General features: G+C 37.1%; 1 protein-coding gene across 2 annotated transcripts; it reads right to left on the reverse strand.

Annotated features, from left to right (window-relative positions):
* Window positions 1-49,647: 49,647 nt before the first annotated feature.
* LOC150097959 (lens fiber major intrinsic protein-like) lies at window positions 49,648-212,472 on the reverse strand. 2 transcript variants are annotated; one of them, XM_090406536.1, is made up of 5 exons: window positions 211,624-212,472; window positions 133,671-133,875; window positions 124,082-124,162; window positions 66,937-67,054; window positions 49,648-50,136 (listed from the first exon to the last, which is right to left on the reverse strand). In XM_090406536.1, exons 1-5 carry the CDS (start codon window positions 212,022-212,024, stop codon window positions 49,838-49,840), a joined length of 1,104 nt encoding a protein of 367 aa, XP_090262662.1. In that variant the 5' UTR covers window positions 212,025-212,472; the 3' UTR covers window positions 49,648-49,837. The 2 variants fall into 2 exon arrangements, with proteins under 2 accessions (XP_090262662.1, XP_090262661.1); XM_090406535.1 differs by having other exon boundaries at window positions 211,618-212,472.
* Window positions 212,473-239,155: the final 26,683 nt, after the last annotated feature.

The raw sequence follows: 239,155 nt of genomic DNA on the forward strand, positions 1-239,155 counted from the left end.
CATTTACTGTTGCTCTTCTCAGTTTTGCATCATCAGCAAACAACTAAATATTTTTGTCAAATCATTTCCTATATCATTGATAAACAGATTAAACAAGAGACGACAAAGTACTGAGCCCTCTGGCACACCACTAGTCACTTGCTTTCTCATGGACTCATTTCCTTCATAATATGCCACTTACCATCAGCCACTCTCAAATCCAAATCACCAGATTCATATGATTCACATCCATTCCCATTTACTCCAATTTATGCAACAGAGTTCTATGTGAAATCCTGTCATACTCAGGCAAGAGACCTGCTCTTCAAAAAAATCATGTTGCCCCTTATAAAGTATCATACTCCTATTCCCCCCAGTCTTCCTGAATTCTGTCTTTTACCAATTTCTCCAGTACCTTAACCACCACTTAACCCACACAATTCTGAGATGAGATTGTGAATGGCCTATGCATCAAGAAATTCAGAATATGAACAAAATGAGCTAACTAAGTAAAAGGTAAAAATGATGAAAACTGATATGGAGAAAGTGCAAGTAATATACATACATATACACTTTTCTGTAAATATGAAAACGCATAAGAATTATTATTATTTTTGCTTAATACTGAAGTGGTGTTGATGATATTAATCCAAACACACCTAAGACTCCGCTATTAATAACTTCTCGATCCATATTTCGTTTTCAAACGGATTGATTGTTATTTTGAGATTCCTAATTTGATCTATGCTTAGTTCTGTCCTTTGAGCGATGTTACCAGTCGTAAACAGAGGTTAAAATTATGTGGGGATTATATTTTTGCATAATTTCAAGATCAGCACTTTGGCTGTTGAAACACTCCATTAAAACAATTTTATTCAATTAAAGCAATTTATAAGTGTTTGGCTCCTTTTTTCATAACACCCTCTGTTTTTAAATGACAGTATCACCTGAGGTTAGCTCTTTTTGTACGTTCTTGTATTTTTATTGATGTTTTATATTTTAAAACTTTTGAATATATGTTGGAATTTTAATAATTGCTTTTAGAGATCGCCTTCATTTCCTACAAGTAATATTACATCAGCTGCGTATCCAATCTAATTTAAATTTCCGTTTTCGATTTTTATTCCATTTAATTTCTGTTTCTTAAATTATTATTACACTGAAAGTTTAATTTTCCACTTGGTTAGAGTATAATAAATTTAGTTTAATCCTTTATCCAAGTGTGAGCAAACAAAGTTTGCGCCTGAAAGTATCTTCAGGACTGGGTTAAGGTGGTACACACCAGGGCAACTCGTTGCAAAGGTGGAGCAAGATACCAACACTCCTATCCTAGTATCTCCTATAATACAAAACACATCTCCTTGCGGATATGTCTAATGTTATGCATTAAGGGAAGGGCCACTACCCAGACCGGTTTCGACCTTCATTGAGGTCTCTTCAGTGGGAGCCAGGCCCAAGTCGAGATATCAGGCAGAAGCATTAGCAGGTCATCTCCACCTATAGGAATTGGTGTGCCACCCTTTTTTAATAAATTACTCTGGATTTAGAGAAAGATGTTGAAAGTTTAAACGAGTTGCCCTGGTGTGTACCACCTTAACCCAGTCCTGAAGATACTTTCAGGCGCAAACTTTGTTTGCTCACACTTGGATAAAGGATTAAACTAAATTTATTATATTATTACACTATCTGATCAAAAGTATCCGGACACTCCTCTGTAATTCTTAGAGTCGTCAACTGACGTCTAGATGTCACTAAGACCTCACTTACCGATATAAAAGGAGGCACGGAGCTGTGTGTTGTTCAGTGATGGGTAGGTTAAGAGACTTCAGTGACTTCGAACGTGGACTAGTTAGTGGTTGCCACATCAGTAAGAAATCAGTCAGAGACATTTCAACCCTCCTCAAGTTGCCCAAGTCAACAGTTAGTGATGTGATTGTGAAGTGGAAACGTGATGGCAAAACCACGGTCGGGTAGGCCGCGTTTAATAACAGGGACCGTCGAGCGTTGAAGAAGGTGGTTCGTGGAAATCGCCAGACATCGAGTGAAACAATCACCTGGGAGTTCCGCAATGCTACTAACTGTCCATCCAGCACCATAACTGTGCGTCGAGAGTTAAGAGGAATAGAGTTCCATGGTCGACCAGCCGACCATAAACCAAACATTTCTCCTGTGAACGCTAAGCGCCGCCTGCAGTGGTGTAAAGACCGACGCCACTGGACAGTGGAGAACTGGAAACGTGTGATTTGGAATGATGAATCACGCTTTACCAGGTGGCAGTCCGATGGGAGGGTCTGGGTGTGGCGAATGCCTGGAGAACGATTTCTGCATGCGTGTGTAGTGCCAACAGTGAAATTTGGAGGAGGTGGCGTTACAGTATGGGGGTGTTTTTCCTGGAATGGACTTGACCCCTCTCGTAACACTACACAGAAATCAGAATGCCAAAGGGATGAATTAGAACGCCGACTTCACTCCAGACCCGAACGATCCACATCATGAACTGCTCTGGCTACAGCTCTTCAGGAAGAATGGGCTGACAATCCTCCACAGACGTTCTGATACCTGGTAGAAAGTCTCCCGGAAGAGTTAGAGCTGTCATAGAAGCAAAGGGTGGACCCACCCCGTATTAATGTCCACTACTGGAAAGTGTGTCACAGGGAAAGTCTGATTATAGTTTAGAGTAGGTGTCCGAATACTTTTGATCAGATAGTGTATTTCGTCCATAATTATGACAAATGAAAGTAGAAGAAATTATACACAGAATTTAACTTGGTTGAGTAGCCTTTTGAAAAACACCGTGAAATACTCAAAGAAAACATTCCATCTTCCTTAAAAGAAGAATATTCGAAATATAGGGATTTGCTGCGTATTTGTGTTGTGATATCTTATTGCACGCTCATTTTGTATGTATATATCTTTGATTGATCGACTTCCTGTAATCTGATTCCATCTACGCCTTCTCTAAGTCATAAATATTGGTTTTCATTCTAATTCAGTTTTGATAAATTTTGTACATATTTTACGGCTAGTGTACACTAAATTTATTGTTCTATTTATCGGTTCAGAGTTTGTTCCCTTTTAATATTAGTGTTTAAAAAAATACCAATTCTCCGTTTTGGTAATCTGTTTTTTCTTAAAGATGTGTTTAATTAAATTTGTCATGTTTTTTTCGGTCATTTCTTTTAGTAAGCAAGTCAGCGAGCAGAGTAAGCAACATTTATGTCATGTTGCATGTTTGATTGGGTTACGCTTGCATTATTATGGATTCATACCAAAGCTGCGTCATCTGTGTGTTTGCTTCTGACAGGTAGCTGGTTAATATTGTGCATATAGATGTTGAAGACAACTGGAGAGAGAACAGCTCCATGTGAAACTACAATGGTAACTACACTGGTAATAGATGGTATTAACAACAGAACTAATATAGTTCTGCTGTTAATACCATCTATTTATTTCTCCTATCAATATCAATCAATATATTAAAACTGGCTTTAAATTTTGGACATTTTGTTTTTATTCCTTATAAATTTATTCGCTGTTTCTTTTCCATATCAGCTTTTCCGATTTTTTAAAATATTTTTATAATTAACTTTTTCCTATTTACAATTAAATTCTTCTTCTGTTCAAAATAGAACTATTTTTTGTGTGTGTGTGTGTGTGTGTGTGTGTGTGGCGTGTGTTTCTCGCTGTATAATACAAAAACATCGCTTATATCTATTTTTAACCAAACAGCAAACTACATTTAGTACATACTTCTGCTTATACACTGAGGGTGTCACGTATACCGAACGCTGTATTGTACTCTTGGATTACAATAAAACGGATGGGACTACATTTGTCTTGTAAAGAAACCATTTTTGTGGCCTGTAAAGGAGATTAGATGTTCAGTCTCAATTTATTTCGATCTTGGGCCAAACAATGAGTACAGGAAAATAGTTCACAGCATTTCAGAGACAATGAGAGTCGGATTTTAATTGGGAAAATGTCTTTTTGTGTCATTACTTAGCGATTAAGTCGTCAGCGATCAAGCCAAGTTGAAGAAATGGAAACCGGAGAAATGGAAATCTATGGTTGATACTAAGTCCAATATGCCTCCAGGTAGCAAAACGGAATCAATACTCCCGAAGAAGATCGGAGACTGGAGAATATGTGTGGAACAATGAAGAAGTGATGGAGAGACGTGTCACACTACACACTCGTCCTGTCTGATGGAGCATGTGGTATGGTATGGAAGATGTCTTGAGAATGCTTGTTACTTGAGCGTGTTTTCTCAACAGTGACGAGTTAAAGTGGAACTCTAATGCTCTGGGGTTGCTTATCATTTGGATTAGGTCTAGTGAATGAAATCATAACGACTAGGTTCTACTCTTCTCGGAATTTGCGCATGTCCTAAACCTTCCGATATGACAATGCCCCACAAGAATGATTGTAAACGTCTGATTTGAAAACGATGACACCTGAACATTAAAGTGAACAGCAGAGAACCCAAACTTAATCCGATATAACGTCTTCAGGATAGAGTAGAACTTCAATAGGAGACGGTCAAGACAGCTTTCTACATTGCAGAACTTAATAATGCTCTATAGGGAGGAGGAGTAGATCGTATCGTCACCAACATTCTATTAATAGAAATCTGAACGAAATATTGAGGCAGTTAGAACTCCTCAAAAGCAGGAAGCAAATTATCTTGTGTTAATAAAAACATGTTTTGTTCATCTACACTTGCTCAAAGTGAACTTCTGAATATATGAATACAAAAATTTATACAAATCATATCTGTGAATTACGCGTTGAACCTGAACCATCATACGTTTTCCTGCAAGGATCAGTGACGATAGAGAAGCAGTAAATGGGTATCATTTGTTTTGTACTGTTCCAAGGGCATTCGTTTCAGTTTTTATAGGAAAAGTAAATAATCTCCAGATTGTGTGGCAGAGACCACGAACACTACAGAATGACAGAAATAAAATTGTCACGTTTTTATATGAAACAACAATACACACATTTTAAAAATATATATATATCATGCCCACTTGGATTATCTACTTGTAATTTAATTTATAAATATCTATTGCAGGTGTGGCTTCTGCTTCTATTTACAATTCTTATTGAAGGAATAGCCATGCATTTTATTGACTCTCGTAAGAAAGCCCCTACAAAAAGAAATACACTCTCATTTGGAAAGGTTTTCTGGTTTCTTTTTGGAACGATTACCGGAAAAGGTAGACAAATGTGGTTTTCATTTTTAACTTTTATTTACAGCATAAATGAACAAATAGGAAGGCAAAGTTTCAAAAGCGTGTATTAAATCTATAGCTTTATTAAAACTTTAAGTCAAATTCTAAATGCCAAAGGCTCTAAAAAAATGTTCTACTGTCTTAATAATAGTCGCACATGACGTTGATATCACGTGGTACTTCGTTATCGCGCCGAATACGTAAATCGGAAGGGGGGTAGAGAAGAGTTTTCCTAATGCAAAGCTAACTCAGTGTGTGTGTGTGTGTGTGTGTGTGTGTGTATCTATATATATATATATACACACACACACGAGTGAAAACACTTATGGGGATGAAGTACGAAAAGAGTATTTGCTCAATGCATTCTGGATCTAGACCAGTACTACTGCGAAAAAATTAATATATGGAGATTAATAAAGTTTGAATTAGTTTGTGACGTATACGAACAGTGATCCTATTTTTTTTTTACCCTTTAGCATCCGGATTTGATTATAGGATCGCTAAAATGTCTAATTCAAACTGATCGGACCTTAGATGGTGTCTCGTTTTTTATGGGACTAGTGAAATGTTTGCAGTTCATCTAATGTTTAGTAGTATCGGGATTAAAACATAATACAATTATGTTTTAATTGTATTATGTTTGTATTATAATTCAGAACTTTAAAAATTAAATTTTGTAACACCGGCTTACCCGGTGTTACAAATTATATTATATATATATATATATATGTTAAAGATACCAAGTAATTTTAAACCTGGTTTTACTCCATTTAATGGAGTAAAACCAGGGTAGCCAATGGTAGCCAGTTCGAGCGGTTCAAACACGATCGTGTGCCATCAACAGACGTAGCCCTAACGCAGGTCAGTCGATACAATCTGTTTAAAAATGGAGTAAAACCAGGTTTAAAATTACTTTGGTATCTTTAACATATTTATACCCAAGGTAAAAAATACTTTCTACATATATATATATATATATATATATATATATTATAATTTAAGAAATGATTCCGAAATTTAGCGGAGAGTTCAGGCCGCATGCTTCGAACTATTTGAATTTAAAGTTTTAATGCAAACAGTTCGAGCGGTTCAAACACGATCGTGTGCCATCAACAGACGTAGCCCTAACGCAGGTCAGTCGATACAATCTGTTTAAAAATTCCTTTAGATTTTTTAGTTATTGAAAATAAATCATAATGAATATAAATCATACAATAGACTGCACTTACCTGACAATATACGACGATAAAAAATATATAAAAAAAGGATCGGAATAAAAAAACAAGTGCCTACGCGTACCACACTTTGGGAAAACAGGTCTATACAGTGGTGGCGAACCTTTTTATGTGCCGTGCCAAATATTTACAAATCGAGTTGCTGACGTGCCAGGCAGTTTTTACTAGGAGAAAAATTAATAGAAAATTAATCTAACTTAATTTATTTATTTATAAAATATATATTTATTTATAATATTTTATAAAAATTATGTTATTTTATTTATAATATTTATTTATATATAAATTTATAATATTATTCAGTGTAAAATTGATGATTGTATTATTAAATTGATTTTAATGATGTTGGTTTGAAAAAATATTTATGCGTTGTAACTCACCATCGAAGTTAGCTGAGCAAGGGAAGCAGCAGAAGGATGTCAACTTGTCGGCGAAATGCTTACCATATTTACTGGAAAATAACTCGCACCCCTGATTTTACTTTACGAAAAAAAGACATTAAAAAGTTTTGCATATACCTCGCACATGAAAAATGTTTAAACATGTGTTCACGCAAGTAACTCGCTCCCCGCGGTTAACAACATGCCCTCCCCAACAGCAATTATACTGCAGATGGAAGAAAAAGTAGTTTTATAATATCCCTGAATAAGGTACAGTGCCTTTTCAACAAATAGTGCAATTACAGACAGCTGGAATAAAAATGGCGATAACTAATGAATCACGTGTCCCCTCTCACAGAAACTATGCTGTATAGACTTAAGCAAAACCATATGTTGCACCGGAAACACGGTATCTAACTAAAAACTCTTGTCCAATTTTTCAATTACATGAAATAAATATTTGTTTTATTGCATTTGAAATTCTCAATGTCATTATGACAGATCATAAAGGCTAACTTCAAATTAAATTCTACCACGAATTAAAATATGCCATATAATGCATGTGTGAGTTCTCATGCCAGCTCAAACGCAAACAAGCATCAATAAAATTGAACCAAGGCTAGAAACTTTGTGTGAGTTGAGCCCGCCGGTGTGTTAAAACTAAGAAATATATAGTGAATGTTGTTATGACAGTTTCAAATGTTATGGAATTCGGTTGAAGAGAATTAGCATTTCAGCTCAACAATGGTTGCCTTTGTCTTTGGGTAGATCTTTTGTTAATACCGCACAAATCACATGCACGTCTTCATACTGCTCTCTGGTGTAAAACAAAATTTAACTTGTACGTATTGTAACAATTTTTTTTTTTTTTTAAAAAGATTGAATAATCTATAAGCGTATAAAAGGATATCATCTGTAAATCGTTGATGTGCCAGCAAAATTTTCGGACGTGCCAGCTCTGGCATAGGTTCGCCATCTATGGTGAATATAACAGGGATTCTCAACCTGTGGTACGTGAGCCTTACTGGTACATCTAATATCTTGAATTAAATATAGTGGTACGCCACTGGAAAAGGTTGAGAACCCTTGGTCTATAAGATAGCGTGTCCATGCTTCAACCGTGGGTTTGAATCAAACCACGCGCATTTGTGAATGTGTTTAGGAGAAAATGAACTTCATTGTCCAGTACGAAGACAGCCACTCTCCATAATCGGAGGCCTGAAGCAACTCGACAACGTTTCGTGGTGAAACTTTTCAGAAAAATTATCCACAATAAGGATCGAAGTAGTTTAATTATAGATTACAGCAAGTAAATTTGTAGAAGACATCGAACAGTAGGAGGCATTTTTTTTGTTGTTGTTCAGTTTGAAATCATCCGTTAGTTAGCTTTAGTATATGACTGTGATATTTTCAATTGCAGCTAACTATATGGATTATTTAAATAATTGATAATGAAATGTAGAGTTCTTCTGAGCAATTTATGGATATTATGAGCAAAAAATGATGTGATTTCTAATTTTACAATGATCAATAATACATGAATGTACAATATGCTGATTACATGCTTCATACAGTTTATGATATAGTTATACTAAATATTGTACATTAATGTATTATCGAACATTGTAAAATTAGAAATCACATAATTTTTTGCTCATAATATCCATAAATTGCTCAGAACTCTATATTTCATTATCTTTAAATAATCTTTAAAAAATATTGTATATAAATTGTACATAAACAGCTAATAATAATAACAATAAATAGCATTTTAATTTTTATTATTAATTAAATATTTTTAGGATCCCAATTTGAGATACCCAGAGAAAATGCATTTAGATTATTGACATCGATTTGGTTTCTGGCTGTTATGGTTCTTTTAAGCAGCTACGGTGGTGTTTTGATGTCATACATAGTTTCTCCCGGCACGATGAAACCAATTGACACAGTTGAGGAGCTGGCGAAACTGGTTGAGGCTGGAGATGTGTCTTGTGGAGTTGCATTTTATTCATCAGACGTTATTCAAGAATTCAAGGTAAGAAGCGTAAGTGTTCGCGATACTATCCCATAATCAGCACATTAAAGTTGAGTTTCGCGTCAAAGACACTTTTATCATCTGTACTGTACTTGAAATCTAAGTAAAAATATTGTGTTTCGCTCTTTTAGTTATAATGTATTTTATTATTATTATTATTTGACACCTCCAGGGAGTCCAAGGACTCATCGAGGGAGGGCACCTGCTCTACAACTCTGTCTCCACTACTAGACAAACCAGAAAAAAGATGTCAAGAATCGGGAATGTTATTCTAACCTCAACACAGGTGAAAAGTTTGCAGTTTGGCGGAAAGACATGAAAAATATCGGAAATCGAAAGAAAATATATCCGAGACGTAAAAGAATGAAAGACAAATCTAGAAACAAAAATGCCCTCCATTCGTACTGCAGAAATCGATGCTGATATAATGGAAATTTATAACTCGCTAAATTCAGGGGTAAAGCGTTTGGTAAATGCTATTGAAGAAAATGTCAAATATATGTTTCAGATTTTAAAAAATCTTCATTACATCGTGATTTAATAATAATAATTATTATTATTAGTATTATTAAATGCTACTAAATGTAATAATGCACTGATTTTTATTTTTATTTTTTTTTTGGTTGAACCAATTGTCAAAAATGCGTTCAGTTAATTAAGTTATAATATTTATTACCAGTATAAGTTTACTTCTAATCGTAAGCTAAGGCTATGAGGCGAATACTGTTTATTTAAATTGAACGAGTTCTGCTGTGGGTTTGTCTGTTTTCCGGGGAGGACCTGGAGATTCCTGGAGATGAAACTCTGCTATCCGCAAATGAGAATTGGCTAACCCAACGGCTTTGTTAAAAAGCTCCTATAAAGGATTCTGGCGCGGTAAATATAATTTGAACGCGGACAATACTGGAGTTCTTTTTGACTGACGGAAGTGAATTGCCTAGTGTTCTAAATGTAGGAAATTGCACTCGTGGTGTTCACTGTGTGTTTGATGATAAATAACTGGTGAAAGAGAACAAGACATTTCTTGCTTTGTGGTCTCATGCGAAGATATGAAGGTGTTTTTTTTCCCCCTCCTTGAAACTCGTGTTGTTCGTCTCCGCAAAATAGGTTTAAATATTAAATGGCATTGCTGCCATCTAATACCATGCGGTATCTCATTCATAACCTGTGATGAATTCGACTTGGCATTCATTCCACGAGATGATGATGATGATGATAAAAGGAATACTTCCGGAATATTACAAAAAGAGGACGCATCACTTGTGAATTTGGAGATAGTGGGAGAGAGAGAGAGAGAGAGAGAGAGAGAGAGAGAGAGAGAGAGAGAGAGATTCAATCACGCCCAGATTATGACCACCAAATCCCAATTAGAGATTCTCTCTTGAGGGAAGTTGACAGTAACAGTTTCCACGTGCATCAAACGCGAGGGTTTTAGCTAGCTCGTTATGAAAGAATCAAATACTTATCAGCAGCGCCCACTTCACAGCGCAACCATGAAATATGGTTTAATGCGCATGTCAGTGTTACTTCCGGTAGAAAAGTTGAGGGCTTCATTAAGTAAATGAAAGGAGAAAAGATGCTCTCTCCTCTGCACAGTTACAAAACGGAACATGAAATGTAAACTTAAAGGCTGGGGAATCAATCAGATTAGCAACGAAAAATGAAATAACTGGGAAACAGTTTTGTATACCGAGTTCTGTAACTTGACATTGATCAGTGATTCTCTGACAGTCGTCCATAAATTGCAATTGAGGTTGCGTGGGTTAAGTTTTGAATTTTTGGTTATTTATGAAAGCACTTCTAGATAATGAATTGATAAAATAAAGCAAAAATATCCAGTTTAATAGAAAAATCTAGCGAAACTGTAATTAATTCGAAATACTACTTAAACGTTTATTTTTTCTTTTCTGTCTCAGACCTCTAAACGACCGGAAATTGCCTTAATCGGAAAGCAAATTTTAACTGAGGGTACCAATTTAATATACGATGAATTGGCAATGATTCGCATGCGCACCGAAGAATACTGTTACTTCGGTATGAATATTCAGTTGAAACTGAGTGTACTCAGTACAGGTTTAAAAAGTCAGTGTCACTTTTCCGAAGAGTTTCTTTTTACCGTGATGGTCTCCACAGCCCTTCCTAGAGGAAGCAAAATCATGAAAGCGACGAATCGCATGTAAGTATGCATTTCTGTTAACGTGTGTATGTGTGTGCTGTGATTGTTTTACTAAACCTTCGTTCAGTTAACATGTTTTTGTTTAACGGATCAGCTTTCAATTTATCATGATATTATCAAGAACCTCAAGATATTCTGATGATTATTCTGAATCGCTTTTACTAATATAATCGTGTTACATTTTATAAATATCGGAAAATTGTTGATTTTTTTTGAGAGGTCTAATTCTAATATAATCCTCCGCTCCTTTTTTTTTTCACCCGGTAACTAACCGGGTGAAAAAAAAAAAACCCTACCTCCGTATGAGACCGGCTAACTTACTTTTAGTCAAAAGAGAAGAGATATAGGTTCCTCACATCATTAACGGGAATCAAATCCAGTCTTTCCGACCAAAGGGCTTCGTCCGTACCGAATGAGCTACGAAGGTTCTACTGATTATAGTATGTATGTATTTTAATAATCTATACTAAGCTGCCAAAAACATAGACAAAGATCAAAATGCTACTTTCTTAATAAAGTGTAAAGTCATACACACGCATTCTTCACGTAGGACTGTCTTGAGTTTTGCCAGCGACGTTGACATTCTTTCAATAATTATAATACTGGAATTCACTCACGTAAATTATTACTTATCAGTATAATTTACGCCTGAGTATCCCCAGGCATCTTCAGTACAAAGCTGATGCAACAATAACTGACAATTCCAAAAGGCGCCACCTACGTAGCTAATGTAAGATAACTTAAAAAAGTCATTACATTTTCTAACTTATTAAGAAATAATAATAATAATAATAGAATAAAATAAATAACAAATATAAATAAATAATTAAATAAAATAATATATATATATGGATGATTGAGATGTGAAAGCTTGTCCTCTGGAGAAGTAAGAAAGGTGTGCAGATTTTTCTGATTGGGCAAAAGGCAACAAAATATTTAGTGGTTTTAAAGCTTCTGCTATACGTTCACTAATCCTCGCACATAAGGAATAGGAATACAAGTTATTTCTTCTGTATTTGAAGAGGTAGAGATACCGCTAAAAGCTCTTTTTGAACGAATTCTTATAACCGTTAGATAAAAAAGTTGAAAAAATATGTTGCAATTCTTTTTTTTTTAACTCATTCGAAGAACATAAGGAGTGGGCCCGATGAACCAGTGTTTTAATACTTCCAGGCTTTTGACTGAGATGGTGATGAGATTCAGCATGGATATAATTATAATATAATAATGGCCTGTATTAGTCTCTTCTTCCTAAAAACAGAGAAATGTAGGCTGCCATCATTTTTTTAATTGTGTGTGTATGCATATATTATTTTATTTAATTATTTATTTAATTAATTATTTATTTATTTTATTATTTTTTAATAAGTTAGGAAATTTAATGACCTTTTTAGTTATCTTACATTAGCTACGTAGGCAGCGCCTTTTGGATTGTCAGTTATTGTTCTATCAGCTTTCTACTAAAGGTGCCTGGGTCACTCAGGCGAAAATTATACTAATAAATAATATTTTACGTGAGTTAATTCCGTTATTATAATTATTTAAATATGCCTACTCACTGTAATTCCTTATCGAAACACATCGTTGACCTTCAAAGACAAGTCCTCGCTCTTTGTTCCGGTTCATTCAAGAAGTGTTCAATCTGGTTTAGTTCGGACTCTGAGCTGGGAAGCCTATCAGAGGCAGGCCTGTAGTTATGCTGAAACACCAAAGTACAGTCAACTTGTTTTGTGGTAGGAAATTCCAACAAAATAACTTGTTCAGCAAGAGTGGCCATACCTCTCTTGCTGAACAAGTATGTTCTTTCACAGGAGAATTGCATAAATGTAATGTTATTCAGAATGGAGATGCGCCTCGGTTTTTGGCAACGTCGATAAAAACAAGTGGACCATATCAAAACCACCAAAAACATCTGTACCCCCACCATGTTTTATGACAGAAACAATGCACTATTTCTCCGAGCTGATACCAAATATCACCACTGCAGCCATCATTTAGCAGGAGTTTTTTTATTATTGGAGACATGAACTTTTTTTTTTAGGGATTCAGCACATTTATTGCTCTTCTTCTTACACTGATACTCACTCCTGTATCTCCTGAGTGATTACTCTACCCTTAAGTCGAGATCGCTTGACAACATGCCACAGTTCTAATTATCCCTTTTATGAAAATTTATGGTCTTTCCGACCAAGTTTCTCTTTGGTATTTCACTTCAATCTCATTTCCATTCAGTGTTAGGTAATGTCGTAATGGAGAAGGTCTCAGTAATCCGTTTTTATGATCAACCATTCACTATGACACCAACAAAACATCCACGCTCACAACGTACTTAAGTTTCTTATATTCTTGCTTCTTTCTTCAAGAATGTTATCTTAGTCATTTTTAGTTTTGTATGCTCTTTGCGTCAAATGCTCTTCTGTTGGGTATTCCGATACTTCTATGGAAATGTTTTTTATGCTTATTTTGCTTTTCCACAGAATGCACGATAAACAGGGTGAGGGGATTTAATTAATTAATAAAAACTGGTGTCAGTTCGTATGAAAAATATTACCCCGATACTGATTACGTCTCAGTTAGATACTGGTTAATCCGAATGTAAATGGTTACTGCTGGATCGAGTTGCTGGATCAGTAACATTGGTTTATCAGGGGTGTTTTGGTCGTCTAGTGCTCATGAAGACATAAAGGGAGTTTTAGTATAAACTAGTGTTTGTCAAACTGTAGGATGCGCTCTACATCATCCAATATATCTACGCTATAATATAAAATGATAAGCCTTTTTTTGTAACGTTTTCGTGTCACGTTTTTTGTCAAGTTATTTGAAACTCAGGGTAGCCCCTGAGTTTCAAATGTCGAGTCTTTAAAATTTGAGTCATCAGAATTCATGGAGAACTGGCCTACAAGCCCGCAACTCGGTGGATGGGCGCCATAGGCACCAGGGGGAAGGAACCCTCCCCTTTCGAGTTTTCAAAATTCGAGTCATCAGAATTCATGGAGAACCGGCCTACCAGTCCGGAACTCGGGGGGGGGGTAAGCGCCAGGGGGGGCAGAAACCCCTTTTCGAGCCATCAAAATTCGAGTCATCAGAATTCCAGGAATTCTGATGACTCGAATTCAAATAACCAATCCGGAACTCGGAGGTGTGGCGCCGTAGGCGTCAGGGGGAGAAGCCCCCCTAGTATATATATATATATATATATATATATAGTAAATAATAGCGAAAGGTCTGAAAATCACTTGATTAAGCTATTGGTCCACACAGCAATTGTTCAAATGTGCACATTCACTCTGAGCAATGCATCAAGCTTTACCAAATAAAATTAACAAATCCTTTGCACACAAACGCACTGCATTCGTTCTGTTTTTCTCGCACTGATAAATCTAACCTTTTTTCAACATTTAACGTTTCTTTCTTTCTGTTTTTCAGAACTTTTCGAGCCTTTGAAACCGGATTGATAGATAAGTGGAAAAAGGACATTTTGTTTAGAGCAATAATGGAGTCTAATAGTACATCGGCTTCCGAGGACGGCAATCGTTCGTTGCATCTAGATGACATGCAAAGTTCCTTTTATCTTTTATTTTTAGGCTACCTGATTTCTGGCTTTGTATTTTCATGGGAAATGCTGCAGAAGATTAAACAAAGATAATACAACAAGACATGACACAAAAATTACTATGGCCACTCGTTGTTGAAGTAATATTTTCCAAAATGCAGAGGAAAAATGCTATAGATTCAATCGGCAGATTCTTCCGTTCCACCTTTCAGCGTGTTTTCTCGTTTGTTATTCGTAGCCATCTACTAGTAGACTACTGTTACCGAACACGTCTACGTGTTGTCTGTAAATTGCACGTGTTCTTGAATTTTAATGACAAACCGTGTCCTTTACGTTCTGTTTAAAGGATGTATTACTATATTTCATCCCGAATGATCCCTGTATGATGGAATCATTCAGCGTGCATCTTTAATTTGTTATAGTATATTAGGTTTACATCAATGAAATCGAATAATTGAGAAAGTAGTTGAGAATTTTTATCTTCTAAGTCAGGGGTTCCCAACCTTTTTGTTTCCTAGAGCACATTCTAAAATACCGGTGAGGCGACGAGCACCTTCTATTTTTTCACCTTCTATTATATATATGTAAGTTAGTGTGATCTTTGGCATTGCATTTCATTGGCCAATGCTTCATAATTAGGAGAATATGATGATATTCCAGTTCTTAAACTGGAATGAACAACTTCGAATGCGCGTCTACTTTACATTGTATGCTTTTAATACTCGTCATGTGTCATTAACGCATGCGTCATATAGCATGCCATGAATTATTGCGTGATTATTTCAAAGTATACGGCACACGGTTGAACAGCGGTGGGCACAAACGAATTGGTCGACGGGCGCCATGGTGCTCGCGGGCATGGGGTTGGGAACCCCTGTTCTAAGTACTAAGATGCAAACAATAATGAACTTGAGAACTTCGTTCAAAGCTATTTAAAGTATAATCAAATAAAATTACTTTCATTCCATTTGTAGAGTAAAATATTAACACTTCTCCCATGAAATGAATTTTCTAGACCTTTTCTAAGATGGAACGCGAAAATCTAAGAAGTATGAGACAGTTCCCTCTTTAGATAAGATGTTTTTCAACATTTTCACGAGTTCTATGAAATGCGAATAAACATGAATGGAACCTCCTCGTTATTAAGAATATAAACCATACGAAATATTAATTATACTGATTAAATTTTAAGGCCTGTCAGAGTAAAAACATTACATAATTTATTTTGCTATTGTTAGAAACAATAAAAATTATTTATTAAAATTGTCTACCCTAACTCTCTTTTAGGCTGCTTCATGCATCGCTCTTAACATAAATCAAGATTACATAACTTGGGTTATAACTAATATTTCGTGTAACCATAATCATGTAACTAAGCACATCAGGAAGAGTGCAACTCTTCCCCCCCCTCCCGTCCACTGTGAGAATCGTCGATTTCGCTGTCTACAAATACAGATGGATAACCAGATCATGCACATACCAGAGATACTGAAGGTTGGTTTGATTTTAAACAACACAGAACCTTCTTTGTTTATTACTGGGATTGGAGAAAAATAATCAAAGAATTAGAAAATCTATAATGAATGAATCGAAATAGCAAAATCCAACAAACATTTTTTAACATTTTCTTTAAATCTTTCTTATCTTACTAAGGAGGCTACGGTGAATTTGACATAATTATTTTTTTCACCATAACGAACGAGCCAGACTAGTTTGTAACATTTCATGTCTCTAAATGATTAATAAAAGCATTTATACACAAGAACGTGTTGCTGAGGGTGATGTCGGCCATATTCACGTGAATAGTCCGTTTGAATAATAACTTTAGCAAATTTAATATTCATTTATGGCAGACTGGGTACGAAGTTGTTAAACTGGCCGCTAGAGTGCTCGTTAGCATAGCGCGTAATTGAAAAGTTGTCATGGAGTCCGTGTGGATAAGTTAGTGCATGGAAAATTTCACCTGTAGTTGAAAGAATTCAAGTGGAGTAAACACAACTGCCTCCCTAAATTTTGTTGGTCTTTTGTCACATTTATTTATGTTTGATATATAGTACTGTGTGCAAACCGTATGAATAATTATTATTTACTCCAGATCTAGTGAGCCATCAGGTAAGCCTAATATATAAGTATTTTATTAACAAAAAACGTTTTTGGACTTCAGTCCCTTTTTAAAATCGTGCGATTTTAGACGACCCTCTGAATAAGCAGTTGGTATACGCCGTTTGTTTAAATTGTAATATTAAAAAAAAATAATAAATTCCTCGTGTACTAGTATTAATTTCTGAGCACCTGCATTTCCGCAGCTGTTAACTCCTCGCTACCAACCCTATCCTACTCTACCCTGCGCGAAATGCTATGATTTTAAAATTACTGGAGGAACTGGTGGCGTCATTTACGACTTCGGCGTTGGCAACGCAAAACTGGTAGATTGCCGCGGTCTCATTAAAAGTTTTAAGCCTAGTGTTCGCAGCCTTATCGTTATTTTTCCCCGATCAGTCGCTCTCTTGTACGATTTCTTCTTGATATAACATCGAATGTTCAATTCATTAGCGTTGACACAATGCGATTATAAGACAGTTTTCTGCTGGTCTTCGAAAAAAAAAAAGGTAAGATAACGCAGTTGGTACAATCGGAGAGTTTCACTGCCTATTTCAATATTTTAGAGTACTAAACTAAAAATAAACTAACTTGGCTAAAAGGGCACTGGAAAAAGGCATGAAAGTTGAAAATACTATTTCATAATTCATGCCGAAGTTTCTGGAACATAAAACTACGTAGACACTGGAATGCAAATAAATAATGCTAGCATTATCAGAGGAACTTGAACGATACATACTCAGTGAAGACACGAAACAAAATGACATAACAAATACAGTGACGTGCATTGATAATATTGAAAGAACAGGAAAAATATGTCCATTCCGGATATATTTTTCCTGTTCTTTAAGGTAGTCCGTCCTGTGTCCGAAAGACAAGAGTTCCACACTGGCAGGGGGATGCTGCAGACACCTGGGAAGGAGAGTCCTGGCGGTCCTTGATCTGTCTTAGGAAGGGGGGATGCTTTGGTTAGAAGGTTTGTCTATTGTTCGGATTCCGTGTTGATTCGGGAGGAACCCAATTTATCTGTTGCACCTTTTGATATAAGGTAAAAATATGGTGTATGTACACTCTGGTTTGGGGGTGAGAGTCTGTTCTTTTGGAGGAGTTTGGGGGATAGTTTTTTTATTTAGTTTCATTTACTTTGTAGGAATAATGTGGGTAGAGCCTGTGGACGAAATTTACTTTGCCCTGGAGGCTGTTTTGAAAATTCCAAGTGGTGGTGTGAATTGGAAGGTGGGTATCGCTTTTGTGCGTGAGCTTACGGTGAACTAAACACACGAGGGATCCATCTGCTTGCTCTGTAACTAAAGTATCCAAGAAGGTTAGATCCCTTTTCTTTCTTGTTTCACAGTTTTCTCTTCCATCCAGGTAACAGAACCGACGGTATGATCTTGAATAGAATTTGGCCCACTGCCCTATCTACAGTACCCGTTATCATTAATAACAGGAATAACCAGAAAGGGCATCATTGTTCCCCCCCCCCCCAAGCACTTGACTTTCCTTGTTATCCAAGTCATTTTGTTTTGTCTTCAATGAGTATTTATTGTTAAAGTGCCTTTCATAGCACTTTTTCTCACTCATAGTGAGAGCTAGCGAAACGTTGTCTTGTAAATAATTAATGTTAGTTCGTAAATTATTTACGAACTAACATTAATTAGTGAGGAATGAAAAATTTACTTGTCGACGAAATTCGATGAGTATTGTACGCCCACACGGCTAAAGCCAACCTTGGCAACCTGCCAAGAAGAGTCGATTCATGCTGAAGGGGAGAAAGAAATAAAGGACGTACGAATTGGTCACCAACACGCGAAATCACGTGCTTTATACGTAAATTTTCCAACTGTTGTACAAGCAAAATAGTTACCACTTTAAGAACTAGAATTTTCATATTCTAGTTCTTAAAGTGGTAACTATAATTAAAGTTTCTAATTATAATTAAATTAGTTTAAAGAATTAAAGTTTCTAATTTACCGACGTGTAATAATAAACACTCATCCCACGAAACGCATTGATTACCTTAATATCGGAATGGATTCTCCTTCTTTTGACATGCGGAGAAGTGTCGAAGGGTCTCGCATCTGTGGGCGTACAGTAAAACAACTTGCTTTCGGTGTGTCCTTCTGTTATGCCAGTCAGAGTTTCTACTCACACACTTGATACAAGCAGCTATCTTGAACCTCAACAGTTATTCTAGTCTGGTTCTATTACAGTATAGAATGCAGTAGAATATAAAACAGTGGCCACGTACCCTTTGATGCATTTATAATTTTCGCATTGGATAACATGCGTAATTAGAGAGGGGAAGAAATCCTGGACGTTTCAACTTTGAAACGAAGCGTGTGTTACAATATGAATGTGCAAGTCTTCGGAAGGAATAAAAGCTAGCAGTAGCAGGCATTGCCAAATATTTATTAAAAGAACGACTTGAGTATACTTATTTCAGAAAGCTATTTAAGGAATCTATTATGAATACAAGAAAAGAAATCAATGCAGAACTTGGTTCTGCAAATCTTCGGTCAGCTGTAATTTGGTACTCCCCCAAATTTTGTTCTTACGCAGTTGCCCAGACTGTAATCTGTACGAAACGATCGTACTTTGATTTTAAATATTTAGTGCTTGATTGAGTTGATTTTTTTTAACTTCATAATAATTAAAAAAAAAAAAAAATTAAAAAGTGGCTTTTTCACTTTTGATTTTTTAATGTTTAAGTGTTCGCCTTCGAAACTGTTTCTCTTTCGGCTTGTAAGCTACTAATAAATGTCTCGATCCCTTGCTACCGACCTCTGTCGTAAAATATGCTACTACGAGCCTTTCGATTATTTCATTAGTATCAGTTATTTGTTTGCTGCGAACTTTCAGCACGCGCCATTACTTGGCCGTTTAGTCTGCCGTGTGGTGTGAAGCGACATATGGTCAAGCTTGTGCTGCCAGTTTTAATTCCTACTAAAACAGCGCAGACGAAAATTACAAACACCTTTTACGAAATTGCAAACAATGCAAAACGATTCTGCTTTTAACGAAATCGGTAATATTAAGCTTTCATAGTAGATGAATGAATAGCAATACAGACATGTTTTTTCTTATGCGAAGAGCCATTTATTCTCCCCTCTCCTTTTATTACTATTTTGAAAAAAAAAAAAAAAAAAATCTAGCATCCGTTTTTTTTTTTTTTTTTGTAAATTTTGTAGTATAGCTAATTTTTCTAGTTATTCGTTTCCCCATTATATGCAATTTCGTAATCGACTAAATTTTCTTTCCTCTACGCTTAGAAAATCTGTAAACGTTCGATATAAAATGTGGTCATCTCGAAGACCCAACACATCTAATGTGGTCATAAAACATAATGAGAGTATGGTTTATTCAACTTTTAATATACAATTTTTAAATGGCTTTTTCTTTTGCTCACAAAGAATATTAAAGTTGGCAAATTATATTTACCCAAGCGTAAAGAAATAGTTTTCACGTCTCGTTTATATATATATATATATATATATATATATATATATATATATATATATATATAGAGAGAGAGAGAGAGAGAGAGAGGCTGTTAACTTCAAGTCAGTTGCCTCAGTATCACAATGATAGACATTATGGGAGAGCTTACTACTCGAACCGTTTTCGATCTTTATTGAAGTCTCATCAGTAGAAACTAGATCCAGGAAACTGCTAAGGTTAAACCCATGCAGAAGTCATGTTTTTTTTATATAAATAATAAAATGGTATATCACCATCTTATTAAAATTATAACCAAGCAGGAAAACAAAGAAGCTTTCTACAACTATCCTCTAATCTGGATTGTGGTGGAACACATTTTTGTACTTGTATATGGAAAATGTGGCTTGATTTAGCCCTAGGTTTAGCTTCCACTGATGAGACCGAGAAAACTTGCAAACAGTCTGATTTCGTGAACCTTCCCACATGTTCTGCATTATGGGATACTTAGGCAATTGATGCGAAGTCAACAGCCTTTGTATACAAGTAGACTAATCATGAAGAACACTTCATTCGCAAACTTTGTTTGCTTATGCTTTGCTAAATTATTAATACAAGAATATAATTTCTTGTCAAGATTAATATAATTAGTATGAAGTGTTTTCCTACACGTGCAATGTTTTCTGGTCTCGAGCCTGGTGACATTTATTCTTTATAATTTTATAAGTGCTTTTTACTAGAGAAGAAATTGATCTTGGTTTCTTGTACAATTTTAAATTAAACATGACGTAGTTTACTAAATTAAGTTTATTTATTCGTATGGGGTTGTTCCCTTTGTTCCTCCAACGTCCTTTAGGACTGGTTGAGCCCTCCTAATGAGGGATTATGTATGTATTTTATGACTGTATGGTGAAAAACCCTCTACCTCAGCATGAGACCGGCTAACTCACCTTTAACTAAATAAAGAGATCAGATAAAGGTTCCTCACGTCATGTACGGGAAATCGAACCTAGGTCGTTCCGACCAAAGGGGCTTGGTAACTGAGAGACTCAAATAGTTTAATTTAGAACAGCATCTTTCAGTAGGGGATTTAAAAATTGTAGAGAAAAACTATTCAGGCTTAGGGTCACGTTAACTGAACAACCACATAAATTAAAACTAATTAGTAATTACTAATTATTTGTCATCTTTAGAGCATTGTAATGTATATAAATGAGAAGTGTCAGAGTCCCTTGTAAAAGCGATATGAATAAAGAAATGTATTTGTAAATGTCATATTGGATTAAAAAATTTGCTAAAAATATATAATTTTGAAGCGTCTTTCACATATGACTTCCTTAAGGAACTCAGTAGGTAATATGTCATTCTAATAAAGAGGTAAGTAGATGTTTCTGAAACTTACGTAGAAAGAAAATGCCGAGTTCGCTGTAATTTATAAGTGGTTTGCTTACAAAAATGTTAACAAATAACATTTTTGTTATTGTGTGGCTCAAATTTCAGAAGAATAAACATTTTTTGATCGTTAAAATGAATGCTAATCACCCGGTAATATTTCTGACGGTAGCACACAAACAAAACTGAGATACCATTATCCACGTTGAAATGGGATTTTTTTCCGGACTTTTCAGTAATCCTATTTTATTGCGAAATACAATTAGAAATTCTTAATGAATTCAGTAACTGCGATCAAAATTTGTTTGCTGCACAAACCTCGTACAGAATCATATCGGGGAAAAAAAATGGAATTGAAACCACTTCGAAGAAAGTACATTCAGTTTCCTAACTGATTTAATAAAAATATACAGAGAACAACTAATGTAGCTTTAAGGCTTCATTGGTTTCAAGTGGTTCCTTCGTTTCCTAATATCCCATTTCTAGTGTCAGAGTAGTAGAAAGAATGCACTTTTTAATTCTTATTAGTAAGTTCATAAATCAGCTCACTGCAGAGATGTAAATAAGTTTTTTTTTTTTAAAGTATCGTCTTACAATCTGAACCAGACGTGTTTTTAGAGCTGTAATGTTCGATTCCAAAACTGCTGTGAATATTTAATTAAATAACACAATAGGAAAGTTGTGTTTAAAATCGTAGTTTGTATTTTTAAAATTTATATTTTCAAATCACTGATCCTATTCTAGAAATCAGACACGTTTTTTTTTTTAATAGAGTACTCTAGCAAAGGTTTTGTTTTCTTTACTGTTATATTTGTCAGTGAACTTAAACAAATTGCTTTCTCTATTGGTCTTAAAATTGGAGGTGGCTAATTATTTTCCGTTTCAAATCCCACAATTTGAAACACAAACAAGCTTTGATTTCGGTGATCTCCACTAGATGGCACCAAGTTACATGGCACCAAGTTTCCTAACAAGGATCAGGAAATTGAAAATCATTTCATTTGGATATAAGCCTCAAAACGTTTGATATTTAAATATTTATACATTTTTTAAATTTATTGATTTATATTTTAATTGATTCATATAGCAAAAAAAAAATATTTTTCAACTTGAATTTATATAGCAGTCTTTCGAAATATTATAGTACATTCAGTCTAAGACTGTGTTCCCATGAGATACTTCTACAGAGTGTTTGAAGTTTCGTTTAATAATAACTTCACACGTTCGTTATCGAGGAAAACAAGCTGTGTTTCCCTCACAAAATAATTTAACCGTACCCTGTTCAATTATTCGGTTGAGCCAGAGCCCAGAATATAGCAAAGCTTTGCTCTCAAACATAGACAAACCAGCTTTAAAGCAATATCATTAAATTTAACTAGAAAAATACTGCAGTATTATCATCACAACAGAGTAGTTTTTCCAGTAATCGAGCTTAACTATACTTTTATCCAACCATCAACTTCCACAAACAGGATTGCAAAACATCAATATAAAAAGCAGATTTTAAATTGGCAGAAAGCCTAAATACTCGATTAGTTTTTCCCCATTATGGTTGGTTGGGTAAGAAAAACCGTTCCCTAGGGACCAAACATAGAACATCTTCAAGCCACCTTTAGGTAAACGTGGCTGTGGCCCAGATGATGAATTTCATCTCCAACTAAAGACATTCGTGCGTGTAGTGGAATTTAAATTCACACCGTGTTCGCTGGTATGAAGAGATGCTTCATACCTTCGTAGTAACCTTTGAAATATCAGTCCGGTGAGATAACACTTCATTCCTTAATCTCACCCAGTATAATATTCACAAGTTACATGATTCATAAAAAAAATCCATCTTATGATACGAATAATTGATGTGAATTTGTCAGTGACAGTCCATCATTCATTTTCTTAATATTGTTTTAAATTGTGTTTATCCAAATTCTGGAATGCTACTTTATTAAGAATTCTTTTTTAGGTTGCACACTGCTCAAGAGACAAATACCAAACCTAATTTACAGAACTATATTAAAATATATTGCGGTTTTGAGAACCTGACCCCTCCCTCCTCTATCTTTCCCGTAATAATATAATCGCCCACACTTTCTTATCATTGGCTTGCAAGTCATGACATGATATTTAGGCAAAGTTGAGATAACTTCTTGATGAATTTCACATTTTAAGAAAATAAATCTAACTTCTGAAACTTTTCTTTGTTCTTCTCAAACAAACAAAAAAAAACATTCTTTTATTTTCTTTGAGTTTTGATTTTGAATTTTGTTTTATTCAAAAGTTCTGAGATTGCGTTTGCGTTAATGTTTGTATATTTTGTATATTTGCACATATATTGAATCTCATCATGAAGAAAACAATCGATCGATTCGGAGATAGTTTCACGACGGGGGATAAAAAAAAAAAAAAAGAGAGAGAAAGTCGGAATACAATGTTCGTTTTAAATCCAATCTTAAAACCCGATGCTACGATAATTCGCAGAACTTTTCAAAAGTTGTAATTTTGTTTTCTCGGAAAAAAAATTAGATAATTCTTTTATGTTCCGTCGGTTGTGTAATATCTAGTGGCGGCTCGTGGCTTGAAATCGTGGGGGTGCTGCAACTTTCGAAATATACGTACACACTGTAAGTACAGTGTATGCGTGTTTGGATAAAATATCAAAATTATGGTAAAAATTTAAAAAAAAATTAAACATGAAAAATATTGTTTATCGATAAAATTATATAGTTTAGTATAATTCAAAATTACTTAAAAATAAAATCCAATATCATAATCCCAATAATGTCCTAAAATAAAAACTATAACAAATGTTATGTCTTGAATTGTAATGTCCAAATATTTAAAGAGACGGAGTAAACACGATAAGCACTACGAACACTCTACTACTGGCGCAAACTGCATATAAACAACAGTGGAACTGCGCGACGGACAGTGCCACATTACGTTAATAGCTCGCATCTCACTATGACTTGCATATGCTTGCGCGCGTAGCAATAGAACACTGTGGTAAACACAGTGCTGCTAGCGTCCTTTGCCCTCCAAGTGCTACAAGATAGATTTTTATTATTTTTTTGTACGAAATAAGAGAATTGTATAGGATTGTTGATGAAAAATTAAATATTACAAGCAAATATTAATAAATATACTTATATATCGAGAAAAATTGGGGGGTGCTGCAGTTCCGTAGTGTAGTGCCTATGCACGAGCCGCCACTGGTAATATCCCCAATTTTGTAATTCCATTTTGCAAATAAACTCAACTACAAAAATTTCCAAAATATTATCTTTCGCAGTTATTAGCACGTACAGATAGCTGTATTTGTTTAATATTATGCACGAGAATTTATTAATATCCTAGTACAGTATATCAATGAAACAACACATATTCTTGCACTGCATGTTCACTTTATTTATTCTTTTAATTAAGTATCGTTTGGGATACTTGACATTGTTACAAGTGTGATCTTCGATTTCAGAGTTTCGCATACTGGCTGTAAAATAATAAGGGTTTTTTTTATCCCCTTAGTTTAATTAACTTCGCCAGAAAAAATAGCCGTTTGGCTTTTTATCTTTAGTTATAATATATCATATATGGGCACACCTTTCTGGCATTCGTATTGTGAAGGTATGCAAGTTCTTTTCACTTAACTTTGATATCATTCAGGTCTACCTACTCACTGATGAGACCTCAAAAAAGGTTGAAACCGGTCTGGGTAGTGACCTCTCCTCATAATGTAAGGCAGTATTACACCTCCTAGGAGCTATGTTTAACATTATGAGAAAATATCAAGGATAGTGAGGGATCTTGCTCCACCTTTACTTCGAGTTGCCTTGGTGTTGTACTACCAGGTGGTCACTTGGATTCGCCGATAGTTCTTCGGCACGAAACTCTTAGATCGTAGTTTTCGATCTCAGAGTTTCGCATGATGATGATGAATAGCCTATTTTTCAACCCACTGTAGGGTGAAAGCCTCTCCCATTGCGGGAGGTTTGGGTTTACTATTCCCATGGTGACCCAATCCATATTGGGAGAGTATATCTATACTTGGGTGAAGGAATATATGAAGGTGGAAGACGGATACGCTAACCACTCGGCCAACCAGGCTGGCGAGTTTCGCATACTGGCTGTAAAATAATAATGGATTTTTATCCCCTTAATTTAACCCCTTAACTTCTTCTTTCACTACGCGTTATTCTCGCTTCCTATATAGGGTCTGCGTGTTACTTAGATGCGACGTCTTGTTAGTACTACTCCCAACCGACCTGTCGCCTGGTCTGCCGCTTGAGGGGAGGATATATTTTTGACTGTAGTGACGCATGTTCACGGGTCCGATTTGCCTGCTTACGGGATGAATAACGCCAGATAAACTGGCAGAAAAAACCCTACTGCCCGTGCCCAAAACCGGCTAACTTGGCTATGCCTGAGGAAGATCCTCACGTCTACGACGGGAATCGAACCTGGGACACTCCTTCCCCAGGCATATGGTTACAAAGCGCAAAGCCACTAGGCTAACCGCGCGGACAATTTAACCCCTTAACATACCAATTAAAATTCAGAAAGCGGTCGTTTTTCTGCCAATTTTTGGGCGAGGGTGATTTGAAAAATAATGATGAATTTGTGCCAACGCAAACGAAATAGCCGATACACGCCGTTGGCAACTTTTCTCGGCTGAAAGGAAATAGGCACAAGATTGTCTACCGTCTATATTCGGCTGTATTTATATGTGAAACCAAAATTCAAAATCAATTTTGGTGCAATGCAAAAGACGTGTCACAGACGTCTTTGTATGTTAAGGGGTTAAGTGTGATCTTTATTATTTTTTGATTGTCTACTATTTAAAATATAAGTTTAGCTGTTTTTAAACTTAGGTTCAAATGTACTATTCTTGTTGAACAGGTCCTCGATTCTTTATCTGTGTTCTTGTTTGTGGATGGGGATTTAGTGTGGGTGCTTTACGCGCGTTTTGTGAGCGTTTTGCGTTGTTTCAGCTTTCTTTTACGATGAAGGCTTTCGGTCTTCTGTGTTTGAAGCGGTCCGAGGATTTGTAGTCAGCCGCTTGTCGTATTAGATGATACGAGTGGTTATCTGTGACTTTAAAGAATTTTTCTGCAATGCCTCTCATGTGGGTCTTGATGTCTGGTAGTTTAACTTCTCGGTGTAGTAAGAGGTTTCTGATGAACCAGGGAGCGTTTAGCGTCATTCTTAGGCATTTGTTCCGCATTTTGTAGTCTTTGGATGTTTTTTTTGGTCGTGTGTCTCCAAGCTGGTGAGACGTAGGTTAGTTGAGGTCTTATACTGATTTGTGGAAGAGAATTTTGTTGTTTATATTTAGGAGGCTGTTCCTATTCAGAAGTTGGTATAACTGTGCTATGGTCTGGTTGACTTTGGTAGAGACACTATTGATGTACGTCTTGAAGTTTAGCTTTTTTTAGTTTAGCCAAATATCTAGGAATTCAACTTTTATCTAGCTGAACGCCTAGGTATTTGGCTGATTTGTACCAAGAGATGGTTTTTACAAACATTTGTAGGGTTGTATTCGGTTCTGCTTTCCGTCTGGTGAATAGTACTGCGGAATGACCAGTTGTTGTGGTCGGAGTGATTTGGTTATGATGATCGTGTCGTCGGCATAGAGGGCGGTGATAGATGGCGACAACTTGGGGAGATCTGCCATGCATATGGAGAAGAGTAGGGAAAACAGTAAGGACCTTGGGGGAATCCACCCGTGATTTGTCTTTCTGTGGATCTAATTCCATTTATTTTTATCCTAAATTTCCTGTTGTTTAGATATGACTTGATGAGTAGGACTAGTGTATTGGGATTCCGACTTGGTGTAGCTTGTCAAGTAGTCCATAGTTCCAGATTCTGTCAAATGTCTGAGCTATGTCCAGGAAGATTACGCAGTGTGATGGTGCCGTTCGTATCCTTGGATAATATATTCTATGACTCTGTAGATTTGTTGAGTTGTAGAGTGCGTCTGGTATGACGTGGTTGTTATCTGCTTCCTCTTGGATCCGTGCAAGTATTGCGCGTCCGGCTATCTTGAGCATGTATGATAGTAGGCTGATGGGTCGATAGTTCTGTGGAAACTGTCTTTCCATGGTTCTGGAATTTGGAAGACGTCTATGAGTTTCCATCGCTCTGGGTAGTGATTTAACCTTAGAATGGCATTGGTGATGGCTACTAGATGCATAATCCTTTGCGTGGAAGTAGCTTGAGGTGCATTGTTAGTGATTCCGTCCGGGCCCTTCTTGGCATCGAGTTATTTTATAATCTGGTATATTTCTGCTGGCGATATGGGTTTGTTGTTGGATTTGGGTTTGGTGTTCTGAGTTATTTTGCGCACCTGGGTGTGGATTTTTCTTATGAAGTTTAAGTTTACTTGGACATAGTTGGGGCTGCATTGTTTTTACAAGCTATCTGCAAAGGCTTCCGCTTTTTCTTCATCTTTATAGGCTATTCCGTATTCACCTTTGATTGGAGGGGCGTCTTGTGCTTTGAGCGAAGCGACCTCATAATTTTCCATATTGACTGGTGTTCTGTGCTTAGGTGGTGTATCTTGTTGTTCCAAAGTTGGTTTCAGTGGTCTTTTAGTCAGGGCCGACTCTACCGACGGTGAAAGAAGTGCATTTGCACGGGGCGGCAAGTTTTTTTTGGGCGTCAAAGTTGGCATAAACTATACGAAAAATAAGGGAGAATTGGCGGGAAAATATGCTACTGCACGGGGCCACAAAATTCCTACGGGCGGCCCTGCTTTTAGTGCGTACCGAACCTGGTTCGTTGCTCTATTAACTGCTTGTTTATCTGCGGGATCCATTGTTCTGTGATATTGTCTTCGTAGCCTGTTCTTTTCTCGGATGTTTTATTTCCTCTGGGAGTCTGTTTGGCGGTGCACGTGTGGCTGTTTCTGTTACATAGGATGTTGCTATCAAAATTTGTTTTTCAAAGGTTGTCACTGCCTTTTCTATTTCTTCAGTAGAAGTTATGTATGGTATATTAGGCCTAGGTTTTCCAGGAAGGCTGTGGGCAGTTAGTTCCAGTTGATAAATGTGGTGTTGTCTTTAGTTAGTCCTGTGTGGTGCCTAGTTGCAGTATGAGGGTTGTGGTCCGAGCTCACATCGTTGATCGCCTCTATTTGATAACTGTGTGTGCTACGTTGTTTAGTATTGCTATATCTAGTACGTCTGGTTGGCTGGTGGCTCCATAGAATGTGGGCTCTGTGGGTCCCCTTATTGCCATATTTATTATAGTATAAGTTGAGTGTTCTGCCGTTATTGTTTGCATTTCTACTGTTCCAAGTTAGGTGTTTGGCGTTAAGATTTCCGGCTGTAATCACTGCTCTTCCTGCATTCAGTAGTTCTTCCAGATCTGATTCTAGGAACTTTGTTTTATTTGGGGTGGAGTGTTGTAGGCTGCATATCTTGAGCACCTGTTTGTGTTTTCCATGCGGACTTCGATTCCTGTTGTTTTAATGTGTTCTGTGTGGGGCTTAGTGATTTCATTATGTTTTGTTCCTCTTTTGATGAAGATGGCGCTGCCTTCTTCTCCTCGTGAGTAGGATCTGTCCATGCAGGAGGTGATATATAGCTGTTGATTTTTGGTTTGTCGCCTGGGCTCAGGTGTGTTTCGTTGAAGAGGATAATATCGGCTGAGGTCTCTGTAGCAAATTCCTGTAGTTCTAGGATCTTGTTTGTCAGTTCCAGCTGACAATCCGTAGTGAGGTGGGTTTCCTATTGTATTTATCCATTCAGGATTACTGAGAACAGTAACTGTGAGTATGCCTAAGGATGATGTCCTTGGCTTCTTGTGTGAGGTTGGTTTGTCGGAGTTCTGATAACATTTTTTCGATGCGGTTCGTCAAATTTGGCAGGTCGGTTTACTGGAATTTTGGGGGTGGGTTGGTCCTGACGTAGTTGCCTCTGCATAAGATTTTCTGTTCGTTGTGGAAATCGTGGCTTGTATGATGGTTCTACGTTCTTGTGGAGATTTTTACTGATCTGAGGTTGAGTCTTTTGGTTCTGTGGGAATGCTGTAGTTTGCGGGGTGCGGGCCTCCGCAATTTGCACTCTTTGGTTGTGAACAATGCATTCCATTAATATATGGACTATATGTAGTAACCCAACTGGTGGAATAACCCAAATCGTTCATTTGCTATGGCGTACATCTTAATAAGAACAGCACGCTAACTGGAATTAAATCATTGCATCTACGCACTAGTCATACTGATCAAGTCACGTTTAATGCAGGACGTTTGGTGCAATTTTGTTTGTATTAATTAAAACACAGTTTGTCAGTTTTGTCTTCTTGCAATTGTTTTCAAAAATGACCTGCCATCCAGGTTTAAAATCCTTCTTGATTTATTTAGCTTAGCTGCCTCTTCAACTGATGATCACACGAGAGATGAAGGGAAGAATGGAGATATCCGTGTTTGTGTTGTATTAGTCACTGCGAAATAAATCTGATAAACCGAATACTCCTTATCGTATACGTCTTTTCACGATAAGGAGTATCCGGTTTTTGCAGCCTGATTGAACGGCTGATGTATTGCCATACGAACACTCAATTTTAGGATGTAGCGAGTCTTTCATAGATCGGCTTTCTAGAATGCTTCAGCGGACGAAAATGTAGGCGATCTGTTAGCCAAAGGAGAAGCTACTTTTATCTTGAAACCTTTCAGGATTGTGGCTATTTGTCCATTACTTCGTATGAAAGTTTTATTTTCTGGTCATTCCAATTTTTTTTTTTTTATAACAATACGAATAAGGGTTTCACAAACATTGCTTTAATACATGCGCGTGTTTTGTTTTTATGTATGATTCACATCTTTTTTTTTTCTCGTATTCCATAAAAGAAAAATCTAGGTTACAAATTATCAAGAAAAGAGTCACATGGCTTCATTTCAAATTATGTAGAAATAGGGGATATTAAAAATCGAACCCTATTTCAAACCGAATATATGGTATATGTCGAAACTTTGAAAGTTGTCTCGAAATCTTGACCAGAGAGCTTATGAGAATACACTCCTAGGCATCGTGGTTGCCTTAGTTGATTACATAAGCACTGCCCAGGCGTCCGTATTTTTAATATTGAATTATATTTTTTTTCTAAGTTAGCATTAATAATTCATTGTAATGTATTAATTTGGCATTTTATTTATTTATTTTTTTTACTACTGATATGTCATACAGATACTAGACGTGTGAAAGATTTAACGGAAGTTAAAATCGATGGCATATCGTATGCTTTATGTGCTAACGAACTTAGTTCTCGAGAGTTTTGCCAAATGGAAAATCGTGTAGGACGTGGAAGGAGGATGTATAATCGTACCAATCACTTTGCAGTCTCTCTCTCTCTCTCGATAGATAGATAGATAGATATTTTTTTTATTTTTTTTTAATTTTTTTATTTAACTTGTTAAAATAAACATTACACGATAGGCAACAATGACTATTTACATATTATAAGTATATATTTACAGAGAAAGAAAAAAACATTTTCCTTTCGGGTGTACAATAGAGATATAAATGAATATTCAAAATTAACAGTTCAGTTTCATTCTGAGTTATCATTCAGATGGAGCACATTGTCGTCGTCAATCCAGAAGAGGGTACCAGTTGGATTCCACTCCTCTAGGAATTTCGCGACAGTTCTTGTTTCTTTGAAGTGCTCAAGTTCCAATAGAAGCCTGCTTTTTAGTTTCCGACGGAGGATGTGCATGAGGGTTTGTGCAGCTTCAGTGATCGATGGGTGCTGGTTACTTCTTGTCTGTTTTAGGTAAAAGCTGTAGATGACGGCCTTAGCGCAGATGAAGATGAAATTGCATGTTCTGTGTCTGTTTTCTTCTGTGTGGACTAAATTCCAGTAGTCTTCTTGGCTGTGTGTGTAGTTACAGGTGCTAGAGGCGGTATTCAGGGCATAGGTGATTATCACTTTCTTTGCAGGGCAGGTCAGATATGTGTGTTCCAGGGTGCCTGAAACGTCACAGAATGAACACAGATCCGTTTCTCTTAGCTTAAATTTGTAGAGCTTTGAAGGAGTTGGTAAGATGTTATGCCATAATCTCCACTGTATTTCGGAATCTGGTTTGGCACATTTTGATTTATATGGCAGATCCCACTGAAAACTGTGTGGTATATGCAGCCTTGTAGATGAGAGTGTTAAGGCTGAATATAAGAATGGTGAGGATGGGGACACTGACATGAGGAAGTGGTATATTTTCTTGTAGTTGGAGGGATGAATTGGAAGTGAGGCTTCAGATTGTACAAGATGAAATATTGGCCCCGAGCAGTTTCTAGAAGGAATACGGATTTCCTGAGGTGTAGCGATATCTGGATAGGCTTTTATAATGGAGGCTTGCAACTGTTGATATTGTTTTTCAGTTTTTGGGTTATTCATTGGTAGGCTTGTGAATGCTTTCCACTTTAGGGTGTGGGTTAGGAGGTCTCCTATGACTCTTATTCCTGCCCAGTTCCATGTAGGGAAAAGAAAAGGCTGGCCCGTTGTGAGACTTGTGATGTTTTTGTTTGAAAATAGTGGTTCTGTAAGTACAGCTGACTCTGTTGATCCTGTGAGTGTGTGATGGAGTCCTGTGTTTTTCCATCGCTGTAGAGCATCTTTGTAAAAGGTAGGTAGTTTAGGAGGAGATGGTGCAGGACTGGCCATTCGGAGGATTGTGGAAAGTGTAAGTCCTCTGGTGGATGCTTTCGTGATGTAATCGAAGGTGATTACATAAGTGTGATTGCATTGAAGTGTCTTTAGGAGGAGGATTATCCTGAAGGATCGAATCTTGTTTTCAAGGGAAATCAGGCCTTGACCTCCCTTGCTGAGTGGCTTGCAGAGTTGAGGGTGTGTTGTCCAGTTAGTTTTGTTCCAGAGGAAACGTTTGATTTCCTTTTGAATGTGGTGGAGAAATTCTTCAGGAGGTGTGAGTACTTTGAGGGTATGCCATAAGACACTAGCAGCCATCTGGTTAACTATTAGTACTCTTCCTCTAAGTGAAGACATGGAACGAACGCTGTTCCATTTACCTAGCACCTGTTTAAAACTATTGAGCAGCTGCGTCCAGTTCAGTGTGTTATATATTTTGGTGTTGCCAAGGCGCACACCTAAGTATCTTTGTCCTTCGCTTGACCAGGTACATTCGATCGGAGAATCATTTCTAGACTTCCATCTGCCTGACCACAAGCCTGTGGTTTTGGCAGAATTTAATTTGGCCCCTGAGGCTTGTGCATATAGTCTGTGTGCTTCCTCGGTTACTGTCATTTCTTCTTCATTTCGTACTATTACAGTGACGTCATCGGCATATGCTGATAAGGTAATTTTTTGATGTGGTTCTATTATTCTGGTTCGTTTGCAGATGATGGTGTCGTGTATTCTTTTTAAGAAGGGTTCTATGGCCAGTGTGTATAATTGACCAGAGAGGGGACATCCTTGCTTGATCCCTCGAGAGTATGACAAACTGCGAGTGAGCCTGTTGTTGATTTTTAAACAGAAGTGTGCATCTCTGTAAAGCAATTGCACTGTTTCAATGATGAGAGGACCATAGCCAAATGCCTTTTAGAACTTCATAAAGGTATTCGTGCTCTACCCTGTCAAAAGCCTTCTCCTGATCAAGGCTGACGAGTGCTAGGTCTTCATGTTGGCTATTTGCGATGTGGATGAGGTCTCTTATTAAATGGAGGTTATCATGTATTGATCTTCCTGGGACAGAGTACGTTTGATGTTGGCCAATAACTTCAGGCAGTGTTGGCTTTATTCGGTTTGCTATAACTTTGGAAATTATTTTGCAATCGGTATTAATTAGGGAGAGTGGACGCCAGTTTCGGATATCCGTGTGGTCTCCCTTCTTTGGTATCAATCGTGCTACTGAGGTCGTGACGGATTGTGGGAGGCCATTGATGTAGGCTTCTTGCAGTGTTTCGAGGAGAAGTGGTCCGAGTTGATTCCAGAAGGCTTGGAAAAACTCTGACGTGAGACCATAAAGGCCAGGAGATTTGTTCTTTGGCAAGGATGTGCATGCGGTTTTCAGTTCATGTAGAGTGATTTTCTTTTCTAAGTGGTTCCGATCTGTTGCAGAGATTTTTTTTGTTTCTTTCAGTATTTCGTGAATGGCATGATGGGATGTTCCTGCAGTGCTGTATGCATTCTTGTAGTATTGTAGGATTTCAGAGGTGATTTTTCTTGGATCTTCTGTGATGCTGTCATCTTGAAGTCTGATAGCAGAGATAGATAGATAGTAAAATTCTTTCTTCTCTTCTCAGGCTGGTGGGGTGGCAGTGCTACTTTACAAGAAAATAGTGATTATAGAACAAGGTTGTTCCCCGTCGTCTTTCTTATCTAACAGCATTCTTTACATATTTGTCTGTTAACGTGGTCGGTTTGCCTGAAGCCCCGATAAACATTCTTCACATCCTAGACAAGATTCGAATCCAGGTCTTTCCAGCTAAAGGGCTTCGTCGAAACCCGCTGAGCTATGGAGGCTCCATAGTAAAGTCATTTTACAAATGGGTATTTACAGGCAATGATTTCACGAAAGAGACCTCTCCCGTGATACTTAAAACGAAATCCCCGGAAGAGGGGGGGGGGGGAAGCACAATAATTGAAGAATATTCAGTGCAGTAAATTTTGTTTGTTACTGTTGTATGTTTCATATTTTCACATTCCACGAAGGTAACAGGAGTTGGATGGTATTTCGCATATTTTGTATATTAGTTATTATCTAGAAAGGGCCCGACATGCTACTTGTGTGTGGGAGAGGAGAGTGGGGGGTTTCCTTTTCTGCTATTGCAAGTTTCCTCACTCAAAAAGTTTGTTATAGCTAAGAGGATTAGCATGAATGATACATTATTGGAATGACACGGGAGACTAATCTACCCTCTGATAAATATTGACAGGTTGTGTATGAGAGTATTACCGAAACAGAATTTAACCTTTAACTTTAAAAATATTGGAAAAATATAGATTTGAGGTGAGCCTCCGTAGCTCAGTTGGTATAGACAGTCTTTTGTTACGAAAGACCTAGATTCGATTCCCGTCCATGATGTAAGGAACATATCTTTATCTGGTCTCTTTAGACTAAAAGGTGAGTTAACAAGTTTTTTTCGAAGGCGGAGATGTTTTCTCCCGGTAACGCGGGTTATTCATCCCTCACAACTTCTTCTTAAAGAGAGCAAGCCACAGAATTAAGATTAGGATAGATTTGAGGAGAAATTATTATTACGTGACATCTCCAATGAGCCCAAGGACTTATCGTATGAGGACATTGTATTCGACTGTACTGAAATCGGCGTCTTCCACACTACTTAATTCTTTACCTACTACAACGACATTGCTACCGTCAACACCTAACGTTGCCTACCACCTCATCACAATTATTCAGTTGTTTGTTGACAATGCGAAATTAGGAAGAGTAAGAAGTCCTAATGGCACGTCCCTTTAGAACTCGAAACACAAAGAATGCATGAAATTACAAGTTTTTAAGATTGAAAGCAAAAGATTGCTGTGCACTTAATTTGTGAAATTGTATTGCACAGCGGAGATGAGATTTTGAATGTAGACATGATGTGATTCAAAGCTGGTGAAGGAGTTATGAAGTGCACGCTGCAGTTTATTACACCATGGACACAATAAGCAGTCAGAATTGTTATTTTTACAATGTAGAGGGTTTGATCATATCACCCGAAAATCGCTATGCACTGATTTAAATCACTTAGTTTTTCCAAGTAATAAAGAAATATGGAAAGTCTAAAGATGACAGACTAAGATAATAATATTAGAACTCCGAAATGTTGGAATATAGAGAACAAGAGCAATAACAATACTCTAGAGGTGTTTAACTAAGCGATTTGAATAATTTCGTACATGAAATGCGTAATGCTTGCTGTTAATGGGAGGGCGGCGCAGAGCTAATTTAAAATGCAGGTATGCGTAGTTAAGCTTAAAGGCCAATCATGAATCTTTGCCTTCTTGGGGTTCTTGATAATTTCCCTTCCTAAGCAAGTTTCTGGTATTCATTTTTTGGTTACTTAAACTATTTATTTCTGCCAATTTGTAACTATTCTTATATAGGAACGTTAAGGAGTATTATGATTAATTCTGTGTTAGCAAAAAAAAAATTTAATTATGAATTTTATGTCATTGGGAATCCCAATTTCACGGTCATAAATACTTTTAGACTACTTATATTCAGCATTATATTAGATTTTTCAAATCATTCCGGATGGCATCCTGGTTGAGAGTTATGTGAAAATATCTAATCCGAGAATAGTCGACGCTGGCGTTTTAGATTAATTTATCACCATGCTTCATCAGCTCTATTAAAAGTAACTGCGTACTCAAAGGTGTTTGTCGTCGATCTGCCACACCACGATCAAACTCGAGTCGTGTAATGAGAAGTGAGTTTCCACGTTTGTAAATGTATTGCAGATCTTAACCGAACTGTAACAGGAGCACTCAGGACTATTACTTGCTATTCTCAAGCCAGTACTTATTGTATATCTTAGATTTATAATCGTCTCTTTATATCCGTGATATGAACTCAGAAAGATTAATGCAGAGAGACATTTTTATTGCTAAAATCAGGTAAATGTTAATATAACTTCTAAGAACTTGGATTCGTGTTTCACTGCATTGTACTGAAGTAAAAGAAGTTCTGTTCATCTTTTGTTTGAGTCACATACTGTTTAACAAATACACTCAACTGTGCACATTGTACAATTTGAATCTGGCCCTCCTCCCTTCATAGAGTCGAGTTATGAAACTGCCGATGTACTCATGTACGCATCTGAAAAATAGCTGTGTGGAATTCATCGAAAGATATGAAGGATGCACATTTCCGGTCTTTTCAAATGATGCTTCTCTCGCCCTCCTCTCTCCGGAGAGTTTGAGTTTTTCCTTCTGCAAATGAAACTGACCGTGAAAATCTATGAAACTCGCGGGCATAGTGTGTGATGGTTCGACGTTAAATCCAAACAACTCAAAACAGTTTTCAGTTGTTGTCCATTTATGCCCGTACATTGCTGACAGAAAGGCAATGTGATATTTATGGTTACTCACGTCTCGGGATGAAGACTTTAATTAACAGTGACTGGGTAAAAGCACGCCTGCTTTTATTCATTTGCGTATGACGTTTGGATTTACTAGAGAAGTACAAATCGGCATTGTCACATCATTCAGATGGTATGACATTTATTAATATAAATGTGGGGTATTAAAATATGAACACGACTGAAGTCTCTCAGCATTCATTAACAGCTTGTTCCTGTCCTTCTGTAATGACAAAGGTCATTACAGAAGGACAGGAACGAACGAGGACTACCAAGTTTCAAGCAGTCCCAGTATTTGACTGTCCCTAAAACGAACTTTAACATTATGTAATCGGTGACACGAATGTGAGAATAACTCAAGTTAGATATGTATTTCATAAAACTAGAATTTCACAAAGAGGTTTTGACCAGAAAAGGTCAATTTGTTTTTCTATCATGCTAGGAATATTTTTTGAAACCTTTTTTAAAGGAACGTGAAAATTTCAAATATTTATTTTATGAAGACCATTCTTACTGCATTTGGCACGCATATTGAGATTAGAAAGTCATTGAAAATGTGGAGACCAACTGTTGTGAACAGAAATATTTCTGAGCTTTGCCATTTTTCATTCCGGGTACTCCAGATCTTTGGATGGAAAGACACCTTTTCAAATCGTATAACTTGCTTACGATGCCATTTAGTGCTAATAATGGTGATTATTAGCATTAACAGATTCACCTCAACTGTAAAAATGTTTATTTGTTTATTAAAGAATAACTTATTTTTTTAACAATTTTTTGATTTGAAAGGATGAAATGAATCTATTTTTTTACGGTTATACCAGTTTCTATAAATTAAGGAACAAAGAGAAAAATCATAACTCAAAAACCGTATGATGAATTTTTATGCAATTCGATGAAAAGCAGTACGATATGAGAAGTGAAAGAAACGCCCACAAAAATTGTAAATAGTTAATTCAGTAACAAATGGGTACATGGAGACAATGATCAAAAACTTGAAATCAAAATGAGATATCAATATGGGATGTGGTCACCCCCTCACAGCATCTCCGTGTTTACAATGGCGTCCAGGAGCTAAGTTGGTAACAATAACCATCATTGCTACAGCAAAGCTTTCCTAAGTCCTTCGAGGTTTGGGGGTAGGGAGTTGAGAGTAGTTACATTTCGTTATTAATCCTTAATCCTATTGAGCACGTCTGGGATTAAGGTCAGAAGACTTGGCTAACTAGTCCACACGCATGATAGTTTCTTTTTGAAGATATCGGTCCACGAGCTTTTCTCGATAAGGACGAGCATTGTCGTCTTGTAGGATAGATATCTCCCCTATCACACCCGCATACGGAAGAACATGGAGATCCAGGATTTTGTTTCTATAAGTTGCAGCATTCACGGTTCCTCTAGGAAGATATTAGAGCGATGATTAATGTATCTCTGGTTCTCTCCGGATTAGAGCATGCCTGGTATCTGCTTTGGAGAGCAAATCAGGACTCGTGTTAAATAAATAATGAAAAATGCCTACCCCATTGGACTTCAGTCCAGTTGACGGGGAGCCTGACCCAATTCAAGTGTTCTCTCCTGTGGCGTAGAAATCAGGGGTACGCAGGCTATCCAGCATACAGGCCACCTTGAATCCTTCCGCTCAGAGCAGAAGCAAATATCAATGTTTCTGTAGCTGATTCGGGTAATAACACATCTGTTTTGGCAACCCGATAATCTGAGATATCGATCACCCAGTGCAGTTGTAGCCAGCAGTGGCTTTCCTTCAGTGTATTCTCGGGATGCTGTTTGAAATTGGTTCCGCAGTCTGTGAACCATGGAAGGACACATGCCACTATCTTGGCTACCTCCGCCTGATTTTGGCTAGACTCTAGTCTTACGACGGCTCGGTACCCTGAATTCATCGGTTAAATGATGCCTTGAGGCTATACCCGAGCATTTTGCTCTCACGAAATCTCATGTTTTGCAAAAATGATCGCTTTCATGTCTAGCTCATTTGCGTTTGCCGTTGACGGCCCCACTCATTTGTATACGATAACCCAACTCGGGGTCACATTTTTACATAATGTTGCTGACTTTCCGGTTCTTTTTCTTTCTTTCTTTTCCCTCCGAGTTATCGCGATTTTTCTCTTTTGTTTCTTAATTTATGGAAATGAGTGTCCATTACATAATAACTAGGGGAAAATATTTTTTGTGATAATCTCCAGTATGAAAGTTTTGATAATGTAGAATAAAGAAACTTGTGTTGATATGTTGGTTTGATACTCGTCAGTGTTATGATGTTGAGCGGTTTATTTCGTTGTCCATTCTCAATCAATTCCTGTGATTGGTTCCTGACGAGGTAGCAATAGGCAGAATGTTCCTACTTGAAACGTTTTAATGTTTGATTTTATTAAATTTTAGAGCCTCATAAAATAAACATTAATTTCTCGAAATGAATTAAGAGATTTTTCAAAAATCTGGTTACGAACTTGTTTCTGGTACTGAATACCAGACTATACCTAGACCCTGCACTTTCTGTATCTTCTAAACTGCAACAATGAACTGGGATTTTGCGCGGAATGCCCGAGAGGCCTTTTTTGAAAGAAGAAAATTGTATGTTTTTATTTCTATGAAATATTTCAAAAATCGGGAAACTAGCAAAATCTAAAGTTGCTTGAGGGTTTAGTCATATTTGAAGAAATGTAAAAGCAATTCATTTGTGCACATAACAGTTTGCTACTTATGAATTTGTGTTCGATAATTTCTTATGTGGACAATGGGCTTTGCGCATGCTCTCTTCGTTGTGGTAACTAGGAACTATATGAATGTGATCGCTAATGCCATAGCTTTCATCTCTAAGACAAAGAAGGACTCTAGTGGAAGGAGAAAGAGATTACGTGTTAGCCACCTCAGTGGATTTAGAGGAGTGGCCAGACATCGAGCTTATAATTCACGACACCATAATTTCAGTCGATTCATTATTTATGTAAAATTCCCACTTGAAGCATACGTGGCGCGTCTGTTGGCTGAAGGGACCGATATCGGTTTCCATTATGGGTTATCAATGCGCCTGTTGTGGTTAAGTAGGTCAAGTCAATAGGGTTTCTAAACGGTCGTATCTAGGCAATCTCGCGTATGTTTTCTTCATTATGTCTTACAACCGTAATGCTAACGTACATTGCCTGCAGAAACATATATTGAACTTATCCCTTTCAAATGCATTTTATGTGTTCCTTATCTTATATGACCTCATTAAAAACAAGGGAAAAAATTCTACAGATGTAATTAAGTTCCATGTTTTGATTCGACATTCGCCAGAATGAATTGTTGATTTACTTTTTTTTTTTAATTCAGAACCATCGTATATGCATTGCTGTAGTAACGATATTTACATCAAGGACGACATCGACCCACAATGGAGAGTCGTACCAGAATAATCGTAACTTCCATAACAAATGTTCTTAGCCGCGTAATGTGTTGCAGGAGTGTACGATATTAAATTTAATTTTATCTGAACAGTAACTGATGTGACACATTAATGAACAATGTTCCCTCTAATTTTTTGCTGTGAGTGGGCGCAGAAATTTGCGTCTGTGCAAAATTTGCCTGCTTTTGAAAAGCATGTGCGCACCCATGAGCGTTGCCGAGTTACCGTCTTTTTTTTAAAGAGTTTATAGGTTAACGTATAGGTGGAACTTCTTTAATTAATAAATTTTAATTTCATCTTGAAAATCTAGTGTGCGCATATTTTTTGCTTTGTGCGCTAGTTGTAAAAGGTGCGCGCGCACACCTCTTAGAGGGAACATTGTTAATGAATATAATATAATGTTCAGAAACTGAACAGTTTGAAATCTAACTAGACACATTAGTGTTACGTTTACTTTTATTAATTTAATTGTGTGGGGTTTCACCCGTTCCTCGACCGCCCTTTAGGACTGGTTGAGCTTTCCTAATGAGGGATTAAGTACTATATCCTATGACTAGCCTCTGCTCACGGGGCCGGTTTGCCTGCTTGTGGGATGAAAAAACCCCAGATAAACCTTGCTGTCCACGCCCAAGACCGGCTAACTTGGCTACGGCTGAGAAAGATCCTTAAGCTCAATGGGAATCAAACCTAGGACACTCCTCCCACAGGCATATGGTTGCGAAGTGCATAACCATAAGGCTAACCACGTGGACTTTAACTTGACTAATGATTGTGTTTTACTAATATGGCGACCTCTTTATTTTTCGATCACTTTTCAATATGCACATCTCCTGGTGTTGAAATGAGTCCACATATGAATTTACGCCATATTGTCAACAGTTTTGGAGCATTCAAGACGGAACAAAGTTTCGAATTTTTTTTTTTTAATATATCAGATGCACAAAAGTTCACAATACCTATAGCACATAAGTGTCCCGAGTGGTTACGCGCTCCATAACCATATGCCTGGGAAAGGAGTGTCCTGCGTTCGATTCTCGTCGCTGACGTGAGGAGCTAAGGATCTTTCTCAGACATAGCCGAGTGAGCTGGTCTTGGGCGTGGACTGAAGAGTTTTCCCTCCCGCAAAGCAGGCAAACCGGTTTTAAGAACACAACACTTCACTGACCTTTACACATGGTTGAGCGACCCTATCTCGTAGTGAGTTATGGAACCCAAAAAATGGGAGGCCATGGCCCTACATGGGGCTGTAGTGCCAATAGAAGCAGATAACACATAAGTGCTGTGTATGCTTGGTGGGGGAGGAAATAACAAGAGAGGAGGAATGTGTTTACGTTCTTCTTAAACAGCTGAAGGTTTTTGCGTTTGGGGGAGACAGTAAAAGAAGGAGGAGGGATGATGGCGGCTAGGTCTGTAAAACATTGTCCATGAATTTACCTATAGAAGAGACGTTGCGAAGAAACTGAACATCTGTGAGAGGGATAGGAGTAAATCTGTGAAAGAGGGATCGTCAGTTGATAAGGATTGCCTTCTTCTGTACAATATTAATATTATTTGGGATTTCTAGTGTTAGTTGTATTGATGAATTAGTGTCTCAAGACACTAATTCTTGAGAAGTAGTGTCTTGAACTGAAAAGTGAACACGATTCCTTCGAAGCTGAATAAAGGTTGCTGGTGTATGTTAACCCAAGAAGAGAAATCTGATCGTGTTTGGAAATTTGTGTATTATCAAAAGTAAGGGGGTGGGGTGGAGATCTTTCTTGCTATAAATTAGAGGTGACTGTTTGTCGCATTAAATTTCATCAGGTGATCATCCCACTGCACAGTATGAAGATCACAGTTCAGGACGTTGGTAATGGAATATCTTGATGCTCCTAATGATTTGGTGCAACAAGGTTCGTCAAAGAAGAGGAATGAGGTGTGTTGACGTAAACGGACCTTTGGATAGGACATGAAGTCAGCGAAAGCAGGTCCGTTATGTACAGAAGAAAGTGGTGAAAGTACAGAGCTCTGGAGTGTTCTGCATAGGTGGAGAAATCTCAGGAGAGAAAAACCCAATTGTGCGTTCAGATTTGAAACTAGCGACCCTATTTTTAAAGTGTAGAAGGCAAGCCAAATGATGTTAGTTGGTTGAGTAGGCGCTTGTGCTAGACCTGATCAAATGTCCTAGAATTATAAAAAGTAACCACATGGAGTAAGCGGCACGTGCCAGAGTGTTACAAGCACTGAACAAGAGTTGATGTTTAATAATGGTATGAACAGCACTTAACCTCAAAAAGTTCTCTGGAAACGAATGCGGTTTCTCTTTCGTAGGAAGAGAGAACACTTCTGGATCTGGCTGAAGTCGAGCAAATGCCACAAAGGTGTGTGTGTATTTTATATATATATATATATATCGTCTTAATTGTCAATGATGATGGTGAACGATGGTGAACATGCGCGAATTGGGTTGTCGGGAATTACGATCAAGCAGCTTAAGCTATAAAATCAGCGTATTCTTTCAGTTAATTATGGTATGTTTGTTTTGCAGGATAAAAAAACCAGTTTCTTGAAGTAAAAATCCTGCACAACTGCAGTACGATGTCGTATTATTGAATTGTTCCATTGAAACAAGTATTCCTCCGCATTTAGATAAGGTTGCCCTTATGGAATTTTATGGCTAAAATTCCTATTCCGTCAAGACATTGTTTCCTGTCACAAAGCAAAGTCTATTGTGGCTATAGTTGACAGTGCATCTGCAATGGAATGACCAGTTCAGGACTTCACTTTAACTTGCGTTACAGTTTAATGACCTGTGAGGAATCTTTCTAGAGTGACATCGCTGGCATAACTGAAGAGGCCCTGAGAGAAGAATCGAGGTCAATTTCCTATGAAACTTGACAGAAGTGTGTGCGGAAAATCACTGTGTAAACTAAAATGACGTCTTTTGAAAATGCAATATTTTGTCTGGTGTTACAGTACAGCTCTCTAAGCGACTCTTGCAAGCACGTTCACCCGAGTCACTGTGGTGAGCATTTAATCAAACAAAGTAGAAAATCATATTTTGGGAATCATAGGGTCAAAATTCTAGTTATAATTATCTGTCCACCATTTTATTCTAGAAAGGTATTCAACAGAACAACCCTATTAAGTAAAACAATAGAGCACTTTGAAAATAGCGAAAAAAAAAATCCCAGAGTCGTATTTCTTTTCCTCCAGTTCTCTGTAGGAAAATTGAGAAAGGCGCGGTTTCGATTCTCTTCTAGACTCGAAGAACCTTGAACTGATTTTCTAACCCACTTTCCTTTTCGTGTTACGCTCAATGGTCTCTCATGTCCCAGCAACTTGGCTTCTTTGAAACCTAATTGCGTGTGTTCTTTTGACTGGTCTGCCTGTATTAAGGGATGAAAAATTCGAGTTGCCAGGGGAACATTTCTACCTCCGTATGAAACCAGTTAACTCACCCTTTAGTTGAAAAGCCTTGATAAAGGGTCTTCTCTTTCTAAACGGGACTCGAACAGAGGTCTTTTCATCCAAAGGGCATCACCAAAACCAACAGAGGAGGATATTGAAGTTAAGTTAGCTGATCTAATAATGTGGCGACAGGCTTTTCTCACCAACTCGGTTTTTTCTAACCACAACATATGCCAACTGGTCAGAAGACACACTAGCCTCATAGCCTTATTAGTTTCGGCCCTAATTCCAAACAAATTTTTCTTCTCTTTTTCCATTTAGAAATAACGTAACATTCTCAGGTCATATCTTTCAATCTATTTCCGTTATCTTTGGAATTTGGCTTTACTTTCAAGAAACCTTTCAAAATTCAGGTCACTTCTTGGGTTCTTTGCTCTTTCCAAAAATTTCATGCCCCGATGTGACAAAAACGAAGAGTAGGGGGGGGGTGTCTATTGCATACACTTCAACAGGTTATACTGTTCAAGCAATTTCAACCAAATTCGGAATATTGCACTTTTCATTATCTGAAGATCCCAGTCGTAATCAATAAACTATCACAGGCGGCTATAATTTATCCCTAGACGGTTTCCCATCTTTATCTTAAAACTTTGGGTATTCAGTGATGATGGCTACGTGTTTTCAATCAGAAAAAAAAAAATCAGCTAACGCCTTTTTATTCCCGTATACGGGGAGTAGGCGAGGCCATTTAGCCCTATCTAACTTTTGGAGACTGAGTGGGCAGTTCAATCTCCACTGGTACCAATCAGAGATAGATGGCCCAAGGCTATCACTAATTAAGCGGTACGCAGTGAAGAGAGACGGCTCAAATGTGCCGCCAACTCTAACACAATATATTTAATGTCTGAAATAATGTGGGTTCTACTGTCGATTTCCTTGAGTTTACAGGACGAAAAACCCGAGTTTCCGGGAGGAAAAACCTGCTTGCCCGTGCCAGAGATCGACTAACTCGGGAACCGGTCGAAAAAAGGCTTAGAAAAATTTCCTCTAGTCGCCACTATACTCGAAACGAAGTCTTCCTTCGTGCGGCCAAGCGCCGTGGTATGCAAACGCCACATCCACTGAGTTACACAGGCTCCTGTTGCGTGTTTTCAATAATAAATAAATTTTTAATGTTGGATTTTATTCAGGTTCAATGGATAAAAGCGCTTATTTAATCTATCCTAGATAAAGGAAAAGTATGCGAATGTGTATTTCTACTCATTGTAAGAAATTTGTGCAAGTGGATATTAATTTAAAAATTCAAACTAGGATATCAAATATCATACTGAGAGGATAGTTTTTTAAACAGACAAACCAAGCAGAGAACACAAGTAATTAACAGACAGTCCTGGATCTGGCTACAGTCGAGCAAGTGTTACAAAAGGTATAATATCGTCTTATATTGGCTTTATAGCCTCTGTCATAATTCCAAGTACACCAACAAGGGATTATAATTTCCAATACTTAAATTTATTTCTTATGCGTAGCAACGCGATAGAACAATACGATTAAATAGATTTATTGGTTTATTTTTTATTTTTTTAAATTCGATTGTGGATCATGTATTATGGAATACTTTCATTTTTAGGAATGAGTCACTGGAAATAAAGTAACGGTAGAAAAATAAGAACGTAGGTGATCTTTGTGGAGAGTAAAGCTTGGATATTCCTCTTAGCTGGATTATAACATTCAGAATTATTAAAAATTTAGTATTTTAAAAGAGGAATCGTAAATTTATTTTCACATGTTTACATATACGAAAACATTCACGGCGCCAGGACGTGGAAACAATCTTTGCGTCTTATTTTTGAAAATGCTTGTAGCGATGAACGTCTTATCTATAAATTTCTCACTTGTTAATGATTATTTCAGGCTATTAATGGAGACCTTAGCAGTGCGAATCTCTTCTTCTGCAGTACATATCTAGCACCCGAGTTCACTTCAAAGGAATAAGACATCTCAAGGTCTATGTCAACAAATATCTAAAATTTCCTTTTAAATCGTGTATATGTACATTGTAAAATTCATAATTCTATTATACATTTTTGATACAAACTTGTACCCAACTTAACCGAACACTAGACATAAGGACAACTTTACAAACATGCATTACGATGCATGTATTAAATGCTTGAAATAAAACACTGCTGAGCGAATTCGTACAGCAGTTGTTCTGCTATCCAAGGTAGGTAGTATTCATATGCCTATTATACAGACTAGTTATTTGTATGCAGTAGTGTACACGTTATAAAGTTCACCTATATAATAGCGGGTTTATTCATAGATAAAGGGAAAAAAAAAACTTTTGCATGTTTTGCTGTGTTCTGTCGTCTCATAGCTTTGTCAGGAATATTAACATACTAGAAAATATACAGAGAGAACTCAACAGTTTTTTTTTTCTTTTGAAAGTATAATACTAATAATAACGTGGTTAGCTACGTCAGTCATTTGACATATTAAGTTTAAGTTGCTTATTGTGCAAGAATTTTATATAGTTACGGGAGAGATGGATGTCTGACCAATTTACACAGTCGTATAAGAGGCAACTGCTGAATTCTGTTTAAGGTACCATGCGATCGACTTAAGAGGATTCATTTAAGCGTCTTTAACAAGAGAATTGTCTTGTAGATAAGGCATCCATGCAAATGACCAATTCATTTATGTTCTGGGAACATGTGACGCCAGGCCGCTTTTATATATTAGATGTCGCTCAGTTGCTCCTTTTTTTTTTTTTTTTTTACGGATTTCGAGGCTTCTTCCAGTTTGACCGATTTATGCTTAGCGGCAAGAACACGAAATATTGCATATCAGGCGAACGTAGAAAATTCTGCAGGACCGGTTTACAAGCAGTTAGGTTAATATGTTTTAAAAATTGAATCTGTAAAATCTGTTTTTATAATTGTACCAGTTGGTTTCTCAAGGAAGAGTAATTTCTTTTTCGAATGGCAATTTTGAAGAAATTGGTGGAAGAGAAGATTAAGTTAATTTTTCTTTTTTTCCTTTCCTTCTCAATTTCTTTTAAGAAGTCTGCGTGTAATAAAGATATTCTGTCTAACGATAACAGAAATTGATTTTAAAGTTTTCATTTTCTTGCCATACACCAGCAAAGTTTCGAGACGTATCTGCATCCTACAGAATTTTCTACATTCCCCTTATGATGCGTTTCATTTTAGAAAAACACCACACTGGAGTATACAAAATCCATGTTCTTGTAACAAAGGATACCAGTACATCGATCAAACTGGAAGTTTTGAATTCCGTGAAAAGGACCTGACGATATCGAGTATTAAAAGAATAATAATAATAAATAATAGTCTTAAATAAAAAAATGTTCATGAAATGAACTATCATCTGCCTCGATGCCTTACCTTTAAAAAAATAATAACGCAATTACGGCTATTTTTGGACTTAATGGGAGTGCTGTTTGATGTGTTCTTATGGGAAGTGTCTAACCAATCTTCAAACAGAAAAATCCAGACATATTTAAAAGTTTTTTTCTGGTTGTTCAAGGGGATGATTTGTTGAGAAGACAATTTGCTGCCAGTATATTCTCAGGACACGAAGAACTCCCAAAATGTTTTCCAGAAACATCACAGTGCTACCACTGAGCTCGTTTGCTGACAGTTTTTCTGAGAGAAGATGAGATGTTAACGACCTCATGAAATGGAAATGAAATGAGAGAGACAGTAATAAAGTTTTCGAAGCTGTATTACTGTCTCTCTCATCCACTGTGCACACGAATTTCAGTGATCTTTTTGGATATAAAATCAATAGGATTAATGTACGAGACTGTCATAGAAGTAATGCCTCCTATTTCAACCTCCCCTCCATCTTTCTGAATACATTTGGCATTGACGAGTGAGACATTGTATGTCTATCCCGTCAATCTTTGCTCTAACTTCGAAGCAAATTTCAGATCTTCAACAGCTTATTTCAGTTCCTTGTCATCCCAAAATGGCGTCCCCAGACTGCGTCAGAGGATGCCAAATAGGAGCTGTGGCTAGAAATTGGACGATGGCCCAGTCAAATGTTATGATTGCAGCCTACTTGAGCGAAAACTGGTGTGAAATTAGGAGTCGTCAGGAAGGACCTCGTTCATGAGTGGTGGGCCGAAGACTACGATACGGATGAATTGTTTAAATTTCCGCAACGTATCCACATGCTGTTCTGAATTGATTATGGTACTTGTTTCCAATTTCTTAAAGCCAGACACTTTAACGAGTCTCCCCACTTTTAAAAATCGTCTGATTCAGCATCTAACTTTACGCACGTTTTACATACGGTGTGAATTTCCATTAGACTCGCATCTTTCGCAGTAAGGAATTCAATTACTACTCTCTGCTTCGTACGAGTCATCTATAACAGCCGCCATTTTGAATATGTGTGCTGCGCTAATTTGACCGATCGCAGCGCCAATCACTGTGGTGGAACCTGGAGACTTTTACTGTTAACGTGTAAAGCTTTCTAACCTCGCTCGAATTAAAAAAAAAAGGGGGGGGGGATGTGCAACGTAAACATATCTCGTCTTCATTGAAAGTATTTAATACCTACCTTTTTATTGTTCTGCCTTTCGCCGTGATTATGAGTTTTAAATGACTTTGTACTAACAGTTAGCAGAAAGCTAATGGTCCCTTGTCCCACTTCTCCACCATTGAAGCAATTCTACTAAGGAAGAGGGTGGCTGACTTGACTGTACCTTAATTCTACGTTTATCTCAAACATATTCTATGGAAATGAGCTCGAGGCTTTGCGCTAGTAATTACAATGTTTCAATGTTCTTTTCAGACCACGTGCTTTGGCTTATGTTAATTGACGATTTGTATTCATTGTCGTTAGTAAAGATTGTAGGCAGCAGTTCTGTGAAAATGCTGTTGTGAAAGTAAATGTGACTGCCTGAATAGCGTCTCCAAAGAGATTCTCTACGGTCTGAGAACCAAGCAGGCTTTTAGACCTGTCTGGTCGTATCTTATTGCAGTCTGTGGACTCTCCCCCCCGACACGTTGCCAGTTATTGCAAAGTAGCACCTAGGCACATTTTTTTTTCAAATGATACTCGGCAGTTATCCACCTCTGAAATGCTACTAATTCTTCCGTGTACTCATCGTTCTGTGGATTAGAATGAAGTGATTTAAGAACAAACCACTAATCTTCATTACAGGCCGCATAATTTGTAACCTGTCGCATCCATTTTCTCGAAATCCGTGCGACTATCCCATGATGTTTGTTAGTGTTTTTCTCGCACTTCAACAGGATCTGAATAAATTTTCATTAAATTGCACTAACTGTGATATGAAAAGTGATATTTAAACCTAATAAATAGGTTTAAATATCACTTTTCATGATTGATTTAATCCTTCGTTATTAAAACTTTGGTGCCTTTGTGACGATATTCCATAAGACTCGACTTTGCATCCAGGCTCAAAAGGTGGTTAATCGTTTTGTTTTTTATTATTAATTAATTTTTTTTTTGTCAGAAACTTAGTCATTGCGAGCTGTTTCTTCAGCACTGGCTTTGTGTCCTCCGTGGTTCTATTTTCGCTGCTATAATTCAGAGACCTCTTGTGTCAGAAATGTGCAACTTCGTAACAATGTGCAGGGAAAAGATAATGATTCAGTGTTTGCTCAAAAAAACATTACTTTACAGCACGCCTTTGTATCTTGGACAGTTCGTGATGTTTATTTTTTTGTTAGAGACAAAATTTAAAAAAAAAAAAAAAAAAAAAAAAGGTTTCAGGAGCAATGATCTTCCCCAGCTAAGTTCTTGCCATGTGAAAGCTTTTATATGCACTGGAGGTTTGGGAAAGTATTTCTCGGCCTTGCATTTCTTCGCTAGTCCTGTTTGTGAGCATGATTAGTTATTTGTTGGTGTACTGTGAAATTCACCAAACTGAAATCAGTTCATTTTATCTATCAGCTAAGTGTAAAATTATTTCAGATCTCTGTCTGAATTTAGTGGATGAATATCCAATGAAAGCTATGCTAAGACTTGACGTTAAAAAAGTTATTTTTTTTTTTAGTTTGATTATGGACAATTATATAATATCAGTAAACTAATGAAATGCAATTCCACAGAAGTGCGTCAAATAACAGGGAAACTGATTCATTAAGAATATAGTATAGTAAGTCTTTGCTGTGTAATTGTATAGGTTCTGGATGTTTCCCTTCGACTTTTTTTTTCTCTTCTTCATAATCATATCTACAGAACAAAATTGGTTCTATTCATCTGTTGGCAAATCGTTCAGAAAAGCAACAAAAATGAAATAAAAACAATTAAATGAACACAAAACTACATCCGGTTATTCTGCCTCTCGTCCCAACTTGTGTACAATCAGAGTTCATTTACAAGATTCATCACAGACCATTTGGATTTGATTGTATCTTCTGTAATCCACAATTGCCTGGGCTTGAACGACTTAAATATCAAAATACTTAATTCTTTCAATTGTTCAGAATTTGGTAGAGCCGGGACCATAATCCATCCGACTCGGTACGCCCCGCATTGCTGTTGCATAGCGTGACCCGTACATTCCTCCCGCGTAATTGGATGCTGGAGGGTTATGAGTTCCGTAAGTTGACTCGGTAGATGCGGGATAATTAGAAGATGGGGTTGGAGAATACGTATTAACTGTGGGACGATAATTGTTGTAGTGCTGACTCCTAGATGACGTTGACAGAGGTCCTTGCGTTCCTCCGTAGTTGTTCATTTTTGTTTCGGGATCTTCGTAGTCATCGTCCGTGTTGGAATCTGAAGAAGAGAATATAAAAATACATGAGATTAATGTGACACATCCAATCAAAACGCTTGAAATCAAGATTCATTTGAGGTGTAACCGTTCGTGCCACGATTTGTTGTGTTACTTATAATCGACTACATCGAGTGGCCGCTTTATTAGGAACACCTCCCCATTTACGAAAATGGAGAGGTGTTCCTAATAAAGTGGCCACTCAGTGTAGTCATTAAAATAATAATTCGTTATTATTTATTTAAAAAAAAACTGAATAATGCGCCATCTTTTATGTCCTAAACTTGCAATTTGATTGTTGTTTAGACAGCGTTTAAACTATGTTCGTGGAACTGTAGAGGTTCCAAAATCGTTTAGAGATTCGACATAGCATACAGAAATTTTAAGTTGTATTCGATGCAGTTAGTGGAGGGTGGGATAACTTTCAGTGAACGGGGAATTTTTTTTTTATTAAATTGATTTTAATTTAAAATTTATGTTACTTTATTAAGTGCAATATTATGTATTATATGTTTTCGTGATTAAAATATTTTGCTGGTGATTTTTTACGAAAATTTTCATAGGGAATCCGGGAAAAAGAATATGTTTATGTAGAGTTTAAATTTTTTGAAAAGTTCAAGGAAAAAACGGGTGTAGACAAATGTTGAGAAATAATTATGATGAGTCGCAAAAAGTCAAAGCCTTCAACATCCCTGTTTTCCATGGAATTTAAGTTATAAGTTATAGTTCGGCTTGTGGTGTCGCTAAAACGAAACACAATTAGTGAAATAAAAACGAAGAAAGAGTACCAAGTTGCTAAAGAAAAGATGAAATTTAGGTTAAAGAATGTTGCGGCATTTAAAAAATATGGTAGATGGCAGAGACGAAAAGCTAAATGGAAAAAAAATGCCGAGATTTTAATAATGCCCACTCTTAAAAAAAAAAAAAAAAAAAAAAAAAGCATGATTTTTACGACACGACAAAAAAAAAAAAAAAAAAAAAAAAAAAAAAAAACGTGAATTTCAAGTCATGTTGGACCTCCACCATGAAAGCAATACTGCATCCCGAAACAAAAGAATAAAAACAAAAGTAAAATATTTAATAGGGAATGTCTAGGGACTCGTGCAGAAGATCGATAATTTACCAGAACGCTGAAGGGCGAGTTCAAGCGGACGTCAGAACTGAAGAAAGTTGAAATTCTCGGAGCAGCAGCGAAGAACTGTTTACATTTTCCACTGTGCGTTCTTCGAATGCCTGTAGTCATAGTTGATATACTCTCGTCACCATATCCTCTTAACCGTACTTAGCAACAACATGCTTGGAATAAAGAGTTCCTTAATATGTTCTGCATGCTTTCGTTAATCTAACGTAAATGTGAAATAGCAGGCTAATGGACTTAATTACCTTGAAGAAACTCATAAAAGCTTTTCTTTTAATAGCGTGCAAAGTTAAACACACGAAATCTTATTTCTTTAGGGTGGTTCAGAGTTGTGCCGAAGTTGGAAAAGCAACTGGAATAAGTCGGAAGAGATTTTTTGTTGCGAGTTGTAATACTACACATCTTTTCCACTAATGTAAACAGTAATCTAATTTTTCCTTACTTCGGAATAAGGCAATATTATCTAAACCTGGTTAGAGGCACTTGCCGACATCCCTTAAGAAAGATTTCTCAATGGAAATGAGTCAGCAAATCTTGTATGGGCTGGCAAGGTTTTCATCACACACTGAAATCGGCAAGAGAACACACGCCATTATCAGATACGAAATGTGCATAGCTTGTAACCATAGTAACCTCATTGCAGTACTAAAAGACTAAAACAACTCGTACAATAGAGGGAAGATCAATTCTATTCCTCTTAATGTCAGATTTCTGAATCACAGATACATATAACGTAACCTGCGCATCTTGCCTAGTCAAATCCCATCTTACACTGTTTTAACTTAATACAAAGCAGCAGTAACGAATTTTTTACAAACAAAAAAGAAGCCTTCAACACGCTATAATGGCTATCCGCGTATTGACATAAAAAAGGAAATCTCATAAGGGAGATGTCGTGGAGAAAATGGATGTTTTTAAGGTTCGCCTGACAGCTTAAGAACTAAAAACAATGCAGTTCTGTGGATAAGATCGTGCAACGTGTGTGCGAGAGACAGCTTAATGTTGACGACAAAAAAAAAAGTTTCTAGAGATGCATCCGATATCAAAGATTCATCAAGAAGAGGTAAGTCAACTGCATAATCTCGGATATGAATTCTTAACGGAGATTCTCCGGTATTCATTGATTACGAATTCATTATACCGCACGAGACAAAAAACGAATGACAAAGGACTCGATCGACAAACGAGACTTCGATTTACTTGCAAATATTTTTTTTTACAAATGGATGATGGCTTTAATTTTTTCAATTTTGTTGGCCGAAAAGAAGCGACCAAAGAATTTTTAAAATTTCATAAATTTTATGAAATTTTAAAAATTTTCTTATGGAGAGCATTTTCAGAACTTGTAAACAATTGGCCCAAATTTACAAAACATACCATTATTGCAACCATTATGGACAGTGTTAGGATGGTTTCGAATAGATCCCTTAAAAAAAAAATAAAAAAAACTGCACTTCAGCAAGATAAAAATATCTTCCTCAAGTCTTGAACACTCGACTTAGGAGAACAACGTTAGCATTTAGCCTAACCGGAGTTGTTCGAAAATACTTAACGACTCTTTTCGTTGAAGTTGGATTTGAAAAGCTTCAGACCAGAAAGAAAAATAATTGATTTTTAAATCGACGTACATATAGCTTCATCCTTGAAATGGTCGACTCAGTGGTCTGTCACAGCCAGTTAATTTAGCTGTGTATAAACCTAAGTTTATATGGTTTAATCCTGTCTTTGTGTACTGTGTCACTCAAAGCGATGTCGTCTGGGCAGTTTATTTGTTTTGTGGGAAGAAAAAAACAAACTGGCTTTCAATTCGACTTATATTACATTAGTGCCACGATGGGTAAAAAAAAGTTAGGAAGGGAGAAAATTGTTAACAACGAAGCTTCTAAGAAGGAAAAGTGTTTTTTTTTCATATAAAGGAGGATAATCATTCTTAGATCTAAAAAAAAACATAAATATTTCTTGAATTATAATATGATAGAACGTAGGTCTTTCCAACCAAGGTCATCATTGATATCGATTGAGCAAATTTTCCACAAAATTCTTTGCTGGCCATAATCATAAATCGCTACACGTCGAACCCTAATACGCAGGATATTATTTTAATATTTGTCATAGTTTATTTTTATATCTTGCCATTACAAAAAATGTGACAAAAAACTATAATCGTGTGCCGTGTTATAAAAAAAATAAAAGTAATGCAGCGTGTATTTTATTTCTTTGCACTTTGCTAGTCGTATTTTATTCAATAAAAGCAGGAGGGAGCAGGTGGAATGTTACTGATGCGACTTCCATAAACCGTCCTGTATGGTATCCCCCCCCCCTCCACTCTTCTGCTATATTGGACATGCCATTAAGAGATTGACGTGAAATAGCCAAACGATTTGTAGTCGAACGTATCCCTTATCCCCTGTGGGCTGGGGCTTTTTTTTTTCTTCTTCAATTAAATACATTGGTTCGTCCCACTAAGCCATATCGTAGTCTTGTAGTTCTTTTATACTACGTTTTTTTTTTTTTAATCATCTTATTGTGCTGAGCGAAACTTCCATGAATTTACATAGCTCAGACGGTTTCAAGGATTCCCTTTGTATGAAAGGACGTGCGTTCGAATTCCGTCTAGGATGCGAAAAACTTTTATCGGACTTTTCATATGAAGATGAGTCAACTGGTCTAAGATGAAAGTTGAGAAAACAGTTGCTCATAAGTCTACTGAAAGACATCAGTTGCGTTCCCAATTATTTGAACACGAACAGTATCCATGCAGTGGATTCTCTTCTGGTCACCTTTTCAGAAACCGTAAAAACGAAACCACCATTTTTAGGAGCGCCGTGGGAATTCCTCTTTTCAACAATTAAGTCTTTTGAAGAGGAGGTGGAGTATTTTTACGATCATTGATTTCATGAACGTAGTCTTCATTCATAAAGAAGCAATGTTTATTGGAAAGGTATAGTATGCCCACAGATTCGAGACCCTTCGACACTTCTGCGCATGTCAACAGGAGGAGAATCCATTCCGATAATAGGGTAATCAGTCCGTATTGTGGGATGAGTTGTTTATTATTACACGTCGGAAAATTAACTTCTCTTTTATTGTAGTTAACTAAATTTCTCCCCTTCAGCATGAATCGACTATTCTTGGCAAGACGCCAAGCAGAGATCTACAAACTGTGGGCAAACTATATTGGGATGCTCGCGCATTATCGTAAAAAAAAAAAAAAAAAAAAAAAAAAAAAAAAAGTATATTTTTAAAATACGAAACTACATACATTTCGCACAATATAATATGACAGTAAACATTTAAATAGAGAGTGGGGAGATGAAGATGATTCGTTAATATTTCTCGTTTAACTTTAATTATTTACGTATTTTAATTAATGTAAATATTGTGCGCGAGTTCACCATCATTTATGAATTCCGTATTTGTTGAAAGAACAAATTCACGTGGTTTGCTTAATTTTTCCGAAAAGTTTTAGTTTATTTTTGAAAAGATGAAAGTGCATGCATATATTTAGACTTCGAAATGGAAATGAACGATATTTAAATACAACAAATATGCTAAATCAAAGTGACATCTTATTAACAAATAAATCAGTAGTTGTAATTAGATACTCTTTAAAAATCAGTAGAAATGTGAGTTTAGCATGCTGAACTCACATTTCTCCTGATTTTTAAAGAATTAACTAATTCTTTAAAAATCTAAACCCACATTTCTACTGAGAAAATCCAACACAAAAGACACGAAGTTAAACTCAAAAATGTTTGATTTCATCACTGAAAGAAATGTAAATATTAATGTAAACCGAATATAAAAGTCTCCAAATGCGATAAAAGAGGAATACTTAATACAAAAAGAGGATAATCTTAAACACTGAGGATAGTTTTATAAAAATTGGACAAACCAGCGTAAACAGGCATACATCTATTAGTCAGACTTCTCAACAATCCAAACCAATCCGGTTTATGACAAAAATAAAAATAGTGATTATGAAGAGATTAGTCACTCACAGACTTGTTGCTGTATCTAACAAGTGATTAAAAAAAAAAAAAAAAAAAAAAAAAGACCAAGCGAATTTTATTTGCGCATGTTCTTCGTTTTCTCTACTGCACAAGCGCATTAAATCCAAGCAACGAGAAAGTTGGGACATTTTGCCCTCGATAGCATTTACTGCCAAAATTTTGTTTTCGCGTGCTGCTTTCGCTATTAACGACACCACTGAGGTCTATTAAGTTTCATTAAGGATGCGGAAACGGCGGTCGATTTCCTATTATGCCAAAAACCACACCCATCATTTCCACTCCCCCTCTCCTAAAGGCGTCCATTAAAAGATAGGTTAGTCTCGTACTTTAGAAAATTGCGCTTTTTTTTTTTTCTTTGCAAATGATACTTACGGATAATACTTTGTAATTTGGAAGTAATGAACCCGTTATTTTCATTACGTAGTATGATCTCACAGTACGATGCTAGTAGCTTAATATGTTAGGTCATAACAAAACACTGCAGGCAGGCACACATCGTTTGCGCGATACAAACATAGCCCAAATAGATTCGTGCAGCATTATTAACAGGAATATTCAATACCCATTTGACGTTGTTAAAAATATTGCTGGAATATATTGTTTTATACTGTTGATGCAGATAGAACGCCATTGTAGTTTAATATATTAAGAGTGCAGCAATTTAACGTGTTGTGTTTGCAGTGAGGTGAAAGCGTAAACAGAACACGCACAATTAACAGACATAATACAGTGGCTTCATAGACTATGAAGCTACTGTATTATGTCTGTAGTTGCTTTGGTCGTGATTTCATACAACTCTTTGCCGATATGTATATCCATAGCCTTAGTTTGGGACGTGGAGAAAAACTATAAGTACTTTGAAAGAGACGTTATCCTAGGATGCTGCATCAGTGGCTTATCTATTTAGCATGTTGGTAAAAGACTACTTCAATCAAAATATCGGGTTGGAAATCAGTAATTGGAAGGAGCTTCATATAAGTTTAAACATCAACTGTGGCCACGCATAAACTATGAAGGACATATGAAGAACACTGTGATTTGTCAACAGAACATTCAAATTCCATAATATGGAAAGATGAATCACGCTTCACCCTTTTCTGATAGGAAGCAAGTGTGGGCATTGGCAATCCCTAGAGAACAGCCACATGCCGATTGTATCATCCCAGCTGTCAATCTCAGTAGTGAACGTGTAATAGTCTCTAGTAGTTCTCCTCGGTAGGGACTCGGATCTTTGCGTGTAACGCCTGGAAGGATGAAATTTGACGGTATGCATCTTCTGAATAATGCAGTGTTTCCTATATTTTGGTAGTTTTATGGAATAACACCCGTGTCGCTTTCAGCACATAAATGCACCATGTCACGTGCTGGATGCGTAGTGCTTTGAGGAAAATGATGCGGAAAAATTGACTGTCTCTCGCAGACTCCCAATTTCAGCCCAGTGGAATACTAGGATGAAGTAGAATGTCAAAAGGACACCAGACCAGTGCGTCCAACAACGATACATGGACGAGTTGGTCACGCTGACGTCAGAATAGCCTGTAATATCTGACTTAAGGCAAACTAGGGGGAAATTATGATCAGAAAGGTGGAAACTATAATTGGAACCATAGGAAAAGTCGGATCCCAATACTGATTACATCATAAGGAAGCAAATATTGATGCGTGAATTATTTCACTGTATACTATACTTCTATCCACAAGGGTACGGTTGAATGTAATTACGGCAGAAGCAGATAGGACTGGAAGCCAGTGTATTACGTCTTACTCAATATTTTTCGGCGGTTTGCTGTTTTTTGGGTCGAGAAAACCACACTTTTCAGGAGAGGGAAACTCTACCACCTTCATATGATACTCGCTAACCCGCCTTCAACTGAAATACCTTTTAAAGATTTCTCGCATCAGAGCGAGAATTGGACATGTGAACTTTCCAACAGAGATAAATGTTGCAGCGTCCTAGCGACTATGCTACCGAAACGCTTCCAGTCCACAAATCATAACTTAAACGCTATCATTTGAGAATGCAACTTTTAAAGGGCTCACTGATTTTGCTCTTAATGGTTTCTTCGTTTCTAACATTTGAAAAATATTTGTGATAACCATTTCTGAAATGTTGATCGGGTTGGTGAATGGCTAACAAAACGTATCTTTGTTGATTGTATCGGCTTGTCTTCATCTCCCTCTCAATTTCTCACATTTTTATATCATTTCTATATATTTTACATAAAACACAAACTACAATACCCATTTGAACAGTGCCAAATTAGGTAATCAAATCATTATCATGCCCTTCAGTAGGACCTCTTTCAAACAGGTGAAGGAAACCATTGCTACAATGCATCTTATATATTCCTTGAGTTACGTATACACCTCCCCCTCCTCCCATTAGATAAATTAGAAAAAAAAGCACTTCTGTATCCAATAGATGCTGAAGTACTTTTTTTTTTTAAATCTATTCCTTGGTTTGCTGACCTCTGGGACATCATTCTATCTAGATGGTCCAGCATATCTCAAGATGCCATCTGTGGTCTAGTGGAGTCAATGTCAAGACAGGTGCAATGGTTATCTTGATGTTTTGACTCATGAGTGTATGGCACACTAACAATAAGAAACAGATAAGTTTTTCTTTTTATCTAAACCAATTTTTGCTTGCATTACTTTGCTGTTTATGTGATGCAAAATAAATAACCACTGAAAATGAATACCCCTCTCTTTCTCATATTTTTTTAATGTTTTGGATTATTATAACTATTCATAATTTAAATTCTATATAAAAATTGGCAACTTCTGTAAAGCCTATTTAAAATAATTATTCGAAGCATACTTTTAAATACTTTTTTTTTTTTTTTCGGATGATTACCATTCGGATAAGAGAAAAAAAAAATCTTACGTAAGCATTCTTGCTCTTATTAATCATTTGCTTTTATAAGAAACCAATGAAAACAAAACTACGGGAATGAACTGCCATAGCGGTCTCTTTCGGAGCGATCAATGGCCTTCTCTTTCTCAGTTAATCAATAACAGTTCCATATGACTGGTTAGTGAACTCCAAGTTCTTGATTTGTAACGGAATTAGAAGTCGCACCAGCTTGTTCGTGTCAACTGTACGCAGAGTAATTAACACGTGGCTGATTCTCTCCTTAGCCTTATTAACAGTCTCTGCACTAAATACGTCACTCATTAAGTTGGTATGGCAGTTTCGAGTTATATAACAGTTAGGTTTCAGACATAAAAACTGAGATTTGGATTTTTCACATTGTAACTCAACGTATAATCGGTTTTTATTTGTCTTTAGGTTTTCTGATTATTTAATTCAGAGGGGAACAGAGGCAAAGTTGCAACGTGTAATGATAAATATCATTTAAACATCAGCGTACATATTTTCATAGCAGCAGCTGGAATTAATGTTTTAATAAGTAAAAATAACCAACTATTATTACTATTACTAATGTGCTACTTAGCTTATTTATTTTTAAAAACTTACTGCATAAGCTGCTTATGATACCTTTCGATCATCTGTCTTCATCTCGATGTCTTTAGCTTATTTTCAGCTCCATCCGTTTCAGTTTATAAAATATTCGTTCTTTCAGCATTCTATTAAATGTTCCCAGACAGTCCAATGATGTCGCCATTCAAGTGACTTGTACTTTAGTATGAAACAAACAGGAGTAAGATAACAAGCCCCTTTAAAAACGCTACATTTCTTCCGATACATTTCTGACTTTGAGCAATAAGCAACTTCTCCCAAACCTAAGTCACCATTTCCGAAATACTCATTAGTCCATGGTTTAATAACCACTCTTATCGATGGAAGTATCTTGCTTTCATTCACTCCTTTTGAATCCAGCAAGTGTTAAGGACATTACCAGCTCTTCCTCACATTCTTTGTGCGCGAACACGTGCAGACATCACATCTTAGTGTAATATATGCATCATGACCATTCGTTCATTTACTGACTACTATTAGTAATTTTTTTGCCATTTATATTCACTGGATTTATTCTTCCGTGATAATTTTCCCCCTTTACTGGCCACATAACGAAAGACTTTTCTTAGAAATTCCTTCGTCTACTCAGCTATATTTCTTTCGTAATCTGATTTTGCCTTCCTTCCTTCCTTCTCATGCCTCACACCCTTGTTGTAGGTCTGCGCTTTGTACTGCTTTTCTCATCACGTTTCTCAAAAAATTTCTTTCACATTTTCTTTTTATGCAGTTCTTGATGGATAATGTGACTCATCCATTTAACTCTCATCCGATTTGTGATCCTTTCTTCATTGTTTGACTTCTTAGTTCCTGAAGGCATCGAAAGTACAAAAGAAGTAGCGCTGCCTCAAGCCGTCTTCTAAAGGTTTCGTAATTTCCTACTGTCTAGATCCAAAACAGAAAAACCGATCGTGTGCAAACAAAATTCGGCATTGGGAATTAAACAACCTACTTCTTACCTCCAGGTACAAAAACAGAGCAGAGCATTTCTTAAAAATTCTTTTTTCCAATCTTCTTGATTCAATGCACTCCACTTCGTGCCATAATCAACTTTCAGTTTGTCTTTGCACGCTACAAAACTTTGTTTTTCGTAAGGGCATCTATAATTTTTTCACTTTCTTCCAAGCCCATAGAGTAATTGCGGTAATGATAATATCCCGATTGAAATGGACATTAACTTACAGCTTCTTCAGCCACCTATGCAGTGTCTTCACAAACTTTTGGAAATTGGCCATTACTTATAGAAACCTCATTCTGCTAAATCAACATGTTGTAATCTGATAACTTATGTATTATCTCTGTATAGGATACCTGCACAAAAACATCTCTGAAACCTTCATAGGTTACATATAACGCGAGCAGGAAGTTTAATATCCCTAACGTGGAACAACAGAGCATGAATACTTTTGGCAGGAGGAGATGACAATGAATGTTGACATCTTACTCTCATGCAAATAGGCGAGATAAGGGAAGTTGGGGGGGGGGGGGAGGTTGATCTCCAAAGAATTCAATGGCGGTTTGAAGTGTCAGCTTCAACCCAAAATAATATATCGAGTTTTGTGGAATTGTCGGACCTTTTTTAATTTATAAGTAAAGGAAAGCACTTAATTACGGAAATGAAGACACAGATCTTGGTCTGTTGATCGATGAAATTTTCAAAATGATCTTACGACATGAGTTTGGAGACCAACATGAGAGTTTAGAGTAATAGCGCATTGTATTTGCCAAAGGCTCTTATGTCCGTCTTGATAGTCGTACAACTTCGCAAGGCTTACAAAGAAGGGCAGCAGCTATTGCGCGGATGAAATCTTCTAGAATGATAATGTCCCTATCTTTCAAAATGGTTCAAAAGGAACAACACAACAGTCACTTGTTGGATAAATAGTCTACAGTTCTAGAATTCATCTGTATGAAGCTGCATGCTATGGAGGCGACAATATCGTTCTGTGCTCCTTAATTAGGTACCACTCTATTTAACGAAAAACAGGAAAAATGTATCTTGAATTCTGGAGAATAAACAACAGAATACTAAGTCAAAATTACAGTTAGGCATAAGTGACATTCACTCTATCTCCGCCATTACCTCTTTGCTCTCTGTAGTGTTTTTTCTTTTCTTTAACCCTCTAGAACTTATGTAATAACCCTATTTCAAAGATCTTAACTTAATGCTTGTGTTTATTTAGATATTTTGTGGTTTTGTTTGATAAGTATAAAAAAACTATAACCTAAAAGAAATCAGGAACTGTTGAAAGGGATTGCACCATTACAGTGGATTCCTAATGATGGGTTTCTATTACTATTTCTGATCGCTCTTGCTTTGAGTTCATAGTAAACTTCTTTGAAGGCACTGAAGCTTCGATTTGTAACCAAGAAATGTACTTAAATTTAATGATGACATAAACTTAGTAATATTAAAAAAAATTGCACGGCAGTGAATGCCTTTGCTTTTCCTCCCCAGATGGCGATACTTTGTTCAAGTTCCCACCGCAGTTCGCTGTCGACTAGATTTCAAAATCGATTTCGGAAGTTTCATGAAGCTCCTTTCGAAAGAAAACCACTTATTTAAAAAATTCTTAAATGAATAAATGATTGCCTGGCCCAAAGAAAGGAAAACGGCAGGTAACAGTTTCTCACGGTTTACACATTTCTATTTAATGGCCAAAACCAAAATTTCTTTTTTACTTTGTTGCTATTTTTTTCTTTTCTTCTTTCTTTTATTGTGTTGCTGTAGAAGATTAACGATCCCACTTCTTGTGGAACGAAGAGAAAGTCAAATATATGTTCTGTTCTATTCTTCGTTTCTGTCTCTCCAAACAACCGGCCAACCAGCTTGCTTTTTAGACTAAAAGTCGATATATTGACTATGAAGGCAAACAGAATTCATTCCCTACGTATATAATTACGTTGTTTGCCGGCCAAATTGGGAATGTCTGAGGAACAATTCGGATATACGTTTTATGTACTGGGTTACTCGATGGTACATAAAAGGCAGCTCCACGGAGTATTAGATTGGTAATTTTTTTTTCTCTTTCTAAATCGAGTTCAGCTTAAACTCGTCTCAGTTTGTAGAAGCAAGTTCTTTGCTAGCTGATTTAAGGACTTGAATATGTAACAAACACTGCTTCGAATTCGGTCAGAGATATTTTTCTAAAAGAACATTCAGTACGGTCATGATCTCACCGATTCTTTGGTGTCCTAATGGGAATTGGTCGTTCGAATAGCTTGATCAAACGAAGGGTAAAGAAAAAAACTTCACAGCAAACATGTACTGTATTTTTATTATTATTCAAACTTTAATTGGGACACCTCTGCAGGTAAAAACTTCTGTAGCTCAGTTGATAACGAGTGTCCTTTTTGGGTTGGAAAGATTTTCGTTCGAATTCCATCTAAGATGCAATTTTTATGAGGACTTTTCAGAGGAAGATGAGCTATACTTTCTCATACTAACAAGTCAGCGAGAAAAACAAAGACATACAATTAACAGACATAGTACACTGTCCTCTCATAGCCTAAATACTGCTGAAAACTAAATTGCTTCAGCGTATTTCAAAACAACAACCCAGGCAACATTTCTAGGTTCTCAATACATATGAATTCTGATCTGGAAAGAAAAAAAAAAAAACGGGTAGGTGGAAATTTTATTAAAATTGAGTTGATTTAATATTGTTTTAATATTAAAATAATATTGATGTCTGTGCATTCCCATTGAGACGAAATTTACTAATGGATTAGTAACTAAATAAACGCATAGATTTTCGTCCTATAGGTGTATAAAAATTAATATGATCGTTAGTGTTAATATAATTTCTGAGTGATTTTTTGTTGATTACGAGAGATACTTCTGTCCACTTTCTTACATATATAATGTTCATAATGCAGAATGAAAAAGATGACATAATACATTCATGCGGAAAGAAATAAAAGATTGGTTGACGCATGAATAATAAGTCCTTCATAACTTGCAAATGACATAAGAGAAGAAAAAAAAAAAGATGCGGTAGCAAGTAATTGCTGTCATCAGATGAATCAAAGAGAAGGCTTTAAGCTGTGTTTGATGACGCCTCAAGCAAATGACAGTTGCTTACAATATTGACAACACTGCTTTAAGTACTTCTTATGAAGTCCGGGGTTCATTTAGCCAATTTGCACAAAAATCCAGTACTCGATCCGTGAATCCCGTAAATGCCGCTTTCCCGGCACACTCAGGAAGTTAACTAACCCCTCAAATCCCTAACTGCTGCGAGGATGCAGCGTGAGGCTTAACTGTGCTGAAGGGCCCTTCTGGGCAGCTTTGCTTCTTGTTTGTTGTTGGTATGGCAACGCATGCTCATATCGCTTAGTATTGAGGTGCACAAACTCACAAAGTTGGCACGTTTATCTCCGCAGATTAGAGAATACGTTCGCCCTACTTCTGTAGGAATCGAACAGTTTTCCAATACACGTCAGCATTTACTGATGTCCGGCTCGGTCGCAAAGAATAATACACTGGCCGATAAACAGAAGTAAATGAATTTCGGCTCTTTCTTTAGAAAATCGGTTCGCCTTTCTTCTATAATACCTTCTCATTAAAAGATAAAGATCGACAACTGGCTTGATGCTAAAATAGTGCTAACGGTAATTTCGAATTAAAGAAAAATCTAAATCACGGGTGTTTATGACGTGGTATACCATTGAGGTAAAAATAACTGTCAAACTGGGAGAGATTAATGTTCGGATGGACACGGTCTCTCCCTCAATCTTCTTCAGTTCAAATATTACATCTAATCTATATTCTTCTTTTTTTTATTTTATTTGATGTGTCCTAAGACTGACAAGCCACTTACAAAAATTGTAGTTTCTAGCGCTAATTTAAAGTCCTCAATACTTGTTCCTTGCAATACAAGTAACAAGTATTGAGGACTTTAAATTAGCGCTAGAAATTACATGAAGTAACATGTCCTATTAGATCCTCGTCTACCAAAGTTCTGTTAACTATTGATAAACCCTCAGAGCGTAATGGGACTAGAAATTCCTCTCACATTTGTGGAACAAATATGCCTAGTTAAGTGATTTATTGAAACTGCTGCCCATATAATGAGCGTTGCTCAAATTATTTTGACCTATTCTTGCGCCAAAACGGTAGCTCGTTCCTGCAGTGAACTTGGCCGTAGTCTCCGCTCAGCTGCCGTTCCAACGCGCTCTTCTGGAAGTGTTAAAACGTCGGGACTTTGCTGGCCAGTCTAACCTGTGCATTAGGAATCGGATGCTTTGCTTGTAAGCAACCTTATTATGGTGATGCACTCCGCTGAGTTAAAGGTGAAGCGAATGTAAATATTTTTTTTTTTATTAATAGTTACGATTGCGACTTTGTTTATAGCCCCCCCCCCCATTATTTCTTTAACATTTAAAACTACTTTTGTGTAAGAATTACTTTTATTTACTTGAATAGCTTTTTTTTTCTTTTTCCATATCGTCGTTGTTGTGGTGATTATAGCCTTTGGGCTGTTTAGGGGTAGTTATCTACATCACCATCTAGGGGCCAGTTTGCCTGCTTGCGAGATGAAAAACCCCAGATAAACTGGAAAAAACCCTGCTGTCCACGCCCAAGACCGGCTAACTTGGCTATGGCTGAGGAAGAACATTAAGCTCACGTCGTCGACAGGAATCGAACCTAGGACACTCCTTCCCCAGGCATATGGTTCCGAAGTGCAAAGCCACTAGGCTAACTGTGGGGACTCTTCCATATTGAAACACTTATTTTCATTAGTTATGGAATGTGTTACAAGCAGTGTACGTGTGTATCAACAAACGGAATTTCTATTATTTTTCAGTAACAGTATTTACTGTTAATTGCGTTAATTTGTTGAATATTAAAGGACTACTTCCATTATTTGCATAATAATATATACCTACTTATATAGTAGGTTAAGATAGCTAAAGCGGCCAAGAATTTTCGCAAAAAAGAAAGTGAAAAAAGCTAAATAAATAAATAAATGAGATAAAGAGTACGTCATCCATAGATGTGTAATTTTGATGACGCCATCCACTCATGATTTCGAATTTTAATTGTTGTGACCGCATTAACTGGTGGATGACACAGTTATTATTTAAGTCAAGAACTAAGGTTTTCAAATGATTTAGGGAAAAAAAATTCAAATATTTCTGCAACTATCACTAATTGTTTATTTTCACCATAAACATGACGCCTATTTTTGTGTTGTTCATTATTTTTGAACTACAAAGAATTAGTAAAAGTATTCCTGTAAACAGAATTACATCCAGAAATGAATAGAATAGATGAAGTGCTATTTTTCACTAAGTGAACATCCATTTTCTTCATTTGATACTAAATGTTTTGCATTTTATATTAAGGCAGTTTTATTTATCTCTGTCCGCCTGAATCCAGATAGATAAGTCCACTGCAATTATTCTCCTCATGATTTTTTTTTTCATCTTCTTCTTTCTCTGTCTGCGTGTGCATGCGTCGTCATTTTTCTCTCTTGCAGCGCGCACTCACTCCCTGTAACGAACTAGTTAATGAATCCGTGAAATCGAAGTGGAAGATAGCGCTCTGATTAAAAGCCAACGCAAACTTCCTTTATTAGGGATGAGATGGATTCTGTTGTTTTGCATGTTGTTGGGAAGTTATGATTAATGCAGGCGACTACGTGCTTAGGAAACTGCTTGCAGCCGGTTCTTCCTGCAAGATATTCTGAATGTGGTTTCAATTAGAACATATTTATCGAAATAAAAACGTTCTTTTATTCTAATAGGATACTCATACTGTTTTTATTTTACTATTTTTTACGAACATTCTTTCCTGCACATTGTGTAACTGATTTATATACTCACGAGCCAAATCGTTATCTCTGCCTCTAGGCCGAGATAATGCTTGCACCCGTCTTGCCATCAACTCTACTAGATCTCAGGTGACCTGAGGTACTCTACGCTGTTCTATGACGGATGCAGTGTTCCACATGACCCTACAAATGTCCAATGGGATTGAAATAAGGAGAGCTTGGAGGCCGGGCGATCATACCCAATGCTTGGATATGTTTTTACACAGTGCGAGACTGTGACAGGCGTTGTCTTTCTGGAATAGTTCGGATCCATCGGACCACAGTGTCACCATGTAGGACAATGTGGTCCGAAACAATCCCCAGACAAGAATTAGCGGTCAAGGTGTGTTCCGTGAGGATGAGAAGGTCTAGTGATGTCTATGAGAACAACCCCATACCAGGATACTGCCTCCCGTCTAGTTCCGAATACAGTTTAGTTGGCTGAAAGTAGGTTGGGCAGCCATATTGTTTTTGGCTCATGAGTGTATATTTCTTATCAGAGGAAAAAAACAGATCAAGAGGGAGAATATCGGAAACGGAATTTAACTTTTTTTTTTTTTTTTTTTTTTACTTGTTGTATTTTACCACTAGCTTCTGCGGTATTATGTCTTTTAGTGTAGGGAAGGGTACACGCTACGTATCTTAGAAGCTGTGGCTCCAAAGCTTGTCTCTACAGAGTAAAACAACCTTAGTCGTTAAATATCAAACAATGACTAATGTTCGAGTCAGTTTATTCTTGACAGGTTAAGGAACAAAAGCCTGCAGGAAGGAGGACACGAGAAAGCTTTCTAGGCGTCTGTCGACAAGCGAAGTTCCGGCTAACTATCGGATGCGGTTCTTGGTTGAAATGTATCCCATGGAGGCGATTCGTCATCATTGTCATTTCTGACCATGTCGATGCTGAAACAACAGTAAAGCAACCGGGAAGGATGGAGATGACATTCTTATATAGTGGGTTGTAAGAACTCTGTTAAAAATGGAAACAGTTTGGATGGAGAGAAACCACTTTGTATTATGATATCGGAACACTTTTTTTTTTAATCTTTAGTTTTCACTTTTTCATTTTCAATGAAAGTTTTCACTTTCATTTTTGTGTATGTGGGGGGGGGGTGAATTAGTTTTTTTTTTTTTTTTTAATCGTTTGGTGCAGAATCTATATTTCTGGACTCCATAGCTGTGGCTTATCTGACTATTAACGTATATATGCCCATAGTATTCGGATACTATGCAGGTTAGATTAGTACTGGAGTACCATTCCAAACAATTTTTTGATAGGTGAAAAAAGATTAATAAAAATGATTGTTCAGGTAGTTTTAACTTGGAAAATAGTGCGCTTGTGAGTGATATCTTACCTCTGTCTATCTCGTCCAGTGCCTCCTTTAGGTTTTTGGTTGTCTTCTTAGTGTCAAAGATATATTCATATATAAGTCCTGCCAAAGGGCCTCCCGTCATTGGTCCTAACCAGTACACCTGCGTGAATATAAAATAAGTGGAATTACACATGCTTATCGCCATCTTTTTATGTAAAAAAAAAAAAAAAAAAAAAATATTAAAAAAATTATCATTATTTATCAGGACGTACAAAATAATAGTAGTTTAAATGAGTATATTTATTTCGTTTTATGATTTTATTTAAATTATATAGAGAAGCAGATAGGGGACATTCCTGTCTAACTCCTTGGTTTATTTCTCTCCAAGATAATAGTTCCAAGTTTAGTCGTATTTGTTTTATTATCCTTATTATTTAGGTTTAAAATGTTGCAACTAGTAAGAATGAGAACAACACTGCCTTTCATTAAAAGTTCACTTCATCTGAATACTTTTTGATATCCTAACAGATTACAGACGCTAACTGAACTAAATGGAACACTTAGTCATCACGAAAAACCACTTTTCTCTTGAGAAATTAAAAAAAAAAAAAGTTAACGAAGGTGGGCAGCAGTTGAGATGGGTTTGCATTTATTCTACTACCTCTTGGGCATATTTCTGCTATTCACACATTGTAAAGCGGGTATCATCGGTTACAAAAATAAATAGCCCGTCTACGGTACTAATTATAGTGTAAATTTATAAACTTTGGTGGGCTGGAGTCACATGAAATATAATAAATAATATGCAACACAAAAAATTAACAATTCTACGTAAAGTGCAATCTTCAACAAGTCCGGTGAAAGCGAAAGATGCATTGAGTGATTCTGACGCCATCTAGTTGCCATTATGAAAACAAAACTGCATGCAGATATTGTCTGCATCCAGCGAGATGTGTTGTATTTGCAAATGAAAAGTTAATGACATACTACCTGGTAACTAGTGTTGGTTATATGATCTTTGTTTTAGTTTCTTTTTCACCTTCTTGACATGTTCAGACAAGTGGATCGCTGCCGAACGTCCTATTTGGCCAACGAAGCAGATACTGACTGTAATTAATTCAGAATCAGCAGGAATGCTGTTGTAAATAGCATTGAACATATTTAAACAAGCAGTAGATTGCGGCCCGCATCAATTACATCGTTGTCCAATTTAATATTTCTGATACGGAAAACTAACCTGATGACAGATTTTGATTTATTTTTGTTTTTCGGGTTACAACATATAAATCATGCTAGTATAAGGATTTGAGGAGTTATCTGAAATATGTGAGTGAATTCCTAAGTGATATACCAGTGTTAGATTTCATTCAAATAGGCTATATTCAGATTTGACTATTTAGACATAGATTTTTATTGCAAAAGGTGATTTCAATTTTACGCTGATCGATATCCATCCATCCATTTCTCGAACTTTCAATACGAGAAATGGATGGATTATCGGTTAAGACGGGATTTTTAGGTAGTTAACGCAGCCGACTTACCACTCCTCTGCTGTATTTCCTAAGGGCAGATATTTTACATCTGTAGATGGGTCTACGTTCACGGGACCAGTTTGCCTTTTTTGAGAGATAAAAATCCAGGGTTTCCAGGAAGGAAAACCCCATCTCCGTATGAAATCGGCTATAAAAACTCTGATAAAAATTGCTTGCGTTATAGATGAGATTCGAACCCAGCTCTCTCCAACCATAGGATTCCGTCAAAACCAACCAAGCTACGGAGGCTCTGTTGATCAATACAATGAACATTTTCCCCTTCATTAAGAGTTCGACCAACTTAACACAAGAACGCAATGAATTTTTCCCATTGTTTTTCGTTAAAGCCCAAAGGCAAGTTATCAAAAAAAAAAAAAAAAAATCAGCTAACGCCTTTTTATTCCCGTATACGGGGAGTAGGCGAGGCCATTTAGCCCTATCTAACTTTTGGAGACTGAGTCGGCAGTTCAACCTCCACTGGTACCAATCAGAGATAGATGGCCCAAGGCTATCACTAATTAAGCGGTACTCAGTGAAGAGAGACGGCTCAATGGTGCCGCCATCTCGTGGTCCCTAACACAATATATTTAATGTCTGAAATAATGTGGGTTCTACGGTCGATTTTCTTGAGTTTACAGGACGAAAAACCCGAGTTTCCGGGAGGAAAAACCTGCTTACCCGTGCCAGAGATCGACTAACTCGGGAACCGGTCGAAAAAAGGCTTAGAAAAATTTCCTCTAGTTGCCGACTAGACTCGAAACCAAGTCTTCCTTCGAGCGGCCAAGCGCCGTGGTTGGCAAACGCCACATCCACTGAGCTACACAGGCTCTAAGGCAAGTTATTTAAAGATAAATTCTCCAGCCTTTTATTTTTTTTTATCAGTTAAACTGCCTTTAAGAAGAGATAATAAGAGCTACGTATTGAGGGTAGATTAACACTATCGGTTGCACCAAAATCTTCCTCCTGAAGGTTATTGTACTTCAGTAAGAGTACTTTACCTGAAGCATGTTCACACGTTTCTGAAATACTGGGAAGTGAGACTTTGCCGAGGGAAATTTGAGTAAACATATGTTTGCTCGTGTAACAAGAAGAATACCCCCTGAAGGCAATCGCTTGATTGCCCAACTCGATACCGTAATACGATTACATCTCGCCGCAGGTGGGAGACGCAACGAAAACTTTAAACGACGAAATAAAGTAATCGCATTCATCGGAAATATGGGCGTTGAAAGATTTTAACGGAGAGATCGCAACCGTGATTATGGCACATAAATTGCATAATTTTTGAACGTCGACAATGGCCGAGCAAAAGAAGTTTTAACGTCCGCAAAAATGAAAGAAATAAAACTAACGAAAATCAAATAAACCAAGCTGATAAAAATGATTACAGAAAAATAGATTCACGAACTCAAACGATTCGCTACAGTTCGTAATTTAGGAGTATCTGGACTGCAGCCCTAGCCGAGGGAATGCTAATGAAAAAGTTTAATATTCTGTTTATGCAAACTTCCACTTGTACATGGGACCAAATAATAGCGGAATAATTGCATATCTTATGAAATTTTATTCTAGTCATTCTCTCTCTCTCTAGCATTGCAGGGCAATGGATTACTGGAAGTGTTTCAAGTGTAGCAGTTTATTATGCACATCGGACAATTGTTATCCCAACGTCGCTTTAGTGTGGTTGGCACGATGCGTGCATTGGGTAGAAATATCTGGATAAATCCTTGATGCAATCGAATCGTATTAAGGACGCAAAGAACCGTATCTAAGCCCTTGCAACCGAAACAAAGTTAACCAGTTTTGCTGAGATGGACAGTTTGTCTTGGAACAACCCTTTCTGAAATAGATGAGCTGAAATAGATACACAAAGACCTCAGGGCCGTATTTATCTCTCTACTTATCTAATTACAACTACTATTGTGTACCATTTGCTTGTAATGACGATGTACTTGGTATTATATATACTGCGCTTTATCCATGTAGAGATAAGTTAACCTCCACACTCTCTCTCTTGCTCTTAAAACCAAAATGATAAACTGTTTAAATTGTCCTTAATTTATCCTCAATCATGTAGGATTATATGGAGGTTATTTCTCACTAATTCTTGAATTTAATTCTCCTCTTGAAGTGGGTCACTCCTTGATATCAAGGTCAATTTACTTTCTCTCTCTTCTAACATTCATCTTAGTTATTGTTTGACCCCATTTCTCTGGTTACTTGCTTTCAGTTAATATCTCTCTCTCTAGAGATAGCACTTGGTCTAGAATTCGCTTTCCAATTTGCACCACTCGTAACTGTCGGCGTATCGTACACCATAATATGATTAGCTTGTTCTCCTCTGATCTTTCCGCCCGTGCCTTGACTAAATAAGCGATGGTTTCAGCTGTAGCTTTGTCTCATTTCCGTATTAGTCATCTTTGTAGGTTCTATCATGTTAACAAGCTTATCAGCAATGTGATGTTGATACTTATTCGTGCTTACGTGGAGGGAAAAGAAAATAACTATAGTTATTCGCGCACAAATTAGGAATTGTTCTGCTGTCACTACAACACACGGACCGGTATTTACATAATATATAAAAACTCTGGTAGTTCGATGCTTAACCAATAGATGCCAGTGATGCTTCATGGCTGGATTTCTTTGCAATGTACAATGGCTGATCATAAATATAGGAGACAGGTTTTTGTAGTGTAATTAAAACATGCGCAATGAATCTCCTGTAAGTTCATTTAGAAAGGACCTAACTGTACTCAGTTGTACATCCGCGAGGTCCCTAAATCCTTGTAGGGTGACAGGGATTTAGACTAGCGGGTAATCACGGATGTGTATGTTGGTTAAGAATTCTTAGAGAATCGCGAAGCGCGTGAATAAAAAAGCATGTTAGTTCGCATATTTAATTTCATATTTGGTAAATATTACATAACTACAAAAAAGAATATATAAATAATAAAGAACATAAATATAAGCATCATCTTCAAGCATAAGCAATATTCGTTTTGTTTGCGACGTTTCTTACATGATAGTGCAATGCAAGCATACTTATGATTTAAAGAGACACATAATGGCCATTTAGAAATGTATAAGTTAAACACTGACATCCTCAAAAGGGGGGAGGGGTGAAGACAACTTAGTAAATTTCAATGCAGAATGCGTATTGTGTATATTTTACTAATAAAGTATCAAACGGGAGTAATACTCTTCTTTCAACTCTGTTAAATTTCAGAATCTTAATTTTTTTATACCATTTCCGGTCAAGAATGCCTCATACACATGAATTCGACTCTCAACAGTTAGAGCTGTGGCTATTTGAAATGTAGCATGCGTCAATGTTTGTAGGCAAATTAGTGCACTTAGCCCGCAAACAGCGCAGGCAGATTTAAGCTATTAAGATCATTGCATTAGCTAACTGTGAACACGCGGTTTACATTCTCCAATTTAGAATACGCGGATATGCATTTGGTAGGTGGAGTTTGTAATGACAAATGTGAATGTAGTCGTTTAGGTCGATCGAAGACGACTTTCGTGCTGAAGAATCTCGGGTTTTTTTTTTTACCAACATTTGTGAGAAAGCGTAGTCTTTCCGAATACATCAGCTGATCGCTGAACCTCCTGCACTGTGCGGTACAGGATTTCAATACTAGAAACTCATTTGTATGCGTACGATGATCTCCACACTAAACAGTTCGTTGTATGAAACCGATTATAGGTGCCCAGCCAGCACAGCGAGTCAATCCCACATCTGTCTCATCCGGACTCATGACATCCCCGCCTCCCACCCACTCTCTCACACACACAACAGACAAACCGGCCAGAAAACACACAGTTAAGACCTAATATACTAGTCTGAATAGCCTTAGTTGCTTCACGTGAACGTCGTGTAAAATCTCTGCGATTTCTTGAGCGATGAATCGACAGTAGCATTCCACAGAAGCGACTCTAGGGCACAAATCTCAATTCAGACTTCAATCTCTTCGTAGACGTTTTACTAAATACTGACACAAGGACGAGGATGTTTTACCCAAAGCTTTTGTAGTGAAGTTCGACTTCTTGGTCTTCTCATCGTCAGTACATACAACAACCTTACGATGATCAACGTTCCAGTAACGGCAAGCTCTGCACCATAACGCCTTGGTAGATGTCGGTGATACGTGGTTTGTTACTGGCACGTAGTAGTCGAGAAAAATGGAAGTGTTCCTACAGACTACATAACAGTTGCATTATTCTGTGTGATTTTTTATAGCATTGAATAACTTTTTTTATGTGATAATACTCGATTTCTCTAGCGAATTGCAGTACAAATCTTTAGTCCTCGTAAAGCGTTATAATAAACCTGACGGTAGTCGGACTTGTCATTATGCTTCTCGCAACTCATGATGAAATCGTGACCGAGGCGCTTCTCCTACTTTCCTTTCAAGCAGTTTCCCGACAACCAGTTTGTATTCAATTGGTAGTTCTGGATGCTGCAAATCGCTTTGAAATTTCGGTCGACTAAGTCAAAAAATGAGGTAGAAAACTCAAGTCATTTCTTGCAACATGGTAATACAGTTATATTACAAATGCAGGCTCGCAGTCTGAATTTCTTTGTTCTTGATTTGTCTTCAAGAAAAAAGAGAATGTTTTGGAATCAATTTTTGAAAGACAAATCTTTTTTATCTTTATTATTAATTTCTTTATTATTCTGTGATTTGCAGGGAGCAGTGATATTCACAAAACTTCTTTACACGCAAAATTCCATTAGTAATATTTTAGCAACATAAACATCCATTTAAAGCACATATCGGTTGCATTACAAAGAACATCAGTTTGTATTTCTGCTGCTTGTCTAAGCAGCTTAATTATATGCAGCGGGTATGAAGAGCATGAGGTCATTACAGGAATAAATAATCCGGATTTAATTTTTTTTTTTTTTTCATGCACTGTTTGAAAGACACTGCAAGCCAAAAGCGAAGTTTCGAGTTTATTTTGTTATATTTTTTATTTATTTATTGGAACGAAAAGATATTTTTGCTGCAACATCAAAAACATGCCACACTTTCATACGTGTGACATTTTGAAGTTCTAGAGATAACCATAACTCACTGTGAAGTGCGTGACTTGTTAACCAAAAAGTCTTCGTTGTCTCCTTTCTGCTGTTTTTCTAAAATATTTGAAATATTTTCCAATGGACTTTTAGCGTTTGCTGTTGAGTTAGCTGACCTAAAGCTACTGCATCTAAGACCTTCAGGGGAAAGAATTCCGGTTTATCTTCAAAAGACCCAATTTTATGTCCTCAGCCAATTGTACAGTCCAATAATATGAATGTGCCATGTTAGGAATATCCCAGAGGTTAGTTTGATGCTCGTACTAGTAACGATGTCAGTAAATTGAGGCCTAAAATTATTTGCATCTTGAAAGCTAACAAAGTAGGAAGTGACGTGTTGCCTTTAGAGAATATGCGCATTATTCAGATCCCGTTCAACAAATACTTCCATTTGGTCGTTGTCTAAATCATCTGAATACTTGACAATTGACACGGTCGAGAACTATTCTATAAATCAATAAATATAGGAGGTGGTTTAATGCGATGTACGTTATTTCCCGAAATCCTTTTGCTTCGTAAAAGCTTATTCTACTGCTACACGTCATGTGTTACTAGTTAAACATTTCTGTATGCATCGGCTGTCATCAGAATTCAGATCGGCTTACAGGAGCTTACCTACTCACTAGAGCAGCGGCTTAGAATCTAATCAATATTATCTTCATTTCCTTAATGCAGTACTCTCATTTCGATGAACAAGCGAAAATCCAAGTAAAATATTCCTTTTTTTTCCCCCCATAATTAAACATCTAAATTAGAATCACATATTTGCAATAATAGCCAGCAATTGAATAAGAATTCTGCTTTTGTGGCATAACTGGTGAGCTGTAAGAGCCGTTTTTTATTCGTTAAATTGGGTGCGAGTCAAATTTAATGCATTTCACAATCGAGAAATGTTATTATGGAGTATTAGATAAAGATTTATATTTTCACATATAAATGTTATCACGAGCAAATAACTAAAATGTGCCTTTGTAAAGGGAGATGATTCTGCGTATGTCTACATAATGTACAACGTAAGGAGTTGTAAATTCATGAAAGCTTTTTTTTTTTTTTTTTTAAATGCAGAAAACCTGGTTATCGAATCCAGACAAAGCAGAGCTCTACTTGAATGAACTCAATTTTGAAACATCCAACTCTGCTGATTACCCACTGCCTTCCGCACCTTCTTAAATAAACTTACTATAGCGTTATAGCTTCGAGAACTGTCGAGTATACGTTAGAGCAACTGAGTTCGCTAGTTCGCGAGCATATTGTGTAATCCGCTTATGTTCTTGATTTGTAAAGAATTCCTTCACGAAAAATGCTACCGTTGTCTACTTAAAAAAAAAAAAAAAAAAAAAAAACATAATCTACTTACATGCTGTATAATTTTGCATTGGAGGTCTGAAGTGGCTTACAAAGTTCCATGTTTGATCTCTAGAGTAATTTCGGGACCAGATAATATATCAATCAAAATAGAAAAAGAAATCCGTAACTCACCCACGGTGGGTTACGGATATCTGATAAAAAAAAGTTTTTTTTTCTCGGATATGCAAATGCATGGAATTTGCATATCACGCAACTCGGCAGGTGCCAGGATGTGCTTTGCACGCGAAGCTGTACCACTTAAACAACTGCAATGCTGTTGCTCCACTTCTCGAATTTCGTCACCTGAACAAATGTCGACGTGGCCACTATCTCCATATGTTCTGCGACGAATGATTAGTCGTTTTGAAGTTGGGATCGTTGCGAGTTAGAACTGGCAGAGGGTTGTAAACGAATCGGTTCACAGCAAGTGGATGAAGTTGCTACTGTCGTTGTGGAGCAGGCCATGAATAACAGCGTTGGTTGCTGGAGTGAACGTTCTGTATCAAGACACATCGATGTACCTTACACAACTGTCTAGAAAATGCTACGGATTTCTGCCCATTCAAGATAACCATGACACCGGAGTTGCACCCACAGGAAACTCGATTGACATTCGCTTTAACATTCCTTGCCCGAGTGGACTTTGACGCTGCATGGCCGTGGATGATTTTGTGGGGAGATGAGGCTCACTTTCATCTTGACAGGGCTGAATATCTACAGCAGTTGCTGGATATGGGCTACGCCAAACCCCCGCATGCAATCGAACAAATTTCTTTGCATTCACCCAAAATTACTGTCTGGTGAGGGTTTACAGCTTCGTTTATCATTGGACCATTCTTTGAGGACATTCGCCAGTTGGTAGCAGCGCCTGGGCATTAATTCAGTAATTTTCATGCATGATGGGGGGGGGGGCCTTCCACACATCCGTCGAACTGCAGGAGGTTCTTGTAGAACATTTCACGGAAGCCAGAGTGATCGGCCGTGCATTTCCCACTGCATGGCAGCCTCGTTCACCCGATCCGACCCACTGTGACTTCTAGCTCTGGGGATTTTTCAAAGACAAAATTTATCAGAATTATCCTGATAACTTGCCAGCTCTGAAAGACAGCATAACGCAGCATGTGCGCAACTTTAGTCCCGATCAGCTGCGTTTCTGCCATTGAACACACTGTGCAAAGGATGCATTTTGCGGCATATCGGAAAGGGAAGCATTATGAATTCAGGAACAGCCCGTGGATGCATAATGGAAGTGAATAAAAATGTGTTATTTATGCTTGTGTCGCTTTTCTCCTCACACATACACAAACACACAGAAAAATTACATCTACATTCGGTACGTCTACAGCGCCCCTTGGTGGTGAATTTTGGAACTACTCTCTCCGTCAGATGTCGCTTCCGTATGACTCACAATGTATTCTACAAGTTTCGCAGCATTTGGATCATTGGGTGGTGCTCCACAAGGCCTCAATCATGGATACTTTAATTTTGATTACTCTGTTATATCCCAGAAGCAGAATAAGCTATTTTTACTTATTATTTTCAAGGTTAGCATTTTGTATATTGTAAGAACGGGTTATCATGTTAAATATTATTGGAGCCTAAAGGAAATGAATAACGTAAGAGAATCAAATACGCTCATAATCTACGTTAAAGGAATGAACTTGCTTACTGATTTGTGAGTTAGTTGGCCTGCCAATGATGTCTGCTAAGGAAAATGACTGAGAAAGAAAAGCCGTTGCACGGACTTGAGAAAGTGTTAATGATATGCAGCTTATGGAACCGTTGCCTTTTTTGGGGAAGGGAGAGCTAACTTAAAGTATCGACTATCCGAAGCAGTAAAGAAATAATTCAATTTGACAATAATTCGCTGATGAGCAAAATGATATCAGGCAAAATATTTTGGTAAAAAAAAAAAAAAAACGTTATTTCATACTGCAAAAAACCTACTTGGTGATTAACTTCAAAAGTTTGTTTTAGAATCGGCGAGGAGCTATTCTGCCTCCGTTGTTAACAGTAAGCTTTCTGCTAGTCAAATATAATTACTTGTGGTCAGAACAGGTGTGATCTTAAACCTCTATCGCCAAAGGCAAGAAAATAATTAGACTTCTTAAAAAAAAAATGTGCGTGTCGTCGCCATTTTAAATTATAGCTTCCGGAACAAATTCTATATTTTTCCAACCTTTTTGTCGGCATTGTGAGATGTGATGGAAATTTTTATTTATTATTTTATTTATTTATTTTTCGTGAGAAATTAACGGGATTTAAACTGGAGCTAAAAATAAAAGTCCGGAATTGAGTTTCCATTATCTGTTAAATAATAAAAAGTTTTCCGAACCTACTAAGAATTGTGTAACACATATCGACCTCCGTGTCCATTCATGTTAAATCCGTATGGAAGATTATGCACGAGAAGTTAGAGGCCTTTTCGTATGTTGTTCCGTAACAACATACGCAAGACACTTTTGTAAATTGTATTCCACCCGTCACTTCTCTTAAATCCCATCCTTTGAAGTGCATTTGTAGCAGAACTGATTAAAAAGCAACTTGTTACAGCAGCAGAGCCGGGACTAGTGCACTCAACTGTTTTTTTGCTCTTCCTGCCAGTTTTTTTTTCTTCTTCCGCAATGTCCATTATTAGAATGCCTCCTCTTTTGTCTCTGGTGGATTTCTCAACCTTTAAAATTAATTCCCTTTCACCTGCTCTTCAAAGAGACAGAGAGATCGAACGAATTTCCAATTCCTCACTATCTTTGTTTCTCAAGGCACACTCCCGAAAGTAAGCTCGGAGTCGAAGCGGTAGGAGATCAATAATTCAGTGGGCAGAGCAAGAAGAGGCGGGCAAAACATACAAATAGCGTATTGAAAGGATGCTGTCTTCGGTAGATAAGCAGCTATCAAGTAGCACGTTCTCTTGAGCCTTTTCTGGCAATAATGAAAAGAATGAGAAAGCGCATTTCCTTTACCCAAATCTTTCTCATTCACTTTCTTTCATTCTTCCGCATCTCTTCACCAATTTCTCGCCGTCTTTTCATCATAGACCAACACCCCATTATAAAGTAAGAAACCGCGAAGAGAATAAATGGTTTGATCCTGTCGAAGCTTTTTTTTTTGACAACTTGGTGTCAGCGAAGGCTTCTTTACTTGCAATGAACTCATCGGCATATTCGGTGATAATCTTTCCTGTTACGTAGACTATTTCAGAAAAATTGTATAGAATGTGTTAAAAACAATAAAAAATATATATATTTGTTGATGGATTTTGAAGTCCCGAAGGCCTTCAAAATCATCGGAAACCTTGAACTCAACTATCGGCGATTAAGGGTGGAGAACAGCGTTTACAGATTACTAAAATTGGTTAATGTTATTTACTTCCTTGAAGGAATAAAAAAGCTTTATAGGATTTTATTGTACGAGAACCAACAACGCGAACTCGTAGCTGTCAGGACAGCAAACAGTTAATCAGAAGCACTAACAAAAGGCGAATATCTAAGTCCCTCGGCAAAGTTCATATCTATTAAATAGTGGAAGCTTGGGAAATTAATTTTAATTTGTGTAAGTTGCCAATTACTTTCGAAACTTAAGTTTCAAAGGCTAAATTCTTTTCCTTAGTTTGAATGAAATAATGAATGTTTATTGTCCTTTCTTTCACTCTTTTTTATGCAGAGTTCGAAGCCTTTATACGCTTTTCTTCATTAATTATACCTCTATTATGAAATAAAAATAGCTGTTAGGGAAGAGTAAATCCCACGTCGGCATCTCTTCAAAGCATCCCTCTGAATCGAGAAGACAGCAGAATCACTCCTACCATTTGATGAACAAAGTTTTATATATATATATATTTTTTGGCACGATATTTTTAATTATTGTCCTATTCAAACCTCAGTTTAGAAAAGCCCTATCGCTCTGCAGATACTATACAACATAAATGGCATGCTAAAATAGCCTTCCAATTGCACAACCAATGAAGCTAGTTGGGTTCCGGTTGATCCTTATACGAGCCAGTTCTGCATAGAATCACTAGAAAATATCGCTTTTTTTTGCTTCAGCTACATTGTCCTTTTGGTTCTTTAGTTTTGCAGACAAAAATGAATTATAGTGGTGGCGAGTAATTAGCGTCAATTAAAGAGTAATTAAACAGGTACACTTAATTTTATATTAGTAGCTGCGTGAGTCATTAACACAGTCGTTAGCCAATAGGGCACACAACACACCCAGTGACGATTATCGATTCATTAAGTTCTGAGAAGAAGTTTAATTGACTAACGACCTGAACAATTGACGAAGGAAGTTTTTTCTTTTTTTCTCCCTTTATTGTTTTTTATTCGCATGATTTTTTTTGGGGGAATAACGCACGCTTACACACACGCATCTATAAATCATGATATGATGACTATGAAGTATTACGGAGTGCGTGATTTTTGTTGCAGACGATACTGTATTTTGTTATGCGCAGAAATAGAGCAAAGAGTATTTTAAATGCGCTGTTGTTTATAAATATTTTAGATAATTACTATTAATTATAATTATATGAAATTCCCGTTTCAGAGGAGAATAAAGTGGTGGAAATTGGAAGAGAAAGGCCCAAGGAATAAGTTTAAAGAAAAGGTATTGAAAGAAATGAAGTTACCAGAGGATGTGGAAGAATGGTGGGACGTTAATAGTCGGAATATTAAAAAAATTGGAGAAGAGGTGCTTGGTATAACATCAGGAAAGGGACTGCCTGATGATCAGGAGGCATGGTGGTGGAATGAGGAGGTGCAGTTGGAGATCAAGGAAAAGAAAGAGGCAAAGAAAAAATGGGACATGACTGGAACTAAAGCCGACAAGGAGTCATATAGATTAGTGAAGAAAAATGCAAAGAGAGCTGTGGCAAGGGCGAAAGCGAGGGCAGTTGATGAGGTTTATGAAGAACTGGAGAGAAACGGTGGTGAAGCTCAGTTGTTGAGAATAGCGAAAGCCAGAGATAAGGCCTCGAAAGACATAACATCAGTCAAGCAAATAAAGGATGCCTCAGGAGTAGTATTACAAGAGGAGGACAAAATCAGAGGAAGATGGAAAGAATATTTCCGTAAACTACTAAATGAGGAGAGGTGTGAGGATGGAGAGGCAAACGAGAGACCGGTGCAAGACATAAGTAGAGAGGAAGTGGATTGGGTACTGAGAAAAATGAAGAATGGAAAGGCTGTGGGGGCAGAACAGATACCTGGGGAAGTGTGGAAAAGTTTGGGCAGTGAGGGTGTGGATATGTTATGGGATCTGATGAGGAAAATAGCCCAACAGGAAAAGATACCAGAGGAATGGAGGAAAAGTATTCTCGTCCCAATCTACAAAGGAAGAGGAGATGTTCAAGACTGTGGCAACTATAGAGGGATCAAGCTGATGTCACACACACATTAAAGATATGGGAAAGAGTAATTGAAGGGAGGATACGGCAGGAAACGAAAATTGGTGAGGAGCAGTTTGATTTATGCCAGGAAGAGGGACAACGGATGCGATATTTGCGCTAAGGCGATTGATGGAGAAATATAGAGAGATGCAAGTGGAGTTGCATATGGTGTTTATAGACCTGGAAAAGGCATACGACAGAGTGGCAAGGCAGGAAGTATGGAGGTGTATGAGGAAGGCGGTGTCGGAGAAGTACGTGAGGTTGGTGAAGGAGATGTATGAGGGAGCAGAAACTCGGGTCAGATCTAGTGTCGGCATGACAGAAGGGTTCGCCATTGTCGTAGGGCTACACCAAGGGTCAGTTCTGAGCCCCTACCTCTTTGACCTGGTCATGGATGTACTAGTGGATGATGTCAAGGAGGAGGCACCATGGAGCATGCTGTTTGCCGACGACATTGTTCTATGAGAAGCTTGAAAATACCCTGGAAGAGTGGAGAAAGGTATTGGAGGAGAGAGGCATGAAAATTAACCGGGAGAAGACTGAATATATGTCAACGGGGAGTGACGAGGATATGATCAAACGACTTCAGGGTGAAAGGCTAATTTCAGAGAAGAAATTCAAGTACCTTGGGTCGGTTGTCGAGAGGAATGGTGACCTGGATGAGGAAATACAGCACTGAATAACATGCGGCTGGATGAACTCGAGGAAGATGAGCGGGGTCCTGTGCGACAAGAGAATGAGTTGTAAGAGGAAAGGAAAGCTGTATAAGATGGTGGTGAGGCCGGCGATGCTTCATGGCGCGGAGACCTGGCCTATAACAAAGGCATAGGAGAGGAAGATGGAGGTAGCGGAGATGCGGATGTTGAGATGGATGAGTGGTGTGACAAAGAAGGACAGGATAAGGAATGACTACATCAGAGGGACGGTTAAGGTGGGACCAATTGGCAAGAAGATACAAGAAAGTAGGCTGAGGTGGTTCGGACATGTAGAGAGGAAGGTGAGGAGTATGTTGGTAAACGTGTGGAGGGAAAGAGGAAAAGAGGCAGGCCCAAGCTCAGGTGGAGGGATAAAGTGACAGAGGATCTTAGGGAGAAAGGATGGAGTCCGAAGGACGCCCTGGACCGGAGAACTTGGAAGAGGAAGGTTAAAGATCGGTGCGCCGACCCCGTTTAACATGCGATAAGGCACAGTGAAAGAAGAAGATATGAAATTTCCGTTTATCATTATCGTGTCCTTACGGCTGTATTGTAACGGAAGTTAAAATAAGCAGCACCCATAACATCACTTGGCGCAGTTAAATTTCGCTATTATGAATAATAAATTCCAATTTGTCTAGCACATAAGAACCGTCACGTTAAGGCAAGCCAATGTATCGCTAAGTAAACCGACTCATTCACTTGATGCTTCGGTTTCACTCTACTCGAAAATTATCCATCGCAAGTCCCAGTGAGACCTTACTGCTCTTTTACCTCGAAATGAGAGCGTTAAGTACGTTCAAATTCACCACCGAAGGAACGTTATTTGTAAAGCAACTAACATAAAAGGTTCTTTTAATCCTTAGGGAGGAAACAGTAATGATTACAAGGTTAAGTTTAGTAATTAGTATTTTAATCAAATAGTGCCTTTAAAAAGCATTTCTGGCTGTTAAAGAAATCGATAGTGAAGTAAATGATATTAAATAAATAAAATAGTAATGGTGACATTTTAGTGAGTCACGCGATGCTTAGTTTTAATCAATCAACAAAATTTATTAAATGAAATATTTGAATATGGTTGCAAGGTAGTCTTCGTCTGTGAAATGTGTAGTTTGGTTGAACCCTATGATTTGTGACTTGAAATAGATAAAGGAATACTTTTGCTTCCGCCTTTTCTTAGTCATTGTTCAGATCGGTGTGTTAAGTTTTGGCAGACATATTAATCTATCCGCTTGCAGGTCTGGCTGACAACGGTAGGTATCGTACATTACGTCGATAGATGTTTGCGGCATAGAAAACCACCACCGTAGCTCATTCTTAGATAAAGGAATTGCTACTTTTGTATAAATCGAAGTTAGGCGTATTTTTCAAGTGAGTAGGTGGAAGGGAAAATAAATCACTGAGCTAGATCAGCTTATACCGATCCAAACGCGATTTTGTTTCAATGATTGAGCTATAAAAGTTCTAAAATAGGAATTTATGTCTACGTTACTTCCATCGCGTACACTTTTTCGCTTCCAAGAACGGAAGCTTGTGTAGGATGGGAGGAACATCTATTACAGGTTTTCAAGTTTTTGTTTCAAATACCAAAGCGCACACACATTTTTAGAACCTATAGCACATAAATGGGATGCGTGGCTTTTTTTTTTTTTTTTTTTTGGAGTAGAGCTTGAGCTTATAATTCTTAAGGAACTACACGAGGAAGGCTGTTACAGAGAAAGGAGGTAGAGTGAATAAAAGAGGACCTAATTGGGGGAATCTGGACTATGAGCAACTTCCGTTCGTGTTCTTATAGGCCTAGAGGGAAGTGGAGAAATAAAATAGAAACAGGCCGTTGCAGTGAGTCCGAGAGAGCGCTGAAGGAACGTATTCCAATGATCTTAGTTTTGACTTTTCGGACTCAGTAAAGGCCTTATTATTATTATGACGTATAGTTAATCTCTGGAACACTATTAGCGCCTTCTGAAGAACAACTTCTGTATTTTTGAGAGGAAAACCTGGATTCGAATTTTGTAAAAGAAGCGAAAAACATCTTCGGCTTTTTCTATTCTAATGACACCTATCTCCCTGTTCTATTAATAGCACAGGCCTGCAAAATTCGAGTCATGTCTGGAAACTATTAACTGTTTCTGATTTATTTTTGACGACTGATTTCAAATATCTCTTCCATTTTTCTCTATCACGTAAGAATTTTTCACAAAATGGATCTCAGTATTACAATAAAATGGCTTTAAAACGCATTATATTAAGTAAAATAAAAGTATTTAAATTTTTCCGTAAACATTTTTGGAATGAAAGTATTGGAAAAAAAATTTTAATTAAAGTAATTAAAGATTAATCTTTAGTACATACTTTATATTTCGTTGTGGTGTCTTTTTTCTTTTTCCTTCAAAGGTTTTTGAACTTTTTCTGTGAAAACTGTACAACATCCAGCAATAGTCCGCCATCAAGTTGACATTCCACCTGCCCTGATACCTTCTTTCTATCTTCTTGATATCTTGGTGGAATCGCTCTCCTTGCTCTTCGCTGACAGTTCCCAGATTCTCAGAAAGTAGTCTAAATGAGAGTTGAGAAAGTGCACTTTTAAGTCACCTCTGAAACGGAGCATCCCGAATCCTTGAATTTCTGTAGCACATCTTCCACAATCGTTTTATAGTTGGGGTCCTTGTGATTTCCTAAATATTTGGTCACCACCTTTTTCAAAGCTTTCCACGCTTCTTTTTCAATAGTTGCCATTTTTTCTTCAAACAGTTTACCCTTCATAATTATCCTGATTTAATTTAAACCAAACCTAATTCAAAAACAAACCAGACTAAAAGTATACAATACATTAGCCCTACCAGTCTTATTGTATCGAAGTGAAATCTGAACAATAACACAAAGACAAACAAAGATTAATAACAGAAATAAAGTTTGTGAGAAAAACTGCAAAGTATACTCTATTTGATCACAAAAGAAACGAAGAAATTATGAAAGAATTAAACCAAGAACCAATAATAGAAAAAATTAAAAAATATAAACACAAATGGATGGAACACGTTCAAGAATGAAAACAGAAAGATTACCAAAACAAGCCTTAAAGTACAAGCCATTAGGAAAAAGAAAACCAGGACGTCCTCTTAAACGATTCAACGATGACTTCTAAGGCCGGAACAGGCCACGCTAGGCCTAAATCCTTGATATGCATGAAGTTTCCTGATGTTCGGACCGATAAAAATACCTTCTTTCAATTTTGCTGTAGACAATACCGGAAATTTTGCGCAGATGTATTTAAAACACTCTTTTTTCGACAAAGCCTTGACAAATTGCTTAATCAATCCCAGCTTTATGTGAAGCGGAGGTAAAAGGATTTTTTCCCGAGCAACCTGAGTTTCGTGTAACACATTTTTACTTCCAGGTTCTGATGTGACTCTTTCTGGCCATTCCTTCTTGATCTCGGAAATACTACTGTCCCACTCGCACAAAAAGCACAGAAATTTGGTGTATCCTCTTTGTTGTCCCAAAATCGTAGATATAGACAAGAAAATGTGTCTGTGACAACAGGAAAGTCATCCGTTATCTCGGCGAATCAGATTCAAAGTAGCCACCTGCACTTTTATCTGCATTCCTCCCTCCCTCTCCTATTTTAAGAATGAGAAGTTTCGTTATTTGCCATAAAAAGGCACTTAGAAAAGTACTCATACAACCAATGCGCTGAATTTAAATCGAAATACTACTAAATAAAAACGATAAAATTAGAAATTGGGTAAAATTGGTGGGCGATGGAAATTTCACTGTAAGAGGAAACAACGTTAATTATATACAAAATAAAGGATTTCTGGTCTTGAGATAACATTAAATATTTATATCAAAATTCGTGATCACGTTTTCTAAACATGAATACAAATAAATTTTATTTATTCTGCAAATGGCTTTGCAGAATAAATAAAATAATAAATTCTTACATAGAATGATATTATCTATGCTTATAGAATAGATCTTGAATTACAAAACATTTGCATATTACTAAATGCGGTACCAAACAGTTTAAAATATTCATTGCATTATACCGAGATGTGTTCCTCTGAATCCGATTAGACTTCATATTTTATTTAAGTAAACGAAAGTCCTTTGGGTAATTTTCCATGGTTTTGTAAACTTCTGTCGACATTTCAAAGTATATTATGAATGTTTACGTCTTCAATTACTCCGATATGATCTTAGAGCATGAATTCTGCTGTTAACAGTTGACGAATTGAGTTTTTGCTGTCGAGTGAGAGCCGAAATAGGATCATGCAATGATGTGTTTGGCATCTCCATATTGTAGATATTATAGCTTTTATAATGAAGCCAAAGGTCGTTAAATTCCATAAAAGCTATAAAATCCACCTCCATATCGCAGTTGAAAGAACGAGACGACATGCACCTTTCAACTGAAAAGACCTGTATTTTATTCTCGTCATCAAACGAAGAACCTTTATTTAGGATTTTTTCAGTTGAAGATGAGTTAATCAGTCTTGTACGGATTTTCCTCTAGAAAAATCGGGTTTTATCTCCGCAAAACAGACAAATACAAGAGGGGCTTCATTAGAATTTTCCTTTCTTCAATACGTACATGAAATGATTAAAATAGAGTACATTGCTAACAATGAACTCTTTCATTACTGTTTCGATCCTGTGTACATCTTAATTTTAAAGACATTACTTTCGCGGCCTTTTTTTGACTAGAGTACCTTTTGACCGTTACTTTAGTTTTATATATGTGAGTGTGTGTACACACACACACACACACACACACACACACACACACACACACACACACACACACACACACAGACTTAGCAACGTATTTCAAATCAATGTCTGGACAATAATGCCGCACATAGGTATTATACCAAGAAATTCAAAATTAGTGAAGATATCTTCCCTTAGATTACAACTCCAACAGTAATTAGAGCCTGTATTTTTTTATCGATAATATTCTCCTATACATGCGTGCACAGTATAAAGATGAACTCTTCACATTTTAGACAATGCAAAGTGAATGGTGGATTGGATGAAAGTTGTTCGAGGGCTGGAACGAGTTTGATCTTTTCATGAAGCAGTAGTATTAAAGATTTTTTTTCTTCTTTTTTTTTTTTTTTTTTTTTTAGGCATGGGAAGAGTGGGATTTCAAAAGAGAAAATAGTTGGAGAACCTAGTAAAATATAGCTTTTTCTTTTTTAATCAATTAAAAGATGTGAAATTTCACTGTATGGCAGTGGCGCACCCAGAGGGGGGGGGGGCCAAGGGGCCCGGGCACTCCCCAAAGAAAAGGAAAAAACACTAGAAAAATTTCCAAAAATCTTTTCCTAATTAAAATTTATTTTTTTTTATTTATGTTGTGTGCTACTTATGAATTAGCGATCACTGCAGATGCACAGTTATAGGTCGTATGCGATGTGTAGTGTGTATTCGCAAAACGTCTACTCAACTCTCCCCCCCCCCCCCCCAAAGGTTAAATCCTGAGCGCTCGGCCCCCTCCAAGATTAAAATCTGAGTGCGCCACTGCTGTATGGTAACTACTTGCTGCTACTTTTCATGTTATATAAAATAAAATATACACAATATGGGCCGGCTTGGTTGGTCGAGTGGTTAGCGTTCTCTAGTCAAGAGGTTGCAGGTTCGAATCCCGCGTAGGCATGGATGTTTGTGATTGTCCCCTCTCCAGATATGGACTGGGTCACCAAGGGAGCAGTAGATACGAAACCTCCCGCAATGGGAGGGTGCTTCACCTTCACAGTGGATAGAAATATAGACTGACAATAATTTATTATTATTTTTTTTTTTATATACACAATGTAGATGAAATGTTTGAAGCATTTCTATACTTACTGCTTCAAAAAAAACACTGGGTTTTCAAAGATCATGCATCACTGAAACGTCATAGTGTGAGAACAATCTGTGGCTGCCAGTTTTTTAATGTATGTGTCGAGAGTTCTTTTGCATGATTTGATTTGACTTGACGTTTTTAGATTAGTTTCTAATATATTGTCGAGAATCACATTAAAATTATTAATGGGAGGCGTCTGGAGACTATAGATTCTATGTTGGATACCTGCTCTCCTCTAATATTTTCATTTGTTCAATAATAGCATGTTAATTTTAAATAGTGTATAGGCCATTAAGCGTAACGTATATCTGGCCTGTATTAAATCAAAACATCATCTGTAGAAATAACTGTGTGCGTGTGTGTGTGTGCGCGCGAGAGAGAGAGAGAGAGAGAGAGCTAATATTAGAAAATACTTTATTTCTTTACCCGCCCCCCCCCTTAAGAGAGGCTCATTCTTTCCTTAATACCTTGTTGGGATTTTTCTGCCATTGTCTAGATCGCAATCAGTGAAATTCAGTGAATCATTTCAGGCGTCTCTTTTAATCTATTAAGTTTATCTTTCGTTCTCGATTATTCCAGACTCTCATTTTCTTTCCTCGTGTCTCGTCAGTTCCTTTCTGTCACATCGAACCACTTCAATCACCATCGCTCCCCTTCGCTACTCCAAACTCCCCACCTACCGGCACTCCTTGACAAATGGGAAAACGCGTACCGCTTGTTGAAGAAATCTCTCGCGAATTTGCACTTCGACGAGACCGTTGATCTTCTTGTGCAAACTTCAGATCGAAAGACAGTGAGAGATATACGGTGAATACCCTCATTTCGTCGGCAGCCTTTTACGTCCTCGTATATGCGCATCACCATTCTTGAGCACACCACTAGACACGCATGTCTAAGTGTAAGGAAAGTAAAAAAAAAGAAAGAAAAAAAAAAGGCTTTCTGCTCACCCCGACAGTCTACTGAGTGCCTCTATCAAGAGCCACTAGATAATGGTAGTTCTTCTTCCGTGGTGCAAGTCAATTTTCCGTTTCGAAATGTCTCTAAGCAACACTCCCATTCAGACCATTGTTGCTGAATTCATTCTCTGGAGAATCGTAGGTAATCTTGGCTCCGGGATGTATTGATCTTTCCGGCAGACTATAATAAAACAGCAATTACCGAAGGGAGACCGAATTTTTATAGGACACTCGTGCAGCCGCTTGTCAAGTCGACAGATGGTGCTGCTGTCGACTATTACCTTCTTTTAAAGGCAGCAAGTCTTTCATTGTATCCTTATAATTCTGAAAGACTTTTATGGACACCTTTCTTGATGCGTAAGAATAGTTGGGTCTTTTCTTACTTCAAACCAGTCGGAGTAATTGAGAATTGAAGAGCAAAAAAATACATCTGTGGGCTCAGGTTTATGCTGTCGTAATGGATTCAACATTTATGCCCACAAATGATTTCTATTCCACTTGTACATAAAAATCAGTAGTCTTTCGCAGAAACTAAAATAGTTCTTCTCTAATGATTGCGTATGTCGTATAAAAGTTCATATTTATTATTATTATTTTTTTTGTATTAATGTCTGCTTCAGTGGAGGTCGCAGTGTGGAAGTAGTAAGCAGTACTCCCATGGCACCAGCAAGCATTCTTACATTATTTAGCTAGATGGAGTATCTGTCAACTGTAGTAATTCTAGAAACATTTATGCTGAGATGATATTTTAAATATGCATACTCAAGATGCTGTTTAGTACACGTGAGGCAAAATATTTTCTGTGAACACGCTACTTAGGAGTTACTGCAAATGTGCGACGATGTAACTAAGAATATCATAAATTATAATGGCTGCATTTCAGTTCTCTAAAGAACCAACACTTTTCAAGAAACTTTTACTGAAATATTCCTACACTCAGATCCACTAAACATTCATAACAGATCTAGAAAAGAAAGCACGCACTGTCCTTGATGTTTTCGCTCACTGAAAAATTTAGACTGTCATAAGTATCCGTGTGTGTGTGTGTGCGTGCGCTGCACAGAGAATTTTTACATATAGTTAGGAAACGGTTTGCGCAGTCCACACTGCATTATTTCCTTAGGTTGCTTCTTACACATTCTTTTCCGCTCTGTGGAAGTGGAGTAATACTATGGAAACTGATGACCACCAATATGAATTCTTTCGCTAAGGGAATTTTCTTGCTTATATCATCTACCTTTAAGTAGAATGCTTCGGAAAGTTTTGGTGGCTACTGAACTCGCTCACAACATTTCAAGGACATCACGTCTCTGAGTTAAATGATAGCCTACTGAGAAGAGGGGCAATTCAACCACTGAAGTAATGAAATATAATAATAATAATAAAAAAGCCTAGTACTCGAAGAGTGGGTCCCGGGGCATCTTTTAGTGTAAATCAGTAAAATGTTGTTTGAAAAGTTATTTGATTATCAAAATATTTTCTCTTTATTACCTTTTTTTATAAACTAAGAAAAAAAAATCAACCAATATCTCTCCGGAAAGTTCATACAACGACTAACCACGAGAAGTTGGGATTAGGCAAATTCAAAGGTTTAAAAAAAAAAAAAAAGTTTATGCCAGTGGGATGGTACTTTATAAATGTAACATGACTGCAGACCTATTATTGAACTTTTAACTTTTTATATATTAATAGATAAAATGAATTCCATATTAATATATACATTTCAAGAAGTCAAAATACACATAATTGAAACGTTTTGGAAAATCTAATTCCAGTTTAACAGCATTTAGAGTTCTGCGGCATTTGTAATTCAATTACAAATTGAATTACAAATTTAGAATTTGTAATTCAATTACAAATTAAATACTTTGCAGAATAAGTTACATTTTCTCGTGATATGTTTACTAATGTCTCCGTAGCTCAGTCGGTTTCTACGATGGCCTGGGTTGGAAAGATCTGGGTTTTTGAATTCCATTTAGGGAGTGAAAGATCTTTAAAAGGGCTTTTCCACAGAAGATTAACTGGTCGCATACGGAGGTGAAGGGGTTTTCAGCAATCAAACAAGGCAAACCGGCCAAAAGTGCACGGGCAAATTATAAGCATAGCTTTAACTGCTTCGGCCGAAACACCAAATAACTCAAATGATGTTTCATCACTTCGCTAGTGAAAGTTAGAAGACTAGGGATTTCTCACTTTTATTAGGAGATTCTTTCGGAGCTACAAAACAATAAAAACGGGATAGAACGAGCATGCATACAAATTACATTCATCTGCTCATGGTCTGTTAACTCAATATTCAGCTGGAGCAAATACAACGTAGAGAATTGTTCCATTTTGCTTTTTATTCTATTTTAGTATATAGTTCGCAGTTTATCTTGGGTGATCTTTATAGATTGCTGTCCAAATACTGTGGATAATTTTTATACATAATCATTTGCTTTCATCCGATTGGGAGGGGTCGTGTGTGATAGTAAACCACAAGGTCATTCAAGCCCCTTCCAAAAGATATGGGAGAAAAGGAATAAGGCAACGTTTATTTTGACTTTAATGTGCCCAGCAGTTAATTTCTCAAATGGTAGCATCGTGTTATAGCAATTAGCGATGGTTCTAATTGGTTGCTATCATTAATTCTGGAGTCATTAAACTGGGAATATCCAATTAACTACAAGCTAGAAACGCAGTTAGCATAAATTGACGTGAATTTTGAAAAATGGCAAGCCATTTTTCAAATAATTCGTGTTAATTTGGAGAAATGCATTGCCATTCGACATTGATTAGGTATAAATTGCCAAACAAAATCCTAACGATATTTGAATTCAAAAGTGTGAATTAGTAACGGTCCCTTAAAAAAACCTGTTGGAATCCTAATGGGAAATATTTGACCTGAACGAAATGCAAGTATGTGCTATTGTCTGAATGTGAAAATTGTTCTCTGCTACTGTCCATGTGCGTTCTCAAAATCTTCCATCGTTATTTACCTTCCTCTCCAGCATACACACTCTGACGTTTCTGTACGTTGAGTTTCGTAATTGGCGACATGCGGACGTGCCAGCGAACTACAAATGACTGTTTTTTTTGCACAGCCGTGAAGTCATTTTGTTAAAATGAGGTCAAACAAGGTGAGGCTCCCACCGTTTATATCTTGACAGTTATACGTATTTATCATCATTAATTCCATTTCGGCCACAGTTAGAACTAATCCAAGTAAAAGCCAATTTCATAAAAACACGTGTACAGATGTTACTTCAATGATAACACTACTGTAATCTCGAGCAGACCACTAGTTCTAGTTTGTATTTTTTTTCCTTCTTTTTTTCTGCGCCTGTTTATTGGGTACTTTTGTAGGTCCTTAACGCTTCAATGATATTAAGATTAAACGTTAATAATTTATATTCACTTGCTATATTCGTTTGTAGCAAATCTTGTAGGCGAACTATTTTAAATGTATAAGATGAGACAGTTTTATTCCATTCCATTCTGAAATAAAATTATTTGATTTTTCTGCGTTCAAATCTCATTTTGTTCCCTTATTTTTCTAGTTTTTTATTTTTTTTTTAAACCATTTCAATTCTGAATTTCTGTCTTTCTTTAATGACCGCTAATTTTTCAGTCTAAAAAAGAAAAAAAAAAAAACTCTTACAGTTGAATATTAATTGCTTATGTTTCTGCGCATTCGTGGCACTAATACACTAGAGGTTAACCGTCTATTTATATGAAATCACCATAAAATCAGCGGGAAACTAAGATCTCTCTCTCTAGGTCTCTCAGTTATTAAGTTTGTTCTTAGGCCAATTTGATTACTTTGCAAGAGGAAAAACAAAAGAAAAGTTCCCCGAGGAATGGTGTGGAATTAAATTATACTATCCACATCGGACCAGCTAATTCCGCCAATTACGATTAAAGGCTATTGTGTTTGATGGAATTCCAGTTCGGGCCTTCCAATAAGGAAACGGAGGGTAGATGTGCTACAGACGCATCATTTGAAATAAGAGAAAAAGTGAGACTCAATTGCAGATCCGATAGTCCTTGATGCAAACATTACAAATTCACGATTCTTCCAACGCATTCAAAAATTCCCTTTAACTTTGTGAGAATGTTTTCATCGGCCATCATTGTTGTCTTACGCCCATTCATTTATTTACTAAGATAGCTCTAAGAATTCTCCAGAAGTTAAGATTGAGAATTTCATCTGAGATTTCGAAACAACGTAATGCTAATTATTTGAGCTCAGAGATGTTTGGAGACTACCTCCAAACACTTCCAGGTGTGAAAGTTTTTGGGCTCCACAAACTCTTGAGACATTAAGAATTTTTGTTAAGGTCCCCTAGCTACCCCCCCGTGCTGTATTGTACTTCATGGTATATTAATACAGCTAAGAAGCAAATACAGCAGCAAAAACGAATTAGTACGGGATTTTTGCCGTATGTGGCGCTGTAAATTTTATTGACATATTTTTATTACTGCTTTCATTTTAAATTGATCACCGACGAGTGATTAACCTTTCTATAAACTACCCGATATAGCTGCCGTTGTTCAGCACAATATGCTTCATTTACAAATCAGAGTTTTCAAAGTATAATAATGCTTATCGAGGATAATGGGGAACCGTGTAGCGTGTGATGCTTTACTGGAGATCTATAAGAATGCTTCTAGAACAGAGTGTTATTCGAAATAACAGATGAGATAAAGTGAATTAGGTAGTCATGCCGTAGGAGCAACTGCGTTTCCTTTTTTGGTTTTATCTTTATTGTACAATTCATGACTGTGGAGAATTCATGACTAAACAAACACACGTAATAACCACAATAATAAGTTTTAATAAGCAAATATTTCATCCTAAGTATCTTAGGACATCGTCAAACAATACTAGGAATAACATACAGTTAGGGTGCATGAGTACAATGGAATCTACCTTTCCTTATGGGGAATATTAGTGAAGAGGGGGACAATGTCAAAGCTAATTAGCATGTCAGTTTCTAACAGTTGAATGTCTTTTATTTTTGCGTGAAACTCTGTGGAATTTTTAATTGATGAGGCTGAGTGGCCTATGAGAGGACGGAGAAGGTTAGATAAAAATCTTGATAATTTGTAAGTCCGGTTGCTAATAGAATCCAGGACGGGTCTGAGTGGAACGTTATTCTTGTGAAGTTTAGGTAAACCGTATATTCTAGGAGGTCTAGCATGGTATGTCCTAAGTTTGGCGTATGCATTTTGATCTCGGGCTAGTAAATTCATTTTTCGGTCATATGAATTGGTATCTACAACAACAGTGGTATTTCCCTTGTCGGCTCTGGTGATGATTATGTTTTTATTATGTTTTAAGGAGGTAAGAACTTTCAATTCTGATGGTGGGATATTTAAGTCCGAAGGTTTGGCATCATAGATTATCAGGTTCTTCAGATAGTGGCATCCACTACTCCAATTAACCTCTGACTACAATATCAGTAGGCCTCAATTTCATGGTGGATGGAATAAGAATTATGACATTCACTTAGAAATAGTTGATCCCGCAACGGTTTGGACGCAACTCATTCCAACGTCTGCTAAACTACAGGAAGTTATCAAATCACCAGGTACTTATAAAAATCTATCAGAAAGCAAGCCATTCCTTACTGCTTAATCAGTTACGAGTTTCTAAACATGAATTGGCAACAAATAATTTAAAAATTACAGAATTAGAAACAGAATTGTCAAATACGTTAAATCAAGAATTACAAGTGATTATTAGTGTCTTAAAAAAATTCAGAGTTCAAAGCATTTGATAAAAGCAATATTAATCTACATAAAAAAATACCTTAATTTGTTAAATCGTTCTAAGGAAAATACCAACAAATTACCGACCGAAAAATGGGTTGTCAACTTATCTAACCGTCCACAAACAGAAGATGAATTAAATGTTCTAGCAAGAGGTCATAAGTTTGCCATTTTACCTAAATGCTTTCCATATTTAGATTTTATACACAACATTGAAAGAAACATCGGTCATCTTTCCAGTATTGAAGCCAACAGACTTCGTTTCGAAATAGCCAAAATAATCTTGATGTCAAACCTTCGGACTTAAATATCCCACCATGGATTCTATTAGCCGGAATTGCAAATTATCAAGATTTTTATCTAACCTTCTCCATTCTCACATCGGCCACTCAGCCTTATCAATTAAAAATTCCACAGAGTTTCATGCAAAAAATAAAAGATATTCAACTGTTGGAAACTGACATGCTAATTAGCTTCGACATTGTCTCCCTCTTCACTAATATTCCCCATAAGGAAACGGTAGACTTGTTAACTCAAAAATTTCCATTTGATATTGTTGAATTATTCAAATTTGTTATTACGTCCGGTTACTTCACTTGGAAAGAAAAATTTACAAGCAAGAGGAAGGAACAGCATTGAGATCTCCCGTATCACCAAACTTAGCAAACCTGTTTCTAGAATACCTTGAAGAAAAAATTTTCACGTTTAAACCCAAACCAAAAATTTGGCTGCATTATGTCGATGACGTCTTTGCTGTCTGCGATTATTCCGAACAAGTACTACACCTTCTTTTTTGGTGCATCAATCCGAAAATTGGTAAATATAGCAGCACATCACAACATCCTGTCTTGTGACTTCCTTTTTATCTCTTCATAACTCTTAGCGCCAGTTAGCATCATTATGCACTACATCTGTTTTCTAGATAAAATAAACCTCCTTCATTCTCGCATCAAATTTACGCAAGAAAAAGAATTGACACAGGGTATCTACACGTCCAAAGAAAAGAAGATGGTTCCATCTCCACTTCTGTTTATCGCAAGCCGACATTTTCAGGTCGCTACATTCACATTTCTTCTGCTCATCATCCATCTCAAAAATTTGGCATCATTAGTAACCAGAGCCACAAATTCTGCTCCACTGAAGAATCTCTAAACCAAGAATTGGAAATAATCAAAAATACAGCCATACTAAATGGATATAATCTTAAAACAACTCAAAAAATCATCAGTCACTTTCCCACACATCAACCTAGACGAGAACAAGCCCATAGGATTCCCATACCTTATGTCAAAGGCATTTCCGAATGTCTTTCAAAAATTATGAAGAAATACAAACTTGCTACTAGCTACAAATCAATCAACCAGATCTATAACTTGTTACCTTCTCATAAATACAAACTCTCACCTCTAATGCTACCTGGCGTGTACGAGGTTCCATGCTCTTGTAAATTGTCTTACTATAAACAGACAAGTAGATCTGTTCATAAACGTATTTCGGAACATGAAGACCATATCCGTCTTATCAAACAGCAGAAATCTGGCCTGGCACAACACGAAGTTGAAAACCCAAACCATAGGATCCATTGGGAAAAGACTAAACTTCTACTTAGATCTTTATATAAACATGAACGTTTATATAAAGAAAGTGCTGAAGCCTTACTTCACAGACCAAATCTAAACCGTAATGACATTCTTGCTATTCCTAAAGTATGGGAAATTGTCATACAAAATTTGTATAAAATAATTTTTATATGTTTATCTTATTTTAATGTAATCTTTTTTTTTTCTCCAGATATATTTTAATTTAATTCTACAACACGCTACTGCACGCATATGGGATTCCATTGTAATCATGCGCCCTAACTGTATGTTATTCCTACTATTGTTTGAATTAACTGTGCTGACGATGTCCTAAGATATTTAGGATGAAATATTTACTTATTAAAACTTATTACTGTGGTTATTACGTGCTTTATTTTACGGTCTCCAATAGGTGGCACATTAGGCGGTTTCAAGCACCGTTAATTAGGATAATCCATATACGTATGTTGTAACTGTGAAAGCGTTACAGATGAAGCGTAAAATTTTGAACCACTTCAAAGCTTTTAACAAGTAACATTTTGTTTCTTTAATTATAGTTGTCCGTAATACCGTGTGTCAAAATGTGCTTTCAGTTAGGCATTCCGTTACTGAAACAGTGTGGTTTTTTCGATTTTACAGAACAGTTGCCTACTTGATAGATAATTTCATAATAACACTGTGCATTTCCCAAATTACAAAACAATGCAACAGTTAATTAAATATAGAATTACACTAGTGTGTTTGATGAATGGAAGTACACCTGGTCGTCTATTTACGACCGTTCGCACTTATGACCACAAAAAAATAATAATAATTAACGAATAAATTAATAAATCAGGCAGATGCGCGTACGATAACTATGGGATACGATAGTTATCGTACGGTAACCATCTCTCACATACACTCAGTCGCTTTCAAGCATCTGTTGCGTGTGGTGTATTAATTAAAATTCTACTGAAATACTACCCATAAAATGTCTGGTAAAAGGAAAACGCCTTCATCTCCAGATACGCCAGCTAAGAAGTCGAGGAAAACTATTGATTTAGAGTGTAAAATGAAAGTTATCCAGAAGTATGAAGGCGGAAAGAAAGTGAATATCATAGCACGTGACTTGAAGTTATCACGTTTCACGGTATCGACGATACTTAAGGCCAAAGAAAGAATTCGGGAAGCTGTGAAAGGTTCCGCACCTATGAAGTCTACAATTTTAACCAAACAACGACAGGGACCCATCCATGAAATGGAGAAATTGTTGTTTATGTGGATGGAAGATTTAATACAAAAAAATTCACCCCCGAGCCTTTGCACAGTTCAAGCGAAGGCTAGAGGTCTGTTTCAGAGTTTAAAATCACGCGCCGGAGACGTTTACGCAGAGGATTTTCAGGCTAGTACTGGATGGTTTAAGCGTTTTAAAAAAAAGATTTGCTTTAGATAGAAATATACTTTTATTAATACAGACCAGTATTTTACAAATAAACATTTATTAAAACCTACCAGTTTCGCCAGCAAACTGTCTGGCTTTTTCAAGGTATTACGGAGATATGAAAGTAAATGCAAATTAAAAGGAACATAAAAAACGTTGTAAACCAAACTAGTATCTATGGTTACACGTTTCGCGTGACAAAGATGGCTTATTGTTCTTATTCATTATCACGCATGCGTGTTTGTTGTAGACTTGTAATGTGATTACTGGCTAGCTGTAGTTCAGATTGATTGAGAGAGAGGATCAAGTTTTCCCACGAACTGTTGAGAATTATACCCTGATTTCTGTTGAGGTTTCCGCCGGTTATTAGTACTATTGTGGCTTCCTTAAATACACGATGCCTGTAGTCGTCATCGAGATATGGCATGGAGCTGTTTTGCCAATCTATCGTGTGGTTAGACGTGCAGAAATGATGTGCTAAGCCGGAAGAAATGCTTCTGTTGTGGTTTACATCACCAACATGTTCTTTTTGTCTAATTTCTAAACTTCGTGAAGTTTGTCCAATGTAGGCAAGACCACAGGAGCAGGGAATGTAATATACTCCTGGATATTTGTAGAACGGAACTTTATCTTTTGGAGATCCTAAAACTTGTCTGATGTTGGTGGTTGGTTTGAAGACCACTCTGATGTTGTGGGCTCTTAGTATTCTTGCTATTTGATAAGAAATTGACTTGATGAAAGGTATCACTACAGTAGAAACGTGCTGACGGTGGGATTCTTCTTGTCTGGGGTTGTCATTGTATAGATATTTTTTAGGATCTCCAAAAGATAAAGTTCCGTTCTACAAATATCCAGGAGTATATTACATTCCCTGCTCCTGTGGTCTTGCCTACATTGGACAAACTTCACGAAGTTTAGAAATTAGACAAAAAGAACATGTTGGTGATGTAAACCACAACAGAAGCATTTCTTCCGGCTTAGCACATCATTTCTGCACGTCTAACCACACGATAGATTGGCAAAACAGCTCCATGCCATATCTCGATGACGACTACAGGCATCGTGTATTTAAGGAAGCCACAATAGTACTAATAACCGGCGGAAACCTCAACAGAAATCAGGGTATAATTCTCAACAGTTCGTGGGAAAACTTGATCCTCTCTCTCAATCAATCTGAACTACAGCTAGCCAGTAATCACATTACAAGTCTACAACAAACACGCATGCGTGATAATGAATAAGAACAATAAGCCATCTTTGTCACGCGAAACGTGTAACCATAGATACTAGTTTGGTTTACAACGTTTTTTATGTTCCTTTTAATTTGCATTTACTTTCATATCTCCGTAATACCTTGAAAAAGCCAGACAGTTTGCTGGCGAAACTGGTAGGTTTTAATAAATGTTTATTTGTAAAATACTGGTCTGTATTAATAAAAGTATATTTCTATCTATAAAAACGACCAAAAATGTATACCTTGAAAGATTTGCTTTGCATAATGTACGTGTCACAGGAGAAGCAGGAAGTGCAGCTGAAGATGAAGCCCAAAAATTCGTTGATAGTTTCGACTCTTTAATCAAAGAAGAAGGTTATCTACCGGAACAACTATTTAACGTAGATGAAACCGGCTTGAAATGGAAACGCATGCCTAATCGTACATATATATACACCAAGAAGCAAAAAGGATGCCAGGATTCAAAGCTTTTAAGGATCGGTTGATTTTGTTGCTTGGTGGGAATGCCGCGGGTTTTAAGCTGAAGCCTTTTCTCAATTATCGTTCAGCAAACCCTCGTGCATTTAAGCACATCAACAAGCACACACTGCCCGTTTACTACCGTTCAAACCCTGAAGCTTGGATGACTCGAGCACTGTTCGAAGACTGGTTCATGAACTGCTTTATTCCCCAGGCTCGTGAATATTGTGCGGAGAGAGGTATCCCTTTCATGATTTTATTGATTATGGACAATGCCCCTGGCCATCCTCCTCATCTGGACGACCTTCAACATGATGTTAGAGTGGTTTTTATGCCACCTAACACAACTGCTCTCATTCAACCCATGGATCAGGGTGCTATTTCAACATTCAAGGCTCACTACCTCAGAACGACATTCGCAATCGAAGCGATAGATGTTGATTTATCTTTGCGAGACTTTTGGAAGCAGTACAACATTCTTCAGTGTGTCAAGAATATTTCGACCGCATGGGAATGTGTAACAAAGAATTGTATGTCGGAAATTTGGAAAAAGTGTCTAAAATGTTATGCGAATACATTTGAAGGATTTGAAAAAGGAGAGGAACTGGAAGTGATTACAGAGAAAATAGTTAAACTTGCAAAAAATCTTAAATTAGAATGTGAAATAGAAGGCGTAGAGGAGTTGCTAGATTGTGAAATGAACTTTCGGATGAAGAGCTGATTGAATTGGAAGCACAGAGAGTGTCAGAAGAAAAAGCGAGACAGGAAGAAGAGAAAGAAGAAGAGGAGCCAGAAAAGAAATTCACCGGAAAGAGTTTATCAGATTCTTTTTCGCAACTGAATAAAGCTCTCGCCTTTCGAAGCAATGGATCCTAATGTCGAACGATTCACAAAGGTTGAACGTATCATTCAAGATGCTGTGCGTTGTTATCGTGAGATATATGAAGAAAAAAAGAAACAAACTGTTCAAACAAAGTCAGCATGTTCCTCATCAAGAGAACATCTCCTACCTCAACCCACGAACATGACCCTGACGATCCACAACCCAGCACAAGCAAAGATTAAAAATTGATTTTGTAAATTTCATTTGTATTAATTTTTACATTAATTTTAGATTGCATTTTTGTGTTTACAATGCAGTATGTACAGTATTATTTTTCACATTATGTACAATATACATAATTATAAATTTAAAAGATTATAAAAATAAATTATAAAGATGATAAAAAGATTAGAAAGGTTAAAGAATACTGTTAATAAATATATGGCCGACATACGACTCCAGATTGACTTCCGACCTGTCAGCCAGAACGGAAGTCGGTCATAAGTCGACGACCAAGTGTATTCCTCCTAAAATGCAAATACCGGCATGAGTAATTGGATGCCAGCATTGCTGTAACACGCACTAACTTGGACATTCCAATTCGTTATTGGATGCCTCCTGTATCTCAGATATCTTTGACGTTTGATTTCGGCATGGTCTAATTCCGTAAATTCCCTTAAGATTTCCCTAATGTGCCTTACGGAGAGCAAATGTACGCGGAATAATTCAATCATTTCACTCTTACTTAAATGTCTTGCCTCCCTGAAGTAATTTGCCATGAGAAATCCAACAATTCATGGCTCCGTGAGTGGTTCCCGTCCAAAGAATCCATTGGGGTTCACTTAACTACCCTGCCTACTGTTCAGAATTCAAATAAAGTATTTTATGTGTTTCTTTGCGTTACTCTTATAGAGGAAAATCACTAAGAAATTAGGCCTTTAAACTTTCCAGAGCTTTCTTTAAATTATGGTTATACGTTCCTTTATGACCGTTTTACTGCCAAGCTTGCTGTTCACGAGCACCGATTGCCTTGAGCTGCGTGAAACCACTCTACATCGACTGCATTACGTAATAATTCGGCACACAAGTGGCCGTTAAAGGGACGTGGATGGGATAAACAGTGCTGTTCCCCCATCCCGAAACGGCCTTCCCGTTTGTGTAAAGTTAATTTCTCATGAAGCTGTTTGCATATAAAATATTTTTCCAAGAGATTAACTATTAAAGGCTCCTTTAATTTATTAAGTAAGTAGCTTTGGCGTTTTTTGTGGATTTTTATTCTAAAAAGTATCATTAGCTGCGAAAGATTTTGTTAGTTAATCAACGTTTCGAAGTCAAGCACAGCTGGACTTCGAAAAACACTATTAATATTATTGTCAATTGACATCGCAATATCTTTATGATTAAACATTTTGTTCAATCGATTTTCGCACTGAAAGGGGCCAATCAAGTAGGCAGAATAGTTAAGTGAACCCTGTCATAACAGAAAAAAAATTTAACCGTTTATAATCAACAAAATTTCTAAATATTATGATTTATTGTCGGTACTCGCCCAATTAATACTGAAGATGGCGCAGCGGTCAACCAGCTAACACAGCTACGCATCTACTTTCATCTTAAACAAAGGCGCCAATGTAATTGTAGAATCCTGTCTCCATTCTATCTCTGTTAGTTGATGACTGTGGTCTTTTGATAACTGAATTACAACCGTAGTGAAGTGCAAACCGTGCAAAAATATACGAGTAGGCGACCGTACACAGGAAGTTATATAACTCGCATAACAAAAAAAGGTGCTACTTTTGCGTTTTCGTTAAACCTTGTTAGGTAATTAACAAAAATTTACCGTTTTTGCATTCCAGTGTCGTTCACCTTTATATAGAATATGCATACCATTTAAAGTTTACAATGTAATCTATACTTTATTTAAAAATGTTTCTATATGCGAAATAAACAAAATCAAATCATTTCTAAATATGATTTAATTGTTGGTACTCGCCAAATTAATACTAAAGATGGCGCAGCGGTCAATCAACTAACGACATCTATTAATTTTTTTATTTAATAATTTATAAATAAATGATTAATACTAATAGTCTATGCAACTAGCATAAAAACTACTTGTAGCGGTCTCTCCATAAAAAGCTATAAAGAAACTATTATATTTACGGCTATTTTGCCTGTACATGGAAGAATCTTATTCATCTTATTACGCTAATTTTAAATTTGTGATTTCATATATAACTTGGAAACAATCGTACTTTCATATAGAAAAAGGCGCGAACTTCAATGAGAACGGACGTATTATATTGGACTGAGCCTGATTACATTGCATACAAGGTTTCTCAGTAATCTCACATTGCACTGGCGCTGACACAGTTTGATTCCTACTGTCTCCCCTCTACACGAAACGTGTAGGAGGTCAAATGGCCAGCAGGCCCCACCCGCAATGAGGACCAGCGGCGGATTTAAGGTTTTATAGGGAGGTAGGTTTCCAAACTGTGGCCAAGGGAGATACTGATGCTCCTTTCCCCAATAAGTAGGTCGCAACAAGACTAAATTTGCTAGTAGACCAACTCTGTCTACAGGAATTCTGCTGGCAAGCTCGAAACCCTGCGGGATTATATACTACTAGTAGTCCATCTAGATCTACAGGATACTTTGCTGGCAGGCCCCTAGCCCTGCGGGATTATTCATACTGCTGTCAGTAAATCGCCACTTTGATGTTGAAAACATCAAAGACCAGATCCTTAATGAGGAGCAGTCCCTAGAGGTACTGAAACTGATAATACTCAAGCTTGAATCTGACTGACCGGGTTTTATAAAACAGTACATTCACTCTAATGATCAGGATGGAGAAGAGGAGAATGAGATATCACAAGATGAACTCATTGCTGCTCTGTCACCAAAATCCCCCTGTCAAAACAACTCTCAGGGAGAGCATTCTAACAAAAGAAGAACTACAGAGGACCAGATGGAGGAAGACTCACCAACACCGGATGTCCCAAGGAAAACGAAAAGGTTCCACCTGTTATACTAAGGGACAAGGACAAATGGATCACTGTCACGTCAGCCCTTAGGGAACATAAAATCTCATATTCCTGGGCTAAAAATCAAGATAAAAGAGTCAAAATCCAGCCAGCCTCGGTCACTGACTACAGCCAATTAACAAAACTAATGGATAACAAAAGTCTTCCTTATCACACTTTCGCTTTACCCAGTGAAAAGAATCTCAAAGTAGTACTTCGTGGGGTAACCGAAGGTGTCACCTGTGAAGAAATCACTGCTGACCTTATGAGTCGGGGCCTAACACCAGTAAAAGTGAGCAGGATGCTCAGGTCAAATAAACGGCCAATGCCATTGGTGCTCGTAGAAATTGACAAGGCACAGAAAGAGATATATGAACTGACTGCGATCTGTGACCTCAGAATTTCTACTGAGCCACTAAGGAAAAAGTCGTCAGCAGGGCAGTGCCAAAGGTTTGGCCATGCCCAAAAACTTTGCAAGGCAAATTACAGGTGTTTAAAATGCGGCAAGGCCACCAGACCATCATGTGTACCAAGCTAAGATTCACACCAGCCAAATGCGCCTACTGTGGAGGACCCCACCCCGCCAACTACAAGGGATGCATTACACACCCAAATAACCAAGGATCAGCAAAAACTACCCTTCCAACACATTATAGCGATGCTCAAGATAGCCGTGAAGATCACACCCCAGTCCAAATTATCTCCAGCTTGACAACTCAGGAAAGGAAACAAATGCCCAAAACGTATGCAGAGGCAGCACGAACAAAGACTGCTCCATCCCATGATCAAATAAGCTCAAATCTAACATCAGTATTAACTGCCTCACTAGCTACCATGTTACAAGAATTCAGCAGGACAAATCCTTCGCCATCCTCCACGAAAAGATTCCTACAAGGTACCCACTCAATTCTGACAGCCCTCAATAATGAATAAAAGATAATTCCATCCCAACTCTCTCATGATCATTGCATGGAACGCCAATGGACTGAGTAACAAAATCTTAGAACTGCAAGAGTTCACTCACAGACACAATCCTGACATAATACTAGTAAATGAAACACATCTCAGGCCAGCTAATAACCCCAAGTTACGGAACTATATTTTGTACAAAACAGACTCGCCAGCAGTGGAGGAGGAACAGCCATATACATTAAAAACTACCTAAGCCACAATTTCTGACCAATCCACAAACCAAGAACCTTGAGATAATAGGCATTGAAGTTCATACCAACAATGCTGGCAATATCAAAATCTATGCTGTATATAATCCACCCAGCATTCCATTACTGATATCTGACTTGGACAACATTCTTGGCTTCTCAGATTCCATCATCATGGCTGGTGACTTTAATGCCAAACACAGCCTGGCATAGCTCCACAATCAACGACAAAGGTCGAACTCCGAACCATTACTCAACACAAAATTCTATTGTCGTAGCCGGACCCACAGAGCCAACCCATCACAGCTCAGCTGGAAGTTCAGATGTACTTGACATAGTCATCCTCAAAAACATGAGATACCAATATCAGCTGGAAACATTAAATGAACTTTCATCCGATCACAACCCTATTCTGCTTCAACTCGGTACACAAGAACAATTCTCCCCTCCCCACTCTTTCATATCTTGGGACAAACGCTTCGGAATTCTCCCTGATCACATTGGTCCAGTCCCTGCTATTCACACTAAAGAGGAAATAGAATTTGCTGCAAATTCTATTTCCTCTTTAGTGATTCCAGTCAAATCAAAAAAGCAATAAAGTCAGTTACCCAAACTACAGTCTTTCGCCATAGTGGTCGGATCCCCGAGGAAATCATGGATTTAATCAGACTGAAAAACAAAACCAGAAAGAAGTACCATAACACAAGAGCCCCACAAGATGAAACAAATGGCAGAATATAGTCAAATATCTCGGCGTAATTCTCGACAAAAAACTACAATTCACCAGCCATATAAAACACAAGTTCAAAGACATCCAAAGTAATAGCGCAGTTCATGTACAAGATGGTAATACGCCCAGTCATCACTTACGCATCTCCTGCATGGAGTCATACCTCGAACACAAATATTCAAAATCTACAAAGAATACAGAACAAATGTCTGAGAATGAGTTTAGATGCCCCATGGTTGATCAGAAACTCCCAGATTCACAGAGAAGTCAACATTCCCTATATCACGTCCCTCCTTCACGACCTAGCTGAAAAGTTCTTCATCAAGACAATTAATCATCCGAACCCACTGATCAAGCAAGCTTCAGACTATAACAAAGCAGATTTCTGCAAATACAAAAGACCCAAATCAATTCTATGCTCAGCTGAACACAGCTAATCTCAGGGCGAGCTTAAAGCTCAATAATTTCTCCACTCAAAGAACTTTCCTTCTCAGACAAAGGAGAATATGAAAAGCATTTATGCTTCACCCATCAAGTCAGTACCGTTATGCGTGCGTATTTTCATATACATAACTAAAGATTTTATATGCAGTTAGATTATCCTAATGCACAGATTAAAAATACTGATGAAAGGACAGCACTGTTCATAATTATTTGGAGAACCTACCCCATCTTTCCAAAGAGTTTCCTTACATTCATTACTCCAGGGTGCAAACTGGAGGCAACGATCACCCGTATAGTTGAATACATTCTTTTTCCTTTATTTGGTTTCACATGTACATTTATTCTGCTTTACTGATTACAATGCACACACATTATCAGCGAAAATACCGGTTAGTAGCGACATCTCTTAGTTTTAAAATAAACAGCTAAGTAAATATTATAGCCAAGACTTTTACAATAGCTCCAGTACAGGAACAAAATCTGGTGAAGCCGTATCTGCCCGTATTCATTTCCGATTTACGGTGAATGCGACATGTGCTCTGATGGTATCCGTACCAGTGGTGGCCCGTACATAAGCACTGCGACACTGCAGCACCCCCAAGGAAAAAATGAAAAATTTTAATTTCGTTTGTGTTTATAAATAATAATGCTTACAACATTATATAAATGCAATATAACATGTTAAAGTCTACAGCTTATGTTTTGACATTGATTGAATAGTTAATAATTGGAATTGTTCGATTAACGCTTTAGATTACGAAACAAATGCACTGCGATCTAACGCCGGTATTCGTTTGCGCTTGTCATTGCACGTTACGTCATGCCCACACTGTCCAAACGGCACTGTATTTTTTAGTATCCTTACGCACGTTATTTCTGTGAGATATGAAACGTTTATTATTGGTGCGTGGTGAACTATTTTTTGTTAATCTTATTTAATTTTATTAAAATAATAATAATGAAAAATAAATAATTCAGCCTTGTATATAGATACATAAATAATTATAGATACAAGGCCGAAAAGAATTATATTTTTTCAATTATCGTTACACGAAACAAATGCACTGCGATCTAACGCCGATATTCGTTTGCTCTTGTCAATACGAAACTTTTATTATTGGTGTTTGTTCGTGGTTGAGGATGAAATATTTTTAATGAAAGCAAATTTTAATATGTAAATTTATTTATTAATAAATTCGTTACTTTATATATATATATATATATATATATATATATATAATGAAAATATATAATGAAAATATAGAATCATATATAGTAACAATGTTAGGTTTTCAGTAAATGTACTAAATAATCATCGAAAAATACTTTCCTTGAAAACCCTGTGGCGAATTTCCATTTAAGAGAATTGAGACCACATGTTCGGAGGAAACAATAAATCTGAGATTCGCTTCTTGCTTTTCCACTCTCCGTCGTCTAAAAAGTCTGAGGATACCATCGCTCTATTTCGATTTCAAACAACTTTTCAGCGTGAGAAAGGAAGAACTATTAGAAAGAATGATAAGAGAAAGTCTTTGTGATGATGATTCTTATATCATGTGTCGAAGAAAGCGCGGGTCTATTCCGCGCTAGCGTTTGTTACTTATTACAACTTTTATTCACGGACCAGAAAAGCTATTTAAACGGACACAACGTTAAACTGATTTGATCGAGTGGGACGAAAGGTCGTTCTCTTTGATTATCTTCCGGAGAATTTCTTTGAATATTTGTGTCAGAACGCGAAGCAATTCGGTTTTTTTTTCTCTTCTGTCATTCTCTCCTTTCTCCTCTCACGGAGCAGCAAACTCAAAGTGCGAAAAAAGAGGAGTACGCAGCGGTGCTGAAGCGGTAAATACTTCCCTCTCTTGGGACTTGAAAAGACCGAATTGCCAGGATACGATTTGTAACTCAGAGAGTTTCTTGTCGGAAGTGAATGTTTTCTTTTACTTTCTTTATTTTAACTGCTCCTTTCTCATTCGTCTTTTCCTTTCAAGTGTATTTAGAATCGTAATCCGTTTACAGTTAAAAGTCAACAAGCAAAACATGACGAATGTGATTATGCGAACAAATTAGAGAAAAAAAAATCTTTCATGGATGTTTTTTTTTTAAGCGTATCGCTTCGCTTAGCTGAAAAATTAATGAAAGTTTGTAAATCCTGCCTTAGCGTTCAAGCAGGTTGTATTTCACGGCAGAGAATTACAACCCGCCCCTACGGAACTAATTGAATTCAAAATTTCTCCGAAACCGATTGAATCAACAACATCAATAGGAAACGTATAGTACCCCATGAAACGTCTTGATAATGTGGACGGCAGACGTTTACTTTGAGATTAATCAGTTAAAGCGAGAAAGAGCAGATCTGGAATTGCATTCGTTCCTTAATGCATTTTGTGATGGTGCTGCCATGTTAATTTGTTATCCTTAAAAGCTTACTCAAATATTCATACAATTGCTCCGGTGACTTTCCACTTTGTTTTTCTTTGACGAAAGTTAAGCAACATTGCATTTGCAAGAGATGCTCGACCTACGCAGCCGCCATCAATAATTTTCATTTGCAGAAATCCTCCTAAATAAAGACTGAGGCAAAGGAAAATCCCCCCCTCCAACGATGAACATCAACTTCAATAAAAATACGCAAATCTAAAAATAGAAGTAGACATTGATAAATCAACGCCCTCTGGTGCAACTTCCTGAAACCGTTCTTGACAAGATAGTATACACAGTATTGTTCAATACGACATGCACAGCTAGACTCGTTTTCTCTTTAAAGTGAAAAATATTTTAGCAAAGTGTTATCGAAATCCAGTTTCGAAATTCAACCGCAGAAAAGCAAGAAGTCTGCAATACACACATTGGTTGACCAAGTGTTAACGACAGTAAGGAAGAATTTCCAACTCTAAGTTTTGATACGAAAGATTTGGAAATTTATAGTATAATAGTACAAAGATAAGGTAATCCTTATAGTCCTTATAAGGACTGGCTTAAAGGGGGAGAAGCAAGAATGCTTTTCATCTTCCCCGTTATCTGTAGAGGGCAGTGTAGGGATAAGGTGTTATTGAGCTATTGAAGCTCTGATAATGGCAGGAGGGTAGCAGCAATAGCCGAGCCTCAGTTAGCACTTCATTGGCTACAGCATTGCCATATTTAAAGGTAAAGCCGTCTCTAAAAATTCGGACGATCCCTAGGCCACTCATTCGTGGGCGAAAGACCGTCCATCTCAGCGTTGGCTCCACTCAGTGATGGCCTTCCACCCACACGCCACCACCGAGCAGAACCGCGCATATTCCGAAGAAAATCATTCACCGACAAAGCCCCTCAGCGGGCCGTGTCGGAGAACACTTTCCCCGGAGACTCAAATTGCTCCCTTAAGGCAAAAACCTTAAGAGAGAGAACTCAAAACTCTCGAATCTCAGCGCCCAAGGGGTTAACAGCAACAGCCGAACCTCAGTTAAACTTCATTGGCTACAGCATTGCCATCCATTACCCTCCAAGGGTATTCATTCGTTATGCGATAAGGTAATCGGAAACATTTGTTCAGTTTAAAAATTCAGTCTTCATTCTACAATGTGGTGTCTATTTATTTATTTTTTGTCTCATTAATTTTCTGTCTCTCTCACTCACCTAATAACACAAAATATTCGTAACACCTTCTCTTTCTTTAAATCTTCTGTATTTCTAATCAGACTTCCTGACAGCAAAGTAATCTTACTCGGGACTTTTAATGTTCATGGCTCCAACTTGATGGCTTTTATTTTTTGTACCGATTTGTTAGATAGAGAAACTAAGACATTTACTTTCACTAGTGATCTCACATAAATTGTTCACATTCCCTACCAAACAATCTTATCATTCTTTCTCTAAACACTTGCGATCTCTTTCTCACTAACATCTTTGTAAGCATACTGCTGATATCAGTTGTCTTCGAGACACTTAAGATTACAAATAGGTATTGATTTCTTCGTGGAGAAGAAATCAACTTCCTTAACAGTTGTTGTTTACGATTACTCAATCAACTGCATATAAGGGGACTTGATATACAGTTGATTGAGTTCATTTGTTCTCTAGCTGACTGGGCTTTCTGCGGAAAAAAAAAAAAAAAAAAAAAAAAAAACATGGCTGCTGTAAGGAAACCCTGCTATCTTCGAATCAATCCCACTTAAAACTATAAATATTTCTTGCAATTCACAGCAGGCCACTACCGACTTCCTATTGTTTAGTATTGTAAGGAGACAGAAAGATGGTTACAGCCATGGAAACGGCATTTAGTTTTATTCGTGTCCCTTATTTACGCCTCGGCTCTTTAAGAAATGTAACAAGGCCATCCAAAATAAGAATAACGCATATCGTAAACAGCTTTCGGTGCAACATTTATATTCTAATGTTGTCAGCCACAACTTTTGTCCAACTCTGCTTCAACCTCTTTTCTATCTGGATGGTTCTGCTGCATCGTTACTCACAAAAATAACTAATCTGATTTTCTTTTATGTTCTGTAATGAAAGCAAGCACTGCAGCAGGGTGATAATTCGAATGCACCGAGGCAGTTAAAGTGTTCTGAATGCATTTGACTGAGAAGACTCAAACTGAAAAGTTCACACACATTAATTATCTACACTAGATTGATTGTGGTATCTTTCACCCGCACTAAATGTCCATAATCTTGAATTATTCTTAACTATAAACACTGAAGGTCGTCCAAAGATTCTCGACAGCACTGCGAATAATAATAATAATAAAAAACTAACAATACTCAGAAAAATTTATTTTTGCGTTAGTCTTTTCAGCATCCAAAAAAATATGATTTACACTCATGAGTCAAAACGTTATGAACAATCTGCCTAGCAGCATATTAGTCCTCCCTTTGGCCTGAGGTAACCACGTGTAACTGTCTTGGCATTGACTCCACTAGACCGTGGGTTGGTTTGTTCTGAGGTATTCTGGACTAAGTAGACAGCATAACGTCACGAAGGTCAGCGATCGAGCAAGGCACTAGCGTCGACCGGCAGATGCTTTGTTCCTCATGATCCCACAAATGTTCCATTGGATTCAAATCAGAAGAATTGAGCGGCCAGAAGAGTACATGGAATGCTTGGATATGTTCTTCAAGCCATGCTTGCACAATACGAGCCTTTTGACATGGGATGTTGGCTTGATGGAAGAGTAGAGGTCCATCGGACCACATTGTCAGCATATAGGGCAATACCTGGTCCGAAACAATCTAAAGATAATAATTATCAGTCAATGCGTGTTCAGCTTTCATGAGTGAACCCAGTGATGTCCATGAGAACAATTCACATACCAGGATACCTCCAACATCGACTTGTTTCCGACTAACCGTGCAGTCTAGGGTGGTCATGATGTTTGGTTCATGAGAGTATATTTCATAGCAGACCTTATTTTACCTCCTAACAGTTATTAATGCTATAAAAATTGCAAATCCTTCGACTGTTTTCATAAATGAGATGACTGCTCAAAAAGTTCAGGGAGAGAGAGATAAAATTAATAACTTCTTACCAACTCCCTACTCCCTTGGCAGAGAGGACATCAATTTCTGCTAAATGCATTTTTCTTTGTGCTTGCATCTGCTGTTCTTAACCAGAATTTGCACACGTAATTTCCTGTTTTATTCTCTAAATCTCTTAATCATTGAATTTTTCTTCATGTTTACTCATGCTCTCTGTTACTGTCTTATCGAATACCCTACCATCGTATCAATCTCCCACTGCTTTGTTAATATCTGTAAAAGTACAATTTACAGATATTAAATTTTATTTTTCCCCCCGACTTTCTATCCAAGAGCAGTAATATAATTAGCAGAATTTACCATAAAACAGACATAAGAAAGTCATTTTTTTTCACTGCAAGTTTATAAATATAATAAGAGTGTAGACTGCGTTAATTAGACAATCATCAGGGCAGTTCCTTAAGAAATCATTGTAAAAGAATTTACTTCATTTCATCTTTTGTAAAAATATTTCCCAATATTTTAATTGGTAGGTACTCACTGAGATCCGCGGCCTAATATTACTCTTTGCTGCAAACTTCCTTTTCTGATTTTTTTCTTCATTTTTTCTCTTAGTAATCACAGCGTTCTTCCTCTTACTCAAGATCTCCTCGAGACACACGCGCAGAAGGGGAGAGCTTACACATAAGCCGCCTTTACTGAGATTCGGTCGTACACAACGCCTTTCAACTCTCCGTAATCCGATACGGAGAATTAAGAGGAAAAATATAAAAGCACTCTTATAGGTGTGGGTGCGCGCGTGCGCACACACCTGAGAGGTGTTTAGGAGAAAAGAAATAAATCTGAGTAAGACAGCAGAAAACCTTTCAGCGAACTAGAAAGCAATTTTTGCTCTCTCGTGCTAACAGAAACCACAAACATGTCGCCAATTCTACATTACAACGAGATGGTAACAAGCATTCAACAAACAGTTACTACGCATTGTCTCCCAAACTTTCTTTACTTGCGTACTTCTCTTAGGCAAGGCAATTTGGGAGAACATAATTTTTATTATTCAGGAATAACAATAATAAAGAATTTATTTTTTAACATTTACGTTATAATAAATTAATGTCTCACATTCATTACTTTCATTATAAATATTTGATCCTGATACACCAATGTTTTTTTCTCACAGTTACCCAGATTTTTAGCGAATCTTTGTACTTGTTAACAAATCTTGAAGCGCCGATAATAATTTTAATAATATTTAAAAATTGTTTAACATTAATAGATCTCTTTTGCAATTGAAGTTAGCATATTGAAGCTAAAAAAAAAAAAAGAATCCCATGGGTTTCTTTTTTTGGTTGGTGAAAATTAGAATGATGACTCCTGCAAATTTCTACAGTCTTGAATAGTTTGAACATGTATTCCAATTTCTGTAATCTTTTGTTAACGAGAACGCAAGTGAATAAACCTGCGCTCTATTGTCGCCTGGAAAGCGAAGAACTTTTATGAGGGTTACGATTAAAGAGGTGCAGTACCCGTTTCGTATAGAGATGTTAAGGTGATGCCTCCCAGAACTCAGATGTTTCGTCACGCAAAATAGGAAAAATGACCAGCAGAACACCCGCAGTTAGCAGACACAATTCACTTGTACTGAGCCTTAATTACCCTGGCAGTAATCCCAAAACAGTCCAGTCTAGGCCTTTTATCATTCCTCTTTGATCTGTTTTATGTGCGCTTCCAGAATAGTAATCACAAGAAAGAATAAGTGAACGCTGAATACCAGTATCTCAAACGAAATCCCTCCCAAGAGAAAACCCACAATCGCTATAGCTAAAGTAATGACGACCTGCCTTTTATAATTATCCAATAATCTAGGTTGCGTTGTTTGAAATTACGGCTGAAGGCCATGAGGCCATGTACTATGAGTGCTAACAGAGGACATTCTTTGTGACTGTTTTGCGGGTTGACAAATTTTCCAAGAGAAAAACCTGCCACTCGCATAAGCCGATCGACTAATTCCTCTTCATGAAAAGCCCTAATAAAGATTCCTGTTCTCGAAAATATCAGGTAGTTGTATTTTCTTAAAACAATCATAATGATATTTTTTAATGTTACAAGTTTGTATTTTACATGAAACCCATAAAATAAAAATTCAGGCTAGCAGTCCGCGCGGTTAGCCTAGTGGTTATGCGCTACGCAACCAATGCCTGGGAAAGGAGTGCCCTGGTTCGAGTCTCGTCGCCGACGTGAGGAGCTTAAGGATCTTTCTCAGACAAAGCCAAGTTAGCCGGTCTGGGGTTTTTCCTCAGGCAAACCGGCCCCATGAACACACGGATTACAGTCAGGAATACTTAAGACCCAGCCATAGGCCTAATTCGTCAGCTATGCCAGTCCCGAGCCCGAATAAAATGTGGGGGGAGATGGTGCCGTACTTCCCCGTAAGGGGTTTCACAGCCGTTATATCATCATACGAATAAATAAAAATCAGGCTAGCAGTCGTTACTGGATGACGATTCACTTTTTAAATTTTGAATTCTAAAAGTATGCTTTATTTCCCAGGAAAAAATCCAGTACTTCAATCTGCTGGAGTTCTTTCCCATTTCTAATAACTTATTGGTCCTAGAAGTTCGCTTTGGCTTATATAGCAAAAAACAACAGCATAATTATTCCTTGTAGTTGCAAATCAGGTTGAATCTTGTTAAGTTTCTGCATTGGCTTCTTGTGTTGTATGCTGTTGTTGCAAGCGCCCTCTGGGAGCGATTCTCTAAACTAAATGACAAAAAAAAAATCTGCGACTTTCTGTCTTCTCTGATAGTTCTTGTTTTCATTACTATTCTTAAAACCTTTTGTAACAGAAATATAAATTAATTCGTTACAGTCAAATTTTGAAGTATATATATATAATTAATAAAAACAAATTGAAAAAATAGAGAGAGAGAGAGATCGACTAACTGTGGAATGAAGAAAAAAGTAATGTTAATGTACCCATGATTAGTATTTATCCGTAATGCTACAACTAGAAAAATCTTCGCAAATATTAATAAAAATAAATAAATCATTCTTATATTAAAGAGAAAATGAGGACGTTATTGCTAATTTGAAATGTGAGATTGATGTATGAAAAGTAGTGATGTCCAGATAATGAAATGTGATCTCTTTAAGTAGAACTGTATCACTTACGTTATTCCTTTTTTATAAGAGGATGGAAACAATTAGAAATCTTTTATATACATTAAAATAGTTTGTTAGTAAGTAACAAATTTATACATCCAACAGACTATGGTTCGATTCTACCTCGAAACTTAGCGGAGAGTTCCGACGGCGTGGTTCAGACTATTTGAATTTGAACTTTTAATGCAAACAGTTGAAACCACGTGGTTTGAACGGGATGGTGCCGTCAACTAGAGTAACAACCCTCCCTTTTTTTTTTAAAAAAAGAAAAAAAGATAGGGAGATTGGCAAATGCTGGACATTCAAAAAACGTTGATATCTGTTTATATTATAGTTATGAGTGGAGGATAAATAATGATCCCAAACGTTTCTGAGAATTTTTTCTGGTTGGAGCGCTGAAGTGTCACAATATTTAGCTATTATTGCTAATAATGATGTACTGGAAATTTTTATTCTTAGCTGAACTAAGGAGAGAAGTTCAGTTTAGAAGCTTTCGAAGCTTCTCTCCATGAGCATCGTAGCTGTCGTTGATGATCACGAGGAAAACGAATCCATATATATATATATATATATATATATATATATATATATATTTTTTTTTTTTTTTTTTTTTTTTAAATCAGTGCGTTGTTTGGCACAAATTGCAATGATTTACTGATTGACAATTAGTTAATAAAAAAATAGTATCATTACGTCCAGAACTATCCTTCCTCGCGATCGTTTATTTTTTTTTTTCCCGATAGTTATTTCAATCTTATTCTTTTCATTTGTTCCTCCTGTGATTCTTAGCACAGAAAAGTTTGAAGGATCAATTTCAAATTTTGCACTCGATTGAACGAGCAATTAAAGAATAGAGGTGTAACTTCTCGGTAACATAAATACAATTTTTTTCATTTCCATAGAGCGGGCTAATACGAACTTAATTAAAACTACTGTTGGATAAATTCTGGGATTCATCTTTCATATCTGATATAAAGACAACTTTTTAGCGATTTTTTTTCCTTTAATATTTTCGCTTACTGTAAAAATTAGAAATTAATATTTATTGTGACAAGCAATAAACAAACATCTGTGTTGATTTTTAATATTTTCGCTTACTCTAAAAATTAGAAATTAACATTTATTGTGACATACAATAAACAAACATCTGTGTTGATTTTTTTTTCCATCTGAAATTCTTTTGCGATTGTTCTAGTAAAAAACCAGGGCTGACTTAACATCTACAGTGTCTGTACTTTCATGTTTGACAAGAAAAACAAAAGGCAATGTCCTTTAGTTTCTTTGAAATATGTCATCTTTATTTGCATTTCGTGTGATAACTGTTTTGTCGCGAACAAGAAAAGCACTTTTGAAATATCAGCCAATTTGGCATTAAAGGACCAACCACTTTAATAGCACAGTTTTTATGAAATTCTTGTTAACGTAATAACTTATTTGATTCCAAGAATATATGTAAAGCCTACAGTCGATGAGCTTTTAATATTTTTAATTTTATAAATCTATTCGTTTTTCTTTAATCTGTAATACCTCACAGTCGCCAGCGTATTTAATGCAGTAATTAATAATAATAAAAAAAAACCATAAAAGAACTGTAAGCATTCAGAAGTTATTCGAGGTTTATAAAAGCATTATTAAAAATATTCTTAGTCCGCACACAAACGAGTAACTCATTATTTCAACAGATGGCTCGATGTCAATCAACCCGTTTCAGTGTCCGCATTCTCTGTCTTTTTCTGATGACCTCCTCGAAGAAATCCCCAAGAGACACATAGGACGAAACTCGCAGTCTTCACTGGTAGCAGGTCAATAAATGCCCAGTGCCAATAGCCAGGGGTTAGATGAGATAACGACGACTGCCAAGATCTGGCGTCACACAACAGACAGACGTGCTGTTCGAAAATATTGATGAATGACAACCACCCTGTGAATTTTTCTTATTCCCCCAACACGTGTTTTCTTTATCTTAACAAAAACATATCCGAACACGATAAAATGAAACTCCTAAAGAAATGTGGAGCATGATGCGGAAATAAGTTTGAATTCATTCCCGAATATCTAATTGAAAATCTCTCTCTCCACAGTTTCTATTTTTTCTGTGGCAATTTAAGATAAACTTTCAAATAATACTTGCCAGAGTTTCCTTTGTAGTTATTTTCCTTAAATTTTAAGAAGGAAAGCATCTTTGGAAAAGTGTTCCGTTTTTCCATGTATTATTTGAAATCCATTCGGAATGAATTAAATCGAATCACAGAAGTGAAGCTTAGACATGATAACTGAATATAGAAACGTTTTCCATTACAGGGGAAGATTCGGGGAGTATTCTTAATAGAGAATGCAGTGATGGGAACATTTTCTCTCCAGCATGTCAAAATCAGCTACAAGGAAGCCTATCTCCCTTTCATTTTTATACTTTCGTGCAAAAATAATATTTTATAGTGAACACCAAGATAAATTCTTCGATCCATTTTTGTATGCTTATAAAATTATTTTGATTTTTTTTATATACTTTTATTTACAATTATTTATTCTGATTAAGAATACTGCTTGAAAAACTAGAATCCTATTGAGATTATTTTTTTGTCAATGCAATCAACAGAACTGAATGAAAGGTTTTGCCTTATTGTACATCCAATTACAAAATTGTCTGATATAGTCATTAGTTAATTAGCAATATAAATAAATTGAGGTGCCTCCGTATCGATTAAGCATTCACTTTGATTGAACACAGAACTTTTCTTGAATTCGCCGTTCATCTAGACGCCGTTTGTACTCTGGAACTGTTGTCACGAAGATGATGCGACATTTGTCCTTCGGTTTGAAAGTATTGTGTTCGAATCAAATTCCGTTTAGGATGTCAGGTGTAAGGCACCCTAAACGGAATTTGATTTAAGGGTTAAGATTTTTTTTTTTTTAATTATAAATGAGCGAAGTGGTCACACGTAAAACTAACACATCCTTAAAATTGGCAGGAGAACGCAAGCAATTAACAGACCATATACACGCAATTAAGAGTATAATACACCGGCCTTATAGCTTCAGTTACTTCGGTCGTAATTACAATCAATATATTACAACACGTGTAATATATTTGAATAGATCAGTTGTGTGCTGCATTATTTACCGAGCAACACCTCTCCTCTTTCAAAACACAAATTTGTTCCGGCTCCGATAAGACCTGATCCTAAATCAACTGTGATCAGCATTACGGCCCAGATGATTAATGAAGCACGCATCTGAAACCCGATACAAATGATTGCTGCTTTTTAAACATCAATTCTGTTAACATATTTTGATAGTTATAAGATTTATTCGGGTTTATTTTAACCTTATTTGTTAACACCTTGAAAATATGTACTTCATTGATTGATGTCAGCATTCACAGTTAACTATTTGAATTTAAAAAGAAATAATTCTTAGGTAGTCATACTAGATATTAATAACAACGTAATACTTTACCCATATTCCTATTCAAACTAAAAAAAAAAAAAAATGTTTCTACTGTTCATAATCAATTATTACATATTTGAAAAGTGTCATTCTATTTTCAGTAACGGAAGACAACCATTGAGGTTTCTCACAATTTATTCAGTTTTTTTTAGTATTAAATTTATTTCTGTGATGTGCATTACGAAATGTATAATCCAGTACAAAATCTGCATAGAACACGGATATTATATATATATATATATATAAAAACATGTGAAAATATTCAAGTACTGAGGCACCAGAGGATTCGTTAACATTGTTTCAATTGTTAGAAAAGTTATCCCCCCCCCCACCAAAAAAAAAAAAAAAAACAGTACAGCAATCAATACCCTGATTACTAGATGTTTTGAATTAAGTGTATATTAAGCACCGCAATTTATAATAATAATAAATACTCTTCAGAATATCTGCAGCAGGAATAGAACTGACCATAGTATCTCACTTTTAGTAAGATACTTTTGTCTCTCTTTACATTTCTTTATAATTGCATTAAAGTCTCAGTTCTTCAAATAGCGCATTGAGAGATTGCAAATTAATTGCATTAATCCGAACATCCCTCCGAAAACAGTAAGGATGGACAATCAGGTGACATTATTATCGACGTTTTAACTCCCCACCCCTTCCACCCAATCCCAAACACATGGTATTAAATAATACCCTGTATTATTCCAATGTTTACATAAGGATTTCGAGTCGCTGACATCCTTATTGACATTGGTGAATGCCCTCGAGATGCAGCTATTGTGCCGTTAGGATTTTCTTGATTAACTTTCGTGTCCACAACAGTTGTACTACCCGGTGTTCCAGATTTATTCAGGGCTTCGGCATAAAGACATCACCATAAATATAACACAAGAAAATAACGTCTCTTTTGGTTCATATCACTGTTTATAGCAACAACATTTTCAGCATACTTCTCATTGAATCAGTGCTGTTATTACAAATGAAAGTGTTATTTAATTTCGAAATCTATAGTAAAATGTATTCGTATACTAAGTTGACTCTCTTGTCTCCCTTCTGATTTGATATTCAAATAGAAACAGGATTTTTTAATAATCGGTGACAATTTTCACCCATTTGTTTTCCAGTATCGCATCTGTGATATATATATTTCAACTCAGTCAGTTTTTTAAATATAGAGAATATAGGATTTACAGAAATCTACAAAAGATAAATATCAGTTATAAATATTGTGAACAAGGATTATACAAAGTGCAGGAAGATTTCACTTTTTTTTTTTTTTTTTGGAATGATTCGGAGTTTCTGGAAAATAAGATGGAGGTTGTTAGTTGCAGAGGCGCAGGAATGAATACCTGAAAGTTATACCGAGGACGATGCTGAGCAAACTTTGTTCCAATTTTAACACAGTTAAAACGAGAATAGTGGAATCATCGATTCAAGCTCAACTTAAAATGGTCATGGAAGTATTCAGAAAAGACGCAAAAAAAATTGAACACAGTGGAGTAAGTCGCAGAGAGAGAGAGAGAGTTCATTAGTCCGACTAAATAGATCTGGAATTAAAAACATACATAAACATTTCAAAGGGAACACCCACCAACATGGAAGCAGTATTTCATAATAGATGATCTGGGATTTTTAAACGATAAGCTCTTGCTAAAAATCGGCATTTGGAGCAGAAGATTAGGCCTAACTATTTTAATGTTAGTTATTATAACTAGCACACTTTATGCCAGGAGAATCGTAAAGTATTATCATTTAATGATCAATGTGGACCATACCGAAAGCAAAATAAGGCGAACTAAATTCCTTTTTTGTGAGTAATTAACAAACGACTGAGTGTGGTGTGAGTGAAGTCCACTAAGATAACTTTCGGCTACTGTGAAGGGACAGATAATATTTTCATTTCAGAGATATTAAATATTCACGCTCGAAAGGAGTTTTTTGAATTTAGGAGTTTTAGGCAATTTAATGCAGTCCATTCCTCTGCTGTATCCCTCTAGGAGTATTTTATGTCTGTACACGTGTTTGTGTTCACTGGGCTGGTTTGCCTTTTCAAGGATGAAAAACTTTACTACCTCCATATGAGACTGGCTAACTCACCTTCAGTTTGAAAAGTCCCGATAAAGGTTCTTCACATTGTAGGTGTAACTATCGAATATAGCATCCAGTACAAAAATAGTATAAGCGATAATAAGTAAACTGATTTAAGGCTATCAAGGCGATATGTTTAATTGTTTATGAAAGATATATCAGGGAGAGTCGATTTAACATGTTTTACGACAGTCCCTTGGATGATTTTTTTTTGGGGGGGGGGTGCAATGTAACCCAGCAAAATTACATGCTAATCGATATTCAGTTGCCACAAATATAACACAAAAGGTAGGAATCATAGCTCAGAAACTCCAGCGCTCTCTTGATCGATACAAATACAGCGCTATTAGGAGGTTTTTTTCCCTTGCTATCGCGTTTCGAAACAACGGGCAGAATAAACGAACTGCGGAATGATCGCTCTGAATGCTTGATATCCCCCACGTGAAAATGTTGGATTCAAGGTCACCTGTTCATTCCATACATTGGCACGTTCCCCATTAAGCAAAGGTCTTGAGAGAATTCAAAATTAGAACCACGTCCACTTTCACTAATAAAACTCCGCTACTTATCACGATCTGTCAAATGAAAACATGACCTGTTAAAATACCCTGGAAATTGTGGCGCCCAGTGAGACTGTAACACCGTACTTCCGTCACAGTGAAAAGGTCGTGGAGCAACGCTTAGAAAATAACGCTGGTGACCAGTTCCAAACGACTCAACGCGGCATGGCACGTTCCAACTTCAGGAGACCCAGAGGATGAATCGACATTGTCAAGTAATGTGAGATATCACAGAACTCCTGATATCAATTGCTTCAATGTCCAGTACAGCTTTAATTCATCGCGGATTTCACATTTTAATTTATTCTTTTTACATTCAGACCACTTAAGTTCTCTAACTTCATGAGAATGCGTTTGCATTAAATTGTGTTTGGATTTAATTCGGCACAGTTGCAGTCAATTTATTCACTTTAACACTATTTATATGTATATTTTCAAAGGAAACAACACGCATTCTGTCAAGATTGCATGCAGTTGCCTTCGAAATGTCCGCTTAATAAAAACAAATTGTAGACTTGGGAGAAAAGTACGTGTGCACCAAGTTCTGCTTCAAATGAGGGAAGTGTTAGTCTTCGGAAAAATTAACGATTCAAACAGAAATTGCACTGTAGACTAATTTCTGTATGGATTATTATCTGAAAGCAATCGGGACAAAAGAATGTTAATAAAACAGGCAGGAAGTATATTTTAATTTATTGGTCGTTGTAATTTACAGTAATTAGTAATTTCTTGGATTTCATCTGTAAAATAATCGAAAAGGGTTAGTTGTATTTTTCAAAATAAGAATTATCATTAAGTAAATAAATGTTTCAGGCTAAGAATCTAGTATTGTTTTCATTGGTGTACTAGTTTTATCATTTTGTTGGATTTTTTTTTTAAATGTTATTGTATATTTCCGCGTGCTTATTGCAAAATTATCTTTCTGTATAATAAAGCAGTTTCCTTCGCTTCAGTGGAATGTGACGTGATGTTGCCATGACAACGGAACACTGAATTCGTGGTAAGATTAGGGGGAGGGAAGCTACCGAATGAATTTAACTTTAACCACGATTTTTTTTTTAACTTGAGAAAAAGCTATTTATTTTATTTAGCAAATATTTATAATTTCTGCGCGACGCATGCTACTTTAACAATATTATTGTTGTTAAACTAGACCAAGCAGTCAAAATAGATCCAAGCAAAGGATATTCAGTTTCACCACGTGCCTTCCATATTATCTGAAAATATCTTTACACCCTAAATCAGAAAGTGATGTTTACTGAACGTCTCATGAAACATTGTTTAGCTAAGTTGCTAAAACAATACTGTAATGTGCGCTATCTGCATGTGTTCGTACTTTGTGGTAGCTTTTTAATCTCGGTGTTACTGCAATCATTTCTCGTATCGGATTTTAGATTCACTGTTGTTGCTTGGAGTGCGAAAGAAGAAACTGGTCGCCGTACTGTGAAATATTATACAACAGGATTCAAACTAAAGAGGAATGCATTCTTAAAGTCTCGTGTACATATTTTGTCATAGTGTTGCCCAGGTAGGTCAAACATTTATTTATCAACTATTTAATACCCAATTTGGACGTTAGGCGTAGGAATAACCAGTAAAATTATTATAGTTATATATGATATATACGAACCGTTTGAAGTTGGATGATTTTTGTAATTTTTGGAGACTGAGTGGGCAGTTCAATCTCCACTGGTACCCAATCAGAGATTGCTGGCCCAAGGCTATCACTAATTAAGCGGCACGCAGTGAAGAGACGGCTCAACAATTGCCGCCATCTCGTGGCCCTAACACAATATATTTAATGTCTGAAATAGTGTGGGTTCTACGGTCGATTTTCTTGAGTTTGCGAGACGAAAAACCCGAGTTTCCGGGAGAAAAAACCCGCTTGCCCGTGCCAGAGATCGACTAACTCGGGAACCGGTCCAAAAAAGGCTTAGAAAAATTTCCTCTAGTCGCCGACTAAATTTGAAACCAAGTCTTTCTTCGTGCAGTCGCACTAAGCTACACGGGCTCTGCCTGGGAAGCCATGAGTTAAATTTTTGATTGAAGGAACGAGACGTTCGTTAGACAGGTAATATTTCAGTACTAGAAACATTACTACCACCCTTCGAAACCTCATATTTCTGGTAGGGGTGAGAACTCATTTGGGCTGAGCAAAGGCTGAAAGTTGAATGGGTCATCTAATAAATACTCCTAAATGATATCATGAAAAGCGATCCAAGCAAAAATCCAAACACGTGGAATTTATAATTTGCTTTGTCTTAATCTGACACCAGCCGAGCGTTGATCCATTAGTTTGTCTAGGCTATGGTATTGTTACTCAATAAAGACCGAGTACCAATGTAACCTTTGGTTTGGCGCAGTATGACCTTTGCCGAACTTGTGCCAATATACCATTAAATAAAGACAATTTTGCAGTCTGACTGGCGGTCCTTGAACAATTATCTTTTATTATTTTATTTTAATTGTTACATTAATTAGCTTTTATTTCTTATACTGACAACATTTTAAAATAAACTTTATAATAAGGGGAGAAGAAAAAAAAAAGCTGCGACCCATCTAAGATTAATTCCCTACGAATTTGTAAATGAATGTGCTAAGCTTAATTTGGAACTTGACATTGTTTCTCTAAGATGTTAAAATTCTAACATTACAAAAGAAAACCAAACCGTAAACAAATTTTGCCTTTCATGTTGCATCCACTGTCCAGTAAAAATGATAAAAGACGAAAAAAAAAAAACACTTGCTGACCTGTAGCTTTTTCAACTGCCCCCCCTCCCCCCTAGTGCGACAATTACCTATGAATACCGATATAACATACCATCGCTATTTCGAGTTGCCATGTTTAAAAATTATGAACGCAGAGAACATAATTACAACCTACATGATTACCTCAATAACCCTTGAAATCAATAATATGTTTGCTAGCTAAACAATTACTGAATGCTGCAATACAAGCGAGTGTGCAACATCGCCCCGACCCTCCCTGCAGAAAATTAGCAGTTTATTCATTTGGTAGGTTCTTCTGGCTGACGCTTGGAGGAATGAAAAGATTTTTTTTTTGGGAGGGGGGGGGGAATAAAACGCTGCTATTAACTCCGTAGATCGAGTAACTCACCTTCTAATGGATAGCTCTGTAAAGGTTTCTTTGCCTCTTAGATGGAATTCAAATTCAGGGCTTTCCCTCGAGAAGGCAAATATCGTGAGTACGCTGCGGACGCAGGGACAAGACGGAACGGAGCACGAGAGATCGAAAAGTATGACCTTTACGGATGCATGCTCTAAGGCTGGATAATTAAGGTTAAAAATTATTCGAAGGACGAACTGTTATTTTCTAAACGGCGTGATCAATTAATTTCAAAGTACTGCATTTGTATGGGTGCGCGCGTGCGCCAATGCTACTTGATATTCTCATCATATTCTGAAAAACTTATTAATTTGATTCAGAATTCTACTTTGGATAACGATGCTTAAACATTAATGAAGTATAGATGACTCCACATTATTAAATATCCCTTTTTTTCTGTTCTTTTCATTCTAAATCAAAAATAAGGGACCCCATTACAAAGTAGAAGGCTCCCTGGGATATCTGCTATTCCAAACACGTATTCGTTATGGTGTATACTTCCGCCGTATCGATAATCTGCTTAACTTTTGTGTTTCCACCCTTAATGTTTTTTTTTTTTTTTTTGACTGCTTATTGGAGCATATGTAATAACAAACAAAATGCTGTTCAAAAGGTTAGTAAACACAGAAGGAATAACATAATAAAATAAAAACTGAATTAACGGTGTTGCCTTCACAACACTGTTATTCAAGAAGTGTAATTCTATCTCATCATAAAAGCAGAACATGATCCGCCCATTGTGCACTGACCTCTCATCCTCCGAGACCAGCGGAAGCGAGGAAATCATGCTGATAATATTTTTTATTCAAATTGCTGTTTTGCGAAGTTTTTTACTGTTAAAGTCATTTTTGACGTTCTCCAAAGAAAAATAGTGAATTTAATTTATTTATGATTCCTTCCGATGTGCCAGAATTCATAAATAGTCATAATTATAAGATACAGAAATAAGCAAGCAGTTCCAACTGAAATAAATATTACGCAATATCCTTACGATTCATATAAGTTGGATTTGTGGATATACAAACTATGGCATCATGCTATTGTGATTAAAAATGGACAGAACGGCGAACAAGAATACAACACTATTACAATGCTTCGAAATAAGCAATACAAGTCAAAAGTGAAACTGCCACGTTTAGGAAAGTGAAATCAGAATTTTTAATACGCAGATTTATTAGCAAATAATTGGAATGAGAAATCCTCATTGTCGTTGCTATAGCAACGAACAGATTGTAGGCACTGTCATGAGGATACAATTAAACAAATCGGCAACACGCGTTAAAAGTTGTTTTCAGGCAGCTTATTGAACTCTTTTGATGTTGCAAGGTGCACGCACATTGTTATCAGTAATGTGCAATTTAACTTTTACATTTGCGACTTAAATGAACAAAGTATTCATTCAAGTCGCCATTTTTCAGGATATATAATGGAAATAAAAATGGAGCTCTACTGTAAAAAAAAAAAAAAAAAAAAAAAAAAATCTAGTTTTTTGTTGTTATCGGTTTATTTTATATTTTATTGCTCAAAGAAGAATCTAAAAAAGCTCTTTTATTATTATTATTTTTTTTATGGCTAACGCCAGCCGCTCAGCTAAATTTTAGCCTGGAGCAGCTGCGGTAGTAATAATTAGGCCCATCTTTAGATATACGGAAGTTATGAGTAGCGAGGAGTTGGCAGACCTGTTTTTTTTTATTTATTTAATTTAATTTATTTTTTTAAATATAATAGTATATGTAAAACTTGAATGCATAATTATCTTTCTTTGCTATCTAAATTCAGAGTGCTTCATATTTTGGTTCAACACAAGCTTAGGTTACGTCTGTTAATTTGCAAAGTTAATGGAATTAATAATTTCTGTATTTACCCAGTGATATCCCCAGAGATTCATTACGAAGGCAGGCCCTAATGAACGTGCAGGATTCATAGATGCACCACTTGCTGGAAGCTACAGGGAAGAACAAGAGAGAGAATACGATTATTTTCATTGGCAATAAATAAATAACTAGAATTATCAACTTAATAGTACCAAAAGAAAGAAAAATATTAAATCCGTATTAATATTATACATAAATTTGTATTGAATAATTTATCCTATATGGTTTTAGACACAAACAATGACACTGGCCAACAAAAAAAAAATTTTTTTTCCTGCTGATTATGATCTGGCACTTGTTTTTTTTACTAATTTGGGTGCGCTGATTTCATATATCAAATCCATTTTTCTCTATCACGTCAGCTTTTTCCTCTATGGCATTTTCTTTTTGCTAATTTGTAAGCTTTTAATAGTTTTAAGGAGGCAGTACTATTTAGAGGATCAAAAAAAAAATCGATTTTTTAATATTATTTTCTGAAAGTATGTACTTTTAAAAATCTGTTCCTAACTTTTTATCAAGAAATTCGAAAAATTCCCGAAGATATAGCCTATTATTCAAAGCGGTGCGCAGATCAGAATCGGAGCGCTCACCACTCTCGCTTGTTAGTAAACGAATAAATGCGTAAGAACCTGCAACGGCAAGTACTGGCGCTTTGAATGCGAGAGAGGCCGATAACCGACCTAATACATTTAGGTGACGAAAAGTGGGCGATGACAACTGCCTAAAACAGACCCAAAAATCATCAAATCTATGAACGAAATTGAGAAAGAGATCTGGACTTCATTTACGATGGTTGCGAATAATTTTCTTGGAAACAAAAAAGCGTGCAATTACAAGGATCTAGTGGAAATAGTGCTTGAAAATTTCCAGCGCCTAGGTTGCAACATGAGCATAAAGCTTCATTTCCTATACAGTCATCTTGATAGATTTCCAGAGAATTTAGGTGCTGTAAGCGATGAACAAGGCGAAAGATTTCATCAAGACTTAAAAACTATGGAAGATCGGTACCAAGGAAGATGGGATTCTCACATGATGGCCGACTACTGTTGGAGTATTCAAAGGGAATGCCAAAACAGAACACACAGCAGAAATTGCTACAAACAAAAATTTATTCCCTGAAACTCGTGTAAGTAAAATTATTTTTTTATAAATATTCTTGTAATTTTTAATGAATATTGTTAAGTAGTTATGTATCTAATTATCGGCCTCTCTCGCATTCAAAGCGCCAGTACGAGCCGTTGCAGGTTCTTACGCATTTATTCGTTTACTAACAAGCGAGAGCGGTGAGCGCTCAGATTCTGATCTGCGCACCGCTTTGAATAATAGGCTATATCTTCGGGAATTTTTCGAATTTCTTGATAAAAAGTTAGGAACAGATTTTTGAAAGTACATACTTTCAGAAAATAATATTAAAAAATCGATTTTTTTTGATTCCTCTAAATAGTACTGCCTCCTTAAAACTATGAAAAACTTACAAATTAGCAAAAAGAAAATGCCATAGAGGAAAAACCTGAGGTGATAGAGAAAAATGGGTTTGATATTTGAAATCAGCGCACCCAAATTAGTAAAAAACGAGTCTCATATAAAAGTCAGCAAAAATTGTGTTGGACTGTGTAATCGATAGTAATTTATGCTTCGGTGTAATGCATTCGTTCATACTGTAATAGTGAAGCAGTGCATTTAAGTACGCTATCAATTCCCTAACAACCTACCTGTCATAATAACGCCCCTTAATGTTCGCCAACAAGAGGAACATTGAATAGCTGCTCTCATGTCGCACCGATCAGATAACTGAATCATGCGTTCTGTGCAAGAGATGACGCAGTATTCCAGCGCCCTCAAATTAACAATGCTAGCATTTAACCATTGCAGTTAATTTGAAAATGGCATCTTGCTGTCAAATATCGGTACGAAACTAAGCCGTTTCTCAGCCGGAATTCGATGATACACAAGATGTGCGAGCTGGTAAGTATTCGCAGTCTGCCTTGCGTAATATGGTTGTTATTGACTAGCGACTCAGGTTACTTTGGTAATGCACGACTACTGTTTCGTGTTATACACTACTTTTTTAATTAAGTAACCTGGTAAGATATAAATTTCTCAGACTAAATGCAGTGTTGAATGTCAAACCTCAACATACGGTTGTTTCCTGAATCGTAAATGTGAATTTAATTACTGTTCGCTGTAAAGTTGTATCATTTCTGAAAAATCAAAGCAGTTTAATACTTTGTCAGTTGGAAGGAGTAGGGGGAGAAGCAGACCACTTTATTATTATTATTTTTTTTTTTTAGAGGGAAGATAAACTTCTTCAGAGAAGAAGTGTCCCCTGCGTTTTTGAACTAGATTACTAAGGTAGTTTGGTGCGATTTTAATGCTTCAACTTCTTTTGACAGTTCAACATTACTTACATTTATGCCAGAAGATTCTCTGATGGTTCAACGTTCGTCCGGAAGCCGAATTATATTAATATTAGTCTTTAATGGCTTGTATTATTTTAGCGGCGTGTTGCGTCCCATTATTCACGCAAAAATTCAATCAGTTTATTTACTTGTATACATCGGACTAGAGGAAAACACACACACACAAAAAAAACTTCGATATCGCCGAAACATCTTGCTAACTCAATGTGCTGTAACCAGATAATTTGCATATCACACATCACTGGGCAGCACAATAAAAGCATCAGCTTAGAGAGATCGTCCATCAATCTATTACGAACAACTTGGGAGGATGTAATGACATAACAGGAACAGGCGATACTTGGTGACCTTACAGAAATATCAGTGAGAAAAAAGAAACTGCAAGAATGCGGAGTAAAAAAAGACAAAGATGAATGACAGGACAGTGACGTCGTAGGGAAACTCGCTCCAAACGATGAGTTATGACCATCGATTTCAAAAAGAGGTTGAGAAGTGTCTTGTTCCTACGCGAACATATGAACGGATTATTCAGCTGCGTGTGTGTGTGTGTACGCGTCTGTTTGGAGATCACTCATCTTTCAAGTAACAGAAAACAGCACTTAAGTCATGTGAACAAATTTTGGAACTGACCAACTGGGAGGAGATCACGTGGCTGAACGAAACAGTGGAGACCGAAAAAAGGATTATTATTTAGTTAGCGTGACCTTTTTTTAAAACAGAGCATTTTCTTCTTTATTTCTCACCTGTACCTTTTTTTTTGAGTACATGAAATTTAGAGGGCACGTACTTGCCTCTTCTCCCTACATTTACTTGTTGGTTCCTAATCTGGAGTTTAATCTGCTTTCCCAAAGTGATCCACTCAGTTTCCTCACTGCACAGTTCACCTTAAGTGGATCCAAAGGATGAAAAATCTCCAATATTCTAAAACTGTTAATTTCATAAACACTACTGGAGTGTGGCTAATTATAGTTCATCATCGATGTTTACACTAGCAACTAATTGCCGGTAAAGAATGGGGTTGCTATTCTTAGAAAGCGCAAAGAAAGATGGAACTGTTAATTAAGGCCGGCTGAGAGTTGACTTGTACTTTATTAATGTGGGACAGGTTTTCAAATACTTTTTTTTTTAATTTTTTTTTTTTAATGCTAGTAAAGCTGATGCGCGAAGTAAAGCAGTAAATTAGGTCCAGGGAAGCCCTTGTAGGCTCTGCAGCCAAACTAATAACATCACCCAGTTGTTTCCTGTTTCAATTTACGTTCCACTCAAAAGATGTAATTAATGTCAGTAAAGAACGGGCTCTCGGAGGCTGATAAGCCATGAATGTCAAAGTAGAGGGCAGCACCATATTTAATAGTTGACCTCGCGCCACCTTTTAGCTCCAATAAAACTAATCTAAGAATTACTTACTACTTACTAAGCAGAACACCGTGTGTTCCTTTTCTGAAGCGTCTTAAGAACTTGATTACACGAAAAGAGCAATTCTTACCGAGATTTACTTTAAAGAAATGTCAAGAGAGCGTTCTTTTCATGGTTTTTCAAAGAAAGTCTTCAAGGCATGGCGTTTGTTCGTTGTGTAGGAGTTAACACTGTTATCCTCCGAAGAGTGTCTACGTTCCTTGACAAAACTGAGTTATCTTGTCTCATAAGGAGGTAGCGGACTTTTCCTTCCGGAAACTCGTGTTTTTCATCCGGCAAAACGGGTTGTAATTCCAGCCAGATCAGTCAACAAAATTATCCAAAGGAAAAGCTAAGCTCGCCGTGGTTCCAGAAACCTTCAGTAATAGATTAATTTCCCAGTGAGACATCGCCACTTTGCTTATTGCGTGTGTGGGGGTTAAATTTCTCGATGTGGGAGAGTTTTGGGATCGATAGACCTGAATCCATCAATGCATATGGGAGAAGTATCAAAAAATAAAATCCTATAGAAATGTGAGAGCGAGTTATACGATCACCAGTGCACGTTAGATGAGTCAACTTTTTTTCAGAATCTGGAAACCCTGCTCTAGAGACCAAACATGATAATTTATTTCATGTCACTTTAGGCCTCCAATAAGAGGGGGTATCACAGCAAGCAATGAGATTCACTCCAGCTTAAAGATATGCGAAACATCCAACCCCACAGAGTTGGGATTTACTCACAGCTCGTTGGTGGAAAGCGTGAACACTGATAGTCCATTCGGCCAAACTGGGCCTGCACATTAAACGGGATGAAGACCAAGAGAATTCCTTGTAATTCCAGATCACTTAAAATATATAGTGGAACGAGTAGAAAAAGAAAGTAATGAGGAATGGCTTGTGGTATCAGGAAAGAGGCACAAATTCTGTCTTTAGAATACTAAGACGAAACAAGTGCCTTCTTTATTATCGTACGTTTTCTGATATGTAGAATAAATGTCGTTATTCTACTTTCTTTTCACAATTTCTCTCTCGCTAATTATATTTAAAGATAATTTTCATTACCCAGTACGAATTCTACCCTGCTTGATTAAGTTGGTTGGAAATGAACCATTTCAAGCCTTCCTTTCGGTTTCTGGATTAAATCTTAGCCCATCAATAGTACTAAAACGGTCCAATTTTCCAAATCCTTCAATTAATAAGATGTGGTTTTATCAGAAAGGTTAAAAAAAAAAAGGGGTGGGTCATATTAATATCTTCATCATCATCAGTAGTCCTAACAGGCACTTAAGTGCCCACGATCTTTTCAAGTATTATTGGCAACCATAACTCGAGGATAAAGTGGTTAGTCCTATGTCTGTAGATGCGTGTGTTCACGGGGCCGGTTTGCCTGAAGAAGAAAAAAAAAAAAAAAAACTCCTTCCGTATGAGATCGGCTAACTCACCTTTCATTGAACGAGACCAGATCAAGGTTCCTCGCGTCACTGACGGGAATTGCACCCAGGTCTTTCCCACCAAAGCGCTTAGTCTATACCTATTGAGATACGGAAGCTCGACTAATGTCTTAATTATAGAAAACTATCCTGGCAATACTATTCGATATATAAAAACTAATTGGTCATTATAGATAGTGAAAAAAAAAAAAACAAACAACAACAAAAAAAAACAAGTTTAGTCATATAATAACATTTAGTCTTAGAGCAACCCTGAACACGCGCTATCGGTTAAAGATAATTTTGTTGCGCGATTTCATTCAGCAAAATACAAAAAATATGAGAAAAAAAATGCTGTTTTGTACATGTTGGAATCTTGTTCTGTCTGGGTGTTTCTGATTTTTATACGATGAGGTAAATGCTCTTTTGGACTACATTCATTGAAATCTGTGTTTATCCATAAGTCACCTTATTTAGTTAATTTAATACGTCGTTGTTGCTCGTGTCGGTGACATTTGGTTGAAAAAACTCTGGATTCGAATTATATTCATTCATCCAAGACAGCATAGTTTTGCTTTATTAAAATTTGAGTTTTTATCCCCCCCCCCCACACACACAAAAAAAAAAAACGACAAACCGGCTGGAGAACACATGCAGTTTATAGAATTAATACTGCGTAACTCGTGACCTGCAGTCCTATCTTCTGTGATATTAAACTAGTAACATTTTGACTCAATATTATATTAACATTGAGATGTTAATATCATTGCACGCGTTGTTTTAAAATTTACAACAAGACCAGTGCCCGGTACGAATACTGTCGCGTCTGAGAAAGAATAACCTCTCTTTTGCTGTTTTAAGGCCTAGAAAATCTTCATGAGTTAGGTGACTCTAAACGTGGCCACCCGGTGGCTAGTTCTACAAGCAACGACACCTATTTGTTCCCTCTAACTGCCTGACATCGCTAGATTCCATTTTACCGCTCATATATTTATGAAGTGAAAATTAGCCCAAATTAAATCCATCGCGAATGCCTTTAGAATTGCTTGAATTCCTTTTACTGCCATATATTTACCCTAACAGTATTATCGCAGTAATTTACTCCAACAGAAATGAAGGCATTAAAGCCCACATAATTATAGTAGGCATCACGTTTGCTTTAAATTCCTGATTTTTTTTTTTTTTTTTTAAATAAAACTCTTCCATTACTTGATAATAGCATACTTCGGCTTTATATACCAGCTTATATATACGTTTCTATCGCCAATGCAACAGACACTCACTCACTCCAGCGTCTGAGCTGATGTTCATTTTGTGTGTTTCGGAAAGACACCTCATGTCAATGAGATTGTAGTAAGAAAGATCATAAAAACATCTGGAGTATGTCCATAATTCCAGTTTTTCTGAAAGCTTTGGGCCAAACTATTTTATTTCAGTGATGTGCAGTATAAAAGAGACATCGAGATCGAAATACAAGTCCTCCTATTGAATTCTTATTCCTTTATCAGCTTACTCTGCTGAGTTTCGACGGAGAAACAGAAAACTTTTCACATCAGGGAATGCTCGTCAGGGTATCGAGTGACACGCAGTCTAGTTTCAATAGTCCGATCGCAACGCTCCGACGGCTTCTCATTGCGCCTTACACAATCTGTCAACGAAGCTGCAAATGGCTGGTCGCTTCTCTTGTCAGGTAAAAACTGTTTGTAGGCACAGAACTCCGCCACTTTTTTTTTTTTTCTTTCGGAAAACTTCCGATAGTTGGAGCTCTTCGTAATATCATTCAACATCTCCTGTGAGCCAGTAATATTGTCCAGTTAGCATTTTTAAATTTAACAGTATGTGAAGATTTTTTTCCGAGGGAAGCTCGAGTATTTAATTCCTCATTTTAGAAAAATTGACCGCAGAACATAATATTAGTCAGAGTTAGGAACACAAGATGGCGTTGTCCGCCGTATTTTGGTCACCTGGCTCAAATTCACTGAATTGTTGCAATGTGAAAGCCGAATACCGAGTATTATTGCAAAAAAAAGTCTCTTGACAGAATAAAAAATACATTAATTCATTTTAGTAGAATATGTAATTAAGTTTTATCACGTTGAATATGACAGGCGCTAATGAGTTACAGGGAGACAGCATTGCGCAAATTCGAATGTTTTTATTATTATTATTTAGTTGAACGTTTTCTTTGGTGAATTAAAATGTGTTAATTGGTTTGAAGTTATCAAATAATTAATGCCAGGTTTAATTTTCAGCCCTAATTCTATCTCAATAATAAACTTGGCTTCATAATGAAACCTGCGAAACAGGCCTCACGGGTTTAAACTTAATTCTAAAATTTTCTCTTCTGAAAGAATTTGTTTCAATTATTATGCGAGCTTCAATTATGTTGCCAACAAGTTTTGGTTAAAGGCATTAAAACAACTTCGCAACTTTTAATTAAGGAAAATTAATTGTACTTATATCGGGGTTAGCGTATTTATAATATTCAAAATCCTTTTCACTATCTCTGCTGTTTAGCCAGAAATATTTTGAGATTAATAGATGCGTACGTGAGAATGAAAACTTGCTTCTCAAAAATTCAGCTCATGTGAAGAAAGGGGGCGCTGTTTGTTCTCGCTGACTGTGAAGCAATTTGCTTTTAGTGTGAAATATTGCACATGGCTAAAATTTTATTGGTATCGTTAACTCGGGTTGCTGGTCAGGCATTTAAAGTCGAGTGTAGGAGAGAAATAGTACTCTGGCTGTGAAGGGATTTCTTCAGTTGTTAAAGGAGTAGTTTTTTTCCTTGGTAATAAAACAAATATTGTGAGATTAAAGGTCAGATTATGTTTGTTTACCAAGAATTAGATCCGAGTCGCATTTTATCTCTCTTGGCTATAACAAAAAAACTTTTTTTCTTTGTTCTCACCTTTTTCAGGATGTTGGACGCAACTAACACGTGATGTATCGCTCTAACTTCGAAAGAGAGAGAAGAGAAATAGCTTTTTTTTTTTTACTACGTTTTTCTGTAACACTGACGAACCTAGTGAAAAATCTATAATTATTTTCCAATAAGATCCGGTAATGATTGTCAAATCCGAAAGTATTTCAGTTAACTGGATATTACCAGCATTGCAATCTCTCAAGTGCAACTGAGCTTTGATTTTGCTCTCATTTATTTTATTAATAAATAATTGCTTATCATAACAAGGTGGGCTTTATTACGAGCATTATTGGAATCTCCTTCTGGAATTTCTTATAGCGAAAGAATGCCCTAATGTATAAAAAAGCTCACTAATAAATCTTCCTTGACAGTTATTTCCCCATTTGAGTCTGAAGTGATGTTATCGACAATGAAAGACTTGCATTCAACGTGTTGCTCCAATATTTCTTTCGTTTTTTCCAAGAGTGATTGTAATCACTTGGTCTGTCAGAGATTCAAGGAATTCTTTCATATCTGAATCGATCTGCTTCGTTTATGGGGTGTGCCGAAAAATCACCGAAAGACAATTCGACGAAAATTAAACTAATAGGCGTTTCATCGGACAAAGTTCACAGGGAAAAAAAACGAGGAGTAATTTGGCAAAGCTCTTTTTTTTTCCAAGCTACGACGGGTACATGTACCCGTCGTAGCTTGAAAAAAATTCTTTGCGATGAATGCGCATCGCAAAGAATCCAATTGATGAAAAAAAGCATTTTATTACTTCAGCTTTGAGACAGTGGCAAGTATCGTACTCTATGTTTCTTTAGAGGCCTCTACAGATCAATTGGAATCGACGGTGCTTTGGTTGGAAAGACCTATGTTCGAATCCCACTTATAATATGAAGAACTGTCATATTTTTTTTTTTGTTCTTTCCCTTGTCATCTGAAGATGAGTCAGCTGATCTCAGAGGTGGCATTTTTTTCCCGTCCTAGAAAATAGGATTTTTTTTTTCATCACACAAAACAGGCAAATTGGTCAGAAGAACACACGCAATTTACAGGTATAACAAATTGGCTTCATATACTTTGTTGCTTTTGTCATAATTCCAAATGATCACAACCGTGTTCTTTATTTTGTTCCTAGGTTGTCACAATTACTATTTTATTTTTGCAAATTCTCGCTACTTTAATTAGCCTTTCTTTAACGGAGAGGAGGAAGGAGCGAGGAGAGGTAGAATAATGTCACTTTGACAAAAGGTGGTATCGTTGAAACAGTTAAGATCACTTAGTATGAAAAACTAAGAGTCGAACCTTACTGCGGTGCTTGCGAATTGCCTTGTGTAAAAACGAATTTCTTATCCAACTCAGATATTTTTCCATTAATTAATGTAAATTTATATTCGGGAAGGCTCATATATGCAATACTCACCCCCATCAGAGAACATGAGAGATAGGAGATTCCCACGGCAACCGCGTCACTTCCTAGTGACTTCCTGTTTGAGTCCCTGGTTGCAAACACGGTAAACACCACAATAAATGTGAGCACGAATTCGACTCCAAAAGTTTGCCAATAGCCTAAGGCATCATGGGCCACACTGCTACCAAGAGTTCCTTGATGGCCGGGTATGGTGACTCTGAAATGAAAGTAAACACCGCGTTAGGATACGTTTAAAGGAAATGTTTAAAAGTATTTTCTTTTATATTATATTATATATATTTTTGTCTGATTGAAGTACTGAAATTCAAAAAGGCATCAAAGGAAAACTTACAATAGCCAACTGCACAGGTGCTCTCGCTTTTTGTCGCACACAAAAATTTGTCAGGGCATTTAATACCCGGACAAATCTGAAACTTGTTGAGTTGTCTTTATTAGTTTAGTTTCCAGTTTAGTAGATTAGTTTCCATTCTTCACAGCCACTCAAATACTTCCTTGTTTTATCTTTTGTTTCGTTTATATATATTGGCAGACAAGATATTTGCCTTTTACGTAACTTGGCTCGAGGAAACTCAGTGCATCCTGATCCTTTTGACTGATACATGATTAAGTCATCGAAAATGGAGAATACACTAATGATAATGATTTACGATAAAGAGCCAATTTTTTCGGCGGCGTAAATTAAGTTAAGGGGATATGATAGTAGAGGTATATGTAAGTTTGGTTCACTTAAACCTTGGTATTCCAGGTCTGCCTACTCACTGATGAGACCTCAATAAAGGTCGAAACCGGTCCGGGTAGTGACCTCTCCTCATAATGTAAAACAGTAATACATCTCCTAGGAGCTGCGTTTTACATTATGAGAAAATATTAAGGATAGTGACGGAGCTTGCTCCACCTTTGATACGAGTTGCCCTAGTGTACTACCCAGGTGATGACTTACGCTTGGACTCGCCGATAGTTCTTCGGCATGAAACTCTTAGATTTCGATCTCCGAGTTTCGTATCCGGCTTTAAAATAATGAGGGATTTATTAACCCCTTAACTTGATAATGATTTACCTTTTTTTATGTAATGTTTCATATTTCTTTATGCACATAAAGATGCCATAGACTGTCAACCTTGGTTATGCTGAATCACTTGTGGATGTCTATCCACAAAATCCGTTATGAGTGAAGTTCTTCGTGCTGATATAGGTGAAATTATATTTGAAAATTAAAGTGATATTAACTTCCAATTTATTAGAAGCTTATATAAATGACAGTACTAATAATATTGTCATATGTATACTCTGCAGGCTTTCACTGGTGAAATCCACACTTTTTTTTAAAGAGATTTGTTTGTTGTGTCAGAACTGAAAGCTGAAGTTCTCCATAAACTCTTGGAGAAGAGCTAACTGATCTTTAGACATTTCATTAGTTTTTTTCCTTTAAAGCTAAAGAGGCATTTTAATTGTGATGGTTATATTTGACCTCCCATGACGAATCGCTGTTTAATGCGACTGCATTAAACACTAACATCGCAACAGTTTGCGAGTATTGAATTCCGCCTGGACACATAGGCAAACGTCGGTGGTCGTTATACGAGATTGCGTGCGTGAGTTTCTGGATTCATTGCTTAGGCCGACTTCCAAATTCAAGTTCCTTCATATCTTTCCTCTTTTGTAATATGTACAGCCTGGATTATAACTGTATTACAATTAATTTATTCTGTTTCGCGTTTTAGTTTACAATAAATATCCGCATTGCAATATTATCACCGAATATGTCAATGGACGGCGTATGGATACCACAGAATGCCATCCATGTAATATGTAGACTGCTCGAAATCAGGATCTATCTGTAACCAGAAATTTCGAAAATCTTTTTGCATTTGTGAAGTGACATTGTGTCACATTATCCCAAACTGCTCTTCACCTTCTCTAAGAGTATGATAAATCTTTAGGATAACGTCTTCAGTTGAAAGTTATCTTTCAAGTTTTTTATCATACCTCTTGCCCCACTGATGAACGAACACACATGCACACAAATAATAAGCAGTAAACAGTAAGTTATAAGAATTACCTGAATTTGGAAAAGTCGGTTACCCATTACATTTGAGATTTTATAAAACGGCAGGAAATTTAAATCAACTTCACCATTCCTTATTAAAGAAGACGAAATGTCTGTATTCTGCAGCCAAAAGGTATACTAAACTCGGACAAAGTTTTTCAAGTTATTGGGAGTTTGCACTGAGATTAATTATTAATCTAATTATCACAGGAGCTGCGCATTTTCAATCAGAGGTTAATTCTGGTCTGATACCTCGGGGTTATCCCATAAGCAAACAGAGAAAGTAATTGTGTGCCGTTAGTGTGCTACGAACATGCCATTATCGAATACTTAATACCACGCGACACGTTCATGTTGTGTAACGTTTTAAAACTTTCGTATAAGTCAAGATCTCTACTTCAGTTCGAAGTAAAGAAGACCATTAAAGATCTCAAAGTTCTCAATATTTGTCAGCTAGTGTAGTCCAGTTAAATACGGACGGGCAGACACACACGTTGAATTGTAGTTATTATAGTATCATAAACATCGTGTTACAGGGCATGGTAGTCAATTGATCTTAATCAGTTAGTTCTATCATTCACCAAATGGCAGTCTCATTTTGGAGATTTTCGGAACAAGACGTTTGTGGCATGACCTACGACCACTAGCGAATCTGAACGTCAGGAATTCATGCTTGCCTTGGGTACGATATCTGTGGAGCGTTTCCGGGATCTTGGAGAGTGGATGTCCTTGCGCACCAAAGCTGTTTTGAAAACTCGCGGTGATCCACTACGCTAATGGATCATCGTGAGTATCTCGAAGGTGCTGGTATGTGCGTGTATTCAGTGTAAATTGGAGAAAATGGAGGTCATTTAATAACTGTTGATGCTAAGAAATAATATGTTGCGTGATAGGATTTAAAAAGGTCAGGATAGTAGACCTGAAATTTAAAATCATTGTTCAGATAAATAGTAAGAACATTCTCTTTAGGATATTCTTACTGTTCTTTAGTAAGCTGCTCTTGAGTTAGAATCTGTTTGTTATTTAAACTGTCGGTATTTAAACAGATTAGGTACAAAGTCTGTAGCTGGTGAAACAATAAATAGATAAAAAGTTAGGCAAAAAAACCTGAAGCAGACCGTTAATGTTGCCGTACCCTTTGAACCATGCCCAAGTCATCGGATAAATAAATTATTTCTCCTTTCCAGTAATAGGCCTAGTGGCCTGTTACGGTCCCTTCCCATATTTTCAAAGGCCATCCTATATTCCTTCTCTCTTGAGGTCGATATCTCTGTACAAATAAATTAAAATTCTTAATTATGGCAACGTTGTCATCTCATATTTTCCTGATGCGTTTGGCTCGGTGGGCTGTCCTGTTATAAAGAGGCTGAAACATTGTACTGGATTTTGCGTCATTAATTGCCCTACAGTATGGTATAATTATCCTTCAACACTCGAGAGAGAAAAGTAAGATCCGTTGATATCAAAGTATTAATGAACAACAAGTATACCGTCATTATACACTGATCTCGTTGGCCTTCGTTCTTTCTGCAGTAATTCAATCCAAAGTATTCTAGTATTTGTAAAATAAATGTATTTTGTTGATATATAAAAAGCGAATAAGTGGCATATTTTTGTCACTGATCTTTGACACTCGTAAACATTCTGGTATGTTGTTCGGGTTCATCTCAGAAAAAAAAAAAAGCATTAAAATAACGGGGGGAAAACTCCCTAATTGATGTAATAAAACAAAGCTTTGATTTCACTCGGAACAGCAGTTTGATGCCTTCGAAGAACGCAAAAAGTTGAAGATAATGATACTTAACGGTGACTTGCGTCTGACCCTACTCTTGTTCTTCCAGATAAACAGATAACCAACTTGTTACCGACGCCTTGACCAAAAGCCCTAGATGAAGAAGTGGAATTTGAGGTTAAGGAGGACCACATCAGTCATGTTGAAGTACTTGCTAGTAAACAGTAATGTAGCATCGGGAATTATCTCAAGTGATAAAAGGGATATCGTTTCTCTTAGATGTCTGCGAAATACAGCAGTAATGACGCTATTTTTTTAATAATAATAAAAGACAGTACTTAAGTAAAACATTTATGTAACCTCCTTTTTATATAATAGCATTACATTGATCTTTCATTTCAGTTTTCTGCGGTCAAAATTATTGGAAATAAAAATGAAAAAAAAAAAAAAAAAAAAAAAGGTTGGAGAAAAGTGGAATAAGATCCGGTTGTTGGAGTGCATGTGTGTGTGGGGGTGAATGGAGGGGGAAAGTCCTCGGAATTTAAAAAAAAAAAATGTTTTCTGCAAATTAAAGTCTGTATTGTATTACGTTTCATATAAATAGTTACGATTACTCCACTGTCATTCACACCAATCGGAAAGAATTTGCTGACGCATTTGTGCCGATTTTAAAGGTCAACAAATGCAATTTAGTGTACATACCAGAGGCGAACGAAACCGTTACGCAAAAACTGAATTAGAATGGAAACCATCAATATGGGCGTTGTTAAGTAAGAACCTTGTAATTAATTATGCTGCTTGTTAAAGTTATTTAAATTTAGCTGCGCAAATGAGCTACCAACTCGTAGTCAATTTGTCAGTATTCGACTTAAGATTATTTCTGAATCTGATTTGCGTTTCATATATTAAATGTCTATAATCATTTAATAATAATATATTAAAACAATGCGAAAAAAGAAAAAATATATTCGACACTGAAAACAGCAAGTGAAGTCTATGGAGCTTTCGTGTCTTAATAGACAGCGGCGTTAGTCCTAACGACAGGTATTCCATTTCCCCCCCCCCCCTAGAAGGATGCATATGAATACGATGTTCTAGGAAAGTCAAGGATGAAGTCGGTAAAAAAAAAAAAAAAAAAACATGCGAAAAGCATGAGTTGAAATGATGATGATGTTACAAAATTTGTGTGATTTGCTGTTCTCTTCTTCGGATGTACTGAGTCTGTACATCCGAAGTCGGATGTACAAAAAAAAAAAAAAAAAAAAAAATCCAAGGGATTTTTTGGGGGGGGGGTTGGATTTTTTTTTTTTTTTCACCAGAAATCTTCCACGATTATACGTGCAGAAATCATGGATTTTATTTAAACAACTAATATAACGTCCGTGGTCCAAAAGTCGACGACCTGAGTCCCCATTCAGGTCATCGACTATTATTTAAGAAAACAGGCTATTTGCTGTGTCAATCAGAAATGTATTTAGTTAATTAACCGAAACTCGAGTTAAACTTATACATTTTAACTTAAAAAATATTGAAAATTAAACCAAAAAAAATGCCACTTATCGTTAATGCAGAGAGTGATGATAATTACAATCTCATCGGTCTTCTCGACTTGACTGATCCTTCAGTTTCCTTTCAGTGCCCTTCAAATTTGATCTTTTATTGCAGCGATGACTAATTATTATTCACCTGATGACTCAGATATATCATTAGCCTATCTAATGGCAGTTACGGTAATGACAGTTTATGTGGCGACACCCCTCAGTAAGATGCAAAAATGGTTTGCCGGTACTGGCTAGAACGTGCGGTCAGATATATTAATGTCAGTTAATGAATGCGTTTGAAGAGTATAATGCAATAAATATAGATAGAAGGTTTTTTTTAAAATTTTTTTTTTAATATTTTTCTTTGATTCCTGTCATTCACGAGAGCTTAGGCAATTCAGGAGCAAAATGTGTTGGGCAAGTGCCGTACTTCGTTCTTACTCGTCCGTTGAAATCTGAATACGAACTCTTATGCTTTGTAAGCTCATTCTGTGTGAGAGCTTTTTAATGCTAATTTTGTGCTTCTGCAGTGGCTCGTTTCCCTTTGTCAGAACCGTTCTTCGTGCTATCTTTCGCGAGTTCGGAGAGTGGAACCTTCATTATCAACCAAAGAGGTATATTGCATTTTTCGTCAATCCCCCTTTTGACGGAATTTTAATACTCCCTGATGACCTCTTCGAGGACAATACGTCCTTAATTTCATCTTTACAATGGCCGTGATCTAATAAAGTGTTCTTAAACGAATCAACTAAACCCTGTCCATCGTGATTCTTTCCCACTATAATAACCGCACATTCCCGTGGCCTAACCGACACGTAGTGCGTCACTCAATTGAAAGAATTCTTACGTTCAAAAATCCCATCCAGGACAGAAGAAATTTGTGTAAATTCAATTTTTTTTCTTTCGTTCTTAAGCAGAACACAACGTGCTTCTAAATAACATCTTGGCTCTCTGGCGCGTGCATTTCGGTAATCCTGTCCATCAGCTGTGGATGAAAGATACGAGAGATAAATGATCTGAAGCATTCCATTTCTGCATTTTCATCTGCACAAATGAATGAAATATTGATGGATTGGTGAACAAGTAAAGCTATCACTGAAGTCTTGTCCTAGGGCAGCACGATACAACATCAGCTTTGCATTGCTACCGCCTTTTCTTTGTCTCCTTGCGCTCACTGCCAATAACTGAGATTAGCATATAGAATGAAGTGTGATGAGTTCCTCTGCTATCATAAAGCGTCTGAATCGTACTTGCTATGGACTAAACCAACCATCTTCGGTGCTTGCCTTCGCTAAAATCCGCCCTTACAGAATATATGGATGTATTTTTTTCCCCCGAGTTGCTGTAAAATTGTATATTGTACTCTTTTCATATGGGTATTCGTTTTACGGATTCTAGATCATGTTGAACCGAAATAATACAATTTCTGTGGAGAGCAGCAAGTATAAACACTAACTGGAAATAAGTTTTGCAACATCTGTTTATATTGAAATATATTGTTATTTATACAGGGTGTCCCAAAATTCACGCAAGATTTAAATTTAGCGCCATTTGTGCGGTAAAGTGTTGCCAACGAGAAAAAAAAGACAGCGTGACAGTTCAGAGTTATTAAAAATGGAGCGCTACACGAAAGAAGACGCATTTTCATTGTTGAGCAATATTTTAAAAATAATGAAGGTTTGGCAGCTACAGTTCGCAATTTTCGTACAAAATATGGTCGGAATAGTGATTTAACTTCGTCAACTGTGAAAAGATTAATTAAAAAATTCAAGGAAACTGGATCAATTAGTGATCTTATACACTCTGGCCGTCCTTCAACAAGTCGTTCAACAGAAAACATCGAAGCAGTTCGTGAGTGTTGCTGAGAATCCAGGAACATCAATTCGGCACCGTGGTCTTGAATTGGGCATTTCGAGAAGCTCTCTACAGCGTATTCTCACGAAAGATTTGCATCTTTATGCTTACAAAGTTCAATTGACTCAAGAACTGAAGCCTACTGACCACACACACACAGCGAAGAGAGTTCGCTGAATGGATTATGGAACAACAAGTGGATGCTTATTTTTCGAACAAAATCATCTTCAGCGATGAGGCTCATTTTCATCTTGATGACTTTGTTAATCGACAAAATTGTCGCATTTGGGGTTCAGAAAATCCACGAGTGATTGTTGAGAAACAAATGCATCCACAACGTGTCACTGTTTGGTGCGGATTTTGGGCTGGAGGCATGATCATCGGCCCATTCTTCTTCGAAAATGCTGCTGGTAAGGCAATAACAGTTAATGGTGCTCGCTATCGCGACATGATAATCCAGTTTTTTGTGCCTAAATTGCAAGATATGGATGTGGACGACATGTGGTTTCAACAAGACGGTGCCACATGCCATACAGCCCGAGAAACAATTCAATTACTGCATGAGTCATTTCCTGGTCGTGTAATTTCCCGTTTTGGTAATCATTGGCCACCCAGATCATGTGACTTAACGCCGTTGGACTTTTTTCTTTGGGGTTTTTTGAAGTCTAAGGTTTATGCCAACAAGCCCACGACCACCCACGCCTTGAAGGAGGAAATTGAGCGCTGTATCAACGAAATTCAGCCACATTTATGCAAAACGGTCATGGAAAATTTCGACAAAAGAGTGCGTATGTGCCAGCAAAGCCGTGGAGGCCATTTACCCGATATGCTATTCCATGCATAACCCTATACTGTATACTTTATGAATCAATAAGAAATTACAATTTTTAATTAAAAACCTGTGTTTTCTATCAAAATTACTTCTTGCGTGAATTTTGGGACACCCTGTATTTCTCCGGTAACAAACGAAAGCCAGTGGGCTTCTATAAGTCGACTGTAGATCTGTATAGCTTCAGAAAACTCGTATGGGCGGTAAATACTTTCGGTGATTCATTATTCGCTTAACAAAGTTCCTTTACTGGATGCGTATGAGGATGCTTGAAAGCCCAAAACAAACAATTTTATCATCGTCCTTCCCGTAAGAAAACGAAATCCCTGTCGTTAACTGCTGACGGCTTGTCAAATATATACTGTATGCCATTCCATTTTGGCAATAACCTGTAATGTTTTTCGTGCGGTGTAATGCATTTCTATAAATGTCAACCGAAACTTGACCCGACACACACACACACACACACAACGACCTTTGCGCACGTATCATAGGGAGAAGTTGTTTCCTCAAGCCAGTATTTGATCACGTGGCACTAACATTGTTTACATGACAAACAGAAGACCCCCCTTCGGTAGCATTACGCAAACGTAAGCTAATACTGTACTTCCGTTTTATTTCGGCTTGTTTTCAGGATCGCGAAAGCCCTCATGCGAAACAATGTTTTGACCAGTTGAGGTAGGAAGAAGAATACAAACTTGTTTTTGTTTTAAATAATTCGTTTTCTTTCCTTGGAAAACAGTACAGCGGAAAGAGTGCATACCAAAGGACGAAACGTATTAAGGCAATGAAATAAAATTTAAGGAACTGGTGTAGAGAATTCAGTATAGTGTTGCTATGTCCGGAGAGAGTGAAATTAGGATACGGGTTTTGTCAATATGTATGCGCCACAGATGATTTTCATCGCCTGATGTGAGGCCTTGCTTATTTTGGAAAAAGGAAGGTCCATGATTATTTCATCCTCAGCCTGTGCCTGTCCGCGGTACGTCATGTGAAATAGGCTAACGAGTGAGATTTGAAAAAAAAAAATAACATTAATAAAAAGGCTTATATATGGATGTTCACTATATGAAGGTAGCCCAAGTATCTGGGAAGATTAGGGAATCGAGACTGAGGTGGTTTGGTCATGTGATGCGGCGAGACAAAAGCTACGTGGGAAGGAGAGTACTGCAGATGAAGCCACCAGGCATAAGTAGTAAGCGGAGACCTAAACAACGGTGGATGGACAGCTTGAGAGGGTACCTTACCTTGGAGTAGAGAACATGGCCTTAGACTGAACTGAATGGAGGAGGTTGATCCGCTCCAGCGAGCTCACCTGAGTGGGAATGAAGCTGAAGAAGAGGAGATGAGTGTTTGCTGCTTGCTTGTTTGAGCCGATTTCAAGTTTGAATTGATCAGTCGCACTGAGGCGTACAATCGATGGCCGTGCATCTAGTAATAGTCCACGAGGATATTTCTCAATAAATAATGCTTAGAAACATCGAATCTTTCTCTTCTTTTTTCCCTCTTTCTCTTCATCAAAACTTCCGGTTTTGAAGAGAAAGAGGCGAAAAAATGGTCTTCCATCTTTATTTTTTCATTCCTGCTCTAATTAAAAGGCAAGTCATTTAAAAAAAATTATAAAATGTCACTGCCACAATTTGTAAGCTTATACACAGCCAACCGCTACTGGCATTGAAATGCAAGTGACAATATGGATTAGAACGTGTGATAATAGCTCTGTGCCAGACCTGATCGACGCAAGAGTTTTCGAGTTTTTCCACGAAAGGGGATGAGGCGAAGGTGACTTAAAGAATCCTTGGGTATCGAGAAAAGGTAAATCATTTTATGCGATTGTTAACTAGAAGTAGGCCCCCGGGTATTACTGAAGTAATTGACTCGATGACTTTATCCATTTCTTGAGGGGGAGGGGATAGGTTCAATAATTGTTCACTTTAAAGTTTTAAGATTTGTCATCATTAGACAAAAAAAAAAAAAAAGAGGAACATTTATTTTGTTAGAAATTTCAGTTCTTGTGAACTGCTTTATTGTGATTTTTTGGGTAAGAATTGGGAATATATCATGAAGCAAATGAAATCTATATAAAGGGGACGAATAAAACATCTTGGAGAAAACACTATACGTATTTAAAAACATTTGCCGATTATATTTTTAATTTATTTTATACAACTTAAAATATAAAAAGAGCAAGAGAACAATACGTAAGAATGGGGCGGGGGGAAGAGACAGCTTGGTTTTTAATTTAGAACTTTTCTTTTATATAAAAAGGACCTCTATTTAACTTCCGGTTTTGATGAAAAGAGAGGGGGGGGGAATTGTCTTCCGTGTCTTAACACGAACTCCACAGAATTTCGTTTAATATCATTTTTAGTTGGAAACTATTTTTCCGCTTAGCTTCAGACGTGGTTCTGAAGGGCGCCCCGTCACTCGATGAAATGCTTTGAAATTACTGGCCTAATACTCTCTCTCTCTCTCTGTTACTTAGAGCCTCAGTTTCTTTGTAAGTTCTATATGTATTCTAATTGGGAACAGCCGCCGTTATTTTATTTGCTATCAAATAGCACTATAAAGGACCTGGAAGAACAAAGACCACCTGCAGCGTAAATTCCATTAGATCTTTCTCGGCACGCCATTTTCACCCTTGGAATCAAGCACAGCATGTTCTAATTGAGTTAAAGGCGCCGAAAAAAAGTTATCGGTAATCTGACCGCGTGCGATGCTCTTACTTATTCTTCTAAGTCGAATACCAGTTAAAATTGTAAGTTAAGACAATTCACATTACGACAGAAGCGGCTGTAATGACGGCATTCCAATGATGTCCATCGAAGAACAACATGATAATGCAACACAATTCAACTTCTTTTACGTTAAATTCCGTAATGTTTAACCAGCATGATGAGGTTGCAAGTTTTGGTTCGTATTTACTGTGGGGTCAAACAGGTTAACTGTCGTGACTGCTCGGGAAAAAAAAAAAAAAAAAAAAAATCGTCATCAACTGATCCCAAGAAATATATCCATTTATATGAATATATTTTATCGCCTTATAAACTAGCCAAGGCACCACCATGCGGACATTCTGTGAATCTTTCATTACAATAATGAAGTGCTAGAACTTGTACAAGCAGAAAATTCCGGACGCTGCGAAAATCAATTAGACGAATCAACGCGGAAGAGTGGCCTAAGGCTGTCACTGATCACGTTTAACAATCCGAATGATTTTGAAAGAACGCTTTAGTTCTCGTTTCATTACTTTCACAATGTCGCAACCATCAAACTCAGAAAAACGTTCCTAACATAAAGTAAGGCAGTGCAATTTACTGGCGACATTTTTATGAAGCAACGAAAAAAAAAAAAAAAAAAAGGAAGATAAAAAAAAAAAAACTTAAACGTTATCCCAACAACGTTACAGGGTCTAATTACGCTCGGAAGAAATTTCTCGCGTTTACGTTGACATTCTGTGCACAATGGAAGCACGCCGAACGACCGTCGTTAATGATCGGTAAAGCTAAAGCTGCACGTGAAGCCAAGTAACTGAACGACCTCTAATAAGTAGACCGGTGACAAGACTAGGCGACATCCTTACTGTGAACTGGTCCACTCTAAAGCTCGTACGTGTTGCGAATTGCTAGTAGTTTCCTCTTCCAAGTCGCTAACGGCTCCACGTGCCTGTAACGAGATCAAAACAATTCCCTACTTTTACTGCTATCGCTATTCACGGGAACTTTCGGGAAGACATAATTAACCAGAGTCTCTTCTGTTGCTTTCATTCTTTTCTACGACCAGAAAACCTCAAGGGAAGGGCGTTTCTCGGTGCCATCAAGAGAAGTAATTATCGGCGAGCACAGCTTTCTAGACTTATCGTTCATCTCATCTGAGTTCGCTGTTATTTTGTAGCCTTTCTTTAGCAGGAATTATATAGTATTGTTCTAAATAATTCCGCTGTGGCTATCGCTGTAAACAGACGACTGCTGCCCTCTTTTGTTTGTATTAAAATAAAATAGAGGGCGCTTATCGAGCAGCAACCTACAAAGTTAGTCAGCATGAAAGCAAACAGTAATATTGCGCAGTTGTTACAAAATGTTTGAAGATGTGGGCAGTTAATTTAAAATAAATTTTCGATCCAACTTCGAAGTATAGCCGAAGCCTGATGGGACTTACTTAACTAATAACTATTCCACGGACTTTATGAGGCTCCCAACTTTGTTCTCAGCCTTAACACTAAAATTCATTTATTTAACAAAACACATCTGATGATCTAAATTTAATACTTAGAGTGTTTGCGTATAGATTTTATTATCTAAATTTCCTTACAACAATAAAAACAACCACTGAGTATATTTATTGCTTGCAGAAGAGTATTTCGAAGATAATATGTTGCACTATGGAATTATTAGAATTTGAAAAATACTGAAAGATGAGTATTGCATAAGTATATTTTTTTAAAATGAGAAGATTCTAATTTGGGAAAGTTAATATAATCCTGTTCTTAAAAGAAATCTAACCAATGTTTCCTGCTTTATCTTCACCACATTCAATAGATCTGACTAAGATGCTCGCTTGTGTGTTTAAAGCTTTCCTGGATATCGGTATAGTTAGCAAGACTCTCTGGGAGATCTAATTCCGTACTAAATGCGCGAGGTATCCGAGATCCCCTACAGGGGGATGAGAATAGCACTCACTATTTTAACTGTAGAAAACACCGCCAAAATCTGTTGGCACTTTCCCCAAAAGATGGTTAGCGTTTCTAAGTACGGTTTTGTTTTTATAAATTTCCAGGTTACTTCTTAATGGAAGTGGATCTATCATTCATGGGCTTTGTACTCAGAGGACTGCTTACGAGAAAGAAAGGGATGGTTAAGCTAAACTTTATTGCAGTCTGCTTATGATAAATCGAATTGTGTTCATCAGGGGAATTGAAATCCGTAGATGATTCCATAAGTAGGGACGCGTATTTGTTTCTGAATTCTGACATATGTTTTAAAGTAGTTTAAAAGCAAATTACACTACCTGGTTTATAGGTGATTCGAATCTTTATATATAAGACGTGATATTGAAGATCAGGTGATTCAAAGTTGCATAATTTTTATCGCAAATTAAACTGAAGTAAATATTGTAAATCAGTCTGCCTGTGGTAGTACCTGTAATGATTGGTTAGTCAGATCTCAATTCAGGAGTTTCTTCGGTCCCATGAGCTCAAAAAATATTACTTCATGAGTAGGTTTTAACAAAACGTCTCTGGACATGCAGCAGCTTTAACCGACCGACAATTTATCTGTAGAAGGTTATGAATATTAACTGAGTTGGGATTGCTGGTTCTGAGCTTAAATTAGCATAGCGCTTGACAAAGACTAACCGATTTAGCCAAATTGTTTATCATTTATTTATATTAAATTTACCTTGGGCGAATAAGAGATATTTCTGTTGTTGCATAATTTAATACAGCGAAGAAGGGTTTCAGCCTTATGGTGTAAGTACCTTTTTGCATCGGTGGAAGGAATGACACATTTAAAAGAAAAACGAAATACAGCATTTGCATCGACTCATGGTGACTTTTTCTGTTTTGGTTGAAGAAAAATCAAATACTGGATGCGATTGTGCATCAAACAATTTATTTCACATTCTGGTAAGTTGGCACAATTTTAAGCATCACATTGTACCATAGGGTTATTAAACATCATACTCAACGATTTAAATCGACTTTCCTTTTACCGAAGAAACCATGAACTGCATGTCACCTTTCATTCGAATTCAAAATATGCGGTAGTGCCAGATGTAGCCTAAGACTTAATCAATGACTTATGTTTTCTCCCATAATGCTCATTATGTTATCTTTCATTGTCAAGGGAAATGCAATTATTTCTATTCTTTATACAGAAGCAATGGAGAAAGAATCTTTTCATTCCCTTGAGTTACCAATCTTCGGTATGGTCCAAAATCCTCTCGGGTTCCTTTCCATTTAAATCATGAAAGTGTTGTTGATAGCAGAGATATCTTTCCCTTCAAACTGATACTCCCATTCCTTACGATGTTGGTGCTATTTTTAACTTTATTAGGAAGTGTGTAAGGAATCCTTATATCAGTAGCACTTCATTATACCTTCATTATACTGAATTCTTCACATAATATCATGCAGTAACTTCCTGCGATATAAGTTATTTACTGTTGACGTAATATGTTGTCTCTTCAGTTATACATAATGTAGAAATCATATTGTCCTTCCATCACTAATTCAAATGAGCTGCAGTTCTTTCTTCGTTCAGTAGTCCTTATTCAAGAAGTCTCTCAAGGCCTAATTGTATCACAGTTGTTTATTGCTTGCATATTTAGTTAGTTATTCACGTGTGACGTCATTTTAACCGTGTGGTCACTCCGGTACCTCATTGGGTTTTGGAGTGAAGCCTTCTACTAAAAGTGGCAGATGCCCTTTCCACAAAGAGTAGGACGATTACAAACATCCATGTCCCTGGCAGGATTCGAACCTGCAGCCTCTTGGCTGGAGAGCGGATACGCTAATCGCGATGTAGTTTTACCATTCCAGCGTATACGAATATGCATATACGGTTTGTACTTCGTATCTACCCTTAGTAATATTCTACTGTTCATGCCGGCAAAACGCGCACCAAATCACTGTAGATAACGCATCGAGAAAATATCTGATTAAGTCGTATTCAAACCTTGTTCAAGTCATACGCATGAATCGTGATTCATTAAACTATTACAAGCTTCCGCGATTGCTCAATAGTCCAAAGTGCAAATATTTATGGCTGTAGATGGTTTAAGGGGAAAGGTTTGCCTGTTCTGAGGGGGCGAAGAACTACCGCATTATGAAACCGTTAACTCCTCATGTGATTGGACAAAACCCGATGAAGGGTTTCCCTCACAGAATAGATGGGATTCGAACCCGGGTCTTTCCAACCAAAGGACTCGCTCGTCTATATCAAAGTGAGCTAACGGACACATACTAGTCTCATAACCGTAATTGCTTCGACACTGATTTCAAACACTAACAGTCATCGCTTGCAAGTTAATAGCAACTGTGTGTGTGTGTGTGTGTGTGTGCTGGATGCCAGATGTCTTGGAACTTGAGCTGTGGAATCGTCGCAGGGGAAGCAGTCACAGGCTCAACATACACAAAAAATAACTTCAGTCGTTAAAATATTAATAATTAAACGTTTAAATATGAAGTATCCTTAATTAAAAAATTAAGAAAAAATTAATTACACATCTTCCCCTACAACTTCAGTTGTAGGGGAAGATGTGTAATTATTGCTTCTCAAGCCAAAGCATCTGGAGTGTATAATTAGCATTTAGTCCAGGGTTGGTTGCCAAAACATGAAGTTACGCGGCCAATGGCGATATATAATAAAGGTTGCATCACTTTAAACTGGTGTATATGTCGGTAATCGGACAGTGGATTTCCGTTTAAGAAAAAAAAAGGGGGGGGGAAACAGATTTGGTTTCTTTTTTTATATATGTTTAGTTTTTTTTTAATATAAAAACCGAAAAATTTATCAATATACGCTTGCAGGTTTACCTCCCAAATGTCAATTATCTTAGCCAAAAAAAAAAAAACCCAAAAACGGTACTATTGGATTAGCTATTGATGCAGTGTGGTATTTAAGTCTCTTTTTGATGCGAGGCACAAAAAGTCTCAATAGTCCCCACACAGCTCGTGGCAACATGCACTCCATTAATCACTTAACACTGACAAATGAAGCGATGGAGACACCAAACCGCCGATACGAAAGCCGATAACGAGAGATCTTCGATCTAAAACACCAGCCTCTTTTCCCCCGTTGTTGTGGAGAGACAGGTCTATAGAAAAGTACACAAACCACGCTGCTTTTAATGTTCTGTGCAAACAACTCGTGTGGCATATCAAGAAGATATTGAGTTCGATAACTGCTGCACTTTGTTTTTTTTTTTTTTTTTAAGTGGTGTCCCGCAAACTTCAGCCCTCATTGAAAACTGATATGGGAAGAAAGGACAGACTTGTTACAGATGTAGCATTTTCAGTAAATGAATTTATATCCGTTGCATGCGATGCGTCTTTAAAACTAATCGGATTAAGCATAGTTTCATAATTTTTATCGTTGGTCATGCACGTTGAGGACTGGAAAGTTAATTCCTGCTGAACGCAGCATGCTTAATTTGCTTTTATTCGACTGCCTCTACCAATTCAATGCTGTAAGGTCGACGAGCAAAAGCAGTCCGTGCCATTCGACACAACCGCTTGCTGATTTTTCTATAAATCATGACGTTGTGCATTCTACCAGCTGAGCCCAGACGATGTCATCAGGAGCAATGGTTATTTCAACTGTAGAAATTTCAGCTCGGCGAATGGGGAGAAAACGGGGTTAACACAGTTTATTCCGTAATTTGTGCAATCAAGTATAATTTTGTTTTAATTAAGCCTTTAATAAATACTAAACTTGGCTCTTGGACAAGAGCCAAGTATGATTCACTCGTTGCTGTTTTCCCTTCGCCATGGTCTTGATGTAAAAATTAAATTTTCTACACCTAAATGCAACATTAAGCCTTTAATATGCGTATCTAATATGATTCTTCTCAAAGCTTTCATGTATGTCGGTTCACAATAAGCCAATCTGCTGTTGTATTAAAGCAGTTGGTTATCATTATGGTTTGAATCTCTATATACGTAGAGCAGGAAGGGAGGGAGAGTTACCACACAGCCTTGTATTATTTTTTAAAAAATGCTTTAATAAGAAAATTGAAGTTCCACATTTGTGTTGCACAACTATAAATTTGTTATATCATGCACTAAAAAAAAAATCGGCAGTGTTGACCCTTTAATTTAAGCCTTTGTTATAGTTAAATCTTTTAAATCACAATCATACCGAAGATGCCCTTGTGATCCATTGAGCGAAAATTCTAAGCATTTTTAAACATACTTAATCCATATTTAATGTTTATAATTTTTTTTTTTTTAGTTCAGAATTCATCTGTCGGGCCTAGTCGCACTGCTGCAAGGTGACTCATATATACTAAAAATTTAAATGCAGTTGTTTTCTTTCTTTCTTTCTCTCTCTCTCTCTCTCTCTCTCTCTCTCTCTGCATCCTCAACCTATTTTACATAACATCGAACTCGCACAGTAAACGTGGTTTCGGACCTAAGAATACCAGAATGACCAGGGGATGTGAACTGCTTTAATACTGCACTCGAATGTCAGTAGGCTGTCCTTTTAAATTTAAGGGAAAACGTACAAAGAAAGTTCTGTTTGGGGGGGAAGAGAACCTACTAAAAGTATCTGGATAAAGATGAAAACAACTTGAACCGAGGATTAAGAGACGTGACCCGAGATGCAGAACCACGAGTTGGATTTCCGGGGTTAACTCATCTTCAGAGATAAACATAACAAAAGGAGATTTAAAGAAAATTGAACTTTTTGGAAGTTGTAGGAACAACTGTTTTATTTTTTCTCAATCATTAAAGAAAATACTAGCGGCGTTTCCCTAAATCGTGATACAAAGGGCACGTGTTTAGAGTTGGGAATATATTTTATGGCGACCTCATCCACGAAAGATTGAAAAAATCTACAGCACAGCAGGAATGTAAGTAGGACGAGGATTTGATTCTTACTCTAGAGATAAACTGTTGTTTGTATGCTACTTCAGACATGCATCCAATAAGCAAGGATGGTAGTATCGCACTTTCTGATGAAAGTCCCGTAGCACCTGAATACAGCTTATTTTAGCAGTTTTCATTTTTACATAGCAGATAAAAGTGTGCTTTCATCTCTCAAACTGTGTTGGTTTGGTAGTAAACTGGAAAAGTTTATTGACATATAAAATTATAAAGGAAAAAAACTACAAGTTTGTAATCAAAATCAAATATGCCTTGTTTGCTTTAGCACTATTTGCCAAGTGTTTTTTTAATAAATATTTATTTGATGCAGCAATCAAGCCGAAGATTATCAAAGAGTACCGACTGGTAATAAGAGAACAGAAAGATCTGATCTAAAGATTTCGATTAATTGCATCTAACTTTCTTGAAACTTCCTGTGGTATTCAGCCAAAAGCAGAACGCCTAAGAAAGTTTCCATGTGGATCAACACTGATGAATGAATCTCTTCTTGGTATATCTTCTTGGCATTAATTACGTGAGAAGTTCCGAAGTTAATGACGACTTTGTCTATTTATTTAATATGTAAAAAGCATATTAAATAGTGCTTCACTCTTGATAAAATTGCTGATATGTTAACTGAATTAGAATAAAGGCCGAACAAAATTTTTCTGTCACAATGCGAATCAAAATTTTGATTTAAATTTTATTTTTACTAATGATAGTTCTACTGAGTTCGTCTGTTTCTATAGAATGTTACAGAACACCAAACAAAACCTCTGAAGCCTTCATACATTGAGTAATGGTATTTACTTTGACCATCTTTGACAACGAATAACCACGCTCAAGCAGCCAGAATACTTACTCCATCCGTATTTGAAGTGCGAGTCTAAAATAGCGAAGCCAAATACATTCACTCATAATTGTTTTTTTCTCACTGGACAAAAGCTTTTCCAGAAACACTTAACTTCTGCGCACAATAACAAATAAAAACAATTTAAATAATTGTATTCTTATTGTATAAGAAGAGTTCGATGAGTCAGCAGTGCATTCTACCCTAAATTTTATTCTTAAACAGGATTCATTTATCGCACTTTTTGTGATTTATAACTAACCGCACAGGAATAATATTAAATTTTCACAATCGAAAAAAAAAAAGATAAACTGAACATTTAATATACTCGGAAGATGGAGAGAGAAATGAGTATGTAAAGATATTTCCACACATATATGCGTGATAAGTTTCGTCCTTCACTGCGTTCTTCTCCTTTTTCAGCTGTAGGCAGTCTCTGAATGCATTATCTGGCACGCATTAAACAACATCAAAGTGTAATGCGGATAGAAGTCATCAGTCACATGACAAAGACATTAAAGATGACTGAATTCCCTAGACGACATCAGAGGTCGACGTCAGGGGGGCAATTACCAATGCAGATGAACGTATGTGAAGGCGGCAGGTGTAAAGATTCATTTCTTTTCTCTGGACCTAGTACGAGTGAGGCCTCTCTCGCTACTACAGCCGCGGGATGTGTTGCTAGGCAACCATGGCGACAATCATTGCGTTTGTGTTATACACCCCTCTCTGTTTTTCCCCTCCCCGTCATTACCCAGAAACCTACAAAAGGGACGCTGCTAAGTGACCTTTAAGCCATAGAGGTCGTTCTTCGGACAACGAACTCGTGGAACTTTTCTGCCGGAAAGAATAAAGAAAGGAAGGGATGGATCGGAGAAAATAATAATAATTTTAGTGGTGGAGAGAATGACGGTGGGATCACACGATGCTGCGCACTGACTTTACATTAATAATGCCGCTGAAAGTACCTTCGATATGACGGGAGTTTTGGGTATGAACTGAAGTTGGAATGATTAGAAATGCTCCCAAGTTGGAAACTTGGCGCACTTTAGTATAATAATACTGCCCATCTAGTTTTTAAATATTAAAATTCTTTCTGGGGAGGGGAGGAGGGTAGACCCGGTTTAATTTTATTTTTTTCCTATCAAGTGCCAGTATGCTTTTGATATACATATTAGTTAAACATGAGTATGACTTCATTCAGATATAGCCAAACCCATGACAACACTATTAGATGGATAGCATATATACAATGTTACCAAATTATTCGGACACACGCACTCAAGTATTGCGCGTATTAAGACGCGCAAATTAAATGTGCGTCATAGTACTCAATACTGAAAATGGGACGTGGTGAAAGCGAACTAAATCGCAGTAAGGTTGCCATGTTAGCGATTGCTGACTGATGGCAACCTAGCCGAGATAATGCGTGACAATAGAAATGATGATGATAAGGAAACGATATCCGTACTCTGTTCATGCCAAGAAGAGAAATTTCATCTTGTTTAGACACTGGTATTGCACGGGATATTTTTGCCTTATAAAGGTGGGAGAAAAACTGATCTTTTTTGATAGAATTAAGGTGAGATTTGTGCAGTTAGCTAAACGGGTTGGATCTAAAAATGATCGAGAAGATCGTTCGTTGATATTCAGAGGGAAGAGGAGGTGAAATGAACGAAGCCGTATAGTACCCCCCCCCTCCAACATTAGCTGGAGTTACAAGTAAAGAACCATCGACCATTACACCATGTACGAGCAGAGAGAAACTGGTGACACAGATGCTGATTGGTTGTTTTGGATTTACGGCCGAAGCAACTAAGGCTGTTTGGTCAGCGTATGTCTGTTCTTCTGGCCGGTTTGCGAGGATGAAAAACACGACTTTCGGGGGTAAGAAACCCTATTAACTTTATCTGAAGGCTAACTCACCTTCAGATGAAAAAAAAAAATAAAAAAACCTTTATCATAATTCTTCGCATCCTAGATGGGATTCGAACCCAGGTCCTTCCAAACAAAGGACATCGTCGAACCCAACTGCGCTACGGAGGCTCTAATGTTAGAAGCCTACTTAGTAGACCTACGTGTCAAAAAAAAAAAAAAAAAAAAAAAAAAAAAAAAAAAAATGTATATTACAGAAATCGATTATCAGCATTGCAAATACATTAGAAAAGATCTTTGCAGGGTACTCATTTTTATCGGGAGGCACTTTTTTGCAAGCTGTTTCGATGAGTGTTAAGAGCACGTGGGTGATGTAATATTCTTGACAAATGTCCGTTTTAACTCAGGTTAGTGAGCATAATCAACACGGTTCTAATTCCTACGTTCAGGTCTGTTGTTCCGTACTGGTGATGACAGCCAGCAGTTACTGGAGTGTCCTGAGCGGTAAACAGAGAGCGATAATTGCATATTTCTGGATGCTTTATTGTGGTGATGTCAGGGCACGTTTTGACTCCGAGTTTGCGGCAAGTGACAGTTTTATAATTATACGGTATCAAATTAAAGGAAAGTAATCCGCACTGTATACAACTAATTTAACGCTCTTTAAACAAGGGCCTCGCGGATTTGAAGAATTATATTATCGATCATATCACCGTGGCAATCAATGAGACGAAAGAGCGGTGCGCCTTATCCCAATGGGGAATTGCAGTACCACATCTCAATTGCTTCGTGATTTTTTTAAATTATATTTATTATATGTTTTTGTTGTTTAACAGAGATCCGCTAGGGGGCAACACTGATGGAAACATTAATTTAATACATAACTGTTTTCGATCACTTTCATTAACTGCATCAAACTTCTTAGTTCTTTAATCTCCTCCCCCGAGTATTGGATTTAACTCGGAGCTGAAAGTGTGTAATTAATCTGATTATCACCGGAAATAAACTGTAAGCTGTTGCGTTTTGGAAGAGGGAGAAACCTTTCGGCATATACAGGATTTCCACAGAATAGCGGTATTTTTAGTACAATATTTACAAAATTCAAATGAGCACCAAACTGTCGATAGTTGAGTTCAAAATGGGATCTTTCTTTCGTCTCTCACTCCATAAAATTTCGTATCGAAGGTCCCTTAAGATCCCTCCCCTTGGGATTATGTAAAAGAACGATTGTGAACAAAATTAAGACAAATCATCAGAGACACGGGCTACACTGACACGTAGCCCGCTGACAACAAACTGTATGCTCCGAACTTTCATTCATAGTATGTATAGCTGATGTATCTTTTTTCAATATTATTAAGAATTACTAGTTTTCTTGAACCTGTGGGGTGTTACGAAATGCATGCAGGGAGTGAACAAATTTTAGCGAACAAGTAATTTGTTGTAATCCGATTATCGGATTGAGGGTTTATAGACGAAATATGATCCTATTGTGGTTGGCAACCGTGGGTTACAGACTATGCACCCTTACTGACAAATAGGTTGAAGGAAGGAAGGACACGCATTATTTTAAATTACGACGTAGGCTTATAAGAGACGGGTGTATTGTAAATTTTGAACACTAACACTAATCCAGTTCAACTTGTCTGATTCTTACTCAAACTCATTGATATTAAGGTTCACATCAGTATTAAGATAAAAGGGAAACAGGGTTAAGCAACAGACATCCTCAGCTCAAAGTGCTTTAAATTCCAAAGATTGCCGCTCAAAAAAAAGTTGTTAATCTTGATTAATGAATGGCTCCGGAAGAAAAGAAGCATCGGGCCATTCGATCAAACTGATTAAACAGAACTCCTTTAATTACGGAGATGGTAGGGGTTTTTCCTGCCGGAAACTAGGGCGTTTCTTCTCGCGCAACAGGCAAACCCACTAGAAGCACAGATGCAATTAAGACATAATGCACTGGCCTTGTAGCCTCGATTGTTTCTTCCGTAAGAATCTCAACCATAGAATAGGCAGGCGCCAGGATACTTCGGTACGTGGATGACTAATTCCCCACTCCCTCTAAAAATATATTAACGAAATAAGATGTTTATATGTCAAAAATATTTTTTTATATGCAATACACATATGAAAATATTCATAAATGACATTGGTTGATATATAGCACATAAGTAACCATTTCAAATAAACTGTCTGTTACGCTCTCAAGTATGTAGAAGAAAATCCAGACATCAAAGGACACATTTCAAATAGCTGTCCAGGCTTTGATTGACCGAGCGGATAGCAGTCCCGTCCTCCAACTTAGCTAGTTCGAATTCCACCATGGTACTAGTTAATTGTCTTTGGGTGGTATATATTTCCAAACCACTTCAGATCTTCATTAAGTAGGGTGGTGGTTTCACACGCGAAAACGAAAATGGTCTGCCACCTCAAGGCAGATGCTTATCGTGGGATTCGAACATTGAAGGTGTATCCAGAGAGTGGATACACTTTCATTCAGTTGGCCAACTTTGCCTCATTCACTCACTAAAAGTGAATCCTACGGTTACTATGGAAATATTACGTCACGTCCGTATCCGTTTAATAAAGTAGGGATTACAGAAGTTTAAAATAGTATCGCCTTTTTTATATATATATATATTTTTCAACAACAAAAAATATCAAGTCGTGTGTAATTTAGTCCTTGAGCCGTGGCCACCTCCGGATTTTGCCTCCTGTGGATTTATCCATTGTCCTCGTGGTAGGTGGTTGGCTTCGAACGAATAAAAAAAACTTTCCGTCTATAATGAAGGACAGTATCTTCAGTATACAGCTGCGCACCATGCACACGAAGAACGCGTCGATAAGTTAATTTTTTTCAGACCTTTGTTTTTTGTCTGCTCCGACTACGGCAATCATTATAATTTGAAGATAATTTTTTTTCATATAAACATACCTCGTCAATACCAAGTCAGTTTTTTGGTGTTTGGCAAACTCGTAGTACTTATAAAATCAATTTTGTTCGTCCCATTATATGTTATTGCATCACGCTGTGATGGAATAACACGTAATGAAAGGTGGCGCTAGTCGTCTGTGGTGAAACAAGTTGATTTCTTTTAACATTTGCGTAATATTTAAATTATTTAACTACAAATAAGTATCCAGTTCTACAGCAGTTGCATAAACGAGACAAATGCTTTTATAAGCAAATGATGAAATTCTTAAAACCATCGAAAGGTGATTATCGGAAGGTGATTTTTTAAATTGAAATACTTAGAGAATATCTCCCAAAATTTATAAAGGAATCTTAAATAAAGATTTCTTTTTAAATCTTACCTGTAAAGGTTAAAATAATAATAAAAAAACACATTTCAATATCATGAAAGGAAATTGGTAAGATTTTGGATTTAATCCCAAGGAGATTAACAGCATTAAATATCAGTAAAACTGATTGATAATGACATTCAGCCAAGGTTAAAACTTTTTGTTGTTGTTCATATAAAGTTTTTTTTCACTTCCCTAAAACGGAACAGATAAAAAATAAATAAATAAATAAAAAATCGTTTTAAGATTTTCGGAAATCCTGGATAAGTGTACTCGCTGTTACCCCGACAAGAAGAGATCAATATTATGAGAACTGTTTTCATTAATCAGTGTCACCATAATTACAGGGGAGGCATCGAGATTTTAAATTCTTATCGCGTTCTTGCTTATTTTTTCCCCAACCCCTCTGTGTGTGTGTGTGTGTGTGTGTGTGTCAAATGATTGGATTTTCCTCAAACATCGCTGTCTAATCCTTCAGACTAAGGAATTTCAGATGACTCGTGTCGTTAATTGGTAGTTGGCAGTTTTCTTCATCCCTGATGATTTTCATATTAATAATCTGCAAGTAATTACAAACGAATTTTTCGTCTTTAAGCATTTTTAATAACTTGATTATAATCGCTTTAATCGTGCCAAATGCTAGAAGTTTTTTTTGGGGGGGGGGGGAGTTGAACGTTGAATAAAAAAAAGAGATATCCTTTAATCCCCATTCTGAAATAAATGTACAATCATGAAGAGGAATTAAAATTAATTGATGCCTGATTTGAAATATGCAATTTAAAATTCCCGATCAGTAATATGAAGCTGATGGCCATTTAGAAGAGAAAATTGCAAGGGGAATGCTTACAGTTTTAATAAAAATCATAGTCACTGATTTAAAATGTAGTTGATTATTTCAGTTGCTAAATGACAATCATTTGAATAAAACGAATTAAAATAAAGGAGAATTAAATTTTGTTTTATCATTAAAACAATGCTCTGTTTCTATGACAACAGTCGGTTCTGAATGCGCATGTCGTGTGGTGATTTCCGGTTCTGCATTTGTTGCTGAGGTACTGTTATTTTCATGAACTATCTCGACCACAACAAAATAGGTGATGGCATTTTCGCAATTGCCTATTTTTTTGATGACGTAAATGCATATCAGCATGTTAATACAAGCTTGATATGCATTTATTTATTTTCTTGACAAAATAAATGTATTTTGTCACTAGAATCTTGCTTCTTGACAAAAGAAATACAAGCGCCAACCGTTCATTGTAAACAAAGTGTTGTCATACAAAATATTTTAAATAAATCCAAACTTTAAAAGTGTCGCAAGTTTCTGATGTCGAGAAACATGAGCGACGGATGGTTGGTCATAAGGACTCTCCGCTCGGTATTAATTTAATAATAGCACGCCATTCTGTTGATATACCATCCAGAAGAATTGGAGTGCCACAGTGACCACAGGTTCTCACTTGAAAGCAGTGAAGTGTATGGCAAGCCGCTCTTTCGCTAGAATTATGACTGAATGATTTGGCTAGTGGTTAGACAGATCTTAAGAGAAACGTTCTTATGTCCGTCTCAGACCCGACACTGATTGCAAGAAGCATTCCTCTGGCGACTGTCCAACCGTATACGCCCCCAACCATTATGCGATGGGCATCCGAATAGACCCCAGCGGGATTCCCCTCTATCTTATGCCGTTAATATAATATATAGATATTTAAGACGTATTCGGTTCCAGTTTACTCTTTTGTATTGGAAATATTATTTAAAAATCGGTTTGATCTTTTTTTTTTTTTTTTTTCAAGTTATCCAGTTTGTTACTCCCTTCACTTACTAAAATCTACCGATTTGCTTTCCAGTAACAAAAGTCGAATGTAATGAGAAATATCGAGTTGACACCAATGCACTATTAGTTATTTCGGTGTTTAATCTTTCCTCATACATATCCTTCTTTAAGAAGGATGTACGTACATCATTGATATCGATACATGTTTCTAATTATAACTCAACAGATCGCAACACGCGGCTTTCTTCTTTGGGTGTCCCTATATAATTAGGCAAATTAATATTGAGCTCTCAAGAGGCATTTAATTAGGTTATTTTAAGTAAGTCAAAAATAATGAAACGCGCATTAAATAAATCAGCCTCTTGAAACTCTCTCCACTTTCCGATGACATCTCGTTCGCCACAATTTCGGCCTCGTATGCCCATTTCATAGTCCCCCATAATCCTTCATCTGACTTCTTAATTCGTGTACAGGAAAATAGGAAACTTTTCAAGAACTTTATTCACCTGGGCGTACGCAGAATGAGTAGTCGTGGGTCTCAACACGGCATACATGGTTTCCATCTCTCTCTCTCGTCACAGAACCGCCCGCGGATATTTAAATGCATCCACTAATTCCTAATCATTGCATTCCTCCAGGGTTTGCATTAAATCTAATTATCCTACACTAACTAAAAGCTATGCTGTGTATATATTTATGTGCTGTCCCCCGTAACATTTATTTCGATGTGTTGTCAGCTGTTTGAAGTGCACAGTAGGAGAGCCCGAGGATTTTGGTAAATGTAATAATCTCTGTGTAGTTAATGCCGTAAAATTTATGACGAAGGATATCTTCTTTGGGTCCTCAACTGCTTTGCAGCTGCTTTCAGTATAATTTAATCAGCTCTTTACCTGATTACAATTAATGCTTCTGTGGCACATTTGGATGAAGGACCACCCTTTGATTAAAAAAAAAAAAGAAAGGTTCCAGATCCCATCAAGGATTTGAGAAAAGTTTCAACCGACTTGAGTAAGCTAATCTCAGGCGGTATTAAAAGACTTAGTCTCATAAAAATCGATTCTGTCTCTCACACACAGGAACAAGCAGATGAACGCAATTTGTTGTTGCTTCTGCATTACACATCTGAATTGGATTTACTTTTGCGTCATGTATCATTACTTCAATGGACGGTGTGAACAAAAGTTGCATAAAAAAATTCGATGAGGAAAGATCGTATGTTTGTCTGCAAGGTTAAAAACCACAGTTTACAGAAGTGTTTTTTTTTTTGGGGGGGGGGGGGTAATTCTTAAAAGTTCCTTACGTTTAAATTCTTGAAGGAAATTTAAATTTCCATCGTCTTTCCAATCGAGGATATTTGCATTGCCCTCGTTGCGGAGATGCTCGTGTTCCAGTTCTCGCTACTTTGTTAATCTGTAACTTTCTGTATTTGTGATAGAGCATGTGTGTGTGTGTCTTAGTTGTATGTAGTTCGTTGACTGTATGTATTCAACTACAGTTCAAACGTATATTAATTTTATTACTCCAATTTACCAATTATTTGGGATCGCGCACACTACACTATACACTGAAATTCCATTTAGTGTAAAACGCCTGCTCAGAAAGAATAGTAAATAATCCTCACTGGAACGAAAGTTTTTCATTCTATTCCTAAATCCCGACCGCCTATTTACCTTCGTTCTTCAACAAATTGTCAACGCAGTACAAGAAAAAAAAAAAAAAAATTCAGTATACCACAAGTGGCTTAAGAATAAAATCCCAGCATCATATCATACTTAAACTACATTGTGGCTCACAGCAACTGCAGACAAAAACATCAACAAATCTAAATAAGATTTTTAAAGTCCCAAATGCTGCAAATTTGCACTCCGTTCAAGTGGGAGTTGAACTTTCTGGTCCCCCGCCAAGGCCACTGAGCGTAACTTTTGCCTACCCATGTTTGCATTGTCTCGCATCCAGATGATACTATAGTATCATCACCCAGAGATAAATTTGGCATCACTTTTCTCTTCTGTTTCCTACATTAACGATATCAAGGCAAATCCCACATACACACTTCATCAATAACTACTCACTCCATACCTCCACCCCTCGTCTTCCACCAGAAAGAAATCAGCGGAATACTTGACACAAACAAGTCCTGACATTATCGCCCTCTGACACCATTGTGCTGAAAATGTGTGTGCTCCAGAATTAGTACCCGTATCATTTTGCCTCCTCTATCTTCGCTACTAGCGTCTATCGTACTGCATGAAAAATTTACATGTGGCACGTTCGGGGGGGAGGGGGGGGAAGAAGTCTAAATTGTCGGCCAAAAAACTACCGTCTAATTCCTCTCACTTCAGTTCTGTCGAAAACCACGGGGGTCATTCACAACAAACGTCTTCATTACCTGAAGGGCCACTAATAATGACGAGAAAGGTGGATTTCGCCACTCTATCCACAGCTGATCTTCTATCCCGCCCTACCCATCTTTGAAATAAAGCATTGGAAAGGCTTGGAGAAACACGCGCTTATTCTCGACCTTTCTGAGACATTTGATCAGATATAGCATAGATAACCTGCTCAGCATCCCAGTCTATCCACCTACTATCCTTTGCAATTGTGTCGCGAGTTTCATCTTTGATCACTCATTACGTAACATGGGATGATTTCCTCTTCTCAGATTTTGTCACCAGCGCAGGAGTATTCCAAAGCTCTGCATTGTCACCTGCTCCCTTCCTCCTGTACAAAAATGACAGGAAAAGGGGGAGCGGATACCCTATACTTCCACTCTCAACCTCCTACGCTCTTCCCGACTTTGAATCATATCCATAGCTTTGCTTGATGACTCTTCCTCTTCAATTAACTGTAATGGCCAGTCACTAGAAGTCTCAAAATCAGCCATAATAATTGCCTTAAACGCTGATCTCCCTGTTATAATTCAGTAGGGTGAGAACAACTTTGCAAACTTCTATGCTACCAAAACTCGGTCTTGTTTAGTTTCTCACAAGAAAGATCTCACTCACTTCCGCTAACTTTCGGTAATAACTCGAATAATCTTTCTTTTTCGGCTGACATAAACATACCAGGCAACACTTCTGCGGTCGCTAAAACTGTCGGTGTGCTTTTCACTCAATGCACTACTTCTCACCTGTACTGTTCTTCAACCTGGATCGGTCCACTGCTAGACGAATTCCCCCCCCCCCCCACACACACACATTTTTTCCCATTCTATTTCCAGAAAGACAGACTGTTAACACTGTATAAATACATCTGTAAATAATGTTCAAATATTTGGGGTGGTGCACCCAAATCCTCTCTAAGATTGCTTGATGCTATTCAGAAGAGGACAATCTATTGAGCTAAATGATTTGTGACAGATCCAACTCTACTCCTTCTCTTATAGACGTTCAGTTTTTGCCTTGACTTTTATAAGCACTTTCACGAACAATGTCCTGTGAACTGGTCACATCTTTCCATGCAAAACTATTAGAACAAGAGCAGCTGCTGGTCAACACTCACTCACAGTCCAACTTCAAAGTTATCCAATTTCCCATTCTCTTCTTTCATTTCGGCTACCTCTATTCTTTGAAACGTTTCTGTCTTTCCCCAAGAGTACAACCTTCAGCTTTTCAAAAAATTCTCCCTCTTCCCCTTGAACTGCATCAATGTGCTTTATAGTTCCTACGACCTTTCCTGTGGGTCACAAAAATTCTGTTTAACTGGCAAGAAATAAACGCATTTCGTAGTTTGTACCGTGGATAGAAAATCTTTATAGACTACCGTTTGACACCTGAAGTCCGAGGGTGTACTGAATAAAAGATATTTCTGATATGCCGCGATGAACTTTCGGCAATCTTGTCACGATCCAAGAAAGGATTTAGGTCATGACATGACTGGAATCTTAGAAATGTTCACGCATCTCCACCCAGGTTGCCTGCGATGCATTTTGCTTCATTGCAATCCATGCTGTCTTCCAAATTCCGCTACGTTTTGTACAGCGATGTGAATGCTATCCCTTCCACAAACACACTCATTCTTTTCGGTTTGGTTCTATACAGAAGAACCCACCCAAGAACTCTTCGGAACCATCGCCGATCATTTTTTTCATTCTCCTGACAAGAACATGCCGTTGAAGGTTTGACAATGATAATAAAATAATTTAGAATCTTACCTTGATCGCTTTAAGCCGTAGTTAACTTATTTTTTTTTTAAATCAAATTTTTTTCTTTTTTCCCCCTTCAGAAACTCCCTATTATCTTTATTCCATTTCTTTTTCTTTAAATACGACTGTTGCTTTCTGACATGCTCTGTTTATAAACTGCTCTATCTACTACTTATCTCTTTTTCTTATTAAATTGCTTTCTCAAATGTTCTTTTCGCCACGGTGTCCATTCTGTCTTCTTCCAATATCGTCCTAGCTTCTTGAACACATTCTTTAGCTTACATGTAATTCCTTGTTATTTCGCTCGTTGAAATCAGTCTTTCAGATTTGCGCATGCGCTTATACCTTCACTAGTATCAGACGATATACTGCATTCCTGTGTAGTGATACATTAAATTAAACCACTATTTTAGAGTAAGCCAACGAATCCAATTCGTAATAACATATTGAAATTCGCTTAAAACTTGATGTTAAAAATTCACATTAAGGAAATGATAAACTAGCAAGTTAAGTTGGTTCCTTTAATAAAGATTATTTGAGAACTTGTCGGTTCCTTTATCGAATTTGTAGCATAAACTCTAAAAGTTAATTTTACAGGTTTTACGTTAAGAATGTTGGCAGCGCGACCTTCGTTCGAGATATAAATTGTCTTGTGCCGTATCTGACGCAGCAGTTAAAAGATTAATTGAAACAAACTTCCGTAGGAACTATTTGATACCCGGCAGGAATACATGCAGAGCAAATACTGGTAAGAAATTCTCGTAGAAGGATTGAAAGAAATATGACTTCAGGTTACGGAGTCTGCCGAAGCTTATTTATATAATATTTCAAAACTAATAGCACCCGTCATACGAAGGGGAGAAAGTTAAAATTATTAAAATAGTTTCATGTATATCCAGAAAGGGCGAAACTTTGAGTCGTAGTGAAAAACAATCAATTTCCAGCTGAAGTTGCAAGAAAACTGTACGTTCTGCATCGCAGACTTTTGCTGCTAAGCTGTAAATGTGAAAAAATGTGCGAGGTGCCGATATTTTTCAGAGCTTTTAATGGAACTTTAGTTCATTCAGTGGAACTTTTAGGAATATTTAACTCAAGATTTTCGAAGCGAATCTTTTTTTTTGGGGGGGGGATCGAGGCATTATACAGAAACAAATAACCCTAGCAAATAAGATATACTTCAGATATTGTCTGTTGCGGGCTAATGAAGACTATTAAGTCCATCTTATTCAAGAAAGGTTGTTGTCCACACACAACATCCGTTTGCTATACGCTCTTCTGCCGTTCGTGTGTGAGGGGGGAAAAATGTACAGGCATACCTCTCTTAACGCGAATCCGATATGCGCGGTAATCAGTTAGGCGTCTGAGTGAAATAATACTGTTTCCCCGCTTTAAACGAGCGACTCATCAGTTAACGCGATTATTTCCCGTTATGCGAAATTTTTGTCGCCAATCTGCAGCGAACGGAAAAGCTGGAAGTCATTAAGAGACATGAAAGTGGCGCTAGTAATACAATGATTATGCGAGACCTGGGATACAGTGAGGCTACAGTTCAGAAGTCATTTAATGATCGAGATGGAGCGTTTTCTAGCACTCTGGATTGAGGATTATAACCAAAAAAGAATACCTCTTAGTACAGGGAATATTCAGGCAATTTTTACTCATTTAAAGAAACCAAATTTCAAGAGGAATGTGAAAGCTTTAGTCGAGTTTAGGATGGTTTGACTGTTTTAAAAATCGAGCTGGACCACATAACGTAAGAATAACTGGGGAATCTGCTAGTGCTGATAAAGATTCTGCGGCCAAGTTTCCCGAAGAATTGCAAAGGATAATTCAGGAGGGTAGTTATGACAATCGGCAAATATTCAACATCGACGAAACTGATCTCTTTTGGAAGCGTACTCCAACAAAAACTTTCCTAGCTAAAACTGCAGCTTCTCAACCAGGATACAAAGTATCTAAAGATCGTCTTACGCCTTTATTAAGAGGCAATTCAGAAGGTGACTTTAAACTCAAGCCTATGCTAAGTTTATCGTGCGAAAAATTCATGATCTAACATTATTGAAGAAATCACAATTGGAAAAGAACTTGGATTTAATGAACTGAATAATACAGATCTGAGAAACTTTCTCGATTCCAGTTCAGAACAGTTAAGTAAGAATGATCTCCTTCAAACTAGAAGAAGAGCATGCTTATGAAGAAGAAGATAAGGAGTGCGAACAAGAAGAGAATGTTACGCCTAAGAAGCTAACTACAAAAGAACTTGAGCTAGTTTTCAATCACATTGAACACGTTAAGGAAATTTTGTTTGATGCTGATCCTGATATGGAACGAAGCTTCGAAGTCTGCCGAAATCTTGATAAAGCGATCGCCAGCTATCGCCAATTGCATGACAAAATGAAAAAGTCGAACACGATTCAAACATCTTTTATTACTTATTTTTTCTTTTGTAAAAAAAGTAGCTCAATCAAATGTTTAGACATTAAATAAAAATGTAAGCAATTGATTATTAATAACTTTGATGTTTTTATCCTCTAATATAGCTTATACTGTAATTTTTTTTCCTCCAAATTTACGCTAACTGATGGATGAATTATAATTATTCCTATTTTATTGTATTCGCTTAACGCGATTTCGCTCAGCGCGCATTAATTTATGGATTAAATAATCGCGTTAGCTAGATTTTCCTGTATAGCGCATTTAGTATGGTTCCGTATGCTCCTCTAGAGGCCAAATTACTTCATACTTCCAATAAGCAGCGGTCGCCTTACACCTAAAAAAAAACTTCCAACTTCCATGTTCACACAGTGTTTATTGGAGAAAGAAGACGACATCCCCCTTCAAAGCTTTTTATTTACAATGGATTCGCAAAAAATTGCATCAGTTGAGTCTGCTGTGTCACTCACTCTTCAAATGACCATCAGTTGCATCATCAAACATGTACTGCTAATTAGTACCAGACGTAAAGTGAATGGTCGACAGAGCAGCATATATCCTCAAATTAATTATAATTGATTTGAGGATACATGCTGCTCTTAAATAATAATAATAATTATTATTATTTAAGAAGGAATACAGTGTAGGTTGAATTTTCTTGTCATTATAATAGATTAGACAAAATTTAAAACAAGCAAAAAATTACTTTACCTTTTCGCCTAATCGTGTATGTAGGTTGGGTCTTCAAGAAATAAAATAATAATAAAAAAAAATAATGAACGCTAATTACAATTCAACTCGTAGTTTAAAGAAACTCCGGCAAGTTTGACAAATTGTCTTTCCAGAGCCTCTTTGAAGTATCAGTTGTTAGATCTTCACCCGTAGAAAAGTAATGTGGGCGTATCCCCTTGAGACACTGCATTTCAATCGCATCTGTTCTAAGTTTTTTTTCTTTTGAGGAAACTTAGACGTAAGAACAACTTTCCACCACATCCTGGGAATTATTAAATGTCACATTTCTTTTTAGACAGAAGAAGAAACGAAAAATTTAGATCACCTAAAAAAAAAAGTCATTTATTTTAACCTTCTTTTTGACGTGAAGCTTCTTTTTAGTGTGCCAATCTTTTCCCTGTACTGCTGTGTTATTACTGTGACAGCCTGACTTCAAAGGTAGTTCGAAACTACAGGACGATGTCACAACAAGAATTTTTTTTTTTTTTTTTTTTTTGGTTTGCGTGTTTGTTTTTCCGCGTTTTAACGAGTGGAATGACTTGGGTGCAACATTATTTTTACAGATTTTAGTTAAGCATTTCTCGATAATGTGAGGATTAATCCTCCTCCAAGGAAAGAACTCTCCGAAAAGAATTGTAGCAGCTGCGTTGATTATTCTGTATTTCGCCTAATCCCCGTTTTTCTCCAGAGATAAATAAGGAAATATTATTATTTTCTGTAACTGTTTCTTTCTGTTTGTTCAGACATTGTTTTGTAATCTTCTTTTAAGAGGGATTGAGTGTTACCTTCTGAACCGCAGCCAAGGCCTCTCAAAAATGTAAGCTGAGCCACACCTCCGCAACCACTGAATAAATAAATAAATATGCGACAGAACTGAACTGATCTTATAAAGATGTGCTGAAGGAGTTGTCGCAGAATAAAATGCTGTTAGCATTTTATTTTCAAGTAGCAAATGGTAGTGCTAAACTTATACAAACCTACTTGGCTTTGTGGTAATAAGCATAAAAGTTTGCCACAAATAAATCTTTATTTTTCCATTTTCTCTCTCTCTGCAACACATTTCATGTTTCTTATTGACATCAGAAGTGTCAGAAGCGGGAAATGTCTGTTTTGATGTCATAAATTTTGAATAGTTGGATATGAAATGCTAGTACTCATGTCTTCATACCAGAAAACTAGTTGGCGCATGCAAGAAATCAGTGGCTACGAATAAGCTCGACATTTGGGTAAAACAGCAAGGAGGAAATAGATTTATATAATGTTTAATTCCTGCTATAGTAAATACAGAATTGAAAGATGGCATCTAAAGGATATGTATCTGAACATGAAATTACAACCGAGTTTTGATATCAAGACTTGCGGATTTGTGACTCTTAGGACAAGTACTGTGGCTTGTTAATGGACTACTCTTATTAAAGAATAAGAGTCGAAATTCGATCCGCTCCAGTTCTAAGTTCAATATATTTTTGCCCTTCTACAAGTACAAATTCTTCTCGGAAATTTGAGCAAATACCACTAACACAGCAACAACAAAATACCACTAATAAAAAGTATCATCAAAAACTGCTTCCTTTGTTACTAGGCTGACTTTTTTTTTTTTTTTTCATTAAGATTCTTGTAATAAGAGCAGTCAGTAAGTAGATGCATCGCCTTGACACACAATACCCCTATAAGAAAAAGGTCAGCCACTCTGAGGAACACGAGATCGATTGCAGTTTAAAAGTGGGCTACATTATTGACATTGTTGATGCTATTTTAGAGAGAATCTACATTCTCCACAAGCACAGTTGTAGATAACTTCATGCTTTCTCAGTAATTGACTTTTTTTTTTAACACATGGTTTTTATTATATTAAAGGTTTCTATGATTAAACAGAATAGATGATAAATGGAAACCTAAACGGGATCAAACAGGAAAAAAGAGAACTATTAGAGACAAACCACATTCTTTAACACGAGTTGAAGAATAATCTGAAGGTGGAAAGATGGTAGACTAGATCGAGGAAGGAGGAGAGAACATTGAAACTAAATTTTAATGAGATAAATCAAAGCTTTGCATTTTAAGAAACAGAATTTGATCCTTGGTTTAGTTTCTAGCGCTGCCTGAGCTTACTTATTCGAGCGAGCTGTTCGGGTTATATTATGAAGGTAGACTAAAGAGTGGGAAGTTTGTGTGGTATTTCTTCGGAAGGTACAACCACCTGTTGCTCATTTAAATGGCTGATATCAACGTATAACAAAATAAGGCTTTTTACTAAAGTATATCAAGTTGCTCAATACCCTAATCAAGCAGCGGCAAGAGATATATTTCAACAGTGAGTTCAGATGTCAACCAAGAACAGTTTTTTTTGTTGCCCCCCCCCCCCCCCAGACATGCCAACTTTTGTTTGCCCTTTAGATAAGAACTAGCAAAGGAGTCTTATTTACTCAGGCAGGCGTGAAAGATAAATATCGTTGAGACAGCAACTGCCATATCTGTTTATAGTAGACAAATGCCGATAAGAATTGTCTGAGCTCGAATGAAAACAGTAAAACTCGTGGGGAGCCAGTGTGAAAACAGATGGTTGACTGACGTAAGAGGTGTTCGAAACACAGAGAAGAAACTGGAAATAGCGTTGAATTTTTGCAAAATAAATAAATAAAATAACAGTGACTATTTTGAATGCCATGGATGTGAACCGTGTTACACAAATGTCAACTGTTTGGTCCATGAAATGAATATTCATTAAGCAGGTTTCCTCGTCCTCTAGTTCGAATATTTTTCAGGAGAGAAAGGAGGGGGAAGAATGGGTTTCACGGCAGGAAAACCCCCTGCCACCTCTGGATAACTTGCCGAAAAGATTTAGGCAACGTTCCTGCTGTCCTTCCTTTCAAACACGGACATTTCCACAGAAAGGACATGTGCCGTTCTTCGCACTGGACCACGGAAGCGCAATCGAGTAATGTCCATGTCGTACCAAAGAAACATGTTCAGAAAAATATTCAAAAGACAGTCATATGACTATAGACATGAAATTCATCAAGGGTTATAGTCAAGTCTGTCAGTTCGCAAGTAGCTCCGTCACTGTAGAAAAACGGGATTCAAATTTTTTTCCAAGATGCGAGGAAGTGTCTATTCCTTTGTAACAGGAGCTTAGTTCGTTGAAGCGGTGGAAGAATTGCCACCGAGGAACATATCTCCGGTATCCGCATGAACGTTCGATTGACAGGGATGATACTTCAACTCGTCATGGCTTTAACCTTACCGATATCCAAGCATTGACAAAGTATAAAGTATTCTTTGCTGGAAATACACAAAAGATAAGCATTTTAAGTGCCAGTATGATGGGTGGAGAGGGGATCGGAAACGACCCATATTGGTTTTTTTTTTTTTTTTTTTTTTTTTTTTTACATTCGCTTGGTTAAATGTAACTATCCGAGCTCGCTCGCATATTTAGTGTGGTAAACAAGGAATTCTTTCTTAACCACACAAGTGTGATGCATTATTTGGTGAAACCAAATTGTAAATCCATTCCTCTTTGACTATGGGACTTGATGTGGTATATTCTTAAGTCACCAGAGAATGCTGTTCACCCACTTACTGGAGTGGGTGAACAGCATTCTCGGCCAACATCGGAAGCACTTAAACTTGCCTACATTTTCGATTTCAGTAATTTCATAAAGAAAATTTAGTTCTCTCGTAAATATTCAATGACTTAAGTAGGTTTCCATCCCTCTAACATGTTGCTTTGTACGACTGTTGACTACAGATATGCATATTTTCGGTTCTCTGTAAATAAATATTTGATATTTACATACTTAATTATGCATATATTCCTGGCTCCGAGAGGAGAAAAAATGCTATAATTCAAAGGCGACCGTAATTCTATCTAAGATACTTAATATTCCACACGAGTGAACCTAACGCGCGAGTCGCATAGAAACAGCAAAGAATTTTTATATATTTCAACATTTTGGTCGGTCTCCAACCAAGATATAAAACTAATAGCTGAGCCACGATTAATTCTCAGTACTAGTAATGTTTAATATATCTGAGTTAGAAGTAGTTTACTAGTTCTGATTTGAGGAAGCAAAAATAAACAAACCGGTATCTGTGAAGAAAAACATTTTCCGCAGTCATCTAATAATAACCAACTCAACTGTTTTCTCGGCATTGAATTCTTGTGAACAGAGGTTTGAGTGATGCAGTCCTTTCAAAGTGTGTAGTATCTATTCTTATTTTCTAGAAGCTGAACTGACATTGCACTGTTTGAATTCCGTTTCGGAATTCAAACAGTGCAATAATTTAGTGCAATAGTGCACTAAATAATCGACCATTTTTCTGCTTAGTTCTACTGTTGGGGGGGGGGGGGGTCCTCCCATAAATTACATGACGCTATTTTCCAGAATTTTAGATACATTTTCATAAATTATTAATCTGTTCTTTTTGAAGAGTTGGTTGTAATCATTAGAGAGGGCTATTCCACAGTACAGATGTAGATGGAATGAATTGCAGACGGATGTTGGTCAGCTGTTGCATTTCTTAAGTTGAGTTGAAAAATGTGGATATGACTAATGCCAAATCTGCTGAACAGCGCCCTAGTAGTACCGCAGAAAAGAAGAATGTGGAATTCGTCTTTGGGATAGAAAGAGTCGGTCAAGGAGAGTTCGTCAGTTAGTCGAAATGCTCCCTTTTGGACATCATCGAGAATTCTTAGAGACGTTTGGTGCATCGCTCCAAATGTCCCTAAGAATGTGCATGCGATGTCTTGTTTTAAGATCATTGTTTAAAATCAATACTAAGTTGTGTTCTCTTTTTTTAGCATTCTTTACTCGGTTTTTTTTTTATATTTTACCAGTAAAATAAAGTCTTACTGTTTACATGAAAACCTAGACCAAATGCTAAATTTACAGGTTTGTTGCCCTCTGACGAAGATTTAAAAAAATAAAATAAAATAAAATAAATAAATAAGAAAATGCATGAAACAAAATCTCAGGTGTTTTAAAATATCATCAGAATAGTTTTTGTACTAATACTATTTTAATAATTTATACTAATACCACCTAATCATCTATGCGTATAAACGAGTAAGCCGATCGGCGACTATCGGTGGATGAAATTGAACCACAGGCAACGAACGCTCTTTTCATAGTTTTAAAACATTACCTTCAAGAAAGGGACAAAAGCCAATTTATTATAGATGGCGTTACAGTTTGCGACAGTTGGCGTGATTCCAGAGAACAGCGCCGAGGTGGGAAGACAACAATAGGTGGTATTTGTTATTTTGCCAGGATGAATGTACAGCTGCCGAAACAGTTCAACTTTTCGCCACTCCAGCGTACCATTTCTTTTCTTCTTGGGGTTTGACCTATTTAGTTTGTTTTGTAATTGGTATATTTTATTATATAATATCTGCGCTTGTTACTTTCCCACTTTATTCCGTACGAAAGCGTGAATCCTTTGACGAATTAATTTTTTTTTTTGGCTTTGCCATTTCTCTGATGGGATTTCTTTTTTTTGTGGTTGAAGGCAAGTCTAGTTTCAGAAGAACATTTATGCTTATTTCTGTACTTTTCTATATGTTTACTTATTTTTAAATTTCAGCCTTATTACTTTGTAGTTTTCTATTTTAGTGGTAAATCATAAATTACAGAAACTACAAAGCATTGACTGCTTCTTTCGAAGTAAAGCAACAAACTTATTTTCCCTTTCTAGAAGCAAAAAAGCATTTCTTGCACTTCGTTTATTACAAGCATTAAATTTATTTGATGGAACATATAAAATCATATATCACGCTAGTAGACAATAAGGTTCCTTATTACTGTTTAGATGAGGAAGTTTTATTTTTGTTTTTCGTAAGTTAAAGGCCGAGTTACTCAAACAAACCAAATAGCTACGATATTTAATGACTAAAGGAACGCTGTAGAGGACATAATGAATCTGTCGCACGTTATGTTGCTGTTAATAGTGTGGGAAATTTTCCATTATTCTTTCTATCAAGATTAGAGCGAATGGCGTTAGCATCATTAAAATTGCGAGTGTCCCGCAGCGTGTAAAATTCTAAAGTATACGTTGTGGAAATGGAATATTTGCTGCGAGAAACTGTCCTTGATGCAATAAATTTCCAGGGCAGAGTTATTTAGACGAACGTTTCAATTTTGTCGTGAAATGTGTGTGATAATCTGCATTGGAATCTCAAAGATGTAAACCCACGAACTACAGAATGGTTTTTACTGGCGAGAGGATAGAAGATATTTCAGCAGGAAGCAATAGTATATTTTAGGAAATATTTCACTGAGCAAGTTTAGAATAACTTCACATAAAGGGCTAGACATTTTAACTCTAGACGAATCTGCTGCGCAGTTTGTCTATTCCTACAGAATCCTTTCAAGTTATATCTATCTGGCTATCTCAATAAGATATTAACCCTTTCTATTGAGTGACAATATCTATAAAAAATGATAATTATTGTCACGCAAGCGATTATTCTGCTTATTCTCGACAAGAAAAAAGAACCTACTGATGCGTTCTCGGGTTATTCCCGAAAAAACCTCGTGTTTTTTTTTTCACATTTGTGAGCACGTAAAAAAATTTCCATTGGTCCTTAGCTGCATCCTTGCAAAATTTTAAGATTAAGATAAGTGAAAGTACCGAAGTGTGAAGTGTGTGTGAGTGAGAGATCACGTCGTGTTGGAGAGGCCTATCTTTAAAAAAGAAATATTGAGATAATTCTAGTTGTCAGGCCTTATATTCCAAGCATTGGACGGTTGCCAATATTTGCGAAGCCGGAAGTAAATCATAGGTAACATTCACATCTAGTTCTTGGATAGAATTTGCTGCTATAGACACACGCAGTAATTCATTCATAATGACGTATATATCAGGTAGTTTAGTTTATGGTAATCGACAACTCGAACAGAAGCGTCTTCCACTGGAGAAGCGTCTACCTATCACTGCTCCCCAATGGCAGAACGTTGTACGGTTCGACAAAATCAAATGTCGCTAATCTGCAGGGCCGTGGATATACTTGGGAGATGAGAATAAGATTTTGGATTCTAGCATGTGGTGATTCCATTGTTCACTCTGTGGCTGATCTCTTCATACGACGTCGTCTTTTTTTCGATAAGGTAACTACACAAGCATAATGTTAGGTTAGTAAGTAGTTTCAATCTTTCTTAAATCGAGTGCCATTTTGCAATGGTAAATTCAACTTTCTAAATCACGATGTTTTTGTATCGAAACTTCTGATGTAAACCCGAGGTGAGTTTTCCAAGATAACAACGCTACTGTCCCTCGATTACGATGTCCAAGAATCCAATACCAACACAAATGATGTCCTACAGTCTTCTCTCACTGTTTCTAGGACTCACGTACGTTCAGTGGGATTTATCTCAGGGGAATTTTTATTGACCAGAATCCAGGCAGTATTGGCCTACTTATTCTACAGTATATCTGGCAAGCGTGAAAAGAAGATTAGCAGCTGTCAGAAAATCCATCGGGATGAACTGCGTCCACTTCTCGATTCTGTGCCACTCCATATAGAAGTGGTAGATTTGAATAATAAAATCGTTAGTAACCACGGTTCTCCAACTTGTTTAGGCACTGTTACAGCTTGAACTTAATAAAGGCTGAATGCTGGGATGGAAGGTGGTTATCTATCTCTCTGGAAACAGATCCTTCTTCAAACCGCAATTCTTATGTGCTTTTAAATTAAAGAATATTTTTGAAACGCATTTAGCTTTTTTCTGTGTGTATTGTAAGTTTAGAGGGAGGTAAGAACACTAACTCAGAAGGCGTTTAAAACATGGTACTCTTATCTCTAAAACTGTAAGATGAGGATTATCATTCACCAGAGACCTTTACTTTCACTGAATACGTAATACCAATCTTATAGACCTTTTTCGTAATTGGCTCACAATAGCACAACGGAATACACCAACAGCCGAAGCTATAATGACCTACTAAAACAGCAGAAGGCGCCAAGTGGTGACTCGGACAACTAAAAATAAACCATCGGCACCAAATGACAGCGTCAGCACTGACTGTTGTGTTTTCTACTTTTGGCATTAGGCTGTCACTTTCACTCTCGCCTGTTGGAGACAGTGGACGAATCTGCATCCTGAGAGGATGCTTGGATACCTCAAGGCTTCCCTCCCGTCTATTCTGCACCACTCTCTTTCTCCAGTTACGTGCAAATACAATCCACCTTGATACCAAAACACCTTATTTGAAAAACCGTTTTCAGAAACAAAGAAAACTTCCGGAAGATGTACGCACTTTTGCTGCTTTTTTTTTTTTTTTTTTTTTTAACAGAACTGACCTGCACTATTCTTTAGTGAGGCTTATAAACAACCTTCTATATCCATAAAGAGATTATTATGAATTAATAATTTCGTTACAGAGAAGGTGATAATTCTGACTATTATACTTAATAAAATTTCCTCATCCTTTTCTTTAGATTAACTTGTACTTAGTAGAGTAATATGCGAAAAAAACAGCCGCTCAAATGAAGTATTGCTCAATTAATATTGAATTGTTAATTTAGTTTTGAACATTTTCGATCTAAATGAAGAGAGGGATTGCTACACAAGTTTACTACGTTGTTTTCTTGGTATCTGGATTTTGTTTAAAAGATTCGAATGAAGTATTTAATCTGAGATAAGTACTTGGATAAACAATTTCAAATGAAATTGTTTGAATTTTCTAGATCCAATATATTTGGCGTCTGCTATTTCTGTGACCATAAAACCAAGAAAGCGTTCTCTTTATTATCGTTATAATAAAGAATGCAAATCCCAACTACTTACTGAGATATGTATTGGCCTTATTGTTCGAAGAACACAAACACGCCATTCTATTTCATCACGCACCATCCACCGCACGAAACTCGACCCCCTCCCCCCCCCCTTGACTTATGTATCCACTATTCTACTGTTTGTGCACGATAACATAAGCATAAAATATATTTCTCTTGGGTAAACTCCATTCTGCTTCACACCGTATGGCACCGCTGGAAATTTTTGCAACGAAACATTCCAATACCTGACCGCTCCGAGTGTAATTTATTGCAGCCATTCACATGAAAGAAACTTTTTTTTTTTTTTTATTGCTTTAATCTGAAAGTGTAGGCTTTGCAACCATCGTCGAATTCACTCTCTTAAAATGTATGAGGCCAGCTCATATTCACATTGCCATATTAAAATTTGATAGCGTGCCGTATGGCAAGGGCATCTCGTATAATTAGTGTAGCTTATGATCTCCCAGAGCCAAATGCCAGCACAAGTCCACAGAGTATTTATTATGAGCGCGTGCATACACACGCGTAACCCGAAAAGATACTGAAAACACGAACTCGGCATTTTGTTATCACCACTGTATTAATGCGTATAGTATTTCTTACATTTTTTTCAAGCATTTGTATTTTTTTATTTTTTTATTTTTAAATCGAGCAGCTGTAACAACCAGCTCTTCAGCTCTGTCGCCGGCTTCGAATGTAACATTTTTCTCTGGCATTCCTCTTTTTCACCAATTGATGATAGCACCGCACAGGCTTGCGTTCACATTGTTTTGCTAGCAACCAGGGTATTGAAAGATAAAATCACGATTGTCGGGACCAATTTTTTACACTCTAAGAACAAATCCTTATCGTTTCAATGGTCTGTCAGAAAGAATGTCATGAATGCTTCGCCGAATATGCAGTTTTTTTTTTCTGAAGTCTTTCGAGACGTATAATATAATTTAAGGCTGCATCAGCTATTTTGCCAAGAGCTATTTTAAAAAATATTCCATCTATAATGGGACGGTTTTTTTTTTCTTAGGAGCTTCGGGTTTTTTTTTTTTTGCTCCTATAAAAATGTCATTATTATTAACATCCAACGACAGTAAAACAATAATTCTGTGCTGCCATTTTTTTTTTTGTGCAAAAACTGCCGACTGTGTATAGCACAGTGTTATGAATTTATACAATATTAGGATTTTGTATAATTTATGTTATTACGCAAGGAGCTACTATTTAATCATTATTCTGTCTCTCTCTCTCTCTCTCTCTCTCTCTCTCTCAAATCACATCTTTTGACTATCGAAGGAGAATCTCATCCACAACTGACTATTTAATTTAAATTTCCTGAAGGGTTATCGAAATAAGTATAAAAAATTAAGCCCAGTTAGTAAATAATTTTTTTTCCCTTTACCAACTAGCTATAAATGAATATGCTATTTATGGTTAAGTTCCCGAAGAAATTCTTTATTTAGTGAGTAGTTATTGGAAAATGGAGAGGAAGAAAAAAAAAATCAAAATGTCAGACTCCCCAACACGAGATAACCACCCAGATAAATGTTCTTTGTTGAAGTGACGTCAGTTTTATCGGCAAAGCAATAAAGGTGGTTTAAATATTGGATAAATCATTACGGGTTGAAAGATTACGTTGTATTAAGCAACAATTTTAAAACAATGCAAGAACTGCACGATATATTTTAATGAAGTTTAAATAAACAGTTTTCAAATAAAAAAAAAAGCCTGAAGAGTTGGGAAAAAAAATTAACACTCCAACACGTTCACATTCGAGTTGAGAACACTCAGGTTTGTTATGCTGTCGTGCGTTGAATAGGATTTTGTTCGGAACGAGGTATATTCTTGGAATATCCCTAGATGTTTCGAAACCAAGAGGACTCGTTGGTTTAACTTCGATTTGATAATATGAAACATAACTAGAGAATGTGGCATTTCCTGAGATTTATACGCGGGTGGGCTGAAAAGTTCTCTGCCTCGAACATAGATGGCAACACTATCGGCACAATTTTTTTTTTCTTAAGTTGATACATCTGTCATAAGCATCCATTTGAAATTGCAAGTCATTCTATCAAGTAGTTTGTTTTATACAGCTGTCTGAAGCAAAAGTATTGTCTGTATCCCTTGAAATGGATAAATGCAGTATCGTGCGGTTATAAAATTCTTTGTAAAAGAAGGTTTAACGCCAAAAGAAATTAATTCGAAGTTCATAAAAGTTTATGGACACTCGTCTCCTTCTTTTTCGATAATTAAGAAATGGGTTGCCGAGTTTAAACATGGCCGTACCAGCCTTGAAGATGATCCACGTGAAGGGCGTCCAAAAGTGTAACAACACCAGAAATTATTGATCAAGTGCACGATATGGTATTGGATGACTGGCGAGTAAAAGTGCGTGAAATTGCTGAGACTATAGGCATTTCAAAAGAACGTGTAGGATATATTTTGCATGTAAGAATTGCATATGAAAAAGCTTTGCGCAAGATGGGTGCCGTCTTGCTCACAGCAGATCAAAAACGCACTCGCATGAAAATCTCTGATCAGTGCTTGGAGCATTTTAACAAGAATAGAACTGATTTTTGTGTCGATTTATTACTATGGATGAGACTTGGATTCACCATTACACACCAGAATCCAAACATCAGTCAAAACAGTGGATGGACAGAAGCCGGTTGTTCAGCGCCAAAGAAGACAAAGTCGGTTCCATTAGTTAGCTGGAAAGGTCATGGCATCGGTGTTTGGGGGATGCTAAAGGCATTTTGCTTATTAATTATCTTGGAAAGGGGAAAACAATAACCGGGGAATATTATTCCGATCTTTTAACCATACTAGACAAAAAAATTCGTGAGAAAAGACCCAGTTTGCAGAAGACAAAATCATCTTTCATCAGGACAATGCACCTGCTCACAAAGGTGTTTTGGCAATGGAAAAATTAAGGGATCTGCACTATGAAATTGTTGGATCATCCACCTTGTTCCCTATATTTGGCTCCTTCTGACTTCTATCTCTTCCCAAAACAAACTCTTCCTCGCTGGTTAGCGTTTTTCTTCGAATCGAGGTGTATTTTGCAGATCTTACTGAGAACCACTACAGGGACGGGATAATGGCGCTGGAGCATCGCTGGAATAAATGTAATAGTCTTCAGGGAGATTATGTTGAAAAATAAAAATAATTTTGAAATTATAAATTCGTTTTTTCATTGTTAGGCCGAAAATTTTTCGAATTTATTCGGGTAAAACTATTTTAAGGCAAAAGAGAAAAAAAAAGTTGCTGTGTGGAAGTGCAGCCTCTGAAAGCTTTGTTTTGTTGTTTATCACCATGCAGTTGTAGAAACGCGCTAGTACGAGTACATTACATACTGAAGTCGATTCGTTTGGTTTCCATGGAAAGCCTGCGATACACAAAACAAGACGTGACTGTAAAGTAAACGTTTCGATTTTGATGTTTACGAGCTTTCCATTAGTGGATAGTAGTAACTGGAAAGCTTCTAGGATGAAGTGACAAATCTCACGATATACATGCTTCAGATTAGACGGATGTGTTTCAATAATGTCGCTGCTAGGAGAACAATATATTGCCCATGTTTAGTGTAGTATCACTCATATCTGAGTTACAAGTTATTTGCTTAAGACTCATGAAAAAATTTTTGTGTTTAGTGATGTAAGATTCATCATTTTCTGAAGAGCTTAATCAACAAAAGATAACTTTCCAATCATCTTCAAAATAATAAAAGAACGCCTTGTAGAAGGCCTTATGCATTCTGCGTATATCATACAGGATGGAGAGAAAGACGTAGTGGCTACAGAATAGAACAGCTGCTTGCAAAATGGACCTAATAATTTGCTGTTACATTGAAGGGAGAAATTCTCGAGTTTAGTTTATCATAAATTCGTTATAAGTTTATTATGAATTCAGTGTACACGAAACTTGAGGTTTCGTGTACACTGAATTAATTTTCTTGAGAGAGAGATGGATTGAAAACCACCACTTATATTCAATATTTTGAGTATTCGCATTTAAGAATCACAATAGAACACAACAGCGATGTAATTTCGTTGCAAGGTGTTCCTTGCAACTACCATTAATCCTCATTCACCTTTTTCGAAATGCTGTTCGTGAACTATGCACACACTAAGCTTTTTGCAATCTTGGGAGAATATATTAGTAAGGGAAACTAACTATCATTCGAAAAAATATATTTCAGTATGTTCATAAATTAAGTTCGGTATTTTTCAAGCTGACGCTAGTGCATTTCCCAAACTGCAGATCCCACAACAGGTTCAAATTTACCCCCCCCCCCATACCACTAGACAAGGTACATTCTTTCGTTGAATGAAGTTTCAGACTGGAACAACTCCTTACTGGAAGATCTACACGTTTCACCATGTTAATCTTGTCATCGCGTCTAGTTACGACTTGCGTCGCATTTGAGTCGACTTTAAATTCTCCAGTTAAAGTTCACATAACGTAATATCTGAAATTTGCACATGTTCTCAATGTTCGGCCGTAGAAGAACTTCTTCAGTCGTTCTTGAGCATGGATATGTAATATTCTCGCCTCTGCGGTGTATTCAAAACAGTGTCTGTTCGTACTGTCTCCTATTCATATAATAAAGCTACATTTAATTACCAACTTAAGTTTGTTATTGTAGTTTATCTTAGTTTTTCTAACGTGGGGTAATTTCTGGAGATTACCTATTAGATGCATCTTCTTTTTAATGTTGTTTAAAAGGAAAAGTGTTGAAGGAAGATGGGATTTTTAAATGAAACGTTGCCTGCCTGCTTGCCTCTCTCTCACGGTAACTACACGAGAGAACGGTTGATACTGTTGAAGGCCGAAGATGTAAATTATTTTTAATAGCCAAGAAATGCAACAAAAAAAGCACAGTTTCGTGAGAGAGAAAAATTACTAAAATCAGTGAAACCATGGTAATCTGCAGGCGAGTTTCTTTGCGATAAATTATATCTTAAGTGTATGCTTCTTCCGCTTCACCGACCACCATAGTCTTCAAACAAACATCTCTCAATCTCTACTTAAGTGGATGATTTTTATCGTTCTCTGCGATACGACCACCACTCTGCTTACCAGAGGCCTGAAGCGATGTGTTCCATGCTTGGTTTCCATATTCTTTAGCATCTACTCACTTACAGCGCCCTCTATATGTCCTTGATTCTCTACGTTTCTGAAATATATACAAAGATAAATCAGCAGCGTAAAGATGAGGAAGATAGCGTTTTACCTCCTGAAAACTCTGATTTTTCTGCAGGTCAGAGAAACCAGTATATTAATTGCATGAGGAGTGCACATGCAATTAATATACTGGCTACTCTCCTAGCCTTATTTGCTTCGCCGAATTCTAACCAAAGCAAACATCACACCGTTTGCCTTAATCCTAAAGTAAGCCTTCTCATTGGCTATTTAATTCATCACAAATCAGCTATCAACGCATCATGATCCTGCAATTTTATTTCATCTATTGAATCTAAAATATTAAAGTAATATTGCTCACATCTTTCATTAAACTCGTGGCTCGAATAGGTATTTATTACTCACTCAGTTTTTTTGAGCGCGTTAGCTATTTTGTTAAACAGAACATAAGGTGTTAATGCAATTCATGGACCAACTCTTATATAAAACTTCTCGCAGCTGTTATTTAGTCACAGACAACTAAGCCTTCGATTAGCAGTAATCTCAATAAGCAACTAAGTGTGCTGTATACTTTTCCTTACTTTATAAAAAAATTTAATTGAGTGAAGTTACTGATTACACCTATCATCGTATTAGACACTAAAAATGCTAAGTATGAATGAGTTAGTTTCCAGTCCTAAAACCTTTAAACGTCGTTATCTTCATTAAAATTGGTATTTTGGCTAATTTGCTAGTATTCTAAGAAAACTGAGTATCCAGAGGAAAAAACGGCTACCTAAGCGCTCGCAAAAGATCTTGACGGATTTAAACGACCGACGGGGGACACTTGCATTTTCAACGGTAGGCTTCTCGTGGATTCTGCTACGGACACGTCTTGTCTAGAGGAAATAACCAGTTATCCGCATCTCAAGTGAGGAGTGGGAAAGCCCCATTATCTCGCGCATCTGGTTTAATTGAAACTGGAAACAATTAATTCAGTTCACACATTCAACAAGACGTAAATCTGTTACAGAGTGTTTCCCCTGGCTGCTACTAATGTGCCAACATCGCACACGCAGTTTGGGCTAAACATCGCTGGAAAACTCAAACAACGCGTTCGTTATTATTAATAATGCAAAGTGCATTTTACACGATGTAATAAGAAAATTGCTCTTTCTAGCAGAGGAAGCGAGACAGTGTTGGTGAAGAGAAAACTTGACGTCTGAGTATTTTTTTTTTATTTTTTTTTTGCTTAAGGGAAAAACACTCAGACGTCATATCAAACGAATCCGATGTTTAAGCTATTGAAGTATTAAGATGACAAACACACGTTTGATTCATCCTGGTTTATCTCCTTCAGAGCCTTCGAAAAATCTCCTACGAAACAGAAACCGGCCAAAGAATGCATGCGGAGACAGACTATGGAATCCTGATATTTATCACGTTACTTGGCCGTGGTAAGTCTTATGTGCCTGATGTTTTAATTAGCTGCAACCTCACAAGCATTTAAGTGGAAATAATTTCTGTTTCGATAAAAGGCTCAAAACCAAAAATCTTTGGCTAAGAGGATTCGACTCCATTGAACAGAAAGGGAGGAAACTGTTTTCTTAGCGAATATTGCATCGACTAATACAGACATATTCGTCCTTTCAGCTACGAGATAGGCGACGCCTCGTTAAATAATCTTACAAGTACAGTATGGCATGGGTTTTTGTCAAAAATGTCTTGCTGGGAGACGACTTTCATTCGCCCTGCTTAATGGAAGCAGAAAGTGTCTTAGTGAGTAGAATTTATGGTTTCTGGGTTAACTAACCTTTAGCGGGTAGGATTCGCATAAAAATATAACAATCAACGCCACGTTGAAAACAGCTGCGAAATCGAACCGTAAGAGTTGAAGTTAGGATTGCATTTAGAAAATTGAAAATACTATTATTAACTTCCAGCAAATGAGATAAAATACGGCTTTCAAAAACTCACCATTAGAACAAATCCTAGTACAATAAATTCTCGCAGTTTCTGCATAATATGCAACTATTGAGATACTGCAAAACAGCATCTCCAGAGTGCTCTTTTGTTGACGACTAGGATTCAAATCTAGACTTAAAGGGTGGTACAAAGGTGAAGTGTTTCCCCTTCTGGAAAGATAACTCTGAAAAAAAATCTCCTACAAAACCAACCAGAGAACACACACACACGGGTGGACTATGTTAGACCGTTATTCCTGACATTATCACATTACTTAGCCGTAACAGGCATTTCAGCGAAATGTGCAAAAAGAAAATGGGAATGAATAAAGCATTTGTGACGCTAGGTTTGAGATTCGCTGTCATTGGCAAACTTTCAGATATGGTGTGTTAAGGAAGACATTGTATAATCAAGCAATATTTCATGGTGGCGCGTTGTCAAGTATCATGTACACTAGAACCTAAAAGCACAGCTCCACCAGAATGACTTCGAATATGTGAAGTAACTAATTTTAAAAGCCTTTGAAATTTCTGTATTTAAACTGCTTCAGGTGCGGAATTTCTCTTCTCTGTTTTTCCCTTTGCTAAGTCATCTGGAATTTGGCTTGTCAAGAGATGGATATATCTCTCTGTAGACTTGAGAACTGCTAAGTACTGTCCGGCTGTCTTAAGATCAGATCCACAAACCTTCAAAAGTATGACTTGAATTTTGAGATGGATGGAATGAATCTTCTGTGGGAGACGTCTGTAGTCCTATCTATGCAATTCACAAAGGTGGTTTCTGTTATGTTGTTTGTTCTATTTGTGCAAAGCGCTTCTAAACGCATTGCAAGATTGCTACGCTTTAAACCTTCGGTTCGTTAATTAGTTTCATATCTGAGTGGCTTGAGAGAAAACGGAATTAGCTTCCTCTTCTTGGAGTATACCAGCTTTCCTGTTCGGGTAACTTGTCATACTTTAGACAGGCAGTAAATTAGCTAGTATCCGTATAAAGGAGCATCACGTATACATAGATTAATTGGGGTCTGATCAGTCTGGTCTTGCAGAGCATTTCATTTTTTTCCACTCATTGAGTCCGGTGGGGGAAAAAGTAAAGTTCTGCTTTCTTCTGAAAAGACTTACTAATCTTTTCAGATTCGTAGGTCTGAAAAGGATAAAGAAACCAATGAGACATTGTTATTGATTTGAGTGGAAATCATGTTTGTTGGAAAGAGAATGGTCTCAGTTCTGGGTAGCACCAGTTAATTTTTTTTTTACGTGTTCGTGTGTGTATTATGATTGTAAAATGCTGAAGTGTTTTCCATGTGATGCTAATAGTAGTACTGGTTTCAGTTAAAGCGGGTATAAATGCAAACTTTCGTTGATCCAATTACAATTTTCATATATTATTAGTGAAGGAAATTCATTTATACCTCCTCTTCCCAAAATGCTAAGGTTGCTGTGTGTGCTTTCTCTCAACCTATTGGGTGGTGCGGTAGCAACACTACTTTACTGGGGAATTATTATAGAACAACGTGGTTTTCTATTTGCCTGTCTTGAGGGACGAAAAACCCGATTTTTCCGGAGAGAAACCGTCGAACTTGGTATGAAACCGGCTTCTACCTCGGCTTTGATTGTAAAGCCATGATAAAGCTGTTGGCATCACAGGCGGGATTCGAACTCAAGACCAAATGGCTCCGTCGAAGCCCAGCTACTGGTTTCGATGGAGCTACCGAGCTACAAAGGCTCAAAGATTGCTACAGCATTTGTTAAAAAAAAAATAAAGTTCATGGACTAATCAGTACATTCTGGATACGTATCTGAATAGTTTCATCAATTCTCTCTCTCTCTCTCTCTCTCTTAACGACTTGCTTAAAAAAGCGTCTCTATAAAATAAACTTATGTAAAATGATTTAAAATAATCAGTAATCTCTCACTCTTCACTGCTGGCTGAGTCAGAATGTCCTCTCTTCGCAGCGAAGTTATTTTGAGAACTTCGGCAAATGTCCTTTCGTCCTGCAAGCATTATAAAGCCACCGTGTCTAGACAGTGAAATTCGCGATAGCTTCACAAAAATATATTGGCATTTCGAATGGGGTTAAAAGCATTCATTAGATTCTTATATAATTTTCATGCTTTTCTTTATTTCTATGGATATTAAATACTGATTAGTTGTATGTATACATACTAGACGATCGTCATCGCAAAACTTGATTTTTCTCTTTCTTTGTGTTAAAAAAAAGTTAAAAAAAAAAAAAAAAAAAATACGTGCGCGTGCAAGTGGCGTGTCAACCAAATATTTTTGATCGAATAACAGGTAACTTGCAGCCACTCTTACGACAGGTTTAAAGGCTTGTCCTTTTTTTTTTTTTTACGATGCGTTCGGAAAGCACGTGCAGTTCACCGAAAAACGAATACACACTAAAATATAGAAAAACAAAACGCCGTGCAATTTCCGATTTTCTACCTGTTTTCGCGAAGTGACGTTGATGAATGAATGCCGCTGTGCATGACGTACTCTTTCGAAATCAAAACACGGCGCGTGTCTTCATTCGTGGTGTAAGAAGAGAAATGTTGTCGAAGTGGCAGACTGCTTTATCCGCTATTGATCGGGCTGCGAATGTTACAAGCGAACGTGGCTCGACTCTTCCAGACATCGCCGAGAAACGTTTAATTTCTAAGAAACAGATGTTGACGAACTCACAGTTAACTGTTGCCAAAATACTGAAAAGAAGAATACCGATTAACACTGGAACGGAAGGACAGCAAATATCCCCAAGTACTTCAATGTACCGTGAGATGTCGCTCATTTTCATTCTCAAATAGCTTATTTGGCTTATACTCCAAGATCATGCACGGACTTCTTGATCTGGAGACTTAACATTTTTTTTTTTCTTTTTTAATCCTGAACACCAACACTTGCACGAACATTTGTGAAAGGTACGTGCTTTGGAACTGTAAGAAGTGTGGAACTGCACATCAGCAGTATTTCGTGGTTCCACGAAAAGGAAGACGTGGATTCTCAGCACTTCAGTGTTTCCGTTCTCATTGGAGTATCTTTCTCTGGATAGTCAATCTTGAACTGTGGATTTAAATTTGGTAAGAGAAACAAACAGAAGGCGTAAGCACGTTTATTGCTCCAGATACAAGTCGACAACGTAAATTCTTGTGCATTCAGAAAGTAAGGAAACACTGCTAGCCACTGGATTCAAATGATCGCTCGAAATGATAAAATGGCACACCGCATTAAGCTTGCTTTCATTCTTCACTGAAGATTGTTCATGCTGTGACCTTTGCACACACACACACTCTTCGAATGGCTTATCGCTTAGGGTATGAAATGTGGGTTACGGGTGATCCTGCTTCGACGACGACATTACGCAAAGAATTACATTATACGGATGCAGTTCTGAATATAAGAAAGTCCATCAACAAAAAGCTTGAAGTTAATCTGTCGTGGCTTTCATTCAGGTCACGTTAATGCATTTTGATAAAAGATTTCGTATTCCATCTTGTTTTACTTTCTTTGTTTTGATTGCTCTGCTCTGGCCCGCTTCTTGCTTCACCGATCCGCTGTCCTGCAACTTTCTTCTTTTTCGTGAACTTGGATGCTGAAGATTTGATCTGTCTCACGATTCATAAAAAAAATAACTAAATATTTGCTGAGCTCAAAACACAGGATTTTCTTAAATGTTTCCATAAGCTGTGCTCGGTGTTTTGTTTGCAAGTGCACTTAAACAACATGGAATAGTAGAGAAATCCCGTCAGCTCAAAGAGGAGGTTTTTTTTTTTTTTTAATCACACTTCTGTTTTTCATTAAATATTGCGATTAGCGAACTTAGCTCAAAGATGCAATCAACCACTGAATGTCACTATCTTAATGATGGGCTTCTCTTGATACCAAAGCAAGTGTCGGTTCGTTTATTCAAGATGACTATTTTAGTATTAAATTTTAGTATTAAAAATGAAATTGGATGATGCTGTACAGATATTTGCGTCTAAGTACCTCTCGTGTGTGGATCCATGTTTTCTTCCTATTCCTATAAGATGTTAGACGGGAACTATTCAGATTGATTTGAATGTTGACATCTATTATCCTCACAGCACGAAGATATCGTCATGTTCACATCTTCGTCGACTTTTACCAATATCTTCCACCAGTAACGAAGACATCGGACATCATGCAATTTTTTTCCAATATTTTTTTTTATGTCGAGCAAAAGACATGCATAAACTGAAATGCGAATATGAACGATAATTTAAAAAAAAAATTAAAAAAATATTTAGCCTACTCACATTACTAATATATGTTTTAGAACATTTCGGGGATCACATTTGAAGATAAATTTCTAATTATTACGGTTTAGTATGTTTGGAATGATTTTCCGGCCCATTTAAACAGCAATTCCTCCAACACCTGGAACGTACGAAATTCGTACTATTCCTTATCCCCCCCTCTGCCTCAAGGTTAACGTTAAGAAATAAGTTGTGACGAACTTCCTGAGAACTAATCTTGTTTCTCCAAAATTTATAAATAGAAAAAGGAAAATAAAATGCATAGCATATTACATATATAATTGTCTGTACGAGTCATTTTTATAAAAGAGTTTAGAATTTTTTCATTTTCAATTTAAAATCGCAAAGAAGGGAGATTATCATTTGTGCTAGCCGCCTATTAAATAAGATTCTTTATAAGTTGCAGACACCTTTATAGGTGAGGCTTCATTACCAGGCGGCTGCGGATCGGTAGCTGAAAGTTTAGGGCTCGAAAAATTAAGATATGAATAAAGTAGTCAAGTTAGCATTGCTTGCCTCATTTGCTACTATGTTAAAAGCACTCTTGAGGGCTTGATTACAAATTTTGCTCCCTCGAGTGCTGTAGAGCTTGAATTAATGAGATAGGATCCTGTATAATAATTCATAACACCATTCGAAAAGAGAATGAAATCGTAAGGTCTATTTGAAATGCGTAACCGATGAGTTCAACATACGATAAAAAAAAAAAAAAAAAAAAAAAAAAAAAAAAACTTTTTGTCCGGGAGGGAGCAGTGTTAAGTCTTTCACTATGTTTGCGAGCTTGAAGGGGGGGGGGTCACTATACTGGCAAAACGATTAATTGATATTAATAATTCCATACCGAATGAGTGGGATTGAGCGGGGTGTAATATTTCGGATCTTCTTAATATTGGTCGAGTCATTGTAGTTTTGTCCAGCTGTACAGCTTGCAAAAAACTTAGCCCACGTACAGTATTTAATGTTCCGATTTCTATAGTGACGATTTCAACTGATACATTTCTTTCCCTGTTTGGCGGACGCAAGACTTCCTCCGTATTACCTTTTTTTTGGAATTTCGAATCTGAACTTCGACTTTTCAACTGAAGGTGGACGGCAATCTCATACGAAGGTGCAGACCCTCACTCTCGAAAACGCATACATCGGAGAAGATGCAAACTGATAATAGAAGATTTGCGATTTATAGACATAAGAATAGTCCAAGAACGGCTTCAGCCCGACTGTCGCCACGTAGTACCTTCTGATCGATGACAAGCGTATCCATTTCCCCACCCCGGGATGTTTGTGGCTGTAATTTTAAAACAACCAATGGAAGCAAGTTAAAATATTGATTGTTAATCGTGTAATTAAGTCTTTTCCGACCGATTTTTACCAATCCATCTAACTGAAGGAAATGGTAATCTATTAAAGAAAAAGATAAGCTTGATGAGTTAATTGGATAACCTAAATATAAAAGCAGCAAGCCATGTTAAATTTAGAACACGGATTGCCCAAGACTTTTCGATTACAAAACTGCATTTAGAGATTGATAGTGCTACGACCGTTCATATTAAAAAATATGCCTTAACGAATGAAGGGCTATAGCCTTTATCGTAGTTACAAATTCGACCATTTATTCAATCAAATATCCAGATAAAAATGAATGAAGAACAACTGGATTGCGAAGCTAGCAAATATCTCAACTCGAAAAATAGTGACGTAGGGAAGAAATTTTATTCGCCGGTTCCAGTAAACTAAACGAAAACTTATAACTTATTAAACCTGTCCAAGTATCTAAACGAAACTTAGATTGCGTGTAATGACTTGCTGAGCTTACTTTATCAGTTTCAACATCAGACTAGATCCGTTCTCTATGGAGAGAGAAAAAAAATGTTATATTAATATTGTGTTATCATCATGGCAATTTCACGTGACCTGCATTTCTTACTTTCGAAAAGTGGGAAGTCAGAAATTTGAAAAATGTAAGGTTAAATAATTTCAGTTTTTTTTTTTTTTTTTTTTCACAGCTTCTTTAACAAATGCACTTAAATTAGTTCTTATCTAAAACGAAGGATGTCAGCGGTGTCCTTTATAACGAAATCATTAATTTTTAGGTTTTTGCAAGTAAGCCCCCCCCCCCCCCCCCACACACACACCCATCAGGTAGAATCGTGTGGAGAGCTGATTCATATGAAGTATTTTAATGCCTAATATATTTCCCAGTGTTCATAATCCAGATTAAAAAAAAATGTGAAGCTAAGTAGTGGGGAAAAAAATTGAATAATCTGCAATGATTTCGATACTTTGGGAAGAAAAACGAATAATCGACATTTGGATTGTGAGAAATCTTCTAACTCATGAGAGGTATCTGGGCTTTTACGCATCTCCAGAAAAATCTCTTATATTTCAGTTGATATCAGTGGAGAAGATTAAGTGGAATGTTTTGAGTAACCGAAAAGCAATTCGAACCGCAACAGCTTAACGAAGTTACAAAATTTAGAGCTGCAATTAAAACAAAATTTACAATATATACAAAATTTAGGGAGCAATTAAAAGGGTTGCCAAGTTCTGGATTATCCAAAGCTTCCCAACATCCACTGTGAAAAAGATATTTTGACACAGAAGAATTAACTGGATCGACAGGAGACAGTGATCGGAATCACACTGGACCCAATCATTTGGATTAATCTGTGCATTTTAATATTTTTTTTTTAAAGTTAAAAAACAAACAAACATCGGTTTAGGCATATATAAGTATCAATTTCCATATTCGATTTCCTGAGTTTTAGTTCCGATTTGTAGATTATTTATTATTATATAAAAACTACATGAAATTAGCAGATGTTTCGTTCGTAAATTACTTGAATTTTTTCCCCTAAAATTTCCACGTGCCTTATGATGGGAACTATTATTCTTTAGAATATCTGAATTCCAGATATTCTAAATTTAGATGGCATTTTCTGAAATATCTGAATATTTGCAAAAGTTACGAGAATCCTCTCGCATCAGTTGAGTATCACTTGAATATTTTCACGAGATTGAAGACGATAATGGCGAAGAATGACTATCTTCCAACTAATTAAATTGTTTGTGTCAAAAATAATAGAAAATTTAATCTTTTAAAAATGTTATGTTAATTAGCGTTACATTTAAAAAGAAAAGTAAAAAAAAAAACTTTGCATTGACTATGTTTATTGTGGTTTGTAGCTATTTTGCTTTTGTAAAATAACGAAATCCGATCTAATAGTTTCTTCCGGGCAAAAAAAAAAATCAGTAAGAAACCGTAAAGCTTTCATAAGAGAAAATATTTGTCTTTTTTAAAACATATTTTCCAAAAGAGAATAATTAAAACGCTCGTATTTTTTTACATTGAAAGGCCTGCATCTTTTCGTTTTTTTACTAAATGCATTCTCGTCGGAAAATATTTTCAATTACTTTAAGATCGCATAATAAACTGCTCATATTTAACTTTCCACTAATCTTCGCATTTTCTGCAGAGATTAATGGCCATATAAGACAATGACAATCCAACTGGCATCATTACTTACATGCAAGACTTTTGTACAAAATGAATCAATATTACATCGCTGCATTATCTACCAACGAAAACCTAATTTGAAGAAAAGGGATTGGGGGGGGGGGTTTGAATGACGTTAATATTTAATAGGACAGCGGAACAGGGTTAGAACTAACGACAGTTCAAGGCTATTATGTAAGTTACTGCCGATTATTTTTAGTAAACGTGAAATCAGCGGAGAAGATCCATCTTATTATTCTTAATGAAAGATGGAGTTGCTCTTAGCGTGACTCGTTTCCATATCAGGAGATTCTCTTTCATCTTTACTTGCCTAATTTGTCATCTCTGTAGGAATAATACGACCAGAAGTATGGTAGAACTTAGGACAGGAACAACACACGTCTATACTACTACGGGGATAACTCTAATGACCTCACTCTGAACGCACAAGTCTCCGTACAAATGTGGTCTTGAGGAATTAGATAGCACAACAGTAGGAGCTGACCAGATTGATTCCATATCTAAAGAAAGAGTGGGAAAATGTGGAAACTGTTTGTTACATAATACAATAAGCAAATCGTGTATATGACATTATTTTGTTTTCTATATGGCTGATAGCGTCAGAGGTAAGGGGGGGGGGGGACTGATAGTAACAGTTGTGACGACAAACTTTTGTATTAACGAAAGAGGCAACGCAAAAAGGAGTCAAAAAAGGGGTCAGTGTTTTACGTAGACGCCCATTCAGTTTACTGCGAACTCATCTTCATTATCGTTTTTTCCCATTGTGGACATTTCAAACTCTGATTCAGTTACATATTGATAACATGCTTATAAAAAAAAAAAAAAAAATTCTAAAAAGCATCACTATCCTCTTTCAACGAAGCTTTGTTTCTTTCCTTCCTTTTTCTCGCCAAGTCAGAAATAAATAAAATAATACTTAGCATGCACTAATTAAAACAAGTGAACACTCGAAAGACAGACGAGCACAAGTGATAGAAAATTTCAGCTTTTAATGAACTTAAATACAGTATTGAAGATGGACGTACGATGAAAGAAAAGCTCAAAGCATCTTTTTCCACGTCGTCGGTCCAAGTATATCATTTTTTTTTTGTTTACAAAGTATTGCACAGATAATTTAATTACGGAGTCACCCCTAGAACATTCTTAAGATTCCAAATCAACATTTTAGTGCCAGAGGGTCATTTTCGCATTAAGGGAGGATTCGAGGCTTTTACACTTTTTTTTTTTTTTTTTTTAAAAGTAGATGTGATATTGACAAAAAGCATTTGCTTTTGGTCGTTAGGATCTCTCTGTCTCTTACGCAATTGATAGCGACAGCACTAAGCAAAGAAATGGGCTCGAATCTGGCCTAGAAGCAAAAACGTATGTAAAGGTGAGTTGTTTCCTCTTGAAACGTTGCTTTTGATTCTTCGACAAACAAGCCACAGAACATGCGCTTTGGCAAACAGACTGAGGAGGTCACGAAGGCGGTATTAATTAGATACATGTTCACTACCATGTAAAATTAAGTTTAAAAAACCAAGTTATTTGGCCGTAATGGGTCACTGATTAGATTAATACGTAATAACAGATGCGCAAGGTAGTTGTGCAAATATCACCTATCATGCCACTTTTTCGAAGTAATGGAAGCGAAATGCGTCCTCAGTACTATTATAGTATCCAATATTAGCATTGTCCAACCAATTTTAACATATGGATCGGAGAGTTGGGTTAGAACGACCAGAGAGAGAGAGAGAGATAAAACTGGTCGTTCACTGCAAGTCATGGCGGATATCTTGGTCATTAGACTTTCCATTAATTCGGCAGTATCTCAAGGTTCTGTATTCTCACCCACGCTCTTTCTACTGCTTCTCTGCCTTTTCTTCTTATTCATACTGCTGATGACGGTGCTCTCCGTACCTCGTCTTCATTCAAGAAGCTCTGTAGTACTTAAATGAATCGAGCTTAAAGATATTCCCTAATCCATATATTCAATGCTTATCTCCTCCCCATTCTCAAATGGTTTAAAGGCAATCTAGGGACTTCCAATACTGTCAAAACACAGTCCTGTCTTATAACCTGGAAGAAAACATTTTACTTCTCTCTCTCTCCCTCACATACTTTTTGATTTGTCTTCTGAGTAGTTCTTAATACTGCTTTACAATTCGAAATCCAATTTCGGTGCACCATCACATTTGGGATGGTGCACCGAAAATCTCCCTAAGAATTTCTGATTGTATACAGAAGAGGGCAACTATCTAAGAGGTGAATCTTTCTCTGATCCCCTCCAGTCACTTTTTCAGAGGCACTCTGTTTCTACTTTGTCTTTTTTTTTTCTTTCTTATTCCCAATAGGTACTTTCATGAATGTTGCTCCCCTGAATTGGCCGCTATCATTCCACTGCCCTCCTCTAATGCAAGAACTACAGCAGCCACTGGTCAACATCCGTACACAGTTCAAACATAACGAACTTACAAATGGAGCAGCCTTCCCCATACTGTTTTTCCCAATGACACAATCCTCAGTTTTTTTAAAAAAAAAAAAAACAAAACAAGCTTGTTATGATTTATTCTTTTTGTTGGCCTCTTGTCCACAACAATAGCACTGTTGTTATAGGTTTTGAGGCCCCTCGTGTGTGTAGATTTAATAGGGGGAAAAAAAAAAAAACATTGTTCAAGAGCATTTCATACTTTGCATAAATATAACGCGAATGTTATTTTATGAAGACGCGATAATTTTCATAAATTAACATATTTACGTGACTTGTTTTCATTTCAGATCGTGTAAGGTCTGCTATAAAAATTGACGACAATACCTTGTGCTAGTATTGTAGTTCAGCTCTAGAAAATCCTTATCCTATAAGTACAGTCGGCGTATTCTGAAAAAGAGTCATTTTTATTTTAAACCAACCGGGATAGATAGTACAAATAGTTATAAAAATCCCATTGTTCCCTTATGCATTTTAGTATTTTTTTTAAGTTGACCTAGTTCATTCAAGAAACGTGCTCGCACGCCAGTGAAATTGCAGCTAAACTATTCACTACCATTCTACAATTTTCTTTATGCGCCAACGTAAAATATTCACTATATAAGAGTCAATATTGTCGCATTCGAAAAGAGTTAATCTTAACAGCATGCGCGTTATAGGCCTCTCTAACCTTTTAAATCGTCCCTCGTGAAGCATGCGCACAAAAAACCCTTTTGTGGTTTCTGGTGATTAACTTCTATATTAAGGACAATGGTGATTATTTAGGCGCTTTCTTCGATTTCTGTTACCCCTTTAGAAGTAGGCTATTAGTGAAACTAAGCGGATCTTCCGTTCTTCTCGTCCCCCAACAGGTTCTTTTTCCTCTGCACCTGCTCATCTTCGAGGACAAAAAAAATTCCCCGAGAACTTGTACTTTCAAGGACGCCGCGTAACAAATCGGGATGTTAACCGTTCAAGCTCTAGACGAGGCACGCGACGTCATCGGCAATCTCCATAAAATTAAAGGTCAAAACGGCCACGCCCTACATTAGCTTCGGATTATCTAGAAAAAGTATGCGAATGAGTGGAAAAATGCCATTTGGAGTGAAGCTTAACAAGAAAATGGTTTGAATATGAACTGATGTTCACGAAAGACGAAACGCAGCAATCATATGAAGCGATGAAGGTGTGTGGGATATGCAAATGAAGATTCTTACTGAATCTGCACTTGTTGGCTGTGCCACATGTAAGAACCCAATGCTACCCAGATTACAACTCGGGTTTATTTCCAACGTTATCAAATAAGTTCTGGTAACCCTGGAAACATGAACGATGTTAATATACGCTGAATTTATTTTAAAACGAGCCTTCATATCCCAGTCGTTCGATAATGTCCTTTTGTGGGAAATACCTGGGTCTGAACCCCATCCGGTACGCAAAGAACCTTTAACAGGACTTTCAGCTCAAGGTGAGTTAGCCAGTCTTATAGGGAGATAGTTGGGATTTTCTCTCTTGAAAGTCAGGTTTTCATTATGCAAAACTATGGCTATGGCTCTAGATTACACACATTCCATCTTTATTCTTGTCTTTTCTTTAACCTATTCATCTGTATATTGCCAATTAAAGCGTGTTTATGATATATACACTATCTATGGCATACCAAGTTTTTAATAACATAAAAACCGGTGTACAGATAGTAGGAAGCAGTATTTCATCGTAGCAGTTGAATACAACGTGAACTCAGTGACTTCGACTGAGGTGCCATCGTGGGTTGTGACATTGCCGCTCAACTGGAGCATCCAAAATCAACGGTTGGCGATCTGATCAACAAATGGGGACGTTTTGGCATCACTAATACAGGATAACCCCTAGGTCGGTCGCCGAAAATGACTGACAGGGACAGGAGGGTGTTAGAACGATTGTATGCAAATACTGGCTACAATCGGCACAGGCCATCTGTGATGAGTTCCAAAGCGCCAGTAAAACCATGGTGAGCACTAAGGCTGTACAAAAAGAAGTCCATTTATTGGGTTTCCACGGACGAGCAGCGGCACACAAGCCGAACATCGCAACAACCAACAAGGAGGCTCGTCTGGCCTGGTGTAAAGAGTGTGTGAACTAAACAATTGACCAGTGGAAAACTGTACTCTGGAGCGATGAATCAAGGTTCACCTGTTTCCAGTCTGATGGCAGGGTGTGGAGGAGGAGACCTGGTGAACTTGTTACCACAGTGCGTTGTGCCCACAGTAAAGTTTGGTGGAGGAGTAATGGTGTGAGGTGCATTCAGCTGGTTTGGAGTCGGGACACTGGTCATTGTCTATGGTTCCATGAAGGCAGCTCAGTACCTTGATATTCTGGATAATCAGGTGCTGCCTACACTGTGGAGTTTTAGTGGAACGGACCCGTGTTACTATCAAGACGACAATGTCCCATGCCACAAACCCACAGATGTTATGGAATGGTATGAAGAGATGGCTGTTAAACCACTGCCCTGGCCGGCGCAGAGTCCTAACCTCAATCCCATGAAACACTTGTGGGACGAATTGGACCGGCGATTGAGGTCCCGAGCCGCACGTCGTCGATCTGTCGCTGAAAACCCAGTGCTGTTTTGATGGAGGAATGGAGAGAAATTCCACCCGATGTCTGCCGCACATTGGTGGAAAGCCTCCCTCAAAGGGCGCAAGAAGTAATCAAAGCCAAAGGTGGACATGCCCGATATTACGGTTCGCCTGCTAGTACCAATTGTAAATTGCTAAAGTGTCCGGACAATTATTGATAGATAGTGTATATAGTATTTTATCCCTTGTACTGCTGTAAGTGTTGCATCGCTATTGTGTCATCATTAGTACTTAAGTCTTAATCATTTTCAGGTTTAAATTTTAAAACAGGAAAAGTGGCCAGAAGAATACACGCAGATAAAATTAAAACATTATTATAAGCAGTAATCAGTTTGCTAAGTTAGTTGGTCGCGACAGACCATCGAGCCTAGCACGAAAGGGAAACGATGATGATATAGAAACGGTTGGACTGCTGTGCTCGTATAGAAATATGGACATTTGATAGCTCCACAAATATTTCGGACACTTCCGTTATTTACCTGGTCGAAGATACCATAATATCGGATGAAATACCTCAGCTCTAATCACTTAATAGTTTTCCCACAAGTTCTACTGTCCACCTTCCAAGAATGTGTATAAAAATTGTTCGATTTTTTTTTTTTTTTTTTCTTTGCATCTTCGATGGGTGTGCTATGATTGAATGTTGCACGTCCCTTCTGAATCCCTCTTACATCCACCCAGTCTACGGACTGGAATGAATAATCCTGTTCAACATATTTCAATCAGTACCGGAATCTCCACATTTATCATTGGAAATAACGCGAAAACGTCGATGAAGTGGGCGACAGAAACTGTACGGCTACAATCGCCGAGTTTCCGAAGGCGGCGTATGTTGACATGGGAACTAGGAAATCGATTTCCGAGACGCTTCAAAGACACGTGCACCGCCCTTCTGCGGTCAGTTGCGGCAACCTCTGTACGAGAGCAGACATCCCGCCGATGTCAGTCACAAGAATGGCGCCGTCTTTTCACGATGACGCAAAGGCCTTCACGTCACGTGATGGTCACGAAACATAAAGATGTCGAATTAAGTTGGGGGAGGAGAGGGATTGGAAGCACGCCAAGTTTGGCACCATTTCTTGCCAAATTAGATTCAAGAGAAGAGAAGAAAACCTGTTGTCCGTATTCATCACACTCGATAGGAAGAAGAAAAAGAAAAAAAATCTGAGACTGGAGGTGTAATCGCTTGACTTACATCACTTAGCTGACATTTTAAATCTTAAAACAGGAAAGATCAAACCACATTTTGAAGAATGAAAATTCGTGCTGTTGAATGATCAGGGGTTAATGTTTCGACGTGAGCGCATTTATCTCGGTGGTTTAGATGGACGAATAAACTTGGATAAAACTTTGGAACTAATATCTAAGTATTCAGGATGGAAAGGAGTGCATCGACAGGATTCGTTTAGCAAACCAAAATTTCTGCTTATTGAAGCTTAATATTTAGACGTTCGCTTACTTTCTTGTTATTCCAGAAATAACCATGCTACAGGTGCATTAACTTTTCTAACTGAACCTCTATAATGAAATTAAACAGCTTATCTTGGAACAAAACGGCAGGTCATTCTATTCTCCGAAGGAGCAGAGTTGTATTTTTGACTGCACTGAGATCCCGATTATCTCCTTATTTGAAGACCTGAAGTGGCTTGAAAAAAATTCCATGTTTGGTCACTTGAACAGAGTTTCTGGATTATCTAATCTTTAATCCACCCCGCCGTGAACGCAAGGCGAACGAAGTAGGGCTCGGGCGCTACCTGTTTGCCCGAGCCGGGACAGAGAAGATCACGGGTATCATGTATTGGATCACTGCAGATGCTCAGTCATAGCTCGTATGTAATGGGTACTGTGTATTCTGAAATAGTCCACTCAACTCGCCTCCCCCTCCCAAGATCAAATCTTCAGTGCTCGGCCCCCTTCCAAGATTAAATCCGGAGTGCATCACTGCTCAGCCGCAGTTTCGAAAGTCAGAAATGTCAAGGCCTTTTTATTGTGCGCGTGGGCGGGAAGGGAGCGGTTAAGTATTCGGTAAATTCTTTTACAGATTTAGGCCTGTACGGTATGTTTTCTTTTTGGGATCGAATGCAGCATGAAATAACGTACTTCTTAAGAAGCAACCCATGTAAAAGCATTGTCACCGACGTTGTTTATCTTCGAATTTCTTTTCTCTCGAGATTTCTACGCTGGTATAGAAATCAAACGTGGTAGACCAACCTGTCAATTTGCATATCAAGAGTCATGGCAACGACTCCTGCTACAGGATTCATTAAAGATTCGAATTCAAGTCGTTGCAAATCCGCTTTGAGACTTAATGTCGACTGCCACAGGACACAGTTAACTTTGGAAGCGTTAAATCCAATTATTGAATGAACTAGAACTTCGAAAACAACCAACAAAAAGTGTCGTCCTTTTCTTCAGATCTTTTTCCTTTCTCCACTACGCATGATTTAATCGATTTCGTTCAAATTTGCAATGTGGTTGTTTTTACACAGGTCCAGTTAAGAAATTCAGACCCAAGAAAAGTAGATTGTAAGGGGAGAACTCTTTTGCAGACATTTTCCCACCGATTTTTAATAACGTTGTATTGGGGAATTTTCTGCCCCTGCAGACAACCCTGAAAATCATCTTTCGAGCGACTTCGCCCCCGTTCAGAATTAGGTTGTATGAATCCCCACGTATTTCAGGCAGATCAGACCGAAAGGTTTGTAAAAAAAAGAATGAGAATTCACATCGCTCAGCTGATTTTTGTCCAGTAAGTGAAATAGTTATTCTGGACTATTTTCCTTACTTCATGTAAAAAATAAATAATGAATGTGACGTATTAACACATGTCTGTTAAAAATAAGAAAAAAATCTGTCAGTAGGCTTCTATTTGTTACGGTTGCGAATGTCTGTCATTTCACCCACGTAAGGTAGATCTGAAATTCGAACATGGAACTTTTCAAACCACTTAAGACGTCACTAATAAAAATGTTAGAAAACTAGCAACGTCTAAACTGCAATCAACTTCCTACTTTTTCATCGTGTGCTTCACTTTTCTTCGGATAACTTATTGTATTTTTTCTTCAGATAACTTATAACTTGCCAAAATTTGAATGATCTGGTTGAGCCCCGAAAGTCTGAAAATAATCGATTTCTTGTGCCAGGAAGTCCGTACTCGGTGTACGGGAAATATTACGAACAGAAATACCCGAACATAATTCTCTTTCAAGCCGGAGGGGATTTCGAGCGAAACAATCGAATATTTTCTTCTCTGAATTACTTCCTTTTCTGCAAGTACATCCCACAATACGAACAAGAGAAAGGAAATTCTCCTACTAACAAACACGGACCATTTAGAGTAAAGCAAGTTGAAGGAAATTTCTATTTAAGGGATATCAACTTTGACACGAAACTTGGAATTAATATCTCGAAGCATCCTCTTAAAATGACATTGATTTAGGGCACGAAGTAGTAAATTGTATCGAAAGAGACGCACGTCTATTTTATTTCTGTGTTTTTAACTTCTCTTTATGGTATCGAAAGAGGCGCGATCAATGCCTATGTTTATCTCGAAGACTTTCTTGTCTTATTATATATCAAAGAAAAAAAAAACGTGTTAAAAAGAAGGTAGGTAGCCCGTTTATAAACAACTTGACCAGCATTATCATTTAAAAGATGGCAAATGATCCGCATTGATTTTGAGACCTTTCCGTATCATTATAGTTAACTTTCAATTCGTATTAGGATGGATGCAATAGGCAGATGTGAAGAACAGATCCAACAAAATACTTTTAACTACTAAAACCAACCGAGAAGTCATTTTAGAAATGTTATTAGTATTTCGCTAGACCGACAGTGCACTTCGGGATCATTAAAGCAATAGCAATTGGACATGTTAAATTTCTGAGAAAAATTAAAATGGCAAAAAATTTAAAAAAAATTGCGGATTGCCCAAATCGACACTTTGGTCGATTAAAATGCATCCATTGTATTTTAGCCGATATAAAAGATGTCGCCCATTAATTGAATGGACGACATCTTTTATGTAAAGGGATAGGGTGAAGTAAACAGGATGATATGTGGATAATTCGACGGGCCAAATGCTTGCATTTGAAATGGCAAATCCTATGCCGTTCTAATTAATTATCTGCTTTGAAGTGGCCGCTTTTCTTTTGTCAATGTCAACCATTGCCATTTGGCTATGCAGAACAGCCAACAGAAAGTCGCGTCGTGACGAGAAATGACCTTGAAGGGATTAGACCTTCTAATTCCAGTTAGCATTAGTCAGAAGATTATGACCTCTACATTCAAAGAAACCAAATAATCTTCCAGATAAATATTTCCTGACAAAGTAAAAGGAACTGAAATATCTGAATACTCTCATTTTTCACTCATTATAAAAAAAAAAAAAAAAAAAAAAAACAGACAAAGAACAAAGGAATAAGTTATGTACATTGTTGATTATTTTATCACTCAAATTGTAGGAATTTGTGAATCCAAATTAAAATGTACATCAGCACTTGCAAACAGCAGGCAACATCCTGCTTTCTCTGTATGACTTACTGGGTTTTTTTTTTTTTTTTAAAGATGAAACATACTGATGAACAACTAGCAGAAATCGATTGAATGATGCGCGCTGTACTACTTTTCTCTTTCTCCCACCTACCATTTTTAACCTTTCATTTTGGTCCGATAGTGATCGAAATCCGTACTGGATCTTAATAAAGACAAACTTAACAGAAAACTCCCAAAAAGTTGTTTTGAGGGAGGGGCGGGGGTCTTTTCTTCCAAACTGCTGTGCTCTATTGCTTTCATTATTTGGATTTAATGCTTCGCATTTTTTCCCCCCGACTTGTACGAAAAAAATAATAATAATAAAAATAAATAAAAAATATTCAACTTAAACTGGAGCTACAGCAGATCGAATTTTGGTTCTCGGATCTTTTGATCCAACAACCGAGTTAAAGTTCATTTCAGTTGAATGCGCGGCCGTTCAGCTCCATTCTATATTTATTTGTCTGGACTACTTTTTTTTCAGTCTATGAAATTCCATTAAGTGACGTTCTTTTGGTAATTTTTTTAAACATGAAAAAGATGCTAAGAATCAGGAGAATTTTTTTTTTAATTTCATTGCAATTGTAGAAGCTTTCAAGTCGGCCAAGTTACGACTAACTTGAAAATTGGTAATGGCTAGAAAAAATATCAGAAGAAAAAGAAAATAGTATGCACGAAGTTGATCATTTAAAAAAAAAATGAAAACGGCTCAGGCAAATGAGGTAATAAAAAAAATAAATTTTGGTCAGTTACTACCGATAGTTTTTGGTCACAACCGTAGGTTCGACCAAAAACTATCGGTATCGACCTAGTTGACGTCGGTTCAAACTCAACTAGGACGAGAAGAATCTTTATAGGGGTTTTCAACTAACGGTTAGTCACGCGGATTTGAAGGGTTTGCACTCTGCAAAACAAGTCAACCCTCCATAGGAACACGCAATTGACAGTCATAGTATAAGTAGATAGGTTTAACCATCCTCACAGACTATTAAGAACGTTTCGGAGGAGCCAAGTTACTTGGCCTTGACATGCCGCTGAGCCTGATACGTCAAGGAAAAATATAATTTTATAAAACATGCATCACGGTTGAAATAAGCATTATTTTGAGAAAGTATTCTTAACACGCGCCGTACTTACATATAACAAATACTATCATAGCTGATAATGGAAGTTGCCTTATCTTGAACTGTTTTACTTTAAATAGCAATTAAACTCCTGGCTTTGCAGTTTGCTTTCGAACATTCTGAACAAAACAAAAACAAAATCTGTTCGGTTTGTTGCTAGGACTTCTGTATGACTGTTGCCACGTTTAATAAACAAGACACCCTAACTCATTTCCTTTCTTCGAACGATTTAAGACTGTCATCTTGCCACCATTTCTTTTAATGTTAAACGATGATAGGACCACTGCCAGGAAACGGAGAAAATGTTAGCGCGGTCTGATAACCTGGGATTTAATTGATAATTAAGTGGTCATTAAAGACTGCCGACTAAAAGAAAGCAAAGTGCTTGAAACTTTATATCAAACACGCGACCAACAATTCGCCTGCAAATTTATCTACATAGACACTAGTTAATTTGACTGCATTTCTCCTACACATCTCATTTTAGTTTATACTGAACAAATGAAGTAATTTCTTAACATATTCTTGTGGTGTGTAGTAACTTTCACATGTTTCATATATGTCCAGAGAGAAATCACCCACAAAAAAATTAAGGGGGAAAAAAGTTTTTTTTTTTTATATTTATTAAAAAACGTATTAAGTCTAGCTCCGTATCTGCACAATGATATGGGAGTTGACAAAATAAATGCCATGTTTTTAGAATTTTTAAGAAGCACAGTATTTTAAACTTAGGATTTTTTGAATTGCAGATGATTGTACTAAGTTCTTTCTCTTGTAAATAATTTACATTGGTAAACCGTAAAAAAATTTATATGACGTCACTTTTTCTAGACCAATCAAAACATTTATGGATACAGAAGGCAGAATTTTGTGTTTTGTAAATGTGAACTGTTTTTTTTTTTTACGTAGAAACAAACGAAATATTTCGTTACATTGAGCAACTTGTCAGGTGATGTCGATCACCCGACAGTTCTAATCCTTAATTTATTAACTTAAATCTGCAGTTTCAAAAGCTATTGCATCTGTTTTGAGATGCGAACAAGGCCAACTGGCAACCATTTTTATTTTATTTCTTGCAACACGAACACGTTGGAATGCTTAGGTGTCCTCGACATCGTTGTATAATTCCTCTCTTCGTGGAGGTAACAACCTCATCCAAATAGTTTGGCTAATGCCAAGTGTGTCACCCATTTCATTGCATTACGTAATGCATTGAAATGGATGAATAGCGCCACCTGCAAGATCCAATTCGAATGATGGGAAGACCATATAGGCAAAATGAAGAAGTCGAAAAAAAAAAAAAAGCAGCAAGGGCTTAGGTGTAATTTAGGAGAGGGCTCTTTCAGTCACCCCCCCCACGCAATTTAAGTGGCATTATGTTCCTATTCTTATGTATTATGCTCATATTTCAGAGGGGAGGTACATTTGCAATTACTTAACTTAAAGGGTTAATTAAACTCGTATATCGGTTCTTGATAGTTGTTTCATCAGGAAGCTGGGATTGTTCCTTAGTACTGCTGGCATTCGTTACTGCGCGTTTCATTTCCTTTTAAATGCAGTCATCATCTGCCTTAGTTCTTTCTTTCACTTCACGGTGGTATCTTTTTGAAAGAAAGGACAAGCGAGTTACGGCAGCGCTTGTTTTCTAAGTGTAGACCAACCGTACAAGACCCCCACCATGTCCGGTTTGAAAGAAGGTAATTATAAAGTCATTTCTGCATTTAACTGACAATAACAGATGGCCGAAAGATGAAATACACAGAACAAAGAATTGAGATCGTGAATTTTTATGTGTCATTACGTCTACTTTTGGAGTGAAGTGACGGCGACTAATATCTTCTCGGAACAAACACATTAATATGAGTCAGTCGGAACTTTGCTCCTCTGTAGGAAGCTGTTGAGATTCTTGACTAGCTTTTTCGCTCGTAATGATGGTTTGAAGTACTATACGGAAGATATTTTTTTCAACTTAAACAACACTTGGAGAAAGGATACTCAAGGAAATTTAGATTAGCGGAACAGGGTTCTATCTTATCGCAGGATTAATGGAAAAATAACTAAGAAATCTCCGCAGTGCAGTCTCATGACTGCTATGCTCGTTCCATCCTGCACCTGTGACAATCATGTGTTTTTTTGTGATACAAAAAGAACCGAGTTTCGCATTCGTTGCTTGAGCATTCAGGACTGAACATTTATTATATTCCTTAAGGATTCTAATGTTTTGTTTTGGAGTGAAATCTTTCAGAAGGTATCACTGGATCTGTTTACTTCAAAACGACTCCAGTGCAATCAACGAAAGAATACTGTTTTTAAAACAGACTATTTAAGAATTAATTGCTAAAACTTCCCTTGTGTAATTCGGAGGGAAAACAGTAGTCCTCGAAATGTTAATGTGTTTAATTCCCAAAGTAATTTGTGGAGTGTGAGATACAAGCTCGTGTTATAGCTTCAACCAGTTACAAAACTACGTTTTGAAACGTGTATAATTAAGTTCAAATTCTTTGTACTTAGCTCAGAATTGTTAAAATAAAAGTGTCAACGAGCCTTGTTGAAACAAAAGCGTTGGTGCATTCGGTTCTTAAAATATGTCTAATAAGAAGCACTGTTGTCTCCAGCGCACCCCCCCCCCTCCTTTAAGAGGTTGATAACATCTCTGCGAAGAACGCGTGAATTCGGCCTTGACTTATAATCATACCAACATATGGACGTAAGTCTATCGTTTTATAAATCGCATTTTTGGAAACATTCCTTTAATCATCATACTAACAGATGCTTTCAAATACTGAAAATTAATAAAAATTCTAAAAAAAAAAAAATTCGTGGGAATTATTGGCGAGTTTATCAACATTGAAATGGCCTTAGCACTTCCATCAAAGCATTGCTAAGTACGTAACGTTCGTCTGTCATTCACGAATTAAGTGATGAATGTTTAAACCGAGAGGGGGCGCGATCAAGAGGAAGACGGGGATGAGTTTAAATGCCGTTAATAAGGAACACTCTATCATCGCCAACAAGCACGCTACTAGGAAACCGAGAGACTTCCTGTTGTTGATAGCCCTCTGTCTGATGATACTACAATGATCCGCCGACCTTTGCGCCGTTCATCGTCGGAGGTCGGGAACGGGATAGTCCGTAGGTTTCATTTCCCAGTAGGTTTCTCAGGACCTAATGTGTGGGCGTAACGCTTAACATGACTATCCAAAAGGGTTAAAGCTGTATTTACGAAAAGTTCCTTGATGTTATTATACGAAAGGGGTCGAATTAATTGACGGGGAAATAATGAACATGGGAAAAATTAACAGCCAGGAAGAATGAAAAAAAACAACAACTTAATGGTTTTGCCAACAGCTTTTCATTATTGTGGATGGTGGTCATAAAAAAGAATCGTTTGGCAGTTTTATTTAAATGAAAATATAAGTAATGTGTTAACTAAATAATACAAAGACTTGTAGCATTTTAAAGCATCAGGTTACGCCCTCTATTTTTCAGGAATTACAGTGATGTTGCCTAGTACTGTGCTTCTAAGTTTTAAGGTGTGGAAACGGTATTTATATCTGTTTATTCATTTATAAACAATCACTTATAAGCGTTCAGGTTTTGAGATAGAGTATTTATTTACGGGGAGTGGTGTTACCAGTGAAGGACAATCTTAATCCCAAAGCAGACGTCGGTCTCGAGATTTCTCACTTAACCACTTAGCGAGTGCGGAACTTGATCTCTCCCTTTTCATACGACGAAAGAGGCAAAATTGTTCTCTCCTGAAACTTGGCCGTGTTCTTCTGCGGGACAACCTGGCTAGAGCCAGAAGCAATTAGCAAATAATACACTGACACTTCGTGGACTTAACTGCCTCTACAATAATTCTATGTAGTTCAATAACTAGGCCGCTTGACGGATTTTGCTGAAATTTTGCACTGGAATTTTTAGCTGAAGTGAATTTTTCTGTAATAAAATACAGATATTACTCCTCACTATTACTTAAAACTTCAAATAGCGAGGAAATGTTCTTACTATATTATCATTTGTCAAATAAGATGCAAATTATTCAAATAGCTACTAATTTATGTACTCCTGGACTAAGTCCTAATTTTTCCAATTTATCACAGCGTACATTATAGGACAAAAGAATTTAATACTAATGTCCAGACAACGTTATCAGAATATTAGTTTTTGGATAGCCACACTTTCTTTCTGAAATTTAAAGCAGAATGGGGAGCATAATTTCGTTCTTAATGGGTCTTCACCCTTTGAGAACTTTGTTACTTAATGCAGTAGCCATTTTTAAATTACACGATCATACTTCTCTTATTTCATTTGATATCGTTATAGCGAGTCATGAAAAATAAAAGATCCAGTGAATAAATTGTTAGCAACTAAAATAGAGACGATTTCAGAGCAATTATTACACTCCTGTGACAATCACAATTCGGAGTTATGCGAAATGAAAACAGTGAATTAGATGGCGATTTAGCTGGAGGCAAAAAAAAAAATAATAATTAATAAACGTTCGTGTATTATAAACACGAACACATACAAGACAGGAAACCAGAATCTAGTTTAAAGACATTAAGTGACAAAGGGGAAAAAAAAAAAAAAAAAAAAAAAACAGAAGCTGAGAGAGATGCAGGAAGTTGCGAACTGTGATGAATGAGAGATCAGCTTTATCATTTGATACACAGGAATTGTCAGGATGTAAAAGAATAGGACAGAAATCTGCATTTGTGACAATTACCCTGAGGGGGGTGGGGGGATGAACCACTGAAATTGTCATACAATGCTGTGTAAAACGTATTCTTGAGGGTTCGTTTCCTTTCTGGTCAAACATAATTTACGATTTAGAGAAATTTTTTGAATAAGATATGATAGTAGAGGCAGATCGAGACTTTTGTTTCGACAGGGATGAGCGACAAGTATTGTGGAAGATTGAAAAGTGCTTTATTAATTTTTACCGATTTGAAATGTTAAAAATTAGTTAAAATAAATTAGTAGATCACATGATCTAATGCCGCACAAAACTGAATTTTGGATTGTAAATTTCAATAAAGGTTATCTCCCTTCCCACGTCATCAAAATCTGAAAGATGCTACAGCGAAACTAAAAGGGTGAAACGTTGCCAAAGTCGTCTGAATTAACACCGATTTGACGTTTGATGCACACATTCATTTGCCAAGTTTTGTAGCGTATAACCCATTCGCACCCAGTTGTTTTCTTGTTCAACAGTCTCACTGGAAGGTAGCATCGTCCCCATCTCACACAGGAACTGTTTTCCTTCCGTAAACAAACCTGTTTGCCAATACTGGCGAGTTCATATAAATGTCACATGGATGCCTTCCTCACTTGCCTTGGCATTAATCCAAACTTAGAAAAGGGAATGCGAATTTCTAAAAAATGCGTCCAAAAATTAAGTTAACCTCGATCAGAACATGGAAAAATACCCTAAAATATACTTCCACTATCAGCTACTGATTTTCAGAAGTACTTAAAGTAATATTCCATCCAGCTCTGACCTTGAGAAACCTTGCATACGTTTGCACGAATTTTTAAGCGGAGCAGTGGCTTCATGGACCAAGGCCTTGATCGTGGTGCATTGCGAACTAGTTTGAGATGTGAAACCAAAATGTTTCACTCCGGATATCTAAATCTTTTGGGTATCAACTAAAAGGTGAGTTTAGCCGGTCTCGCAGCTCGTACGGTTGGTCCAGGAAACTGTTTTTAAACTTCACAATATGTAAACCAGCCATAAAACACACTCAGCTGATAGACAGTTATACTTATGTTCTAGTAATTAACAACAAAATTCTGGTCATCATTTCAGGTGTTACCTTTTTAATTTCAGATCCAATTTTCGCGACTGGATTACACAATCTGGAATGTCGTTTTCTCCACGAACTGATGCGGCTTCTGAACACGTGTCTGAAATGTTGGTAGACAACTCAAGATCACTTCCAGTTCAAACGGTTCCTATAATTTTCTACAAGAGGGCTTCTGTTCAAGATAGGTGATAAATTTTACGAATAAATAAATTTTCTATTTTTAGAAAATTACGTGCGATAAGTTTTTCCAAACAGAAAATTTCCTGTTTTTTTTAAAAAAAAGATAAGGGGAAAAAAGTAAGGAAACATTAAAAATTCAAAAAGAAGAAAAGTACACACGTTTCTTTGATACCAAACGAAATACACTGCTCAAGCAGTTGATATGCTTTTGAAGAACTGTGGTTCTAACTAGACGAATTCAGTTCATTGTCTGTTAATAATAATTAAATCCAAATTTGTGAGGAACGTCCAATTATATTAGTTAAAGATTTTTATTATTATTATCTGTATGAATTCAAAGAAAATTTTCTTAAGATTGGGATTTTCTCAAATACTTTGTTTCGTGATCTTCCCTCTAATAATTTCATTTTCTTATTTCGATGATCGATACGTTAAGATGTCCGTATGTAAAAATAGATTTCGGCAAGTAAACTTCCACCATCTGCTTTTGTCTAGGTGACTGCGATGATGAATGCAACCCGGTATCGGAACCTTTTACTAAAAATGGAAAAGTGGAAGTGGTGTCGGCGAAAGACCACAATACGGAAGTCAGAGAAGAGGGCGACTCTACAATTTGGGGAGAGAAAAAAAGCACTGCATAGTTGGCGATGCAAGGAAATTGTTTCCATTTCGGATCTATGTTTCACATCTTCGCATTCCACAAAAGAAAAAAAAACTTTATAGATCATGGCATAACAGGAATTCCTCTCAAAGAGCTATTGTTTCTTTCATTTAACATTTTTCACCAAGGTTTCAAAGGTTTAAAATTAAATTTTTTTTTTTTCATTACATATTGCCATGTAATGTAATGGAACGTCGAAATCTCTTTCCAACATAATGACATCGACTTTAAGTGGGAATTCGCGAGGAGTCTTTCTGAAGAAACCACCATAATAACGCCCTTCAGTTATAGGCAGTCTGTTCTGCCACATTGTGATTCATTAACACATTACTCTCCAGTGCTAAATCGATTCAACACAAAAGGGCGTGCAGTGGATTCGAGTTATTGAAATTACTGACAGTTTTACGATCTAAAATTTGGTTCTAATGTGGAGAATAGAATGAACCGAAACAAGCTTCCCACGAATCCTTTTGGAAACTTATTACACCAACTTTCATTCAAACAAATATCAGCCTAGATTCTAACACGAAACATAACAGCTGGCCTTCCATTTTTGAGTAAATTCTGAATTACGCTAAATTCATTCTTGCACCTGATTAATATTCAGACAACTTCCGAAATAAATCAGAATTACGTGCGGGGGGGAGAGGAGACTGAAGTTTTGTTCCCAAATAATATTCTTGAGTAAAATTTTAAAAGAATAAAAAAAAATGTGATAAAAATAATTCTTGGTGAATGGACACCCAGATTATGCTCACTCTAGGATGACTCGCTAAACATGTATGTACCAAATATCAAGCAATTTCGTGTGTGAAGCACCGTTAGATGTAACAATACATAATCTAATTCATTCCTTATATATCGTAAATATTGGCTGAATTCGCAAAGAAACTTAATCAGTGCTACCATTGTTAATTGTGGGGGCTCGATTTCATAACTCATATCTTAAAATAGCAGTCGCTACACTAGAATAGTCATATGAAGATGCATTATCAAAGTATTAAATATGTAATGCGCTGTTTTTATTTATCTATCGTCAAGGACGCTTGCAGTGCTAGAAATGCGGAGCCATAAATACCAAACTAATAACGATCCGTGAAGAGCACATTTGTTCCTGTAAAACGTTTGATTTCAAAAATGGAATATAGTTTTTATTTCAGCATGAGGCTATTGCAGTTAATGCTGTTTGATTGTTAGCGTATAGTCAACCCCTATCTTTCAAAAGAAATTGCATGTATAATGGGAAAGATGAGCATTACCACCTTCTATTACAAATTCGGTGTAGGTGCGATTTTGCTATATTAAGTACTCCTAAAAATAGTTTTCAATAATACTTCCCTGGTGCACTTCAGAATGAGGGCTGCGGTGTAGGTATACGATCGATGCTTTCCCACAGAACTATATAAAAAGTTTTTGTAAAGTATAGTAAAGGTAAGGTTCCCAGCCTTGCGTGTAAAGGATGCACATAAACATATTCTCAGTGTTGACTGAGAATATGTTTGATTTGAAACTTTCTTACTTGGAAGAAAGTTGTGGCAATGAATGCATTCTAAAGTCAAACGCATGCCAAGTATTCGACATTTGTTAGCGTATAGATTCGGAAGAACACTAGGCAAAGCAAACGTGCGTGAACTTTGTACCTCATTAGTACGGATCATCGAGGGTGTTTCAGTGCGTTTAAGTAGTATGATATTATTTGCATATTGATGATATGTTCTCTGTGAACAGTTGTGAATATCATTTACAGCGTGCATGTATATAACGCATACTGTTAATATTGGCTTTTTGCCCTACAGCAACGAGAATAACCAAACGTTGGGAATGTCTGGTGAGCGGAACCTTAAAAATAAAATCATAAAAGGTGATCGGTGACCACGAGGTCGCGGAATGTTTAAAGCTTATTTCTTTAGCTCTGTGAAGTATCATTTGGCAAGTATTTGAATTCCCCTCCCCATAACGTGCACACCATACGCCGATCTTTGTGCTAAGCTTAGCTTATATTGTGTCTTGCTATTTGCTTTCTCTCTACTGACATTCTCGTGCCTCAGGAATGCCTCCTCGGGCGACTAATCTTCATATACAGTAGCTTTATTTAAGAGTCCAGTTGTTACACTGAAGGGTAAGTAATTGGTGTGCACATTAACATCCATCAGTAATCTGAAATAAGATTCTACAACCAATCGCGTTTTTCATATACGAAGGCTTTTGAAGAAGGGCATCCTATAGACTTAACGTTTGTTAACATTGCAATCTTTGTTATTTTATTATTATTGGATCCATGCCATCGTCTGATCAAAGTATGGTGGATTGGCCTGATGGATTCATCTGAATTCTTCGCACACAAATCACTGACTGAAATTTATCCACCACACGCTATGCTTAATATTTAATGCCCACAGGTTAAAATAGGATGGGCGGACAGGGCATGCACGCGAAACTAAGTGGATTAAGATTCGCAGCAATAAGTTAAGTTCGTTAGCAAGGCCACTAACAACCCTCATTAGAATCATCGGGATCAGTATTTGATCTGTTGAAACTCCGGTTTTAAGTTAATTCATCGATTTGCCATTTTTATTGGACCGACGTTCTCATCAGGGCTCAGCCGCCCAAATTTTGAGCATCAAATCTGTTTAATAACAATCAGTCGTTTTTCTACTTCTCTTCAGACAGAAATTTACTCTAATCGAACATACCCCCCCCCTCACTTTAAGAGTTTGATTCTCGCAAAATAACAAATAATAAAAAGAAGGGCTAGAAGGAAATAAAATTTCGCATCATTCAACCCATTTCGACAATTTTATTCCCCAATTGTTTTACCTACCCCAGCTAGAAAGATAAGCGAGATTCTATCTTACATAAGTGATCCAAGTATTGAAAGAAGCAGGAGATTGAACAACTATTTGGCTGCCATAACTGTTTTAACTGAGAATGTAAATTCCTCTCTGAAATTCCAACAGTACTAATAAAAATGGCAGTGAAATAGCTGCCAACTGCAGTAGTTGGCTCACTTGCATATATGAGATGGAGTTCATTAGACCAATCTCCAATCCTTCCGGTCTGTATGAAAATTTATGGTAGAAAGTCCCTTTAACGAAAACCATCCTAAAGGTGAACTTGTACTATGATTTTCACCACTAGCTGGAGATTTTCGTTATGATCGTCATGAGCGGAACTCCTACAGTTATTGAGCAAATCATATTTATGCAGGATTATGCTTCTCCCACCTTGTTTTAGTTGTTAGCGTACCATTTCCCTCTTTAATTCTGATCCATACGAAATACTAAAGTACTTCTATGAAATGTGATCACTTGCAGTATTTTATTTTACCTAATACATTCGGTACCTTAACATTCGAGACTAAACGTTTGCGTGAAGATAACCAAAAAAGTTCAATTTCTGTAGCATCAGCTAAGTGAATTCTACCTCACACAGTAGACGCTTAAGACATGTAATTCGAGTCATTTAAATCATCAACTATGGGGGAAAGAAACGCATCCACTTGGACATATACTATTCGCAGACGGACACTGAAGCACAAATGGTTCTAGCAATTCAGAAAGTGCCCCAATACGGCTTTATCAAAACTGATATTCTACCGCCTTCTAGCAGTCCACAAATGTCTAGTAGCTTATCCCCAGTATTCCCTGATCTCACGTACAAAAATGGTTGTAATGCTACCGTAATAGACGGAGGCTCCCATCGAGAAACTCCATTTGTGGTGGTCTTGAAACCTCTGTTATTATAACATCAGTTTTATTATGCTTTCAGATATATGAAAAAAAAAAAAAAGTCTTCTATTGTTCAGTGGGATGGGAACTTTTATAATTGTTTGTAGTTCAGTTATGAAATTGTTAGAGCAGACATTTGGGACCCTGCTCCGACTAGACCGCCGTGCTTATTCGCATTCATTATCCCTCATCTGGATGGTACAGTTAAGTGATTCGACATGTGGTAGAGAGGGGGTGAGGGAGAATTATCGTTTTGGGTTCTGTTCTGATTCTTAAGTTCGTATTTTTGATACGTCCTACGATTTCAGTCAGAGGTGAGGTCTCTGTAATTCCGATTTGCAGTTTAAGCAACAAACCGAACTATATTTTGTCTGTATTAAAAATCCTCTAATATACCCTGCTGGAATAACATTATTCCATTAAGACAGTATTAATATTGTACATGATATACTGATATGTTTACTAAGAACGCAAGCAATATTTACCCGTACAATAGAGCTGCTCCTGCGATGGCTCCTCCACACTGGGCAGTTATATAAAGTAATGCCCGTAAAGGCGTCACCTTCCGTGTCACGAACATAGCAAACGTGACCGCGGGATTCACGTGCGCCCCTGAGATGTGACCAAAACACTGCACGAGAGTGGCCATCGCCAGACCACTAGTGAGCGCCACCACCACACTACTGGGTTGATAGCCGGGCCACGTGATGTGCGAACCACATAACAGAAACACGTAGAAAAACGTAGCAAGGCACTCGGCGATTATGGCTCTCCAAAACTCAAGAGTCCGAATTTCTTCTTTCATGGACTTTTTTTTATTGATTTGCGACCGCAATCCTTCCACCCTATCCAAAAGATGGAGAAAGAAAGATTCTAGAGATATAGTAGCCATTTCTCCAGCCCGAAGATGCACTCTTTCCTCCTCGGCTACAGCGTTCGTATGCCCGTACGAGTTTGCCCACACAGTCGCCAGCTTTACGGCTCCGGGATTATAGACTGCACTAAAGTAGCAACTTGCATTCGCCTTGTCCTCCGGTACATCTGTAGACCATTATTGGGAGGCTAAACACACACTGACATCGCATCCACAAGCTAATAACGACTGGTCAACCGACTTCCCGTGTCTCATAGAGCAACATGTGTCTTCATTTCGATCTTACCCGTAATTAGCCGCTTTTCTCGCTGTGCACTGAGCTGTCCCTGTAGATCTCATTATTTATTCTTACTGCACGTGCAAAAGTCGGTATTAGTAGCAGCTTTGCCGATATGAAACGCTGGAGATGTTCCATGACACGACTACCTGCCTGTATCCTCTGCTGGCACACGTATCGTCAGCTGCAATCAGCTTATGCCGATAACTCCGAGTGTTGGGTAAGAGAGTCGCTCTGAACATGCGTCAGTGATAGGCATGCTCGAGTGGATGATAGACGGGTGGAGTCCTTGAAGAGCGCCCTCTAGGTCAGGAATATCGTATCTACGGTAATGCAAGAATGAAAACAAACTTTAGTTAGTATCGCACGATATGCAGACGGTCAAGTTGGTATAAATTCTATAAATTTAGCTTGGTAATCTGTCTGTTGTAAAAGGAATTTGGTATAGTTTATTAGTGATAGCACAGCGAATGTTACCACCACAATGATCAGCAGCTTACTAAATTCAGCAAGTATATAATACTAAAATACAACACGCCGAGATAATATTTAAAATGAAAAGGCTAAATATGTTTGTATATATTAACATCAAAATAAATTTAAAAAAAATAATGTTAACGTTGCTGTGAAGTCAAATCAGTGAACATATTAAGGTAATGGTGCCAAAGTTTGGCAATGTAAAGGGCGCTCATTGGGAAACTGAGAACAGTCAATTAAAATATGATAGCTGGTTAAAATGGTGTCGGATTCGCACAGTGGTCGGTCGTCGAGAACAATATTGTAAGACGAATGCACAACTGAGCAAGAATGACTTCGATTCCGCCCAGACGGGACTTCTATTGTTCCACTACAAACTTAGACAACAAATGTGCTACGTTAGATAATCTCGCCATGTTTGCCATTGGGATATTAGCTTGCTATATATCAGCTGCCTGTACCTACAAGAGACTGGCAGATGGTGGCGTTGTGCAGTGAAAATAACCAACTCTGCGATGACATCGGTCATTCCATTTCCCTTGATACTAGCTTGGATCTACCAGAATCTAGTATCCATTTGGGAACTTATGAGATGTTTAACTGTCGAACCCCAGAGAATACGGAATATATACGTCAGTGCTAATTTAAGTTTAGGGTTCGCGAGACACTGTTCACTGCAATTGTTACACACGTAATGCATGCCAGTATATTCGTTAATTTTTAATTTATGAAAAATTGAGTGACATTTTCTTTCTGACTTGGAGTACCTATTTATTTATTTTAAGTTGCAAGGAAAAGTCTGAAAGACATTCTTCTGTAGTAAGCGTTTATAATTTCTTTCAGAGCCCTATTAAGAGTTTATGGTATTCTGCCATACTTCGAGAGAATCGTAATACTTAAAAAGGTGCTTTTGACACTTGAAACTGAGCCTGAAAAAGGAAAAAAATGTGCGTGTTTGTGGGAAGGGATGACCGACATTAGCGAGCATCACACGCACACACTGTATATCCTTATTAATACATACTATTCATGGCTTGTAGTCGAGTTTCATATTTTTAGTGCATCTGCACAAATGGCTAATGTTTTATGGAACTAGTTTTGCTACCAAGCCTTGTTAAAGAAAGATGATTATGAAGAAATATTGCTGCATGGTTCTCTGAGAGTATTTTGAAGGCAATTCAAGGTCCTATTTTATTGGGTGGCATTCCCCCCCCCCCCACCTCCGTTAATATTGTTGGTAGAATTGGTAAATAGTTCTGCCAGCAATATTAACTTGCCTACATGTAATGTAAAAATGTTAGCACGATATTCAATTACCGTTAAAGGTCAACTATTCAGCAAGCATACATTTACTGTACTTACTCAAGTAAGTCAAAGTATCTGGTGGGAGGGGGGGGGGGCATCACCGACGTTATTGAATATTCAATAGAGATCATATCCGGTCAGTGTAAGCGGTGCTGAAACTGATCGTTCTCATGATAGTTCAGAAGGCTCGATTATGTTTAAAATTCAGCAAACTCTTGATGCAATGGTTAGCCTTTAAGATTACGATCAGACATGTATAGCATCTCTTAGTCATACAATCTTTAACACGAAAGGTCATTTTTAAATAATTTTCTTTTAAAACAACAGATTTCTTCATTTCCTCACCCCAGCCCTTCTTACCCTTCTTGCTCAAATAAAACAAACCATAGTTGCATCCATGAACAAAACAACAGGCTTAAGAAAAAGAGAAAAGCAAATCATTTAATAGTTAATGAATTTCAGTATGGATATTAAACCTTATTAAAGCTAGTTAAACGTGAATTGTCGATTTCAAATCATTTTCATGCGGACTGAACAACTGTCAGTTATCCACTCCATAAACACTGTTCACTGGTGATCAAGTACCGTGATGGGATTTTATCTTATTATCACAGAGGAGCGATGGGCTCTTGAAGTGCAGAGCTCACGTCTCATAATCCAGCTTAGAACGGATTAAGGGCAGTTATTTTCGTTCACGGGAAAGCTGGTGTGTCATCTCCATGAGGATTGTTACCTATCCTCCAATGATCTTACATTGCACAAATGACAGAAAATACTAAAATCAATAAAGGAGGGGGGGGGCTTGTTTGTTGGAATTTAGTTAGGGATGCTACCTACTTTCATAGCGAAGCATGGCTTTTAAAATAGATCACAGGGAACCGATTATTTAATCCTCATTGGGCTTGAGTGATGAAATATTTTTAATAGCAAGAAAAAAATCTTCTAAATATAAAAGCCGCAAAAACTTAACTTCTGATCTCCGCACTGCTGTTTAGAACTTTCTCTAATTGATGTCCAATTTGTAGATGGTAGTCCAATATGAAGTTTCTTCGAAATCCACGTATCTTTAAGTTAAGGCTCACATTAATCAATAATCAGCCACATATCAAGTTCTGATTACATTATTTTGCATCCAATAAGCTCCAGGTCAGTATTGATTTACAGTGGCATCTACAGGGTGTTCGGGATAAATTTGACAGTTTCGTAAGGAAAAAGAAAATCTTCTTTGTATCTATTAAATTTAATGAATTGACAAAAAAACATTACAGGCAGAGTTAATTACAATACTATCAACAAGATTTACTCAAAATAACCACCATTAGCATCGATCACAGCTTCAATTCTGCTTCGGAACCTCGAACAAGCTGATGCTACAGTCTCCCTGGGAAGGGCCGCAAAAACTGTTTTAATTTTATCCATTAACTGGGCTTTTGTATTACTGGAAGTGCGATTGGTGTCTTTTTCAACTGCGCCCCATACAAAATAATCCATGGGGTTAAGGTCTGGGGAGTTTGGAGGCCAAACATTTGGACTGGTGAAGTCGTAGAAATTTTCAGACAACCATTTTTGACTTTTCCCAGAGGTGTGGCAAGGGGCCGAATCCTGCTGCCATACATACGGCCTACCATTGGCTACCCTTGTTATCCAGGGCTTGACTACAGTTAGCAACTCCACGAACAAAGCCCGAATTCCAATGCCAGGGTTCTTCAACACCTGTTCCTGCAGATTTGCAAGGAATTCTGCTGTACGAACGCAATCAGATCGTCTGCTAGGGATCTTTCTTCTTGCTACATCCTCGTAGTCACCATTGCAAGTCTCTAGTTCATGCCTGATTGTTTTTACTGTATTTAGGGAGCATTGGGCAGCAGTCGTAATATCCTTATTTTGATGGCGGGCACGAATCATCATGATACAAGTTATTCTCTTCCATGATTCAGGTGGGTTCCAGCTATCCATCCTTTCTGACATCTTGTATATGAATGAAGAAGGGTCCAAACTTTTAAATGAAGAGAAGTGTGTGTTAATACATGTAACTTACGGAAAAATATAATTAATTATAAATATGTCAAATTTATCCCGAACACCCTGTATATTCCTGGAGCATAAGTCAGTCGTTACTGCTCGATTCAAAATGGAGTGGGTGGTGTATTTCGATATGTTATTGTTTCATGTCTCTGGACGTGTTAAAGGAACAGCCAATTAGTAATAACGTATGGAATTTTTAAAAGCATCTAGAACTCAGTGGTAATGATGATCTTTAATTGAAAAGCTTGGTGTGAAACCTGCTTATGGAATTTCGAACTTCTTTGGAAGATGGACCGAGTCCTTGACTCTTTATCCCTTCATCTGATTTTAGCTTGCGTATGAGAGGATTACTGTGGGTAAATTACCCTCATCGCGAGCATTGTAAGCTGTATTAGCTTTCTCTTGCGATGGAGGATTTCGGTTTTTTATGTTTGAAATGATCTGAGGGTTTGTAGTCTGCTGCCTGTTGAATTAGCTGATTTGGGTGATTATCTGTGACTTCGAAGAACTTTTCTGCAATGCCTATTATGTAGGTCTTGATATCTGGAAGGTTGGCTTCTTGGTGTAACTGGAGTTTTCTCATGAACCAAGGGGCATTAAATGCCATTCTTAGGCATTTGTTCCGGATCGTCTGTAGTCTGTTGATATTGCTTTTAGTTGTGTGTCCCCAGATTGGTGATGCGTAAGTGAGGTGTGGTCTTATCACTGATTTATAGAGGAGAATTTTGTTATTTATGTTTAGGAAGCTCTTCCTATTTAAAAGTAAATATATAACTGTGCTGTTGCGTGACTTGCTTTAGTAGAGATACCATTTATGTGTGTCTTGAAATTTAGGCGTTTATCAAGATGAACTTCTAGATATTTGGTAGAGGTGTGCCAAGGGATGATTTTTTCCAAACATTTGTATGCTTGTGTTCGGTTCTGCTTTACGTCTGGTGAAAAGTACTGAAACCTTCTTATGATGCGAAGAACGACACTTTATAGCCTCACTAATAGTTGAGGCTATTAAAGTGCCGAGTCAAAGTTCAGAATGGATTAAAATGTGTATAATGGTGTATAAGTTCTGATGATAATATCATCATATTGTGTATAAAAGTTGATTTGTTATGAAAATTAAGTAATGACTGCAGTCTTCATCACTTCTCACTAAAAATAAGTGTGTGGATGAATATGCAGAGCTGAGCAAGAACAACGAACCCTGTCAGATTGGACTGCCATCGTTTAATTTCAGATTTTATCTGCAATCGCTTGTTGTTTTCTCTCTATGCCGTGATGCCTGCCACTGATATTAAATTTTGTCTTATAATTTACCTGTATAATCTATATAGGGGACTGGCAAGTGATGGTATTTTAAGGAAGAAGCTGACCTGGCTGCAGTATCTATCGCCTTGTTTCCTTTGATCTCGATGTGGCCTGGGATCTAACAAAGGTGAACGTCCAAGCAAAGCCAACGGATTTAATAAGATGTTGGATACGAGAGAGACAGAGGAAAAAGAACTGGATGGGAATATACCAATTGCATGTTATGCTGTTTGAGAAGACAGCAGCATACTCCACTAAAGACTGATTTTGATCTACTGTATAGATCAGCACAAAATCAGAGTATTCCTCTGTGTGTGTTTGAAAGAGTTGCTAGTAGATAGAGGAGAGGGGGGAAGCAATGTTTCCCTAACTTGAACAGAATGAAGCTGCATGATGCAATTCAGCTGTTCAAAGATGGCAGCACGTTATGAGACCTTTGGGCAATATTATCTGCAGTACTGTCTAGAGCGTGTTCTTTTATGTAGTCGTCCAAGTGACATATGATAATCTGTCGGGTGTTATATAAGTTTACCGAACATGGATAAAAAATATTTCTCCATGTGGTATGATCTCTCAAGACTTTCATTTAGGATGCATATTGCAAGAAAGTTGTAGAAATGAGGTCGGTGGTTCATATGCTTCATCGTAGTAACTAGGAAAAAGGATGTTTAGGTTGCGCTTCTAAATGCTGGATGGTGGTAGCATCCAACCACTTAAGTTATATATGATCTCTCTCACTCTCTGGAAGAAGCATAGACTTGGGACCCATAATCGAGTCTTGATCAGATAAGTCCTCGCTAAAGACAGAGCAAATAGCATTAATTCCCCCCCCCCCCCCCAAAAGAAGACGGAAAACAGTCTTCTTTGCTCTCTGGCATTTATCCAACAACTGACATTTATGGGATAGGCATGTTAATTCTGCATTGAATGAGTACAAGAATATTTTTTACTATCACAAGTGGGATTTTCGTTGGTCCTAGGCTTAGCTCTGGGTCTAGATGGAGGCTAGGTTTCCAAGCAAAACTGCACAACACGCACAAATATACAATGTATTTTGAGGAGGAAACCTGAACTCATTTGCATGTGCCAAGATAGAAAGGTGGTGTGTGGCTTGCTGTAATTGTTTTTCTCTAACACAGATCAGACATTCGAGAAATCGCAAAATATGGCAAAGTCATCTACACAGAGTACATTGCTTATGGTAGGAGACAGTTGTACCGTTATCAACTTTACTTTGACAACAAATAGCATGACACTTGTTTTGTTATTTGTTTATCCTCTGAGAAAAAAATTGGGAAAGAGCAGTTCCCAAATCGATTTGAACGATTTTATCGAAGTTTTTGATCAAAAGAGGGGAAACTTTTAAAGACCACAAGTCTATGGGTCTTTCAGCATGCTGAACCTACAAGCTCTGTCATATGTTTCTTCCATGCCAGAGAAAACTGAAACGAGGTACTCTTTTAAGGAAATCTTTAATCAGCGTTTTCAGTTATACAGTTACTCGTTTATGATCAAATAGCGAATGATGTTTTTAGAGGCAAAGACAGTCTTTGACAAATGGTTATTATACTCTAGAAACCATAAAATATGATAGTTAAGAATTTTTTAAGAATCTTGCAGAAACAGCTAGTAAGAGCAATTAGGAGTTTTTTTTTTTTTTTAAATTGGATCCTTGCCTTTGGAAATAGCTGGAGATCAGTTCATTGTGGAATATAGTTAAGGATCATCTAGATCAGCGCTTCCCAAACTGGACCACGGCCCCTTTGGGGACCGTTAGTTTTGTTGAGGGGTTAGTGAAATAATGAAAACAAATTTAAAATGTTTTAAGACTAAGTAGATATTTTTTATCTTAAAAGAAACGTATTTAATTTTTATTTTTTATATTTAATGGAAAAAATCACACATTGGTGTTGGTTCAGAAATTTTCAAATATTTCACCTGATATTGATTTCTTTTGTGTAGCAGTATCGAAACACATCCATCACATTAAATTGTTATTAAACTTCTTTTATGTTTTTAATTCTTACTTTGTTTATTACTAATCCTTTTACATTTCATGTGCTTGTACTGCAAATGTACAATAACAATATATCTATCTATATACCGGGTGATTATGAAATATCGTCAAGTGTTCAGAGCCCTCTAGCGAGTAATGTATTGGACGAAACACACCAATATTCGGTAGACATACACAGTGGAACATGGGGATTCGATTTAACGGGAAAAAAATACCAAAAGTCGCCAACAGGGGAAATTTTGGCGCAATCAAATTAATTTTAGTAGGTGTGACTAATGAATGACTAAATGGCAAATGAGAGACAGCACACATCAATTTCATGACGTTTATTGTTAATTACAAATGAGGTTCAATATGACCACCATTCTGATGTTCCAGGAACTGCACACGGTGCACGACATTTTCCACAGTGGCTCGCAACATGTCGGAATTGATTTTTCTCACGTGTAACGTTATTCGATCTTTCAAAGTTGGAATATCGGGTACATGTCCTTGATATATAATGCTTTTAAGAAATCCCACGGCCAAAAGTCACAAGATTGAGATCAGGCGATCTCGGTGGCCATGGCGTGGGAAATGCACGACTAATGATTCTTTTGTCAGAGAAATGTTGTCGCAAAACACGCTGTACCTGAAGTCCGATGTGGGGTGGTGCACCATCCTGCATGAAGATGGTCGAATCGAGACATCCTCCTTGGTGCAGTTGTGGAACCACAAAGTTCTGTAGCATATTGGCATACCTGTTAGCATTGACGGAAGAGGTCACTGGTCCATTTTGGCGATTTTCTTCGTAAAAATATGGACCGATGATAAAAGATGCCATAAATCCGCACCACACCGTGACTTTGGGCGAGTGGATATGCATCTGCAGACACACGTGCGGATTAGTTGCAGCCCAAATACGACAGTTGCTTGTGTTAATATCGCCGTTCAAATAAAAGTACGCTTCGTCACTCCATGAAATATGCCACGGCCATGCATCATCCACTTCCATTGCATGCTAAGAATCTCAAAGATAAGTCGATTCGTGTGGTCGCATCACCAGGGCGCAATTTTTGAACATGACTGATTTCATAGGGGTAAAACTTCAACATCTGATGTAGGATTTTCCACACCGTTGTGTATGCGATATCCGTTTGCGGGATATTGCTCGTGCACTGCTGGTACCCTGCACATTCGTCATCTCCTGTTCCACAATAGCAGTTGCAACTTGTTCAACTTGTTGGTGATTGATTGGTTTGTGTCCCCTGCCTACCTGCACTTCTAGAGTTCCAGTAGTTTCAAATCGCCGAATCAGTTTTCGTAAGTGTGTTACGCTAATCGGTCCTTTTCTAAATTTTTCATACGCCGAAAATCACGAAGACAAGCACTGGCATTATTGTTCCTCTGATAATAGAGTTTGACTAACAAAGCACGCGCATGTAAGGTAAGAGGGATCGAAAAGCAGTTCGTCTACGAATGATAAGAAATCTCACAGGCTTTACTTTTATTGCATGATCGCTCACAAGAAACGCGATAATGCAAATTAATTCATTTTACTCGGTAAACAGCGCCAAAATTCCCCTGTTGGCGACTTTTGGTACTATTTTTTTCCCGTTAAATTGAATCCCCATGTTCCACTGTGTACGTCTACCGTATATTGGTGTGTTTCGTCCAATACATTACTCGCTAGAGGGCTCTGAACACTTGACGTTATTTTATAATCACCCGGTATATAAAAATATAAGATGATGTGCCATGTCAAATGTGTATGTAGGATGCTAAAAATATAATATTTGCATTTGATTTCTGCAATATTCGCTGTCAATGTTTTGTATTGAATATAAATACAATAAATATTATAATCATATATGTCTGTATTACGAATTATTTTTTTCGATGGGGGCCGTGAAATATTTTAATTTTTCCAAAGGGGGCCTTTACATTCATAAGTTTGGGAAGCACTGATCTGGAGGAAGCAATATTAAGTTGTATACCTAGGGTAAGGAGGGTTAATCGGGTAGGAGTTAGATGGACGAGTGATATCATTAAGCATGAGCAGAAGAAGAAAATGCTGTGGAAGGTATATGAAGAGAAAGGGGACCAGTAAACTCATGAACAGTACAAGACTCAGGCAAGAAAGGTGACCACCATGGCAAGCGAGGCGAAATCAGATTATGAGAAGAATCTAGCCAAGCAGGCCAAAGGAAATCCCAAAGAGTTCTTTCATTATGTGGCAAGTAAGAGGAAGAAAGACTATAGCAGAGTAACCGTAATGAGTGATGATGGTCACTCATTACGGTTACTCTAGTACAAAAGTGGATGAAATAGTTGAGTTACTGAGTAACCACTTTGCAAGGGTATATCATCCTAGTGTGAAGTTACTACTTTAACCTATGTGACAGACACTAATGTGGGAACAGAGGTGTTTAAATTGGAGGCTCTTAGGATATTGCAGAATATTAATGTAAATACAGCTATGGACTATCATCAAGGGAACTGGCTATGTCTCTGACTAGGCTTTTAATTTAAGTCTCAGCTCTGGTAGAGTTCCAAGAAAGTGGAAAGAGGACAAAATAATTCATTTATATAAGGGAGGTTCTAAGACTCCAGTAGCAAATTGCAGACCAATCAGTATCTCAGGCATGATGGTAAAAGTACTAGAAATTTTAGTCAAAAAGAGAATTCAGGCACGGGTAGATAAAAAATATGATACTGTATGCGGGTCAACATGGCTTTGTGAAAGGTCAGTCATGCCTCAGTAACTTACTAACTTTTTTATAATAGAGAAACAGCTGAGTTGGATAAAGGAAATGGCTACATGATGATTTTGCAAAGGCATTTGACAGAATATTGCTTGGAACTCTGTTACGCAAATTAGAACAAATAGGGGATGGACATGACACTGGTTAAGTGAATAAGAGGGTATCAAAATGTAGGGGAAGAATCAAGGTGAAAACAGGTGACTGGTGGTGTGCCACAAGGTTCAGTGCTAGGATCGTTACTGTTTAATTTGTACATAAATGATATAGGAAATATTTAGTTGTTTGCTGATGATGCGAAATTAGGTAGTGTAATAATTAATTAAAGCAATGTGGAGAGCTTGCAGGAAGATTTAAATAGGCTGTCAGTATGGGCAAAAATAATTTTTACAGAAAACTGGAAAAATGCTACTCTGATACTGTTATTTAAAAAAGGAGACAAAAAAGTAAAGAACTATAGACCAATCTGTACAAAATTCTCACAAAAGTAATAACAAACAGCTTAACTCCTCTTCTAGACTCAAATCAACCAGTAGAGCAAACAAGATTCCGTAAAGGTTTTTACACAATTCATCATATTCATGCAGTAAAACAAATAATAGAAAAAGCAGAAGAAAACCAATTGCCTCTCTGTTTAGCCTTTATTGATTATGAAAAAGCATTTGATTCCATCAAAACTTATTCAATAATCAAAGCACTCCAGAATCAGGGAGTTTCTGGAGAATATATGGACCTCCTCCAGGAAATATACCACACTGCAACAGCAACAATAACTTCACACGAGTAGCAATAAAATATCATTTGAAAAAAGTGTCCGACAAGGAGACTCTCTCTATCACCCAAAATATTTACAGCATTCCTTCAAGAAATATTTATTAATATAAACTGGACAAACCTTAGCTTAAAAATTAATAACAGAAACTTAACACACCTAATATATGCAGATGATATCATAATTTTTGCAAACACTCCAGAAGACCTTAATATAATGATAGAAGACATATCATGAAAGCAGAAAAGTCGGTCTAAAAATAAACAGAGAAAAAAATTAAATCATGTTTAATCATTTTGTAACACCAATAAACATAATAGAAAAAAATTTCTTGGAAAGAGTCTCTTCATATACATATTTAAGTCATCTCATTGATCTAAACTGTAGACTCCAAAAAGAAATAAACAGGAGAGTTCAACTTGCCTTGGGTGCATTCAGAAAATTGAAAAGCATTTTTCAAAACAATGTCCCACTGTTTAAAAAGGGAGACATTTAACCATTGTATACTTCCAATGATCACATATGGTTGTGAAACTTGGTCTCTGACAAATAAACTAACAATAACTGAAAGAAAATTGGATAGGCTGATGCTAGGCATCACATTAAAAGATAAGAAGCAAAACACTTGGATAAGAAGCCAGACTCACATCTCTGATATCATCAGCAACTAAAATGGAAATGGACTAGACATCTATCCAGAAGAAAAGATGAGCGATGGATCACTATAGTAACGAACTAGATTCCAAAAGAAGGAAAACTAGGCTGAGGACGTCCTAAAAGAAAATGGAGTGATGAACTCTTCAAATTTTGTTCGGAAAAATTGGTGAACCATTGACAAGAACAGAGAAAGGTGGAAAGAACTGGAGGAGACCACCCAGAAGTGGACAGAAAATGGCTGAAAAGAAGAAGAAGATGGGCAAAAGGTAATGGGTATCAGTTTAAAGTGGAGAAAGGTAAAGTTATACATTTTGGGAAAAATAGATTACAAGCCATGTATCACATTGATGAAACTGTACTCCAGGAAATAGATGAAGCTAGAGGTAGTGGTAGACAGTGAGTTAAAGATTAGCGGACATATTGCTAAGGTAACCCATAAGATTAATTGGCTCATGAAGAATACATTGGCATGTAGAAATAAGGAAGTTTTTATTCATCTTTATAAGGCCTTGATATGCCCACATGTGAATTACTGTGCTCGTCTGGTTCCCTGGGTTTCTTGGGGATGAGGAAGCGGTAGAGAGGATTCAGAGGCTAGTGACCTATGGAATATTCCCTATGAGGATAGATTGAGGGTGTGGATTGCAGAAGTTGGTTGATAGGAGAAAAATGGGATATGATAGAAACATTTAAGCTGCTTAAAGGGTTTTATAGAATTGATGCAGGGGAAATGTTTCAGCACTTGGTTAGAGGGACCAGAACAACGGGGGGTCATTCCTGGAAGTTGAATAAAGGTGTGATTAGTAGGGGATGTGAGGACTAGATTTTTTTTTGCTTGGAGAGCAGTGAATGAGTGAAATGGGTTGCCATAGTAGTTGTGGGTGTTTTGTCTGTTATTCAAGGTATGATAGATTGTGTGGATAGTTTGGGTCTCCCGCGATGAATTTTCGGACTCCACGAAGATGCCCATATAATAATAAGTCATTCATTGTTCTTTAATATCTCTCCTAATAGCATTTTACATGTCAGTTTCAAAGAGCTGTATCTCTGCATTTATTGGCAATTGGACACATGTTTATTAATATAAACTTTTTTACTCAGAATAATCAAAACTACCACTTCTCCTGAAACACCCTGTATATATAATCCCGTGCAAAAATTACAGCACTGTTCCTACCTCTCGGTTCACTAGCATGTGCTGAAAGCAGTGTTTATGATTATAGTGTTTACAAATATAATTCGACCTTTTGAATTAAGTGGTCGTTACCTATTGGTGGCAATATTATTTGAAAGGAGAATAGTATTATGAAAATGTTTTAATTACATTCGTGTTGTTACTAGCACAGTTAATCAACTAAACTTTAAATATAAGGAAATTGCTAGCAAATTTGTTCCACCAGCCTTAAATTTTTTGCAATTTAAGGTTGGTAGAATCATTAAATTGATTTCATTGATTTCATCAACACCAGCATTTGTAAATTTATAACTGTATACAAAAGGACTGGTTTGTTGAACAAATTTTGAACTTCTACACGAACTTCATGTCATATTTGGAACAATGGAGAAAGCATCTTGATGAGATGAAGCACTTCAGATGGATTACTGTACATTAACCTGGTGAAGCCAGGTTAATGTACAGTAATTTTGACAAAACAGAGTTGTCTGACAGTGAGTTATTCGATGACATTTCATACTTGAAAAGATGTATCAGCTGAAAAATACACCCTCTGTTCAAAAAGAAACCGAACTTTTCGAAAATTGAAGAAACTAGTGATGCTACCTGTTGTATCTTTTTGTTGTCGAAAGCGACAATCTTCATTAGAAGCCGAGTTATAGTGTGTTACAGTGTGTTTTGACGAACGGTCGGAAAATGAGCTTCAAACAGAGAGCTGCGATTGACTTTTGTGTTAAACTTGGTAAAAGTTTTACCAAAACGCATCAAATGCTTCAAGAAACATACGGTGATGAATGCTTATCCTGTGCTCAAGTTAACGAGTGGTTTAAGCGATTTCAAAGTGATCGGGAGACTCTTGTGGACGACGAAAAGCCGGGCCGTCCAAAAACTGGACTTAGCGAAGTTAACATCCAAAAAATGCGTGATTTCATCAAAGAAAACCCAAAATCGTCCGTGAGATTCATTGAAGATGAATTGGTGATTCCAAAATCAACCGTGCACAACATTTTGACTGAGAATTTGGGCTTTTGTAAATTGAATTCGCAATTTGTTCCACAAAAGACCGACGACCAAAAAATGTATCGAATTGAAAACTGCAAGGATCCCATTAAAACCGCTCATGACGAAACGTGGTGTTTTGAGTATGAGCCCTAAACAAAGCCCCAGAGTGCTGAGTGGAGACCACTAGAAGAGAGGCATCCGAAAAAAAAGTCGCTTGGAGAAGTCAAAAGTAAAGACAATGCTGATTTGTTTCTACGATTCTAAGGGCATTATCCATAAAGAATTCGTTCCGCCTGGCCAAACGGTCAATGGTGAGTTTTATCTCGAAGTATTGAAGCGATTGATAGCGAGAATTCGTCGCGTACGGCATGAATATCGTGATGCAAGCAGCTGGTCACTTTTGCTTGCACAATAATGCACTATCTCATCGGTCGAACACTGTGAGACAGTTTTTAAACAAAAACCCAAGTTTGTGTGTTGGATCACTCGTATTCACCTGATTTAGCACCCTGTGACTTCTTTCTCTTTCCCCCCGACTTCATTTGCCGATGAAAGGAAAGCGATACGACACCATTGAAAACGTTCAAGCGGGAGTATCCACGACCCTCAAGAGTATCTCAAAAACCGATATGAAAAGCTAATTTAACGACTTGACCGTGACAAACGCTGTTTCGAAGCTGAGGGAGAGTATATTGATTGAAATAAATGATTTGAATAATTATAATTGGCCTGTGTTTTATTTTCTATCAAACGTTCGGTTTCTTTTTGGACAGAGGGTAATTCAGGAATTGATTGACAATAAAATGGAAATAGACATGAAATGGGTTGAGGTTTTGTGGTGGTGGTTATCAGAAAAGTTTTATGTTCCAGATTCGGGTGAGAAAAAAATAGTCACCCAAGCTATGCAGTCAAGCGAATTTCAGTCTGGTAACCTTAAATTTGGCATATTCCCCCCCCCTTCTCTCAGATAGAACATTCATATACTTAGCTACTATCCAGGTGAATATGGCATGATCACTGTTATCAACTGGTAGCAGAACAGTCACATCCTAACTGATGCCCCTCTTGATGCTATAATCAAATCTACCACTCTTTGACCCAGGTTCCTTCATATGGTGGCAACATCCACCATATATATTCATCCTGTTAATCTTCCACTTCACACCAGATAGCTCTGAACTCACTACTAATTCGGACATTATTATTGCTTTCATGAGTAACTCTGTTGTCAGATCATCTGGTATCATTAGTAGTATCCCCTCTCCTTTCTCTTCAATCTCTTCTGTCTTTCCAAAAAATACCATACCCTTGACATCTGACTCCAAGAAGTAGGTTTCACTAATGTCATAACTCTTAGGCTAAAAAAAAAATGGTATTCACTGAGGCAAATGAACATCCCTTTGATCTTGAAATTCGTGTATAGACATAACAAATTACCTCCTGGCTTTTTTGTATACTTACATCTACAGTCTTATTGTTGTGCTACATGCAGAGGAAAGAATTAATGTGAAAGAATAATTTACCAAATGCAGATGACATCCTTGTGGTAGAAGCAGATGAGGTTGTTGAAATAATGAAAGATCATCAAAGTCATGGTTTCCCATACGAGCTGGTCAACTTTCTCTTTCTTATTCTCAAGCCCACAGAATAAAAAAAGCCAGAATTAAAAGTACATAGGCCAATTCCTTCACCAGGTTCATAGCCATGTACAGCAACATTCATAACATATGTTTGAATGCCTTAGCTGAACTTGCATCCAAATTCTCACTATTCCTCCCTCTAACTCTCTGCATTAGGTTTCATCCCAATAAATAATTTCTCCAGGCTCCTGATATCAAATCTATTTAAGTGTAGGCCATGTCTCTTTATACAAGACTTTTCTGCTATCTCATTTCACAGATCTAAAAACTCACATTGGTTTCTTCTACCCAGCCTGCACATTGAATTTGCTATCACAGCCCTCCTTCTTAATGCAGTAGTTATTATATCTCAGCAATAGACAAAACAGTTTTCACTTTTTTATATAGTATCATTAGTAGTATCCCCTACCCTTCCTCTTCACTGACTTGAAATGATCACTGGCTTCTCATATTGTATGTATTTATTGCTACTTAAATTATTAGATTCCACAAGTAATTGTATTATCTTTGATGGACAGCATGGATTTCCTAAAGGGAGTTTTAGTAATCTACTTACTTATTACAATAGAGTGACTGCTTCCTTGGACAGAGGAGAAGAATACGCAGTAATATACTTAGATTTCACAAAGGCTTTTGATAGAGTACCTCATGATAAATTGATAGTCAAACTAGAGCAGATGGGGTTGGATATTAGATTAGGGCATTGGATTGGAGACTGGCTATCTGATAGGTATCAACAAGTTGTGTATGGGGGAGTGATATCCAGGAAAGGGACACTCACTAGTGGAGTGCCTCAGGGGTCTGTTTTAGGGCCATTACTGTTTGACTTGTATATTAATGATGTTGGTGAAGATTTGGATGGGGATATTCAGTTGTTTGCAGATGATGCAAAGTTGGGACAAACCATGAAGAGTAGTGAAGATGTTGTGGCCTTACAAGAAGACTTGAATAAATTGAGTGATTGGGCATGGAAATGGGGATGTGAGAGTTCAATGTTGCAAAATGTAAGGTTTTAAAATTTGGAAAACAAAGATGGGATGCAGAATTTATGCTTGGTGAGGATATATTGTTGGAGGTGGAAGAAATAAAAGATCTGGGGTTGATAATGGATAAGGATCTGAAATTTAGGGGACACATAGCCAAAATTGTGAAGACAACACAAAGGCTTCTGGGAATGATGCGAAGGACACTGACGTGTAGAAGTAGGGAGATTCTTGTTCTGTTGTATAAGGCTTTGACTAGGCCACACATGGACTGTTGTGCCCAGATTTGGTCACCTGGTTTTCAGAAGGATGAAGAGATGTTGGAAAGGGTCCAACGGTGACGACTAAGGTAGTTTCTGGCTCTGGAATGTCGAGTATGAGGAAAGATTGAGAAGATGTAATTTGCAGAGTCTGGTGGATAGGAGGAAGAAGGGAGATATGATAGAGACCTACAAGTTGGTAAGAGGTTGTTATAGGATCAATGCTGGAGTTCTACAGAAAATAGTAGGAGATCGGGGGAGAACCAGAAGTCATCCCTGGAAACTGTATAAAGAGGGTGTGAGTAGGGGAGTGAGATTGTTTTTTTCGTGCAGAGTTGTAAATGATTGGAATGCCTTGCCTCAGAGTGTGGTGTCTGCAAGGAGTTGAATGCGTTCAAGGCACGGTATGATGAACTGTGTGTGTGTGATAAAAGGATCTCCCAGATGCATTTTTGGAAATTATGGAGACAACTACCGTGTTTGAATAAAAACTTTAGTTTAATATTACTAAAATTTTACAATTCGACGTTTCGACCTTTATGTCAAGGTCATCTTCTGGAGCGTACAAATATACACAAGAAACAAGCTATACTACAATCATACTGGTTCGTTAAAGACACTGACTAACCGCTACCACAATTGTTGGCCTGACCTCTGGTGAAAAAAAAAAAAAAAAAAATTATACATCAACAGTGCAAGCCTAAAAGAAAGGATCTCCCAGATGAGTATTTGACTCCATGAGGTCTTGGGGTGGTAATAATAATAATAAGTATTACTGTCTCTTTTACTTTTCTTTTTTGTATCTTTATTCCATTCATCACATCTATAATTTTGGCTTCCAGGAAGCTCAAATGAATGACTCTCAAGTCACTCATTTGAGAGTGACTCTCAAATGTTGTCAAGCAGAAACTTAATATGCAAATTACTGTATCATATCACTTTTTTTTTCTTACATTCCAACTGACTTACCTTATTATTATTCACTGTTATCTTAGCAACTTCTGCACTTTTTGCCTCTTATTTTTCTTATCCTGTCTGAATTTTTTTAAACATTTGTTGATTTTTTCTGACAATCTGTGTTAATCTGGAAATTTCATGTGCCAATTTATATCATCAGCATTGATGTTGTAATGCTTCTGCTCAGCTGGACAAAAGTTCTATCTCCAGCATTTATGTTATGTTTGACACTGATGGGTTTTTAGCACCATTTTTAAAGACATCTTAAATGAGCAGTACATCTAAAAATATATTAGTAAATGCACTAAATAGAATAAAACAGGAGTTTTGAATAATATGTCTATTGCCAAATAGCCAATGATAGCTTCTATGTCACTCTGTAACATGATTCACTGATAGGAGATAGGGTGACTAGTGCAGAATTCTAATTAGGAGAAAAAGGTGAACCAGTCAGCTTGCTCTTTCTCCCTATTCTAGTTGAGAGTACATGGCTGTCCATGTAAAAGGGTGGATACCATGGGGAAATGATCACTCCCTTGTAAGTTGTCATTGAGTTCCCACTTAAATAGAAGAAAGAGGTTATGGCTTCCTGTGTTAAAGAAAGAGACTGTTGTTGAGTATACACTCTACAGCACTCCCTGATATTAGTATGGGCACTAACCTGCAGAGCATTGTGCTCATTTAAATCCCCCATTACAAGAGGGAGACAACTGCAGTATGAGATTGTGAAGGGTCATCTCAGGAGATATTTGCAATGGGTAGTAAATAGATGCAGCATACTAAAATAAGATATCCTCTCAGTAGGATCTCTTATTACAGTATGCTGCATCTATTATAGTATGCAATTAGTATTGACAGGAACGTGTTAGAATGGGATGCAGCTGTCCAGAAGGGTGACAACTGTTCTGTGGTCAGGCCTGCACCCTATCCTATTCTTATCAATGATGGTGACATTCTACAGCATGGTATTAAGCATGTCTCCTGTAGCCAGCATGCAGGCTTATACTTCTGTCGGAGGACTTTATTTTGTTTGTATTCTGGTAATCCAGGGCAATTCCATTGTAGCAATAATTTCATTATTTATTTTTTGGGGAAAATTCTGCTATCTAGGAAATCGGTAGTATAATGGTTTTATTTTACTCTGGTGGTGGTGGTGGAATGGAGACATCCATCTCATCTATTAACATATCTGGAGGCATGTTCTTTGGGGTGCACAGTCTTGTTTTCTAACTAGCAGGTTTTGATATGGTAATAATTTTTTATTTTTTTTTGGTGTATTTTCAGATAAGGTCATATTTGCATCTTTCTGTAATTTCGCATGGAGAATGTGAATAAACGATACTGCTCAGGGATGATGTAATTGTGAGGTGTGAAATATATATGTTAATTTTTTTTCTTCTGACACTATATTTCTCAGCCTTAACTTAAGAAGGGTTTTCCACTAGACTCTGCTCAGTCTTGATCTTTTGAATCTTCTTTTCTTCCTTCCACCTCACAATTAGTGCATTTGGATACTTTGCACTTATTCATTATTTTCATGCTCTTTACTGCTACATGGAGTACAGAAGAGCTGCAACAGACAGACTTAGCACAGAGGCATAGCCAGGGAGGGGCAGAGGGGGCAGTCTGCCCTGGGTGACACTTGGAACCTTTTTAAACTTTTTCAGTAAATTCTAAAATACAGTCTCGAGACCTCATTCTCAAATATTGTAATACTACTGCAAATTTTCCTCACATTGCTGTAAGTGTTGCTAATTGTGAGAGGAGTTTTTCTAAATAAAATTGATTAAGAATTATCTACATTACTATGAAATAGACTTCGCCAATGTAATCGACGATTTTGCTTTCAGAAAAGCAAGAAAAATAACATTTTAGAATGTTGAAATTAAAGTTTTACTTCAAAAATCGACATAGTGCTTTAATTTATTTCCATAAACGTCGTTTTGATTTTTGGTGTGTATTGAGAGGGCCGGCAAGCTCAGGGACCACCCCGGGTGGCAAAAGCTCTAGCTACACCACTGACTTAGCATGACAATATTAATAAAATTCAAAGGAGCACATAGATATAGAGACTAACAGGACAATTGAAATATCCTATTGCACTGATTGGGGAGAATCGGGATATTCAATGTCAGGAAAATATTTCTAGCACCAGGATACCATCCTTATGTATGAAAATTCTTGTTATGGCTGTCGCTACTTGATCTTTTAATTCAGAGCCGATTTCCTTGTTAGAAACATTGATGAGGGCCCACTGTGATATTATTCCTCAAGAAAAGTTCAAAGTTATGTGTGTGGAGGTTACTGTTATTGGTATACCTGCAATTCATGTTGGACAAAGGAGTTATTATTATTCTTGACCTCCATGCAGCCTCACAACTCATCATGGCATATGCATCCTAGACAATAGTTTATTTTACCACTTCAAAGTCATTCACCATTCATGCATTCCATGATCTAACCATTCATGTATATAAAAAAAACCCACTCTACACCCTCTTGCTTACCACTTCCATTTGTAACCTCCTGAGTTGGCACTTTGTTCTATCATATGAAAGAATTCCCCACCATCAACTCTTTAACCACCTCTCACCAGTTTAAATGTCTGAATCATATCTCCTTTAATCTACCAAACTTTGCAGTCCACATGTTCTCATAACTAACATTGTACAGTCCTGATATCATTTTTGCTATCCTTCTCTGCATCTTTTCCAAGGGTTAATTTATTCCTCTCAAATCCTAGTGACCAAATCTGTCTGAGCATAATCCTTCAGATGTGGTCTGGAATCACCACTCTACTAACTCTGCTGGTCAGTGTTCTTCTCAGTATTGCAACAATTTAGGTTACCTTTACCATGCAATATGTAAACTTGAAGTTTTTATCAATCATCATCCTTCAAAGTTTTCATCTTCACTTACTCTGGTACAGTTTCACCAACAAAGTATGCAGCTGCCTATTAATGGATCTCAAATTTCAAAATATATTTAATTAAATTAAACTGACACCCATTTGCCCATCTATCCAGCTTATTCAAATCCTCCTGAAGGGCTACCATATCTGCACTATTACTAATAACCCTTCCCAACTTCACATCATCTGCAAACAAATGAATACTCCTTGCAGTCCAATGACAATATAATTGATGTACAGGTTAAACAATATAGGTTCCCAGTACTGAGCCTGTGGAATCCCACTTGTAACTTCTACTTCCTTGATACTACTCCCACATACACGACTCTGATATCTAACAGACAGCCAATCCAGTTCATTAACCGGACATCTAAACCCATATGCTGTAACTTAAATATCAACTTGCCATGTGGTACCCTGTCAAATGCATTTGTAAAATCCCCCCCCCCCAAATGGCGGTATATGCCTTTCCCTCATCCATTGCTGTTGTTACTTAATTGTAAAGGGCAAATAGATTACTGATAAGCATGCCCCTTAACTAATCCACGCTGACCCTCACAGATAACATTACCCTCATCTGTCCAATGCTATATATGATCTCTTACTAATTTCTCCAAAATCTTAACAATTACAAAAGAAATACAAACTCACCTACAGCTTGATACTTCTATTCTATTACCACCGTTATGCAATGGCACTATTTTATTCTCCTAACACTCCTTGCATTAACAACATATTCTGGTAATGCATTCCATTCACTGACAATTCTCCATGTAAAAAATCTACTCCTCAAACCCTTTCTTCACCACACTTTTACATAACTTCCAGGAATGACCTCTAGTTCTTCCCCTCTCACCTTCTACTCTTTTTATAATCCCCCTCTGGATTAATCTGATGAAATCTTCTCACTAACTTAAACATCTCTATCATATCACCTCTCTTCCTCTTATCCACCAAACTCTGCAATCCACATTTCTTCAACCTCTCTCCATAGTCAGCATTCCAAACTCCTGATATCGTCTTGGTCACTCGTCTCTGGACCCTTTTCAATGCCTCCACATCACATTGAAAACCCAGGAGACCAGATTTGAGCACAATAGTCCAAGTGTGGTCTGACCAGTGCCTTTACAGTGGCACAACCACTTCCTTATTCTTGCATGTTAGAGTACTTCTTATCATAGCAGAACTACGATGTGTAACCTTTGTAACACTAGCAATATGCTCTCTACACTTTAGTCGACTGTCAACCATCACTCCCAAATTTCTAATCTCATCCACTTCTTGCAGTATGGCATCATCGATATAGTACACAGCCTTATATTTCTGCACTCCAAAATACAACACCTTGCACTTACTGATATTAAAACTACAACCCCACTCTTTTGTCCAAGTAAAAAGTCTATTCAAATCTTCCAAAGGGATTCAACATCAGCAGTGCAACTTATAATTCTTCCCAACTTTGCATCATCTGCAAATAAACTGAAGATTCTCAGTCAGTAAACATCATATCATTTACATACAAGTTAAAGTGCAAGGACCCAAGAACAGAACCCTCTGGTACACCACTGGTTACCTTTCTTTTTTGAGACACTGCTCCATCGTACACAATTTGCTGGTATCATTCAGAGAGCCAAACTCTGATCCATCTAACCAATATACTATCTATTCCTATCCTCTGCAGCTTGTACATCAACTTATCATGTGGTAATCTATCAAAAGTTTTTGCAAAGTCTAAGAATAGCAGTGCATGTGATTCTCCCTTATCTAACATACTTGTCACCTTATCATAAAATGCAGGTAAATTACTAAAACAGGACCTACCCTCTACAAATCCATGCTGGCCATCATAAAAAAATGCTATGTCCATCAACCCAATTCTGTATTCTATTCCTTACCAATCTCTCCAACACTTTGACCACAACCACAGTTATACAGACTGGTTGGAGACGTCTGTCTTAGAACCATGCTTGTGGAGTGGTACTATTTTGCCTTCTTTCCACTCCTTAGGAACCCTACCCACTGCAAGACTTTCATCAAACATCCATGTCAAGGGCATAGCTAACTATGGTGCACATTCCTTAAGGATATGTGGTGATATGTGTCATCCATTCCCACAGCCTTATTCACATCTAACATACCTCTGTTTGTTTCACTTCCAATTCTTTTAATACTTGCCTCTCTTCTATACCGTATATTGCACTGGATCATTCATACAAGTATGACATAAGCTGATAAAGTGCTCGTTCAATAATTCCACTATATCCTTTGCAGCTGTTAGTCTGCCATAATTATTCTTCCTCTTGCTTGCCATGTAACAGAAAAATTCCCTTGAGTTAACTTTAGCCTGACCAGCCAATCTCCTCTCACACTGCACCTTTTTTTCCTTTACCATGCTTGTCATCTTTCTAGCCTGCACTTTATACTCTTCATGGATCTGATCACCAACTGTCTTGTACCTCCTCCATAACATTTTCTTTTCCAGCATAGCTTGCTTGATTTCACTGTTCATCCATTTTACTCCTACTCTATTTACTTGCTTAATCCTTGGTATGCAGTCATACACTGCTTTTGTCAGATACTGCCTTGTGAGTTTCCATGCATTATTAATATCTTTTTCGCTCTGCTCATCTACCCAAAGTACCGATGCTGACTAAAGAGCTTCCTATAATCACCTACTTTATGCTTCTATGTATCCATTTTTGGCAGTGTCCTTTTGTTGTTTCATCACTTCCCAAACAAGTATCTCATGATCACTCTCTCACCAACGGCAGCAGTGTCAACATTTCATTAACAACTACATCTTGTGAAGTTATCACCAAATCCAAAACATTAAAGCCTCTAGTTACTTCAATCACATGCTGCTTAAGATACCTATCTCTTGGAAATTCCACAAACTCACTCTCCTTATTACCATACACTATTTCCTCCTTCCATTCTATATTTCTGTAATTAAGGTCTTCCATCAGAATCATCTTCTTTTTACATGTCCAAATAATTTGCCTAAACATTTCACAATCAGTATTGTCTGCATTCTCTAGCCTATAACAGCATCCTATCAGATATACTATCTTGTTTATTTCAACTTCGCACCACACAGATTCAAATTCTATGTGCATGCACTATCAACTTCCACATTTTGTGCACACGATTCGTCTGTAATCATTAACAGCACTCCCCTTTCTCTTTTCACATCTCTATCCTTCCGGAAAATTATATATCTTTCTAATTCTATTCCCGACACCACATCCTACTCAGACAACCAAGTTTTGCTTATTCCAATTACTTTTGGGCATACTGTCTCAACCAGTGCAACAAACTCAGCTTTCTTGTTTCGAATACTCCTTACATTTGTGTATAAACAAAACATAACATAATCCCCTTTCTCTTTTCACATCTCTATCCTTCCGGAAAATTATATATCTTTCTAATTCTATTCCCGACATCACATCCTTCTCAGACAACCAAGTTTTGCTTATTCCAATTACTTTTGGGCATACTGTCTCAACCAATGCAACAAACTCAGCTTTCTTGTTTCGAATATTCCTTACATTTGTGTATAAACATGATGAGCGCTGCATATTTGAGTCCATTCTACCAGCACCAACATTCTCTATTCTAGCTGCTATACCACACCTCTCTCTTCGGTTTGACCACTCTCGTTTCCCTGATCCTGACTGTGATTTCCACTCCAACCTGTCTCATCCTCACCTTTTATGCATTCCATCACCTTGTGCTGCTGCATACACATCTTCAACCTCATAGCCATCTTCCTTCTGCTGTATAATTTGTTGATTTGTGCTATCCTGTTTCACAGGTAGACTCTGATCATTTGCTACATTAACTTCTTGACTCTGTGCCTTCTCAAAAAAACAATAGCCTTTCTAAATGTCCAACACCAAACCCATTCAAATGTAATCCATCAACTTTATACCATTCGAACTTCCCTTCAAATTCACTCCACAGATTTACAAATTGAATCCCCTTTGCCCCACACAACTCAACAGTCTTACTATTCATTATCTCCACTCTCCTTCTCAATTCACAGTTATCATATCTGGGCGACACACCTACGACTTTCCCAACACTGTTTTTTTTTTACCTGTTGCAACAACTTCAAGTTTCCATCAACATTTTTCTTCTCCCCAACTAAGTCATTTGTGATCACGACTACCACTAATTTTGATATCCGGTATTTCCTTTTCTGCAACACATCAATTATTTGCTTCATTGTTCCACCAGGAAAGCATGTTTTGTGTCATGCTATAATTTTCAACTGTTATTTCTATTTTGTCTTTAAACTTTATGCACTGTGGCCAAAAAATGTGTGTTCATATTAAATTAAAGAATTTATTTCCAATGGAAGTGAATTTTATTATTATGTAACATCTCCAGGGAGTCCAAAGACTCATCGAGAGAGGGCACCTACTCTACAACTCTCCATTTCCACCAATCCATCAACCACAACTACCTTCATCATCTACACCAAAGCCATCTACTGCTGACCACCACCACTACTAGTATTTTCACAGACAATCAAAAACATTCATGTTTGAATCCACATGGATTCAAACCTGCAGCCTTTTGGCTGTAGAGCAGATATGCTAACCACTCGGCCAACCAGGCTGGCAATAATAAGTAATTATACCTAATTACTTATAATTATTATTCTTATTCTATAGCTAATACTTACGAGGGGAGGGGGGGGGATCTGGAAAGTTCTGATAAACACCTAGTACAAAATATTAAATTTATTCAATCAAATTCTAGTTCTTTATAAGAACTTTCCAACCCCCCCCCCCTCGTAGGTCTGCCCACTGAGTGGTTAGTGTATCCACTCCCAACAAACAAGCTGCAGCTTCAAATCTTGCTATGGCCATGGATGTTTGTGATTGTCTTTAAGTTAGATATTTCATTGCCTGGTGTGAGATCACTGCACTACTTAGTGGAGGCCGGAAGTGGTTTGAAAAAGTTCCATATTTGGTCTCCATAGCAAAGTTTCCAGATTTTACCTAGCTTATTAAATGATGACCATGCAGTCGATATTCTGTTAATAGTGGTCATGGTATCTAAGTGTTCTGTTATTACTGTTCCTAAATAGTTGAATTGTTTTACCTATTCAATTGTTGATCCATTCAAGGAGAAGTTTACTTTTTCCAATTACCAAGATTCTGTTTTGCCAGTATTTATGGTCATGCTGTATATTCTTCAGCTTGTATTGTTTAGTTTGGTTATTAGGTTCATCATTTTTTCTTTTGTGTCTGCTATTATTATGATGTCATCTGCATATTTTATGTTATTAAGGTTATAACCGTTTAGGTCGACCCCTTTTTTTCCTTCCAAGGCTTGGTTAACCATATCCTCTAGGTAGATGTTAAAAAGGTACAGGGAGATGGGCTACTCCTTTACTGATGTTTATTTTATCTGTTGAATTTAATTATTGCTTCTGTGAGACTATAATATTTTTCTAAGAAGTCTAGGATATCTTCATTGATTTATTTCTGTTTTAATATTCTTAATAACATCACTCTTTTTATTGAGTCCAATACTTGTTTAAAATCTATAAAACGGTAATAGATATTTTTGTTATGTCCCAGTATAATTCTGCTAATCTTTGTATTATGAAGATCTGATCCAAGTGATTTGGAAGTTTTTTTTCACTTGGTTAGACTATAAATTATATATATTTAGAGTTTAATCCTTTATCCAAGTGTAAGCAAACAAAGCTTGCACCTGAAGTATCTTCAGGACTGGGACAATTCATGGCAAAGGTGGACTGAGTTCGCATCACTTTCCTTAGTATCCTATAATGCAAAGCAAATCTCCTTGCAGACATGTATAATGCTATGCATTATGGGAAAGGTCACTACTACCCAGACTGGTTTCAACCTTTGAGGTCTTTTCAGTGGGAGCCAGACCCAGAGGTGATACCAAGGTTGAAGCAATGCAGAAGTCATATTTCTCTCATATTTCATCGGTCTGGGTAGTAACCCTTCCCATAATGCACAGCATTATACATGTCCACAAGGAGATGTGCTTTGCATTATGGGATACCAAGGAAAGTGATGAGAACTCAGTCCACCTTTGCCACAAGTTGCCTCAGTCCTGAAGATACTTCAAGTGCAAACTTTGTTTGCTTATACTTGGATAAAGGATTAAACTAAATATATAATTTATAGTCTAACCAAGTGAAAAAAAACTTCCAACATCTTTCTCTAATCCAGAGTAATTTAATAATACGGTGTGACAACTTTTGGCAACTGGCACATGGAAATATGACTTCTGCATCACTTCAACCTTGGTATCATCTGTGGCTCCCACTGAAAAGACCTCAACAAAGGTTGAAACCGGGCTGGGTAGTGCATAGTGCAATGCATTATGCACTACCCAAACCGGTTTCGACCTTTATTATGTCCATAATGACCATAATACATAGCATTATATATGTTCTGCAAGGAGATGTGCTTTGCATTATGGGATACCAAGGAAAGTGATGAGAATTGAGTCCACGTTTGCCACGAGTTGCCCCAGTCCTGAAGATACTTCAGGTGCAAGCTTTGTTTGCTTACACTTTGATAAAGGATTAAACTATATATATAATTTATGGAGTGATTCTTTCAGAAGCCTACCTGTTCTTCACTAAGAATAATCT

Source organism: Typopeltis vanoorti, chromosome 16, assembly GCF_054136105.1.
Source record: "Typopeltis vanoorti isolate ZY-2024b chromosome 16, IOZ_Tvanoo_1.0, whole genome shotgun sequence".
Classification (NCBI taxonomy): Eukaryota; Metazoa; Arthropoda; class Arachnida; order Uropygi; family Thelyphonidae; genus Typopeltis; species Typopeltis vanoorti.

Coding starts and splice junctions, on each gene's coding strand:
- LOC150097959 (XM_090406535.1), bottom strand. CDS start 212,024: ATGGCTACTATATCTCTAGAATCTTTCTTTCTCCATCTTTTGGATAGG. Junction 124,163..133,670: donor TCTCATGTTCTCTGATGGGG/GTGAGTATTGCA, acceptor TCTTCCCTGTAG/CTTCCAGCAAGTGGTGCATC. Junction 50,137..66,936: donor ACTGGACGAGATAGACAGAG/GTAAGATATCAC, acceptor TCTCTTCTTCAG/ATTCCAACACGGACGATGAC.